This window comes from Tenrec ecaudatus, chromosome 1 (genome assembly GCF_050624435.1).
Source record: "Tenrec ecaudatus isolate mTenEca1 chromosome 1, mTenEca1.hap1, whole genome shotgun sequence".
NCBI lineage: Eukaryota > Metazoa > Chordata > Mammalia > Afrosoricida > Tenrecidae > Tenrec > Tenrec ecaudatus.
In genome coordinates, this window is record NC_134530.1 from 126,308,182 (window position 1) to 126,541,869 (window position 233,688).

The 233,688-nt window shown below is 48.7% G+C and overlaps 1 protein-coding gene and 4 pseudogenes across 1 annotated transcript; 2 read left to right on the forward strand and 3 right to left on the reverse strand.

Moving 5' to 3' along the window:
• Positions 1-4,718: 4,718 nt before the first annotated feature.
• On the reverse strand, positions 4,719-5,236 carry LOC142436932 (large ribosomal subunit protein uL14-like; annotated as a pseudogene).
• Positions 5,237-19,195: 13,959 nt separating this feature from the next.
• ABCA4 (ATP binding cassette subfamily A member 4) lies at positions 19,196-183,124 on the reverse strand. The gene is made up of 50 exons (XM_075539832.1): positions 183,059-183,124; positions 169,092-169,185; positions 167,403-167,544; positions 163,156-163,295; positions 157,151-157,278; positions 146,617-146,814; positions 136,389-136,478; positions 132,613-132,853; positions 131,491-131,630; positions 130,760-130,876; positions 129,907-130,104; positions 110,313-110,518; positions 109,320-109,496; positions 106,874-107,096; positions 102,055-102,276; positions 99,868-100,072; positions 96,861-96,926; positions 92,338-92,427; positions 90,425-90,599; positions 82,324-82,455; positions 80,731-80,870; positions 80,145-80,282; positions 78,970-79,163; positions 77,718-77,805; positions 74,036-74,241; positions 73,420-73,468; positions 65,191-65,453; positions 64,474-64,598; positions 63,949-64,047; positions 61,694-61,880; positions 58,328-58,422; positions 56,414-56,446; positions 54,456-54,561; positions 54,250-54,324; positions 53,856-54,025; positions 52,672-52,849; positions 51,437-51,552; positions 49,971-50,118; positions 46,345-46,468; positions 45,865-45,994; positions 44,003-44,123; positions 43,499-43,561; positions 39,205-39,311; positions 36,074-36,215; positions 30,404-30,538; positions 29,348-29,451; positions 29,179-29,271; positions 27,387-27,636; positions 26,151-26,237; positions 19,196-19,276 (listed from the first exon to the last, which is right to left on the reverse strand). The coding sequence occupies exons 1-50, from the start codon at positions 183,122-183,124 to the stop codon at positions 19,196-19,198; spliced, it is 6,897 nt and encodes a 2,298-aa protein (XP_075395947.1).
• LOC142429161 (acidic leucine-rich nuclear phosphoprotein 32 family member B-like) lies at positions 33,618-34,447 on the reverse strand (annotated as a pseudogene).
• Positions 39,496-40,704, forward strand: LOC142429170 (AP-5 complex subunit mu-1 pseudogene; annotated as a pseudogene).
• A 9,750-nt stretch (positions 183,125-192,874) lies between the features above and the next one.
• Positions 192,875-193,162, forward strand: LOC142436933 (mitochondrial import inner membrane translocase subunit Tim13 pseudogene; annotated as a pseudogene).
• Positions 193,163-233,688: the final 40,526 nt, after the last annotated feature.

Genomic DNA, 233,688 nt, shown 5'->3' on the forward strand with positions numbered 1-233,688 from the left:
ATTTATACTCAAAACCAAACAAAAACCTCACTGCCATAGAGTTGACTTCTACTCAATGTGACCCTGTAGGACAGGATAGAACTGGCCCCAAGGGGTTTTTCAGACTAACTTTTTATGGGAGAGGAAAAGCCTCCGCTTTCTCCCACCGAGCAGTTGATGGCTTCGAACCGTCGACTTTGCTGTTATCAGTCCGATGCATCTCCCCTATGCCACCTGGTGGGGAGTCTTTGTGCTGTAATCTGCAAGCTACTGTGTCTTCTGGACAAAACAAAAAACATCCAGTATTTCATTATTATAGTAGCAAGAACGTATGGTGGAAAGACTATGTGACTTGACCGAGGCAGATCTGCGTGGTTCTCAACTCCATGTTGTTGTTAGGTGCCAGCGAGTCAGCTCTGACCCATAGCAACCCTATGTGCAGAACGAACCACTGCACACTCCGGCACCATCCTCCCAGTTGTTCCTACACCCGCGCCCAGTGATGCAGCCTGTGCCAGTCCATCTCGTTGAGGGTCTTCCTCTTTTTTCGCTGATCTTCTGCTTTACCAAACATGATGTCCTCCAGAGACTGGACTCTCCTGACAATATGTCCAAAGCATGTAAGACAAAGTCTTGCCAGCCTTGCTTCTGCGGAACACCCTGGCCGCACTTCTTCCCATACAGATGGGTTTGTCCTTCGAGCAGTCCATGGTACGGTTAATATTTTTTCTACAGCATCATAGTTCAAATGCATCCATTCTTCTATGGTCTTCCTCATCCAGTGTCCGTAAGTAGTGAAATGATATGATCCCAAATCTCTCTGAAATCCAGTTTCCTCTTCAAGTCAGGATAGTGATAGCTAACATTAAATGATACAAAATGACGCTAACGTATGTGCAAGTGCCTGACAGTTCTGCCCTCCTTTTGGCAAAATAACTATACAATGACTTCAACAGTATTTTGAAGATTGCTAAAAGTGTTTACTTAAAATCAAGTCTTAGACTTAATGTTCTTTTGAGAGTTCAGCTATATTTCAGCAAGAATAGTGACAATGCCCACTATTTTCAATTTCAAATCTCCATGGAACCTTGTGGTGTAGTTATTACTTGTTGGCCTACTAACCTCAATGTCAGCAGTTCGAAATCACCAGCTGCTGTCCACGAGAAGATGGGGCTTTCTACTCCGGTAAAGAGCGATAGTCTTAGAAGTCCATAAGGGTGGTTCTACCCTGGCCTGGGGTCACTATGAGCCGGAACTGACTTGCAAGCAGTGAGTTGGCAGTGGGTTGGGGAGGTGGCAATAAGCAGCAGAAAGTAAGCGGTCACTGAATTGTCTTAACCCAAATCAGCCTGTTGGTCTCGGCACTGTAACAATTGGGTACTTGGTCGGTTCTCACGAAAGCCAACCATTCACCTCTTTGTGTTAACGAATTTTATCATTTTATTGATTTAGTTCTTCAGAGTAGAATATCCATTCTTCAAGATTTAATGTTCATAACAATTAATATATATGATCTAACTCATGATTATAAATTATCAGTACTTTAGAAGTGTTTTTCTTAATTAGAATTACTTTTTTGCTATTAGATCACTTAATTTCACTTATCTATTTATTATTAGAATTTCTTTTGATATCTTCATTAAAGCTTAGCCTTCAATTAATGAAACCAGTGAATGGTGCTTCCTAAGTTTTATAGGTGTCTTATAACGCCTATACAAATGTCATTACATCACACACATAAATGCTGTTTAAATGTTGATAAACCATATATACTCGAGTATAAGCTGAGGCACCCAATTTTACCACAAAAAAATGGGAGGCTTTTTCAACATTAAAAATGTACTGAAATAACTCAGCTTATACTCGAGTATATATGGTATATATGCATGGCCTAGAAATTGATAAGACAATCTGACACAGAAATGCCAAGGTGCTTGGTTTGGGTCCGCTCTAGCTGATTGAAACTGAGCATAAACTCTTAATGGGTGTTCACCGCATCTGCCCAGGATGTCTTTCAATTTTGCCTTCAGATCCTCAGTGGTATACCAGCAAGTCAGTATACCAGTTGGGATCCACGCAGCAAAGATAAGGTGACCAGATTTTAGCACTGGTAAAGCGGGGACACCATTGACCAGTGGGCGGCCGGGGGGGGGGGTCGTAATTAAAAATTTGGTCTATATGGAGCAACAAAAATTTTCATAGAATGCAAAAATAGTATTGTAATATATATTTTTAAATTTCAACATAAGTCCAATTTACAAATATAATACATTAAAATTATGAATAGTATTATTTTATTCTTTGGCATATTTCTCATTTGAGTGAATTTTTTTAGTAGATTGCTGTCATTTAAAAACTCATGAAATTTTTCACAAGAATTTTTAAAATTATATTTCACACATAAAATGGCTTTCAAAGTCTCAACACTTACTTGTGATTTTTCTGATGTCCACACTTTATTTACCGTAGAAAAAGTGTTCCTGGTAAGGACAGCGCGTATTCCACAATTTTTAGTGCATTATTGTATGGAACATGGTTTGTTTCAAAATGATGAAATATTTCTAACCATGTGTTCTCGATTGTGATTTCTTGCTGATGTTCAAGATTTAACCTTTTCCTTATCTATCTATCTATCTATCTATCTATCTATCTATCTATATTTAATAATGATACTTCATTTAAAGATCATTTTTTGAAATATTACTATATAGGAAATTTGAGTAATATGATCAAATTATTTTTGTACATCATTTCAATTAAGTTCTTGTTTTAATGTAACCCAATGAAAACATTCAATATCATTGGAATGTACCATCCACTCTTTTAAATAATCTATGCAGTTACTATAGAACTTTTTAACGTGATTCATGATATCTGCACGATTTATTGCACCTTGTTCTTCTAGTTGGCTTATACTTTTACTGCTCTTGACACTGAAATTTTAAATTATTAACTTAATTTACTACTTTGATTACAGAAATTTTGTCGCCTTCAATAAGGTTTATAGCATTTTGAAAAAGAGCTGCTTGATTGTGTACAAACTCTAGCCAAATTTTTGAAGATTCTTTTTCAAAAAACTCTTCTAAAATTCTAGGACATTTATCCTGTGATAGAAAGTGTGATTTCAAAGGATCATATATTTTCAAAATTCTTTCGACAGCATGTTTTACTGTATCCAAGTATTTTCTGATATTCAACTTCCGCAGTTTCACATAATTCTTTGTTTGTTTTTGAGGCTGAATATCTTTATTTATGGGTATAAACAGTTTCATCTTTCACCCTGGGAGCAGCTAGTAGCTTTTGTTAGGGCAGTTAGGTGGTAACATTATCTTCTGATCAGCTCAACTCAACCCTGTTTTACCTCCATAGAGTCAATAAGGACTCAGAGTGACCTCACTGTGGGTTTCAAATTGCCAATCTGTGGATCACATGTAATCACTGCACCACCAGGGAGAAGCCATGGTCTGGTACAAGAGATCTTGGTTCTCATCTCGGCCCTATTTGACTTGACAAAAGTCTTCTCATTTCCTCCTGCCTCTCCCCTCCATTAGTAAAATGGGGGTAAATAAAGCCTACTTCTTAAGGATTGCTATTTGCTGGTAAGCCACGATCAACATTCTTCTTCTAAAGCCCTTCCAATCGCAGAGTGTGCCTGCTTCGGGGGTGGGGGTGTGAAGTGCCCCCTCAGGAACACAAGCCCAACTGGAGCCTAAGGAAACAGAATCATCACAGTAATCCTGTCTGGGTTCCAGAAGTCCTTGGTCCCCAGATGTCTTCCCCAAGCCAAGTCCTTGGGGCAGCCATGGCCTACAGACCTCCTTTACTGCTCCCTCCCTCCCCAGGGGCAGGGAGTCCCTAGGTGGTGTGTCCATCTACCACCAGCCCAAAGGTGAGTTTCACATAATTCTTTAAGCATTTCAACACACACAGTGTATATATAGAAATAAGAATATATTTTAATAACAATATTTTCCACATCTACGGGCAACAAATCAGCAGCTGTTTGAATGGTGTTATGTATTATGTGCGCTGTACAACCAACACCAACAGTTTTGATTAAGGTTTTTGTTTAATTTATAAATATTATTTGTACCTCTTCTCACTTTTCCTCCAAAATTTGCGTTCATGTTGTCTGCACAATATGCGATCATTTTATGTTTTAAATTTTTTTCCAAAATATTAATAATGGAACTGAAAATTATTTCAGAAATTTTGCCAGGCACAGAAATGATATCTAAAATTCTAATTTTTATTCCAGTTTCTGAATAAAAAACCTAATAATGGTTGGAAATAACTTTATATCCTTATGATTAGATGTGTCAGAATATATGGATATAAAATTAATTTTTCTAGATTTTTGTTTAATTCTGAAAATGCATATGGGAAAGCACATTACACACAATTGCCTCGGATTTTGTTCTAGCACAGGCAAATTTTTTGTTGATTAATTTTTTGACCACTTGTGATGTATAGTCCATAGATCTGAAGGAATGGTTGTGATTAATAGCATAAAAAGACATAAGTCCTTCTGCTAATGCTAATTTCTTTTCTTCGTCTCCATAAGTTGCTTTCCGAAAAAAATCCCTGTATTTTGGAGGAAGATGCAGCCGTATTTAAATATCTTGTATGTGTGTGTGTCTCCAAGTGCTTTGAAATATCATCCTTCCCACTGTGCAAAATAGAAAATTCACTGTTACATTTCTCAGTTTACCATATAATTGCTTTTAGTTTTTTGTTAATGGGTGTGAATAATTTTTAATAGGGTTGTTGGAGGTTTTCACAAACATGACAAAATCACGCAATGCTGCCCGCATTGGACGCAATCCGGGGCCACAAGTCCGCACACTCCTTTGCAACGGGTCCTGTGATGGCCGAATCTTTCATCTCGCCTTTATTGTTTACTATGACCCCCGCATTATCTTCGAAATGAAGGAACACACCATCTTTTCTCCGATAGGACTTTCGTTGCCGTGTCACCACCGCAGGATGGACCTTCTTTCTGAGCTCGGGTTTGCCTTTCTTGACTGTGGCCATCACCATGTCACCCACGCCGGCAGCGGGCAGTCTGTTCAGCCGGCCCTTGATCCCCTTCCCTTCACAGAGAGGATCTATAGATTTTTGGCTCCCGTGTTGTCAGCACAGTTGATCACCGCTCCCACCGGAAGACCCAGGGAGATCCGGAACTTGGCACCGGAGAACCCACCACGTCCTCGCTTCCACATCGCGAACGCCGGAAAGAGACAGAAAGGAAGTCGGTGCAAAGGACGTTGGGATATGAACGTGGAGGCCGCTTTTGGTTTTTTTTAATAAAAGGAAATTCACTTCTTAGATCATCGTTGAATTTGCATCCTCTTTTCTTACTCATTATGTTAAAAATCTAAAAAATAATTTAAAATTATATTATAAATTATTATATACATATTGCTTAAAAACACAGCAAGCAGGTACATAATTACATGAACATATTTTATTGTTAGTTTATAAATTAAATTAATTTGATTGTTATAAAGTAACTAATTAAAAAAATTATTTAAATTTTAATCCTATATTTCTTCCTGAATAATAACAATACTAACTTGCATTATTCTTTTCTCTGAATTTGCCGTAACATAAGTCGTAAGTGTGTCACTTTCAAGGCCGGTGCTAGACTTTTTTGCCGCCACTATAAAATATATAAATAATACGAGTACTGTCTGCTTAATTCAAGAAAATTTATGTATTTATGAAATAAACAAATAATTTACTTATCTAAATTATCTGAATAGCTGATTTGTTGACATCACTTGTTTAACTAGCAGTAGCACGCAGTATGATGTGTATCGTCTAAGAGACAGTTACAAAATGTTTTCGTCTTTGCCAATGCCAAAAAATGCCATTGTTCATTAAGTCCAAGCAATGATGGTTGAATTCTAACAACTGATCAACAATGTGAACTTTGATAAGCAGTTCTCGATCATCAGTTCTCAACAATTATTTGTTATTACTAAAGTTTAACATTATAAAGTTAACAAAAATAATATAAACTCATATCCTGGCAAAATAGCCACATGGCAGCTGAAAACTGTATATTCCCTTCCCGTTCTCCCGCCGTTCCCTGGCTTGTCGTGTAGTCTTTCCAAAAATCGTGCCTTTTTTAAAACGCCGCGGGACGTGGGACAAATTGTTAAAAATCAGGACTGTCCCACCAAAAGCGGGACGTCTGGTCACCTTAAGCAAAGGGGAAGTCCTGGGCAGTCTTTAGGACACCAATGGCCCTGGCATGGAGGCTGGCAAGTGGTGGCTATTGAGTTCCGTTGGTACCATCTAGGTTGGGATGCTGAGAGGGAGCCCTAGCCCCTCTGTCTGTCCAGGCTCCTTACCAGAGGCCGTGGTTCATTTGCGATGGCTCATCTGAGTAGCTGCTTGGTGCACAGAGAAGGACAAACTCAGCCTCAACTGTGGTTCATGCTTTCTGAGAGTATACAGTAGGAAACGCAGCACTGCTTTCTCTGACAGTGTCCTCCTTTGGGAAAGAGGAAGCCTTTGCTGTGAGAGGCAGGGGAAGGACATGGTGCAAAGACAGGGCCCCGAAGGGGTGGTGGGGTCTGGCACCTGGGGTGCGTAGGAGGAGTCCCTGCCCGTGTGCGTCAGCAGGCCTTGGACTCTTGATCATGCTCAGAATCACCAGGTTAGGAGAAGGCGATTTCTGCAGAAATCCAGCTTGATGGATTGGGCAGTTCTAGGATTGGGCAGTTCTTGGCTAGAGTGTCACTCATGTGGCCACTGCCACATCTTTATCAGTGCAGTATCACCCTTGGCTGCAGTGAACCGTGCTACATTATTCAGGGTGGGCTCAGCTCTCTGAGATTATGTCATTGGCGTTTCAGGTGAAGAACTGACATGGCTTGTACCCACGTTTTCCCTGGGCCTTGGCTAACCAATGAATACAGGTTCTGTCCTGTGAGGAGCTCCTGCCGCCCCCCACTGGCATAGACCCAAGGTCTGCTACACACTCTCCATCCCAGCAGAGTGTCTCTTGCGGAATCCCAAAGGCCCTGTTGGATCAGGGCCCCAAGGCCTTCAGAGCCAGTGCCCGTGTCGTTGCCTGGGCTTTGGGCTGCACAAAGGACAACGCAGGAGCTGAAGGAGTTCACTTTGTGTGCGGTGGAGATCCTGCTGTGCCAGCACCATTCAGATCGTCTGAAAGGGGCTGTTGGTGCCTCCACTCAATGGAACTTGAGCCTCTGGTTGAAAAGCAGTTGTCCATAGGTGGCTGGATTTAATTCCAATGACCTCTTTTTCTAGGAGACTGAAACTTTTGGGGCCTTTATGAGCTTTGGGCAACAGGTTACTGGGGGATTAGCAAAGGATTAGGGACTTTGCTGAGTGAGTAAGTAAGTGAGGGGTACTTTCTGCTAGTGATTGTATCTCACACAGATCTGACCCTGTCACCTCTCAGCGGTTCCATTCCTCTTACAGCCGTGTTTGGAATGGTGTTGTTCAATGATCCTCGATACTAGAATCACCCAGGAAGTGGGTGGTTATCAAACTGTGGATTTCCGGGTTATCTTCTGGACCCATTGAATCAGAGTGCATGCACACCAGGAGACCATGCCCACATTTCAATATCAGGCGCACACACACACCGGAACACCAGGGTCTGGGCAGTGGCTGGCAGAGATGGAGGGGCAGTTTGCCTTCATGATAGTCCCCAGCTGCATGATTCCATGGCTCGGGGACCTATAGTGAAACAGGCTCTCCCGGAGGGTGCTCCTAGATCAAGTCCAAACTGCTTACTGTAAGACTCAACGGGAGGTAGCTCTGCCTGTCTCTCTCTCCTCTTCTCCCTTGGTGGCTGCCCCTGCCGCTTCCCATTGCTAGCCCAACGGATGCGCCTTGAAGAACTTAACCAGGTCTCACCTCCTCTTACAGCTCCCTCTGCCGAGTAAGGGCGCCCTACCATTCCTGCTCCCTTTCTTCTGCTTGCTATTCTCTTCTTCACGTTTAGCTTGGTCATTATTGGGATGCCTCTTCTGCACATCCCTTTGAGGCACTCATGGTGACATATCTTCTGCACATCCCTTTGAGGCACTCACGGTGACACAGAGCCGTGTGTCCTTTCCTTTCTCCCCGCCGAGCTCACGCTTCCAGTGCACACGGTGATTCCTGGCCTTCTGTCGATGCTCAGTAGTTGGAAATGAATCAAGTTCTTTGAAATGAATCAGAGCAAACAAAGCCTGGCGTTTCTTTGGGGGCTGAATAAAACTTCTTAACAGAAGCTGAGCGGGATATATGCGTGGGGGACGTGTTTTGAAACTGCCATCTATCAAGGACAGTGAGAGGATTAAGAAAGAAGACATCACCCCAGGCTATGAGGTTAACCATGTCCACTTAGCTCAAAGTCAAGGTACACATAACATATGCAACAAATTCACCCCCCTCCCCCTGTCCCAAATGAGACACAATGACGGCTGGCTCTCCACTGCTTGGGCCAACCCCCTCCCACCCCCAGGGGAGCTGGAGTGGACTTGCTAGCTGCGCTGGTGGGGAGGAACTCGGATTGAAATGCACAGATGTCCTAGGCTAGGCCATCTAAGGAGGAAGGGCTCATAGTTCAGAGCCCGATGAAGGCCACCGAGGCTGCGTGCTCCTAAATCAAGTAACCATAGAAGGGAGCCGCTGGAATGGGAAGCATGGACAATATTATCATTAAGTTCAGACACCAGACACAAACGGAGCCCCAGAGTTGAAGAGCCTGGGAAAATCTGTTCTCTGGGAGCTCTCAGGATGGCTTGCCAGACCTGTGCAACGAAGCTGCACGTTCAAGGCTTTGTGTGGGGCAGCCGTGTGGAAGGACAGGCGTGGAGGGCAAGGAGCAGGGCACAGAACACCCGGAACTCGGTCCCTTCGTACCAGCCTGCGCTCTCTGACGCTGCTCGTTCCGCGCCTCTCTCTTCCTTCATGTCTGATCCTCCCCAGAGGCAGTCTGATCATGAAACGTAGTGGGTTTTGTGAGTTTGCACCTTGGAAACAGAACACTCCCAGAGTTGGGAGCATCGCCGGGAGGGCCTGCAAGCTCCTCCAGCATCTACCTCCTGCTCCACCGCCACACACCCTTCAACGCTCGCCTGACAGGAATCTCACGTCTGGCCAACCGCATTCACGGAGTCTGGTCCTGGAGGATGAGGGGTGTTGGCTCCGAATATCACTCTGCTCACGGTTCTCTTCTCACTCCCTTAGACCCTGGTGTCGGTAATAGCCATTCTTTCCACCTCGTCAGAGTTGAAGGGCACAGGGTTGGAGCAGCGCTTTCCCATGGAACCACTCTGCTGGGAGCTGTTTCTCTGAGGGGTGCGCAGTCCTGGGGGGGGGGGTGTAGGGGCAGAGGAGCCACTTCCAAGCAAGAAGCTTTTTTCCAGCCCCAGACCTGCTGCCTGGGCCCTTCTCCTCCCCCTAACCTGCTGTTCAGTCCAAGGATCGTCTTTCATGAGTGTTTTAAGTACTCTGTGGAGTATCCCGTTTCTTCCTCTTTGACTGTACAACAGCATAGTCGGACAAGTAGATGCGTGTAGTTTGGGCCTTTGTTTGGGCCCTGTAGGCTCTGGGGCTGGTTCTTTGTAATTAAAAGGAAGCACAATGGGGGTGTTGAGATTTAAACCCAATCCTGTCCCTGACAGTTAATCTTCCTGTGCCCTCAGGCATGTTCCTTGTAGTTTATATCCTTCTATCCCTTTAACTGGCTTTAATAGACCCACTGCCATCCAGGTGATGCTGACTCATAGTGACACTAAATGTCAGGGTGGACCTGCCCTGGGGGTTTTTACTCTTTATGGGAGTAGACAGCCCTGCCTTTCTCCCAAGGAGCCACTGGTGCTTTTAAACTGCGGGCCTTGTGGCTCACAGTCCATTTCGTAGATTAGACCAGGCTCTTTCCTGGGGACACGGATCAGAGTGTTGAAAATGCTTGGTGCTATTGGAACAGAGCATCTTCGATGTCTTCTCAGTTACGTGGCTGCACCCTTGGGCTAATTCCACATTCCTCTCCGTTTCCCCCGTCCCCAGTTTTATAGAATGTGGGGCTCAGTATCTGAATTACTTTCTGCTCGAGCACTAAGCCACTCTGCATGGAAATAGGAATGCCAGGCATGGGCATTTGTTAATTGTGTCTATTTTTAAATGCACAAGGCAGTTCAAGTAGAATGTGCTTACACAAGCGAAAGGTCAATTGCCAAAGAGAGCTGTGTGTATTTCCGGCTGAGGGTCATGCGCTGGGTTAGGCAACACCTGATCTTTGACCCCTGGCAGGTATCCCATACGTAGCTGGTTGGATTTGAGACCTACAATGCCCTGACAACTGCTTGTAGCCTTGAGAATGAGATGACTCTGGGGTTTCAATCCTGAAATAGTCTCTCCACTGACGCATCTGATGGAGCCCAGCAGATTTTCAGGTGCATGGGAAGAGCACGGGTTTTTCTAAGAGCCCAGTTGTTAGCATCCTACCTAGACTTACAGAACATGTTTTTGGGTTCCCGAGGACACTTCTAGACAGGGGGTTCGAGACTGCTGGGGAACGTTAACATCCTAAGCAGGTTCTCAAGTTCCACTGAGTCAGAGAACAAACACAGTCCACTTCCCACTAAGCCAAGCTCCTTCCCTGGGGCAGATCCATGTCCTGCTCCTAACAGCGTGCAGGGTCCCAGGCCCTAGACCAGCTTCACCTTAGACGGTTATTGTTGCTAAGTGACATTAAGATGGTTCCGACCTGTCTCAACAGAACAAGACACTGCCTGGCCTTGCACCAGCCCCACAATTGTTGAGGCCCCTGTCTAGAAGGTCTCATTTTGGGGTGTTGGATGAAATCAAAGCATTGTTTCCATCATATCACTAGATCAACCAAGCTAAGCCGCTTTGTCCCCAGGTCTACACTAATTTAGACTACCACATGGTCCAAGTGATTCCTTGGTGGTGCAGTGGCTAAAGTGCTAGGCTGCTAACACAAAATCTGTGGTTAGAATTCATCAGCCAGAGGCTCTACAGTCCGCTTCTGTAAAGACTTACAGCCCTGGAAACCCTAGGGGGCAGTTCTATTCTGCTCCACTGGGTCACTATGAAACGGAAACAACTTGACAACAATGGGAATAGTCCCAGCTGAATCTTACTGGGCAGCTCCACTCCATACACCTTCAGGAACCCAGGGTCCTTCCATGCATGACTGCCATCCCCCGAGACTGTTCTCCTGGTGGAGCTGGGATGCCCCTCGTCCAAGATGCAGGGGCAGAATGGAAGAAGAGAGTCTGGAGGGCTTGGCACACGTAAACCTAAGGTCAAGGCCACACTGAGCTCCAAGGTGTTGGAGTTGGGTGTTGTAACCCATACATTTGGGTTATGTACCCATATGAGGTCTTAACGGATCTCAATCTGGGGTCTCAAGGATATTGTGTACTCAATTGCTTTGTCAATGTGCATGGATTCTGGTGCATGGCCAGGAGCCTCCCCACCTCCTAGCTTTTAAAATAAACCAGACCCTTTGGGTCTTCCCTTCAAAACCTGACACTGGGACTGACTTCATGGAGGAGTGGCCTGCGCAGTTGCACGAAGTTCTGTACCCCAAAGGGGCCCAAACCAGCACACCCTTGTTGTCACGTCAACTCTGATAGAGTAACACTGCCCCATAAGGTTGCCAAGGCTGCAAGTCTTCGTGGAAGGAGCCGGCCACATCTTTCTCCCTAGGGGCAGGGGTGGGTGCGAACTGCGAACCTTTTGGTCAGCAGAAAAGCAATTTCACCACGGTGTAGCCAGGCTCACAGAGAGGCTTGATGTAAAGTTCTGCGATTGCCACCTTGAAATTCCAAATACTTACTAACATTTTTTTCATTTTGCACTGGAGCCAGCGATTGATGTAGCTAGACATGCCTCCCACGCATTCAATGTGTGATGGAAATGTTTTCTTTAGTGAGGCATCTTGAGGATGCAAGGAACAGATCCACTTCTCAGGAATCTTACCATCTAGCAGATGGATGAGGAAAGCAGAGTTAGTTGCCATTCAACATGCTGCCCACCCATTACTATGACAATTCACACAAATAAGAAATACTCTCTGGTGGCAGAGGGTGGCGGTTAGTGGTTTGAGAGATTAGCCCTGGCTAGGGGCCTTTTAAGTGAATTTTTAATTATTATTTAAACAGAATATTTATTAAGTCTTAAATAGGATGAGGACAAGATAACTTACAGAGATATACGATCTGGATGAGGGAGACCATTAGCCTGAGATCATAATTCTGTCCACAAGTGTGTTGAGATGCAGAACTTTAAAAAAGGACATTCGAGGTCAAAGAAAACTGTCACAAAGACAAGGCTGGTGGCAGAGCGACAGATCCCCGTTACCAGTGGAACTCCTGAAGCGGGGCTGGGGCCTATGATTGGAACACATATGCTACCTTACGCAGAGGGGTTTACAGGATTGGTCCAGTAGCTTCCCCGAAGCTGCCAGGGCCTGACTCCTGATTAGGAAGCACTCAGTATGGGGATCTGCATCAAGGACACACCCAGGTACGCCCGCCCCTGAGAGAGAGTGCCCTTCTGTGGGCTGGCCCAGGGTGTGTGTGGAACTAATCCACTTTTCAATGTACTCTCTCTGAGAGCAAAACGATTTACATCCTTGGTCAATGATCAGAGGGAATTCAGAGGAAGCTTAATCCACGTGGGGGTTCTGCAGGTGAATTTTGGGCTTCCACGGTAATCCATAATCTTTGCGAACCAGGTGTTCAGAATTTAAGCTCCAATACAGTGGTCTCCTCTGAATATGGATTTTATTATTAGTGATCCTTGGATCACATGGACTAATGTGTTCCTTCCAGCTAATGTCGGCTTAGCTGACACCTCACTTAGATGGTGCTTGATGTAAGACAGTCCCATAAGACTCCAGATGCTATACTTTCTGATTCCTCACCACACTTTGCTCAGCACCCATATCTTCAGCGATCACATCTATGCATTATTTTAAGCATGCACGAAATAGAGACTATTACAATTATCTACGTCCCCACCACCTGGTTGTGTCATTTCTTGACCTGTCGTTATGTTTGCGTCAGAGCTTTTTAAGAAACGGAATTATCACAGATATAGTGGGAGTCTTCTTCGTATCTACCTCAGAATTTATTCTCTTCTCTACCCAGAAACAGTTACTTCTTGAGCTTGGCTTTTGTAATTTGCATGCCTATCATAACATTTTTCCTATACATACATATCTATGCCTCTAAATAATGCTTGGGAATTTTTGCAACTTTATTTTTGAGTTAATTTTTGCAAAAATCATTTTGAATATTTTTGAGACTATATAAAATGGCATTATGCATCATCTATTTATTAATACAACAGTTATTTATGGAGTAAGTGCTATGTTGATGCTGATCCTGTTCTTCATGGTACAGAGACACTAGTACCATCCCTTTCTGAATTTTCTGTCACCAGCAATGTAAACTCAATGCTGCCTGAACAAACACCTCTGCCCCACCAACCACTAATGATCTCTGGTTGCTGTATATTTCCTTATGCCATTTGTGAAATTGTACATAGTGTTTTCAGGGTCCATGCATGTTGAAATCATTCTGTTTTGAGATTTATTTTGAAACATACAGGTCTAGTTTGTTCACTTTCATGACTACATAACACCCGATTACTCGAACAGGCCATGATTTTATTAACTCATTCTGTTGGTCAATGTTTTTAACAGCTTATAATTAGATAAAAGACTACCAGGAACAAACGGGAGCATGGGAAGACATTCAAAGTTTCTCTAAAATACACTAGACCTGAGAGTAGCCTGGTTGGGCAAATGGATACGCATGTCTCCAATTTTAGTAGCTATTTCCAAATGGTTGTCCAAATGGATCTTCTCCATGCACATTCTCTCCGAAGACAAGAGCTTGCATTGGAGGCTTGGGGACAGTATACCTAGAAGGGCCTGCTTACACGGAGGACCCTTGGCTGGGGGCTGGGAACTTGGATTTCTGGCATGTTCCCATCCTTTAACACAGCAACACGTGTGCAAACATTGTGGTTTTTGCTGGACGCGGTTTTCCTTCTGGAAGCCTAACGTTTTGGCATGTTCTATGTAGGGGGTGCCTGTGTGGTACTAACGAACCGTGGGCATTGAGTTGCTGACAAGTTTTCCTGGCTGAAACATGGCGCGCACGTCGCTGGGCTTTCCCTGCCAAGCGATGAGTGGGGTCAGGGTGACCCTTGTGTGTGTGGGGGGGGGGTGGGGAGGGAGGAAGCATGAGGGATTTCTCAGGACTTCCATTGTGTTTCCCCTGATGACCTGGCTGTGCTCTTACTACAATCTCACTGTCGCCGTTGTTGTGAGGTGCCATCGAATCGGTTCCAATCCACAGCGCCTCCATGCGCAACAGAGCAGAGGAAGCACTGCCTGGTCCCTCGCCGTCCTCACACATGGACCTAGGCCCAAGCCCCGTGTTGGCGCCATGATGTCAGTCCATCTCCTTGAGGGCCTACCTCTTTTTCTCTGCCCTCCATTCTACCAAGCAGGATGCCCTTCTCCAGGGACATACTTTGGACGTGTTCTTACCACCACCGATACATCTTGGACATTTGGACAACGACATGCTGAGTCCATGGGGGTGGTCCTGGGAACCCCTGTGATAGATACCCTGCCAACAGTGAGCGCTCTCTTGGCCCAGGAGCTTGTCAGACCCGGTATTGTTCAACTTTCCCTCTCCAAGAGTATTGCATTGTTACATTGTTTAAATGGATGGGCACTTCCTTGGTGACTGGTGAGTTTGAGCATCTTTTCATGTTTAGAGACCATTGGAGTTTCCTCTTCTGTGACGTGCCTACTCCTCTTCCTGACTCTGCTTTCATTCCTGGCTATTGGTCTTTTATTGAATTACAGACGTTGTAGATGTCTGTATACCGATTTTGGGGGGTCTCTTTTGCACATCACCCTGTCTGCACTGTCTTTCTTTTTTATAGTGTGTTCTGCTTTATGGAAGTTTTCTTTTTTACATTCTAATGTTTTAAAAAAAACATGCACACGCTGCTCCCCTGCCCCCTCCCAGGTGTGCTTGTGTTGATCTTGTTGTGTGTCTGTTCAGAAGCTGTGTGGCGTAGTCATTAAGGGATCGGGGGCCAAACTAAGTCAGTACCGATCCCAGACCCATCACTATTGCACCGTTTATGTCAAGTTCATTTCCTGGGTCTCAGTAAAATGGAGATCATCATAGATCTTGCTTATCGGATGACTGTAAACATGTATGATCCAATATGTAAAGGACTTGCAAGCGTACACGGCAGCAGAAAGGCATGGGCTGTGTCTTCCCGTCTCGGTCCCTAGGACACTGGAGCGGTGTGTCCCTCTCCTGCCTTTGGTTTCCTGCACCTGCAAGAGAATGAACTCAGTTGTCAGTGTCTGTCAAGCCCAAAGAGATTCCCAAACGGGTGGAAAATGAGAACAGCACCCCGCAAAGCTGTGTGCTTGGAATGCTGTCCGAAAGGGGGTGTCTGTAATGCTTTGCAGATACAATATGACTACTGAAACTCACACGAGCGCAGAATGCTGACTCCCGGTGACTCTGCAGGGCAGGATAGTGCTGGCCCTGTGCGGTTCCGAGACTGTAACTAACGCTTTGTGAAAGAGGGACGCCCTGCGCTTCTCCAGAGGAGCAGCTGGTGACTTTGAGCCACGGCCCTTGCAGACCACAGCCAGCTCATAACCGTGCTACCGCCAGGACCTAGAGCAGCGGTTCTCAACTTGTGGGTCATGACCCCTTAGGGGTCAAACGACCCTTTCACAGGTGTCACCTAAGACCTTCTAAAACACGTATTTCTGATGGTCTTAGGAACTGAGACACTGCTCCTCCATCTGTCTCCAGGCGGGTCTGCTCACATGCAGATACGAACACTCGGCGTGAAGACTGTGACCCATGCTCTACCATGCTTCAAGACAAGATTTCATTTATGTGTCATTAGAAGTAGATATTTCACAATATAAAATTACATATTTTTTGTGATGAATCACTATGGCTTAATTATGTTCAATTTGTAACAATGAAAATACATCCTGCATATCAGATATTTACATGACGATTCATTCCAGTAGCAAAATGATAGTTATGAAGTAGCAACGAAAATAATTTTATGGTTGGAGGTCACTACACATGAGGGACTGTGTGAAAGGGTGGCGGCATTAGGAAGGCTGAGGACCTCTGGCCTAGATGGACTCAAACCTCCAGTCTTTCAGATAGTAGCTGAGCCTGTTAACTGTTTATATCACCTGGTTGTTAGAGGTGCAAGTGAGTCAGCGCGGGCTCAGAGCTCCACAAAGTGACAGATTAGAACTGCCTCATGGTGTCCGCTAGGCTGGAATCTTCAGGGGAGCACCTCATCTGCGGAGTTGCCAGTGAGCTCTAACTGCTACCAGTCCAGCGCTGAATCCCTGTAACACCCAGGGAATCTCCTTTACTTACAAGAGTTTAGAAAGCGGTGAGAGATTCCCAAGAAAGCACAAGGACAGAGGAACTGCTAAGAGAAAGGAGCTTGTGGACCCCAGACCCCAAGGACATGGGCACCCTCCCCAAACGCTCCTCTTGATAGCAGTGGCCCAATTGCTTCTGCTCTGATGTTCCCTTTGCTTTTTGCTTCCTCGGTATTCCCCTCCCCTCTTTCAATCTGCCAGTGGATCCTTTTGGCCCAGTTCTGCCCATCGGTCGATCCCGGATATTTCCTAGTCCACGGCGTCTACCAACCCTGGGAACATCCCCCGGATTCTCCCTGCTTAGTGCTCTTCCCTGTGACATGGTTGGTCCTGAGGGAAACCACAAAGCCATGCAGGCAGCAACAGGGCGACGGATCAGCTGTGCACCCTTGGGTAGCCGTCGGGTAAGTGTTGGACAGCTAACCGCAAGGTCAGCAGTTCAAACCCAACCACCACTCTGAGGGAAAATATGAAGATACTGACAGAAGGATCTGCAGCCTCTGAACCCCTATATATGTGAGTTGGAATTGACTTGATGGCAATGCATATGGGCTTGGTTTTATTGTGAACCCAATTACATATGGCTTAAAAATCATTTTACTGGGGGCTCTTACAGCTCTTACCACAATCCATACATCTATCCATTGTGTCAAGCACATTTGAACATTTGTTGCCATCATCATTCTCAAAAGATTTGCTTTCTACTTGACCCTTGGTATCAGGACATTTCCCCTCCTCTCCCACCTCCCTCCCTCCTTCATAAACCCTTGATAATTTATAATTTTTTTTCATGTCTTACAGCGACTGCTGTCTCCCTTTGAGATAGTTAAGGTTTATTTTGCCAACCTGGTTGGTAAACACATGTGAGATTAATTGAAGGGCGGAGAGATAAATGGCTCGGTGAGCCTCACCTTTCTAGTTCTAGGGTCTCTTGCTTTCTGATGGTTGGACCAGGGTGCAGTTGCCTTAACCAGTTCCCTGCTTTAGCTGGCAAGACTCACTTGCTGCAAGTCATCCCTGAGGAGAAGTCACATGGACCTACCCTGATGCAGCCCTGGGTGCTGGAGCAGCCGTGTGGAGACCTCTGCCAGTGCTGAGATGCTTGCACGCTCACCGATTCGGCTTTCCTCCTGCAGTCGGCGTCATTGAATGCGTTTTGTGAGATTGAGGAGGACTTTGTTGATTGGTGTCAGACATATGGGCTAATGTTGAACTTATGGGCTTGGACAGCACTGGGTTGGGATGCTTTCTTAATGTACACTTACCCTTTTTATAAAACTCTCTCTTATACATAAGAGTTTCTGTGGATTTGTTTTCCTAGTTTACCCAGACCAATACACCCTTCACCCACTTTTTTGTTGTCTGTCTCCCAGGGAGGGGGTTATATGTAGATCATTGTGATGGTTGCCCCTTTCTCCCCCCACCTTCCCCTTACCCTCCTGGTATTGATACTCTCATTAGTGGTCCTGAAAGGTTTATCTGTCCTAGATTCCCTATGTTGCAAGCTCTTATCTATACTAGTGTCTAGCCAGATTTGTAAGGTAGAATTGGGGTCATGACAGTGGTGGGGAAGAAGCATTTTATATTGTTTTGGGCCAAATGATAAAAACATAAAACTCAAAACCCGAAGCTCCAAGGTTACCAAAGTAGTTTAAAACTCTTTATTGGCAGTTAGTTGCCAAGTATCTACCACATGCAAAGCAGAGTGCCAATAACTCTCTGGGGGTTCGGGGTGCTCAGCTCTCTGTGCTCTGTCTCTGGAGAAGCACAGGGTTCTCGTGGCCCAGGTAAGGTGTTCGTCCTCGTGTTCAAGTTCTCCTCTGTTTCTTTCTTGGTAATAGCTATTAGGCTCTGCTCCTTTTTTCTCTCTCCCTTCCCCTTTCCTATCGTGTTGGGGCCAGGGGACACCGTCACATCGTGTGGTGACCCAGCATTGCTCTAGAGAGCATTTGAACTTGGAAGCTTGTCCATGGGTTATGGGGAGGAGGCAGTTTTGGGGGAGTTCATTTCCTCTGCTCACCCATGAGTCCTTTGAAGTGGGTTGGCTGAATCTTGGCAAGCTTTGATGTACATAACTCGTCAACCCATGAACCATCCCCTTCTACCATCACTGCAAACACCACACAACTCAGCATTGTGCACGCTTGACTTCTTTAGATAATATACAAATATGCTGGATCTTCTACCCAACCAATCATCCACGGTCCATTCTCCTTCATCGCCTGTCCCAGTGATTCCCGCGTGGGAGGTACAACAACAAGCAGGACAAACAGACTTGGGACCTCGATTCAGACAATACCCACTGAAAATGGATGACATCAATGTCCATTATTAGCTGAAGAATTTCTTCAAATCCTGGAAAGCAGGTTGTGTAGAACAGCAAGATTAGTTCACTATGTGTTGCAGAATCTCGCCATCATTAGTTCCTAGTGGCAGCATATCTGGGAGCGTCACGCTGCACTCGGAAACATCTCAGACTCTACCAGAAAGTGCCCCCCAAGGAGACCAGGAGTCGGGAGAGTTTGTGACATCTGCATTTTATTTTGTCCTCACAAATCACACACACATACACACAATGAAAGAAACACAGCCAAAGCTACAAGAGGATGGCATGGGATTTCTACTTCTGGGATCTGGACGGACAGGGTTTCTGGGCCCAGAGTTTGGGTTTCCTTCCTACAGAGCCTCATCTTGAGTTCGCTGCATCTTGGGTTCGCTGTCCCTTCTTCCTGTGGTTGGGTTCATTTACACCGACCGGTCAGGTGGTCCAGATGACCATGTGGACAAGGGCCCCTGTGCCTCTAGCTGCCCACTCTTCCTTTCCTGCTTAGGGAACAGCCCTTCGAGGCAGTCAGCAGACCTGTGGAAGGAGATCAAATCGGCTCTGTCATCTCAAGTCTCTAAAGAGCTCATGCAATTGCTTTTAGGTTCTGCAAGTTAAAGAGTCGGCAATCAATCTCTGAAGGAAGCTCAGGCAAGGCACTGTGATTCTGCCAGATGAATGAGGCTACCAGCGAGGTCTCTGCGAAACTGCACAAACACTCAAAAAGGTGTGCCTCCGTGTGCCTACACCTAGCTATCTTGGAGAGAAGTTATACCGTTTCCAGAGGCTGTTTGGGATTGATTTTTAGCCTACGAAAGTCACCAGGGCCTTCCTGTCTTAAAAGCCAAGGAAAGAGGTGCAGAATCCCCGACAACCACTTTCTATGGAGATGGCTCGTGGAAAGCATGTCTACTTGCTTTAGTAGAGATCCACAGTTAGGTCTTGGAGGGCCACTCACAAGCTTTTAATTCCTGAACTAGTATTTAGCTGTGAGGGTAAGAGAGGGGTGAAGCCGGTTCACCCAGTCTAGACAAAACCTGGTTTACCCAATTATCTGGTTGAAAATCACACATTCTCTTAAGATGACTAAGTGCGGTGCTCAGGTCTGAGAGGAGGCTTTGAGGTGGAGCGAGGGCCCTATCTAGGCTGCAGGTAGGTCTGAAGCAAATTGACAGGAAAGACGTTTCAGGCAGATACTTTGTAACACAGAGTCAGAACAAAGGTCAGAAGAAATTGCTTTGACTTTGGCAAACACACGTGGTGACGCATTACATTAGGAACTCGTTTAACCAGTGGCCCTAGGGGCAATTAAGAAGCTTGATGACCCCGAGCTTTGGGTGCAAGTTGACCCAGCAAGCAAGGTTCCCACTGGACACGTTCCTCACAACCGCTGGTTCAGTGACATCGTGCCCGCCTCCCCTTTCATGGTGCTCCGTTTGCTCCCTTTCCGGTATTCTGGTTTCTCTGCCCCCTTACCTTCTCCCCTTTGCTTTTGAGAAATGGTTGACTTGGGTCTCACATCATTGGTTTTTAAGCAGGGCACCGATTTAATGGGTAACACCCTTTATTTTGTGTGGCCCTCGGCCATTTTGCTATAACGTTAGCTCCAAGAGAAAGTCTCTGTTCCAGGTTTAGAGAACCCAGATTCCAGGGTGATAGTCTCCGGGAGTCTGTGTTCTTTATTGTTTTATTTTATTTTTGAAACACGGTTCGTATTTTCTCCCATGTTCTCCAGGACTAACTACTGTGGCCCTGGCCAGAACAGACCGTTGTCATTCTTGTGGCCTTGGAGTAGATGAGATTGTGGTTCGTGTGGGTTTGTTTCTGCTCTGTGTTTTTAATTACCTTCTTACTGTTTTGTGCTTGGTGAGTTGAGACTCCTAGTTGTGTCTTAGATGGCCACCCGAAAGCCATCCGAAGTTGTGTCATGGATGACTCACTTCCCTAGGAGGGAGGTCATGATTTTTGTGGACTTTGTTATGCCAACTGACTGAATTGTCCCAGGAGGCTCTCTTCAAGCCAGAACACTGGTGCTAGGACGTGTCTGATTGTGTCTGAGTATATCTGCATTGTGTCTTCAATGAATATATTTGTCAGCACCCACTACACCCACAGAGTTGCATTTATAGATTTTGGGTACCTTTGTTTGTTCTCACCTCTGCCTACACCAGTACCTGTCCATAGACCAATATCCATCCCTAGGTGCTCAAACATTCCTCTGTACTCTGGTTGTGCTGTACTCACTACATCCGCATTTGGCGTCAATAGTCCTATCGCCCAAAACAACTACTGTATATCCTCGAATATAAGCCGACCCAAGTATAAGCCAAGGTACCTAATTATTACCTGGGAAACCAGAAAAACTGATTGACTCGAGCCTAGGGTGGGACATGCAGGATGTGAATTAACACAGAGACCAGAGGGGAGAGACGAAGCGCAGCCACAGACACATCCTTACCAGTTCAGCTGCCGGCGTAAGTGAATCACTATGGGTGCTTCTGCGAATTGGAGCTGTCCACGTCATAGGACGGCTCTGATTGGTTAGATGTGAGTAAGCAAATATTCAAAGCCCTGCAGTGTCAGCGGGCCTTTGAATGAACAGCGGAGGAATGGCAATCACCTGTGAGATGTTACACCTCGCTGGAGTACCACTGACCCGTGTATAAGCCGAACCCCAGTGCTGAAAAACTCCGCTTATACACAATTATATATGGTAGTCTGTATAGTATAATGCAGGGGTGGAGAAAGTCTAGCCTGTGGGCCCTATGTTGTTATCAGGTACAACCCATAACAATTTTATGCCCAGCAGAAGGAAACACGGCTGATCTTGCGCCATCCTCACAATTGTCCCTGTGCTGGAGTCCACTCTGTCAATCCATCTCCGTGTAGGCCTTCCTCTGTTCTGTTGCCCCTCTACTTTACCAAGCAGATGTCCTTCTCTAGAGCCAAGTCTTTTCTTGACAAAATGTCCAGAGTATGTGAGACAAAGTCTTACCATTCTTGCTTCTAAAGAGCACTCTGGCTGTCCTTCTTCCAAGACAGATTTGTTTGCCCTTTTAACTGTCTATAGTATATAGTACTTTCAATATTCCTGGCCAGCACCACAATTCTCAAACTCAGCAATTCTTCTTTGGTCTTCCTTAGTCAATGTCCAACTTTCACATGCATACGAGTCAGTTGAAAATGCCATGGCTTGGATCAGGGGCACTTTCGTTCTCAAAGTAACATCCTTGCTTTTCAATCCTCTAAAGAGATGTTCTACAGCAGCCTGACCCAACAGAATGCATCTTTTGATCTCTTGACTGCTGCTTCCTTGAACATCGATAGGGGAACCAGGCAAGTGAGATCCTTGGCAACTTCAATCTTTTCTCCATTTGTGGGAAACAGAAAGATTTCTCCCAAGGTTTCTCCCCCAAATATATGTTAGACTTAGGACACTGCTTGCAGCTAATGGTACATGATTGTCAAGTTACCTCCCAGAAGGCAGTCAGTTGCCAGACAGGGCCCACTCCCTGCTGTTAAGGACAATGGGCTACTTCTCACTAAAGGCATGTGGTCATCAGTTTGGTTCCTGGAGGTGGGGTTTGCACCCTACTGATAATGGTTTCTATAGTGAGTCAGAGAACAGGTTAAACCTGCTCAGTGACATCCAAAGATAGACTGCTATAATGAATCGAGGGTCCACCCATCTTGTCACATGTATACCCGAATTCCCTCCTCTTCCAATAGTATATAACCCCTAGATCACCCCCTCCCATTACTGTATTACCTACAGCACAACCCTTTCCTGTGAGGTATGGCTTCACCTGTAATTAGGGGGCTTGCATGTCCCCAGAGAATATAAAAGCCTTGGTTAGCAATAAATCTCTCTCTCTCTCTCCACGTGGACCACCAAGTCAGGCTGAGGTGAGCATGCTACCATGAAATGTGTCTGACTATATTATGACAATCTCTCTTCTATCTCTCATGCTCTCTATGACGTTACTATAATCTTTACTTATTATTGCTGTACAATTGTGCCTACCGGACCCGTGATGATGTGTCAGGGGCTAGTTACCTGCACATCCATTTATCACCTATTGGTCCAGTTGTGAGGTTTGGGTCTTCTTTACATTGAGTCTTCATCCACACAGAAGGCTTTAATCCTTGATCTTCATTAGCAAGTATTTCAAGTCCTCCTCACTTTAAGCAAGCGAGGTTCTTTCATCTGCATCTGCAGATGTTTAACCAGCTTTCCTCCAATCCTTATGCCATATTCATGTTCATATAATCTAGTTTCTTGGATGATTTGCTCAGCATACAGAAGGAACGAGTATGGTGATAAGATACAACACTGAAGCACACTTTTCCTGATTTCAAACCATGTGCTATTCTCTTGTTCTGTTCACACAATTGCCTCTTGGTCCATGTGTAAGTCCTATGACATCATCAATACCAACTGACATCACTCATCTCATCAAGAGAAGCAATTCCAGCCATCACATTAAGCACATTAAGGGTGAGTTAATTAAATGTTTAATTGAAGATGGCAGGCTAATTTTTAAATGGATGATTTTGTATGGCCTGTGAATGATGTTATAAATATCCAAATGGCCCTTGGCTTAAAAAAGCTTCCCCATCCCTGGTCTAATGCAAAATGTCCCTATCCTGCTTTCTCTCCTTTGTAACTACCAACGAGCATCGGGCTCTTTACATTTCTCCCTTGTTTTCTTGTAAAAGAAGAGTCACAAAATATTTGTCCTTATGTACTTGACTTATTTAATTTAGCATTATGCCCTCCAATTTCATCCATGTTGTAATATGTTTTGCAGCCCACCACTGTTCTCCATGGTTGTATTACATTACATGTATCTACCATGCTTTCCTGTCCACTGATGAGCCCTTTGGTTGTTTCCATTTATGTGGTATTGTGTATAGAGCAGCAGTAACCAGGTGTGTGTCTGTCTGTTCCTGCCTGTCGTTGTACTATTTTACAGTCCTACCAGCAATGGATAAGTGTTCTAATCTCCCCACATCCTTCCTAACATTTGTTGTAATCCATTATTTGTTTGTTTTGAAATCAGTGCCATTCTAACCTGGGTGAGATGGTATCTCATTGCAGTTTTGATGTGCATTTTTATTGGCTAATGATCATAAATATCTTTTAAAAATATTTATTGGCTACTTGGTTGTCCTCTGCGCATTTTGCAATTGGGTTGTTTATCTTTGTTGTTGAGTTGTAGTGGTTTTCTACAGAGTTGAGAGAGTAGACGCTTATAGGATAAGTCATTTCCAAAGATTTTTTTCTCTGTAGTTGTCTATTTAGTCTTTTAATAATAGGTCTTCTGATGGACATACACTTTTAATTTTCATGAGGTCCTATTTATCTTCTTTGCCTCCTATTCTTGCATTTGTTATCGTGTTTGTCATGCTATTTTTATAAAAGTTTAGGTCCCACAGTGTTCTCTTTATTTTCCAAGTTTGGTGTATGGTGTGAGGTATGGGTTCTGTTGAACTTTTCCACAGGTGAATATCCAGTTTTGTCGGCATGATTTACATGGTATTAAAGAGACTGCTTCTGCCCCTACTGAATAGACTTTTACCTTTCACCACAAATTAGTTTATAGATGGCTGGGTTTAATTCTGAAGTCTCAATTCCATTCTACTGGTCTATGTGTTCACTGTTGAGCTAATAGCAGGCTGTTTAGATCCTAGTGGCTACATAGCATATTTGGCTGTCAGGGAGTATAAGCGCCCCTGCTGCACGCCCCCCCCCCCCGCCCCGCCTGCCCTGCCCCCTTTCCATTTGGAGGTTGCCATTAGCTTTTTAGTAAAGAATGATGTTGGATTTGCATCAAAATCGATTGTTTCTACAGTATCTTTAGGTAAAATAGAAAATTTCACCATGCTAAGTCTTCCAATCCATAAGCACAGAGGACTTCCAAATTTTGTCAGGTCTCTTTATGTCTCACAGTAGTGTCTAATAAATTCATTGTTTCCATTCCTGGTTAGGTTAATTCTCAGACCTTTTAAGCGAATATAGGATTATATGATTCACTTGAGACCAGTAACAGGGTTGGTTGTGATTGTGAAAACCAGCCTAGAAGCAGGAATCGGGGCCTTACTCTTAGTAAGAAAGAAGAGGGCTCATAATGATGAGTAGGGAAAGCTGCTGGAAGTATGCTGGTGTCAGAATTCGAAAGGAAAACTGGAGTGGGGAGACATGCCTGGCCTCAGCATGATAGAAATTGACCTTGGGCAGACGCTGATGCTAACTCTCTTCCTTCTCCTCCGTGAAGGAAAGGGGGTCAGACACCGTCCCCATGCCACACTTACAGGGCACCTACTGTAAATGTTCATCCCACAGCTCGATAGGGCTTCTGTCATCAGTGTGTGATGCATCAAATCTGTTTGTGAGATGGCCTCTAAAGCCAGGCAGAATATACTCAAGGTTATAATTTGGCTTTTGTAGACTCGCTTTAATTTTCTTCCGCATCAACCTAAACTTGAATATGTGTAATTGACGGTGTGTTACACAATTGGTGCTTGACCTTATTTTGGCCGATGATTCTGAGTTTCTCCCTCACCTCTTCTCACATTTACAGTCAATTAAATTCCTCTTTATTCTGTCTGGTGAAGTCTATGTGTACAGTTGCCATTTATGCCGTTGAAAAGGGTATTTCCAAAAGTAATTGGTCTTGAAAATTTTATCATGAGATTTCCAGCTTCATTTCTATCACTAGGGCCATATTTTCCAACTCTTAAATGAACAAAGCCGAAATCATTAACAAGACAGGAAGGAAAGCGAAGACCAAAGTGGATATGAGAAGAGACTCTGAAACTTGCTCTTGAAAGTAGAGTTTCTAAAACAACTGGAAGAAATGATGAAGTGAAACAGCTGACTAATCATATTTCAAGCAGGAAAAATTGAAGAAGAAATTATATGTAACTGTGTCCTCCACTGAGACTGAGTGCCCAGGCCCCAGCTATCCCTTCTCTTCAAACACAAACATCTGGCCCCACAGATATTCCAAGTATCTCAACACCCCAAATCTTTTCTTGTTTCCTCCTATCTTCCTGACTTCTGATTTTTAAATCCCAATTTATTTTTGTTTTTACTTAGCTGCAAAACATGTGAAGAGGTGCATTTAGAAAACATTCTCTTATACTGCCCCAAGTGCCTCCTGGTGGGGGTGGCAATGCTGTGGTAAGAACAGGACAGAGGCATGGTGAGGATGGATGTGTAAGGGACATGGCATGGGGTTGGGGGGAGGGGGCAGTACTTCCATGCACCAGGTATAGCTAGATCTTGGGGGCCCTCAGACCCAGGGGACCAGTTGTGCTTCCAAGCGGAGGACCCACCCCAAGCCAGAGACTTTGAAATAGGAGCAGGGCTACCTTGGCCTGTGGACTGGCTCCTGCAGCTCGCGGGTGCAGAGGAAGATCGTGAGTTTCCGCCTGCTGTTTAGCAAAGTTCACAAACACCTGGGGGCCAGAGAAGAACCAGAGTAGGTGAGAGAGTCCTTCAAACCTTGCTCCCACTGCTACCAAGTGCTTTGCTTTTATTTTCTGCAGGTAACCTCCGACCCTGCTGGAGTGACTTGTGGCCTCCCCGAGGGGCACAGGAGGGGGCTGGGGTGGGAGGTTGTCCATCACGTCCATCACTGCAGCCCCCAGAGTTCTGAACAGGCTTGTTTCCAGAGGGTCCCCACCAAAGTCATGGAGAGGTGGGGCAGCTGAGTTTTAGCTCGCAGGTCTTTCTACTCTTTTAGAGAAAATAGTCTTTTTCTTTTTAAGGTAGTTTATCTTGTGGCGTGTGGGCAAGCTCCCCAAGGAGGGAAAGGGATGCTTGTTTGCTTCCACCAACTTTATTTCACTCTCTGTACCCAAGACCCCGCCAGTCCTGCCTCCTGGCGACCTCACGTGCATCAGCGTGGAACTGCGCTCCAGGGGGTTGTCGGTGGCTGATTGTCAGAATTCAATTGCCAGCTCTTTCTTCCCAGACACCTCTGGGTAGACTCCAACCATCCACCTTTCAATGAGCAGCTGAGTGGGCGAACTGCACCACCCTGGGGCTCCTGACTGTCATTAATGACGTTGGTCAAAACAAAGGCCAAAGCCAAAAAAAGACGTGGGTCTACATAGTTAGCCAAACTCACCAAACTGTGTACTCACAACAAGTACATTTTGTTGTGTGCAAATTACACATCCATACAGCTGATGTGTGGCAGGGGAGGGGGACAGCCACAAACCAACACAGATAAAATAACAAGCTACCGTGTAGTGGAAACAATGATATAAGCGAGCAAAATTTGCTGATGACTAAAATGCTGTTGGAAACAGAGGTCAAATTTCCACCTACTGGACAGAAAGTGCCAGAAACCAAACCTACTTCCATTAAACTTATTCAGACACATAGCCAGCCCATAAAGGGCTTCAAGACTTATGGGAGCAGACAGCATCACCTTCTCCCACAGAGCAACTGGTGGGTTTGAACTGCTGACCTTGAGGTGAGCAGCCCAATGTCTATGCCACAGTGCCACTAGAGCTCCAGGGGCTGAGAGTAGTGTCAAGAGACTAGACTGTCTCATGCCCTGTGGGGTGCATTCTGGGTCCTGTGGGCGGCGTTCTTGCCTGGTCCAAGGTGGTCTGCGTGACGGAGTACTCCTCAATGAGCAGGCTGTCCTTGTGCGAGAGGAGCAGCTGGAAGACCCGGGCCAGCGAGGAGGAGGAGACCTGGAACTGGAGCATGTTGTAGTGCCTCTCCCTCTGCACGCTGCCCGGGAAGTTCCCCTGGAAGAACTGCTCCACGTGGTTCAGGTCGGGAAGTACATCCTCCTTTGACGATCTGATCTTCATTGTGACGATGTAGCCGTCTCCAAACCTAGGGGATGCACACGGTGTGGACGGGGTCTCTGCTAGTGGGAGGGTCTAAGACAACCTCCGGACAAGCAACAGACATTGTGAGCGAGAATGGTTGGGAATGGAAGGGCCAGATCAGAGCTCACTTGTAGGCTTAGAAGTAAGAGGAAAACGAACAAACACATTACCAGTAGGAGCAGTAGTTTGAAATCAGAGTTTTGAGGTCTAATATCTGTGATGGAGCACTGGTATATCTCACCTTGCAGATGCCAGGAAGCATGAGGTCATTCTAAAAATAAACCAAACTCTCTGCCATCGAGTCAATGCTGACTCATAGCAACCCTACAGGACAGGGTAGAACTGTCCCTGTGAGTTTCCTACACCGTAACTCTTTACGGGAGTAAAAATTCTCGCCTTTCTCCCCTAGAGTGGCTGGTGGTTCCGAACTGCTGACCAGGAGGATCGCAGCCCAACGTGTAACCACTACGCCATCAGGGCTCCTTGTATGCTTTATTATGATAACCTTATTTTGACTGACTGCTACCTCTGGCACCAAAAGCTGCACTCTGGCACAAGAGCGATTGTTTATAACAATTTACCTACAGCAGTTTATCCTTTAAGACAGCAGTTCTCAACCTGTGCATTGTGACCCCTTTCGAGGTCGAATGACCCTTTCCCAGGGGTCACCTAAAATATTCTGCATATCTGATGTTTACTTTATGATTCTTAACAGTAGCAAAATGACAGTTATGAAGTAGCAACAAAAATGATTTTTTGGTTGGGGGTCACCACAACATGTGGAACTGTATGAAAGGGTCCCGGCATCAGGAAGGTGGAGAGCCGCCAGTTTAAGGGAACAGGCTAAGCTGACTCCAGATTCCTGGCATTGTTGGTTTGTCAATGTAGACTGGTGGCTCCTCAAACTCAATAGCAGCCAACGTGCTAGAAAGAAACACGGGTTCTTAAGCCATTTGGGCTCCTACAGTCACTGTGAAGATGAACTTGGTCCTTGAGCCCCGGATCTGTCGTCACACGTGGTGGGATTTCGAGGCAGTGAGAGCGATCCTGCCTCATTATGGACTGCTGGCCACAGCCAAGCTGTGCATCCTGATCCTGATCTAGTGATGCAGATGCCCCGGGCCCCTGCCTCTGGCCCCATGTCCCGCCACCCACACACATTGCGCATGCCTCCAACCTTAAGCCACCAGCCCATCTGGGAGGAGTCGCGCTCTCAGTTTCCACCCTGCTTGTGCTCTTTGCAGAGGTTGGCGATTGAACCCACTGCACGACACCTCGGAAAAGGCCCGCTTCCACGAAGAGCCCAGCCAAGAAGACCTGACGGAGCAGTTCTACTCGGGGACCCACACAGGGAAATCACTTGGAGGGCAACCGACAACGACACAGAGGAGCTTCGCATCAGCACCACGGCGTTCTCCCACTGCTGGATCAGGAGGCCCAGTTACCCACGGCCTCTGTCCATGGGCCCGTGTCCCGAGGGTCAGCAGAGAACCCCACAGAGGTCCCAGAGATCAGCCCCCCACCCCAGCCCCACCGCACTCCTTACTTGGACTTGAGGTGCTGAATGGTGCCCAGGCACTGGAAGGCACCCTTCACCATGATGGCCAGCCGAGTGCACAGCGCCTCACATTCCTCCATGCTGAGGGAGGGAGCGAGGAGGTGAGGGAGGGCCGGAAGACTGACGCCCGCCCTCCCCCGAGGCCCGGCTCACTTACCTGTGGGAGGTGAGGACCACAGCTCTCCCTTCCCCAGTGATGCTCACGATGGTGTTCCAGAGCATGCGGCGAGCCTGGGGGTCCATCCCAGTGGTGGGCTCATCCTGTGATAGGCGGGACCGGGGCAGGGGTGGCTGTGCTTTGGAACTGGTCTCCCTGGCTACTGAACCCATCCTGGCAGACTCCCACTGAGCTGCTCTGGCCTGGGGGCAGATGCACTGACCGACAGCACCCACAGTCACCCCCCTTCTCGGATAGGAGAGGCCCAGGGTGCCCGGGAGGGGAGCAGGGAAGGTGTGAGGCTAAACGCAGCACAGTGAAGAAACACGTCCGCACACACTGATTAAGGCACCATGGAGCACCCCCAAAGTAGAGAACGGAAAAACGAGCAATGCGTTGGTAAGGAGACAGGAAGATGGCCGGGTGACTATTCCGGTTTCTTTCAGTCCTACGAGGCCCTGTTCAGCTACTAACGGAAAGACTGGGGCCTGCCTCACTCCAGAGGTGTCGAAGAAGAGAAGCCTGGCGATCTTCTGAAATACCCACCATTGAAACCCTGCGCCCACAGGCCAACACTCACACACGGGTTGCCATGAGCTGGCGTTGACTTGATGGTAACTAGGATTTGGTTTAGGGTCCTGGTTGTAGACCTGGGATCCTTGTGAACCTCAGTCACATGGGGATAGGGCCTCAGGTGTGGCCCAGCTCAGGTGAGCACCACACGACCAGGGTGACATTGCTCCATGATGTGACATTGGTGGCCCACTTCCGATCGCAAACAGCGCTCCTCTGGCAGACGCCATTGCTACCACACACTGAGATTCCACAGAGCGGGCTGAGCTTCCCCACAGTGAGCTCACAGCCCCAATGAGACTCCAGTTTTATCCAAACACTGCCCCCATGCGCTCCAAAGGAGCCTCAGGAAAGAGTGGACCAGACAAGACCCAAGTCATTGCAGTCTCAATTTGCTGACATCTAACCTTTCAAACAAAGAGATGCAGCAGTGAGCGCTTGGGTCCTCCCACACCCTGCCCTGAGGGCTGTCTGCACCCTCACCAGCAACAGCAGCGGTGGGCAGCCAGTCAGCGCCATGGCCGTGGAGAGTTTCCGCTTGTTGCCTCCACTGTAGGTGCCAGCCAGGCGGTCTGCGTAGAGAGAGAGGCCTAGGCTCTGAATGCTCCAGTTTGCAACCTAGAGGAGGGAAAGAAACCCTGCTTGAGGAAGATATGTAAGCAAACCCTTGAAATACCTCCTGATCCAAGGTCTCTTATTCCCAGTTCTCAGCCACCAGGAGGGCAGGTTCGGACTGAGGAACCAGGGAACCTTTTCACAAGAGTCACATGGCTTTGAGCCTAGGATGAATCCAGCAGTCAACTTAGCACCCATTGGGTGCAGCCCCCTGGGAACTGGCCGGCAGCTTTACAAAGAGCAAAGCAACCCTCTCACGCAGGGCTGGGACCGCATATGGTTAGCGGTGGAAGAGGAATAACTCTAGGGCTGTTTTAGGAGATGGTGCACCCTAGACCTGCTGATTGCACCCCTTCTTGGGTTTGGGCTTCAGAGCAACAGGGATCCAGAGGGTGGCTGCCTTTCCGGAGATTCTGCAAACAGCAAGTCGAAGGGACAAAAGTCTGGCTTTTCAATCCGTAGTCACGGACGGAGCTGTGTCACCGAGCATTTAGGAGGAGCCAGGAGCTGCAGAACAGCGGCGAGCACAGCCATGGCCGCCACCCTCACAGACTGGAGCGGGAGGCGGCGGGCAATCAGAGTACACAGACTGGGTAGCCCGTGGAGGCGTTTCGAAGGACCTCAACAGGGAATGAGATGGACATACATCAGCGGGTGAATGAGGACATATGTCTGTGTGGGCGCGCGTGTCACAGGAGGCCATCGGGGACGTGCACGGAGACCAGTCCACCAGGCTTGTGCCGCTCCTACTTCCGGTGTCCTCTGCCTGGGATGCTTCTCCTTAAGCTAACCGCCCACCCCGCTCGCTCACACCCCCTCGGTGCTTTTACTGCAAAGGCGCTTCCTTTGTGAGGCTGTCCTTGGGCCATCCCTCCCCACAGGGCCAACCCATATTCTCTGCCCGCGAAGACTCTCCACTCTGATAGCCGCTCGCTACCTACCTCTTCCACCAGATTATAAACTCGGTGAAAAGTATAAGAACCCCTTCATGCTCTTTCTCCCACGCACCCTTTTCGGACCTAGTGAGGGCCTTCACTGCTGAAGCATGTTTACTACTGCCAGGGAGACCTGTTCTCCTGTGCGATCGACTCCGAGCAGTTAACAGGCCACAGCCCTTGGTTCAGAGAGCAGTGCGGTGCTTCGAGCGGTGAGCAGCTTGACTCCACCCGCCTCTCCTGGGCAGACACACGTGCCGTCTGCTGGCATAAAGATTTCCAATCTCGGTGCCACTTCAGGGCAGTTCTCTTCTGTCCCACAGGCCCCTGAGAGTTGTATAGACTCCCTATCAGTGGGTTTCATGGATTTTAAGATGGTTTAGAGTCCAATTTTGTTACTGGGTCCAATGGTGTGATTTATCACATTTCCTCTCCACCCAGCAGGCCAGCATTTTGTCGTCATGCCTATTTGTCTTGTGCCATCTGGAACATTTTAAAGACTTTCAAAAATGATTGGTGCTTTTGAAGAATACAGGCTTTGCTTGGGGGAGTTTTAAAAATGGGATGGGTTTCTCATTTGCAATATGTCTGATGCTTCCTCTTGGTGAGATTCAGGGTATGCGTTTCCGGTCAGAACACGGCCCAGGTGAAGGCCTGTCTTCTCTGAGGGCACATGTCCACCTGCCCCCATCAGCAGTGCTGCTAGCTTTGATCACCTCGTCAAGATGTCCACTGAGTCAGTCCTCTGCTAAATTCGATCCACTGGCAAACAGTGACCTGTCTGTGCAGAGATATCAGACCATGCACGTATCTAGCTTCTTAGCAAAAGCTTTCCCCTGAGTTAGATCCACAATCTAACCTTTACTGGATATTTGTAAAACCCTGGTTTTCTAACTTCAGAACTTCCTCCCAACTAACCAGTTGGTTCTCTCTTGAGAATATACACAGCAGAACACACATCAGTCCCACCACTAGCACACATACAAGCCAAAGCCAAGACCGCATTCTTCCAGTTGTGGGACTCATCTTGCCCCCCTTTTTCTCAGTTATTTCTAATTTTCCAAGTGGAGCAACCTTGGGGGTGTAGTGATTACACATTGGGCTGCTGACTTCAAGGTCAGCAGTTCAAAACCACCAGGTACTCCTGGGAGAAAGACAGGGTTTTCTACTCCCTGTGTAAATAGCTAAGAGTCCTGGAAACCGATAGGGGCAGTTCTACCCTGTCCACCAGGGTCACTCTAGGTTGGCATTGACTTGATGGCAGTGAAAGTGAGACTCTTCCAAGTTGTTATTGTCACTGCTCTGGGCGCCCCCTCTCATTTATTTTCTATCATTCATGATTCATAGATTTATGGGTTCCTGCCTTCCCACTAATGGTTTTTAATTAATCAAGATACTTAATTATTTTATTATTATTAGCAGACCCTAAATGTTAAGCTTTTATTTACAAAACTTCCCTGTACAGAAAGTAAAATTGTGATTACAATCTCCGTGTAACTGGCAGCCACCAATGGTTCAGATCAGACTCACTGATCACAGCTACCCAGGCTACAGTGGGGTCTTACATGGACAGCATACAGTTACAATTTTATTTGGACAAAGTCCCCAGGCCTGGTGGTGGATTTCCAAGAGGGACTAAAGAGAGGAAGGTGGAATGTATCAGGAACTATTCTTTGGCTCTTGGGGTGGGCAGGTGTCCTGGGGTTCTGAATCACAGCGATGTTTTTAAATCTTTTTTTTTTACATTTTATTAGGGGCTCATACAATTCTTATCACAATAGATACATATACATACATCAGTTGTGTAAAGCACATCCGTACATTCTTTGTCCTAATCATTTTCAAAGCATTTGCTCTCCACTTAAGCCCTTTGCATCAGGTCCTCTTTTTTCCCCCTCCCTCGCCGCTCCCCCCTCCCTCATGAGCCCTTGATAATTTATAGATTGTTATTTTGTCATATCTTGCCCTATCCGGAGTCTCCCTTCCCCCCCTTCTCTGCCGTCCGTCTCCCAGGGAGGAGGTCACATGTGGGTCCTTGTAATCGGTTCCCCCTTTCCAACCCACTCACCCTCTAAACAGCTACCAAATCCATTTGAGCCATTCAACCAGTACTGAACAATCTTTTTTCCCTCAGGTTATTTGGAGTCTTAATCACCTTCTTCTTCATCATCTGTTTCTCTCTTCTACTTTTCACCTTTCCCTTTTTCTTCCTCCTCTTCATCGTCTTCTTCATCTTCATCAACTTCTCCATCTTGGCCAAACTCTTCTTCCTCTCCATTGACTTTGTCTTTATCCTCTTCCCTCTCTACATCTTCATTCTCTTCTTCATCAAAAGACTCTCTGCCATCCTCACCATCCTCATCTTCTCCTTCCTCCTCCTCCTCCTCTTCACCCACACTGTGTGCCTCAGCTTCTGTGTCAGGGCTTCCAGGTCCTCAAGGGTGTCGCCATCCAGGTAGGTGAGCTGGAGTAAGAGCTTGAAGACACCCTCCCCATCATCCTTCAGGTGACCTCACAGCTCAACAGATCCAACCTTTCCAAACATTCCGATTTTTCAAAGGCTCCATGGTACCTATTCCCACTTATGCTGAGATGTGTGAGGTTGGGAAGTTCCTCCGCTAGCATGTCCAGACCACTGAAGATGCTACTGCCTCTGAGCTCAAGCTGTTTCAATTTCAGGAGTTTGGGAACATTTGAAACAGAAATTAAGCCTACATTGATTAAACAGAGCAACTCTAAGTTCACAAATTCCGCTGTTAAACCCTCGATCTCCCCATCATTTGATCTGCAGTTGTCGAGGAGAAGTTCTTGAACCGCCTCTGTCCGGGGCCCGGTTCCTCAGCTCCAGAGAATCCTTCTCTTCATGTCCCCTCTTGCCCCCTCTTCAAACTTAACTTTCCACCGTGGGGGACGGAGGAGCAGGCAGGCCAGCCGAACCCTTGGAGCCAAGGTACTCACGGAAGTGGAGAGAAGCCATGGAGGGAAAGGGGGGCTGGAGCGCAGGGCTAAGACACTTAATTATTCTGAGACCCCAACATAGTTGGCCAGTGGGAGCCCCTCCGAGACGACCTCTGTGGCATCGCTCCATTATTCTTTAGGCTGGCCTCACTTTCTGACAGGGACGGTGCTTCAGACGTGTTTGATACGCATGCTGTCTTGGATCTGAACTGGCCATCGATGAGAGGAACAGGGTCCCCGTTAGTGGGGAAGAGATCACTGTGGGGCACTCCGTGTGCTCATTGCGGCCGGGGGTGTTTGTCTTGCGGCCCTGTCGGAGCACAGGGCCGGGGCTGTTGTTCTGAGGGGCCGCCGAGTTGGTTCTAACCCATTGCCACCCTGTGCCCAACAGAATGGCAGCCAGCTCCCAAGCCATCCTCACAGCTGTTCCTGTTTTCAAACCCGCTGTTGCAGCCACGGTGTCAAACTGCCTGAGTGAGTGCCTTCCTCATCTTCGCTGCCCTGCTACCAAAGAGGACGTCCTTCTCCAGGGACTGGCCTTCGCTGACAAGCCATCCTGTGAAAGGGGTCGCGACCCACAGGTTGAGAACCGCAGGTGTAGAAACTCAACAGGTTCCCCCAAGTCAAACCATGGACTCAGTGGCTCCAACAATGGGCTCAAAGATAAGAACAATTGTGAAGCTGCAAAGCACCCAGCAGGGTGTCATTGTGATTCACACAGGCTCCCTCTGAGTCAACGTGGACTCCACCGGACAACAACAACAACAACAACAACCACGGAGGGGCGACATCTGAGAAGGGTCACTCCTCCCATTGCCATTTTATCCTTCGTCCTTTCTACAGATCGTCACACCGGTGCTTTCGGGGTCGTCCCTCCTGATCTTCCACTTGCAAAGATAAGCCGATCCAGGCGTGCTTCCTTACTTGTCCTTTTTCTTTCTGCAAGGGCAGCATCTTATGAAGGTTCTTTTGCTCTTTGCTTTCTTCACTTCATAATTTCTCTTGGGAATCACTCCCTCTCAGTTCACAGAGACTTCCTTGTTCTCTCTGGTTCGCAGCTGCACGGAACTTCATGATGTCTCATGAAACCCAAACGCGCTGCCACGAGCTGATCCGCGCCCTTAGCGCCGCTATCCAGGGCTCCCAAGGCCGTAAAGCTTTAGGGCTGAAGGGGAGCAGCACCCTCGTCTTTCCCCCATGGAGTGGTTGGTGGGCTTGAACTGCCGACCTTGCGGCTAGCAGTCCAACACCTGCCAGGACCACCAGAGCTCCTGTGGCTGTGAGTGTGTATTAGACATTGCCCAACCTACTTATTCTTGAGCTTTCAGGAGCACCCAGTATTCTGCTTTTACCAATATCACTTCCATGAATAGCTGGGGTGTATTTCCAGGTTAACTTGCCATACACAAATTAGTCATAATGAGCTATGGAGGCGAGGCGCGTGTGCTAGATTTCAGGGCAGCAACCGCTTAGATTAGATGCTGCCGCCAGCATCTAGACCAGTCCATGGCACCTGGCAAGCAGCTCTTCAGTGAGCATGCGTGGATGCTATACCCCTGTTTCCCTCTCGTGCCATGGGTTCATTCTCATGAAGCAAATTTGTAGTTTCCAAAACTTGCAAGTGGCCACAACGGAAGAGTCTTACCTTCTCAATCTCCTCTGCTGGCACCCCTCGGAGCCGGGCGTACAGGTAAAGATGCTCTCGCCCCGTGAGCAGGCCATCAATTGCATCAAACTGAGGGCAGTAGCCCATATTTTGATGGACATCAGCAATGTTGGTCAGAATACTGCACGAAGAAAGAGCAGAGTGTGAGTTTCCTCCACAGAGAAGTGCCTAAGGCCTGGGGGGTGGGTGGTGGGTGGGTTGGAGAAGCTTCCGTCAATAGAATAAGAAAGCAGCGCCCTCTCCCTCTTTGCTTCAGAAATGGGCACAACCTTTGAGAGTCATTTGGTCAGAACTGTTGGGCCTCCGGGGTTCTGAGCTTTGTTGCCCATCAGCCCCGCCCAAGTGTCAGTGTCTGGGGTGCACTGAATGCACATCACCCAACGGGCAATGTTGACGAAAGCGTTGCCTCACTTGTGAACTTAAAAATAAAGACACAGTCAGGTTCAAGAGAGTGCTCATGGTTTCTGAGCTCATTCAGATATTTGGGAAGTCGCTAGAAAGGATGCATGCTTCCCAAAGGAGGCAAACTTCTCCATCTTGAAAGAGGTCAAGTTCATGCATGGGGAAACCAGTCAATCCTATCACTCTCAGAGCAAGAAGCAGGCAGTGACAATGGACTCCCTGGTTTCTCTCTACTCGCTTTGACTAAACTCAGAGCACTCGGCTGCTAAGGTCAGGAGAAGGAGGCCTCAGGCAGTCTGCTTCTATGAAGAGTCACAGCCTCGGAAACCCTAGGGGGTAGTACTGCTCCATCTTATCGGCCTGCTCTGAGTTGCACTTGATAGCAAGGTGGTTGACGCAAAGCCTCTAGCCCACTAGAAATGTCTTGCCTTGAAAACAAAAATAAAGTAAAAGAAAACTGTCCTTAGATTATCTGGTAAACTCTGCCTGCGCCACCCCCACCCTGCCCCCATAGCTTTGGTCTATGACTAGAGATGTCGATAATAGAAGAAGAAGAGACAGGCCATGCAATTCCCCACTGTGACAAACGTCATCTCATATCTGGCTGGGATTTAAAGCTATCCAGGGAATTAAACCAATTAAAGCCATCCAGGGAAGCTAGCAGGGGTCTTCTCAAATCCAGAGAAGCTACCCTACCCGGTGGCACACTTGGGTTAGGTGCCGGGTTACTACCTGCAAGGTCAGAAGCTTGAACCCACCAGCTGCTCTTCCGCTGAAAGATGTGGTCATTTATTTTTGTAGAGATTTACAGTCTTGAGAACCCAAAGGGGTCTGTTCTATAGGGCTACTACACATCAGAACAGACTTGATGGCAGTGGGTTATTTGTGGACCTATTTGTGGACCCTATTGGAGAACTTGGAGGAGCCCTGGTAGTATAGTGGTTAGGAGTTGGGCTGCTACCCACAAGGTCAGCAGTTTGAAACCACTGGCCGCTCTGAGAGAGAAAGACATCTCTTTCTACTCCCATAAAGAGTGATAGTCTCGGAGACCCACAGGGGCAGCTCTACTCTGTCCTCCAGGGTCACTGAGAGTTGGAATTGACTGATGGCGGGGAATGTGAATGGCCAGAGAACTTTAGTCCCATGACTCAAACCAATCATTTCTTTCTAGCCTCCAGTTCAGTTTTACCTCTGAACATCAGACTTGTACGTTGCCTGGTTATGACTTAGTGTCTCATGGTAAATTCCTGTTCCACTCCCCACCCAATTTCCTAATGGCTCACTTTGTTACCATCCTGACTCAGCTAAATTAATCTGCTGATTGGCTAGACCCAGCCACATTCTGGCTCCATTTCTGTCAGTGCCTTCACAAGGATGGGCATGAAAGGCCAGAGAACCGGTTTCAGACAGTCTGAACCAGTGCTCGGGGCTCCCTGTACCTAGCAGGCATTGCCCACATTGAAGATGACTTTCAGGTGGATGCTGAGAAGGTGGCGACAGTGCTCAATTCACTTATGGGGTTTCTCTGGACATAGCCAATGTGTTAAGGCGCAAAGAAACAAGAGCACATGTTCCCTGACCTGTCCCTTAGAAAACCAGTGTGTGAAACCACATCGCGTCACAGAGAACAGCCTTTAGAATAAACACATGCCTTTTCCTCTTTGCTGTCTTGGCCACAAGGTCAGCTGGTGGCAGCACCCAATCGAGAAGCTCAACTCAGAGAAAGGAAGCCTCGTGGAGAAAGGTTCTCTTATATGCGTGCATTTATATTTCATTTTGTTGTTGAGACTGTACACGGCAGTGCACACACCAGTTCAATGATTCCCGTGTGTACGTTCCGTGACACCTTCTCGGAGCTGGGCAGCCGTTTTCACCCTTCTTTGCTGCGTTGTTCTTTCCCGGTTGCATAAACCCATGGCCTCCTAAAGGTTCTCATCTAACCTTTCCAACTACTGTTATTATTTTGATTTCACAGGTGGCTCTTTTTAAAAATAATATTATATTGGGAGCTCGTACAACTCTTATCACAATCCACGTACATATCCATGGTGTCAAGCACATTTGTACATTTGTTGCCATCATCATTCTCAAAACGTTTGCTTTCTATTTGAGCCCTTGGTATCAGCTCCTCATTTTTTTCCGGGTGGCTCTTAACTGATATGTTTACCTGGGATCCAGGGGTCCCTGCAAGTTCATAACTGCTTCAAACCGCGCCTGTGCCATCTAGTAGAAAGCCTCGAGGGAGGCCGATGGCCTTGTCTTTCTCCCAGTGTGCAGTGTGGCTGGTCGTCTCATAACGCTTAGCCCACAGTGCTACCAGGGCTCCACACACGTGCCTTAGGACTCAGTCAATTGCCAGTAAACAGCATGCAAACAACGTGTGGTGGGAAGTAACGCCCCGCGGGTAGAGTGCTTTTCTAGGAAGAGGGTGGGAGTGTTCACTGGATACCCCAAGGGATCGATTACCTCAAAAGATAAAGAACTGACTTGGTGCTTTTCAGAACTTTCCAAGAGCCCATCCAACAGAGTAATTCCTTCACAATCGTAGACCAACTCAGTTTCTCCAGAGGAACCGTGTTTGGGAGTCTTTGGACCATCTGAAAGGACCTTCCATGGTCTCAGACACAAGGTCTGCTGATCACCTTCCCTCTGGGGGCACAGGGTCAAGGCCCAGAGACACCCAGAGACAAGAGGGGCAGGGCACTCACCTCTTGCCCGCTACAGTGGCATCGCCTGATGTCACTGAGGTGTCCCCGGTGAGCATCTTGAATGTGGTCGTTTTTCCAGCACCATTCACTCCCAGAAGGCCAAAACACTGAGGGAAGAAACGTAGACTTGGTCTCACACTAGAGATGGAGTTCCTCCCTCCCTCCTGCCCTTCACTCAAGCACTCATTTATACAGCCCTGCAATTCTCAGGTGTGGCACTAGGCAAAGGCAATAGGCTGTATTGCGTCCTGTCCCCAAAGAACTTATAATCTAGCAGAGAAAGAAAGACGCATGACAGGTGAGCCCAGAGCACACCGAAGGAGCCGTGGTCACGAAGAGTTCACTGGGCCAGCTTCACCTGGGACCTGCTTTTCTGTGGAGTTTTAAACGACGAGGAGGTATTTTGCAGGTGATTTCTTAGGAAAAAGAGCTTCTAGGCAGATGGCAAGGTGGTCAAGGATGAGAGAGGATATGCTATTTGTCAGAAGCCTGGGCAGGGGAGTGGCGAGAGAGGGAGAAAGATGGGGTGGGGGCGACATGGGTCAACATACCCCCTAAACAAAAATCCAAACCCAATCTACTGTCATCAAGTCTATCCCAACGCACAGCAACCTATAGAACAGAGCAGAACTGCCTCTGTGCATTGCTGAGACTGTAACTCTTTTGGGGTTGCAGGATTTTATTTATTGGGGTCAAAAAGTGATGTTGAGCGAAATAAAAAACTGAACCAATTGCATGACTTGCTTGCACAGATTTGTCTATTTGGTATTTTGCTAAATGCAAACTTAAAGAATTCAATGGATAATATTAATATTGCTTCCACGACTCAATGACAAACCCAACCGGCCTGGAACATACAAAGGAAAACCACACGTTTCTATTTCTATTCCTGACAAGATAAGACCCAGGTGATATGATAAACGGGCTATAATATATATGTGGCAAGTCACTGGAGCTGTAACTTGTAGGTGGGGTTTGGAAGGAATCATGCCAGATCTTACTACTAGCTTGAGCGTCCCTACCCATAGATTTCCACTTGAGGAGATTCTGGTTCATCCTGTGTGATGTCTCTGGATTCTTCGCTCTCACATTCATAGTCTGAAGAAGCAGTGGATGATTCTGCACACAGTGATCCTTACAAATGTCCTCGCACCCCACCTTTAGAGTCAGTCCGTCTATGCGGCTGTCCTCCCCAGGGTCTACCTGTACGTATAGACTCTGCCTGCGGCTAACTCCAAATGTCTCAGAAAGCATTCGAGTGGGTCATCCCAGCCTACCGACAGTTTCCTCCTCAGTAAGAGGTCCGGTCACACATGTGGAACACAAAGTTAGTTTCGGCTAGCTCAAAGTATTTCGAGAGGAAAGCATATTAATTTAGACTACTGGCCCAAATTGCCAAAATCAATGGGAATCACTCCTGGAACTGTAACTTTTGGCACAAAGAACCATGAGAAGCAGCCATTGGCCAGAATTGTATTAGTGGTAGTACAGCATTTGTAAAGACTGAACACTAATGTCTTCTGATGATTACGTCTGGCATTCTAAAGCCCTGCTCCAATAGCTTATGGGTCATTATTATTGTTCTTCTCTTCTGCTTATATCATGGCAGGGTATCATATCATCTTTTATTTCAATATGAGTGTTTCTAACCATGTAAGTGAAAAAATAAGTTACTTATTAAAAATGCTCCTGATTTAAAAAAAAATTGGTGGGGGGTTGTTCACACCTAGTTGGCTTTTTGTCCAGACTCCTGGACCACTGTCCCAACTCGGTGCTGGGGTTGAAGTATACTTTCTTCCTGCTCAAACGCATTGCCTTCTAGAGACTACAACTCTTCATGGGAGCAGAAAGCCTTGTCTGTTTTTCCACTGAGCAGCTAGGGGTTTTGAACTGTTGACCTTTTGACCAGCAGCCCACCCTGTATGTCACTACGCCACCAGGGCTCCTTGTGAGGAGCAGTAGGCTTAAATGTTAGTAAGAAATAGAGGAAGAAATCTCTATACTCAGTTTGACTCGTCAAATAGAAGATTTAGAGCTCCCTGGAGGGGCTCAGTGGGAGAAAGATGAGGCTTTCTACTCCCTGAGAGAGTTACAGTCTTGGTGATCCACAGTGTGTGGTTCTACTCTGTTGTCTAGGGTCACTATAGGTTGGAATCAACTGGATGGCAGTGAGGCCGGCTTTGATTTGGGGGTCTCAAGTCAATTGCGATGGACTGTTAGCATCTTGCCAAGGTCCCACGGAAGAAAGGCCTGACAACCTACATGTGTAAGATCACAGCCATTGAAAACCTTCCAGAGTGCAGTCCTACTGTGAAACATGTGGTGTTGCTGTGAGGCAATGTGAACCTTTGGATCCAAGGTACCACAGGGGGCTCCCTCTCCCAGGCAGGCCTGGCTCTGGGCAAGAGTTCGGAGCCCCTCCTCTTGTGATCCCCAAGGTGTAGGAGACCGCGAGCATTTAGGCAAACATGGAGAGCTCCCACGTTAGGGCCTCATTTGGTCTCTCTTATTTTAAGGACTTTTTTCATTTTAGGCTGATTCCTTTGATTTTGCTTCCCGCTCCTCCCTCTTAGAGATGTGCAAAGCTCAAGTCTCACAACATAGGCTATTTCCCCCATGCCATCGCCTCTTCTTTCACCGAGTCCCTGCCATGCCCATGATGGCAGCCACCAGGGCCCGCTAGAGTGGGGTGAACTCTGGGCGAGGCAGCCAAGGATTTGGGTGGGAGTCACCTGCTCTATGGACATAGAAGCCACAGTTTGCTCCCCAGCTCTTAGTCACGTGACAATGCTTTGCAGAGCTATGGAAGGCTGCAGTGCATCTGGGAAGTTCTGGGATATCGGCTCCTAGGTGCCTCAGCATTAAAGCGCCCTGCTGCTAATTGAAGGCTCGTGGTCTGAACCCACAGGCAGCTCCTCAGGAGAAAGAGGAGGCCATTGTTTCTGTAAAGTCGATTCTTGAGAAACCCATGGGGCAGTTCTCCTCTGCCCTCTCGGGTCCCTGTGGCAGTTACAACAGTTCATGTCAACTTGAAGACGTACAAACGTGTAGCGAGTGGAAATACATAAAAGTGTTTAGCCATCAGGTCGCAGTTGGATGGCGACCCTTTGTGGGTGTGGCCTTCTTATGAGGAGGACCCCGAGAACCTATCCTTCTCGCTCTGCCTTCACCTGACTGCTGGTGGATCCTGGTTGCTGCCACCGGCCTGGAGATGCGTCCACCGCTCATTGGATCCATGGGCCTCTGCACCCACCGGCCGGTGATCTTCCTGCCCTCTGCATCATTGCATGTGGCTGTGTGAATCTGAACAGGGTCTTATGGACTAGTATTGGACTTTGAGTTGGACAGGGCTGGGATGTTTCCTTGATACATGATTACTTCTTGATATCAAGCTCTCTCTTACACATCTAGGAGCGTCACTGGATTTGGTTCTCTAGTCAACCCAGTCAATACAGTCCCTATGAGTCAGACTCAATTCTAGGTTTGGTTTTTAGGGCAAGTGTATATTTGAAAGGAGGTTGGTGGCAGAGTGGGTTACATGGTGGGCTACTAACTGCAAGGTCAGCAGTTTGAGGCCACCAGCTGCCCCTCAGGAGAAAGATGGGGTTTTCAACTCCTGTAAGGAGTTACTATCTCAGAAACCCCCAGGGACATGATCTACCCTGCCCTAGAGGGTTGCTATGAGTCCGTGTTGCCTCGATGGTAGTGATGGTTGGTATATTTGATGTCTCTGCGTGGTGCAAATTATACACTTGGCTGCTGACTAGAAGTCCATCCAGTAGCATCGGGTGATCTGTGTCTCCCGAATCAGCCGCCAGAGGCCATATGGAGCACAAGCCATGGGCTTGCCCCAGTTGAACTTCAGTTGATGGCAGCTGGTAACTGGTACGGACAGTGTGTGTGTTAGGGGCAAGATATCCAGACCATGAACGCTGTCCTGGCCGAGGCCATGGGCAGTAGGTCTAGCCTGAGTTGAGATGTGCTGAACGTATAAACCCATACTGGATGTTGAAAACTCGGAGCCCCACACAAAAAAAGAGCGCAAATGATCTCCTTAGTGATGTTTTATATTGATTGCACGTATTACTGATAATATTTTGGATGTTATAAGATAACATAAAGGGACTTATGACACTTAATTTTACCGGTTTCCCTTTTTTCCCATGCTACTCCTTGAAAACTTACAGCTGCCCCCATGTCTTGCACTGTGTGTGAAGCACCACTCCCTAAGAAGAGCCACATCCCAGAGCTGATTATGTGATACCCTCTCCCAGGGGGCCTATAGAGTACCCACCTCTCCCGGTCGAACTCCAACACACAGCCTGTCCACTGCTGGCCCGGAGCTGCCCGAGTAAACCTGCAAGGGCCAGAGAAGACCTGAACGGAGAACGGAGACAGGCGGAGTGCAGGAGCAGCAATGAGGAGAGGATGCTTTAGCAACGAGGAAAGGAAACAGTAACAGCACGCAGGGATTAAATACTGAGCCAGCGTTCAGAGCAGTGCTGTGTGAGAACAAGGGTCCATGGTCAGGAGCTGAAGCTGGAAGCTTCCCCAGCCAACACAGAGCTGGAGCGGAGAAAGACCGGCCATGCCTGACGCCCTGTGCTCTGACCCAGCAGAAAAGGTGCTGGAATGGGAATGGGATGTTCCCGGAAGACAAGTCATAGCAACAGAGACCAATCTCCAATGAAAGGAGGGAAAGGGATGTTTGCCCACAATTAGAGCTTGGCCTCTGGAAGGCTAATGTCAAAGTCTAACAAGCCCCTCCAGAGGAGCGTGCCCACACACATTTCCTGACCTTGGTTAGTTCGTGGAGCCTCAAGATATCGGCTTGATTTCCCCCACTTAGAATTCTTTGTCGTTCCTCGGCCACATCACCGTCTTCATCCACGACGGGCTCCTTAGTGGGTGCCCGGATCCTAGAGGAAGTGAGCAGGACAGGAGCGGGCTGAGAGCAGCGTCCTGGGCTCAGGCCTTTGGCCTCTCCACCCTCCATTCTCGCACTCCATTTGCTGCACCAAACAAAAGCCTCCCTCCTCGCCACCTCCTTAAAGTAGGACACGGCTGTTGGTGGCTCTGGTCTGAGGAGCCGTGGTGGTAAGGTGGTTCATCAGTCAATTGCTTAACCCGAAGGCCGGTGGTCGGAATCCACCAGCAGGGAATGCAGCAGCCTCTGAAACCCTACTCTGTCTGGTAGGAACCCACTGATGGCAGGAGGTCACAGACTTCTGGTCCCTTTCCGGACCTCATGCAGGGCCAGAATCACTAGTTGCAAGCTCAGGCTTGGAAGCTCTTGAATGAGTTGGTGACCACCCTAACGCCCTCTTATGCAAACACCTGCCCCCTCTTAAACACATGGCTGAAGTTGCAAGAGGGAGCATGCAAGGCCCAAGACAGTTCCTCCCACTGCCTCCCATCACAGGGTCACTTCCAGGTAAAAGTGCCTTTACACCCACCATTCAATCCTCACCACAACCCCGTGAGAGGGCGGGGAGATTCACTCCCTGTGGATCAAAGCCAAGTCCTTTGAATCTTTATTTATAAATGAGCTGACTCAGCCGGAGAGGACAAGGTAAGAAACAAAATCGTGTCCAGGAAAGCTTGCCCATGAGGGACTGCTGGTTTGCAATTCAGGCTCCTGGACCAAACCTAGGCAGGGTGGGTTTGGATCAAAGTGAGAATAAAGCAAGGCTGGCAGAGCCTGAGGGAAGGAGTCCTGGCATTGAGCCAAGTGACTGCTGCCCCCGCTGCAGAGTGAGGGATACCATCACTGTCCCTCACTCCCCCAGGAGGCTCGTCGAAACACACACACACACACACACACACACACACACACACACTCAAAAACCGAGAACATAAGACCAAACCAACCCTCCCACGCTCTTACTGTCCCACCAATTCTGACTCCCGGTGATCCTGTGTGTGTCAGAGGGGAGCTGTACTCCATAGGGGGTCCATGGCTGTCACCTCACAGGAGGTCACCCAAAACCCAAGCCACGCTCACTTTCCTCGAGTCCACTGTGACTCACAGGGATCCCACACGACAGGGTAGCATGGAGCCCTGTGGGTTTCCGAGACTAGAACTCTTTAAGGGAGTAGAAAGTCAGTCTTTCTCCCAGTTGGTTTTGAACTACTGATCTTTAGGTTAGCAGCCCAACACGTCGACACTCCACCACGAGGGGTCCTATAGAAGGTCACAGGGTAATGAAAATGGTGAAATGCTGACTAGTCAAAGGTGGATGGTTCGAACCCACCAACGGCGGGGCTGGCGGTGCACTTTGCAGCGGGCACAGTCCAAACAGCCTCTGGGGACACTCTCCTCGGCACACGTGCCGTTGTCACCAGTCTCAACTGACTGATGGCGGCTGAGCCATTTTCGTGGGCCTTTCCTCCAAGGCACTGCTGGTTGGATTTCGGCCAGCAGCCAAGGGCACATGGTTTGCGTTATGCAGGGACCGCGTACCCTGTCCCTACGTGACTCCCCTCCTTCTCTGCCCCAACTCTCCTGGCCTCACTCGGCATAAGCCAGGCTTTGCTGCAGCGAGACAAAGAAATGAGAAAGCCCCCTTGGGCTGGGGCTCATAGCAAGAGAGGTGGGCATGCCTGCGTGGAACCCCGTCCTGGGTCGCCTGCCCCATGGGGGCGGGGGCAGGTACGTACCACTGGGTGAGGAAGAAGTGGTGCTGGGTGAGGAGGGTCAGGAGGAAGTACACCACCCCTTCCACGGCCATGGCAAGCAGCATCTTCCCAATCAGGTCCCACTCGAAGGGGTTTGGAGAGTGCTCCTCACCTGCAGACAGAGGCGACCAGCATGAAGGCCCAGGCTCAGCGTCAGGATGGGACTCCCGCTCTAGGCCAGCCGGGGCCGATGACAAGCAAGGGATTATCCACAGGAGTGAAAGAGGACAGGCCCATCGTGGGCTCCTCCGGTCAGAGGAGTGAGGGTCATCCTGCCCTCCACCCCACCCCACCCCCAGTGGCTCCTCAGCCATGCAGACAGGCACCACCCACCTTTTAGGTGACAGGACCACCTGGCACATTGAGACCCCCCCCCTCCTTAACCCAGGCTGCAGATCTGACACAGAAGCTCCCGCTGCAGCCTTCCTAGCTACGGGGGACCCCAGCCCACACTCCGCCTACCAAAACGGGCGTAGACTTCCGTCACGGCCTGGCTCAACGCGAGGTCGATGAGGCCGCGGCCCAGGCAGAAGTGGGGGAAGATGATGAGCAGCTTCCTCAGCATGGCGTTGAACCTGAACAGCGTCTGAAACACCAAGCAGCCACATGGTAACTGTAGGCCAGGCCTGCCTGACCGGGCTGGGCCGGTGTGTCCTCGTGGGGCAGGAGCAGGGGGAGGTCTGCAGAAAGTGGTCCTGTGGCCAGCGTGGCCACCTCGGGCTTTGGCAGGCAGGACATAGGGGCTGGATGGGGCAGTCCTGGGCCGCTCCTTTCATCCTCGTGTGGTGCTCTTTGAGTACATTGGCTGCTCAGTCTACCACCCCCTCGTCGGTTTGCCAGGCTGTGGTGGCTTGGCTGCAACAGCACTGTGCTGTTTTGCCGGAAGCTATGTCACCAGTATTTCAAATACATGGTGGGCGGGCCCCAGTGGCGGGTCCAGGCTCAGGCCAACTAAGAAACTAAGAGGCCTGGTGACGGACTTCTGAAATGAGGCAGAGAACACCCACATGGATCCCAACGGAATACCATCTCATCTCGGGCTGGAGAGGAGGCCCCTGGGGTAGGGTGGGGGTCGGGGTCCCCACATATCACTGACTGTTAAGATGGTGCCGGCTTGGGCAGCATGTGGTCCTGCGGAGCACGGAGTCACCTTGTGTTGGAGCTGATTGAACGCAATCACCGCCACCAATCACTATGCCCACCTCTGACGAGGGCCAACCGTGCTGAGTCTCCAGCTTGCGCTCCTTGCGAGGGGAGCTGAGTTGGTGGCGTCAGAGAAGCAGCCCTCTAGTTCTGTCTGCGGTGAACCCCCCTTTCACTCGAGCTGGCCCTCAGAGGCATCTGTCACTGGGAGAGCTCACACTCCCAGTGGGCGTGGGGGGGGGCGGCTGATGGAAGAGTCCTCTCTGGTACAGCGGTGAGTCATTACTGGGGCCTGAGCCTCTTGCACGAGGACAGGAACCTCTCCCAGCTCTGCTTCTCAGCTGGCCCGTGCCTGGATGGACGGCTCTTCTCCGCTCCCCACAGAGCAGCAGCCGTGCTGGGCTACGAGCAGCACCCAAGCACGCCAGAGAGCCTCTGAGGCAAGGACTGAGTTGGGGGGCGGGGGGAAGACTTGTTTTCAGAAGGTCAGATGGTCAGATTCTGTTCTGTCCCAGCATCTGAGTGCTGGGTAGGACCTCCCCCAAGAAGACAGATGGACACGGAGGGAGTGACACCGACAAATCTTGTGGCTGGGCTGTTGCTGCCCACTCCAGCCAAGCTCATAGGATCCACCCCTACCACACAGCCACTCTGCTTTCTCGCCTGACCCCTCTGCTCACATAACTGCACCCCCCCACACACACACACACTCCCCACAATGCTCCATGCTCTTCTGCCTATTGGTCTTGATACTTGTTTCTCCATCTGTTAGTCAAATAGAAAATCCTTGTCCTTTCCGCTCCCTGGCAGAGTCTTCTTTAGAAAGTTAGCTCCAGAAGCCCTCCTAAGCCTTCCCGGATTCCTACGGGAAACACCCAGTTTTCTCTTGCAGTACTTTCCATGTCTAATCCCTCACTGTCTCTGCCTGTCTTTCCCCCTGATAGTCAGTCCGTGACGCCTGGAGGGGAGGAAGTCCGCGATGAATACTTCAGTGTTCTTCTTAAACACCTTCCGTGGTGATTAGCTGCTCTTCAGCTCTTTGATAATTACGGACCTGGCTACCAAGATCCTGCTTCTTCTGGGCCCCGCTCAGACTGGATCTCCCCCACAAAGACAGTCCTGCTCCCTGCACCCCTTATTTGGCTCGCCTTGGATTCAGGGTGTTCCATCAACTCGTCCCTTCGATGCCCAGCACTTGCTACCAGGAGAAGCTCCTGGACCCATGGTATAGACATCGCTGCTCACTTGGAGGGCTGGGCGCTGTCCCTATTGGGACAGGACCATTGGAGAGTGGGTTGCTGGCACACCCATGACATGGTTACACACACTAAGCAGGGGCAGCAGCTACTGGGTCTGGGCCTCCTGTGGGAGACAAGAGTTCTCCAGCATCTGCCTGATCACGTAGCTGACAGCTACCAGCCTGGGGCGCAGGGAGGGCAGGTTGGATCCATGCAGCCTGGAGGAAGGAGCGCGTTCCTCAGTTGCTGTTAGTGTTTCCAAAGTGACACGGTCCTCTCCGCCTTTGTGAGCCGGTAGCCTGTGAGAAGACCCTCTGCCGGGAAGAGCAGTCTTCCCAGTTGGTCCTTGTGGGATCTACGTCCCTGGCCGTCCCCCTTCCATGGCCTATGACTTAACATTTCTTCATCAGACGTGGGGCAGATGGGGTACCATTTCTTGCTCAGTGGCCGCAGAAAGTGTCACAAGCTCTGAGAAGGGTCTGTTTTGGGATGACCACAGATTCATGGGCCCTGGCTTGTCCTTTCCCTGGCCGAGGTGCCCATGGGGGTGGGGCCCAGGGCAGCAGGGTGGGTACGGAAGCCTGTGTCTGCCTCAGAACTCAGAAGAGTCACTGAGGAAAGCACAGGCTGGCGAGGCTGCGGGGGAGACAAGTGCCCAGAGGGCAATTCTTGGCGGTGCTCTGAACACAGGCAGGCTGGGACCCAGCCAGACGCAGAGGGATGGTGGTAGGGTGCTGTGTGTGTCAGTAGGGGAAGGAACTCCTGTAGCTACTGGCCTTTAAAGTTTAAAAAAAACCAAAACACTTTTAGGACTTTTTTTTTCTTTGTAGCAACAAATTAAAAATTTTTATGGACAAGGAGAAGTCTGTGTGGGCAGGGATGGGGAGAATGGGACTCCCTAGCGCACAAACACAAACGGGCGCACAAACACAAATGGGCAGCGGTACCCTACACCTGTCATCACGCCCGGGCTGAACTTGCCTGTGGGACAGTAACGGCAGGATGCTGCCATTGGCACAAGAACACCAGAGATAGATCCACGATGGGCTTCAAAACACCCATGGAGAAAGTGGAGTGAGAAGATCAGGGAATCTCTCCACGATTGTGTTGATGTCCGCGTGTCGATGTCTTCGTTTATGTGCTTCCAGAAGAACACACGAGAAATGTCAGGGAGAGGTTGCCCTTGGAGGGAGTGGGGAACAGGTGAGGGAGGATTCACTGTGTGGGATTTTGTTCCTTTACAAATTTGAAACCATGTGTGTGTGTGTGAAGCCTAACACTACAATTCTTGAGACAATCTTCTTAGTTCCTTTCTCTCTCACTGCCATCGCGTCAATGTTGACTCACAGTGACCCCCGGTGGATTTTTGAGACTGTAACTATTTACGGGAATAGAAAGCCCAGTTTTTCCCCTCGTGGAATTGTTGGTGGTTGCGAACTGCTGATCATGTGGATCACAACCCCATTCCTAACCACTACACCACTGAAAACCCTGACGCTCAGTGCACACAATGAACAAGGCACCGAGAAAGAAAAGCAGGAGCGGAGGGAGGGAGAGAGGAAAGAAGCACAGAGAAAGGAAGGGAGAGCGGAAAACTCTTCTTGCACGAAGCTTCTCTAGAGGCAGCGCCTGCCCTTACGCAGCTGGCCGGGCGCGTCCTCGGTAGCCCCTGCTCCTGACACACGGGGCCAGCCAAACCAGGCTCACCTGGTTGTTTTCAAACAGTTCCAAGATGAAGGTGATCGCACTGCTGTGGATGCCAATGAACAGGTTAGCACAAGACAAGGCCACGTAGGCTGTGCTGGGGACGTCAAACAGGAAGGACGCTGGGTACATCATGGGAATGACCGCCCACCTGTGGGAAATTACACGACTCAGTGAGACAGAGCTCCAATAGCTAGCTCCCCTGCGGTGCCCCTCCTAAGGCGGAATGCTTGACCGCCACCCCATGGTCTCTGAGCAAATGAAGGCCATAATGCCTGCTCTCATCACCTCCCGGGATTTCGTTGGAAGCAAAGGAAACTGGGCCGGTGACTGTACTTGGTGAATGATAAGCCTTATACCAGGCGTTGGAGGGTTCTCTACCCTGCAGTGCTTGTACTCCAGTCTGAGACAGCAAAGCCCCACTGAAGGCGGCAACAAGTCCTCTTTCCGTGGACTGGGTTCTCTATGTCTAAGCGAAGGAATGGAGACCATTGCTCCGACAAGACTCTCCGGGCCTACATACTCTTGCTCAGTGCCACCAGGTGATATCTGATATCATAGTGACTGCTTCATAGGGTCCTCGTGGTGTAGTGGGTACAAGTTGGGTTACCACCCACAAGGTCAGCTGTTCAAAACCATCAGCCGATCCTCAGGAGAGAGACGAGGCGTTCTACTCCCACAGGGAGTTACAGTCTTAGAACCCTGTCTTAAAGGGTTGCTGTGAGTGGAAATCCACTCGATGGCAGTGAGTCCGTTTGTTTTTTGCCTCGCAGGGTTCCCCAGACCATAGCCGTTCCTGAAGCAGGTCTCCAAGCCTTTCTCCCACAAAGCTACGGGTGGGTTCTAACCTCCGACCTCGTGGTTGGCAGGCAGGTGCTTCACTACTGGGCTTACCCACCAGGGCTCCTGACTGGCCCCATGGGAAGAGCCAAGGATCACTATTTCTATTTTACCGTTGAGGAAACGAAGAAGCGGGTGGGCTGAATGACTTGTCCCTAGTTGCGCTTTAAACGTTGCATGCTTTGCACTATGATTCGACGGCACTTAACCCCCACATCATCTCCCGGCCCTGCCAGGGGAGCAGCTGTTGAGCTGGAGGCTGCAATTGTGAGCAAACAGCTTGCAGCCAGTACAGATGGAGCTGCTGAGAGGGGCGGACTGGGCACAGATGAGTCAGAATCAGAGCTAAGGGAAGAAGTGGGGTGTGATGGATACCCTAACTTCTTTGGTCAGGCCACAGTTTGAGTGGAAGAAGAGTCAGAACATGTGGGGTCTCTCCCATTGGTCCCAAGTAGATGGCGCCTCAGAAGGCCTCCACCGCAGGGTTGCACACAGCAGCCAGGCCGATTCTTGGCTAGCATGCACGTGTCAGTCACAGCCTCTGGGAACCCCGGGTCTTCTGAAAGAAGGGACTGCCCCTCTCCTCGCTACCCTTTCAGCGGCATTAGCTCATGGCCTACACGACTCACCCGTACAGCATGAGCAGTGCAACCAGGGCAGGCAGATTGCTCGGAGACGTGTATGCTTTCTTCTGAAACCCAATGAAGATGCCCACCACAAGGCCCGCGCTCACGGCATAATTCATCTTGAAAAGAGACGAGAAGGGCAAGCTGCCTAGCCTCTCTGGGCCTCCCTTCCTACAGCTCTTGGGATCTGGGATTTGTATTCTATTTGTCCACGCAGTCCCTGTGTAGCAAACATACGGTCAGCTAGGTCCAGTCCTCAATTCACTTCAGTGTGTCTGTCAGGATGGCGTGAGACGTGGGATCCTGTGTCCCTTTTCTGGGTATGGAAGCCCAGTTTGTCGATCACCATTTATTGAAGATAACCTTCTTTCCTCGCCAATTGGACTTAGCGCCCTTATCAAAATTCAGTTGCTCATAGAGGAATGGATTTATTTCTGGACTCTCAATTCTCCATTGGTCTATGTGTCTGGTGCTATAGCAACGCCAGGCTGTTTCGATTATTGTAGCTGCACAGGAGTATGTTTTAAAATCAGGAAGTGTGAGCCTGTCTACTGTGTTCGTTTCTTTTGATCTACTTTTAGCTACTTGACGCCTCTTTTCCTCTTGGTAGCTGGGAAGGGAGAAAACTGAGCAGAGCTGCCAGATTTAGCATGTGAACATATTGCATACTCACTTAAATTTGAGTGTCAGATAAACAATGAACTTTTATAAGTATAAAAGTTTAAGTGAGTCACATGCACTATTTTGGATGGGGCAATACTAGGATTTTACTCTTCCTCTGAAATTTAAATTCCAGAGAGTGCCTTCTATTTATTTATCTAGCAACCCCACCGCTCCATGGGAAGCTCCACCCTTTAGTGGTATGGCGGGATATAAGAAGAGGGCGTGGTGGAGGGACCCCTCAATAGTACCCCTCCAGTTCTAGATTACTCTTGAGAGGGTCAAGCTCACTACTCAACGTGACATGGTCATTGGAGGGTCAGAAGTCCCTGCTGTGCAGACTGGTAAGAGCCCTCCTTTGCCAGGTGTTAAGCTCTACCATCTAACCCTCCCCATCCCTGGGCTGCTAGTTCTGTATCTTTCTAAGAGGTTCAAGGGACAGCAGATACACAAGGCCACCGAACAGCATCTTCCAGCAGCCCCGGCAGGGCAAGGACCCCCACCTTACGGGGTCTCCTGGGGCAGAGTGGACCCACATCTCTATCTCGGTGAGGAAGGTGCAGTCGGCAAACACTTACGATGTCCCAGAGGAAGTTGGTCAGCCAGTAGGTGATGGGGCTCACCCCGCTGACAAATTGCAGGTGCTTAGCTTTGTTTACTCTCTCCTGGATCAAGTAAAGGACAAAGCTGGCTGGGACGAAGGACATGGCGAAGATCACACAGATGGCAACCACAGCATCCACCGAAGTGGTCAGCCTGTAGCAAGACCAGAAGACACGGAGAGCCAGGTGAGGAAGGAGCAGCAGCAGCAGCACCTGCACTTCACACACAGCCAACTCTGTGTGCTTTTGGTACCTAGGGTGCTGCGATGATGCTGAGCAGGTGTCAGAGAGCATCCAGATGATATGAGACTAGGAAGAAAGACCTGGCTATCTACTTGGGAACTACCAGCCAGTGAAAACCCTATGCTCACAATGGTCTGATTTTTTGTGCCTGACTGGGGTCCCCGGGAGTCAGGAACCCGCACGGCAGTCACAGCAGCCGTCTTCCCGAGGGTGTGGGTCCTAACAGAGGGGTTCCCACACAGGCCCCAGAGACAGCAAAGAGTGTACAAGTACAAAGACAGGTGCTTTCTACTGCCTGAAGCTGTGCAGTCACCAGCCTCTAAAGCCCGGCTGTCCCAGGGCAGTTACTGGATCATAGGATAACCACTCCTAGCGAGATGACCGGTACGCCGTGACTGCCCTAGTGCCCGGCAGTCATTTTGCACAGGCTCTGGGAGCAGAACGGAGAGTCAACTGCAGGAGCAGCTTGTTCCCAGGGGCTGGAAAGAGATGGAAATCAAATAGAAGCTGACGTTCCCTATCCATATGGGTGGGGCGGACGGGATGGCGGGAGAATGGCCGAGCAGTGGGAAACACAAAGTATCATCTATGTGCCCAAAGTCTCAGGCTCATGTGCGCCCGACCAGACAACATCCAAGGAACCCTGGTGACACAGTGGTCGAGCACTCAGCTGCTAACCGAAAGGCTGGCAGTTCGAACCCCCCGACCTCTGCATGCCAGTAGAGATGATGGCCCTGGGCACACTATGGGGCAGTTCCACTCTGTCCTATGGGATTCTAGGAGACAAAATCCCCCTGGATAGCAGTGTGCTTACACAACCTTCCCATGCAGCTTCCTGCGACCCGGGGTGTTCCGAGGCTGGAGACTGGGCATGAGATTGCACAGAGAGAACAAAGCTGGGGGCCGTGGCGGCTTACACTGTGATCTCTGAGAGCTGCTCTTTGGTCAGGTTCAGGGGCTGACTCATGACGGTGATCCCATACTCCTCGGGGTCCTTGTTCTCCTGCAGGTGGCTTCTTAGGATGGCGTTGTGGGCCACGTTGAGAAAGCTGACCATGGCGTGCCAGCCTTTGTTATTAAACCACACCTAGGAGGAGGCGGGCACGGCGACTGTCAGTCTGCACTGTGGGGAGAAGCGATCCCCCGGGGAACAGCTGCTTCAAGAAGTTGGCCACGGGGACAAGAATGGGAGGAGGAGGAGGAAGGGCTGGGGCGCTGGAAGGCATGGCTCTCTAAATGTCTGCAGGAGGAGGGGATTTCACCGAGTTTGGAATAGAACCCTAAAAGAGCCAGCTCATATAGATGAAATACCTTCACGTTGTCTTCCGTTTCCAGCTGCTTGAAGAAGTCAGACATTTCCCGAGCGGCCTCTCCGGTGTTAGGGCCCTAAAACCCACCAGGAACAAGGAAGAGGGCTGGTGTCTTGTCTTTCTTTCTACAGCTCCCAGGCCATGCTAGGTTTCAGGATACTTCTGCAGGACAAAAATCCCACCCACATTTCCCTTCTGTTTACATACCCCGCTCACATTCATTATCCGGCCAAGGTCCCTTAGAAACCCCACCAGGGCTTCCCCGGTGATGGGCAGAGGTGGCCGCTTTCCTCCAATGGAAATCCCTCCATACCTGACAAGGGGGAGGGAGAGCCTCAGGTCAGTGCTGTGAACCACCCAGGTAGAGCTTTGTACCTACCAGTAGTACTGTCAGTTTCTGGAAGGAGGCCTGTTTAGAGGGGGGGGGGGGGTGATGGGGAAGGGGACTGTGTAGACTAGTGACTGATACTGTTTTACCTCAAATCATCAACCCACGCTTTCCCGTTGCCTCTGGGGCGAACGTCAGACTCCGGTGGCTCACTGCAGAAGGCCCTCTGGAATCTGGCCTCTGCCAGTCTCTTCAATCTCATCCTTGCTCACCCCTTTCCTTGAGTGGCACATTCTGGTCGCGGCTATCTTCCTTCTCTCCGCCTTGGCAGGGCAGGGTGCCGGTTGCCTTCCTGAGCATCTGGGCAACCTGGCCTCCTCATTCACACGTCATCACCCCCGATGACCTCCTCTAACCCCAACCCACGACTCCTATGCTGGGCTACTTGTCCACGATGCGGCACCACCGGCATCATTTGACTCATCTTCATGGAGAACCCAGACCAAGTCCCGCCATCCTTCTTGGTGCCTCTCCACCCCACCCCAGGTCTCGGTGGACCACCACCATCTCCTGCCTTGACTCCCGACCTAGCTTCTCAACTGCGATCCCAGCCGTGGGCCTCTGCCCCTCACAGCTCTTCCGCCAAGCTCTGGAAGCCGAACATGATCTTGCCAACCCACAGATCTCCAGCTAGAAACCCTTCAATGGCAGTAGAAAAGTCCAACTTCTCCATGGAACAAAATTAATTTGCATATTAGACCAAGCAGGGAAGAAGACTGTTATTCTTCGGGGCTTCACCGCTTCCTCCCCAGAAAGGTTTCACTTCGAGCCTCTCATGTGGTCTAGAATGGGCCAGGGCAGTCAAGTTCACCAGGAGCTCTGTATCCATTGTGAAGACCAGGGGTGCGTTACCCAATCAACAAGGCACATACAGGCCTACTTGTGCTTGTTTACTAATCTGGAGTGACCAATTTCACGTGTTTACCTAGCTTGTTAGTGACTAAGCACCTGTAGGCCTGTGTGTACCTGGTTGATTGGGCAACACGCCTCTGATCTTCACAATGGGCACAGAGCTCCTGATCATTGTATTTCCCTGGCTGCGTCTAGACCACAGAAGATATGAAACCATGAGATGTTTGCTACAGATTGGTAAGTAAGCACAAGGAAGCTGGTGCTTACCTGGCTTATGGGGTACTTTGTCCCTGTCAGGGATTGGAAATTTAAGGAAGCTTTGATTCTTCAGGAAGATGCTGTGGGGCAGGGAAAGCGATAGATGCCAGCCATACGTAGAACCAGAATCTCTGAGGGAAATTGTTCACTGTGGATTTCTACGTTAGCCTAAGCCGTGCTCCCTTCACTCACTGGCTAATCCTCGCTGCCAGAGAGCCACCTCCTATGGCAGCCCGGAGGCTAGGTCAGTCTTAGAATATCCCCAGAGTCCTCTAAAGCCTCTGAAACCACTTCCAGGTCCAGCATTGCCTCAGGGAGGTGGTGAGCCAGGTTGGAAGGAACCCCTGGAAGTTTACAAGGAGTGGCCAGGGTTGAGGTGATGGGTCCCCTCATTGGAGCAACTGCATGTGCTTAGAGTTTTTAGAACAACCCATTGGGTGAGCTCGGGAACTTTTTCCCCCAGGGCATACCATCGCCCACTAATGTCTCCCACTGTGCGTCTCCTGAGTTCAGAGTGTCCCTAGCCACCTAGTCCATTGGACACGGCTTGTGGATTCCTGAGTGCATACAGATCAGCCCGCCCACATGGAACTGAATGGTGTGACTTATTTATGTGCACTTGTTTTAAGGGGACCCACCTGAGATGCTAATTTTTATAGTTTCTTACCTCTGTTCGTTGACCCAGAACTTGTTCTTTAAGCTGAAAACCCAAACAAAAAGCATATGATGAACACCACAGACACGTCAGTACTGCTGTTTCCTTCTCTAACAAGCTCTGTGAGGAAACATCACAACCGAGATGCTGGGTGTGAAGGGGTGAGTGGAGCAAGGGTGGAATGCTTCCACCATTGGCTCCCTAAATGTGGCCGGCATCCTGGGGTTTCTAGGGTGATGTCAGGGCATATGTTGGACAGCGAACCCAGAAAACCCGACAATCCCCACGCCCGGCCTTCCCTCTTCCACTCTCTGCAAGCAAGACTCCCTCTCTACCTGGGGGGACTTCTGACTTAATCTGCCGCCCCACGGTCTGAGGCTGGTGGTGGTGGAGGAGGAGGAGGGTCAAATGAAAGATTGGACATGAAGAGACCCTAGCTCTGGACTGCAAACTCTCACTGCCATCAACTGGCAAGCACCTGAACGTTCCTATTGAAAAGTGACTGCTGAGCGTTTGGGGTGGCCGTCTCTTTAGAGAGGGATGGTGCTGCTTTTATTTTTAAGTGGGGTGTTTACTGTACTTTTACGCTGGGGAGGTGTTCTGCAATTCGCTGGCTGACATGCTGCCTTCTCAGCAGCTGCTTTCCCCATCTGTAGTGTGCTGTGTTTAAGGGACCCAGTTCACCCCTTGTCCAGGGCTCTGGGGGGCGGGGAGGGGGTGGCAAAAGAGAACATATTGTGGAAGCTGCCGCAGACACCGGTTTCGGGAGAGGAGAGGCACACAAGGTGGATGGAGCGGGCACAGCCCCACCTGCCCTTCGCTGCATCTGAGCATCTGGAGGAGCCCTGCCGGTAGCTGCAGCCGCTGCCAGCCCCTGGGACAATCGGCAAGCTGTCACCCACAGCAGGGGTCCTGCCTCACCTGTCTGTGATCACCTGTGATCCAGTGCTGCGAGAAGCTGGGTTTGGTGTCTTTAAAATAATTTTTAAAGCCATTGGGGGAATAATAAATAAAAGGAGAGTTGTTTTCTCTTTGAAAATCAGCCTTATGGGACTTCGGCTATATTATTAGACATTGTCTGAAGGGATGTTAATGGTATATGTGTACACACACACATGTTCATATATGTATGCAACAGAACATTTACCATTTCAACAATCAACGATGTGAATTCACTACTATTAAGACAAAAGTTTAGAAACTTTCTCATTGTCTTTAACAGAAGCTCAAAGACCCCTTTCACTCTTTCCCTCCTGTTTACCCCTGGTAGCCACTAGTCACCTCTGGTTCATCTGAAAGCTTACTGGGCAGTGATAACAGAGGACAACTCATAGTTAGAGGTAACAAGAGTAATTAACCTGGACCACGGGCAGACTGGGGCACTGCCTCTTTTCAATCTTGTTCCCTGTCTAATATTTCCATTTCTATTTGGCTTCTTGTTTTTCCCTTCTTCCTTGACCTTCCTCTTTATTTTCCTCTCCTTCTAAACTGTCTCTCTGCCTTAACCTGTTAACCAGGAGACCACATGGTTACATAAGCCCTCTGCTATCACCCAACATATAAAATTGATCTTAAGTTGGATTTTACTTTTGTATTACTCAATTGTTTTTTTAATGCTCAGTGAAGCCCTTCAATGAAAACCAGAAGAACAACACGTTCCCCCCGACCCCCGAAAATCCATTCCTGTCTCAGTACTCACTGCCGTTGGATTGACTCCGACTCCCGGTGAGCTGCAGGGCAGAGGGCTTCCGGGCTGCACACCTTTTCAGGAGCAGAGAGCCTCCGCTTTGTCCCGAGGTGTGGCTGGTGGGTTTCATTAGATGACCGTGTGGTCATCAGTATACCATGAGACTAAGCTAACTTCTGTCCCTGATCAGTGCTTCCGATACGGAGCCAGACAGAGAAGAGAAAAGAGTCTTGTCTTACCTGCTTCTTATAAGAGCAGGGTACGTCTTCACCAAGAAGTCAGAGATGTTCCTGCCCGTAAGGTCCTGGAGGATGTCGGAGCTGCGCTGCATCCTCTGAGGCAATGAGACGACACCCAGTTACTTTACTGTGAAACCAGGGGCCTTAGAATTGGGACACGGTTCTTCTCTAAAATGGTCTATACACCCAGAGAACAACAACAACAATCCCCCCAAAACCCCAAACTCACTGCCCTCGAGCCAATTCCGACTCACAGTGGCCCTATAGGATGGGGCAGAAGTGTCCCGGTAGGTTTCTGAAACGGTCACTGTGGGGGAAGAAGCCTCCTCTTCCTCTCGTGGCTCGGCTAGTAGGCTCACACCGCTCACCTACGGGTAGCAGCCCCACACGAACCACTGCTCCACTGGTTGCTGCTGTCAGGTGTCATCCAGTCGGTTCTGACCCCTAGCAACCCCATGCACAATAGACTGCGCCCATTGCTGCAACCTCTGTGCCCCTCCGGCTCGCCAAGAGCCTTTCTCCTTTATGAGGACCCGCCGCTTCATCAAGCACGACGTCCTCCTCCAGGGTCTAGTCTCCCCTGACAACAGGTCCACAGGATGTATGATGAAGTCGTTCCATCCTTGCCTCTAAGGCGCGTTCTGGCAGAACTTCTAAGGCAGATGGTTTGTCCTTTGAGCCGTCTGTGGTACTTTCAAGGTTCTTTGCAGCAGCACCATTCAATGCATTGCTTCTTCGTTGGTCTTCCTTATTCAACATCCATCCAGGGCTCCTCATACTGATACACCCAGCTGGGTGTCAGACGTGGAGGAGCCATTGGCTCTTGCTCTGTTCCCTCTGATCCACTCACAACCCAGCGACCCCAAACCAGCCCACTGCCCTTGGGTCCGCGCTGACTCACAGCAGCCTCATATAGAGTTTCCACGGCTGACAGTCACCACGGGAGCAGATTGAGCCATCGTTCATCCTGGCAGTGGCTCGGGAGTGTGCACCACTGACCTGTGCTTAGCAGTCATTCCTTACAGGCAGTGCCGCAGGACTCCCTTCTCAGCCCAGAGGATAGCGCCCATTTCCAAATCATATGGAATCCACTCATGCCTCTCCACAGCAGCTCCCACGGCGTTAGCCCAGCCGCCGCCACCCATCCATGGCCTTTTGCAAACAAGGTGTTCAGAATTCACCTCTGACGCTATTCAATCCTTCAGGTTTAGATCGTATCATTTACAATTGCTGGCTCACACAGGCTGGTGCGCTTCTTCCATGTGGACTTAATTGACACCTCATTCAATGGCTACGTGTTTGAAGAGAAGCCTTTCAGATCCCAGATGCTATTCTTCCTGATAGCTGGCACAATGCTGGCCTCTTCAGCACATTTGCTACAGCACCCATCTCTTCAGTCATCTCGTCATGAGGGCGACTATGGAGCCGGGTCGTGCGGTCAGAACTAATTGTTCTTAGATCCGGACTAGAAGGACGTGTAAGCCCCAGAGCCACTCATCTGTCTACGGTTTATAGACACCTCTGGTTCACTTTAGACACATCATCATTTTATAATCGAGAACGTTATAAATCATCCCCATGGGGCATAAGGTAATTCTATCGATAGTATAAATTCAGCCAACAGTATAACATTTAAGGCAGTGTTGAGAAGAGGCATAACTTATACAGGCCTCGCTAGGTCTGTCTTTCAAGGTGCCATCAACTTGTCCTCTAGTGCCTAACTGCTGGGCCACCGGGATCATTCATGGAGCCCCCAGCGTGAATCCACACTTGGGAGAACACAAAAGCCTATGAGTTTGGCCACCAGATGGCACTGTAACTTTAAACTAGGACCACGTATTAGCTTCTAGATTCCCAAGCAAACTCCCCGCCAGTGAGCTAATGCTGACTCAAGCAGCTCTACAGGGCAGGCAGAACTGTGCCTCCGAGTTGCTGAGACTGTCACCCTCAATGGGCGGAGAAAGCCTCATCTTTCTCCTGTAGAGTGGCTGGTGGTTTCAAACTGCTGACCTTGTGGTTTGCAGCCCAAAGCATTCCCCACTACATCCCCATTAGCACTTACTGAAAGTATGCCAGGTGCCTCATCCTAGATTGGGGTTCTAAATACATTATCTTACTTCATCTTGACATCTTGAGGAAAGAGGAATGGTTGTGCCCAGTCACAGGCAGGGTGAAGGAGGCTCGGCAGAGCTCACTAACCTGCACTCGTTTCAAGGTTATAAGTGGCCGAGCTAGGATTGTGGTCTCTATAACTCTCACTCTTTTCATTCATTCTCATTCATTCATTCATTCTCACCCCCACACCCTCCACTTCCACTTCTCAACCTGAACTGCTTCTGGCGGGGTGGGAGGTGGGGGTGGCGGCCAAACGTCACTGGTGGGATCTAGGCTGGAACAGCTGCTGGTGTCTGGGACCATGTAGGATCAAAGGTTTTCCTGAAACTTTTATCAAATGAAAAAACAAACAAACCCTAGCTGCATCTCGGTGCATATTAGAACTGGGATGGGACACTCCAGTGTAGATGCTGCCACAATTCAGAGCATATCAGAGCTGGAGGGGACCCAAGAAGCAATGACATCCATCAATTTCCTGTTCCAATGGGGGCAATGCCCTGCCTCGGAAACAAGCCCGTGCCCTCTGGGCTGAGTTCAGGCTGCCTGGAGGAGTGGCATAAATGCCCACTGTGTGTGATTGTGCAAGACTGTGCGTGACTGCGCGTGAGGTGGACACGCGGCTGTGCAGATGCACAGCGTGCTGGTTTTCTCTAGAGAGGGATGGGTAAGCGTGAGGAAATAAAGGCGTGAACAGGCAGAACAGGAACTACTTTGAAGGAGCCCTGGTGCCGTGGGGGTTATGCGTTGGACTGTTAACATCAAGGTCAGCAGTTTGAAACCATGAGCCGTGAATTTGTTTGTTTTTCAGCTGTTTTTCTTCTGAATTATCTGTATTTTCTAGTCTCTCTACAATGAATTGGTACTACTGAGATCTTTTAAAAACACTGTAAACACGTTTGGTTGAGTAGACAGTGTGTGATGGAAAGTGAAGTTTTCAGTCAGTGACCTCCTCCAGATACAGCAGTGGGGCCCTCTGGGGCCACCTCAGAGACCTTGGTCCCTCACTGAACTGCTCGTCTAAAATGTGAGCGGGCTAGGCATTCTTTGTTTCCCCAAACCTCCGATTCGGGGCTCCCCTGGGTTCCTGGGGCATCTCTAGGTGGTTAGGCACTCAACTACTGGCCGAAATGCATGTGAGGGTGAGGTCAGCCTAGCCGTCGGCTTCGGAAAGGACGCAGTTCTGCATACACCGGGTCCCCATGAGTTGGCATCAACTGGACAGTGGGCTTCCTGAGGGGCAGTTGGAGGTACCTGCGGGGGAGGGAGCCCCCCAGCACCCTCAGGACATTCGGGGAGCATGGTGAGCCTCTCCCGGGTGCTGCATTTGCAGGACGGCGAGGGGTTGTCTGGGGTCCACTGCTGCTTCTGGAACAGAAGGGAGACGTTCGGAGACACAGAGGGGGTCTTCCACGGAGTTGAGTTGCCACACGGATACTTCCTGGGGGGAAGAAAACATTGCGCGCTCAGTGCCCACATTAACCTAGACCCAGAGTAGTGGGAAGTAGAGTCCAGCCCTCTCTCTCTCAGCATGTCCTTCTTCTGATCAGACCCTGGATGTTTTCTTATTCTCTGGAAGCTTCGTTTCTGTTCAAGAAAAGTCAAGACTAGGATTTTATCGACTGACCAGGTGAAGGTGAGGGGAGAATCGTTTCGTCTGTGAACTCTCTTCTCTCTTGTTTTTCTTCTAGGGGCTCCAGCTATTGAGACTCCAGAAAAATAATAGCAGATTTGAAATGAGCCGGCTTTTGTCCTTACCAACAGCTCTGAAAAAGGTTGGATGAGAAAAAAATGTGCAACTATAGTGACTTTTGGGGAGCCCTAGTGGATTTTAAAGGCCTCCTCTGCCTCCCGTCTCATGTACAATAATTGAGTTGACCGTGTATGCAATGAATGCCATCCTAGGCAGTATTATACATGAACGCTCCCACCCCTATCTCCTTCCTTCCCATGTGGGCCCCTTTGAAATGAGTTTTGGAAAGCATGTGTCAACTCAATACAGAATGATATTGAGAAACATACGAGGGGATACCCCCCAAACCAGAAAAAAGCTCCGCTGGGAGCTTTCATGGTACACTTTTTTTTCCTGTTAGGAGAGCACTGAGCACCTCGCTCTGAGTTAGTGCACCAAGCGGCGTCACCTGGGGAGGTTCTCTCTGGTCACAGTGAACTTTTTTGTAAAAGCAGTTTCTCTCGAACTTCGTTTTTTGGGATGGCTGATTTAAGAGAACAGTGTTTGGCTGTGGAAGTTTGTTTCCCGCTCAGGAAAAGTGCCACAGAAACTGTTCTGATGGTGAACACAGCTTACAAGGACAGCACTCTGGGAAAAACTCAAGTGAACGAGTGGTTTTCTCGTTTCAAAAGGGTGAAATGTTAGTTGATGACAAACCTTGTCCTGGATGTCCATCAGCTTCCCAAATAGCTGAAAATATCAGCAAAATTCATACTCAAAGACCGATGACAACAGATCATTGAAGAGACAGGGAAGTTGTCAGAACTATTTTGAAATATGGTGAATTTTAATGGAAGATTTGGGAATGAGAAGGGTCGGTGGGACATGTGTGCCTAGGCTTCTGACTGACCAGGGAAAAGAGCGTAAAGTTGAAATATGCCATGCTTTGAAGAACAGCTCGGAAGGGACCCAGACTTTTTTCCCTAAGGTCATTACCGGTGATGAGACGTGGTGATACTCTTATGACCCCAAAAGCAAACATCAATCAAGCTAGTGGAAGACTCCATTGTCAGCACCCCCCACCCCAAAGCTCATCAAGTGAAATCAAAGATCAAGACCAATGCTTGTGAGGGGCATAGTGCATTTGGAGTTCGTTCCACCAGGTCAGACTGTTAATCAACTTTCTATTTAGAGGTTCTGAAAAGATTGCATCACAGTGTGTGACAAACAAGGCCTGAATTGTGACAGATGGGGGCTGGTTTTGCCACCACGACAAGGCACCTGCTCATGCAGTCATCTCAGTGTGCCAGTTGTTGGCAAAACACAGCATGCCTCTGTTGCTCCCCACACCTGAGTCACTCCGTGCAACTTCTTTTTGTTTCTGTGAGTGGAGAGGGACATGAAAGGGCAGCGATTTAACGACGCAGAAGAGGTGAAGAAAACAAATGAGGGAGGTGCTGTCAGACATCCAGACAAGTGAGTTTGAAAAATGTTCCCAAGAATGAAATTGAAGATTTGACAAATGTATTAAGTGTAATGGAGAGTACTTTGAAGGGGATAAGGTTGTTTTGTAAAAAAGTTTAAAATACCTCATTTTGGGAAAAAAAGAGTCCATTTTGAGGGCGTACCCCCTCATATATAGAGTTGTCCCATCATGTGGGGCTTTCTGGGAGGTACTGACCACTCTTGAAGAAGAGGCTGGGTGAGAGCTGGTTCCGGAAGTAATTCATGGAACACCAAGCAGGCTTGTGTTAGGACCTCTCCAGTCCTGCTGTTCCCAGTGGGCAGGACCCCAGGGTCGCTATTGGTGTGAGGGCAGACTTAAGCAGGGACTTACGGCAGCCACTCTTCCTTCAGGCAGCGGTTGCCAAAGCCCGGCTTGTTCAGGAGGACATCTGCAAGGACTGCTAGCTGCTCACTGCCTGGCTCATCCATGCTAGACAAAGAGAGAATACCTATTCAATGGATGCGTGACTGAGAGTGGACAGAAGTGGTCACCACACAGTCCACCAAGGGATACTGGGATCCCCAGACATGGGTGCGAGGCTCAGTGCTGTGGGTGAACACGTACAACACTGCCACAGAATGGCTCGTGATCTCTGGGCGACCAGGGAGCTACCCAGAGCACACCCAGGGATCCAACTGCATTGCTTCAACCCCCTCCTTCTTCCTACCCACCTCCCCAAACAGTCCTGGCTGTCCAGACAGGGGAAGGTACAGGAGTTTGCTTTCGAGCATAGCCCAAGGACCCCGGCCAGCTGGTGAAAGCCCCCGATAGGCCAGGGCCTTCCTGAGAGTGCTTGACCCGGGAGCCCCACAGCCCAGAAAGTTCCTGATGACCTATGGGGACGAGTCTGCGTACCTGAAGAAAATGTACTGCTGCCCATACATCCAGGGGTGAAGGGTCAAAGTGGGGTATTCACCAAAAGGGGGGACGAGGACAGAAAGCATCAGAGCCAGGAATACAAAGGTGGCCGGGAGAACAATCTGTAGGGAATGAGATGTGGGTACAGTGTCGTGGTGTCAGATGTACACACACACACACACACACACACACGCCAGTCTTTCAGACACTAGTCCTGGAGTCTCAGAACGAGGCCCAGGTGGAGACACTTGGCTTCCAGGGATCACTGTGGCAGGGAAAGTGTGCAGGCAACACATTACAGGTTGGAGGGGTGGAGGAAGACGGCACATTCTGGAAACCAGGGACGAATCTGAGTGTCGGCCAATGGTTAGCTAGAGGTTAAAGGGCAGCTCAAAGATCAAGTCATTACGGACGGCTGTCTGGACTAGAGGGTTATTTTTCTCAATGAAAAACACCCAGAGGAAAAAAGAAGGACCAGGACCTGCCTATGAAGGGTGACTGCAAAAATGAATGAAAAGAGGGCTTCATCCTTCCCCGGCACAGTCAAAGCAACAACACCAACACAATCACTGTTACTCTATTTTCTCTGCTGACTGTGGTCGGCTGGCTGCGTGAAGCCCCAGGAGAAGGCCAGGGGAGGATGGGAAGCCGGGAGGGGGCACGAGATGCCCAGGCAAGGAGTAACTGGAGCATAGCCACGCTTGGCAGGGAGACCTGGGCCAGGAAGTCCTTGTGGCTCCTCGTGGTGTGGTGGAAGCGCTTGACCAGCAGGGCCTGCACGTGCTGGAGCACGAGCCGTGGCCCCGTGTTGAGCGGGGCGCTGGGGCCCTTCGGTTCTGGGCACCTCTGGTCCTCCGGGCAAGGAGCTGGCTCTGTGAAGCAGCTGTTAGATTCTTGGGGAATCGACTCCACTTTCTCCCTGGGACCCAAAGAGGAGCGTTGGAGCCTGGCGGTCCCTCCTTTCTGCTGAGTGTTACCTGGTGTGGGAGAGTGAATTTATAATTTAGAAAAATACCCACAGGGACTGGACACCATATGCCATTCTTTATTATAGCACGGGCCCTGCCTTCATTGCAATCTCCCTTGATTGAAATCCAAGTACATCCATGCACTTAAATTTAAAATGTTATTATCTACTATAACTGACAGGAACATCTAAAAAAAAGTATACAATTCCTTATGTCAGTTAAAGGCAGCAAACTAAAAAACAACACAGAGCCACTGCCATTGAGTCGATGCCTACTCATAGAGACCCTGTAGGATAGGGTAGAACTGCCCCTGTGGGTTTCCAAGACAGTCACTCTTTACAGGAGTAGAAAGGCTCATCTTCTCCCTCAGAGCAGCTAGCGGTTTTGAACCACAGACCTTGTGGTTAGCAGCCCAACGTGTAACCACTATGCCACCAGGGCTCCTTTGAAGAGAGTAAGAGAAATGTAAATGCACTGGTACAGAGAGATGTTAGACCTGTAACTACATATGAAGCATGGCATTGCAGAGCCATATGTATAAGATCCTATCTGTGTTAGAAAACATACATATCAAATACAAAGAAAAATATTTTATGGACACACATCAAAACCAAACTCACTGCTGTCGAGTCTATTCCAACTCATGGTGACCCTGTAGGATAGGGTAGAACTGCCCCTGTGGGTTTCTGAGACTGTCACTCTTTATGGAAGTAGAAAGCCTCATCTTTCTCCCATGGAGCGGCTGGTGGTTTCAAACTGTTGACCTTGCAGAGCACAGACCAAATCATAACCACTATGCCACAAGTGTTCCTCTGGCTACCAGAACCTACACTGTTCACGAATTGTGGAGGTAGAGTTGGATAAGCAGGGTATAGGTGAGAAATAGGTCTTTAGCCTTTTCGTATGTTTTCCACTTTTTTGACAAAAATATATTTACCTGTTTACTTTGTAAAATTAAAATTCAAAGTCAATTTGATTCTTACTGAATTTTAGAGACTTGTGACAAGTGAACTGAGTTAAGAGGTTGGGATTGATTCTTATAGCATGCATACATTTGGAGGCGTGATTTCGCCTGTTGGGATCTGAGTTTTCACAGCCACAAAAGGGAAATGAGGACGTCCACAGAAGGGAAATGAGGACATTTGAAAGGGTTTTTATACAGCCTAAATGAAGCAACCTATGTGGATGTGCTTCATAAATGACTGGAGGTGTAAGTTATGTTGCAGCTCAGGTTTAACTCCACCAGTTAATGTTCATTTTGAAAACATCTGTCATTAAGCAGAGAGGGACAGCCTAGAGGCAGCTGGTTAGCCCCCTTCTACTCCTTTCGGTTGTCATTAGAGGTGCAACTGACTTTTGACTCACATGACCCTCGTCACCACGGAGTCCTGCTGGTCCTGGGCCACCGTCACAGTCACGGCTCTGTGTGAGGCCATCATGGTAACCACCATGTCAATCTAGCTCATGAAGGTTGTCCTCTGTCTCACTGACCCACCACTTTCCCAAGCACGATGTTCTTGCCCAAGGACCAGTCTCTCCTGATCATGTGCCCACAATGTGAGAGACAAAGTCTCCCAGCCCTACTTCGAAGGAGCATTTTGACTGTAGTTTGTTTCCAGGTAGATCTGTTCCTTCTTCCAAAAGTCCGTGGTATGTTTCATGTGCTTCGCCATCGCCGCAATCCCAGGGCATCCGCTGTTCTCCGGTCTTCTTGTTCACTGCCCAGCTTTGGCATCCACAGGGAAGTATTATGGCTTGGGTTACCAAGGTGTACCTTGGTCAAAAAAAGTAACACGTTTGCTTTAAAAATTTTTAAAAGACACTTTGCAAAAGGTCTTTTGTGGATTTATCCAAGGCAATGTTCTATTTTCTTTAAAAAATGGTTTTTATTGTGCTTCAGGTGAAAACTCCCAGAGCAGATTCATCCTCCTTGTATCTTTTGCACTTCACATGCTCCATGGTACAGGCCGGCTTCCTCACAAATGGTCAGCACCTTCCCCAGTCTCCCCTTGGAAGATCAGCTGGACTGTCTGCCCGCTGCTGCCTTCTCATCTTTGCTTTGGTGCAAATGTTGTCTTTTTGATTTGTGCGATTGGGCTATGGGACACCTTCCTCCCAGGTGGTACTGCTTATTTTATGGGCCTGATTATACTGTGCCTGAAACGAAGGCTCTGGGAATAGCTTCCATCGCAGGTAAGGGAAGTCCCAGGCCATGGTTTGGGGACTTCCTCTAGTCTGGAATTATTGATTGATTTGAGTTTTGCTGTTGTACATTTTTCCCTACTCTGACTGGGACCTTCTACTGTGATCCCAGTCAGAGCGGTCAGGGGTGGTCGGTGGCCCCACCCCGCTCTCCTGGCCTTGGGTTGTGTGGCTTTGTGGTGCATTTGACCTTTGGGGTGATTGCTCACCTGAGCCTTTCCTTCCCTCTCCTTGCTTTAGATGGGAAGAGGCCCACCGCTGTGGCTCAGATGATGGCTCACAAACTTGGAAAACCCCATACGCTACTCGCCAAAACCAACTGCAGGCCATGGTCTCGATGAATGACGTGGATGTGCCTTGACTCGATGGGCTTCGAGCGTAGGAAACTCAGCCTTCCAGGGGTTGGGTTATGTCTGAGTTTGCATGATGGTGTACTCTATGTCTACATGAACATACGTGTAATATCTATAATTATATATGCACGAAGATCCACAACCAAACCTATCACTGCAGGTGAGTGTGCCCCTCACATCCTCTCATACTTCTTTAACATACCGATGTACCGATGTGTCCACTCAGGAATCATTTTTCTGTTAAGGCTATAGTTTCAGGATTATCTGTGTTCTCGTCATTACTGTCGGTGCCCTTTAGACTTCCGTTCTGCTCACTGTCTTCCTTTGCCTTGGTCATGTGACACTGACCTCCCTCACATTGGGCGCTGTCTTTCCATTGACCATCATCAACCCGGCTTCTATCTAGTTAGTCAGATAGAACTTCCATCTAGTTAGGACTCTACACTCCTCCTCTCTTCCCCTCCCTGACAACCATCAAAGAAGGTTTTGTTTGTCCATGTGTAAATAGTTCCTTTCTTTCTTTCTTTTTTACTTTTTATTAGGGGCTCATACAACTCTTATCACATCCATACATATACATACATCAATTGTATAAAGCACATCCGTACATTCTTTGCCCTCATCATTTTCAAAGCATTTGCTCTCCACTTAAGCCCTTTGCATCCGGTCCTCTTTTTTATTCCCCTCCCTCCTCGCTACCCCTTGCCTTCTTTCTTTCTTTTTATAATAGTGGTCTCACACAATTACTTGTCCTTCGGCCATTGGCCTATTTTATTTGGTATAATATCCTCCAATCTATCCATGTGGGGAAATGCCTTACTCATTCATCATTATCCATTACTGCATCATACTCCATTGTGTGTGCGGTCCAAAGTTTGTTCATTCAGTCATCCATTGAAGGGCACATACGTTGTTTCCATCTTTTTGCTATTGTGAATAGTGCTGCAATGAACATGGGTGTGTATATGTCTAGTTGTGACACTATCTCTCTCTCTCTGTCTACTTATTTGTTTAATGTATATACCTAGGAGTAGGACTGCTGGGTTATAGGGGATTTCTGTTCCTAACTTTGAAAAGAAAACCCCATACTGTACTATTTTACATTCCTACCAGTTCCAATCTCTCCACAGCATCACCAATATTTGGTATTTTCTGTTTTGTTGTATGTGTGTGTATGTGATTATACTCTGGGTGAGGTGATATCTCATTGTAGTTTCAGTTTGTCTCTGATGGGTACTGGAGGAGCCCGGGTAACAGTGGCTTACAGATTGGACTGCTAACCACGAGGTCAGCAGTTCAAATCCACCAGTCACTCTTGTGGAAGAAAAGAGGAGCTGTCTGCTCCTATAGAGATTTACAGCCTTGGAAACCCAAAGGGATCTTCTATTCTGTCGTACAGGGGCTCTGAATGTCAGACTTGACTTGATGACAGTGAGTTTGAGTTTGTTCGTTCGGCAGGGGTCACCTGGCACCACTTCTTGTGGTCTCAGAGTTGTGGTGTTTTCATGGTCTATTAGCTCATTGCACTAATTATTTCTGGACATCTTTCAATTTTCATCACTCTTCTTCCCTCTGGACAGGGAAGATCAAAGGTTGCACCTTGGTTGGCTACACAGGAGGTTTTAAGACCCCAGTTGATCCTCACCCAAGCAGGATGCAGAAGATCGTGTTTGTAAACTCTACGACACTGACAGACTTGGTGTCCCCTGAGTCTGTGGTCCTGACCCTCGAGGCTCAGTGGCTCGTTCCCTCCAGATGTTTCCTTATGTCTGAGGGGTGCTCATAGGTTTGCCTCCTGTACATTCCACCACATTCACAGAGAAGCTTGCAGTAAAGTCACCCTTACACACAACACATACATATTTGTCACATGAATATATGGATTTGTGTGATGGGTATATTACTGTGCATAGGGCCACTAGGGTCAGAATGGACCTGATGGCACCTGATAACAACAACCATTCATATGTAGCTACACCCATATGTATATGTGGTGTGATGCATATACACACACTTGTATATGTGTTTGCACCATACATTGTGCCACACACACAAATCCATATATTTATATATGGAGATATATATGTGAAGATATATATCTATTTCTATAGCTATCTCCATGAGTATACTCCCACTCTCCCTCCCACATCTGTTCAGCCCGCACGTCTACCTAAACCCTGCTCTTAGCGCATCGCTGCGGGAGAATTGTGTCTCAAACAGCATTCGCCTCTACTGCCTTTCAACACTGCAAACCTCCCAGTGGTTTTCCCTGCCTCCATCATTGTGACCAACCTTCCGGCTGTTGGATATTGCTGTCCACTGCCTCCAGGTTGGCACCTAGCCCCTGCCTAGCCTGTGACTTCCTCTCCTGCCCTTTCTCTCTCACCCCTGGTGGCCATCAAAGTCTGTTTCTTTTAGTGTGAAAACCCTTCCTGACTTGTTATAACAGTGGTCTCATACAGGGCTTAGTGACTAATTTCACTCAGCGTATGTCCTCCAGGTCCACCTATGTTATGAGGTTTCGCAGACGCAGCCTGATTCCTCAGTGCCCCGCAGTATTCCATTGTGTAGGCACCGAGGTTCATGTATCCACTTGCCCACTGGTGAGCACTTAGGTGGGTTCCATGTTGTTGCTACTGTGACTGCTACTGTGATAACCATGGGTGTCCATATTCATGCCCTGGCTCTTAGGGCGATGGGACATCTACCAAGTAGAGGGATCACTCGATCCTAAAGTGTTTCTCTTCCTAACTTTCTGCAGAAGCGCTGTCTGTACCACTTCCAACGTGTTGTGCTGTTTCACGGTCCCACCAGCAGTGTATGAGCGTTCACGCCTCTCCACACCTTCAGCAGCATTTGTGGCTGTCTGTTATTTTGAACTTGATGTCTAAATCTGGGGTAAGGCGCTGTCTCATGGTTGCTCACATGTGTATCTCTCAAATGCCTAATGATCTCAAGCCCTCTTTCATCCTTCTTGGTCACCTGAATGGCTGCTTTGGTGAAGTGCCTGTTCATGACCTCTGCCAGTTTTTAATTAGATTATTTGTCTTTTACTTGTTGAAGTGTTGAAGTTTCCTCTAATGTTTTGAAATTAATCGCAGAGCTATATTCCATTGCCAAAAAGTTGTTTTTAACCAGTCTGTGGATTCTCTTTCATGCTTTGAGTGAAGTTTGTTGATGCCCATAAGAGTTTTCAGTGGCTGACTTTTCAGAAGTGGGTCACCAGGTTCTCCCGGTGGAGGTGCACTGCCAACCCTTTAGTGAGCAGCGGGGTGCACTGAGTGTTCGCCCCATCCAGGGACTCCTCGTGGATGATGGCGACAACCCCATAAGACTGGATGTTAAGCGCTTGGTCAAGGATAAGGTGCTATCAAATTTGAGGTAAGGGATGATTTGTAAAAGTTGGGATTAATATATTGGTAAGTCTTCATCAAGGATCAAATACTGTATTTATATCATGGAAATCATCAATTCATTTTGTTTTCTCAACAACTCTAAGAGGAAGATACACCTATTACCCTGATTTTGTAGATTTGAGGAAACCAAGGGACAAAGAGCTTACCTGATTTACCCAGAGCCACTCAATTAGCAAAAACAGAGTCCAGGTTTGAGGGTTGCCCTGCCTCTCTCTAGCGGATGCACTCAGCCAACACCCTGGGCGGGTCCCTTGGGATATCTTATTCTAAGCCCATGTGGACCAAACAGTCTACTGATGCTCATTTATTTTCCTGAGTGGATTTAAGAAGGAATATTTTGTGTAGCATCTAGCATGTTGCTATTGCACGCTACTGAATCATTTCTGACTTGTAGCGACCCCACGTGACACAGTAGAATGTAGGGTCTCATGGGCGTAATTCTTGATAAGACCAGGTCACCAGGCCTTTTTTTCTGCAGCACCACAGGACAGATTGGAACTGCCAATCTGTCAGCACTCAAATCCGGCACAACTTCTGATACAAACGAGCACAGTTCCATTCTAGTCTTGGCTAATGTCGGTCTTTACCTTCGGGTGAGCTGAGAGGACTCAGGTGTTTGTATCTGCAGAGATGAAAAGAGAACCCGCCCTCCGGTGAGCACCTTTCTCCAGAGGCTTCTCTATGCTCTGCACCCCACCTCAAGCCCGGCTCTGTTACGATGGCCTTTTCTCTTGGCCACTGCAGGACCTAACTTTGTTGACTGGCGCATGTTCGACCATTGGTCAGTCTGTGCAGAACTGGTAAACACCTGAGATCATTTATGTAACAACACAGATAAAAAAACATGCTATGCTAATCCTATGGGGAGAAGAAGGCCTTTGCTCAGGAAAGCATTGTGATAAGTTAATCTGGTTAGCTGAGGGAACCAATGGGCATGGGTGGTGTCAGGAGCCCAAGGCAGCAGAGGAGAATTGCCACACAGCTTTGCCTATGACTAGGGAAGCAAGGAGGAGCCCTGATGGTGTAGTCGTTATGAGTTGAGTTGCAATCTGCAAGGTCAGCAGTTCAAAACTACCAGTTGCTCCAAGGGAGAAAGGCAGTGCTTTCTACTCCCCATAAACAGTTGCTGTCTTGGAAACTTCCAGGGGCCACTCATCCCTGCCCTACAGGGTCACCATGAGTCAGCACTGACTTGATGGCGGCGAGTTTGCTCTTGCTGTTTAGGGCAGCAGGGGAAGGGGGAGCCGGAAAGAGGAGCCAGGGAACGATCCTGTAGATCCGTGGGCAGTCACTTTTGTACTCTCAGGAATGGCTTGAGTTTCTGAACTTCTGTGTCCCCACCTTTCACAGTAGAGTCTTCTGAACTTAGAAATGCATTGTGGAATTTTGGTAGATATCATGGAAGGAACCAGATTGGTAAACGTAGAAGAAGGAGTTCCTCAATCCACAGAAATCTTTCTCTCTCTGTCTTCAAACGTCCACAGGGTACTACATGCACTAAACAGGGCTTCAAAATGATTTTGTCTAGATCTCTAAGCGATCCTTGTAGCTGGTGTCTGGGTGGACTGACTGTCACCAATGTCTTTAAAGACTACCAGCTGTCACTCATTCAGGCCTTCCTTCTTCAAGGTGGCAGAGGGAGGAAAGGAAAGGAGGATAAGGACAAGGCAAGGGCAGGAGGCCAGGGAAAGGGGGGCAAGCTATTTGGGGATGGATAAACTAACAGCAGCCTTAAGAATGTTAATCCCTCCAGAAGAATCCTGCTTCACCCGGAGTGTCCCCATCCAGAGCTAACTCAGTTAGCTGGTCTATTGTTACTCAAAGAATCCAAGGAGGCAACAACCCTGTTATTGGGACCAGATTAAAACAGACAAGGAGTACTCTCCTGCTGTGTTGTTTCCTGAGTGTAGCCTTAGACCTTCTAAATGAGAGCCTGCGGGGGGGGGGGGGGGGGGGGGGGGGGGGGGAAGGGTCGGCATACAAGCTAGACCCACAGTCACATACCTGCAAACACAGGTCCTGAGTTAGAATCCTCCGTGACCTTCAGGAAAATCTGTCCAGAAGAGAAAAAGAGAGAATTTGGTGTTAGCCTTCTCACTCAGAAAAATTAAACCCCAGCTCAGTTTTGTTGAGTATTTCTTCATAATGGGAAAGAAATGTATTACGACTATCTGAGAACCTAAAACAAATCAAAATAAAACAAAACAAAAAAACCAACCCATGGCTGTCAAGTCCATTCCTAGTACCCTAGGGGACAGCGCAGTGCTGCCTCATGGGGTTTCCGAGGCAAACAGACAGCCACGTCTTTCTCCTGCAGAGCTGCCAGTGGGTTCGAACTCTCAACCTGTCAGCTAGTAGTTACACGCTTAATCACGGCACCTCCAGGGCCCCTTTTATCTAGGAACACAGGCTTCTAGAAATACAAACACGCATGCGCACGGACCACAACTACAGGAACCATGTCTGTGCGTGGACAGGGGCAGGAGGGAAGAGCGCCCCAAAGTGAAAGTAGTTGAGTGGGGAATTACGGCTTTGACACAACTTTCCTCTAGGCTTAGGTTTTTAAAAAGACCCATTCTCGTTTGCACCGGGGAGCAGCCTGTTTGGAGAGTGGCCTTACCTCTTCCAGGGGTGTGTCTGAGATCCCAAAGCTGCTGAGGCCCAGCTCAGCCAGTGTCTCCTCCAGCTCGCGGAAGAGACCAGCGTAGGCTCTCTGCTTGAAATTCTTATTGGGAAGGAGAAAGATAAGTTCCTGACCGATGCATTCCACCAGCGTTGCCTCCGGAACATGGTGACGAACCACTTTCATCAGCTCATTCACATCGCCTAGGACAAGAACGAAAGACTGATGCCAACTCCACCTTCTAGAACCGAATGACTAGACGCGAGGTTTCCCCAGGTCCTCTCTTGCCTTCCACATCTCATTTGGGAAGAAAGACCTTGAGAGAGTTCAAGATTATTGCGCCAACCTGGCCAATAAACACATGTGGGGTTAATTGAAGGGCGGAGGGATAAATGACTTGGTGAGCCTCGTCTTTCTAGTTCTCAGGTCTCTTGCTTTCTAATGGTCAGACCAGGGTGCAGCTGCCTTAGCCGGTTCCCTGCTTCAGCTGGCAAGGCTCACTTCCTGCAAGACATCCCCGAGGAAAAACCACATAAATCTACCCGATGCAGCTCTGGGTGCTGGAGCAGCCGCTTGGAGACCCCTGCCAGTGAGATGCTTACACGCTCACAGGATTCTGCTTTCCTTCTGTAGTCAGCATCATTTCGTGTGTTTTGTGAGATGGATGGGACTTTGTGAATTGGTGTCGGACATACGGGCTAATGTTGGAGCTGTGGGCTTGAGCAGCACTGGGTTGGGAGTTTTTATTGATGTGCACTTACCCTTTATATAAAACACTCTTATACATATGAGTTTCTGTGGATTTGTTTCTCTAATGTACTCAGACTAACACAGACCTTTAGAAGCCACGTAGTGACTTTTATAGAGACCTGCCACTCCCTGCAGTGGGCCCTGAAAGGTTCCAGGGGGTGGAAGCCAAATACGCTCCCACGAATGGGCTGCACAGCCCTGGCAAGGTCTTCTGATGCTCCTGTGCCAGCCCCTCCTTTGTTCAATCACATGCTCTGTCCCTTATACACAAGCTCTTCTCCTTTGGGCAGGTTTAGCCTAGTTTCTCATCTGGGGAAAGGGGAGAATTACAGTCCCCACTTGGTAGCGTGTGAGGTTCGGATGGATGCATACACCCAAAGCCCACAGAATAGTGCCACCCCCCCCCCCCCATGGACCAGTGTGTGTGTGGCTCGTTTGCTTCTGGTTGATTCCAACTCACGGTGACCTCAGGGATGTGGAGCACGGCTCTCCAGGGTTTCCCAGGCTGTGACCTTTTGGAAGCGGATCCCCAGGCCTCTCTCCTGAGCAGCCTCTGGGCGTATTCCAACCACCAAGCTTTGGCACTGTTATTCTTCGGGACATCACTCAGGTGAGCGGGCGCTTCACTGCTCTCGCTGCTCGTTCTCATTCACCACAGCCCGACAGGTAAGTCAACATTGTCTTCACCTTCCTGGCCTGGCCAAGCTCTCGGGACCTTTCCTAACGCACATGTCTGGAGCTAACAGGTGGCCAGGCTGGGCTGAGAATGTCCCTTCCTCAGTCTCATACCCACCATGGTCTTAACTTTGTTTGGATGACGGGTTCTTTGCCTTTGGAATTGCATCTGTCTCCTCCAACAAGACAAAACAGAATCCAAGTCACAAGGAATTGACAAGGGCTTTGGGGCGGGGCCAGAGGGAAGAGAGGGGGAGGATGGGGTGGGGAAGTGCCAATATCAGGTACTTCCTCCATAATCTCCTCCATTAAGAACTGACTTTCGTACACGAGAGAGCATGTTGACTTTAAAATTAGCCGTTTGTTTCTAATAAAAGAAAGAAAAGAGGGTGTCTGAAAAGGCAGTTCCGTCTTCTAAGAGGCCGGCCGAGGGGAAGGGCTCTGGGAAGTGGTCACAGTCTCGAACAAACTGCTTTCTGGGGGAACTGAGCCCACCAGAGGTTTGGGTTTCTCCTTGGTTATGTAAATGGCTTTCTACGCAAAGCCCTCTGCTGAGCTGATTGGCAGGCTGGTTTCATGTCCCGCCCACCGCCTGGGCTCTGGTCTCTGGCTCAGGGTGACTTCCTACAGAGGCTGAAGAGGAAGCGGATCTGCCCTGCTCGCTCTCTAGGGGTTAAGTTCATTGTTCTCCGAGGAAGGAAATTGAACCCGAAGCTGCTGGATTCCCAGGAATTGTGTCTTAGGCGAGTGTGTCAGCCTTTCCAGAAGTGGACCTTGACGTCAGCGGGGCTTTCAGGGTCTGGCGGGAGGTCTGCGAGCTTGTGTGTGGTCTGAGGGTGTGGGGGTCACCCAAGGAGCTAACTGGGGAGGCGAATGATCTTCCCTCCCTTATGTGGGGTGCAACTCTACATAGAATAGGGCATTCCTTGTCTGGACAGAAAAACCCCAAAAGCAACAAGAAAAGTAAACCTTCATTTAGAAAGAAAGTTGAGGTGTTTTTCCATCATGAAAACGTTTGGGATTTAATCAGTGGTGATGATTGTACAGCCCTGAGCGGAATCAGTGACACAGAACTGTAGGTTAAAGTGGCAGATTTGGTGCCTGTAGATTTGACCATAAACAAATGAGAAAAAAGAAGAGAAAGAGAGAATTCAGACCAACCCGCTTGGCCCTGCTTCCGACGTGATTTGAGTGGACCAGTCATTCAGCAGTGTCCATTTTCTTTTTAATTATTATTATTTGGAAACAAAGATTCCTCCCTGCACAAACATTCCCAGAGCAGGGAGAGAAGCCCAGCAAGGCAGTCTGGGAAAAGGACAGGGAGTGCCATCCTCAGAGACTGTTTGCACTTTACACAGTCTGTCAGGGTCAGGCGGGGTCAGGGAGCAGATGGGACAGCCCTTTCTCTCAGCCTGTAAGCATCGTACCCCAATGTGGTCTAGGCTTCTTGTTTCACGCAGTCTGGGGCTAGCACAGAGGCCCTTCTAAAGGCTCATGGGGGGGGGGGCGGGGCGCGCTGGGGGAGGATATCGCATCCTCCTTTCATTCCACGAACTTTTGGAAGCCCCCTCTGAGATTCCTCAGATTGAAAACAACTCTTCTCTACAGAGCACCGTTTGCTTGTGCTTTTCATGTTGACAAGCAGCGGTCTCCCTGCTCCATTAGCCTGCGTGCGTCGGCACATCCACGTGGGGTGAGCTCCCTTTCTACCTGGGCAATGCGGGGTGTGCAGTGACTCTGAATCCCTGGGCTCACAACCTTCAGGGCCAGAGACCACTTCTTCAGGAAGAGCCTTTCTGTGGCTTCTCTGCGGAGGTGGGGGGCGCCCCTTAGGAGACGTAAGTCCCCCTCATCTGGGAGAGAATAGATGGACGAGTAGGAAGCTGAGGGTAGCCTGGGATGTGTGGTTTTGTCGCTTGGACTTGCACCCCCCCCCCCCCCCCCCGCGCTCTCCGCAGACTGTGCGCTAGCACTGTGTCTCCAGCAGAGGGCCCCACAGAGCGCCAGCGAAGGCTGTTCTCTCTGGCCAAGGGGTACCTCCTGAAGCCAGCAATGGGGGCCGGATGTCAGCAAGGGGGCGGGGTGAACAAGGCTGGCTTTCTCATTAAAGAAAGCTTGCGCACGTCTGTGGGGCCACGGAGAGATTGCATGATGCTGGGCCTGAGAAGTACACGGAGTTCTTTCTGTGCTCCCGTGTGTCCAGCAGGACACACCCAACCATACGGAGAGATGGCAGCCAGAACGGAGCCCTTACCGTCCAAGATTTGTTCTGCAGTGAGCTCATCCACACGGGCTGGGCACCCCCTGAGGGAGGGGCCCTTGGCTGCACCACTGCAGGCCCCCTGTAACAGATGACAGAATGACTGGTGAGAGACACGTCGTTCCTGATAGCGTCTCCCTGATGCCAAGTGCTGCCCCCTCCACACGTGATTTGTTTCTCGCCGCCAAGTGTGCCCAGTGTCGGTGCATGTGTGTGCCTCCCTGTCTCCGTTTTAATCTCGTCATTTCATCTGAGTCCCGTGAGGGCGGGGCATTTGATTTCATCCTGCAGAGGGTGTGAGTCAGGCATCCTCCCCTCAGGAGGGCCATCGTTATGGGGCTGGGGTGGCTCTGCCAGGGCAGGCGCTCAGCTCCGCCCTCCCTCTGGCCCATGGAAATCTTCACCACGGGCAGAGAAGGCCAGAGTCAGCAGCAGCCGGACCCTCCCTCCCGAGGGGCCAGAAGCATAGGCGAGGCTACACTGTAACGGCTGCGTGGAGCCAGGAATGAATGCCTTTTCTCTGGGAGCCCAGAGCGCTGCCTAACACAGGATCTCGCCACAGTCCAGAGAGAAGCGAAGGCAGAGGCCATCGGGGCCACTTTGCAGGTGGAAAAACCTAAGAGGAATGAAATGATTTGCCTATGATCACAGTCCGTCCACCTGGAGGCCAGGTGCCGACCCTGGGTCTCCTGGCTGAGCTGTCTGGTCGATTCTTGTTCATCGGGAGACTTTTTCTTAGCCTCCCTCGCCTGTGGAACTCGGGTTTATTTAAAGAACATAAATGTTGGAGGAGACAAGAACAAGCGAGAACATCCTTTCCTCTCCAAACAGCTTAACCTCGCAGAAGAAGGCACATCTGTAGTTGGGGGAGAGCCAGTCGCCCTGAGTTGATTCCGACAGAGTAGAACTGTGCTTCACTGGGTTTCAGAGACGCTCCTTGGAAGTGGACCGCCAGGTCTCACAGCAAAGGCCTCGCTGGGTGGACCCAAGCCGCCAACCTTTCCGTTAGCGGTTCAGTGCTTTGGCCACGTGCACCAGTAGGGAATAACCACCTCAGGCCATTTAAAACTAGTTCGTTCATGCTGGGCTAGGCATCCCTGCGGGAGAGTTCAGTGTGTCCATCCGGCCACACCTGCAAATGACCGCAGGAACAGAGCGCCCAATTCTGACCGCTAGAGCAGGCCCGCAGGGCTGGGCTGGTAGGAAGGGCTGAGCGCCTGCTCACCCCGGCTGGGCCATCACGTACCTCACAGCCTCTTGCTTGGCTCTGGATGTTTCTCATCTTGCGCACCAAGGTGAGGTAGAAGCCCGTGCCAAAGCAGTTCTTCAGGAAGAGTGGGGTGCCCGCGCAGTAGAGCTTCCCCTGCGAAAGGATGGCGATGCGGTCCCCGAGGAGGTCCGCTTCATCCATGTGGTGTGTGGACATGATGATGGTTCTGCCTGAAAGGGAACGGGCCGGAGGAAGGGGAGTGAGGCCCTGGGCCGGGCGGGAGGCAAAGAAGGATGTGCTGCAGACAGCTGCCCCCTGGAGAGGCGTCCACACCACCTGGGAGTTCACACAGGAAAACAAGTTCCGGGGGAACCGAGGAACACCGACCATTGTCTACGGCTGCACAGCGCCCCCCCTCCCTCCCTGACAAATCACAAACAGGGTCCCGCCACCCATGTAGGACCTGCCAGTCAGCGTCAACGGAGCTGCAGGGGTGTGCTCTCTGGATCGCAAAGCCCACACTTACAGTCTTGGCAAAGGACACACATGTGCACGCCCGTGCTTTTAGATGCGGGGGCTTCAGAAGGTTCGTGGGAAGATCCCAGTCTCTCTAAATTCCACACACACCCCACGAGCTTTTAGAAGCCCCCTTGTACTAACTAGAGACGCCATTCAAAGGAACAAGGTAGGGAGGATTCGTGGGCGTCCAGTCTCCAGGGTAAGGCCCAGGGAATGCGGTGCACATGGAGTGAAGGGCGGGGAACTCAGCTTTGACCGGAGCATTCTGAGCTCTGCTTGTTGGTGCCTCGAGGACAGCACAGTGGTCTCCAGCTGGACGGGGATGTAACAGCAGAGGGTTTTTAAGACGTGCCTGCCTGTCGCAGTCCCCTGTGGCGCTGCACCCCCACCATGCAGCCCTGAGCCTTGGTCCTGAGTGGCCAACCCATAGCTCTGGGGGCTCCCCTTAACCACCCCCATCCCCCTGCACAAAAATGAGATTCTCAGTGGCACCATTGGGTTGCAGGCCAAAGACACCTTCTAGAATATTCTGGGGAGTGGGCGGTGCCATTAGTGACTCCCGTTGATGATGGTGTAAAAATGTCAGGGTGACTCAACTGGCTCTCAGTCACAGAGAAAGCCCTCTTCTGAGCCTAGTGACTGTGGTCACAAGATGCCAAACTCCAGGTGTGCCGTCCTGCCGGGAGCGTTACCTGAGCGGTATTTCAGGAGCAGGTCCCAGATGGAGCGTCTGGAGTAGGGATCCACGCCCGAGGTGGGCTCATCCAGAACCACCACCTTGGAATCTCCCACGAAGGCCATGGCAACAGACAGCTTCCTCTGCAAGCCTCCTGGAGGCCCAAGAGGGAGGTGGCGTCACGGGAGAGGGACAAGGGCCGGGCTGGTGACACACAGGGCACACCTTAAGTCCAGCAGCCATCTGGCGCTGCCTCTGGAGACATTTCTGTGGCCTTTGAAACCCCAGTGGGGAGGCAACCCCTGCCTGCTGGCCTCAGACTGTCTGAAGGCTGCTGTCACAGTGAAGGTCACACACGGCCAGACCAGAACAAACGAAGCGTGCGCTGCTGGGAGCCCGTGTTCCCTGTGGGAAATGACCCAGGCCCGGGCTGCTCCTCCCACCTCAGGATGACCTGGTAGAAAGATTCCAATCTGCAGGAGTTTGCCTGTTATAAGCAAATACTCCCACTGTCTACACCCCCACCCCCACCCCTTTCCGGAGGTGCCCTGGGAAACATGGTGTCTGCCATCTGAGCCCCGTGCTTTCTCCACTCCAACCACCTGAGAGATGCTGAGCCTCCTCGTTCCTCTTGTGGTGCAGGCCTGTGTCCTCTAACACGGCTTCCATCTCCGCCTGGGACTCCTCCCAGGACCTCCCTTTCAGCTGGGCGTAGAACAGGAGGTGCTCTGCCACCGTGAGGCTGGGGGCGGGACAAGGACAAAGGCCCTGAGCTCAGCAGTTCAGCTGCGGGCAATGAACCTTAGGACGGAGTGCCAAGACGAAGCGAGGAAGACGCGCCTCGTGGTAGTGTTTAGAAGGTGCCGGCAAAGCAAGCACGAGGCCTGCTTAAATGCCCAGCGAGAGCTGATTACTCAGGTGATACATTCATATGCTGGAATACGATTACAATCGACAAAGTTGTTGTCAACAACACGAACAGGTGGGCATGATATCTTGGGTTAGAAAAAAGCACTTTAAAATTGATAGGTTTCAAAGTTTCATGGACGGTTTTATTCTCTTGATAATGGAGGACAAATCTATAGGAGCAGTTGGTGTCATGGTGGCCTGGTGTGCCCGGGAGTGGCACTGCACTCCACAGGGTTCTCAAGGGTTGGTTTGGGGCAGTAGAGGGCCACCTTTCCTTCTGAGGAGCATCCGGCGGATCTGAACACCAGCACCATCCATTTTAAGTGGGACTCCATTTAAGGTGAAGAGGTACATCCATATATGCATGATATATATGTACCCAGGTGGTGTAGTGGTTATGCGTTGGGCTGCTAGCCACATGGTCGACAGTTTGAAACCACCAGCGACTCCCAGAGAGAAAGACAAGGCTTTCTGCTCCCACAAAGAATTAGTCTTGGAAACCTGCAGGGGAGTTCTACCCTGTCTAATAGGGTCAGTGAATAGGTCAATGAACTTGGTGGCAGTGAGTTTTTAAGAATATCAAGGAGGCCTGGTGGCACTATGGATTAGGCACTAGGCTGCTAACTGCACAGTCAGTGGTTCAAACCCACTAGCCACTCCTTGAGAGAGAGCTGAGGCTCTGCGTTCCTGCAAAGACGTGTAGTCTTGGAAGCCCTCTGAGGTAGACTTGTCTCAGTGGCAGCGGGTTTGGTTGTTCTGCTTGGTTTACTGCATAGGAGGAAATTCTAAAACATAGTTTAATTCGCTACCAATGTACTGACAACAGTTTATCACTAGATGACTTTGAGTTCTTTCTGATTATCCCCCCTCCTTCCTTTCTGTCATCTTTCTTCCTCTCTCTCTCTCTCAACAATGTCTATGCATAGATTTGTAAATAAGAAATAAAAGAGATTTTAATTGGGGAAAGTAGCTGAAAGGGCCCTGGAAGTCCGTCTTCAGTGTCCTGGCTTTAGAAGGGAAGCCTGCTTTGCCTCCTTCTGGTGCTGAGAAAGACCAGGGCCCTTAGCTGAGGTCCGGGGCAGCCACTCTGCCAGAGACCCAGCCCCCATCAGAGGGACACTGCTCCCTGTGCATGGGATGACAGCACCTTGAGCGCCACGGAAGGCAAACAGAAGTACTTCCATCCGCCTGCAGACCTGGCATCGCTGAGCTGGGCTCCAGAGTGCTCGTTCTGGGGGCAAGGGTGAGGTCCGGGGTGGGGGAGGGTCTGTTCTGGCTTGACTTACTGGCGGAATAGGATGTTGTGCTGTGGACACATGCCAAGGCTCTGCCGGACCGCGTCCAGGCTGGTTTCAATGTCCTTTCCCCCAATAAGCACAGTCCCTGACGTCGGGGGTAACAGGCCAGTCAGGATGGATCTGTCAGAGGGGGTTAGTGGGCAGAAGAGAGGGTTTTGAGGAGTGCATCTTGAGAGGGCAGCGCCTCAGCAGGCCAGGGAGGCCTCTCCTGGCGATGCCCACTGGTGACTCTGAATGAAACCCAAATACTCATTAGCTGTGGCGACAGTTCCACACACAAAATGGGCAAGCAGGCCCACCCGCAGACAGCTAGCCAGTCCCATAGCTCGCCTTCTCTGCTTCCAGTCCTCCCATCTCCCAGGCAGTTAGGGCGGCCCTAGGCAGTCCCAGCCTCAGAACATGCCCCCCCTTTATTAGCCTTTTAATAGAATTATAAACCTTCATATATATGCACATATATTTATACACATACATATATTTATACACACATATAGCTACAATACACATACATATGCATATGCTTCAAAAACTTCCTAGAAGTTTCATGATCTTTTCAGTCCATTTTTCCACAAGCTTTTTAAAGCCCCTCATCTATATAATTTTATGAGCTGTCATCTACTCTCATTAATTTTGCAATCCCACCCAGTTCGTGCTGAGTCAGCCTACCCACAAGGGCCAGCATGTTCTCTTGTAACTGTAGGTGCCTCCTCAGCCTGGCCCTGTGGGGCTAAAACCCAAACCAAGCCAAACACGGTGGTCAGTGCCTGAGGGCAAAGGACAGATAATGAGAAATCAATGTTCCCTTCATGAAGTCCAGACTAAAGTCTTCATGATGGGGAGAGACCCTGACACCGTCCATGTGTGTGGTGCTCAGGGGTTGTTGAGCCAGCCCCCCAACTCATGGGGGTGCCATACACAACCGAAAGGGGCACGGCCTTCTCTGCACCCTTGGCATGATGGTTGGAGGATTGGACCATTGTGACCCCAAATGGTTCAAGGAAAGATTTTCAGAAGTAGATCACCCCGCCTTCTAGCCCGTAAACAGTTGACAGTCTTACAGGAAACGTAAAGGGGAAATTCTGCCTTGTCTTTTGGGGTCACTTTGCATCAGTATTGACTTCATGGCAGTGAGGGAGTAGCAGGTTGAGATCTCAAAGCTAAAAAGTCCAGTAACAACTACAGACTGGATAAAGCAGAGGTTGTACACTGGTACAGATAGGAGCTGGAGGCACAGGGAATCCAGGGCGGATGATCCCTTCAGGACCAGGGGTGTGAGGGGCGATGCTGGGAGAGTAGAGGGTGAGTGGGTTGGAAAGAGGGAACTGATTACAAGGATCCACATGTGACCTCCTCCCTGGGGGACGGACAACAGAAAAGGGGGTGAAGGGAGACGCCGGACAGGGCAAGATATGACAAAATAATAATTTATAAATTATCAAGGGCTCATGACGGAGGGGGAGGGCAGGGAGGGAGGGGAAAAAAGAGGACTTGATGCAAAGGGCTTCAGTGGAGAGGAAATGCTTTGAAAATGATGAAGGCAAAGAATGTACAGACGTGCTTTTCACAATTGATGTATGCATGGATTGTGATAAGAGTTGTATGAGTCCCTAATAAAATGTTTTAAAAAAAAGAAAAATGGGAAATAAACTCACTCCTCACGTATCGATGGGTGTTGGCATCAACGATCACGTCACCACGGGGAAACCGATATGATGTGAAAATGAAGGAGGACAGACAGTATCAGCGCGCACAGAAGGAGGGTGGCTATATTCTTACGTAATGGCAATATTTCACATTACAGAACATCAAGACAGACCGGCCAAACCTCGGAGACCCACGGCCCAGTCAAGGCCGCATCACCTTAGTCTCACCTCGGACCTCAGCCTGCATCACTGGCACGCGTACATGGTAACACCCAAGAGTGTTTGTAGAAGGGTTTGTTTATTTGTTTTTTAACGATCAGTGCAAATTCAGAATGTCAGATAATGAGGTCGTTGATCAGCGAGGAGCAGGAGTCATGCCGCCCGCCTCATGGAGCTGCTGCGGAGATTACATAAACTAAAGCATGCAGAGCAGTGCAGCATCGAGTGAAGCTGAAAGATGACTGTCATTAGACGTCCCGAAGCAGCTGTGTTTCCGCGGCGCACCAAGGAAACTGCTTGCTCTTTAGATGCAGCGCAGGGCTCTCTGACCATATTAGTCCACCAGAGAGAACGCACACGGCGCGCTAGTGCAGCCACGCCCACCTTTGTCCGAGTTCAGATCCAATCTCACACTAGCTGAACTTGGATTGAGAAGTTGAAGTCTCTGTTGATCAACACTAGGGGGAAACAGAACCGAGCACGGCCCCACATTCCACTCACACCGAACCGCCCTCAGAGAACATTCCACGGCAGGGTGTGCACTTCGCTGTTCCTTCCTGAGGCTTCGGAAAAAGTCAGGGGACAAGATGACTACGTACCACGTGGGCTCACTGCCCTGCGAGAGAGCTGCTTCCAGGGCGGCTTGGGAAACTGACCAAGGAGCCCTCCTTCTCAGCAGAGGGCGCGCAAGCTCTTTAAAGGACCCCGGGGACCTGAGGCTGAGCGAGTCTCACACAACTTTACTCTGCTCTGACTTGGGCTCTCAATGCCTGCCTGTTCTGCAAGTCCCTCTGGAGCAGTGGTTCTCAACCTAAGGCCGCGACCCTTTCATACAGTCCGTGTTCTGGTGACCCCAACCATAAAATTATTTTCGTTGCTACTTCATAACTATAATTTTGCTACTGTCATAAACTGAGCGACCCCTGTGAGAAGGGGTTGCGACCCACAGATTGAGAACCATTGCTCTAAAGAGCTTCCTTTTAGCTTTCTCCAGAACTACAGCCACTCTCATCAGTTCCCGCCCCCTCCCAATGTAGAAGCCTGCCTAGTAAGCAGCTGGCAAAGGAATGTTCTATGGAAATAAGTTGTCCTTGGGTGCTGCAGACCATGAAGCTTTTGACTATTTGCCTTAAGGCTGCTGGTTCAAACTTATCCAGAGGCCCCTTGACAACGGACATGGCTATCCGCATCAGAACAGGCACAGCTTTGAAGAACTATGGGGCAGTTCTACTCGGCACACATGGCATTGGGGTGAGTTGACATCGACCCACTGGCAACTGCCAATTGTAGCTCATTTGATGGCTTTATCAGAACCCCAGGGACAGGGGTGCCAGAGGGGATAGGAGTGGAGAGGGTTCCCGGGTGTCAGAGATGAGCAGCTGCGGAAGAGAAAACCCCCTGTGGTGGAAGAACCGGATTCTAGTCCCACTGAGCCAATGGCGCTCAATGACATTCAACAAGTTACTTCAACCAGTAGATTACTGACTTCCTAGGGTACACAGCTATTTGCAATGAAGAAATCATTGCAACTGATTGGAACAATTCTGTCAGCTTTATTTTTTATCGCCAAGGCTATATTTTCCAACTAATACTTTTGTTTCTTATCCTGTGTACGGATACTCTGTCCAACTTCCTCATTCTTAATCACCAGTAATGAACCAGGCCTCCCATTGCATATTTGCTTGATTTCAGATAGAAAATGTTTGTAGAATGCTTCGATTTCTTCAGCATTAGCTTCACTACTTGGAACATAACTTTGAATAAAAGTTGCATTACCTGGGCTTCCTTGTAGCTGCATAAATATTATCCTACTACAGACAGCACTCTGACATGTCCTTTTTGATGGTTAATGCAATCTTCTTTTTTAAAAAATTAATCATTTTATTGGGGGCTCGTACAACTCTTATCACAATCCATCCATCCATCCATTGTGTCAAGCACATCTGTACACTTGTTGCCATCATCATTCTCAAAACATTTGCTTTCTACTTGAGCCCTTGTTATCAGCTCATTTCTACCCCCTCCCTCTCCCACCCTCCCTCCCTCACAAACCCTTGATAATTTATAAATTATTATTGTTTGTCCATGTCTTACGCTGTCCGATGTCTCCTGTCACCTACTTTTCTGTTGTCTGTTCCTCAGGGAGGGGGGTTATATGTAGATCATTGTGTTTGGTCCCCCTTTTCTTCCCACCTTCCCCTTCCCCTCCTGGTATCGCTACTTTCATTATTGGTCCTAAGGGGTTTATCTGTCCTGGATTCCCTATGTTTCCAGCTCTGATCTGTAGCAGAGCACATCCTCTGGTCTAGTCAGATTTGTAAGGTAGAATTGGGATCATGCTATTGGGAGGGGGGGAGGGTAGGAAGCATTAAAGAACTAGAGGAAAGTTGTATGTTTCATTGGTGCCATCTTCACCCTGACTGGCTCATCTCCTCCCCAGTTGCCTACGGATGGGCTTTGGGTCTCCACTCTGCACTCCCCTCATTCACAATAATAGGATTTTGTGTTCTTTGATGCCTGAACCTGATCCTATCGACACCTTGTGATCACACAGGCTGGTGTGCTTCTTCCATGTGGGCTTTGTTGCTTTTCAGCTAGATGGCTGCTTGTTTACCTTCAAGCCTTTAAGACCCCAGATGCTATATCTTTTGAAAGCCAGACACCATCAGCTTTCTTCACCACATTTGCTTATGCACCCGCTTTGTTTTCAGTGATCATGTTGGGAAGGTGAGCATCATGGAATATCAGTTTAACAGAACAAAGTGTTCTTGCATTGACAGAGTACTTGACTAGAGGCCCAATGTCCACCTGCTACCTTAATACTAAACCTATAAATATATGCACATAGATCTATTTCCCCATTGTCATATATAAATATATTTACATATGTATGTGCCTGTATTTAAACTTCTATAAATGCCCTTTGCCTCCTACTTCCTTCCTCTATTTCTTTTTACTTTCCTCTTGTCCCACTATCATATTCAGCCTTCATTTGGGTTTCAGTAATTCTTCTCGGTTCCATAATGCAATATTCTTACGCTAAAATTTGTCATTCTTGGTTTTGTAAACCATATTCTGGCTCTAAATGGCCAATCTCAGTCCATTTATTTTTATTTTTTTAGTTAAATCACTTTTTTAAATTTTTGTTGTTTTAAAAATCATTTTATTGGGGGCTCCTACAACTCTTATCACAATCCATATATACATCCACTGTGTCAAGCACATTTGTACATTTGTTGTCATCATCATTTTCAAAAGATTTGCTTTCTACTTGAGCCCTTGGTATCAGCTCATTTTCCATTCTATTTTTTATGACTTCCAATTTTCCTACATTCTTATATATCATGTTCCAATTATTAATGGATGTCTGCAGCTGTTTATTTTCATTTTACATTGTGCCCTATCAGTAAATATAGGTTCTATAAGCTTTACTTCACACATACCATTGACTCTGCTTGGAGAACACAGCTGTTCCTTAGTCATATTTTGAGTGCCTTCCAATCTGGAGGCTCATCTTCCAACATTGTATATGATAATGTTCCACTGCTACTTATAAGATTTCCAATGGCTAATCCCTCAAAAGTAGACCGCCAACTCTTTCTTCCTAGTGTTCTTGGTCTCGAAGCCCTTCTACAACCTGTTCACCGTGGGTGACCCTGCTCATTGGAAATACTGGTGGTATAGCTTACAGCATCACCACAACATGCAAGCCACCATGCAAATACAACAAACTGACAGATGAGTTGATTAAACATGCATCTGATCAAATATGCAACCAAGATGCATTGATAATTATGAGCAGTTGGAATGTAATAGTTGGAAACAACAATGAAGGAGCAGTGGTTAGAAAATGTGGCTTTAGTGTTATAAAAGAAGCTAGAGATGCATGATAGCATTTTGCAAGAACAATGACTTCTGCATTGCAAATGCCCCTTTTTCAACAACATAAATGGGACAAGCCACGTGAACCTCACCAGAAAGAATGCACAGGATCCCATTGAGTACATCTGTGGGAAGAGATGAGGGGAATCTCAGGCTCATCAGCCAAAACAAGGCCAATGTCCCACTGTGGAATAGACCATCACTTGTTCATATGCAAGTTCAAGTTGAAGCTGAAGAAAAAGAAAACAATCCATGAGAACCAAAATATGACCTTGAGTCTATCCCGCCTAAATTTGGAGCTCATTTCAAGAACAGGTTTTAAGCATTGAACACTAATGACAGAAGACCTGACAAGTTGTGGGATGACATGAAGAACATCATGCATGAAGAAAGCAGCCAGTCATTGAAAAGAAAAGAAAAGAAAAGAAAAAAGACCAAAGTGGATGTTAGCAAAGATGCTGATGGTAGAGTAGCTAATGCAAATAGAAGAAATGATGAAGTTAAATTGCTGAGCAAAATTTCAAAGGGCACCTTGGGAAGACAAAGATATTATAGTGACATGCGCTGAGATTTGGAAAGCTAAAAAGAAGAACACACTCAGCATACCTCAAGTTGTAAGAATAAAAACCCAAGTCTTGTGTTATAATATTGACATATTCTATAGCCAAGATATTGAATGATACAGGAAATACCAAAAGAAGATGGCAGACATACAGAAACATGTGAAAAAAGAATGAGTGAATGTTTAATCATTTCAAGAGGTAGCCTATGATCAAGAATTTGATCACTGAAGGAAGAAGTACAAGGTATACTGAAGACGGCTTTAGCGAAAAACAAGGCTCCAAGAATTGACAAAATGCCAACTGAAATGTTTCCACAAGCTGATGAAGCACTGGAAGCACTCACTAGTCTATCCTAAAGAATTGGGAAGATAGGTATCTGGCCAACTGACTGGAATAGATCCCTTCTTGTGCCCATTCCAAAGAAAGGTGACCCAGTGGAATGTGGAAATTAGAGAACAATATCATTAATATCACCAGGGAGTACATTTTTGCTGAAAAACTATAGCTTTCAGTATGGTTTGCAGCTCACTATAAAGAATATATACATCCTCACAACCAGGCCAATAGTCAACATCACAATAGTGGAGAAAGAATTGAAGTTGTCAGGGATTTCATTTGGCTGGGAGCCACCATCGATATTCAGGGGAGCAGCAGTTGTGAAGTCAAAGAATATATGGCGCTGAAAAGCAATATGTCGCTTTGAGGACTGAGGTGCACAGACCCAAGCCACGGTATTTTCAGTGGCCTCATATCTGTGTGAGGGCTGGAAGACGACAGAAAAACTGGTGTGTGTGAATTCCGAAGTGGGTGAAGAATAGTGAAACTACCGTGGACTGTCCGAAGAACAAACCACTCTGTCTCAGAAGAAGTACAGCCAGAATGTTCCTTAGAAGCAAACATGGCTTGATTTCATCTAAGTACTCTGGACATGTGATCAGGAGCAACCAGTCCTTGGAAAAGGATGTCATGCTTGGTAAAGTAGAGGTTCGGCAAAGGAAAGGAAGTCCATCGAGGGGACGGAGGGACACAGTGGCCGCAGCAGTGGATGTAGGGCTGCAACGAGTTGGTACCAACTTGATGGCACCTACCAAGCACCACAGCAATGGCAACAGCAGGCGGCACACCAAGAGGACAAGGAATTTACTCCATCTTGCTCTCAGGCGTCTGGTGCAGACTAAACAAGCCGAGACAGGCAGCCAACCTTAACCTTCAGTTCACTGGAGTGACATCCCGGGAACCACACATGTAGAGTGAACCAAAACAGAAGGAAAGACCACCGGACAGTGGGTGAAGGGAGACAGCGGTCAGTGTAAGACATGACAACGAATAATAATTTATAAATTAGCAAGGGTTCAGGAAGGAGGGTGGGTCGGGGAGGGAGGGGGGAAAAGTAGAAAGAAAATGCTTTGAAAATGATGATGGCAACAAATCTACAAAGGTGCTTGACAAAATGGATGCATGGATTGTGATAAGAGTTGTTTAAGCCCCCAATAAAATGATTGAAAGAGGAAAGAAAGAAAACAAATCCAACAACCACCATCAAGTCTATTGCAACCCCTAGTAATGCTAGATTGAGTTTCTGAAACGGTAGCTTTTTCTAGGAGGGGCTAGCCTCATCTTTTTTTCCAGTGGAGTGGCTGGTGGTTTTGAACCACCAACCTTGTGGCTAGGCCAATACTTCCCAAGAATGAGAATGGTAGGCTGCAACTGACAGGGAAAGAATGAAGTCAAGGAATGCTAAGACAGAGAGAGGCAATTCAGCTTCTCTGCAGGAAGACTCACAGAGTGGTGGTTTTCCCTGCGCCATTGTGTCCCAGGAGGGCGGTGATCTGGTTCTCGTAGAAGGTGATGTTAAGGCAGTCCACGGCTGGCTTGCCGCAGGGCTCAAAAATCTTGACCAGATTCGTCACACACACCCCAGGAACCAATCCGGGAAGCTCACGTTCAAAAAAGGAGTCTGTAGGGAAAAACAAACATGATATCAACATAGCATCTTCACGGACGTGCTAGCCAAGGCTTTTTCCTCAGACTATGTCTTTTGCTTGTAGTTTCACCTGCCCTCATGGTTCCACTCTGGCCTTTGGAAGGACAGCTGCCAAATCCATAGGACGCCGCCGGGAATACTGGCTACCATTTATTGAACACTTCCTAGGGGCTAGGCACTGTTTCAAATGTTCTACATGGATTGTCTCGTGCCACCCTTACAGTGGCCCCACGGAGTGGAGATGATTGAGCGCCACTCCTGTAGATGAGGAGACCCAACACAGAGACATCATATAGCCTATGAAGGCCACATAGATCGTGAGTGCGGAGCTGGGGTGTTACCCCGGGCTGTGCTGTTACAAAGTTAGCCCTAAGCTCGGGCCGGAGAACAGGACATAGCCAACCATGTGGGGCATCTGCTCCCGGCTGGCTGATAGCAGCCCAAGTTCCTCATCTTCCTTCCTAAACAATGTCTTCTTGTTCAGACTTCCATGTTCATTCCTGGGGCCCCCATTATCCTGAGCCCCTCGGCTAAGGCTGGTGTTTTTGCTCCTCAGAACCCCAGCGTTTCTCTGATTAACTGGGCAGGTTAACCGCTCGTGCTTCTTCATCATTCATCGCCCCTCAAATTCCTTCTACCTTTCAACTCTTTCATGCTCCCTCCAGTTCAGACCCCCATCCCCACCATCTCCCCATCTCTGAACCCAGTCTCTCTCTGCTCAATTCACCCCACGCAGTACTACTGGGCTGGTCTTCCCCAGGTCGTCATTCTGAGCCTGCCCTCGTGGGCAGAAGCTTCCATTGCTCCTTCTGTCCCACCCCGGCCCCCTCTGTGACTGAGTGAGACTAGACCCCAGCTCCTGACTTCAGCCCTGCAGCAGGACTCTCCCAGAGGCACTGGCGGCTGCAGACCAGCTCTGTAAGCTGCTGCTGCCTGGCGGAGGGCCTCGGTGATGGTGGTGGTGGTGGGAAGCAGATCTCAGGTGGGAGGGAGGCAGGAAGCGCTGGACCCATTCATGCAGAGTCGTGCAAAGCTCAGAGACAAAACCAGGGTGACCAGACAAGACCGCTTTAGTGCCCAGAGAGGCAGCTCGAGCATTTAAGGACTGGAAGGAAACCCCTGGCTTGAGGGGAGAGGGCAGGACAACAAGGGCAGGAGAAAGAACATTCGTGAACCTGGGGCATCACCAGGAATCACGGGCAGCATCCAGCCAGCAGGAAAGTTCTCGGTGATTTGCATGAATGGGCTTCCAGATTTCGGAGCCCTGAGTGCGTACAGCCAGTTTCCCTAGTGCTCTCAGCGCCCGCGCACAGAAGCAAGGCACTGCGTTTATTTTTGTCTTTCCTCGCAGCTCATATCCGCTGTAAAGCCCAGTGACCCAACGTATTGTTCTCTCTCAATCCTCGGAAGTCAGCACATTTGTGTGACCCGCTTGGGACTTGCCTCACAAGGGCACAGACACACTACATATGAGGGGTTTGCTTTCTCCAGGAAATATGTGTTCATGTCTGGGCCGGGCCATTCATCCCGTGCACATGCAGCTGGCCTTTGGGAGGCCATCGGGCTGCACACCCGCCGCAGAGCACTGGGTTCCTGGGTTTCGTTTCACCCTAGTCACGAGGTGCCGTGGTCTGCTGGGAAGCGTCACAGCCTTCGCCCCCGCTCTGCTCTCTGTTCCTGTTGGGGACTCTTTCCGCGTAGTCCATCTTACCGCGTATTCCTTCTGGGTATTCCGGATCCTCCATTTCCTCTGTTAGGGGCTCGTTTTTTTCCAGGGCTCTTTCTTCTCTGGTCGAACATCCTACACCAACCAAAAGTTCACATTACTCTTCCAGTGAGAGCTGGGAGTCAGTACTTACAGGAAAGGAAGGGAGAAATGCAGAGAGCAAGTGGATTTCCTAAGATCACAGGAAAGTCCAGTTCTCTCAGAAGTCCAAGGCAGCATTCCGAACACCAGTCCCGGGCCCAGGCCCGCCACTCACCCCTGCTGCCGCTGTCTGTGCTGTGTGTACTTCCTTCCACCAGCTCGAAAGCACACCCTTCAGAGGTTCATATTGAAAGTTCCTCCCCATTCTGTTCACATGGCAGGAGGGACCCACCAAACCAGACATAAATGGTGAAGGTTTTATGAAGGGCAGGAGAAAATCAGCATGGGATGTGAATGGGTTCATAGAATGGGCATATGATTTAAATGACAACTTGAGGAATGGTTTATCTTTTTAAAAAAATCCATCTCTACGAGCATCCGAGTCCATTGGTCTGATGTCTAACAAGAGTTGAGCCTGGTTGAGGTGCCATGCGTTGCTCTGGGGTTGGTTCTGACCCATGTCACACTCACATGTGCAGCAAGAGTCGACCTGGGACCCATGGCATTTCTGCGGGATGATTGAAGGGACTAGATCGCCAGGCCTTTCTTCTGAGGTGCTTCTGGGTGGGCTCAAACCTCGCACATTTGTAACTGGCTAATGCAATCAGCTGCTAACCAAAAATTTGGAGGTCAAAATCTACCCAAAGGCACGCTGGAAGAAAGGCTTGGCGCTCTACTTACCAAGAACCAGGCATTAAAAATCCTATAGGGTATTAAAGGGCTTAACATCCTTTCAATAAGATAGAAATACAGCCTCAAAAAATTGGGAGAAAACATATTTTCAACAGTTCTATTGCCCTATAATTCACACACCACACAATTCAATAGTTCAATCACATCAGAAAGAGTTGTATGATCATCTCCATGATCAGTTTTAGAACATTTTCTTCATTTTTGTACTCACTGTTACTTGCTCCCTATCCCCCAGGTCAAAAGGGAGATTAAATGATTCAATATTACACTTTGACTTAACTACGGCTGCTTTAGTCAACTCTGCGATGCTCTCTGTCTGATAACAGGACCATCCTCACCTCTGACCTCTGCTTGGAGGGGATTCTCGGAGGTTTGATCATATGTGGACCATGCAAATGGATTTGGGGCTTCCACTGCAGCCATTCCCTTCCACAAACCAGGCGTTCACGGATGCCATTCCCTCCTTTAGATTTTGACTATATTATTTACAATCCTCAGATCACACAGCTGGTGAGGTTCTTCCACATGGACTTAGAGGCTGCCTCACTTAGATGACTGTTTGCTTGAAAGCAAGCCTTTAAGGCAAACTGGGAGGAAAAAATTTCAGGAGCCATATACCACATGAGGGCCCCTTCTCCAAAGTCTGCAGTGTGATAACAAAAGACATAAATCCAAGAAAAAAACAAAAACAGGGAAGGGAATGGAATATATAGTTCACCAAAAAGGCTGTTCAAATGCCCCCCTGCACGTGAAAAGCTGCTTGACACGGCACCGCCCTGTCCCTGCCGCAGTGAAACCCAGTCACCAAGTGGATTCCAATAAGTCAGGACTGCATCTGAATCGTGGCAGCGGGTTTGGAGTTTGGGCTAGGACAGAATCGAACTGCTCCAGAAGGTTCCCATCGCCAGAACTCTTTCCAGAACCGAGCTGTTATAGCTTTCTTCTGTGGAGTAGCTTGGGGTTTTGAACTGCCAACCTTTTGGTTGGCAGATGAGCACTGAACCACTTTTTAGACATCTTTGAGCAAAACCAACTGCATAGTGTCAACTCTGAATCATGTTGTTGGGTGTCATCGAGTCCGTTCCCACCTATAGCGGCCCTGTGCACAAAAGCACAGAACACGGCTGGTCCCGCGCCACGCTCACAGTGGTCCGGGCTGGAACCCGTCGTCGCAGCCACTCTGTCCATCCATCGCCTGAGGGCCTTCCTCTCTCTCACCTCCCCTCGACTGTACCAAGCCCAACGTCCTTCTCCAGCGACTGGTCAGTCCTGACAGCACGTCCCGGGTATGTAAGACGAAGTATCGCCATCCTTGCCTCCATTAGCTATCACCTCATCGCCATTACGAATCGTAATGATAAAACAACAACAAGCCCATGAAAACAAGTGTTGGGGGTTGTGGAGAAACAGGAGCTGATAGGAATGTCAGTAGTGTGGCCAGCAGTGTGGTCATGCTTCCAAAGATTAGGCATAGAGTTAGCACATGACTCGGGCATCCTCAGTCTGTACTCAGAAGAAGTTTCAGCAAAAACACAAACAGAAACCCATATACCAATGTTCACTCTAGCGCACAAAATGAACAACTTTGCATAGCACGGGCCCCCTCGGACACACACAGGATACGGTTACTAGTCAAGTCAACTGGAGGCAACTGGTTTGGTTGAGGTACCGATCTGGGAAAATTGAGGAGCGGAACACACACACACACACACACACACACACACACACACACACACACACATACACAGGCATATTTTATAAAGTTGGTCCTTGGTTTAAAAGGGCACCAGGACATCCCGTAAGGAGAAGAGAAGTGGAGAGACAGTCAGCCAAGGAAGCCCAAGGAAGCCAATGATGCCAGGCACCGGAAGTCTCTGGGCTTCAGCCCCGACCCGGGGCTCTCGGTGCCCGCTTCCCTCCGCCGAGCTGGAGAGGAGGTGGTGGAGCGGACGCATAGCAGCAAGTCCTTCTAGTTTGACGATGAATGGATTCTTCAACCTCTTGCCCACGTTCCTTGGATCCCTTGTGTGGTTAACATGCTCCACCAATGTACACTTGATCGGCATGGGACATGCGCCACGAAGCAGTTTAGTCACTGGAGTGAGTCCCTGGCCAGGAAATCTCAGTTACTGATGGAACCCCAATTCACCGGGGGCATCGTCTCCTGCCTCCTGTCCCTTCATTTGTGACAGGGGGGTGCTGGGTAGAAAGACTCAGCTCTCTTCTGGTTTCTGTCTAGCCTATGAAATGGATGGAAAGAATTTTGGCCAGCAAAAATATGTGGGGTTCTCCTTTGAAGAAGGATTTGTGTGATTATTTTTTAAGGTAGAGTGTCTGCTGGGGTTGTGGGGAAAGAAGAGACAGCGGTCCTACCATTCGTCCACATTCAAGCCATTCTCAGTGCACACGCCAGTGTGCCTGTGACCGAAGCGGAAAACCAGGTAGAGAGGACAGACCCACAGAACGGAAGATCTGGGCTGTCAATCTGCTGTTTGTCTGACCAGATAGTGCCTTCTAAAGGCATTCATGTAATGCCTTGGACAAAACACACATCTACCTTGGTGCTTCCAGACCCAATATGACACAGCAAAGAGCAAGTAGTGAGGGAAAAACCAGATTGGGAAGAAAGTGGTGCCCCCACCCCCTTCTCTTCTAAACCCCTTCGTTCCAGAGGAACCGCGGGATGCTCAGCGCTGAGACATCACTGAAGCGTCTGTGGTCCCCGCTCCCACAGCAATTCCTGGTTTGTTGTCAGTCACTACAGATACAGCTCCTGACTCACGGCAACCCCCACACAGCAGAACAAAACGCCGTCATCCCCATGATCAGTCATGACTCAGACCTTTCTGAGCCACACGATTTTCACTGGGTGATTTTTTGGAAGTAGACGGGCCTTCCTACTTAGCCTATCTGAGTGAGGAAGCTCTGCGGACCCTGGCTCAGCACCGCAGCAACCGGCAAGCCTCCATGGCCACCGGGTAAACTGTATCTAGCATCCGTCCCGGCCCAATTGTTCCGTCGTCCTCCTGTGTCGCAGAAAGACCAGCCCCAGGAGCGCCTGGAATAGGTACCCTCAGCATCAACAGCCCACACAAAGGTCTGGCTGGGCCATCACCCTGGGAGCAGGAAGTAATTCATTATATTTTGAAAAGGTGGTGAGGAAAAACAAATAAATATATAAGTAGAAGCATCAGATGGTGAACGCAAAGATCCTTCATGATTCTTTGGATCTCTTTGCCTCAATCCAAGAAGTTGCCTAAGTCACTTACGCCCTGCACTGCTCCGGTCTTCCTTCAGTAGCGTACAAGAATTGGGGCTGTATGCTAGAACTCTAAGTTGCAACCCTAGCTCTCTAACCCTAATTCTAAGTTGCACAAGCCGATTGCACTCTGTTTTGATTGGCCTTCCTTTAGTAGAGCAGAGGACCCGGGGTTTATCAGTGCTCAACCACTTGTCCTAGCCCAGGGTCCATGAGGAAGATGCAGGGGTGGGGCTGGGGGTGGGTGGGGCTTCCAGATGCTGGGATGCCTTGTCTTGGCAGCACAGCCACCAGGTGGAGGCTGATGCGCCAGGAGTCATGCCCTTGACATAAAGAGCCATTTCTACCACCCACACAGGCCCCATGTAGCTAGTTTTAGACACGACGACTCTGTGTTGGTTTTGAAGTAACTCACCTTCACCACCCAGCCAGTAGGACTCTTGCATCAGGAAGTACCAGGGAAGAGGAGTCCCATAATCACCTAAAATCAGACAAAGAAAGAGCACAGCCCAAGTTGTCGTCTTGTCCCACTGTGCCACAGTTCCCCACCATCCTGCATTTACCTCCCTGGATGTGGACTGGCCTCTGGAAACACATAGAGGTCATCAACCATAGCACGGCTGCTTCTCCAATGCTTTTAGCTAGAAGCTTATGCTTGGGTGGAACTAGGCACACTAAGACTGGTTCACGTTCCCCCCCACCTTGGAAAACATCACTGTAGAAATAAAGTATACCCTTTACCAAGGTTACACGATAATAATAAGCAGAATTGTTAATGTTTGTTGGATGCTTTCTCTGTGCCAGACAATGCTGTAAACAGGCTTCATGTAGAGAGAGGTTGTGTTGCCATTGTTTTTCAGATAGGGAAACTGTGCCCCGCAGAGGTGGAATAATCAGCTCAAGGTCATGGCTAATGAAATAGAGGTGCAGGGATTTGAACTTGGTAATCAGATTCTCATACAACTTTTCTTCACCACCCCATTCTACTGACTTCACTTGATGGCAGGGACAAACCCCCCAAATGCCCAGTTTGTTCTCTAAGCAAGTGTTTTTCATGCAAAACGCTGGCTTTGTGAGGGCAGGGCCATGTTCAATGACCACCGTGTGTTTCACAACTTTCTGCACTGCTGGCTTGCAGGCTGGAGAGCTGGCCTGCGGCACTCTTGTCTATCCCTCCGGTTCCAGAACACGGCTTGGTGGGGCTCCGACACAGTGCTATACAGTACACAGTACAAATACAGCACCCAGCTATTAAAGAAATGAGAACCTTTGGCTAAAAGAGGGTTAGGTACCGATTGCAATATCCAGTTAACCACGAATTCTCACTAGGGAGGAGTGAAAAAGTATGACTACAAGGTCATAGAAGTCTTTCTTAAACTCAGATGCCACATGGTGACCCTCTTGCCTCTCAGCGTACTATCCGCCTGGGGCCAGGCGCTTCTGATGGCCGTGTTTCCATCTCTCTAACCCTTCCCGGAAGACGTCTGCACGCTTCCATTGGCAACTTTGACCTCCTCAAGGGTCTGATCTTGTACACGTGTCCTTTGAGTCTGGGGAACCAAAAGCAGCCCGGGAGATGCTGTGGGTCACAGAGTGGAGGAGGTAAGGTTTCCTGACGAAGTTCTCCTAGAACAAACCTTGCTGCCCTGGAAGAAGGAGTCGTGATAGAAAGCAATCCCTCAGTACAACTCGCCTGCTCCTGTCCTCAGCGGTTTCCAGTTTCCTTCAACCTTCTGCATAATAACCCCCGCCCCAATCCTTTATCCTTCAAGAAAATCTGTCAAGAGTCCCCCTGGAGTCCCCCAACACAGTGGTCATAGCCTTCTGAGCTCTCTTTCGTCTTGGATTACACTGGCCCGATCCCCTTGGAGGCCACTGTTTCGATTGCACTTTGTTCCATGAAGGCCCCCCCCCCAGCAAGATGAAGACAAGAATGGTGCTGCGAGAACGCGCCCGCGGCCCCCACGGATCACAGCGATTTTCACCTGTCTATGTACGAATCAGAACCCTTGTAGCAATACTGCCCCCGCCTTCTCTGTGTACTATCTGCTCCTCATGGCACAGAGAGAAAACAGAGGCTAAGCTAGGTCAAGTGTGTCGCTCCACATGACACTGCTAGGATCTGCACCCAGGTCTCCTGCCTCTGAGGGTAGCCATCCTCCTCTGGGCTTGTTGAGCTCATCTGAAAGCCCTGAGAGCATCCTCCCCAGGAATCCTCCCGAGCCTCCCTCACCCCTGCTCGCTCCTTGGCCGAGGTTGGAGGCCAGCTCAAAACCGCAAAGTGGCTTTTACTTGACTAAGGGACCACTCCAGTGGAGCAGAGACGCCTTAACTACCAGACAGAGTAACCTGGGGAAACACACTTTTCTGCACAGCAAATGCAAAACTGTCCAGACACCCCGCTTTGGCGGGAGCTGCTTTTACTGCTGCCATATTCAGTGGTGGCGGTGGGGGTGGCCCTGAGTCAGCTCTGACTCATGGAGACCCCATGTGTGACGGAGGGCACCACCCTGCAGGTGATGACTCACCAAATAGCTACTCCGTGTCCACCAAATTCCCAGCACCTTCCAGGCCATGGGCCAATCGCAGGGAATGAAACAACCAGGTGCCTGTGCTCATGACGCATGCAGGCAGACACCTACAGATAGAGTCTCCGCCAGTAAGGACTGTTTTAAAGTAATAATAAAGTCAGGCCAGGGGTTAAGTGCATTGAAGGTTTGTTATTTATACGGGAACAGAAGACGATGACGGTTTTTGAGTGCGGAGAAACATCTCTGAGTAAGTGGCATTTGGGCAGGAAGCCAGTCTGCACATTGGAAGGAGGAAGAGGATGGGTGCTTCTGCCGGTGGGGACAGCAAAGACCCTGAGCAGGAACGAACTTGGTGTGTTGAAGAGCCACGAGGAAGCTGGCACAGAGAACTGTGGCTGCGAAGGGCATGGGGTGCGGACACAGTTGGAGACCCAGTGCTACAGATGGTCATTGGCTGCAGGTGGAGACCTTGGCTTTCACTCTGAGATGAAAAGCCCTGGGGGGATTAGCATAGGAGGGGGCACAGATTCTTAAAGGAGCTCTCTGAGACAGGGCAGAGAACCCACTGGGGTGGGGTGAGGTGGGGAATGAAGGTGGAAGATGGGAGTCTTGGACGGGGCAGGTAGTGGTGGAAGCAGTGATGAGGGACCAAATCCTGGGTGTGTCTTTAAAGGAGAGCCAACGGGATTTGCTGATGGATTTCTGGCGTCTACATTTAAGTTTTCCAATGCTGGTTCTGAGAGCACAGATTCAAAGAGCTTGGAAGTAATGGAATTTACAGCAGATGGAATGAGAGAGGGCTAGAATTATGAGTCAGCGTCAACTCAAGGACAACGGGTTTCAGAACCTGATGAACCCAATTGCTTTAAGTCTGTGGAGAGGAGCCCTTACCTGGAAACACCTGGTCAAGGTACCAGGCAGACAAGCCATACAGAGCAGCATCGAAGAGCAGCATCTTCATGGACAGCAGGAAACTGAACTCATCCCCCTCCAGAGGACTGCTGCCGATGTTGCTCCACTGCAGCCCCAGGCCTTGCTCTTCAATGCGAACCAGGTACTCCGTGCCAAATCCAAACGCCACAGGAGACAGCAGGCTCTGCAGTTGGGCACAAGGACCCAGGAGAGGAGCAGACGCTCTTTCACCCAACACAGCAGCCCCCCCACTCCCCCCGCCAAAACCCACAAGGTAGGGAGAGACGGAAAAGAAGGCCCATGTGGTATCTGTGTGTAAGCCCATCTGAGATAGTAAAGACAGTCTTCCCAGAGGAAGAAAATGTCTCTTGGGCCTCCAGGACCCTGTCCAATACCCTCTGGGCCACCTCTTACCTGTTCAATGGAGCACAGGTGAGTTGTAGTAGCAAAGAAAGGCCAGATCATAGAATACACCCAAGGACCGAAGGACCTCATGCCTTTCCTTTCCTTCTTCCCTCTCTCCCCCACTCCCTCCTTTCTCCTCTTTTTATTTCTCCCTAGCTCTTTCTTCAGATCACGCGGTGCTTGGCAGACCAAGGATGCTAACATGAAATGCTTAGGGAAAATCCCATTTGAAGGAATACAAGGCCAACCGTCTCCTAGGGCAGGCTAGGGGCTGGGCGAGAGACAGTCCCTTGATCCTTGCTGTCCATCCGAGAGTCTGGAAGACATCCCTTTACACTGACCACCACCTTTCCCCCAGCGTTGAAGCCTGAACAATCTCCTTTTATTCGTGTACAGCCAACACATCAATGGGATAGACGGAGTGCAGAAAGACATCTGAAAAGCTTCCAGGGCAGCGAAGTCTCGCTGGGTGGCTTCCAAGTGGGCAGAAAGCACACGATAGGGATTCACGATTTGAAGCGCCTTTGCTCAGAGACCTCGCTGTCGTGTGGGGGACTCAGGATGGGGTTCACTGGCACCGCTTTGCAGTAGGAAGGGATTGTCTAGCTATATGTTCTGGAAAACCCATGTCAAGGCCTCAGTTCAACTCAGAGCCACACGGTTGCTGCTGGTAGGCCCACACGCCCACCGGACTAGCTATGGCCCTGAGGGAGCTGCCAGCGTTCTGCTCACTGGTCACCAACACTGCTCCGGCACCCAGCTCTGGCCACGGGTTGAGTCATAGTGTTTCTTGTTAACAAGGCTATTGGGCTTATCGTAGAAAATGGGGTGCTATAAATGACAGCAGTGGCTTCCTTCGTTAACACATGACATAAAAGTTCATCAGCAACTCTGGAGCTGAACAAATAAAGTTTCGGTTGTAAGAACAAGGTGGATTGAGAACTTTCCCCAGCCCGCAGGCAGGTGACAATCCTTCCTGGATTCCACTGAGCTGCAGCCTGTGGAGAGGTTGATTCTTGAGAACCAAGAAGGGCGTGGCCCAGGGGAGTGGCGGAGTGGAAAACCAGTCATTGAAATCCCACGGAGCACAGGTCTATTCTGACCTCGGGGCTGCCAGGAGTCAGCATGGCTGGGATGGCACCTGGTAAGCTTTGGGTTGGTTTCAAGGTCCAGGTAGATTAGTGCGTGCCAATGAGGGGGCGGACATGGCTTAAAGAAAAACCATTACCCCCAAAGGCAGTGCTGTTAGGCCAGGGATCTAGTGGATTCAGAGCTCTCTCTACACCATTAAGCCACCGCCTGGAGCTCTCTCCTGACTGTGCTTTGGTCCTAGACGGAGGGGCTCATCTCTCTGTCCCTTTCTGCCTGTGCTGGGAGAGCTTTTTAAAGACACTTGTAGAATGACCCCAGTTCAAGTTCTTTTGGACAAAACCCCAACTCAATTCATAGAAATCTCTTTCTGGACAGAACCATCTGAATCTTGGCAAGCACTGGGGGAAAGAGCTGGCGTGGCCTGTCCCATGGCTGGGCCTCTTGGGAGAAGCACAGGGACCTGTGAGGGGAACTGCCGGTCCATTCCTGCCCAGGCAGGCTCACGGGGCAGGCTGGGCAAGGGGTAATGGTTAAAGTCGCTCTGGATGAAGTTGTCCCCCACTTTCTGCCCCTGAACCTTTAACCCTCACCCCCTTGATAGCACCTCAAAGGTAAGCAGTCCCAGGATGGGCTACAGAGCCTCCAGAGGATGCCAGCACAGCCCCTCACCATCGCCATCTTCAGCTCTGCCGTCACCTGGTCCTGCCAGGCAAAGCAGAGGATGTGCGGCAGGTAGAGGGTGAAATAGAGGACGCCACTGCACGCCGCTGCCAGGCTGGCCCTGCAGAAGAAGGTGCTGAGCAGGAAGCACTGTGTGATGGTGGCCGTGGAGAACGCCAGCAGGAACAGGAAGACGATGCACGGGTCGCTGTAATGGAGGATTCTTCCATGCTGAAACCAGAGGCCACAGATCACTATCCCTTCTCAACATCCGGGAGCAGTTTCACACACAGGGGGTGATCTCCGTGCAGGGACCCCAAGGTCCCAAGAAGCCCTCTTCCACCAGCCTGTTGTTCGGGTCCACGTGTCCCCGTGGAAAGACTCAATGCTTTGAATCGGTTTTTCCTACAGAGGCCAGTTCCCCGAGGACGGGTCATGGTGTAGGGCGGCTATCAGTCACTAGAGGCGCCCTGGTGGGGCGAAGGTGAAGTATGAAGCTGCTAACAGAAAGGCTGGAAGTTCAGACCTACCCAGTGGTTCTGGGGATCAGAAAGGGGACATCCCTAGAAACCTGGGGGGAACAATTCCACTCTGTCACATGGAGTTGCTATGAATTGAAGTCAACTCGACAGCATCCAACCACACCAGTTTCTATCTATTCCGTGTTAAGTAAACAGAGCTTTGACGGGGGAGGGGACACTGTGTATACTTACGACTAGAGCAGAGAGGAAGGCTGAGTTGGGGGTCATGGTGCCCCAACAGAGCCCCGAGAGTACTAAGTAGATGGGGAACTGAAGGTGGTGAGGGGCCACTCAAAACAAATTGTAATATTTTATCTGGAGCCTGGCCTGCTGATTTGATCATTTCCATTTGTAATCTGAGATTACAGGGGGGAAAAATCACGATTACTTCAACTCTCTTGGAAATGGATCGATCCTTCCTATTCATGCTCATCATACAAGTATAGATTTTAAAGCCTGTGGCACGGATTCAGTATCTTCCACATTAACGAGTGTATCAGTCACTTTGGGTTAGTAGAAATCAGGACCAAACTATCAACTTTCAGTAAGAGGGCTGCTTCCCAGTCACCCCGTAAGATAAATGAAGATGTTTGTTCACATGTACTAGGTCTTCTGGATTTTCACCCTTGCATACATATAAATGATTACAGCTATGTAGTCACCCTGAACATCTATGATTACATATGGATCATCCTGAATTTAGAAGTGCAAACAGGCCCATCTCATGAATGAGTGCTGAATTGGTATATATAATAACTATAATTCCCCGAAGCACTGGGTTCTTCTCAGTCGACGGGGAGATAAGTTAATAATGCTCTCCATGGGCATCGAGAGGAGACCTGAACAAATGTGTTACTTCTCTGCTATTGCCACTGTTTCTCTTTTCGACTTTAACACCTGTCAGGCACTGAGCGATGGAAAACGAGGATGAAATAAATGACAAAGGGGATGGAAGGCGGCCATGCTTAGCTAGAATGGCTGCGAGGAATTCTAGACAACAGGCAAGATTAGGGCTCAGAGGTCTTGCCTCTGTGTGTTAGAGTTCCCAGCACCCCCCTGGAAAGCCCACCCCTGTCCTTCATCACCTGGGAACCCAGCACAAGCAAGCCCATGACTGGGCATGTGGCTTTTGGCTAGAAGCACATGAAGATGGTTGTTGCTCTTCTCAGAAGATTAAAATCCATTTCTAAGCCCAGTTTCCACTCTAAGCAAGGACCTAGGCCTTTTAAGCACGGTGTCAATGCGGGCTCATAGCAACCCTGGAGGACAGAGCAGAACTGCCCCCACAGGATGTCCAAGGGCATAAATATTTGCAGAAGATGGGCACACCTTTCATCCATGGGGCAGCTAGTGGGTTCAAACCACCGACCTCTAGGGCTAATTATAATTGACTGAAGGCAGAGGTGTGTGCCGTGCCTTGGATTCCTACAACAACCACGTTTCTTTGTTGTTTCAGGAGCTGACATAGTAATGTCACCTTCCCATTGTCCCTGCCTCCAGCTTCTTTCCTGCACAGTTGTGGTGAGGAGGAAGGCACGGCGAAAGATGGGAAAGCCATTCAAAGGAAAACCCTATTTCGGTGTGGAAACCTCTGTTTCCGTCCTTACTGGAACAATGCAATGCTTCCCATGAGGAGACACCCCTTTGTGTAGGAAGCTGCCTGTCTCACGTCCTAAAAGCTTTGAAGTCCTAAAGGTCTAGTGAAGGTAGAGTTCAAAGGCAAGTCAGGCAGTCTCATGACCATTGCAAGCCACGGGTTTGTATAGTTCTACTGTCTTGAACTCTGAGACCACGGACTATCCCAGCAAAGAACAGGCCAAAGTATGGGAACGAGCAGGGGGCCCGGCCAGAGGAAGACGAGGACCTTCTCCTCTCGTCTCTGTACAGCTCTGGCACCATTGGCAAATTTAAAACCACATTCAGATAGATTGTATTGTTTGAACAGAGTGCCCTTTCCTCAGCGCTGCCTGTGAAAGAACTCCAGCACAGGGCCTGGCTACGGCTAAAACGCACTGGATGTTCGTGCCACCCAGGCTTGGCACACTTTCCTGCAGAGATAGGATTTTCTTTAACTGGCTATGTGTTGGTAGCAATGGAACATTCATGGGCTTGGTCAACACCAGGGATGGTCCAGCACGGAATGGGAGACACTTAGCCAGAGTTCTACAGATCATCGTACATATTACACATGATGGAGTACTTAACAGGGGGCGAGTGGGGGAAAGGGGGGCTTCAAAAAGTTCACGGGAAATTCCTGTTACAAAGAGTTATGCATGGATTTCAAAAACTTCTTTTTTCATCAGCATAAATTCATATTCAATTGTTGTAACATGTCTGCACAAGACCTAGTTTGAGGCACTAAGAAGGATACAACTTCAATTTGAAAAAAGCGCTTATCAGAGCAACACCAGTTCTGGGAAAACTGAAGCAGGGATGAACCTCAAGGTTATCTTGCAGCTTGGATGAAAGAACTGATGCTTCCTGGTGAAGCATCTGTGGGGGCAGTGCCCCCCAAGAAAGCAGCAGGTTACAAATCGATAACTCATTTTAAGAAGGGATGGGATGATGATGAAGGTACAACATCCAGCAGCAGAGCATCGACATCAATTTTCAAAGAATAAAAGGAACCATCTCTGGGCCCCCATTAAAGAGGACTGCTGATTAAAAGCAGAAACGACAGTCAACATCATAGACATCTTCGTTAGTTCAGCTTCCACCATTCTGACTGAAAATTCTAAGTTCACCTTCTGCTCAGGGGAAGCCACGATCGTTGCACCCAGATCAACTGTAGACAAGAGCAGAGAATATGATGGAAGTTTTAAGCAAGTGGGACCAAAATCCTGAAGCATTGATTGGAAGAACTGTAACAGGAGATGAATCCTGGCTTTACCGGTACATCCTAAAGACAAAACATAAGCAAAGCAATGGCTACCAAGAGGCAGCAGTGGTCCAGCCAGAGCAGAGGTGGGCTAGTCAAGTGCAAAGGTCATGGTAACAGTTCCCTTGGGCTGCTCAAGGCATGCTGCCTAGCGGTTTTCTGGAGGGCCAAAGAATGACAACATCTGCTTATTCTGAGAGTGTTTTGAGAAAGGCAGCCAAAGCTGGATGTCACAGGAAAACCTTTGGGGAAAACTCACCACAAAGCCCTTCCCATCAAGACAATGCTCCTTCTCATTCCTCTCATCAAAAAAAAGTCAAATTTTGGGAGTTTCAATGAAAAATCATTTGGCATCCACCTTACAGTGCTTTGATTCTTCCTTACTTGTTTTTGTTTCCTAATCTTAGGGGAAATAAAACTTTAAAAGGTGTCCATTTTTCTTCAGTTAGTAATGTGAAAAGGACTGAGTTAATGTGGTTCAATTTCCAGGGTGCTCAGTTCTTAAGAGAGGGTCTAAATGGCTGAGATTGTTGTTTACAGAAGTGCCAGTAACTTGATGGAGCTTATGTTAAGAAATAAAGTTAATATTTAATATTTTTATCTTTTAATTCTATTTTCCCCACAAACTTTTGAAGTCCCTTTGTGTGATGGTGGGCGGAGGAGGAGGAGGAGAAGAAGAATATGAAGAAAGCTTGAAATGACTATGTTAGGAGCTTGTAAATTCCACCAAAGAAAATACTTTAAAATATATACATATGCCCTTATCATACAACAATTACGATAAATCATTATATTGTGGAAGAACTAAAAATAAGGGATTAGAGTATATTTGTGGGGAAAAAAAGTCTTATTTTCAATTCGAGCTTACAAGAGAGCTATACATTTGCAGAAGGTAGATCCATGCAAGCTCTCTACAGCTATAAAAACTCCTTCTCACAGAGAGGGATGGGCTCCAAATTCCACTCTTGAAAGAGAAAGACCTTGGAGATTCTGCAGGCAGGAGAATAGTCTTATGGGAAGTCGTGAACGGTTTGCCCTGATTATGGTATCACTGCACAGGCTTGCCACGTTCCAATTTCAGCCAGAAGTTGGGAAAGTGGTCTGAAGAAAACACTCCACGCTCTCATCCCTTCTGTGTTTGCAAAGAGAGGAGGCCTCTGAACACAGGCTACTGATGCTGCGCCCTGCTGACAGCAGCCTCTCGAGCGGACCCAGCATCACTTGAAAGGATGCTACGGCACAGTGACTCCTTAGGAAGTCTTTGTCTCTCTGACAGTCTTGCCTTTGTCAAAAGAACGAGGCAGCTAAACTGTCAGGCTCTCACTGGCAGTCAGATAACTAATCTAGGCAGAGTTCACTAACAGGAGCAAGCGTAGGAAGAACCAAAGTAGGCGAGGCTGTTCAAGTCTTCTGCGTCTGTCTGACTTACCATAATGAACACGGTCAGGAGGAAGATGCTCACTGACATGACTGAGAAGCTGTCCAGGAACCACGTACACCAGATGACGGCATTCGAAACACCTTGATTTTTCAGAGTCTCCTTCAGCCTCAACTCCTTCTCTAACACGATGCTCTTTACAGTCATGGAGACCGAGTAGATCCAGGCCAGCACCATGAAGATCGGGAAACAGCGGTTCAGGATGATCATAAAGCTGAGGCAAGAGGAAAGACTCAGAATCAGAGCGTGCCCTGTACCTAGTGAAGGCAGAGTCCACTTTTCTTGAATGGCTGTGTGGAGAACCATGCCCGGATAAGCAGAAACATCTCTACTGAGCATTCAGTGTGGACCTGGATGGTTCCACACTCTGTATTTTGGCCCCAAAGCATTACTTTTTCTCTAGAGCACAATGGTAGCTTTCTTGGTAGCTCAGATGAATAAATAAGTAACATGATTGAATAAAACTGTACTCTACATGTTGTGTAGCAGCGCTGTGGTGTACTGGCTACGTGTTAAGCTGCGAGCCGCATGGTCAGTAGTTCGAAACCACCAGCAGCTCCACAGGAGAAAGTCTGGACCTGCTACTGCCATAAATAGTTGGTCTCAGAAACCCACAGGGGATTGCGATGAGTCAGCACTGACTGATGGCAGTGAGTGTGGTTTGGGTTTTATAGACGAGTTCATGGACATTCCCTGTATGGCCTCAGAGGAAAGAGCTGCAGACTCGATCGTGCTATGGCAGCACAGCTAAGCGGGCGAATTATACAGACGAGCAACTGGTAGAGTGGAGATGAATAATTGCCGTCCCTGTCAAGGTTTCAGCCAGGTCGGCATGTCAGCCTGACGGTTCAAGCCCATGTCTGGCAGGAAGAGGCACCCGGTCATTAATCAGTGTGGCAATTCTAAAAGACACTGGTCCCATAAATAAACCCACCAGCGAGTCTGTTCGACACGCCAGCTGTCTCTGCCAGCCACGTGCAGCGTGGATTCGTGGATGTGGGTTCCAGGAACCAAGGTGGATCTGATTGTCTGGAATGACTTTGTGAGGATCTTTATATGTGCCAGCTAAACCTCTGGGGTTGTTATCTGTCGATTGAAAACACACAAACCAAGGCCACAGAGTTGATTCAGAATGCCAGCCACCGGAGAGAAGGGTGGAGTTGCCCGTTGAGGTGTCCAGCAAGGCGCACACAGCCTCCTTTCTCCGGCAGAGGGGCTGCTGGGTGCCCAGCAAGGACCTTGTGGTTAGCAGGTCCCCGTGCGAAGCCCACTATGCCACCAGGGCTCCTACTGGCAGCGGTTTGGGGGCCCCAGTGGCCCAGTTCCAGTGTAGGAGGGGTTCGCTCAAAATGGCCCCAGGAGTGGGAAGTTCAAGTGTGCACTTCTGAGGCTGGCCACCAGAGAGCTCCCCCACACTGAAAGGCCCAGTCCTGAGCGCTTCACTTTCATCCAGATTCACTCCCTGTCCCTCCCTTCCTGCCCTCAAAAGTGGAACTGGGGTTTTGCCTGGCTTCCACCGCTGTTCTCTGCCAGTGCCCAAACCCAACCTGGCTCAGAATGTAGTGGGCATGTTCAGTGGTTTCCTCGGCGGTCTTCGACAGAACTGAGCTTGGAGAAGTGACCAGACGAAGTGCCCAGAAAAGGATGCCTGGGCCTGATTGGGTTTTACTTCACTGCCTCACCAGCTAGCTGGGTGACTCCCTCCTCTCCTTCCCAAGTCTCTGCAGACACACGGTACACTATGGGGACCTGGCCAGTTTCCGTCCAGAAGCGGAGTCCCTGAACCAACTCTTGGCCCCTGCTGCTGGCCTGGGGGACTTTTCCTGAGCCCACCCGCCAGGCGAATGAGTGTGCCCACCCCGCTTTCTCTTCTCTGCGCCTCTCTTCAGCACCCCGCAAACTGTGCTCAGCAAAAAGCACTTCCTCAGCCCAGGGACCTGAGCACATCCTCCTTTTCCATCATGGGCATGTTAATTAAAGCAGTGGCCAAGCTACTCCTACTCCGAGGCTCCTGGGAACCGGACCTACTGGCCATGCAGATGCCCCATTTGCTGATTTGGCAATCACTGAGCAAACACTCTGACCCAAACCCTTCCACATACCAAACACACTACGTAGTGGGAATTAAAAAAAAAGAAAAGCCTTTGTCTTCTCCCCTCCCCTCTCTTCCCCTCCCCTCCCCTCCCCTCCCTCACTTCCCTGGCATTCATTTTCACCTTCCCTTCCACCCACACTGCCAACTTCTTTCTCGCTCCCTGCCACTTCGCTTGTGCACCTGCCCCTGCCTTGAGCCTGGCAGTAGGCTCTTCATTCAGAGCCCCTCCCTCCCCAGTCGGACCCTAGTCTCTGGGTTCTCTCCAAAGACACTCAAGCCCTGGGAGGTGCTCGACCTCATCCAGCCCCAGGAGTCGAGTGGCCTGTTTGGCTCAGGACTCACGAGTCGTCCACGAAGCAGGGGTAAGGCATCTGCTGGAGATAGATTCCAACTGGAACCGCAGCCTGGGTCTGACTCCTGGTGATCCCGCGTTCGATCATGTCCTGCAGATAGGCAAACCCTCCCCAGACATAACGGAAGTCCTCCACGGGGTCGGCTCTGGGGCCCGAATCCCAGTACCTGCGAAGCAACCAGAGGGGCGGGCACGGCAAACGAAGAAGCAGTTCGCTTGAAACCTACGATTGGAACCTCCCAAACTACCCAATTCCACGCTCTAAGTCAGCGTCTATGTCTCAGTCAGGAATACTGGGCGCAATGACCTTCTGGAATTGCCTTCCCACGGGGGCTCTACCTCGAGCTTTACTATGCATGGCAACTTCTTCTAGTTAACTTGTATTGATCTCTACCGACTGAGCCCAGGCTCGGTGCCCTTGGCTGTAAACAGAACAACGGCAAGCAAACCGTAGCCTGTTGCAGTGTAGTTGATGCTGACGTGCAGCGAGTCTACGCGGCAGAGTGGAACTGCCCCACAGCGTCGCCAAGGCTGTAATCGGCACAGCAATCGAAGCAGCCAGCCACGTCTTTCTCCCCGGGCAGGGCTGCTGAGCTCCGAACCCCAATCAAACCTGCCCTGCCAGGGGTCCTCCTCCTCAAGGGAAACCAAATGCCAGTCCCACCAACTTGGGAGAAACTCTGTTTCTCTGGGAAGCCAGTCCAATATCTTGAGGTTCTATCAACAAATTACGCAAAGGCCAGCCAGGGACAAGCCGACTGGAGGGACATAAAGACAGGGTAGCCGATTCCCCGTGTGGTACTAACTAACAGCTTCAACCAGTTAGCTTAGTTCTTTGATCCCACAGGGTTTCTACGCTTTTGCAAGGAAACTTCCTACCACTGGGAGGAGGAGATGGGTGGCCTGAGTCCAGAAGGGCCCCCTTCTCCTTGAGTCAGCCCCAGGGAGCGGCTACCACCTTCTGAGGCTAGCCGGGCCGTCACCTGTCTTTGAGCTTATTGGTTTTCTCCACCACATCGATGTCCATGCGGATCTTGTACTTGACATGCGGTGGTAAGGTGCTGGTCCAGGGGTCCATGTCGGGAAACACCACGCCAGCCCAGAACCGGTTTTCCTCCAGCAGAGCCAGGGCCCGTTGGGTGAGTTGCATCTCATCATCGTAGCTTTCAAACTTATCCAAGGTCAAGCACTGCAGACAACCACAAAAGTGGAGAGACTTTGAGGGGCGCCCGTGGCAAAGAGTCCACCACAGCAAAGGCCGAGAAGGGCAGCTTCCTCAAGGAGGGGTCCAAACGCAAGAAGACCTAGACAAGGCGTGTTTGCTTCACTCTGCAGTCTGGTGTCACTGTGTCTGGCTTTGGGGGTGGGAGGGGGCTTGGAAGTGCTGACTTGCTCTTGGCTCCAACACGTTTCGCGAGGGCCATGGGAGCCAGCTGTCCGAGCTGCCCAAATGTGCACCCCCTCAGGTGACAAGAACACGCAGGGTGCCCACTCCCCAGGGGGGGAGGGGAGGCAGTGAGGTCACACTGGGTGCGCGCTGCTTTGAAGATAACAGAGCTTTAGAAGGTGAAAGAAGCATTCGTCGCCTTGAACCTTCCTGCCTCGCTCCAAACGCACATGGGTGCCCGACCCGCGGGCGGAGGGAAGAACAAGTGGGAAGGCAATGACAGAGCATCCAAGGGATTTAGTCAGAGAAGTCATGTCCAGGAACGACTGCACGGCAGGCAATAGTAAAGGAGGAATTTCCTAATACATGTACCTGTCACCCCCCACCCCCATCACCCACCCCCTGTTACCCTCCCCCCTCAGAAGACCCAAATGAATCATTTCTTTTAATTTAAATATTAGGGTTCATCTACTCTTAGAGCGTTATTAAATCATTTTATTATATTTGGGCCTGTTTTCCCCTTAGCCTCTCGGGCCTAACTACCCAGCAGGCATTTGTGCTGATGGCTCTTAGCATATAACTCACAAGAGGTCAGATGGCCTTGTCTTGATTCGTACATCCTCTGGACGCTTACCGAGAGCGTCTGCAACGTGCCAGAGCCTGCTGGGCTCCAGGGATGCTGGGGGAGAGATCACAATCTCATCTTGAAAGAAACTCAGCGCGTAGAGGACTGGGGTAACCAACCATTGTGATACAGAATGAGCAGGTTCTGATGAAGTAGCCCAAGTGCTCTGGGGGCCTAGAGGAGGAACACGCCTAAGTCTACCTGGATGGGCCCTGGGAGGCTGCCTGGGGATAAGACCCGTACACAGGATGACCATGCACAGGAAGAAAAGTCAGGAAGGTTAGCTGAGGCTTAGGGAGCAGCCCCCGGAGTGTCTGGTGACCTGAAAGGGGAATGAGGCCCTTATAGGAGGAGGGGACTTCAACAAACGTCCGTGGAAAATGCCTTTATTCTTTTCTTTCCATTTTTCCATGAGTGTGTCAAAGCTTCCTGGTAATTACATCACTAGTGCACTAGAACAAGGGGGGCGCTTCCCAAAGATATGTAGATCCAGGCTGCACCCAAACCAACCAGTTAAATCAGAATCTTGTGAGATGGGGCTAGGGCAGCAGTGTTTTTCCCAAAGTCATCACACACACCCCCTCCCCTGGCTCCCTTGAAATTTCAATGTGCAGAGAAGCATGCAAGGTGGATGGGGGTGTCTAATCCAGTGGTTCTCAACCTTCCTAAGGCCCTGACCTTTCATACAGCTCCTCATGTGGTGGTGACGCCCCCAACCATAAAATTATTTTCATCGCTACTTCATCACTGTCATTTTGCTACTGTGATGAATCGTGAAAGGGTCGTTCGACCCCCAGGTTGAGCACTGCTGTCCTAAGCAAAGGGGCAGTGGTAGACTTCTCCCCGTCCACGTGAGCGAGCCAGGTTTGATTCCTGGCTAATGCACTTCATGCAGAGCCACCGCCCACTGTCTCCTAGTGGAGCTGTGCGTGCTGCGATGGTGCTGAACAGGCTTCAACGGGGCTTCTAGACTCACAGACTAGAGAGACCGCGCTGCTATGGAAAGCCCTGTGAATCCCAGCGGTCCAGTAGAGCACCCAGCCCGGGAGTGGGGCAGGGCCTGCTGTGCATGGGCTCGCCATGAGCAGGGAGTCAATTCAGTAGCAGCCAACAAAACATGATCTATAAGAAGGTTGCCAAAAGTTTGTGGGGGAAATTCCACTGTCTTTTAATTACATTTTCCACAAACTTTTTGAAGCCCCGTCTTTTTCTGAGCAGACTGTGCCCGACAGATCACTGGTGGGATGGACGGCGTAGCAGGGTAAGGTGGATAGGAGGAGGCTAGGCACACAGCAGTCAGCCTGGTTAGAAAGCTGCTGTGCCCTTGGTTTAGGAGCACAGAAATTCGCACAAAGAGCATACGAGTTACTTGGAATGCCCATTTTCCTGACAAGGGTCTGGGAGAGGATTCCCTCCCTGGGCCCAGCTTCGTCCTGCATATCGGAGAACTGGGGGAGAAGCTGGGCTAGGAGCTCACAGTGCTCACAACCGGAAAAACGCTACTGTCGTTCTCAGGTGGCCTCGTGTCAGGTCCATGTGTAACAGAATGACACACTCCTGGCCTGCACCATCCTCACGATGGTGATGTTGAAGCCTCGTGTTGTTGTAGCTACGGTGTCGGTCCATTTCCTGGAGAGTTTTCCTCTTTTTTGCCGACCCGCCACTTTACTAAGGACGCTGTCCTTTCCCCGGGACTTGTTTCTTCTGACAGCCTGTTCACAGTGCATGAGATGAAGTCTTGCCATCACTTCTAAGGAGCATTCTGGCTGTACTTCTTCCAAGACCGACCTGTTTGTCCTTCTGGTGGCCCACAGCACTTTCAGTATTCTTCACGGACACTATAATCCAAATGCTTCAATTCTTCTGCGATCTTCTTATCCATTGTCCAACTTCCGCGTGCATCTGGGGCAACTGAAAAGCGCCAGGGCTGGGGGTAGGCAATTCTTGGTCCTCCGAGTGCCAGCCTTGCTCTCCAGCATTTCCAGAGGTCTTGTGCAGCAGATTTGTTCGATGCAGCAGGCTGCTTTGTTCCTTGACAGGCGCTTCCATGAGCATTGATTGTAGATCTAAGCAAAATTTACATGCCTGGCAACTTCAGTCTTTTCCCATTTGGCTTGATGCGGTTCATTGGCCCGGTTGTGAGAAGTTTGATATTCTTTACATTGAGTTGTCATCCATCCTGAAGGCCTCAGTCCTCGCATCTTCGTCAGCAAGTGCTTCAAGGCCTCCTCCTTTTCAGCAAGCAAGGCCGTGTCATCTGCATGTTGCAGGCGGTCCAGCAGCCATCCTCCAATCCTGATGCCATGTTCCTCTTCATGCAACCCAGTGTCTCTGATGAGTTGATCTGCACACAGATTGAATAATAGGGGAGCGGCTGCCACCCCGACACCCATCTTTTCTGATTGTCAAACATGTGGCACCCCCTTGTGCTGTTCAGATGGCTTCCGCTTGGTCCATGTGTAGGTCCTACAAGATCAAAATTGCGCGTTCTGCAATTCCTATTCTTCCCAATGTTTTCCATCATTTGCTATGATCCATATAACCAAATGCTTTTACATAGTCACTGAAACGCAGATCAGTGCTGGATCCCGTCAGCCCCCCAGCACAACAGAACAAAACACTGCGTGGTCATGTGCCACCCTTTTATGAGTCATGGGGTGGACTGATCTGAGACACAGGATTTTAGGTGGCTGGGTATTACAGGTAGATCGCCAGGACTCTCTACCTGGTGTATCTGCGTCTGGAAGCTCCCCTGAAACCTGTTCAGCATCATAGCAAAATGCAACCTGACAGATGGATAGTTTCCGCATATGATGTACACTGACTGGGAATAGAATTCTCGGTCTCCCACATGGAGCAGGAACCTTCTACCCATGAACCATAGAATAAGTATCAAATCTCCGCTCATTTGATGCCAGGAGAATTGTTCCCGGAAGAAATAAAGAAGCAAGAAAGGTGGACCCATTAGAGGACCTAACAGGAGACCCAAGCTGCCACCACACTGAGTAGAAGCCGGCAAAGCCAGTCCTGCCGCTGCAAACACCTCACTGCTAACTCTCAGACCAGAGGCTGCAGGGCCCGCCCCCGGGCCAGAGACCTCTCATTCCCGCGGAGCGGGGTTGCAATGGAACAAGGGACTGCCAGCAGAGTTTAGGGCCTTCTGAACTAACGTGCCTCTTCCTGAGGCTCCCAGCCTGGGAGCAGGCCCTGTGCGATGTTCTCAGTCTTCCAGATAAAGAGAAAGAAAACAAAGGAAACTGCTAACTTTCCAGCGATACGGGAAAGAGGAACTCAGGTACATGAGAAAATCTGGGGGCCACGGCTTAAATAACACCCCGAGAAGAAGATCATTATTTTGGAAGGAAATGGAACTGGTGTTTCTTTAAAGCGTGCCATGAAGGGTAGTCGCACGTCACGAAGTGAGTGGAAATGGGGGCGTTTCTTCCGTCAGTCTTGTACGAACAGGCGGTCCCTAAGCTAATCTTCCCCTGAGCAGAGCCTTGTTGCCGTCGAATCCATTGCAACTGTCCTTGGGCGAGAAGACGCATCTAAGTGCCTCCCAGAGGAGGAGGGGATCTCCAGAAATGTCCCTGTCCTCTCTGTAGGGGTGACCTTGTTGTTCGGAGTCGGGTGCCCTCAGGTTCCTTTTGACCCGTAGCGACCCAGCAGGACAGAGCAGAACTGGCCCCTAGACTGCTGCTCTAGACTGTGCATTTCACAGGGAGCCCTGTTGGCACGGGGTTAAAGTACTTGACAGCTAACCATCAGGCTGGTGCTTCAAACCCTTCAGCTATCTCATGGAAGAAAGAGGAGGCTCTCTGCTCCCGTCAAGATTTTAAAAGTCTCAGAAACTCAAAACCCTTGTCCTAAAAGGCCACTTCGACGGGCAGCAGTGGGTGGGTAATGCCTTCTCCCGCTGAGTTCGAACTGTCGACCTGTCAGTTCGCAGCTGAGCGCTTAACTGCTGGGCTGTCAGCGTCCCTTAGACATAGTTTACACATTTCTCAGGAGCATAGGCCTTCTGTTGGGGGACTACTCTGGGGACTTTCACCTGAGCCAGCTGCCAAGGAGTGGTGCGCAGGGTCCGCTGTACTTGGGATGCGGACAGAGGCAAGAAGAGGCAGCACAAGGGAGACGCGTTGAGTACATAGAAACAGGCAGCATGTGTTCTGTTTGGCGTAGGGTTGAATCAATTGATTTAACAGCAGCTGACAACAACAACAAACGATAAAGCAACGCACTCTTCCTGTCCGGCTCCTTTCATTTAGCCTACTGATTTTGAGGTGCGGCCCTGTTGCTCACCTGTCAGCAGGTCATCCTGTCTTATGTCTAAGATCCCATCATATGCATGTCTGGCACCTGCTGACGGAGGGGCTGTTCACAATATTGGGTTTTAGAACACTTGGGTACTTGGCTGTTCTTAGGAATTGAATAGGCATGTTTAAGTTTAAAATAAATAAGATGCTTTCTTGTGAATTGGGAAAAAACACACCTTTAGGTTTCCTTTGGGAACCTTTACATTGTACAGTGCCCTCCGCTACAGATATGAGTAACAGAATCCTCTCAGAGCAGTGCACTGAGAACCCTACACGCCGAGAGCTGATTATTCGCATGACTGCTGGTGTGAACCTGAAAGAAAGCTTTCAAATAAGGTGACCAGACGTCCCACTTTTGGCAGGACAGTCCTGATTTTTAACAATTTTTCCTGCGTCCTGCAGCATTTTTTAAAAGTCCCGATTTTTGGAAAGAATGCACGGTTTTCGGCTGCCATGTGGCTATTTCGCCAGGATATGAGTTTTATCAATGGTGTCCCTCTGGTGTCCCGCTTTACTAATGTTAAAATCTGGTCAGCTTATTTTAAAATGAAGAACAAAATCCTGTTTTCAGTTCAAATGTCTTCTCCCCCGTTCCCTTTGGCTGAGGCACGGTTGCTGCCTACTAACTCACAGAGTCCCAGGGCAGTGGACAGAAGGAGTCTCAGAGGTCTTGTGGTCTGATGGCCTCGCTTCACTGGTGAAGAAACTGGAATCACAGGGGCAAGGGGCCTTGCCCAAGGTCAGTGTCAGCAGCCTAGCAGCAGAAATAGAATCTGCACAAGTGGAAGGCTGGGCCTGCTTCCCACACAGCAAGCACTTTCTCTAAGTAAGCCACACCCCACCCCCAAAATTAAAGCAACAACCACACAGACCCATGGCCATTGAGTTTTTAGACTGACCGTAACCCTCTAGAGCAGTGGTTCTCAACCTTCCTAATGCCGTGACCCTTTAATACCGTTCCTCATGTGGTGGTGAGCCCCTCCCCCATCCAACCATAAGATTATTTTCGTTGCCACTTCATCACTGTCATTTTGCTACTGTTATGAATCGAGTGACCTCTTTGAAAGGGTTGCTTGACCCCCAGGTTGTGAATCGTTGCTCTGCAGGGTTCCCAGGGCTGGACATCTTTTGGGAGACAGCCTGGTCTTGCTCCCAGAGGAGCTGGTTGGAGTTTGAATAGCTGACCTGGTGACTAGTAGCTCAAAATGTATGGGACAACATCCCCAAGGTTCTTTAAACCACAAAATAGGGCACAACAGTCCCGAACAAAAAAAGTTTCTGGCCTGGAGCAGCAGTGTCTAGTACAACTTTCTGTAATGACGGAAAGGTTCTAGATCTGCTCTGACCAGTATTGTACCCAATAGGCACACGCAGCTAGTGAGCCCTTGAAATGTGACAAGGGAGGCGCTGAATGGATCTTTATGAACCACTAGAGGCTAAAGAGTGACGTGTGCAGCCAGTCATTTTATCAGACGGAGTTCTCTGAGATCAGGGTCCGTGTTCGTGGTGGCTTCTGACAGGGGCTCAGTAAGTGTTTACTGAGTCAAAGTCATCTGGACTTGAAGTCCTGGGCGTTGTGAGAAGAATGCCTTCGTGAGTTTCCAGCAGAATCCTTTGGAATGCAGGCACTAACCTAGTCGGAGAAATCAGTGCAAACGAACAATAATAATATTGTTAATAATAATATTCACGTGTCCATGACGTGACTTTTGGAGCTCGCTCGCTCGGGCCCTTGGAACACCCTTGTGTTCACGGGAACACTGGCCTGGAATAAGCAGCTGGCGCTTTCAGGGCGTGGTCGACGCCTGTGATGATGTGGCCTCCATCCTGGCTTGTGTAACCTGGCAGCTGTGCACAGTCCTGTTTCCTGCTGTACCCCCTAGATTGGTACCCTGATGCTTCCTGGGAAAACAAACAACAACACAAATGGCAAACCCTCCCGTTGTGCCCTGAGTCATCTGGCCCATTTAACCAGCAGGTTCGTCTTCTCTGTCTTGGGAAGTGGCGCACGGTAGGGTTGACGAGTCAACCATACCTGAAATGCCACCCGGCATGGCTCTTGCACTACCCTGTGACCTCTGTGACCTGCTTCATCGGTCCGTTTTAGAGGTCACAGGAAACCGTGTTTGTGAGGGGCTCACCCAATGCCTCACTGCCAAAGCGAAAGCTGACGCTTCTGGAGAGCTTACGCTGTATCCCCAAAAGGTCGACGGACTTTACTCCTAGTAACTCATTCAATCCTCATCAAGCCATGTGCACAGTGAGGTGAAGAAACTTAAGTTCTTCAGCTACAACCCAAGTCGTCTGACTGCAGACTCCATGTTTTTAACCACTGCTGTATCCTATCAAACAAACAAACCAAACCCACTGCCAAAGAGCTACTTCGCACTCACAGTGATCCTGTCGGACAGAGTAGACGGCTCCCTAGGGCTTCTGAGACTGGACATCTTTACAGGAGCAGAGAGGCTCCCCTGGAGCTGGGGCTGGGTTCCAACTGCTGACCTTGCAGTTAGCAGCCCAATGTCTAACTCACAACACCCCCCGAGTGCCTTTATTGGGCGCTAGCCTATCTCTTAAACAACAAAGACTCCGTAAAACCATTATTCTTGCTGTTTTCATAAAACATTTTGAAAGCCACCAGAATTTAGCGATTTTTAAGCCCCTGTCAGGTTACTTTCATTCAGGACAATATTTCCCAGTGGAAGAAGGCAGTTATTTTCATTGGAAGCATACCATGTCCTCATCTGATTCACAGCACCTCGTTTCATCGAAACAATGCGATGGCCCAAAGCCAAAGGCCTACATCCGACCTGGTCCTTTCTTGCTGGTCTTCCTTGTTCCAGAGGGGAAAGTCAGACAAGCTCTCGCTGGAGAAAGGTCTTACAAAGCTAATTTAGACTGTCATTCTATATGAGTCAAAAGTCCACCTCTGAGGTCCGAAGTAGGCTGGATCCTTGAGTTCTCATGGCCTCAGTCCCTCCCAGGGCTCATTCTGCTCCTGCCGGTTTAGCTCTCGCACGAGAGCCGTGCCAGTGTGAATGTGTGCGTTTGGGAGATGTCGCTTTTCCTTGCTATGTACCTTGGCTGTAACTCATGGTGATCTATGTGTCACCGAGGAACCATCGGGCCCTCTCCAAGATGCGGGGTGTGTTTGCAGCTGCTGTGTCGAGCTGTCTTGGTGGAAGCCTCTCCATGCTGCCGGTCTTCTATGGCGTCCTGCCCCAGTGCTTGGTTTTCCTGAGGACGTGTCCAAAGTGAGTTCAAGTCTCGTTAGCCTTGGTTCCGGGAAAACGCTGAGCGCATTTCTTCTAAGACTGACTTGCTTGTTCTCTTGGCTGTCCACAGTCCAGTCAATATTCTTGGCCAACACCAGAGTTAGAAGGCACCGATTTTTCTTCTGCTTTCCTTTCTCACCATCGATTTTTGGATGCATATGAGGGACTGAAAGGGGCTGGCTTGGACCACACCCACCTCCGTCATCAAAGCAGCATCTCTGCTTTATATTGGCGGCAGATTTGCCCAGTGCAGTGCATCATTCAATGTCTTGACTGCTGCTTCTAAGGACTCTGTTAAGCCAAGTAGAATGAGATCATTGAAAACTTCAGAATACGTTTCTCACCAGTTACCACGAGGTGGTTGGTTCCGTTGTGAGGATGTTGGTTTCATTATGTTCAGGTGAAGGCGGTACTCTTTGACCTTCATCGGTCAATGTTTTAAATGGTGTTCATTTCCAGTAAGCGGACGTTGTAGCAGCTGCATGTTGTAGGCTGTTAATGAGTCCTCCTTAATCCCAATGTCACCTTCTTCCTCATATGATCCGGCTTGTCAGATTGCTTACGCTGCATACAGATTGACTAAGTGGGGTGAAATATACCCCCTCACATGCCTTTCCCTTGTTCCGTTTGAGCAAATGCCTCCTTGATCTGTGTACAAGCGTGGCATGATCACAAGGCAGTGTCCTGGAATTCTCCTTCTTTGCAATGTTATCCATAACCTGTCATGACCCACAGAGTCTTTGTGTAGTCAGTAAAATGCAATGCAATGCAATACAATACAATGTTCTGCTTCAGGCAGATAAAGATAATTAAACTCTCAGCAGAATTCCTAGGTTTTGACATAGTTGATCCCGTCTGGTTTGCCTGTAAGTTCAACTGTGAGTTAGTAACGTCTATAGAGGCTCTAGAGCAGTGGTTCTCAACCTTTCCAGTGCCACAACCCTTTAATAGAGTTCTTCGTGTTGCAGTGACACCCCCCCCCCCGCAGCCAACCATAAGTAGCAACCATAAGTTGCTACTTCATCTCTGTAATTTTGCTACTGTTCTGAATTGGGTGACTCCTGTGAAAAGGTCGTTCAACTACCAAAGGGGTCACGACACACAGGTTGAGAACCACTACTTTATAGCGTTTCTCTAGACAGGTTTTCAGTATCTGGAGAAAGCAAGCCTGTCCCGGATGGTCGGGAAGAATGTCATAGACGAGCCCTGCCAGTGGAAGGGGAACCACAGAGAGCCATCCCTGCTATTGGGAAAGGAGCTCCAAGGCACTTTCAATGAATAGAAGACAAAGTCAATGAAGAAAAGGCCCAGAGGCAGCTTGGGAGCAAATGTTGCAGCTGGAGTCGAGAATCTCAATGAACCTCCATAAGCAGCCCGTGACAGTACAGCAGGAAAGGGTCTCCTCACCCCCTTCAGTCTCCCTCTGCTTTGCCAGACCAGGAAGCAGAACAAACACCAGCTGAGTGAACCCACACCAGCCCTATGCTCCTCATGAGTGGTCTTGCCGACACCAGGAAGCAGAGTGCACCCTGGCGGAAGAGGGCAGCGCTGTCTCCCGGGCAGGCAGCTGGGTTCCCAGACCGCTTGAGAATGCAGTCCTTTGTTCACACAGCTAAATCCAACAGCACGTTGGGAGGAGAGGCTGCAGTAGCAGCAGGCTGCCTTCTTCCACTGTGCCTCTTCCACTCTAATTCCAACACATCAAGTCAGAAAGAGGTCAATGCAACGATCTGCTAGGTGGGAACGTGGCCCAGTGGAGGCAACAGAAGAAAGAAAATTTCTCTTTTTGCGTAAACTTGCTCATCAAAGGCGCCCGGGACCTTGTACTTGTGGCGTAGCACGAGCAGCACGTTTTAACTGCCACGCTAAGGATGAGTCCAGGGTGAGGCCTTCAGATGGAGGTGGCACTGCAACCTTGGAGACATTGGCTCCCTGGTCCTGCCTCTCACCTCCGGATGAGAACAAAGAGGCTGGGGTAGGGCTGTGGGGCTGGAGAGGCCCTGCTGGTTTTCATGTAGACACCTGGGGTTCTTTTTTGAGAAGTGCTCTTGGTTGTGGGCAAACATCCCAGAACGAATTTCCTGGCAGCTCCAAATGATAAGCCTCAAGAGTCATTTCCCAGGCCATGGAAAAAGCCCCCAGGTAAAATCGCCTTTGGGCTATTTGAGTTGGTTGAGGTGGTGAGACAGGGCCCAAAGGCAACGCAGTACATTTGATCTTACACCCTGGGCTCCATGAACAGCCATCTGAAACCCTCCGCCACAGAGGGTGAGGACACACCAGGACCAGGAAACAAAGGACAGGAAATGGCACAGCGGCTACAAGAAAACGTCCTTTCTGTCTCTAATATAAAGAGATGAATTATTATAATGAAACAAATGTCGGGGCGAAGCCCCCACACTTCTTGCTCTCTAGGTGGGTCCCAGAGGAAATATGATATAACACGGTTAGCCACTGGAAAGGGCGCGAGCTCTCAATCTTTGTTTTTGCTTGTTTGTTTAGGCTTTAAAGTGTTTCACAGTCCATGGACCCAGGCATTGTCGAATAAGCATAGATTCTGGTTGCAAACACCCAATTCAGTCGCACTGGATGGAGAACAGCATTGGATTTGCAGTTCAACTTATCATCCTCATTTTTCAGACCCTGAAAAGTTCCCTCGTCTACCAGACGAAGCACAAAAGGTCTTCACCATCGGGCCATTGAGAGTGTTAGTGCCATTTCTGAACACCACCATGCCCCTCGTGCCGTCCCCTGGTGCTCCACCCCTCCCTCTAGTCTACACAGACTCCCTCCTGCTGCTGAACGTACGTCGCTCTTCCTTCTGCCTGAAACGGCCTTTCTGTCTTGTCGAGTTGGCGAGTGCTTTACAGCCTAGCACAAATGCTCACCACAGTTACAGTCTGGCACTCTGGGTGTCTACATCACTGCCCTTTCTCTAGGGTAAGATCAAGAGGATGAAGAAGACATTGATGCACACTCGATGGTAGTGGGAGTCAGATGAGCTAACCGAGACCAAGTGCTACCGTGAAAGGAGTCTGCGCCTGGAAGAAGCCTGTAGACTCAGGAGCTGAGTCCTGCGGGAGGGATGCAAGTGTCCACCAGGCATTTGAGGGCACGGTTCATTCAGCCGGTACCAGGTGGGAGGCCAAGGGCATTCCATTAACTTCCACTTAACATGGACTAGAGGTTTGACATAAACGGGTAGGTGCTAGACTACTAACTGAAAGGTGGGCAGGTGAAGTCCACCCAGAAGCAGCTCAGGTGAAGATCTGGCAAGCTACTTCTAGAAGATCACAGACATTGGGAAGCCTATAGAGCACAGCTCTTTCCTGATACAAACCGAGTCACTATGAGTCAGAAGCAACCCAATGGAAATTGGTTTGGTTAGTAATCCCTGGCTGATGTAAACGGTTAACACACTCAGCTACTAACCCAAAGGCTGGCAGAGGCGGTCTGCCCAGAGGAGCCTGGGAAGAAAGGCCTGGAGATCTACTTCTGAAAGAAGTGGATTGAAGACTTTAATGGAGTACGATTCCCATGAAGTCTCCATGAGCTGGAACTGGCAGAAGCTTGGGTGGGTGGGCCATGACAAGACAGGGCATTTAGGAAGATTTTACTGGAGGCAGCATGTGAGAGCTAAACCAACATGTCAAGAGCCTAGAGGGAAAGACAGACAGAAAAATAGATGGATGGATGTCACTGAGCCAGCTTCATTCAGTGTGACCTTATGCACCACATAATGACACCTTGCCTGTCCTGCATCATTCTCCTGATGGCTGGCATGTTCAAGGCCCCCATCTTTGTGCCAAAACACACCAGAAACCAACAGAAGAAAGCAATGGGGCCAGGCATCTACAAATACCTATGTATCTGACTCTAAAACGCAATACCTGCCTAGTAGCTCTATCTTCTTACCCCTATTTTATCTTCGTGTCTAGAAAAGAGCATATGGTTCCGGAAGACATTCCAGTTGGGGGTAGTGGCAGGGGCCCAGGAGTATGCAAAGCACGTATGAGAAATATATATATATATATATATATATATATATATAACTAATTTATATATAATATATATAACACATCCACAACATAATCACCATGCAGCTAGTTAAGAGCTATGCACACTTATCAATGACATCGATAGCAGAGGGAAAAAGCAGTTAATAAAGGCACTTTTTTTTCAAAACTTAGACAAAGGTAATGTGACTGGCTAAAGTATAATTTTATGCCTTTCTCAGAGATATTTTCATATAAAATTCGGCTTACTTCAGCTTCCTCATAAGTGAAATTTAAGAGCTGTTATTCAAATACACGATGCCATTAAAACACACTGTGAAATCTAAATGGTATTTCATCAGTGCCAGGCCTAACTTTTCACTAAACAAACAAACCTAAGGGGAGAAGTGTGTTTGCTTTAACTAAAGGGTAAGCAGAGGGATAATTTATTAAGTTTTCTAATTGTGCCTTTCGCCAAAGGCAAACCAAAAAAAGTGACTAAAAGCACACAAAAATCATGAATATCCGTATCAATAGACCCCTGGTGGTGTGGAGACTAAAGCCCTCAACTATTAGCCAAAAGGTGGGGGCCCAAACCCACCAGCTACTGGGCACAGAACAGTATGACAGTTTGCCTCTGTACCCATTAAGGCCTTTGAAGCCCCCTGGGGGTGGTTAGTTCTACAAGGTCTCTGTGAATGTCTATGGCGGTGGCTTTTTGGGTCTGTTTTTACATGGGCATTTCCCTACATGCCCCCAGTGCATTCAGCTTGAAGAAAGGGGGTGATGGGAAGACCACTGAAAATTAGTCTCTATATACGTTAGGGATGTGAGGCTCCCAAGCTGTCAGGTCATTCCTTTTCTTAGTTTGCGGCCACCCTCTCACTAGGAGATTTCCTTTATTTACTTCTTCAGTTTCCCTTCCTCGTGGTGCATGACCTGAAGAAAGACAGAAGGTAGCAATGGGGGCCCAGGAGATTGCAGAAGCCCCTCAAGAAAATGCTGAGGACAAGAAAGTTCTGGAGCCACCGTTGTACCAGCACGTGACCCTGAGCCCTCCTTCTGGGCCTCCAGAAATGGCCTGACAATCCTGGTGATAAGACACATCACTAAGCACTTGACTGCTAATTGAAAGGCTGGTGGTTCAAATCCACTCCACCGCTCCACAGGAGGAAGACATGGTGACTTTTTTCCACAATGCCGGTAGCCAAGAAGTGCCTTCAGGAAAGTTCTTCCCTGTCAAACAGGGTGATGAAAGGCCTAAACCGACTAGATAGCACGCTGAAACAACAACAGCAATACGATACGTAGCTACAGTGTGCACAAAGTTTTGAATCTGAGGAGAAATGCGTTCGCCAGTGGGCCTGTGCTTATGGGTAGATATGTGTGCTGCTTAGAATGCCAGCCATTCAGTGAACATCTCCACTGGGAACCCCGCGTGTTTTCATGCTCACCACCATCCAAGATGCGTCTGCTTTCCGGGAGCTGGGCGGGAGGGGAAGTGGGCAGTGATTGCTTAAGGAATACTGAGCTTGTTTGGGATGATGGAAGGGAAATATTTGGAAATTGATAGCAGTGACGATTGCACCACATGGTGACTCATTAATGTCACTGAATTTTACATCTAAATATGGTAAGAAAGGCACATGTTTTGTTAAATATCTGTTAGCACCATAAAAGCATTTTATGTGTTTTTGTTTCACTTTTCGTTTTCTTTTTTGGGGCTAAGCAGGGAAGCTGGCATGGACATCCAGGCATTGTTGAAGAAGGGGTCAAACCCCTTCAGCACAAATCTTGCAAAAGGAGCCTCAGGGTGGCGCTAAACCAGCCCTTGAAGCGACAGACTTGCTTTCCCATCCTGGAGGGGCTCAGTCCCATCTGTGAAAGAGTCTCCCAGCGGACTCTGTCAGTTGTGTCAGAGTTGTTAGGCTCAGCTGCTCATCCACAGGCTGGAGACTAGAGCCACAGGCACTGCGGAAAAAAGGCCTGGCACTCAGCTCCCAAAGAATCAGCCACTGAAAATCCCATGGAGCAGAGTTTGAAACGTGTAGTTGGAGCTGACTTGGCAGCAACTGGTAGTGAAAGCAATCAACCAATGAAGGTCCTTAGGGTGGGGCGAGGGTTTCCAAGGTCCCTTCAGACTTCCCAAAATAGAAGAGCAAAGGTCGAGACCTTCAGAATGGATGGCCAGGGATTTGCTTCTCCCCTTTCTTCTTCCAGTTTGTTACTTCTCTGTCTCCTTCTCCATCCTGTCCTGCACCCCCAAGGGCAAGAAGATCAGAAACCACAACCTCATTATCTGTGGGGTTTTTGTTACCATCAGAATCCTGCTGACAATCCTTGGAGGAGGTCACTGACTTGTGGCCACCACTGCCTTTGCTTAGGGGCACTTTGCCCTGCTAATAGGATTGCTCGGCCCTTGCAAAGCAGTCTTGGTGGCTCCTCAGGATGTGATGAACTGGTCGGTCCTAGAGCTTCACAATCTCTAGATGGGTACCAGGGAGGTGACAGGGCCTGAGCAAGATGATGCCACCTTCTTTTCCATGAGAGTTTTTGCTTCTTTGTTTGTATTGCCTTCAACTTAAAATCTGTATCTCAAGCATGAGCACACGTGTGCTGAAATCCCCACGGCTGCAATGCAAGCCCTCATTTGCAATGATCCCAGCAGTTGAAGGCCTTTGCACAGTCAATAAAGCACAGATAAACACCTCTGTGGTACTCTCAGATCCGGGCATGCTGATGCCAGCAGGCATACCCTCTGTTCCACATTCTCTTCTGGATTCCGTTTGACTCTTGGCAGTTCCCTGTGGACACGCCACTACGACCGTGTTTAAATGACAGCCTGCAAATTTGACCTGTGCGTGACAGTCTGGTCATTTCCATATTCTGTTGGATCACGTTTCTTTGCAACGGACATGAAAATGGATCTCTTCCAGTCAGTTTGTCTTTCAGTTTTCTCAGCACAGACACGTGAGCACCTCTGGTGATGCCGGATATGTTGAGACCTTTCTGCTGGTATTCGGTCCATTCTTGGACCTCCCCCTCAGCGCCGTCTGGACTTCCTCCTTCAGTGTCATTGGCTCCTGATCCTCTGCGACCCCTTGGAATGGTTGTGTGTTGACCAGCTCTTCGGTAAAGCAACTCTCCTGTTGATGCTTCTGGAGCAGTTCACGATTGTGCCAGGAGAATCCTGACGTGTTCAACTCTTCCTTCAGTTCTTTCTGCTTGAGACGTGCCAAGCAGGGTTTCCCCTTTTCGTTTCCTAGCTCCAGGTCTGTGCACTTTCCATGGTGACTTCATTTGGTGCTTTGCAGCCAGCCTTTGAAATCTCCCATTCATTTCTTTTACTTTGTCATTTCTCCCCTTTGCTTTAGCTCCAGAATATCTTCTGACATTCAGTGTGCCCATTTGTGGTAGTTACATAATCCAGTGTCACTTTGAGACTGTTAAGAGTTGTGGCGGTTACATAATCTAGTGTCAACTTCAGACTGCCAAGAGTTGTGGTAGTTACATAATCTCTTGTCAATTTGCGAAGGGGTGGAGCCTAGCTTGTTAATCAGGTCACCGCTTGATGACCGCATTTGGAAGCACAGCGGAGATAAATAGCTCACAAGAGGCCACACACACTTTCTCTCTGCTTCGTCTTCCTGTTGACTAGCCAGATGTGCTAAGCTGATGGAGCCAGAGCCCTGGGGCTGGAGGAGCCACGTGGAGACCCACGCCAGTGCTGAGATGCTTCCACCACCACTGGGTCCACAAGACTTTCCACCCAATGACAGGTAATCGTTCTTCCTGCATTTGGTGTCGTTGCATGTGCTACGTGAGTCTGAAGAAGAATTTATAGACTGGGAACAGACATCTGGGCTAATCTCAGATTTATGGGCTTGATCTGGACTGGGGTGGGAGGTTTTCTTAATGTACAATTGCTCTTTGATATAAAGTTCTCTCTTACACACATATGATTGTCTCTGGATTTGTTTCTCTAGTCAACCCAGACTAACACATCGTTTCTCTCTTTCCTGTCATTGTAGCGACCTTTGGACTTTCACACACATGCTTGTCCTTGCGCACCGTGTCTAGTCTTAGTCCTTAGTCAGTTGAGTAGCACAAAGGAGTGCGACATGGTTTCAAATCTGGACAGGCGTGTGTCAGGGTTGTATCCTCTCACCAGGCTTCTTCACTCTGCTGGACTCTGTGAAGGAGACCAGGACCTCAGACCAGGGAAAGGCTCACAAACAACGTGTGATGTGCACATGACTCAACCTTGCTAGTTGAAAGTGAGGCGGACTCGACAGGTTAAGATCAAAGACTAATGGCAGCCTTCCTTGTGGATTCTACCTCAACCTAAAGAAAACAAAAATCCTCACACCGGGGCCAATGAGCATCATGATAAATGGCGCAAAGATTGAAGTTGTCAAGGATTTCATTGTACTGACATCCACTGTCAGTATCCATGGAAGCAGCAGTCAGAAATTCAAATAACGTATTGCATCGGGCAATTCTGCTGAAAAATAAAACCAAAATCTTAAAAATGTTACAAAGCAAAGCTATCCCTTCGAAGACGAAGGTGAGGCTGAGCCGAGTATTGGTACTTTTAATTGCCTTGTATGTCTGTGAAAGCTGAACCATGGCCTGGGGAGACCGCAGACTAAGGGGAGCGTGGATCGGAGTGGTGGTGAAGAATGTGGACTATGTCATGGGGTGCCAGAACAATACACACATTTGTGTTGGGAGAACTACAGTCAGGATGTCCCTGAGAAGCGAGGAGGGCGAGACTGTCTCATGGACTTCGGACATGTGATCAGGAGGGGCCAATCCCTGGAGAAAGACACCATGTTTGGTGAAGTAGAGGACCAGCAAAAGAGAGGAATGAATACTCCCCTTAACACTCCCAACTTAAAGATGAGGAAACTGAGATTTGAACTTAGGCAGTCTGACTCTCGAGACTGAATTCTCAGCCAAGTAAGCAGTGTGCGTACACAGAGGTCTGGGCAGAGCTGTACTCAACATTAGCTGTACAGAAAAGTGATCCTTCAAGGAAATAAGACTTCCTATGTGCATGATACATATTTCAAGTCAAGCAAAAGATAAGAATTATTCTTTATTACCCACGGGTAGTACTGTACAAAAATATGTATATATATGAACCACTGAACTTCATTCTGCAAAAATAAAGGATTAGATCACTCTCTCCCACCCACTTCCCCTCCCAGGGCTCAGTCAAGATGCATGAGGACAACTGGGTAGGTAATGCTGGCTAAGACTTGGAATGTGGAGCTTGCTGGGAGAGGTCCAGAGGCGAGGGGTGTCAATTCAGTAACTGTACCAGGGGAATTCAGGGCTCCCCACATCTAACCGGTCTGGATTCTCTCAGGGGTCGTTTAAGTCAGTCCAGTCTGGGTTGTTGCTCAGGATTCTGTTTTATAAAAACCCCAAGGTCATTCTTATTCCCTGACAAGTTGGGACTCATTTAGTGGTTCCTTGAGTTTTGCTGGGGGAGCATGGGCTGCCAGTTCCATGTCCCTGAAAGGGAGGGGCACACACTTGGGGAAATTCTGGTGGTGGGAGGGACAATAGGGAGCAGTCCTCCAGACCACCTGGGTCACAGGTGGCCAGACTGTTTCTCACTAGTCAGGGATCCCTTAGGACCCAGCAATCTGGCCAGGGCTAGGGGAGCTGGTTCCTAGGGGGTCTTCTGCTTAATTTCCTCTCTTGTAGCCGAGAATATCTTTCCCCTTCCAATGGTTCCAGATGGACTGGAGAGCAGGCCTGAGCCACTGGCAGGTATGGTAAGCCCTGAGGGTTATAGGTGAACAATTTGAAAATGGCTAAGCTGTGTTCCCTGATCCTAGTAATTCCAGTTCATCTGTTCAGCCAGAGACGCACACTTTGACAGTGAACTCCTGTCTGCCTTGGACAAGGCTCTGAGAGAGGTGGTAACAGAGGACCAGGAGCACATCCAGAATGGAATCAGTAGCTTCATCTATTGAAGCAGAAGAGAATGTTTGGGAGCTGAATCTCACAGGATAAATGAGAAGAAGTTCCCCAGATTGGGTGGACATACGCTTCTCTCTCTGGGATTCCTCTGGGGAAACACCCTCCATCTCACAGTCCTGCTCAGTCCATGACATTCAGATGCTGCTAACTCTGCTTCCCTTATTCCCGTAGCAGACAGGAAAGAGTTGAGGACAGACATTGACATTGCATATGGACTATGTGGGAAGCTAACACCTATCTGTTAGGTTATTGTACTGTCATAGCCTGTGTGTTGGTACAATGCCGGAAGCTACGCCAGTAGGGTCACCTAAGGTCGACAAATTTCAGTGGAAATTCCAGACGCAGACAGACTGGGATGCAAAGCCTGCAGATCTTCTTCTGAGAATCCGCCAATTGAAAGCTCATGACTCACAACAGAACGCTGGCTTAGATAGTGTTGGAAGATGAACCGCTGGTTGGAAGGTACTATACAATAATCTCAACTGTGCACTCAGGCATGAAGAGGGACAGACTGAGCAGAATACCATTCTGTCATACAGAAGATCGCCATGAATCAGAGCTGAATTTACCAAAATCAGCAACAAGATAGAAGCCAGGAGCAACGAAGCCCAAACCACCAAACTGTTTGCCATCAAGTTGATGTAAACGCACAGTGACCATGTGGAACCAAATAGAATGGTCCCATCGGGTGTCCAAGGCTGCACGTCTTTAAGAAAGCAGGCCATCACATGTTTCTGTAGCGGAAGCAGTTCCAACCTTTCAGTTCGAAGATAAGAAATGCAAAAGGACAAGGGTTTTAATGATGGATAATCTTAGAGTGAACAGGATTCATCTCTGTTTGGGGACTTTGGGGACCTGTATTCTGTAGTGGGGAAATTAGAGTTTAAATCCAAGACCACTTGATGAGGAAGGGGTCTCTGGGCCCACCCAGGAGGCCTTCTTCAGCCCCATTATGGTCCCTGTGTAACTGGCCACCCCTTACCTCCAGGTATTGATTCAGCAGGCGTAGGCTGCGATCTGTAATATTAAATATGTCCCTCCAGTTGACATTGGCCATGTTGTCAGCCCTGCTCTCTCGGGGGCCCTTGTCGAGGAAGCTCAACACAGCTTCAGCAGTGATGCCGTCTTCACTGAGTTGCTGATTCAAAAAATCTTTTACCGTTGGGTTATCCAGGGTGTCCTTGGGAGAAAGCAACACAGCTGCACATTTTACAAGAAAGCTTACAAGATCTTAGGCCAGTTCCCACTTTTAATGACTAGGGGTACAGATTCACAGGCCCCTACAAAGCTCGTAATTTTTCTTCCATGATAAGGTAGACCTATCCACATTTCATTTCCCCCTAATATATGAGTCTCTAATGGAAAGAAGATGTTCGTGTTGATGATGGATGGAAGCTTTCTTTCTCTTATGCATTTTCTTCTAAATGTCCCTGAAATGCAGGACAATCTCATCTCCTGCCTTTGGACCAGCCACCAGGCTCCACCGCCTTTGCAATTACGTACCTCGCATCCCGGAGGAGGGATGGGCCTCTGAGTAGGAGGCCCTCAAGGGAATTCATAAAAGAAATAAAGCTCCGGCAGCCATTGGTGCTTGTGGCACAGTTTCAAAATGCCACCCTGAGTTCCAGAAACATTGTACACCCAGAATCTGTGACTCTATTTGGTTGGTGGCAGCTCCTAGTGCCTTTGTACCTTACTTGTTACATCTTGTTTCTGTTTTTCAAATCTAAGTCCATCAACGATTGACCTTTTCCCAGGAAATGGAAATAAGTGGACTTTTCCTGCCCCCACTTCACCCCTCCTCACCCCAACTCATCCCTGAAGACCTTCCTTACTCTGATCAAGGTCATCTGTGTGCTCTCTTCAAAGAAGTACCAGATCTGGGGGGCTACTTCTCCCCAGGCCTTGACCAGCTTCCGAACACGCTCCAATTCTTCGAAAGTCGAGTTGGCCTAAAACGAGGCAGAGACACAGACAATGAGAGAGAGAAACTCCTCTCCGCTGGAGCTTTCCTTACTTCTGACACAAGTCTGAAATATTTGGGGAAGGTTTTTCATGGAGGCATTTTCATTTTCTTAGTCTACGGCTGTTTCCCAATGAGATCTGCTAGTTCCCAGACTCGCAGGTGGATCGCATCTAATTGCTCAGTATCTCCGAGGTACACGTAATATGACGATGGTATTGACTCTGAGCTTCATGAAAGCTGGATCCAGGTCCCTGTGACTCAATGCTCTGCCTCCCTCCCTTTGTCTAGTCTGCGCTGCCAGGCTTCAGAGCACCCTGAACCCTGCCGTCGAGGAAACAATTCGGACACGATGAAAGAAACCTTCGGTGCAAGCTGCAGTAGGGAAGGGAAGGCGAAGCCAGGGCCCTGAAGCCAAGCAATGACTACAAATGGGCAAGGAAACCCAAGACTCCACTTAGCAAAAGACAGGCTCGGGCGTGCTAGGGGGACGCATGCGGGCCTGCACACGCTTGCACATGCACACACGTGTGCACACGACACACACACACATTCTTTTAGGAGACTTTGTAGGTCTGAGGGCAAGACCCGCTGAAAGCTTACGTTCTTTAGGATCCTGCGAGCGGCTGGGGAATCAGGAGTGAAGAGGATTTTCCCCATCAGCAAAGGCTTTGCTGCTTTCCAGGCGATTTTAGTCAAAGGGTTTGACTCCAGCCTCTGGATGAATGCATTACAAAAGGATGCTGCCAGAAGACAAGGGGCAGAGTACAGCGATCGGAACCCCCTCCCCCAACTCCAACTGCTGCTGGCTAACCACCATCATTATTGTGGCTTAACCACATATCTCATTCAACTCGTGCTGGAGGATTTGAGGAATCACCTAAATTAATAGGCCGCACAGACTCTCCAGTAACAGCTTGTCATTAGGAAGTAGCAAAATGCCACAGTGCGTCTCCATAATGGCCTCATCAGAGAGACAAAGGACAGGGTTTGCTGGGGTTTATTTTTTCCCTCTGCTTCAGAAGAGGGAGGCTGGGAAGCCTGTGGGGAGATGACTGCCAGGACCAGAGGCCATTCTACATGAAAGGAACCGAGTGGTCAAACAGGGGTCCCCCCTCCTTGGAATCTGAGCTTCAGCCTCAGTAATTGTCCCTCCCACCCCCACCCTGCAATTAGCTGCTTAACCTCTTTGTGGCTTATGGCCTGGTTAGGGCCCAACCACCCTTAGCTGCGTCCTTGGCTGCCTCTTTTCAATTTTTAATCACCCAATTGCATTTCTTCCCCTGCACCACCCCCACCCACCCACAGGAGCCAAAACAAATAGTGAAAGTGGGAATGATGACTTTGCCATTCAGAAGGTAATTCAGTAGGACACACATAGATTTTCACTGCATTGTGTTTGTGAAAACACCCGCAGTCCTGTTTACTTGCCCGTGCCCTGCCAGCCGAGGTATGCCCCCATTTATCTTTCTTCTCTTCCTCCAGAATGATTGAACCCTCGTTCCTGTCCATCAGCGGGAAGTGGGCCCTCTGTTCCCTTCCCAACGGGCCTCAGTTATTTCCACGGTTCACGTCCACTAGCCTCTCGCAGCACCACCCACTTTCTACAGGGGGAGATGGACATTCTGGGAGGAGGACCCATGCCCTCCCTCCGGGGCTCAGTGCCACTCAACAAGATGGAGATCCCCCGAGAAGCCATCAAGGTCAACAATGTAGGACACGTACTTGTTCTTTGGTCATACGAGTAGACAGCATCTTTCCTTGTGGCATCGATGCCCAGGAAGGCCTTGTAGTTGTTGTCTTCATACCAGTTGAAGGAAAAGACGCGAGAGCCTCCTCCCTCCGGGTAGCCACACAGGAGGTCAGACAGGACGCCCATCAGCTGGGCAAAGGTCCCCGGGCCACCGGTCTGTATAAAGGGCCTGCTCACCCACAGCAAGTTTTGAACACTTGGCTGCAGGACAAACTAGGGAAAGACAAACATTTGGGATTATCTTCAGGAAAACTAGGTCCATCCTACCCAGTGGAGCCAAAGCTCCCAAGGGTGGGGAGACCTCCACACACATGTTTGACTTGTAGAGTTAAAAGGAAATATTCACAATATCAGCAGTCCTGAGCCCAGCTGTGAAAATAAGCCTATTACCATCTACTCAGGGACTTGGCAAAAACTAGGGCAAACCTTAAGGATAAAGAAAGAGCGAATCCCCAGAGCATTGTACTAGTCCCTGTCCTCTTCCGGCGGCTCCCTTGATGTAAGTTCCTTGGCAGACTCCAGAGACGTATTTCACTCTGAACCAGGGCTTGGGTCCTGCAGGCCCCCACGATGGGGGCGCTGGAAAGAAGGGGGCCGTAACACGGCGGTGGGATGCCTCCGTGCATGGACAAGGAGGGCAGAACACATGTCTCCGGCAAGGAGTGGAGAATTTAGCTTACTGTATTTTTATTTGTTTGATTTTTATCAAATGCACACACCTCCATCTCCCTGAAGTATGTGAGTATGCAGTTGGTGGGTTCTGTGTGTGTGTGTGTGTGTGTGTGTGTGTGTGTGTGTGTGTGTGTGTGTGTGTGTTAAAATGAAGTCTCCATTCTTAGCAAAAGCACTTCTTAAACGGAGAAGATGCCGGTGGTCACTTCCTTCCCACAGCGCTGCTCAGGGCAGTCTTCGGCTCTGGCCCCGAAGGCTCTATGACGCTGCGAACGAAGTTGAGGGCCCCACCGCTGTGAGTGTCTCAGCTCCCATAATGTCATTTGGCTGGGCCCTGGGAGGAAATATCAAAAGCCACAACAAGGCCACTTTTATCCCTTCCCCTTCTCCCCCTCCGGAACACAATTTAGCACTCAGGCTCAAGACTCAGGGATTTTTAAAAGCTGCAGGACTCAGTGAAGTGAGACTGAGAACAGGTCTCCTACGGCAACACGGCATGTCTCCCTGTCATCCACTCCTGGTCCACATGCCAGCACTTGCCCTCTGAAACTGATGAGCGAGACCCACTCGGGGAGTCATGCCTCTAATCACAGTCTGCGCTTCCATAATAAAGGCAGAGTCTCAAATTGCTTCCAGAACAGGGAGGCGCAGGCCCGTCTCAGAAGGGGTCATTACCATTATTATGTTGCTCATTTTATGAGCGCACTCGGAGATGAAGGGGCTGCTCCAAGGTCAAATAGTCCAGTATCAATTCAGCTTAACCGGGCCCTCTGCTCCAGCCTTGTTCACAACGTTATTAGAGACACAGGACACTTCTAGAACCTCCTCATGGAATTAACACTCTTAATAGGCTTTGGGGGAAAAAAGTTTTAACAGTCACTATCCTTTGCAACTCTATCATACTGATGTGAATTTTAAAAATGCTCACGAGGAAAGAATAGTCCCCAGAGACTCCCACTACAGCAGGTGGCCGTCAGGACAATGGCCCTTCTATCACATTCACACTCTGGGCGGCCCGCACTCGGCATCACGAAGACAGAGTCCACTGAGAAGTATTTCCAAGTTGGGGGTGCTGACATCAGCTGAGAATACTGGAGGGTGGGTAGCCATGTTCTCCTCGTGTCCCCCTTTCATCTCACTCACCTACCGTAGGACTTGTTGGCTGCTGTCAAGTTGAACCCAACTCACTGTGGTAGACCACAGAACTTCTACACCCAACTCACTGTGATACAGAATTTATAAACCCAGCTCACTGTGGTAGACCACAGAACTTCTACACCCAACTCACTGTGGTACAGAACTTCTAAACCCAACTCACTGTGGTAGCCCATAGAACTTCCAAACCCAATTCACTGAGTTGACCCATAGAACTTCTGTTGGCTGATTCCGAAGTAGATGGCCAGGTCTTCTCTGTCTAATTCATCTTTGTACAGAAGCTCTGCTAAAACCTGTTTGGCACCATACAAGCCAAAAAACTAACTCACTGCCATCGAGACAATTCCAACTCACAGTGGCCCTATAGAACAAGCCTTATTCCAGGTCACCCTGCTGAGCTAGTCAATCACAAAGAGTTTCAGGGTGAAATTAAAGACACCACCACAGTGGGTTCCCGAGATTGTAACTCTTGATGGGAATAGAAAGCCTCGTCTTTCTACCATGGAGTGGCTGGTGGTTTCAAACTGCTGGCTTTGTGGTTAGCAGTCTAATGACACACAATGTGTCACTGATAGCTGGGTGGTAGCTGCTTGTGAGGGAATCAAGCTGAGCTATCCCACAGGGCAAGTGACAATTCCACCACTGAGCCCCCACTGCCTTCAAACCCTATGTAAGAGCGTCTTGTTAGGTGCAATCAAGTCTGTTCCAACTCATCGGGACCCACGTACAACAGAATGAAAGAAACACTGCTTGGTCCTGTGCCGTCCTCACAATCGTTCTTATATTGGAACCATCAATGCAGCCAATGTGTCAATCTACCTTGTCGAAGACCTTCTTTTTCAATATCCTGATACCTCGCCTCTAAGGAGCACTCTGGCCATACTTCTTCCAAGAGAGATTAGTCTGTTCTTTGAGCGGTCCCTGGTCCTTTCTTCGCCAGCACCATCATTCAAAAGCACCGATTCTTCTTGGGGCTTCCTCATTCAATGCCCAACTTTCACATGCACATGAGGCAATTTAAAATACCACGGCCTGGGTCAGGTGCCCCTTCTTCCTCAAAGTTACATCCTCATAGATTTGCCCAGTGCAGCGCATCCTTTGTTCTCTTGACTGATGTGTCCATGAGCATGGATTGTGAATCCACACAAAATGAAAGGCTTAACACCTTCCATCATTTCTCCGTTTACCTACTGGTACCTACTGGTCCAGTTGTGAGGATTTTGGTTTTCTTTACAGAAGTATCTGCTATTATTATTGTGTTATTGTCAGGCGTCATCGAGTTGATTTCCACTCCATGTGACAAAGTAGAAGTGCGGTCATAGGGATTTCTAGGCAGCCATCTTCATGGGGGCAGATGGCCAGGTCTGCTGTGGTGCCAGCAAGTGTCTGAACCACAGATGTCTGGTCAGCAGTTGAGTGTTACCTGCTACGCCACCTGGGCTCCTCCTATTGTTATTCCCGCCCCTCCCCCTCCCCCCCCCCCCCCCCCCCCCGCCGCCTCCATCCATCCACTGCCATGAAGTCCATTCCGGCTCTTAATAACCCTTTCTTTTTAGCACTATGCCTCTATGTGGATTTTAAGAGTATAACAGAACAGACTACATCAGTACTGAAAACGCTTAGATTCCATGGCATCATTGATCAGTTGTACTGCGTCAGGCAAGTTGCTTATTTTCAAAGGCATTTCTGCCTAAGATTTCTTTTTTCCCCCTACCACGGAGCACAGATAATTTAGGATGTGAACGGGTACTTTGAAATTGCCAGATGACAAAATAAAGTGTATTCAGGAAGATTACAAATGTATGGGAAGATTAAATGTATTTTTCCTTGAACAGGGTTGAGGTACAATTAAATCACTTAAGTGGGGTAAAAGGGTGAAACGATATAATGAAATTATAATGACTATCATCATTCCACTTACCTTTTGAATTCTTGGAGACATATCAGATAATATTCTTCCCCAGGACCTCAGATTGATACCTTGAGAACTGCTGTCTAGGAGTGTGGGAAGCTGCAATTGGTAGGAGAAATAATTTTTTTAATGTATCTATATTGTTACAGACACACTTCACAGGTCCTGTCCGATCCGCTTGTGTGTTTGAAAAACATCCCCTCCCTCCTTTCTGATCACAGAACCTTTTCTGCAAGATTGCTTCCAGAAACTAAATTCTTTTATCTACTGGAAAAAAAAACAAAGGCTCTTTTTCCAGGTCACCCTGCTGAGTCGGTCAATCACGAATGGTTTCAGGGTGACATTAAAGACGCCCAAAGGATTCTGATGGCTGCTTCAGAGCCCCCATACAAGACGCTAGAGGAAGGCCAACAGAGTACCCTGCGCAGAGGCAGGCAGCACCCACAAGCTGCCCAGCGCTCTGGGTGCAGACACCCCCACTTACTCAGGCTTGCTCATTCTCTGCACCCTCGTGTCTCTTTCTCTGCTCAGATGGACTTTCCTCAGGGAGAGTTGGCCAGTTACAACACCTTTATTTCTTCTTTTAGATTTCCTCCCCACTGAGTGCGTTCTGACTTGTGGCGACCCCTGGTGGCGGAGTGGTTTTGCATTGGGCTGCTAACTGCAGAGTCAGCAGTTCTAAACCACCAGCCTTTCCAAGAGAGAAATATGAAACTTTCTGTTCCTTTAAAGAAATACAGTCTCAGAAACCCACAGGAGCAGTTCTACTTTGTCCTGCAGGGTCACTATGAGTTTTCGTTTTTAAGTATCTTTTTATATTAGTATGTCAAATAATACAAGCTCCTGTTTTTAAAAAAATTGTATAGCATGTTTACAAAAACATCTCAGGGAGTGGGAGTGGTTGGTAAACAAACATAGAAGATGTGTGTTATTTACATAAAATTTAATTTTTATCAAAATCTTAATTTTTATTTTGAAATTATTTGGCTCTGACTAACTCTTCTTAATTTGCAGCCGGCTTTGTTTCCTTGGTGATCACCAGGAATACTTAGAAATGTATGGCAGGTGGGAAAACCTGAACTTGAAGCTGGATTTTGCACTTAAAATTTCGTGAATACTAAAGTCAACAATAAATTTGATTAAATGTGTGCCTTCGCTGAAAGGTTCAATCGAATACTTATACATTTCAGTTCCAAGGCTTTTTGTTTGTATTTCAGTCTTTATTTATTTTTAGGATTCAGCTCTTTTGTGGGTCAGGGCTAAGTTTGGGGTCCCAAGATAGTATGCCTATCACTTTAGGGACTAATGAATAAAATGAGCAGTCCCACTCCACCCCAACCACCTCATTAGAACACACCCCACCTCACCCAATTCTATCAGGCAGAGTCAGCTCATCGGAAGGAACCCCCTTCATCATCTCAGGAAAGCCCCCTTCCTGCTCCCCTTCTCTGCGGCCCGGTGCCCCCCCCCCCCCAGCCACTCCCATCATTTTCCAGGCTTCGAGTTTTCATGTCATAGTGAGCTTCTGATGGAATAGCTTTGTAATGTACATGCCTTTTCCTTGGACTGGAAACTCACTAAGAATAGGGATGGGCTTTATTTTTATAAAGCAACAAGTGCTCAATAAATAGTTGTTGTATTAACGAGTGAATTATGATCTAGTAGAAACGCGTTTCTATGAGCAATAGCTCCATAAGGCATGATGGAGATTTAAAGTTCCCCATGGAGCGAGGGAAGGTGACACTTGAGCTGATGCTTAAAATAAGACAAAAAGTTGATCGTGAAGGTGAAGAGAATGTGAGTGGAACGGGGAGAGAGAGCAGAATTCCAGGTGAAGGGAGGAACAGGGGCTTCCAGCTGGTTTGATCTGGTTCAACCATGGCCAACCCTGAGAAGTCAGAATAGACCTAAATTCTTAAAACGAAAGTGTACTCGAGCAGTCACTCCAATGAGAAAGCGCATGGGTACAAGACCTGGATGAGTAACATGGAAGAGGCATCGTGAAGCCTTTCAGAAGCCCGCTGTGGGGGTTGGAATTGCCTGGACTAACAAGGACCCCTGGTGGTGTGGCAGGGTAAGCATTGGCTTGACCGTAAGGTCAGTGGTTCAAACCCACCAGTCACTTGATGGAAGACAGATGAGGCTGGCATATAGGGTCACAAGGCATCCGAATCAACTCTATGGCAGTGAGTTTGGGCCTTGAGGCTGGAGAACAACACACCTTGCATGCAGCATGGTTGACCTCCATCTTCCAACCTCAGATATTTGGTTGCTGTGCAGTGCATATGCTGCCTTTGTTTTCTAAAAGGGAGATTAAGTTTCTACAGGTCATCAACCCAGACACTTTCCCACTCTGGTTATCATTCTGGTCCGCCCACAGTTTACATATTCGGGCCCAGTCCAGTTCTGCTTCATTGGCCATGACTGAACCAGAAAGAACCGGTTGGAAGCCCTGGGAAGAACACGATGAACATCAGCAAGAGAGAATGACTTGAGAGACGGGTACTAAAGAGTCAAGTCGGGTAAGAGCAAGACCAAGTATTTGGGGAGATGCATTTCTGCGTCTGGCTAACATTTTATTTTTTAATCTTGTTAATAATTTTAAGCGCAGTCATCAAGTATTTACTAAACTCCAGCTATGTGCCTGGTTCTCTTGCGTGGAGAGAACCTTCATTTCAAACACCACCACGCACATCTCAGAGCAGTGCCTGACCCTTGGGTGGCCCTTCGCGTGTGCCTGTTCAGCAATTGCCAGGCCATAAACTATAACACAGCTTTCCCAGGCCTCTCCTTCTCCTGCGGCTCCCTCTCCCAGTGTCTATTCAAATCTGTGTGAATTGTTTCTGCCAAGAGAATCGGAAGAGACTGTAAGTTTATTTGGATGTGAAAACATCTCTGGAACAAAGGTTAGAGACCCAAAATGGCAAGTGCCATCACACACGCCCACGACTTCCGACGCTCGGCACGTCCTCTTAGCTTTCCAGACACCAGATAACCCTGCCATCGTACCACTGGGCTCAGGACTGCCCACCCAAGTCCAAGGTGCACTCAGACTCTAAGGAAGGTCAGCGAGCTAGATGTATTCACAGGGCTGTGGAAGTGAGGTGCCTCCCATACACTGCAGTCAGTCTGAAGGGTATGGGGGCCCTGATTCTGGACCCAAGAAATTGATACCTTCCTAGCCAGTAATCGAGACAACTTAGGTCCCAAGAGGATTCTCAGGGGAGCATGAATATTGTCTTCCTTGTGTATCATGGCTTCTTTACTCAGTGTTAAAAAAAAAGTCCTGGAATCAATTCCAACTAATGCTGAACCCAGGAGTTTCAGAGTCGAAAAACTGTGCTCTGCAGAGTTTCCAATTGCTGTGATATTGTGGAGCTCTGGTGGCGTAGTGGTTACGTGTTGGACTGCTAACCACAAGGTCAGCAGTTTGAAACCACCACCCACTTTAGGAAGACAGAGTTTTCTACTCCAGCAAAGATCTCCAGTCTCTGAAATTCAGAGGGGCAGTTCTACCCTCTTTTACAGGGCTGCTAAGAGTCAGGACTGATTTGATGACAGTGAGGTGGTTTTTAAATTTTTTTGGTGATATTTTGGAACTAGATCATCAGCTCTTTCATCCAAGACAACTCTGAATGGATTCCAACTGCCAATCGAGTGGCCAAGTGTTGAGCCATTTATAACGTGCAGGGATGAGCGCCCAGACAATCTTGTTGAGGGGTGTTTAGGATGCTGGGAAATGGACGCCACGACAGACCGTGGACCAGTCTCTTTCTGCACTGTTTTTGTTTGTCCTACTTTTTTAATTCAAGGAAGATCATCTGGAAAACAGCCTTAATCTCTAACGCGAAGATGTACCCAACTGGAGGGAAAATCGGTAGGCTCCAGTTGAATCTCCCTGGGGGCTGCCCATGGAAGCTGGTAGAAGGTTCTGAGAAGGGCGGAGCTGTTGTCTGGCGAGCAATAGGCCGGAGGTGCAGTGCAGAAGCTGCAAGGACCTTGTGTGTTCAGTCCTGGGCCGCTGCAACAGGAAATCCAGATTTATCCGGAGGGAAGCTGTTGCTAGGCAATGGGGAGACTGTGAATTTGAAGCGTGTTTGTTGCAACCTGACAGTTGTTAAGCATCGGATGAAAAGAGAGGAAGCTGGCTTCAGTGGTGTGGGGGCAGTCAGGAGGGGACACCCTGGGTACTAGGAAATGCGTCATGAATGGAGAATTCAGACTAAATCATTCAGAGGAGGAAAATGCCAAACAGTCTCTGCCGGAGAGGTCACAGAGACAGGCTGTCTCCCAGGCTCTGAGAGAGACACAGCGCCTGCATGAGGGGGTGGGCTCTGGGGAATGTGACCAGACGCCTTGCAGGACTTTCTTTGGCTGAGCAGAAGCCAGGCCCCTTCTCTCTGCCGTGACTTGACTCCTGGCCCTGATTCGTGGTTAATGAAAGAAAACCCTAGCTTGGAATCTTGGGGCAGTCAAAGGTTTTGCCTCGGTAGACAGACCTGCTCCGGGAAGGAGACGGGAAGGGGCTCCCCGCTAAGCCGCGGCAATCTTGCTTTGGCATGAGGGGCTCTTTTGTTTCAAGACCCAATTCTGTCTTTTCTCAAATGCAAATTTCGCTTCCATCCCAGAGATGTGTCCGGGAGGCTTGCTATCTGGGTGTTCAGATGGAGACTCTGAGATCCCTTTTAAATGACCACAAGCTGAGAGGTCCACCCAGAACCAGGACACATGTCCTACCACCAGCACTAAGAGCTGCCCGCGCCCCCTCTCCCTGTGGGCCCACTTAGGGGAGAAGCTGGGAGTTGAAAGGAGAAGTAAAAAAGAACCAGTCTGCCTGTACTGAGACCGTTTAGGAAAACACAGGTTACGGGAAGGTAGGAAGAAGTTAGTGCAAAAACTGTTAACCTCGGGTCCAGCTTCACTGGCTCCATGGCACCCCAAGTCTGCCCTCTGCCTCCGCACCCTGCCCCCGTAGAAATGTACATTTCTGTAGGGCGACCGTTTTCAGAGTTCGCTATCAGATTCTCAAGGCTAATCCTCATCCATGTGAAAGTTAAGAACGAATGTTCGGTAGAGAATGAGAACTTTCAATCATTACTAACACAAAAACTCAAACGCCCTGCCGTCGAGCCAATTCCGACACAGAGAGACCCCCGTGGGCAGGTGGAACTCCCTGGGCGGGTTTCAGAGACTGTAACTCTTTACGGAGGAGAAAGGGTACTTTCGAACCGGTAACCCTGTGGTCATCACTACGCCACGGGGCTGGCTGCCTGGAGTGCAATGGTGCTCACTCTGCATGAATGACCCACTGGGCTAGAGAAGGCTTTCCCAGAGCTAGCTCCTGCGCTTGGTGGCATTTGGGCTGATCCCCAGGACTGGTTCTGCTTAAAGGCACGGGGGTGACCTGCTTTGACGACGTGCCCCGGCTAGCAGCAGGCTGGCTCTCTGGAATGCCAAAAGGACCTTTCTTTTCCTTCGCTAGACTTTATTTTGTAGTGCACGCTCTGAGTCCAGGGTAACTATGCAGCGAGGGCAGAGGAGTCTCGTAGCTCCCTGCACACTGCTTCTTCCACTACCACCCTGTTTACAGTCCGGGAGTGCATCTGCTACGATGGATGGACTTACATCCATCCGCGAGTACTAACTGAAGTCCCCAGGTTACGCTAAGTGGATATCCACTCTGTGTGTTTGGACAGACCTGTGGGCGTTGTCATATACATGCCTTGTGTTCATCATGACAGGGTCATATGGAATCATTTTACTGCCCTAAAAAATGACCTGTCCTCCACCTACTCGTCCCTCCTCCCATCTCTGTCCTTCTAGAAGCCCCTGGCACCCATCGATCTCTTCACTGCCTATAGTTTTACCAGGAGCCCTGGTAGAGTCATGGGTCACACGTTCAGCTGCCAACCACAAAGTCAGCTGTTTGCCGCTCCGCAGGACAAAGATGAGGCTTTCTGTTCCCATAAAGATTTATATAGCCTAGACACCCAAAGGGACAGCTCCACTCTGCCCTCTAGGGTCACTGTGAGACAGAATTGACTCAATAGCAGTGAGGAGGGGGAAATTGCTTTTTCCAGAATGTTCTATTTTGGGGATTTTATAACTTACTGCCATCAAGTTGATGCCAACTCGTAGTGACCCTACAGGACAGGGTAGGATTGCCCCTCTGAGACTGTGAGACTGTCACTGTTTATGGGAGTTGGAAGCCCCTTCATTCTCCTGAGGAGTGGCTGGAGGTTTCGAACTGCCTACCTTCTAGATTGCAGCCCAACTCATTACCACTAAAGGGCTCCTTTGGAGTTTTATAGGATATAGCTTTTTCAGATGGGAATCTGTAGGTTTTAGATTTTTAAAATTTTTTGTAACACCCATAAATATGTCACTCCATCAGTCCTGAGAACAGCACCTGAACTCTGCACGGCTGCGTGCTGGCAGACAAAGGGAAATCCAGCCAGGCGGGTGACAAGCCAGGCAGTAGCTTCACGTAAGGACAGTAAACTCGTATCCTCCACCCTACTGTGTTTCCTTGCTTATTTTTAGAATCTACTCACACAGGGAAAATGTGAGTGGTAAGGCCCAACGCTCTGTAGATGGAACAGAACAAACACTCGTGCTGGAAGATCAAATATACTTATGGTGGCTGAATCATTTTTCCAACACTTGCTGAAGAGGTTCTGTAGCCCCTGCGGACCATGCCCCACCGATCCACACCCCCACCCCCACCCCGCCTAGCCTGCTGCCTCGGTGTTGCCGGCAGGCACTTGGCATCCGCTCTGACTTGGCCCTTCCCAATCCTCTCCTGCAGAAGTGGGGGAAAGTTGAAAGCCCCGAGATTTGGAAATCGGGAAGAGAGAGGAAATCGGGAAACGCACTCATTGATGGCACCTCATTATACATTCCTGGAGTCTTGGGCTTTTCCAGAGAGGCCTCTGACGCAGAAATAGCCATCAGAAAATGAAAAGGCTTAGTGGAAATTTAACAAGCTGACGCGAATGAGCCTGGGAGCAGAAGCCAAAGCCGGATCTCGTTGGGCAGTGGGCAGGTCCCCCGCGTGCAGCCGGGCAGGGAGCAGAGCCCAGTGCGGTGCAGGGCTCTGAGTGCTCTCTGCCCACGCAGGCACTCCGTGTGCAAGCCCCGTGTGCAAGCCCCATGCGTGCGTGCGGGCAGCAGACCCTGCCACGGAGGGGCCACGGCGAGAGAGGAACACGCTTCGGAAAGGGGAAAACCTTGAGCCAACCCGTGGGGGAGGCCAGCGCGCAGGGGGAGGGAGGGAGGGAGGGAAACAGCTTTCCCAGCAGCGTGGCAGGCCTTGGCACGGGCCTCAGTTCCCCTGCCGAACTTCCACAAATAAACATGGGAGGCAGAAGGGGCAGATTTGCTTCTCAGCAAGATTTCAAAGCTGCGCCCCAGAGGCCGGGAGCAAACAGGAAGGGTTGCGGAGGGAGGAGGCCGGGAGGAGGGGCAGGCTGCCCTGGGCCAGATCAGATGGGAAACGTCCCAACCCGGCACCTGAAACTGACACACAACTTTTTTTTTTTTTAATGAGGTATGAAACACTTGACGTGGCAATGATACCTTGGGCCCAGGCCTGAGCTTCTGGGTTTCAAGCTGGGGGCGTTTGAACCCGAGAAGCCAGGGGTGAAGACATGGAGCGCCTGCAACCTAAGTGAAACCACAGGGGAATCCCAGAGCAAACCAGTCAAAGCCCATCGAGGTCCCCTGGGACCCAGTCCTCCTGGAGTGGGTGGGAAGGGCATGAGGGGACCTAAAAAAGTTCATGGGGAAAATGTGATCTTGTCATTCCACATTTCCACTAACTTTTGAGGCCTCCGTGTGTGTGTGTGTGTGTGTGTGTGTGTGTTGATCTGTGTGTGCATACTGAGCGCACGAGGAAGCATGTGTTATGTGTGTGAGCAGATATATGTGCCAGAGTGCCTGTGTGCGTGAGGGTGCTAGTGTGGGTGCATGTACTGGAGAGGAGGTGAGTGTGGGTGTCCGCGTGGGGTGGGGTGAGAGGGTGGGTGTGGATGGGGGAGGAGGAGGCCTTAGTCACAGCGTTTGGATGACTGGAGGATGAAGACACTCACTTTTGATCTCCAAGGGCTGAGGGAAAACACAGCTGGCCCCAGTCGGTGTGAACTAAACACCCAACCCCCACTCCAGTGAGCTCCGCAAGCTGCAGGGGGGGGGGGTGGTGCTCCGGTCTCTGGGTTTGCACTCCACCCCAACGGCACCCTGGCTCCTTCCACCACGGGGCAGGTGCTGTCCAAGGGGGTTCCTGCAGCCTTGCTCCATCTTTGTTAATGAGAACTGACTTTGTATTTCATAAAACCGCATACCCGCACTGATGGCGTGGCCGCGTGTAGGAGAAACAGCCCAGCAGAACAGGAGGCTCCTCTCTCCACGCTGGGGAGCGTGGCTGAGCGCCAACCAGCTGCAATAACAGCCTCCACCGGGAGAGGCCCCTCCCCGTGGCCTCTGAGCAGCCCTTGCCTGGCTGATGCGCCTCTTTGTGGGTCAGAAGGTCTCCCTGAACCTTTCTGTCCTGCCTTGGGGCTGTTTTTCTGGAAACACCAATAGAATGAATAAAAGGGGAATACAAGCAAAAATCTCACCCTAAAGACTAGAATTTGTCAGTGTCTTTGTTGTTAGTAAGTAAAAAATCCATCAGTGCTCCATTTGCACCAGAAGCAGAGACCCGGTGTTTCTCCTCTTTGCTTGGGAGCATGTCTGCTGGTTTTGTGAGGGCGAGTAGGGCCTACCAAGACTCCCTACCCGGCTTCTCTCTCCCCACCATCTCTGGAGGGCAATCCCCTCTACTGCTTCCCCGGGAGCGGTGTGGTTCTGTGAGCGGTTAGACGGAGGAGCTTGGAAGCTTTAGACATGCTTGGGTGCTATTACCACCGTGCTTGGCCTCTGGAAATTGAGATAGCAAATCCAACCCCATCGCTCCCCTGGAGTCAATCTCTGGTTCATGCCAATGGGGCCAGACTGTTGTGATAGGGTGGTGGTAGGGGGGTGGTTCATTGGCAGCTATTTGTGAGCAGAACACCAGGCCTTTATTCCTAATCCCTGACCAGAATCATTGCAACAGGCAAGCCTCCACTGGACAGGTGGGCAGTGAACACATATGAACTGCATCAGCCAGGACTCAAACCTGAGTCTTTCCTAGGGAAGGTGACAATTCTGCCACTGACACCCCCCCCACCCCAGTATCCACGCCTATGTGTTAGGTCAATGGTGCTCACCCCTGGATGGATATTGGAGCCATCTGGGAAGCTCTTCAAATGACCGATGTCCAGTATGTATCCTAGGACAACTGACTCGCAATCTCTGGGGATAAGGACCAGGCATTTGTAATCGCAGGGATGTGCAGCCAAGGTTGAGAACCTCGACTGGAGGAGAGGTATGGGGACAGAGGTGTGTGGTGTTGGTATTTCCAAGGGCACCACTGTGAAATGGCCTGGTCTAATGGAGACTTCAGTGGGAGGGAATCAAGGGTGAGGGTCATGATGGGACCTTCGGCCCCCGCACCTTGCCTGGAGCATGGGAGGTGCCCAGCTCCTGCTTGAATGCCTGGACACACGTGGTTGGTGAGCACACAGGGCCAGGTTAAGACCAATGAGGGCAACAGCAAGAGCCGTGCCCTGGTTTCTGAGTGCCAGCACTTGGCAGGCAGCCAGAAGCTCTCAGACTCTGATCTTGCTTGTGTGGTCCATGAACCTTCTGACACCAGTGGCCTGCGTTTTGGGTCCAGTCCCTAGGGAAAGGTCTTGCCCAGGTGTTACAGGCAGAGCTGTCCTAGAATCCATGGTCATACCTTCGAAGGTCAACTTATCTACACTGGTGGCCAACGTTTTCCAGAAGACCCAGAGGTGAGCATGTGAAGCTCTCATTCATTGAGATCTATTCAACGTTTTACATACATTTTATAAATGTTTCTTTTCCAACCACTCTTTATAGTGTGATTTTTGCCTTTTATATGAGTCAAGGTGGCGCTGGGTGGTTAAGGACTTTGTTCAATATCACTTAGCTAGCAGTCAAACCCAAGGCTCTGTCTCACTGCCTACCTCGCTGTGGTGGAGAGGACTTCTCCCACATTGGGGATGGACATGAACTTTCCACAGTACCTCCTGGCACCCCTGATGGAGACTCCTGAGACCCTGGCTTAACAACAGGCCCTCTGCCCCAGGGAATGACCTACCAACAGCAAGCAGTTAAACGTTCCCCTTACCACACGGAAGAGCTTGAAGATGTCCACGTTGGCATACAGAGTGTCTTCCATCCACTGCAGGGTCCCCGCGGACAGGGGGCACAAGGCATCGCGTACCGTCTGGGCTCCGCGTCGCTGGTGGAAGATGATGAAGCGTTCCAGCAGGGCCCTGCTACAGGCAATGTCCTTCAGCAGCAGGTCTGGAACTCCGTGCGCAAACTACAGAGAGAAGAGGCCACGCTGGACAGAGACCAATTTGTATTCTCTCAAAGGCTCAACGCAGCCACAAAATACGTAGATGTAGAAGGAGGAGGCAGAAGAGACCGTGTCACCAGCTACGGTCAGGTGATGCGACCATGGCTTGAAGCTGTCCTCCAAGAAACGCAGATGCTCACTCACTACAACCAAGTTCACTCTGGTTCCCAGCATCCCTGTAAAGCAGGGTAGAACTGCCACTGAGGGTTTCCTAGGCTATAAATCTTTATGGGGACAGAAAGCCTATTTTTCTCCTGCAGAGTGGCTGGTAAGATCAAACTGCTGACCTTGGGGTTGGCAGTCCAATGTGTAACCCATTACACCCCCAGAGCTCCTAGACAGACTCAAGCTGGAAAAGGCAAGAAGGCAGATTCTTCCCTAGAGCCCCCAGAGAGCAGCACAGCTTGGGGCCCACCGACACCTTGACTTTGCTGACATCCTGAACAATGACCAAACCCATGGCTGTTGAGTCAATTCCAACTCATAGCAGCCCCGTTTTTAAAAAAACACACAAAATACAGACCAACTGACATTTAGTTGCTTCTGACTCATAGTGGGTTTCCGAGATGGTAAATCTTTATGGGAGCAACAAGCCTCCTCTTTCTTTTGAGGAGTGACTAGTGGTTTCAAACTGCTGATCTTGCAGTTATTGCCCAGTGCATACCCGACAGGACGGAGTGGAACTTCCCCGTGGGGCTTCCAAGACTGCAATGTTGACCAGGGCGAATGGACCATACCTCTTTGACCGGATTGTCTGGTTAGTTTCGATCACCATCTTTGGGGGTCAGTGCAGACAAGCACTTAACTACACAGGCCCCAAGGCTCCCTTCTAGATCTGTCAGGTCATAAGTCTGACCTACTTTAAAATCACTAAGTTCGTGTCATTTGTAATAGCAACAATAGGAAGCTAACATACTTCCCAAGCCTCATTTTACCAGAGAACTATGAAAATTTTGGGAACCCCCCCACCCCTTCTTAACATCATAATGAGAACGTGTCCACCAGACCCACTCTCTGAAGCTAAGGGTGAAGGGCCGAGAGAAAGGAAATGATCAGAATACATTTGGAGTGTGGTCAATGATCAGCCTCCTCTCTCCTTTCTCGTCCTTTGCAGGGCTGCTAAGAAGTGCTGGTGGCATAGTGGTTATGCATTGCGCTCCTCCCTGCAAGAGTAGCCGTTAGATGAGGTTTTCTACTCCCATAGTCACGGTCACAGTCTTGGAAACCCATAGTGGGAAGTTCTGCCCAGTCCGAGAGGGGTGCTATAAGTCAGAATCGAATCAATGGCGGTGAGTTTGCTTTGAGTTTCGACAGGGCTGCCAGTTTTATGAAGAAATGCATCAGATGTCAAGTTAGATTAGATTTTCAGATAAAGAATGAATATCTTTTAGTATATCTCCAATGGGGTCCAAACGAAACATCCTTATTCTAAAAAGTATTTGTTATTTATCTGAAATTCTAATTTAACTAAGCATCTTGGATCGTATCGGGTACCTTCCCAGGCAGATCACACTCCAGAATTCCCATGAAGCTCATGAAACACAGACCCAGAAGCTTAGGTGCTAAGGCAGAAGCATCAACCCTTCTCAGGGCACTGTGGCCGCTCAATACAGCAACGGACCTTCCGGAAACCTGGGCTCTCGCAGTGGACTGGGTCCTGAGTACCAGGACACGCTCAGGAGCTGCTCCTGGCACTCAGACACAGCCCCCCTTCCTGACTTTCCCACAGTGCTCTGGCTTGGAAAGCATTGCCAATCAGGTGTGGCCACCCACCCTGCCTGGAAGCCCGGTTCCTAAACTAGGACACAGGGTCACAGCTGACGATTACATTGACCTGTAACTGGTGTGTTTCAACAGAGCCTTCCTGTTTTGTCCCTTCTTATTTCCAGGCAAAACTCACATCCCTCCCTCATCTCAAAATGTTTTGAGATGCAAAGAATCAGTCATTCCATCTTATAGAGGAAAGGCGTGACAGAGGAGGGAAAAGTGACCTCACAGGGTCACACTGCAGGCTGCTGGGGAAGCTGGGAGACCATCAGGGTCCCCACTCAGGGGCTCACTCGGTCATTCAATCCAGGCATTTCAATATTTGTCAGTGCCAGATGGAGTCCTGGTCTAGTGGTTCTGAGTGGAGCAGTGATCCTTAAAGTCCACAGTTTGAAGCCCACCAGTTGCTCCAAGGGAGAAAGACGGGCTTCCAGGCCCCATAAACAGTTACCGTCTCAGAAGCGCACAGGTGTAGGCAGTTCTCTCCTGGCCTATAGGGTCTCTCTGAGTTGGAGCGACTCACTGGCAGTGAGGGTAGGTTTGGGAGAGCTAGATGGAGCACAGCTAAACAAGACATAGACGTGGGACTGTGAAGAGTAACCAACGAGGACAGCTGACACCAAGCGAGTATTTGCTGCGTGCCACACCCCATTCTCGTAGCTATTTGCTGCAAGTGAACTGTGCTGAAACTCATGCCACAGGGATCCCAGCAGTACCTTCGCGAGGAGCGACTCGGGCCGGAAGTGAAAGAGGATTGGGACAAAGGCTATCGTTGCTGACATCGGGTGAATCTTGGCCGGAAGCAGAGACTACCAGAAAGATGCTTCCTTGTGTTCTATTGACTACACAAAGGGGCTTGATTGTGCGGGTCACAACAAACAGTGGATAGCCTTGAAAAGAATGGGTACTCCAGGACCCTTCGTGGTCCTCACGCAGGACCTGGACATGACCAAGAGGCACTTAGGTGAATAGACGGTGGTAATCCAGTTGTCAAGGATTTCATCTTGCTTGGATCCACAATCGTGCTCACGGCAGTGGCATTGCACTGGGCCCATCTGCTGCAGAGTGACTCTTTAAAGCATCAAAGAGCAAGGATGCTACGCTGAGGGCTAAGGTGCACCTGATGCAAACCGTCGTGTTCTCAACTGTCTCAAATGCACGTGAAAGTTGAACACGAAGAAGATCAAAGAAAGACCGATATATTTTATTATGATGCTGGTGAAAACTATAGAAAGTACTAAGGACTTCAGAAGAATACATACAATCGTTCTTAAAAGAAGTATAACCAGACGCTCCTTGGAAGCAAGGATGGTGAGCTTTGGTCTCACGTACTTTGGACATATTATCAGTTCCTGGAAAAGGACATCATGCTTCCTAAAGTAGAGGGTCTGAGAGAAGAGGAAGACTCTCAGCCAGATGGAATGTCACACTAGCGGCAATGATGTGATTTGGAACCGATTCGACAGCACCTAACAACAGCAGGCTCTAGTCTAAGGAGCTCTGGTGGTGGCGGTGATGGACTAAGCACAAGGTTGGTGTTTCAAAACCACCAGTCACTCCATGGGAGAATGATAAGGCCGTCTGATTCATAAAGATTTACAGTTTCAATATGCGGATTCAGTGCCAATAAAACAGTTTTTAAAAGCAACAACAAAAGACTTCTCGCTTCAGAAACCCTATACAGGTTCTTGATGAGTTGGAATCTGTGCAATGATAGTGGATTTGGAAGCTTTATTCTAAGTACCTGATGCATATTCATCAGTTTAACCCTCACAACAACCACATAAGGCAGGAGCTTTTATTAACTACATTTTACCAGTGAGGACACACAGTCACAGGCTGGTTAGTTGATCCAGGTCGCCAAGTTCAGTGAGCGCCTTACTGCACTTTGGACCTATAGCTTGCATTTCACCAGTTTTGATGGACTTTTTGGCAAGTAGGAAAGAGGGAGAGGGCAGAGAGGAGGGCTGATGAATGATTTCCCTAAAGAAGAGATATTTAAGTTGGGCTTTGAAGCATGCCTAGGAGTTTACCGGGAATGGAGAATAGGGAACAGACATAGAATGGTAACCCTCTCATTATCTCATATTTCATGGGAGCGGTGGGGGACAGCTTGCGAGCCTTGAGAACCAGGCAGAAAGGAGCAGGAGGGAAATGAGGAAAAAAGAAAATCCCTGTTTGATGAGGGCGATCCACTGTAAGCCGCATGTGACGGCTTATGTTCAAATGAACTGGAATTACAAAACAGTTCAAGTTCAGTGACTTGGCCACCCACACTGCCCGATTTCATGCGCCACACGTGGGTGGTGGCTACCATCTTGGCCAGTGAGTCCTGAGAGAGATCTTTGCCATACTTGTGGAAAGTTCGGGTAGGCAGGGCTGAGAAAGATTCCCAGAAGAGCAGATGAGACTGAGCCCCAGAAGACCAGGAGTTTGAGACCAAGAGCCGGAGCTAGAAAAGAGGTAGCACTCAAGGCCACAGGCTGAGAAGACAGGTGGGCTGGGGAGGGGGTGGTGTGGTGTGTGTGTGTGTGTGTTTGTGTGTAGGGGAGCTGGGTCCTGTGCAGGAGGGTCTGCAGTGCAGGAGAAGGGTCAGTTCCCTCTGGAGCTCTGGAGTTTGCTATCAGCCGGCATCTGCTGGCTGGAGCCAGTAAACAAAGGCACAGCCCAGGGGACCCTGGCCCTGAGTCTCCACATGAAAGGCTTCAGCCAGCATGCAGCAACTGGAGCTCCAAATGCCCCCTGGAGGGGCCTGCAGAGACATTTCCCCTGAATTCCTGCCCTTATCTCCATCTCTGTTTTATGGCCAACTGGAAGGCGTCACGGGCATTTCCAGGACAGGAGTTTTATGAGCTGGAGAGAACGTGAAGGGAAAATGAGCAATCAGACCGTGACTCCATGTCCCTGAGAGGGGGTGGGGTGGGTGGGTGTGTGCAGCGCAGGGCCTGGCAGCCCCGCCAGCAGACTCCAAGGCCCTCGCCAGGAGCCCAACTGTGGTCCAGATCTGGGCACCACGGCACCAGGTCTCCCGGGGAGGCCGACCCTCAGACTCCTGATTTGCTTTGGTGAAAACTTCAGCATCCAAGAATCCAGAAAAGCAGGTGTCAGCTTCTTCAGGGCCACGCAGACCCATCTTGAAAACCCCCCTGTGGAGCTGGCGGGGTCCCCTCCCTCTTCTGGGCTGCCGACAAGGCTGCATGTGGCCCTGTATCTCAGGTCTGGCAGGGACCCCCACCCCCATATCCACCCCCCCCCCCCCGCCCCTGCATTCTTCCCTGTGTCTCAGTCTCTGCTGGAGTCTGGGGCCTGCTGGGAGCAGACAGAGGGTGTCTGGGCGGCTGGTTACCCACTGCTGCTTCTTTGCATTTTCACTGTGGTCCTCACAGCCTCACCCAGGCGCCAGTGGGAGCCAGCCGTGCACCCCGCCCTGCAGAACTGCAGCGCCTCTGGTCAACCCTTCAGAGCCCCTTGCTCATGTGCTCTTTCTATCAAGTTCCCAGGCGAGGCTGCTGCTGCTGGGCTCTGGATTTTGAGACCCACTAAACTAGAGTAAGCTCGGGGCTCACTGCCATCAAGCTGATGCCCACTCATACCAGAAGTACGAAACCACCAGTCGCTCTGAGGGAGAAAGATGGGACTTTCTAATCCCACCAGCAGTCACAGTCTCAAAATCCCCCAGGGGCAGTTAGATCCTGTCCTTTAGCATTGCTGTGAGTCGGCCGTGAATTTGGTTTGGATTTGGGGTTGTTCAGTCAGAGTGGGCACCACTGGGTTAGGAGAGAGAAACGTTGAGTTAGAATGAGCCCCGCGGGTCTCCATCTCAGTGGTTGCCACGGAGCCCTCCTGCAGGACAGCAGGAGACGCTGTGCAGGCTGCCGCCCTCTTCCCCACTGTCACCGTGGTCGAGAGTGGCACTGCAGACCCTGGAGTCTGAAGTGGCTTCCAGCCCAAGAGGCTCAGCACCATTTGGACAATGTTCTGTGTGATCCACGGGGTCTTCCGTGGCTAAGTTTTGGGGGTAGATGACCAGTCTTTCCTCGCCTGTCTTAGTCTAGAAGCTCTGTTGAGACCTGTCCAACATACCTGAACCTGCTGGCATTTGAAACCCAGGTGACGTAGGTTCTGGCATCAGCGTGACCCCAGATGACCACAGTAAGGCAGACAGGCGGTGGCATCGTTCTGTACCAAACCCACTGTCGACCCATAGCAACTTCAGGGAGTAGAACTGCCTGAGGGTTTCCAAGATTGGGGGTCTTTACGGAAGCAGACTGTCTTATCCCTCCCTTGGCAGCTCCTGAGTTTGCACCATTGGTGGACCTGTTGATTAGCGTCCAGGAGCTGAACCACTGCCCCACACAGGCTCCTAGGTTCCCTCTAAAAGCCCCACTGCGTGTGCGTCAGTTATGACTCAGCATAGAGCTGCCCCATGGGATTCTGGGCCTGTACATCTTTACGGAAACAGATTTAACTTTCTCCTCCTCACTGGCTGGTGGATTCCAACTTTTTTATTATGAGCCCACTCGCTTAATTAACAGCGTCACCGTGCCCACCTCCATAGCCCTGAGCAAATCGTTCCATCACCAAACATTTAGTTTCCTTATCTGCATGACCTATGACGGGATGCTGGTGTGGAACCAAGATGCTAACAGATTTGGAAGTGATTTGTCCATGGTCAAAAATGCTCTGTGTAAATAAATAAATCAAAAACCAAACACACGAAGCACATAAAGATTGATGCCCTGGATGTCAGTGCGCCAACATGAGCTGTTTGGGGCCATTCTGAATGAGACACCCAGGTGGTCTATGAAACCTGCAAAATCAAACTGAAGATGAACAGAGCACATCCATTGTCAGAAAAACATTTCCAAATCTACGCTGAAGGACCTCACCGCCAGAGATGGCGTAATAGTCAGCCCAAAGGAGGAAGACCCGCAGCTAGACGGACGGCACCGTGGCCGCAGTGATGGCCTCCAACAGTAACAATGGCGAGGATGGCGCAGGACTGGGCAGTGTTTTATTTTGTGGGGCACGATATTGCTGTTCATCAGAACTACTCTGGCAGCGCCTACCTCCAGCAGCAGCAACAAGGAAGACCAGTTAATACAACTAATATCCAACTTACACACCAACCACTAATGCCAAACATGAAGACATTGGAGATTTCTTTTTCTCAACAACATCTTTGGTCTGAAATGGAACCAATTTGCAACCAAGATGCGTTACTAATTACAGGTGACTCGACAGGGAAAGTTGGAAATAAAGAAGGCTCCGTGGTTGGAAACATGGCCTTGGTGATAGAAATTATGCTGGAGATCACATGATAGAATCTCCAAGAGCAATGACTTATTAATTATAAACACAGCTTTCAGAAACATAAATAGTGACTATATTCAAGGACCTCGTAACATGTCACATACAGGAATCAAATCATCTAACTATATCTGTGGGGAGAGATCATGGACAAGATCAGTTTCATCATGCATGTTCAAGTTGAAGCTGGAGAAAATGAAAACAGTCTACAAGAGCCAAAGTAGGACCTTGAGTTTATCCCATCTTAATTTAGAGACTTTCCCAAGAATGGATATAGTGTACACTGACCACATGTGACCAAAGACCAGGTGACCTGTGCGATGACATCAAAGGCATCCGACACAAAGAAAGCAAAAACCAAGCTCCAGGACAGAAAAGACGAAGATGGATGTCACAAGAGACTCGGAAACTCCCTAAATCGGTACAGAAACCGATGCCGTCAAAGAACCAAATGGGATATTTCAAAGAGCAGACTGAATAGACGAAACAAATTATCATGAAAGGTGCAAAGATCTGGACGTAGGAACCATAGCATCAGCTGATGCTGTGGGCTGGGCCCCGGGCTGTTCACTGCAAAGTCAGCAATTCAAACCCACCAGGAGAACCCAGTCCCTGCCAAGGGTCATCATACTCGGTAAAGTAGAGGGGCAGGCGAAAAGAGGAGGCCCTGCCATGAGTTGGATGGACATGGTGGCTGCAACAATGGGCCCCCGCATAAGAACGGCTGTGAGGATGGAACAGGACAGGGCGGTGTTTCATTCTGCTGTGCGCAGGGTTGCTTGCAGTTGGAACCAAGCCGATAGTCTAACAACAACCACTGGCAACCTCGCTACCCTCTGGGCAACCCTGTAGGAGAGCGTAGACTAGCCCCTCTGGGTCTCAGAAACGAAATCTTTATAGGAGCAGGCAGACTCCATGCTCTCCTGCGGAATGCCTGGTGGGGGTGCACCAATTACCTTGTGATTAAGCAGCTTGATGCATGACTCATTAGCCCACAGAGATTTTTTAAAAATCGTTTTATTAGGGGCTCATTCAACTCTTATCGCAATCCATATACACATCAATTGTGTAAAGCACATTTGTATATTCATTGCCCTCATCATTCTCAAAACATTTGCTCTCCACTTAAGCTCCTGGCATCAGCTCCTCATTTTCCCCCTCCTTTCCCACTCCCCAGTCCCTTATGAACCCTTGATAACTTATAAATTATTGTTTTGTCTTATCTTGCCCTGTCCGACGTCTCCCTTCACCCACTTTTCTGTTGTCCGTCCCCCAGGGAGGAAGTCACATGCAGATCCTTGTAAACGGTTCCCCTTTCCAACCCACCCTCCACCCTCCCAGTATCACCACTCACACCGCTGGTCCTGAGGGGGTCATCCACCCTGGATTCCGTGTTTCCATTTCTCATCTGTACCAGTGTACATCCTCTGGTCTAGCCAGACTTGCAACGTAGAATTGGGATCATGATAGTGGGGGAGGAAGGGGGGAGAGGAAGCATATAGGAACTCGAGGAAAGTTGTATTTTTCACCGTTGCTACATCGCACTCTGACTGGCTTGTCTCCTCTCCGAGACCCTTCTGTAAGGGGATGTCCAGTGGCCTACACATGGGCTTTGAGTCTCCACTCTGCACTCCCCCCTCATTCACTATAAGATTTTTTGTTCTGATGATGCTTTATATCTGATCCCTTTGACACCTCACGATCGCACAGGTTGGTATATTTCTTCCATGACCCACCAGAGATTCTTACAAGGACAATAGCAGGTTCTAATAGATGACACAGATTTGGGAGGATTACACAGATCTTAAGGAGCACTGGTGTCACAATGGTTGAGCGGTCCTCGCTGGTAGCAAAGTGGTTGGTGGTTCAAAACTACTGGTTACTCTGAGGGATGAAAGACCTGGGGCATGCTCCTGTGCCGCCGACTAGAGCCCGTTCTGCACCATCCTAGAGGGTCATTCTGTGTCACAACTGACGTGGGGGCACCAAACCAGCCAAAACGCACCTCACTGCTGCCAGCCGAGTCTTAGGGGAACCCTGGGGGACAGAGCAGATCTGCCTCGAGGGGTTTCCAAGGCTGTCAGTCTTTACGGAAGCTGATTGACAACACCACGCTCTCCTATGAGGCAGCAGCCAGCTTGGAATCGCCCCGCCGTGGTCTGGGTTAGCAGTCAGTCACTGTGCCGTGGGACTGCTACGGCAGCAACACCAGCAGGTCAGAAGTGTGCAAGGGAGAAGTGAGTTTGCCCCGCCAGGAGCTCAGCTCTGTGGGCTGCTCCCATCGGCACCTGTAACTCCTGGGCCTTGCGCAGCGCCTCCCCGGCACCTTCCTCAGGCACCTGGGGCTGCCGGAAGCCCTCAACTCACAGTTATGTCAAGGCTGCCTTCTCTCCAGCCTGGTCTTCCCTGACCAGCCCACTCAGAACGTCCCCTGTGCTCCCCCAGTCCCTCTCCAACACCTCACCCTGCCAGGCTTTCCTCCCAGTGTGTACCCCCGCCCGGAGAGGCACTCTGGGTTCCCACACCCATGTTTAAACATGATGATTATCGTGTGCTGACCGACTGGACTCTCAGCTCCCCGAGCCAGGGGCTCTGTCCGCCATATTCACACTGGAGTTTCGTGCCTACTGGTTGCTGTCCTCTGCCACTGAGTCAACTCCGGACTCAGGGACTCTGCACAGGCTGGGTCAGCTCTTCGGGGCTATTGTGTCTGCAGTCTTCATGCACGCAGACCACCGGGCCTTTTATTCTGGGGCCCCACTGGCTGAGTTCGCCCCACCTACCTTTGGGCTAGCAGTCCATTGCACACTGCAACTGCAGCAGCAAACGCCTGACCCGCAGTGCCACCCGCAACTGAAGACAGGCCCTAAATATCGGGCAAATGAATCAGTATGCATCGGCCTCCTCAACTCTGAAAACAAAAGCTAGATAGAAGCTCGTTGTCCCAAAGGTCTCTTCCAATGATCCAAGTCCGATTTCCAAAGGGCGCGGGGATTTGTGCAGCTTCAGAAGCTTATGGTGAGAATGCTCTTCACCACCAGAGACGCCCAGGGGCTCTCTGAGTGTGTGGCAGGGACCGTGGGCACCGAATGTGAAAACTGGAGGAAAGAAAACCCAGGTCCCCCTGGCTCTCTCAGCATGCGTGCTCACAACTCCCAGCTGCCTTCCTCATCCTGCCCCCGCCCCCCACCCCAGGGCACACCCGTCCTTCGCCGCCACCCACCTGCTCAGGACGGACTTGGGAGTTGAGCAGAAGGTGCACCACGGAGTCGGACAGACCGATGTTTTTAATGAGAAATATCGCCAGTGTCTCTTCATCCTTCAGGATGTCTCGGATTCGTATTCCTCTTCCTGCACGGGGATGAGAGAAAGCGCGGGGAGCTGAAGGGGACATGGGTCCAAGAGGAAAGGAGAGAAACGGCCAGCATCGATTGGATACGTTGTTAACCGGGCTACCAGGAAAGGCACTGTTCCTAGACTCCCTGGCAGCCCCTGGAGGTCAGGGTTCCACGGAGCAGCCGGTTATCCTCGTGGGCCCAGCGTTTCCTGCTGAGCAGATTGGCGCCTTTTTGATCGGAAGGCCCAGAAGGCGTGGGGACATCAGATGCTCTGTGGGGTTTGAGGACAGTAGCGCTTCTCCAGGTAGGGAGGAGCAGGAGAGGAGCATTAGGCAAATGAGCATTCATTCTGGTCGTATCCTTGGAGAAATGCTACTACAGGTGCTAGAGTAGAGACTGGAGATGCTGCAAAGATCCTGCCAGGCACCGGATGTGTCGGGGAGCCTGGGCAGGGGACGGAGGTGTCCATGCCCCCAGCAGAGAGTTATCCAGCCCACTTGATGCCAAGGTGGGAATCCCTGGTATCGGGTTGAAGGAGCTATGTGCCCTGTCCTCCCTGCAGTTGCCTCGAGTTTGAGGGCCCTTCTTGGCATTTTTGTCTTCACAGTACAGGTTCAAAGTTCAGGACATTGAGAAATGGGCATGGTTTGGGTAGAGGAACCTTCAAGTGAGAAGGAAGAGCAGGCTGTTGCCTGGGCTTGGGTCTTCGTGTCCACGGCAGACAGTGAAATCCAATTCACTCGAGCACCAGCCCTACCTGGTGGAAGCAGGAATTTCACCATAAGGCACAGAGGTCTCCCAATGGTTAAGGTGACCTTGGGGCAAATGATTGACTCTCTCTGTGTCCTCATCTTCTCTTTCTACTTTGTAGGGTTGTTGTGGGGTGAGAATGGGATATGAAATATAGAGGCCCCAGGTCTGAAACTAGTAAGCGCTGTGTAAGGGCTCATCCTGATTGCATTATAGTATTGCTCTCTCCTCGCAGGGGATCGATGCCAGCACCCACCACCTCTGCTGCTTCCAGCCGTAAGCCAGCCAGACAAGAGGGTTGTGGTCCAGAGCCTTACAGATCACTGAAACATTAAGGGAAAGCCTTTCAGTTGTGTGAAAATGCTCATCTTTGCGTCTCCTCAACATCTCCGAAAGCCTGGTGGACAACCTGGCTTGTAGTTCTTCAGCTAACGTGAATCCTCACCTGTCCCTGCTCCTTCCCCACCCTCACAGTGCTGGCAGGCCCATCTTTTCCCACCCATAGTTCTATCCTGGGCCACTAGCCAAGAGGCCCAAACCCTCAAGATGGCCACCCTTTCCATTTTTAGGCGGTGGCTCTTTTTCATTTAGCTGGTGTTTCCCCCTTGGAGGTGGACCAGCCAAGGGCAGGCCCTGAGGACTCTCAGGAAGAGCAGGCCTGGCTTTCTGCTGCACGGTGGGCTGCTTCACGGTGAACGGCGGCCCAGCAGCACTGCCCTTTTGCACAGGGAAAGGCCAAAGGTCTTGGGGAACCCACGCCTAGCACTGGCTCCAAGGGAGTGCAGAGAGACTGTTTCTGAGGGACTGCTCTGTGTGACTGTCCCCACCTCTCCCTTCATGTAATTCTATGATCATCCTTTGATCCTCGCTCCTGCTTTCCTTCCTCTTTCCCCTGGACTGTCCGCTCCACTTCTCTTCTCGCCAGTGCTTCTTGACGGACGGACAGGCTTCCATCACCGACACTCGTCTTGCAGCAACACCAACCCAACACACATCATTCACTCACTCAGTGGCATCAAGTCCATTGCCACCCTAGATAGAGAGTCAGGGTAGAGCTGTCCGTGTGGGTTACTGAGACTGTAACTCGTTTTTTTGTTTTTTTGTTTTTTTTGCGAAGTTTCAGATATTTAATTAAAAGATACAGAAAGCCAAGTTTCTTCTTTCTAGCTTCCTTCCAGCTCTTTTGCTCGTTTTTTACTTGTCTGCTATTGTTAACATAAAAATGCCCAGCGAGACAGGAACTCTTGACAGGAGTAGAAAAGCCTCCTCTTTCTCCCTTGGAGCAGTTGGTGGTTTCAAACTGCTGACCTTGTCGTCAGTGGCCCAACCCAGGACCCATGGTGTGACCAGGACTCCACACACCACCTCTGGAGAACAGGTAGCTATAGATCCTGCCTGCCTCCTCCTCCTCCAACCTAGCCACGCTGGCCTCATAAACGGATCCCTTAAGGCCACTGCTCTGGGGGACTGCACCTTGGAGCCTGACATCAAGTTAGGGCTAGATAAAAGTCTATGAAAGGCAGGAGGTACCCAATAAATACCTGTCACCTTGACCTGAGAGTCAGGACTCCATTGCCTGTTTATTCTTAGTTGTCTTTTAACTGACTCACCTGACCTTACCTACAAATACCTGGCCGGGGGAGGGGCACGCCTGGGGAAACCGAGAGCAATTTTGCAGAGACAGCGTGCAATGTACCACCCAGGTGACTGGGCCGCCACACCCCGAGGGAAGAGGAGCAGGAACGTGCTGGTTCAAAGCACTGACACCTGAGGGGGGGTCTGAGGGGGGGCGGAGGATGAGGGCCCCAAAGTGTGAGCCGGTGGCCGATACCAGACAGAAGTTTCCCTCAACTCCTGAGGGAGAAATGTGAACTGGGGGCCTGGGGAAAGAAAAATAAATTTAGTTGAAAATGTGGTTCTTCTTGTTCCATCACTGGGAAGACAGAGGCTGAGGGGCTGCCGGGGCTGCTGGGGGGCCGAGGGAGGGGTGTCGAGGAGAATGCTTGGGGCTCACAGGAAGAAGGGATTTTATAGATGATTGAGAGACCACAGAGCTTGTTTGAGGGCGGGCGGGTCGGGAGGGGGCTTCATGTCTGGTCTCGGCCATTAATCCTGGGGTGCGGAGAATGCGGCACTACAGGTTCGCTGTGAATGGAAGCCAGCCGCTGCCTGGCTCCCCCACCGGCATACCTTCCCAGGTGACTGGGACTGGCAAAAGAGCACACGCCCACCCAGCTCCTCGAGGAGGTCTTAGGCTGAGAATGCGTGTCCCCCAGTCTCCCGGTGACTCTGAAACCATCTGTGGGGCTGACTGGGGGCTTCCGTCGTGGACCTGGGCTCTCTTTAAGACTAGCGCTTCTTCCTTACTTGGGCATGGCCCCTGCCACAGAGATCAGGGCCTCTGCAGCGAGACTGTTCTGGCTCCAAAATGCCTCTGGGGAGTCTTGACCGAGCGTCTCCGTCCTTCCCCCTGCCTTCTAAGGATTTTGGAGAAGGAGCCACCTGCATGTCTTTCAAAATCAGGCCCCACTTTGGGATTAAAGAAAGCAAGCATGCACCACCCAGACTGGCTATTAAGTCCGGCCCGTGGCGACGGGATCCCACATGTGCCAGAGGGGAGTGCGCCTTCACAAAAGCTGTTCGCCAGACCTTTCTTCCGTGGCACTCTGGGGGTGGATGCACACAGCCAACCTTGAGCTAGTAGCCAAGCACGAACTGTTTGTGCGGCCCAGGGACCTGGCGTTGGGATGAGGAAGCAGAGATTTGGGTGCATCGATTGTAAAGACCACCGAGAAATAGACAGTGGTTTGTAATGACGTCCTGCAAGCGTCCTCCCAGCCAGACTAGCTCTGATAATCGATCCCTCCCGTGAAATGTCCTTTCCTCTGGGCTCCGGCTGGCTTCATGGGGGAGACGCCACCTCAGGACTTGGACAGCCCGTGTCCGCTTCCACTTGTTCCTTCCTCGGAAATAGCCCTTTTTGACTGGGGCCTCTCCTTCCTTCTCATTCATATGCTCGCTCCTCCAGAGCAGCGAAGACTGCCTAGAGTAATTTGCCGCATAAACTAGCTGCTCCGCTGTGTTTGAAGTCAGTAGAACGCCATTGGGTCACTGGAATGTGCCCATCTGAGGTAAAGTCCGTCTCTCACTGCCTCGATGGTGGGAGATGGAGGAGAGATGGGTGAGGAACAGAATCTCTTTGGAGAGGTTTCCCCCTGAGCCTGTTGACTCCTCTCTCTCCTCTTCCGCCCTGTGAGCCCTTGAAGGCAGCACTCGCGACTCCTCTCTTCAGCCAGGGACTAGCACGGTGCCTGGCACACAGTAGGTGCTCACCTGGCAGCTGTTACCTGCTGAGTGTGCAGAGATGAGGTGTCATGGGGCTGCTTCACTCTGTTCCCCTCCCTCAAAGCCCAGCAGCTGGACTGGGCAGGAACCTTTTCCCCCCCGCTCTCTGGAACCTTGAGCAGAACCAGTTCTCTGCGACCCCTTTTATCCCCCCTGGTAGATCTCTCCCTCATCTCTCGCAGCCTCTCAGACCAGTCTGCTCTCCGCACTCCACCGACTCCCCATCCAGGCTCTCATCCCTCGTGACAAACATCAGCCAGCGGCTGCAGACTGCGTCCTGAGCAGCCTCTGGGCCCACGTCTACTGCGCACAGCCTTCCTCCACTGGAGCCTCTGATCAGGAGGACGCCCTTCGGTCCTCACAGGGGGCCCTACTGCAGAAGTGATGGCCATACTGCAGCTACTGATCTTTCAAAGGAAAGGGGTTGTTCCTGCTTCGGCGTCTGATTCCCGGGGAACAGAGACACATGAGAAGGAGACACATCTCCCCTTCTCATCACTGTTGCTGATTTTCAAGTGACTCTCTGAGCCCTGTGGCCATGGACCATTTCTCTCTGTCCCCATGCCGCCATTGTTCTGCACAGCCTCAGGGCCCGGGTGGGGACACATCTAACAGCCTAGCCTCTCATTTCCCTCATCATCTCCAAAAGCCTTTCCCCTCTGCTCCACTCCCACCTCCACGACCTCAGGCGGAGCCCGCCTGTCTTTGAGGTCCTGTAGATCCTGTGCTTTCTGCCCATAGCCATCCACCCTTCTTTCTGGCTCATTTTTCTCAGTCTCTTACCCAGCTTCAAGGGCCCCCTTGAGCCCCTTACTCCGCTGTCCTTCCGTTTCCCCAGACTATCTCAGTTCTTCTGGATTCTTTCCCATCCTATTGCCACCTGGGTCTGGAAACTGTCCTCAACCCCCTTGCCTCCTTGGCCTTCAGTGGCCCAGTCCTGTATCAGCCCTTCCCCACCCTCCTCTCTGCCTGGGATCCTAAGTACAACGAAGAGAGAAAACCCACACACTTGCACATATTCTGTCATGATTAACATGCGATCGCTGACTCCCTCTTGGTCCTTAAGGTCACTTGGGATCATGCTCTCTCCCTAACACACTGTGAAAGCTGATGCACAGTGTTACCTACCCGGCAACCTCTGAACCCTGAACCTCCTGCTTCTAGCAAGGAACTCAGGTGCCCCAGAGCACAGTGTGACCTGGCACCTGCTGTCTTCTGACTCTGCGTTCCACTGGAATGAGATCCCTGAAGAAGAAGACCAACCCAGAAGAAGAGGGGAACCTTCCCACCACTCTCTCTCTCCCATCCATTCTTGCCTCCTCTGGTATCTTTTCCCACCAAACACCACGCTCTCCTATATTCAAGGCGCTCTGGTGGCAGTGTGGGGTAAGTGTCTCTTTTTGAACTGCAAGGTACGAGGTTCAAACCCATCAGCCTCTCCATAGGGGAAAGATGAGGCCGTCTGTGGCCGTAAGATGTACACTGATGAGTTGAAAGTGTTTCTGCATCAGCGGGCTTCCCATTCTCAGTTTCTCTGATGAGTGATCGGAGCCCCGGTGACACAGTGGCTTAAATGTTAGGTTGCGAGAGTCACCGGGTTGACTCCACCAGCCAAGCGCGCTGCGGGAGGGAGAGCAGACTGTCTGGTGTCATGAAGATCTCCAGCCGTGGGAACCCACACAGGCAGTTCCAGGGTGTGGGGTGCCTGTAGGTCAGCAATAACCCAATGACAGTGACTTAGTTTGCTGAGGGGGTGATGGCAAGTGATGACCAAGCACACGGGAGCCCAGAGTACCTGCGACTCTCTCGGGGTGGGTCCGGAGTGTGTCCATGAGTTGGGACAAGGTGCGAAGCTCTGTCCAAACTTGGCCAAGGTGCTGGCTCTCTGGTGCTTTCAAGATGATGTCCTGAAAGTCTCGGTATACCTTTGCCAGACTGCAAGAAGGACACAGCTTCCTCAATAAAGAAACAACTGCTATTGTCATAAAAATGATACATATCTATATTTAAAGACACCACTTGGTTGACTTGACTACTGCATTCTGCATCCTTACGATACCTCCCAGGCAAAGGGAGAAAGCACAATTTGACTTCCTCACGTACATAGGCCACAGGAGGGGGCGAAGGAGTGATCTGCTCAGTCTTCCAGTTTGGGCAGGGCCAGTCCCCCAGCACTCAGGCCTCGGGTGCCTCCTGCCAGGGAGGCACAAGCAGGGTGATATTTGCAGTCGACATTCTTGGCTCACTTCTCTGGCATCTGTCCTTTCAGCCATTCACAGGAGCAGGTTCTGCCAGCTGTGTGTAATCCCCACACACCCCCTCCACACACGTATCTGCATACACACACACACACACTCTAGTGCAAACATACAGGTATGTGCACATATGCATGCACACAAGAACACGAACTCACCCCTACATATACTCATACTCTCACACACTAGGGGTATCCCCACCTAATGGAATTTTTTTCAAAGCTAAGTATTAAATTAAAAATTTTTTTTACAAAACAACCTTATCACCTTCAAAGACCTCTCCATTATACTTCATACATTTGTCAAATCTGTGATTCCATTCTTGGAAACACTTTTCAAACTCATCTGTTTGGATGGCAGGCGGCCCCTCCCTCCTTTTTTTCCTTCACCTCTTCCACATCTTCAAATCACTGTCCTTTCATGTCCCTCTACATTCAGAGAAACGAAAGGAGTCGCACGGAGGGAACAAGGTCAGGTGAGGAAGGGGCATGGGACAAGAGAGCATGCTGGTTTTTGACAAAAACTGGTGCACTGAGATGGCTGCGTGAGCAGGTGTGTTGTCTTGGAGGCAAAGCCAGTTCCCCATCTGTCACAAATCAGACCTTCTTTGTAACACACTGTTAAGCTACCTTTTCAGAACCTCTAAATCAGCAGTTCTCAACCTTCCTAATGTCACCACCCTGTAATACAGCTCCTCATGTTGTGGTGACCCCCCAACCATAAATTATTTTTGTTGCTACTTGTTAACTGTAATTTTGCTACTGTTATGAATCAGGCGACCCCTGTGAAAGGGTCATTTAATCCCAAAGGGGTCACGACCCACAGGTTGAGAACCGCTGCTCTAAGTAGAAAGCTTGATTAACACTCTGAGCTGACGGAACAAACTCAAAATGCACTTTGAGTCAACATTTTCATCCGTTTGGGAAGTTGATGGATGTCCAGAATGAGGTTTGTCATCAATGGACATTTCACCTTTTTTGAAATAAGAAAAGCTCTCGTCCACTTGAGTTCTTCCTATAGCGCTGTCCTTGTAAACTCTGTTCAACATCACAACAGTTTCTGCAGCATTTTTCCTGAGCAAGAAACAAAACTCCACTGCTGTACGCTGTTCTCTCAAAGCAGCCTTCATAAAAAATGAGGTTCAAGCGAAACTGCTTTCATGAAAAAATTCACTGTGCCCAGACAGATCCTTCCCAGGTGACCCCACTGGGTGCACTGACTCAGAGGGAGTTGTCATTGCTTGCCTAGTGGGAAAAATGGGTACTACGAAAGCTGTGCTCCACAGAGCGCAATTCCAGTTTTTTTTTGGGGGGGGCGGGGTTAGTTTGGTACTCCCTCGTACATTCACACATGCATACACAAGCTCTGACACACAAAACACAATCACGCACACACTCCTGTTTAAACATATATGCGCATATATGTAGGCACACATGAACACAGGCTCACCCCTTTATCACAGCTGATTGGACCAGGAGCATGAAATTGGTAAAACCCAATTCATTCTCCCAGGAATTCAAATGAAATTCAGAGATGTTTTTCTGCTTGCCCAAATCCCAGGGCCGTGCGCTGGGTGACTTGTGTCAGCGGGAGTGTTAAGAAGCAGGGAGACTGGTCCAGGCAGCTGGGGAGTGGAGTGGATACACAGAGAGGGAGGGGCAGGGGTTGGACTCTGAAGGCCCAGACGGACTGACCGAGCAGAGGGCATTACTCTGGCGGCTCCCTAGTCCTTGTCCTTGTCCCTCACGAGGTCTGGGTTTCTGTCCATGACTGTGATAAACCATATCTTTTATTATACCTTCTGAATGACATATTTCCATCTGAGACTCACGCTTGTTGGGAGCTCTTTTTAAGTTAAAAGATCCTGAATAAACTAATATTTCAATCATATTTAATGGAATTCAGATTCCCTGGTTCAAGCCCAGCTGGGGCCTGGGGTCCTTCTACCCGCAGCTTCAGTCTTCCTCAACCAGAGCGATGAGGACTACCAGCACCCCAGCACCCGCCGGAGCTGCAGCCAGCCCCCACCAAGCTCTCTTCACACGTGCCTGCCCTCCTCTGATCTTGCGGGGGGTGCTGTTTTTTCTCAGGGCATCAAGGAATGCCAGTTTAAAAAGAAGACTGCAAATCTCCAAGACACCAATGATAGCCATGTGAGCCCAGCTATAATGTCGCCTCCCTGACGGTATCCCCCAAGGGGGGACATGTTTGTTTCCATACCGCAGGAGGAGCAAGCTTTTTCCTGCAAATGGCCAGGAAGCCCAGTTTGCAGGCCACGTGAGCTCAATTCACAACAGCCCACCTCTGCCATTAGAGACCAAAGGCAAGACCCCCAAATACAAAAACACCCCACTGTCATCGAATAGATGCCGACTCACACTGACCCTACAAGGTAGAGCGAACTGCCCTTGTGAGTTTCTGAGGTCATAACTCTATATGGGAGCAGAAAACCCCCATCTTTTTCCAGCTGAGTGGCTGGTGGTTTTGAACTGCTGACCTTGTGGATTGCAGCCCAATGTGCAACCACTACACCACATGGCTTATTGCCACTGGGGGTGGCCACCTCTGAACCTTAGGCTCTGATCTATCAAACATTCCTTTTAATTTTTTTCTAAATTCAGATTTGTCCTAGGTGAATTATATCCAGAGTTACTTAGAAAAATCTTGAGCAACCGACTCTCTCAGTAATCCATTCATCTTGTCTTTACACAAGTGGGGCAGAGCCCGCTCCCTTCTAGCCCTTGGTGGCAACCTTTGTGTCGGGCTTCACCAGCTGTGGCTCAAGGTCCCCAGGGGAGGGGAGGGCCCTGTTTGTCTTCAGGGACATGTGCACTTGTCCCAACACCCACCCTAAAGGGGAATTTCAAAGGTAGCATCTCTTCCCATGGGATTTGATTGGAAATTCAGCTCCAGACAACAGGTTATTAGCTTGGAGTGCACAAGTTCCCTAAAGTCATATGTAAATTATGCCTCTGCGGGTACCCAGTTGATAGGAGCCATTTCTTCCATCAACTTTTCTGATTGGCCTTCTGGTGCACATGCTAAGAATTGCTGTTCTCAAGCCATATCCTTAGATGTTGCTTCCCAAGAACAACAACAAAACCCACTAAACTCACTGCCATCAAGTGGATGCTGACTTTTTAGGGGAGTTGAAAACCCTACTTTTCTCCTCAGGAGTGGCTGGTGGTGTTGAACTGCTGGCCTTCCAGAGCACAGCCAAATTCATAACCACCATGCCACCCAAGGAAGCAGATGGCCATTACAACAGAGTGTCACATTTGTTTCTCCTTTTGAGAAGCAAGCTTCCTGTTGCAAACATGGTTTCATTTACCCTTTCTGTGCTCCCTGATCGCATTCCTTAGCCTTAGATGTCCAGGAAGATTTTGAAACGAGCAGAGTCTGTCAGGGTTAACCTGGAGTGGAGAGGGAAGAGAATTAATTCTTCCCACCTAGTGAGCTCACCCAGAAAAATGGATGACCAGGGTGGGCAGACCCATCTCCGCCGGCGCAGTGTCACCAAGGTCCAGGAATAGATCTTGTGGTAAGAAGCCCTTATAGCCACATGACGTTAGTCTGAATTCACGCCACCAGTGTCTGACAGTGAACAGGATGTTCCAGAAAGGAGCATCCTGTTAGTGATACATGTTCACAGGCTCATCCAGCCACAACATTGCTTTCTCCCTCACATGCCTGATGTGTGTGTGTGCATGCAGGGTGTTCTGGTGCATGATGGAGAATAAATGAGTGTGCCCTTCCTCCCCTGTCTGGTGCACGTCTGAACACTTACATGGAGTTGTTGTAGTTTGACACAATCCCGGGCGATTCTCCCGGGGTGGGGTTCTGAAAGCAAGGGTTGTTCACGTTGCAGAAAATCCCCTGGAGCCACGGCCACAATCCTGCCGAGGGCATCGCCTTGTTGGGGAAATGGCCTGGACGACAGGAATGAGGAGAAGAAGGAGTCAGCCAGCTAGACTCCGCTGGGTGCACGTCTCAGGAGATGGGCTCGCTTCCGGGAGGACCCGAGGCTTCCCTGGTGCTCTCCCTCCTTCACAGCACAGTCAGGAGCATCTAACGGAAGCCCTGCACTGAGGGCTGGACACAGTGTCTCCTCGCAGCCGACCCGGGAGACAGAGCGGTCCCAATGAAGGCGTGGGCAGAGGACAGAGGAGAAGGGAAACGCAGCATGCTGTGGTGGGCCATGGGGTATCAGCATGGGCCCTCAGGAAGGTGTTACTAGGTTGCTGATCCTGGAGGATGGAAGAGTTCTCCAGGAGGGGAATTCAACTGAGTTGATTGAGCCTCATCGGTTCACTACAGGCAGGGTAGAACTGCCTTTGTGGGTTTCTGAGATGGTAACTCTTTACAGGAATAGACAGTCTCATCTTTCTCCTGGGGAGTGGCTGGTGGTTTCCAATTGCTGACCTTGTAGTTAGCAACCCAATACAAACCCCACTCCACCACAGGGCTTCTTCCAGGAGGGGAAGAAATGCGTAATCCTTCAATGTCCACATTTTGAGCCCCGATCCCCAAGCACATAGGATAGATACAGGTGGTCCTTGGTAGTGAGAAAAAGAATCAAGAAATTGAATATATATATATATATATATATATATATATATATATATATATATATATATATATATATATATATATATACTGACTCGGAACTGGAAATGATGGACAAGTGGTAAGGAGCCAGGAGAGAAACACGAGCTGCTGGAGGGAGAAGAGGTCCTGGGGTGAAACCGGAATGAGATATCCGGGTGGTCATGTACAAGTCATCCCCAAGGCTCATCCCAGGTCAGGGGACATCTCTGATGTACACAAGGTAATGGTCTATTGAGTGCGATTGTATAGCTTCCACCCCACCTCCCATGCACTCTGTAGCTCATCTCTAAAATATCTCAGACAACTTCTCTCTAATGTCATCTCCATGAACCTAGTGAGAAAGTTTTGTTGTTTCTATCTTTCTATCTATCTATCTATCTATCTATCTATCTATCTATCTATCTATCTATCTATCTATCTATCTATCATCTATCTATCTATCTATCTATCTATCTATCTATCATCTATCTGTCTGTGTTGGGTGCTGTCTAGCGGCACTTTGGTTCATCCCAAGCCCCTGAGACAGAGTAGACGTGCCCATGGGTTTTCCAGGCTGTAGTGGTTCCAGGCGGAGACTGCCACGGCTTACTCCCAACGGCAATCAGCTGGCTGGCTTTAGCTTCACCATGGCGCCCACCCAGGTTCCTAGAATATAGTTACAGAAAAACCGACAAGAAGCAAGCGAAGTGTTTCACAGTCCTTCAGCAAACACGCGTGAAGTTTGCCTAGAGCTGGTGTCAAATTGCTGGCTCTCTGTCTGTTTTAATCAGACAGACAGTTCAGAGCCTGGCTCCCCCAGCCCTCAAACCCTTCCAAAGGGAAAGGCCTGTGTCCGTGGTGCTTGCCGAGACCCTCCGGGCATGCTCACATTCGTGCTGACTGTAGAGTGGGTTGGCGTTCCTTAGCCAGATCAGGACCAGAAATAATGAGAGCGGCCACACAAGTTCCACCACGAAGCGCACCTGGAGAAAAAAGCACACAGAGCGAAAGATCAGGGGTGCTGAGACAGGACAGGAAACAGAACAGAACATACGTGATGGGATGCTGACTTAAAGGACTTCCTTCTTTTATGCTCCCCCCTTCCCCCATACACACACACACACACACACACACACACACACACACACACACACACTGAAGTGTTAAGACTGCTCTGCTCCGCCCTGACATAGTTTAACACGGAACTTTGGTACAGGGTCATCAGGATCATCGACTTCAGCCCTTATCAGATGTTACTGTGCACATCATTCCCCTTCTGGAAGCCCAGGTTCTGCTTCTGGAAGGCCCCAACTGCTCTTGTCTTGCTAACACGTGCTCAGATAAGGCTGTGTGTCTGGCGGCCAAGGTCTAACAGGAGTCTCACATTCTGCCGAGGAGACAGTGGTGCCTCAAGTCACCACAGGTGAAGGTGAGACTCTGGTATCGGGACAGGGACCATGATCATGATGGGCCCATGACTGCACACTAGGGACGCTTACAAAGTTGATTTAGGGCCCTCCGATCGTCTTGTTCTGAGTGTGATGCAGGACCCTATGACTCTAGCACCCCAATTTTCAAAGAGGGCACTTCCATACACAACCCTAAGGGCAAGATTGTCCCGTCTCTGAGCCAGCAGATAGAGAAGAATCAATCGACTGTCAAGCATATTCTGCCTGAGGCTGAAACTTTTTCAGTGCAGGAGTCTGGACAGAAGTCAGAGGAGGCTGAATCCACGGAGCCTCAAATGGAATGAAGGCTCCCACTGCAGCTGCAGCCTTCGGAAACCCAGTGCGCAGCACTTACGCTCTACTGCCAGTGGGCTGCTGACTCAAACCCACGCAGAGGCGCCTTGGGAGGAAGGCCGGGTGACCCGCTTCTGAAAGGGCTGCATCCGAGTTAAATTCTGCGCTCCTCAGTCCGCAGAAGGTGGCGGAGGACAAGGATAGCCCCCAATCCACTTGCAGAGGCCCCACACATTAAGCCTCCATTAAATTCATTAACCAAGGATGCACATTATCATGTCTGCAGGCAGAATGCCTTGGAAAATGAATTAGTTGGCCACCCCAGAGAAGGGAAGTCTCTCTAAGGGCTTGCTTGGGTGTGTTATCGATGGAGGTTACCTCACTAGGGACCGTATTGGGTCACAAAGTCATGAGTCATGCCCTATCAGTCCTCTTCTTGACTGCCTGCGTCGGAAGACCCTGGACCAATCTTGTAAGCCCTTCTATCTACCAAAGTGTCCATCACAGTCCTGTCCCTGCTCCTGTGGCCCCACTTGTAACTGTGCTGTATTGTTCTGCCACCCACCATGCTTTTGTGACAGTTTCCTTTGCCCTTCCATGCCCTTTGTAAAACTGTGTGTCCCAACAAACCCTTGGATGCCGTTTTGATCTGTGTCTGTGTCATTGGGCTGTCTTTGTCCCTTTATGACTTCTTAAATGTTCTCCTTCAACTATATTTGAGATTGGAGCCTCTTCTGTGCCTTAAGACAAGTCCCAACCTTGAAACCCCTCCAGAGCACGTCTACTGGGAACAGAGAGGCTCACCAAGAGTCAGAAGCAACTGGATGGCAAAAAACTACAAATAAATACACACAAAATGTGTTGGGGGGTGGGGGGCGGGATGTATTAGATCCCTAAATAGGAAAGAAGAAAAGTATGTGGGCTTTTTCATCAGCCTCACTTTCAGCCCCCTTCCCCTTCCCCGTTCTCCCACAAGATGGAAGAACAGCAATAATGAGCAATTCCTCTAAAGATCCCAGCACCGACCCCAGGCATACTGGGTATCCAGTGGAATGCGGGCAGTTTCTCACAAGATCTGCACATCAGTCACTAGTGGACTGGGTCTCGCCCCGCACACCAGGACTTAGGGAAGTCTTTCCACGTCCCTGGACTTTGGTGGCAGTTGTTCCCACAACAGCCTGTGCGTCACCAGGCCTGTTGCTTATTTCAGCATGCTCCTGTTTCACACAGCTACCAGCTATGCGGGACTTGCTAACAATAAATGTTCAATACATATGGATGGAATAAAAAGGTCTTCGTCAAGGCTGGCCTGGAGTGTGTGTGTGTGTGTGTGTGTGTGTGTGTGTGTGGTGGAGGGGGGGTTCCTCTCAGAAGAATGGAGGAGTTATATCTAGACTCAGGGTGCCAACTGTCATTTGATTTAACACACTGCACCCCTCCCCTGGCAGTCAGACACTGGCTTCACCCCATCGGTTCCATAACCACCAGCCTGTGGACAAGGCAGGGGAGGGCATTCTTTCGACTGGAGGGCCACGTGGGTGAATAGGTGCAAATGATGAAACAGGAAGCTGTTCCCAGTGTCCTCACCAAGGACATGAGACAGCCCGTCCAGATCCTGCACTGGAATCGCACTTCTCCCCGAGACAGTGGCTGGCAAGGTTGGCACGCAACCCAGGGCATGAGCTGCTTTCCTTGTGGCGGTAGCTCTGGGGTGGGGGTGTCTGGCCATTGAAGCGGATTTGGGAGTGAGACATCACTTTGAGGGCTTCTCATCTGGGGAAAGGGAATACAGCATTGCCCCGCAGTGTGGGCTGAGGCTTTCGTGTGGCCCACCTGGAGCCGCGGGCCTGGATTCCAGCTCGCTCTGCTCCCTACTTGAGATGCAGCCGTGGGCAGTTCACTCGGCCTTGCCTTGCCTCAGGCTCACTGCTGTCAACTGAGAGTGAGACCGGGGCCCAGAGCAGTTGGGAGATTGAAGTGACTGTCATTTCTGGTACAAAGCAGCATTTGGTAAATACCAGCCCCTTACTGTGGTCTCCCAGGGTTAGTACAAGGCGGCAAGGTCACTGTGAGGGACAGCATTTGGTAAAGCAAAAGACGCAAAACCAAACTCCCTGCCATCGAGTCGATGTCAACTCACAGTGACCCTACAGGACACTGCCCTGTGCGTTTCCAAGTCTGTAGCTCTACGGGACTAGACAGTCCCATCTCTCTCCCGTGGGGCAACTGGTGGTTTCCAACCACCGACCATGGGCCATTCGGGATTGCAGCCCAACTCCAGCTGCAGGCCTCCTTTTGTCAATCAAAGAGAGAGGAGCATTCTCTGTAGCCTCTTAGGCCTGCCCTCTACGGACATCCCTTTCCAGATTCAGAAGGGCCTGATTTGAAAATGTGGAGCTTCCTGGAAAACTGAGCATGCAATGTGCCCTTTCTCTGGACCACTGGACCACGAGAGAGATCGGCCAGGCTAGTGGATGACATTCACCTTCTGGACCATTGGACCACGAGAGATATCGGCCAGGCTAATTGATGACGTTCATCTCTGAATGCCATCACGCATTCTCTCATCCCTTCACCTGTCTGTTCTTCCATCCGGCCATGCACCCACCCACCATGAAGCTCTGTTCTATGCAAGGCAGGGCTATCACGGCCTCCATCAATGGGAGGCAGGCTCTGCGCTCCCCCTCCCTCTTTGTTCTTTGCCTGGTCCAGGGACCCAGACCACTTTGCTTTGGGGGTGGGGTGGGAGGGTTGAAGTTCTCTTCACCCACTCTATCTTCGAGGTAAAGCTGCTCCTCAAATGATCATCCTGGTGGGCCTAGCTCAACACTCCTCCAGGAGCCCAGCCAGCGGACTGCAGTGTGTGTGTGTGTGTGTGTGTGTGTGTGTGTAAAAAGCTACTCAAGGGCCTCCGGCCTGCAGCCCAGGGTGTGAACCACTGGCCTAGGTCCTGGCAGGATCATCTTGGAAGAACAGCCAAACTCTGTGCGAGCGTTTGTTCTGGAGGGGTTGCGCTTCACACTTCACTTGCAGCCCCGGGGTCCTCGGACAGCCTCTCTCCCTCCCCACCCCACTGCGCACCCCCACCCCACACTTGGCGGCCTGGTGCTCAGCCCTGCGCAGGGCAGGCATACCCTGGGGAGAAATTCCACAGCGTAATTAAAAGCATGGCTTCTTTGGCTCTGGCTCCCCCCCACCCCTTCCTTTAAATATGTCTGTAACTTTAATTAAGCCCAGCCAAGCCTCAGGAAGGGGGGTGGGGGTGGGGTTCTTTTCCCAAACTGGTATTTCCTTCTTCACTCTTTTTCACTACCCCCCACTTCCCCCTCCTCCGCCCTCGGTCAAGCTGCATGAGGGCGGAGGGGTTTCAGGGCAGGGCAGAGTCAGTGCTGGTTGTTTTAAACCTTGGCCAGTTATAGCTTCTTCCCTCGCACTCTGTTTGCAGTTTTGTTTCGTTTTGTTTTTAAGAGCAGGGGACTGGAGCACGTGGGGCGGGTAGGAACTGGGGTGCAGGGTGGCAGGGGTCGGGTAGCTAAGGCTTAACATGAGCTAGCAGTTGACCCTTCATAGCCGGGAACCCAGACAGGATTCTCAGCCCAGGGAAACAGGGCCCAGGACCTAGGCAAAGGCTGTGACGCTACCAAGTGCCTGGTCTTGGGCACCCTACTCTCATGACCCTTCAGGCTCCCCCTAGACTCTGCCCTGGGACAGAAGCTGAGCTCTGGGCTGACACCAAGGGCCCCTGGACAGGGAACTGTAGCGTGTACTCCTTGGAAACCTTCTGCCATTGGCACTTGGCCCATAGCTGATGCAGAACGGTGCATGCTTGTTATCGGAGGCCTGGTAGCGCAGAGGTGAAGCAGGCGTAGCGAAGAGGAAGGTGGGCAGGTGCGGCCGCGCCTTCTGTAATGATGATCACGGCCCAGGAAACCTGGTGGGCCAGTTCTACTCGATGCTATCGGGTCTCGGTGAGGAGTCGGAATTGCCGGGAGGCTAGCGAGTTTTGTTTTTTGGTGGACAGTCCCTTGGAATGCACGTTCTAGGGCGGGAGTCCTGGGGAAGTCTTCTCTCACCTTCCAAGGGCAGTTTCCTTTCTGAGCTTTCCGCAGGTGGCCCTGGCTCCTCGCCCCATGACTGCGCAGTGGCTAACCCACACCGCTCAGTCATGGTGCCCTGCCCGGCACTCAAGTCCACGAGCAGGGCCTGCACTTACTCACCTTGATGGAGAGCCGCCAGACAGCATGGTTGGCCAGCCCCAGCACTGGCTTACATGGACTGTCCTGGTGCCACCATGGCTTTGTTTTGGTGTTAGCTGCCATGATTACCCACAACACCATCCTCTTACTTTCAAACTTGTCCGGATTTGGATCCTCTGCTCACCCTGCCTTTGGGGTGTCCACGATAGGGCTTGATGCCTGGGGGCTGCTTGGTCTCGGGACCTAGTCTGCCTACCTGGGCTCGGATAGTTTGGGCTTGAACCCCACTTCCAGCCTCACCAGCCACGAGCCCTTCTCGGAATCCTCCATTGCCTCACTTGCACCCCAGGGGTAACACGAGTGTCTCCCCAGCAATTGTTGGGGCCGCTGTGAGGGCTAAATGAGGTGACCTGCTCACTGCAGCGCCAGGCCTGAAGTAATCCTTGAAAATGTCAACAAATGACCGAGGAAGAGGGACTGGAGAGCAGAGAGCTGAAGGTTGTCATGCTACGCCCTTAGAGACTGGGAGAGGCAGACAAGTAACATTTGGAATCTGCTTTTATCCTTGTTTCACCAAAAGTCATGGGTGTTTGAGAAGTCAGAACCCTGACGAGTTGAAATACCGACTAGGTCCTTTTCATTTTTCTTCGAGTCACGACTCCCTCGAGGTAGAAGTTTCCAGAAGAACCAGAAACAGCACCCACAAGCAGTCACAGACCCTCGCTGAGTGGCCAGGGGCCTGCGTCTTCCCCAGGCTCTGGGACATCCTCTGGAGCCTCACCCAGACCTAGATCTCAATCGCCGAGCTTTGGGGATGCCATCAAAGAAGTGGCAGCCTGTAAAATGTCTCAGCTAGGGTCCTCATCTCCAGGCCCCCGTCACTGCACACGGCTGCAGTGTGCTCTCCAGGCCCCCCTCACTGCACACGGCTGCAGTGTGCTCTCCAGGCCCCCCTCACTGCACATGGCTGCAGTGTGCTCGCCAGGCCCCCGCCACTGCACACGGCTGCAGTGTGCTCGCCAGGCCCCCCTCACTGCACACGGCTGCAGTGTGCTCTCCAGGCCCCCGTCACTGCACACGGCTGCAGTGTGCTCTCCAGGCCCCCGTCACTGCACACGGCTGCAGTGTGCTCTCCAGGCCCCCGTCACTGCACACGGCTGCAGTGTGCTCTCCAGGCCCCCGTCACTGCACACGGCTGCAGTGTGCTCTCCAGGCCCCCCTCACTGCACACGGCTGCAGTGTGCTCTCCAGGCCCCCGTCACTGCACACGGCTGCAGTGTGCTCTCCAGGCCCCCCTCACTGCACACGGCTGCAGTGTGCTCTCCAGGCCCCCGTCACTGCACACGGCTGCAGTGTGCTCTCCAGGCCCCCGTCACTGCACACGGCTGCAGTGTGCTCTCCAGGCCCCCGTCACTGCACACGGCTGCAGTGTGCTCTCCAGGCCCCCGTCACTGCACACGGCTGCAGTGTGCTCTCCAGGCCCCCCTCACTGCACACGGCTGCAGTGTGCTCGCCAGGCCCCCCTCACTGCACACGGCTGCAGTGTGCTCTCCAGGCCCCCGTCACTGCACACGGCTGCAGTGTGCTCGCCAGGCCCCCCTCACTGCACACGGCTGCAGTGTGCTCTCCAGGCCCCCGTCACTGCACACGGCTGCAGTGTGCTCTCCAGGCCCCCCTCACTGCACACGGCTGCAGTGTGCTCTCAGGAGGCTCCAGCCCTCTTTTCACAGAGCAGTGGGGCCAATGTGGGGAAGCTAGGACCGGCCTAGGAGGAACACACACCAGTGACAGGGGCTGAGGGCACGTGAGCCAAACCCTGTTTTTGAAGGCAGGTGGATTTTTTGTTGTTCTGATAAGCACACCAAAAATCTTTTTATAACAGAAATAGAATCATTTGGGGCCAGCAGCTCCCATCCCTGGGTGTAGGTTTTAAGGGCCATGAAGAACACCAAGCAACAACAACAACAACCCCAGAAAGCCCCCGTCCTTGGGTCGATGCCGATGCATAGCACCCCTCTAGGGCAGGCAGCACTGCCCCTGGGAGTTTCCCCAGACCGCAAGTCTTTCCGGGAGCAGAAGAAAGTTTTCCTTTCTCCTGAGGTGCACCTGGTGGGCCCAACCTGCTCATCTGGCGGGTTAGCAGCCGAACGTGTAACAAGTGTGTCGCCAGGCGTTCCACAAACAACACACAGGGGGAAATGAGCTTGAGGATTTCAACTTCCTACGGGAAAGAAAAACCAGTGGCATGCTGAATTTTCCATGACCTTTAGGAGACAGTAAGTGCCATGTGAGCCCCAAACGGCTTGTTCTGCTACCACTGTGTACCCAGCGCCCGGCAGAATGCCTGGCGGTTAGTAAGCACTGTGTAACTGAAGCAATAAATAGATCAATGAATGGCTTTACTAATGAACTTTTATTTAGGTTTGGCAAATATTGTCACTTGGGAAGGGAAGCACCAGGGAACAAAGACTGGAGTCTCTGGTCTACCCTACGCACTCGGTAGCGTAACAAACCCCTCCGTTAGCGGGCTCGAACATCGCACCAGTTTGCCTGTGGAACGCAGGCTGAAGGCAGTGCATTGTCTCCTACCGCAGCCACGTAGCTCCTCTCCTGCATTCTGAACTCTGCATCCAGCTTCCCTATGAGAGAGCTCGCTAAGCCCGGCACTGCTGAAAGAACCGCCCACTGTGTCCCTTGTGCCCCCTTGTATCTATTACCAAGCTATTGTCTCGCAGCCACCAGTCAGTCCCCAGTTTCTCCTCTGAGCTAAAAGATGGCAGCACCAGTCTCACCGAGCTTTTTCCCGGACGGTCTGAGGAACGTCTTAACTGATGCCAGGTTCTCGCTTGCCCAGTAAACCACCACCTGACCAGTTGCAGTTGCATCAATTGCCTCCTGGTGGCCCCAGGGCCGTCAGAGTAGACGTGGCCCCAGGTTTTAACACCTACACTCTGCGGGAAGTAACTTACCAGACCATTGGAAGTCATTAAGAACGAAGTGGAGTGCACAAAGCTCAACCTTCTAGGTACTGTGAGCTGAACTGAAATGAATCCGGCACTCTGGTGATTTACTATGCCAGGGATGACGATGTAAGAGGAACAGCATCATTCCTTCAAGGAGCATTTGAAGGTCTATCTTGAAGTACGAGGCTACCTGTTATAGGATAATATCTATATGCACACTAGGAAGTCCAATTAATATTACTATTATTCAAATTTACCGCCGCCCCCAACCACTAATGCAAGTGATGAAGCAACTGAAATTGATTAAACATGCCATCAAGATGCGTTGGTAATTATTGGTGATTAGAATACAAAAGTTGGCAACAAAGAGGAAGGATCAGTAATTGAAAAATCCAGCCTAGGTGACAGAATTCAGCTGGAGATCACAAGATGGAATTTTGCCAGACAGATGATTCCTTTATTGCAAATATCTTTTTCCAACATAAATGGTGAGTATACACATGGTCCTTGCCAGATGGAATACACAGGTGCCAAACTGACTACCTCTGTGGGAAGAGACAAGTGAGAAGCTCAATATTATCAGCCAATATAAGGCCAGGGCCTAAATGTAAACCAGACAATCAGTTGCTCATGTTCAAGTTCAGATTGAAGCTGAAGAAAATGAAAATACGTCTACGAGAGCCAGCATATGGCTTTGAGTAGATTCCACTGGATTTAGAGACCACCTCACGAACAAACTTACTACATTGAACATCAATGACTGAAGACCAGACAGGCTGTGGAATGGCATCACGAACACCACACACAAAGAAAGTAAGATTATGAAGACGACTGGCTAGAAAGAAAAGACCAAACTGGATGTCAGAGAGACTCTGATGACTACGCTTGAATGAAGCGGGACTGAAGTGACTAGAAGAAATGATGAGATGAAAAAACACAAAAACCAGAACATTTCAAAGAGCAACTTGAAAAGACAGAGCAAAGTATTAGAACAAAGTGTGCAAAGACATAGAATTAAACATCTAAAGGGAAGAACCTGAGCCCTGGTGGTGTAGTGGTTATGAGTTGGGCTGCTAACTGCAAGGTCGGCAGTTCAAAACCACCAGCCAGTCCAGGGGAGAAGAAAACAGGGGCTCTCTACTCCCATAGCGAGTTACCGAGGGAGCAGCTCTACCTTGTGCTGTGGGGTCACTGTGAGTCAGCATTGACTGTATGCTCGTCTATCTCAAGCTGAAAGAACCGAAGGAAACAAACCCCCAGGCTCAAATTGTAATATTGAAGGAGTCTCTTGGCAAAATATTGAATAAAACAATATTCAAGCATCAAAAGAAGATGAAGGGAATATACAGAATCATTGTACCAAAAAGAACTGGTTGCTGTTCAACCATTTCAAAAGGTAGCAGATGACCAAGGCCAGGTGGGATGGAAAGAAGTCCAACCTGCACTGAGCACTCCGGGAACCACAAGATTCCTCATTGACATGTTTCAACAAACGGCTGAAGCACAGGGAGCACCCACTTGTCTGTGGCAGGAAATTTGGAAGATAGTTACTTGGCCAACCAGCTTCAAGAGATTCATATCGGTGCCCATTCCAAAGAAAGGCAACCCAATGCAGAAATTATTGAACAATATAGCTAGTATCACATGCAAGTAAAATTTTGCTAAAGATCATTTTAAATGATTGTGACTCATCAACAGAGAGTTGACAGTAATTCAAGCTGGATTGAAAAAAAGAGGTAGAAAGAGGAATATCATTGCTGATGTCAGATGAATCTTGGCTGAAAGCAGAGAATACCAGGAAGACGTTTGCTTGTGTTTTATCAGCTGTGTAAACGCATTAATTAGACTGTGTGGATAGCAGCAAACCATGAATTACATGATGAAGAAGGAAATTCCAGAATTCCTCATTGTGCTCATGCAAAACCTGTACAGAAAAAAACCAAGAGGCAGACTTTCAAACAGAAAAAGGTTTGAAATCATTTTCAAATGATTTAAAATCAGAAAAAATGTGTCAGGGTTGTATCCTTTCACCATAATCATTCAATCTGCAGGCTGAGCAAATAAGCCATGATCACACGAAGAAGAACACAAATCAGAATTGGAGGAAGGCTGGTTAACAACCTGCAATATGCAGATAGCATACCATATATACTCGAGTATAAGCCGACCCGAATATCAGCCGAAGCGCCTAATTTTACTACAAAAACTGCATAAAAATGTGCTGAATGCTGGGGCAAAACACTAAGGGCGTGCAACAGAGCAGCAAGGGGAGCAGAGTGATAAAATCCCCAAATACCAAAAATAGACTTGGAGACAGTGTGTGGCACCCCATCAGATGGGACTGGAGAACACTCGTAAAGGCCAACAAAGGCTTTGAACTTTCTATTTTTGTCAGTGGTTTTCTTTTTTTTGTTGTTGTTATTGTTTGGTTAGTTTTGACTTCCTTTATTGTTTTATTTGGCTTTGCCAGATTTTTGCACTTATTAATATACCTGCATGTCTATCTAGATAAAAAAGGTGGGATAAAAATTCAGAGATGAAAAGAATGGGACCAATGGTTCTGGGGGGATACGGGAGAAGGGGAGGTGGGAGAAAGGAAAAGGTGGGGGGAACCAACCTAGAGACAAGTGAACAACAAGTGAACTAAAGTCAATGGAGAAAAGGGCCTAGTGGGGCTTAATCAAGGGTAATGTAGCAGCAAGAAATTACTAAACCCAAATGAAGGCCAAACATGATGGTGGGACAAGAGAAAAGTAAAAGGAAATAGAGAAAAGGACCAGGAGACAAAGGACACTTATAGAGGCCTAAATACAGGCATGTGCATATGTAAATATATATATATATAACAAGAGGAGAATAGAACTATGTACTCATATCTATATGTTAAGAATTAAGGTTGCAGATGGACATTGATATGACCTCTACTCAGTGCTCCCTCAACACAAGAACACTTAGTTCTAACAATCCAACATTCTGTGATGCTCACCTACCCAACATGATCGCTGAAGACAAAGGGGATGCATAAGTAAACGTGGTGAAGAAAGCTGATGGTTCCCAGCTATTGAAAGATATAGCATTGCGGCGGGGGGTGGGGGGTGGGGATGGAGTGGAAACCCAATACCAATCTGTAGACAATTGGACAACCCCTCACAGAAGGGTCACAAGAAAGAGATGAGCCAGTCAGGATGCAGTATAGTACCCGATGAATCATACAACTTTCCTCTAGTTCTTTGGTGCTTCCTTCACCCCACTATCATTACCTCAATTCTACCTTACAAATCGGATTAGACCAGAACATGCACACTGCTACAGATAAGAGCCCGCACCACAGGGAATCAAGGACAGATCATCCCCCCAGGGCCAACAATGAGAGGATTAGGGGAGGGGGGGGAAGAGGGAATTGATCACAAGGATCAACCTGTATCTCCTTCTCAGGGTGATGAACAATGGAAAAGTGGGTGAGGGGCAACAGAGGACAATGTAAGATATGAAAATAATGATCTATAACTTAACAAGGGTTCGTGGGGGGTGGGAAGACAGGGGAAGGAGGGGGGAAAAATGGGGAGCTGATATCAGGGGCGCAAGTGGGAAGAGAATGCTTTGAAAATGATGATGGCGTCATATGTGCAAATGTGCTTGACACACTGGATGAATGTATGGATTGTGATAAGAGATGTAAGATCCCCCAATAAAAGTATGTAATAAATATATATAGATATATGCCGAAAAATTCAACTTATCCACAAGTATATACGGCAACCTTAGTAGCTGAGAGTGAAGAGGACTTAAAGCATTTAATGATGAAAATAAAAAACTGTAGCCTTGAGAATGGATTACACCTCATGTAAGAAATGTAATCCTCTCATTGGTTCACAACGGAACCAATAAGTATCATGATAAATGGAGAAAAGAATGACATTGTCAAGGATTTTCTTTTATTCAGACTCATAAACAATGCTCAATAAAACAAGTCAAGGATATTGAATCATTTGGGTAAATCTTCTACACACAACCCACTGAAAATATTAAAGAACAAAGATGCTACTTTTAGGACTAAAGTGCACCTGACCCAAGCCATACTATTTTCAATCAATCTATGCATGTGAAAGTTGAAAAATGAATGGGAGATCAGAGAATAATTGATACTTTTGAATTATGGTGTTGGCAACCAATATTGAAAGTGCCATGGACTTGCAGCAGAACGAGTTTATCTGTCTTCAGAGAAGTCCAGTCTGAATGCTCCTTAGAAGTGAGAAAGGTGAGATTCCATTTCATGAACTTCGGATATGCTATTCAGATAGGTTGGTCGTGGGAAAAAGACGTCGCACTCGGTAAAGTAGAAGGTCAGTGAAAAAGACGACCTTCAAAGAGAATGACTGACACGGTGGCAGCAACAACAGACGCGCACAGAACAGTGATGAGGATGCCATGGGACCCGGTGAACGCGGGTCACTCAGTGGCAACGAAGAACAATAACATCAGCAGGCCTTTCTTCCAAGGAGTTTCTGTGTGGACTCAGACCTTGTCCTTGTGGTTAGCAGCCAAGCACATTCACCTTCTGTACCCTCCAGGGGCTCCCTGCTCGTTGAAAGGGTCCAGGGAAGGTCTGTGGGTAGTTCATCATGGTGGGTAGTTCAGCATGGTTTGCGCTAAGAGTGCAGGTCTCCAGTATTGGGAGCACTGGTATTCCTGCAGCTCTCAGGAGGCAGGGGGAGATGTTTCCACTTAAATAGTGACTTGCTTATGAACTGTACCCTTATTTCAGAAATGTTAAAATGTGAATCAGAGCATGGAATATGGTACCCCTCAGCTGGGTGCTCCTCGGGGCACTCTTGTTTCCCCCTGAGCCTCTTCTCAGTGTAGGGTTCTTCCCACGGCTCAGCCTGGATGCTCAAGAGTGCCGTGGATTAGATGACATGGGCAGTGCTGTGACTCGAATGGTGGCCCCTCACAAAATATGTGTTAGATGATTAATTCTTACACTTGTGGATAAGGAGCCGCCCCAAGGGTCCAATGGCTTATCGCTTGAGTGCTCACCCCAAGGTTTGCAGCTCAATCCCATCAGGAACCCCGTAGCAGAGCAAACTTGGCAATGTGCTCCTGTGAAGATTACGGCCTAGGAAACCCCAGGGGGACAGATCTACTCAGTCCTGTTGGGCTCTTCCAGTGAGAATCAGCTCTGGGGCACCCAACAATAACCTGCCTGGGGAAAATGCCCATTTGGAAATGGGGTTTGTCATTTGTTCTGTCCACGAGGCTGTCAGGACGGGTCTTAAACCAAGCACCTTTGAGATATGAAAGAGCAGAGGAGCGCATCCTACATTCCGTGTGAGACATAGACATGGCAGAAGAACCTGTCCCACAGGCAAATAGAAGGAGAGAGAGCCTTCCCCTAGAGCCAGTGCCCTGAGTTCAGACTCATAGCCTCCTAAACCATGGAAAACTGCATCTCTGTTCGTTAAAGCACAGCCGCGTGTCCTCCTACACTCTGGACACCCGTGCTGTGCAGTGGGGAGAGCCTCAATCCCTGGAGAGGAGACTCAAAGGAAGCTCCCCAACTCAGTGACATCTTATTTCCTGCAGTCTGCACTGCACTGTCTTCATGCGTCTTTTCTTGAACACTTTGCGATCACTCTCTGACATTAGGGTTCATCTGAGAGAACTCTGACAGGCAGACAGTGGCTTCAGACTCAGGCTGGGCCAGAGGCCTGGCAGGCCTGTGGGTAGGAAGCATTCATCTCAGGCCAGAGGGCCATGTCTGCCTGCAAGGGCATTTTCCAGAGAAGCCCCCACAACCCTACTGAGCCGCACGTCAGTCTTGAATGTCAACAAGCCCACGGTCTCCTCCCACTCCCTGCACCCCGCTCCCCGGCCCCAGCCTCCCTGTGGTTCGTCCACTCCACACCTCCCTGTCAGACCGCAAAGCAGCAGAGACCACAAGTAGGAATTCTGTACCTTTTGCCTTTTTCTCAGGGTCCAGTTCTTCCAGAGCAGAAGCTGTATCTGCCTGGTGAACCTCATGCTGGCCACCACCTGAAGACCCAGGGGTCACTCCACGCTGTCGTCTATAGTTGAGATGTGGGGTGGCAATGGACAAATGCACAGCCAGAGCGCTGTTGGCCCAGGCTGCTGTGTCCTTCCCTTGGCGATTAACGGCCACTTTCCCCCTCCAGAGCATAAGCCTTCTTAATTACTCATAAGCCCTTTGTCAGAGAGAAGCCCACACTGCGCAGGCACCTGAGGGTAGACAGAGAAAGAGAAGAGCAGGGAGACAGGTGGCCGGACAGACACTAAAGGACCTGAGGTGGTGGCCTTTCAGGGGAAACCAGACCCTGTAGCTCCTTTTCCATTTAAGGAGCTCCCTGAGGGGGACGGCATTGGGACCTCTGACCTTTATATTTGGGGTGGACTCCCTCTGCGTGACAGTCGGCTAGACATTTGTCTGAAGCGGCAGCCTGCCATAGCCCACAGCTGGGTTGACTACTTTTTTAGGTCAAATTAACACGCTGGCCAGATCTGAATGATACCTCCCGCAACACACATGCCACCCCCACCCCCACTGTTTTTTATCCTCTTATTTCACCGTGCAAGATTGTAGGCCATTTGAATAAATAATTGTTATCTACTGTGCTAAAGTGGATGGACTAGTTGTGGTTGCCTCCCAGAGAAATGAAAAGGACACAGAACCTGCCCAAGCTCAAGAGGGCAGAGTCAGTGATTGATTAGCAAATCTCAACACAGGCCTCAGCCTGGGGAGAGCCAGCAGTGGGCCCCTCATTGTCCTTCCCATGAAGCAGGGGTCCTCCTGCACAGACATGGAATCAGGTGGCTGATTTTGTGGTTCCGAAAGGTATTCCCAAAGCAGAGTCTCCCTGGGGCGTCCCCTCTACCTCCTCAGGCCTCAGAAGCCCCTTCTCGCTGTGAGATTCGGAAGGCCAGAGAGCAACAGAAGGAGAGCCAGTGAGTAGGAACAGACGATCGTTTCTCGGACTTCAGAGGCATGGCAGTTCACACAGGAACTCAGAAAACTTGGCCTAATGGTTTCAGGTTGGGTTGCTAACAGTAAGGTCAGCAGTTCTAAACCACCAGCCACTCTGTGGGAGGAAGACGAGGCTTTCTACCACTGGAAGGACTCACAGTGTTGGAAACCCAGCGGGGCAGTTCTGTCTGTCCTCTCAGGTGGCTGCGAGTGGGAAAGCAACTCGCTGGCAGGGAATTTGGTTTGGGAAGAGAGGAGACAGAAAAGAAAGAAGTGATGCGCTCAAGATAGGCTTCAATGACTCATCAAAGCGTGTCGGATGATCATTCTGCAGTGCACAGACTTTGGGGGCACGTTATCTCATTTTCTTCTGACTACATACACAGTCTTTGAGGTAGGATAGAGGAAGAAACTGAGCCAAGTGAACAGTCAACTCTTTGGCTGGGTTCTCATAGAAGGGTTCTTCTCAACTCTGTGCAAAGACTGCGAGGCAGGGGCAGTGTATGCCGCCCGGGGAAACCGCGGGAAGGGAAAGTGAGCAAGGTGGGGGGCACGGTGGGGGCGGGTGGAGGGTTGGGATGAAAGAATGTTGGGAAAGGGGGCTAGAACAGCAATCAGGACCATACTGGAAACTCAACAACTGTTCTTGCTTCAGCTGGGACCTACTAAGTACCTAGGAAGTGATCTCTGGGTGAACTCGGGGGGTGGGTGTCAGGGCACCTCAAAGCAGAAGCAAACGTTGGGCAGGAATAGTAAGCCCCTGTTGGCAAACTACAGAGTATGCTTTATCGTGCAGGAGGCTAGGAAGATTTTAACACAATGGCTACAGTGATTAGTAAGCTCCCTGGCAGCAGTGTGTGGCGGCCAGGGAGGAAGCGGAGGGACAGTCACATGGAGGGAATGAGAGGGATGTGAGGGAGAGGAAGGAAGGAGACACAGCAGGAGCTGGTGACTTACTGGAAGGGGATGTCCAGCAGAGGAAGAAGGCAGCAAAAACAATTGGTTGTGGGACCTCGGTGTCTGCACAGGGAGTTGATGGTTCTCCTAACCGAGAGGAAATGCCTGAGTGGGGTTAGTAGGGCAGTAAGGTGCGGTGGGGGTGGGGAGGGGGTTTGCATTTAGATATACTGAGTGTGAAGGCCTATTGGGCTGCTAACCTCAAGGTCAGCAGTTCAAAACCACCAGCTGCTCCGAAGGAAAAAGATGAGGTTTTCTACTCTAGGAGCATTCCAGTCTCAGAAACCCACAGGGGCAGTTTGCCCTGTCTGACAGGTCGCCGAGAGGCAGAATGGACTCTATGCCAGCGAACTTGGGGCGATGATGACGACCTCTGAGAACCCGGTGGTGTCACAGGGAGAGGGATCTGCTGCCCACCCAAATGGAGGTGATTCAAACCCACCCATTGCTCCATGGGCAAAAGCTATGACAGTGTGCTGCCGCCAAGATTTTCCTCCCCCCTTTGGGAACCCTGGGGAGCAGGGCGTCCCTAGCTCCCTAGGGAGCACTCTGCCCTAGAATCTGCAGGAGTCGGAACCCACCTGGCTGGAGCAGGGTGTTCGTGTGGTTTGTAGGAGAACGTCTGAGTAGAGAGAGTTGGCAGGTGGGAGGATACGTGGGTCTGGACACATGAGGTCTTGGGTTAGAGATACAGACTGGGAATCACCAGCGTTAGATGGGGGATTAAGCTCAGGGAGGATGAACTGGAAGAGTGTGAGGGTGGGGTGGGGTGCCAGCTGTATCGGGTAATAAAAACAAACAAGCAAAACATGCCCCCTTCCAAATTCCCAGAGAGAAAGAAACATGTTGTAACAATGACATATCAGCTTTGCAAATTGTGTTCTGTTATAATTGTACACTGGTACATTTATCAAGGAGTTAGAAGAGCTTTGAGCACGTTGTTAGAATGCCCCGGACACCGTGGCCGTAGCATTATTCCTATCTAACTAGTCTGCTTTGTGCCTGAACACCACCTGCCTGCTGAGGCTGGCACTCGATTTTTTTACACTCTTTCACTGCGATAGCTGCAGACGGGTGGTGGTGGTCGGGTGTTCTTCCTCCCTGCCTGCCCCCTGGCACTTGCTTAACTATAGTTGTTTGGAAATTGTGTCAAAAATAGAACCCTATATTCTGAGTTTTTTAAAGCTTTCTGAGAAGATATCTAGTTAGCCAAGAATGATATTAATGGAAACTGCCCTTTTCTGCCTCACAATGATTGCACTCAACAGTCATTAGCCAAGGTAAATACAGAGAAAGCAGTCATTTCAGACTAAGCCCCTGACCGTTGAGTCATTTCTGAGTCAGTGTGACTCCATACGAGAGGTAGAACCATCCCATGGGGATCCCAAGGCTGCAGGTTTTTACGAAAGCAAACGGCCACACCTTTTTCCTGCAAAGAAGCTGGTGGTCTCAAACCGTGGGCCTTTCTATTAGCAGCCAACTGCTTTACTAGACTATGAAGGCTCCCCATTTCAAGCTAGGACCCCGTAAATGGATAGAGAATTGTAAAGTTCAACACCCACTGTTACCTTCACAAGTACAAAAAGTCAGGAAGAATAGAGAGATTTAAAGATCTTGTCATTCTTATTGCTTAGGGTTGAAGTGTATACTAAACAGAGAGGTTTTCTGATATGCAGACCAGCTATTTTGATAAAAAGTCCAGTGGTGGAAGGAAATAGTGACACAATTGCATGGGTTCAAGTGTGGTTGGAGACTTGACCTAGCTGGGTCCATCAGTCTGTTCACAGGATGTTTGAATGTGGCCCCCTGACTTTAGGCCCAGAGAAAGAGATGTGTTAGTCTGGGTAGACTAGAGAAACAATTCCAAGGAGACTCATGTGTATAAGAAAGATCTTTATATAAAGAGTAATTGTATATTAAGAAAACATCCCAGCCCAGATCAAGTCCATAAGTTTGATGTTAGCCCATATACCCTATAGCAGTCTATAAATTCCTCTTCAGACTCATACAGCCATGCAATGATGCCGAATGCAGGAAGATCACAGGCCAGTGGGTGGAAAGTCTTGTGGATCCAGTGGTGGTGGAAGCAGCTCAGCACTGGGGTGGTTCTCCTCATGGGTGCTCCAGTTCCAGGGCTCAGGTGGCATCAGTGCAGCTCCATGTCGGCTTGTCAGCTGAAAGACCAAGCAGATAATGTCTCCTGCCTCCAGGGAGCAATACAGGAGTTCCCAGAATCTTCAGGCGAGGTCCATGCCCACACAGAGGCCTCATTGGCTGTGACCTGATTGAAAGGCTAGACTCCACTGCATCGCAAGTTGAGAGATTATGTAACTGCCACAGAAGAACTGATCCATTATAGACGTTGCAAGAGATTGGAGGCCTTACTGGCCACTAGGATCAGTTGGGCAGTCTTTGCACTGTGCAGAGAGTATGGGTTGAAATCTCTCTTGCTTTCTGCTCGCCAAAAAGGGTGAGTTGCTTTGAGTTCTTCTGGTTACATATTGGACTGCTAACCACAAGATCAGCAGTTTGAACCTATCGGCTGCTCCGTGGGAGAAAGAGGATGCTTCCTGCTTCTGTAAGGGATAGTTCTACCCCGTCTACAGGACCACTATGAGTTGTAATCGAGTCTGGAGTTGGCACCTGGTACTGGTGTTTGCTTTTCCCAGAGGCGCCTTTACTCACCAGGCTGTGCACCTGTGAGCATGTCATCATCTAGAGGGACCCTTTTCTAATGTTCACAATGGTGCCGTGCGGGATGGCAGAGGCCTGGAGGCTGCAGGAACAGGGAACGGTGGGAATTCCCAGAGTCAGGCCAACGTGGAGCCAGCCGAGTCCCTGCTGCTAGCCCTGCTTGCCGCACCGCTGCTCCCTTGCTTTGCGTGAAAGTTAGCTACAGACATCGCATCCTTCCGACCATTCCCCTCCCCAGCCCCGGGGGGGGGGGGGGGGGGGAAGTAAGTTGGGCCTCTGTCGCTTGCTACCAATCCATTCTTGAGGAATGTGGGGAGATGAGTTGCAGAGTAAAACAACCTAGTGGAATGTATTTGAATAAAACTTTGCAGCCTATTGTGATGCATTTAAGTAAAGTCTTTGCAGTAGCCATCTGACAATCGGGGAGGCCCATTACTGTGATGCAGTACCAGTGGACAATACAAGAATTGCACAAGATTAAAAGACTGTTCCACTCTGCCCGATCTTTTAAGAAAGGAAAAAAACAAAATCCTCCAATGTGTTCAATATTGTCAGCTTTTTATAGTCGTGTATCATGTATTTATTAGGAACAGGCTGACATGCCTTTAAAACATGCTAAGCAGAAGGCAGGGCCAGCAAGCAGGAAGAAGTGGCAGGTCCAAAGCACGCCTGCCTCTGGGCATGGTTAGCTGGGTGTGGGGCGCTTCCAGTCTACCAGAACTTTGACATTCACTGAGAAGTACACCAACTGCTTCCTCAAGTAATTAGGTGGCCAGTGAATCAAGTGGGCTATGAATTTTGTTCCCAATATTGAACAAAGGTCACTTTTTAAAGGTTTATCCTTCACTAAGTGTTACAAGCAAAACCTTCCTAAAGAAACTCAAGTGGAAACTATAGGCTGATTTTTCTGTTTCCATAGTTATCATCGAGAGAAATGATGACTAATTCAAAACCCTTTGGCACCAAGTACAAGAATCTCTCCAGAAGACTCATCTCTCAAAGCCTCGTCATTTAAAAAACAGCAGACTTTGGAAGAGAAAGCATTTACACACAACCAGAATTCAAATCGTGCATTTTTGTACCTCCTCGCAGCACTATAAAGTCAATAGCTACTACGAACTTTATTATTGCTATTTTTCGATGCTGTTGAGTCTGTTCCAATCCATAGCAATACTATGACAACAGAATGAGGCCCTACCTGTCCTGCACCAGCCTCACAATTGCTCATATGTCTCAGCCTACTGTTGGAGCCGCCGTGCCAATCCATCTTGTCTTGTTGCAGGGCTCCCTCTTTCTCACTTGCCATCTACCCCACGACGCATGATGTCCTTCGCCAGGGACTGGTCTCTCCGAACGATGTCCCCAGAGTACTCGAGACAAAGTCTTGCCGTGCTGGCTTCTAAGGAGCATTTGGGTCATACTTCTTTCAAGACACCTCTGTTCTTTCGGAAGTCCACGGTCCTTTCAGTATTCTTGGTCAGCACCGTTATTCAAATGCACCTGTTCACCTTCGGGCTTCGTTATGTCCACCTTCAGCATGCAGATGAGGTGACTGAAAACATGATGGTGCAAGTCAGGTGCGTACTGATGCAGCGTATTTACCCAAGGCAACGTGCCCTTTGATCTCTTGACTGCTTCTTCCAAGAGAACTGACTGTGGATCCAAGCAAGACCAAATCCTTGACAACTTCAATCTTATCTCCATTTATCGTGATGTTACCTATTGGTCCAGGGGTGAGGATTTTGGTCTTCCTTACATTGAGCTGTAATAAATACTGAAAGCTATAATTCTTGATCTTCATCAGCAAGCACTTCAAGTCTTCCTCACTTTTAGCAAGCAAGGTTTGCAACTGCGTATCGTAGGTTGTTAATAAACCTTCCTCCAATCCTGATGTCACATTCTTCTTCATAGAATCCAGCTCTCGGATGATTTGCTCAGCATATGGATTGAATAAGTATTGTGAGAGGCTACAGCCCTGACGCACACCTTTCCTGATTTTAAACCACGCAGTATTCCCTTGTTCTGTTTGTACGACTGCCTCTTGATCCACGTACAAATTTGGACCGAGCACAATGAAGTGTTCTGGAATTCCCATTATTCTCAATGTGACCCAAAGTTTGTTATGATCCACACAATTGAATGGTCAATAAAACACAAGTAAACATCTTTCTGGTATTCTCTGCTTTGAGCCAAGAGCCATCTGACATTAGCAATAATAGGCATCGTTCCATGTCCTCTTCTGAATCTGGCCTGAACTTCTGGTAGCTCCCTATCAATGTATTGCTGCAACCGTTGTTGGATGATCCTCAGTAAAATCTTACTTGCATATGCTAGTAATTATATTGGTCTTTAATTTGAGCATTTTCTTGGGTCTCGAGCCCAAATATGGATCTTTTCCAGTCAATTAGCCAAGTAGCTGTTTTCCAAATTTCCTGGCATCGACGAGCGAATGCTCCCAGCACTTCATCAGCTTGTTGAAACATTTCAAGTGGTATTTCATCAATTCCTGGAGCCTTGTTTTTGACTAACGCTTTTAGTGCAGTGTGCACGTTCTTCAGCACCATTGGTTCTTGCTCAAATGCTACCTCTTGGAATGGCTGGATTTTGACCAGTTCTTTTTGGCACAGCGACTCTGTGTCTGCTTTCCATCTTCTCTTGATGCTTCCTGCACCCCTCAATATTTGCTTGTACAACCTGTCAACATTGCAACTCAGCTTAACCCTTTATTTACCTTTCAGTTTCAGATGTGCTGAGCTTGTTATTCCTTTTTGCTTTTCTGTCCCTAGCTCTGTACACATGTCATTATAATATGTGACTTTGTCTTCCCCAGCTGCTCTTTGGAATATTCTGTCCAGCTCTTTGACTTCATCATTTCTTCCATGGCCTCAGTTACTCTATGATTAAGAACATATTTCAGAGTCTCTCCTGGGATCCATTTTGAACTTTTTTTTCCCCCTGTCTTTTTAATGACTTTTTGCTTTCTACTTGTGAAGGTTTTGACATCATCCCAGAGTTCATCAGGTCTTCCATCATTAGTGTTCAACACATCATATCTGTTCTGTGGATGTCCTCAAAATTCAGGGGTGTACTCAAAGTTGTAATTTGGCTCTTGTGGACTTGTTTCAATTTTCTTCCATTTCAATCTGAACTTGCATATGAGCAATTGATGGTCTATTTCACAGTCAGCCTGGTTCCAGCTGCTGATATTGAGCTTCTCCATCAGCTCATAGATGTAATTAATATGATTTCTACATATTCCATCTGGAGAAGTCAGTGCACATAGTCGCTGTTTGTTGTTGAAAACAGATATTTCTATGAAGAAGTCATTGGTCTTGCAAAACTTGATCATGCACTCTCTGGCTTTGTTTCTGTCACTAAAGCCATATTTTCCAACTACCGTTCCTTCCTCAATGTTTCCAGCTTTTGTATTCCAATTGTCAATAATTATTAGTGCATTTTGGATGTGTGTTTGATCAATTTCAGACTGAAGACATTGGAAGAATGATTCAATTTCTGCATCATTAGTGTTAGTGGTTGGTGCATAGATTTGAATAATAGTTGTATTGGCTGGATTTCCTTTATGCAGACAATTATTCTATCACAGAGAGAATTGTATTTCACGATAGATCTTGAAGTGTCCTTTTGGATGATGAATGTGACACCATGCCTCTTGAATTTGCCACTCCTTGATTAGTAAACCAGGGGATTTTCTGATTGAAAATGGCCAACACCAATCCTTTTCAGTTAATGAATGTCTAGAATATTGATCTTTCTGTGTTCTATTTCAATTTTGACAACTTCCCATTTTCTTAGATCCACACTTCATACATTCCAGGTTCCAATTATTAATCGATGCTTGCAGCTGTTGCCTCTCATTTCGAGTTGTGCCCCATCGGCAAACGAAGGCCCCGAAGACTTGATTCCCAAAGCCGCAGGCTTTCTTCCCCAAACCTGTACTCCAGCCTCATTATTTTGGTCACCCCGATTTGAGGAGGCAGCTCTTCCTCAGTTTTATTTGGAGTGTCTTCCAACCTGAGGGCTCATCTTCTGGCCCCATAGCTGACAATGTTCTGCTTCTGCTTCTGTGGGTTTCCTGAGCCGACGAAGCTTCCAGGCTATCCATGAGGCTGTCAGTGGCTCCTTCCTCTGAAGCGGACAGCCCGTTCCTTCTTCACTGGCTCTTCTTAGTCTGGAAGCTCCGCTGAGACCTGTTCACTTTGTGTGATCCTTCTGGCATTTGTAATACCAGTGACATAGCTTCCAGTGTCACAGCAACACACACGTCACCACAGTACGACAACCTTAAAGACAATTAGGGGACCAATCATATCACCAGATTGAACTTTCTCCCCAAAGAATATGTATGGCAAATTCAAAACAATTTCTGAACTAATCATTAAAAAAACAACAGCAGTAAACATAAAATGTTGTTGCATTCCCCCTACTCACTGATTGCAGAAGGTTACTTTTACCCAAAATACTCCCAGCCCGACTTCATCTATTCATCGACCTTGGCTGCCCTCTGCCTTGACATGGCCCTATTGTGGGACCTTGTGGCTGGGAGCTGGTGGGTATTGCTTTGACTGGCTACTCCTCTCAACAAGAAATGTGAGTTTCAACTTCGCCTTGTTTCAAATATTTACACGACATCACCACCCAGGCCAGATGACCCATTGTTATAGAGTACAAATAAATGGCCAAGCTGGTAGAATTTAAGGATTGAGTGGTATTATGAAACCATTGGCTCCATGAGTTGAGAAAAAAATCCTATTCCATTAACTTAATCTCTAGTAATAATTTTTGCACACCACCATCTAGGCACCCATTTAATCTTACATATAAGGATGTTAGACTTGGAGAGTTGGCATTTTTTGGATAACATGCACATAAAATAAATTGTAGCTTATGCAAATAGTAATATTTGAAAAAAGTACTTATCCATACATTCCCACAGATACTTTCTTGCTTAGAGAGACACTTAGTGCTTTCATGTCTAAGCAGCTTTTGGGCCTAACCCTGCCCCACCCCCACCACCTGTCCGCCTCACAGTTCAGATATGGGACTTTCTATGCCCTTAAAGAGATAGAGTCTCGAGTACGGGTCGGCGCACGCGGTGGCGCTCCGGATGACTTTGCGGTGCAATGGAGGGTGGCTTCAGCTCAGATTTCGGCAACTCCGGGGACGGGAAGCTGGACCCCGGTGTCATCATGGAGCAGGGGGAAGTACAGATTGCCGTCGCCAACGCGCAGGAGTTGCTACAGAGGATGACGGACAAGTGCTTCTGGGAGTGCATAGGAAAGCTTGGGGGCTCCCTGGATAATTCTGAGCAGAAGTGCATCGCCATGTGCATGGGCCGCTACTTGGACGCCTGGAACACGGTATCCCGTGCCTACAACTCGCAGTTGCAGCGTGAGCGGGCCAACATGTAACGAGGACTCTCCAGGAGCCCCTCCCTCCAACCCCCATGCCCTTATCCATAAACATTCTGAGATGGGAAGGCAAAGAAGCGTGGTTCCCTAGCGCCTGGACTGCCCCTCACTGGACACTGAACCTCACCCTGTCCGCCTTCAGTGTAAATTGAGTCTGGGGACCCAGTGCCTTCCTAACATGCTGGCAGCTCGGGGTCAGGCCGCGGAGACCCCCTTTGTACTCCAAGGTCGACTTCATGCCCCATGCAACCCTTCTTGTTTGGACTTTGGTGGGAGGGTGGGGCGGGCAGGCCAGAGCCGACTTGCGCTCACTTGAGCCAAATCCACTTTAGGCTGTGAAATAAACTGCTGACAAGCGGGGTGGGGGTTGGGGGTGGGGTGGGGGAGTCTCAAAAATGTGCAGGGCAGTTCTAACTGGGCCTGTAGAGTCAGGATGAGTTGGAATGGACTCAATAGTGATAGGTTTTGTTTTGCGAAGTGTCTGCTCTGGAGAAGCATGGAGAATTCAGGGATGGAAAAGTCAAGGGCGGAGACATCCAGAATGGACGCTTGGGGAGCTCACAGGTTAAAATTAGATATGTAAGGACCCATCACAGCGTCGTCACCACCAGGACCTCCACCCGCTTCAGAGCAAAACCTGGAAACTCACTTGGTGACCACCACAGAAAAATGTAGAAAGAAATTGTGGAATATTTTGTCTATGACATCTTCGATAGCAAGAAGCAAGGACACATGATGCCGGCAATCAGAGGATGTGTTCTCATACATGCAGTGATGAGCCAAAGAAGCCGAGTGTTAAAGCATTTTAGCCTACCTCTACATGAAGTTTAAACACAAGCACAACTCACCTCTGATGTTCTAAATCAGGATGTTGGGGGTGGTGGGAGGCCATGAGGGGTATTTCTGGGGGGGCTGGGAATAGTTCTTGATCTGAGTACTTGGTTAATGAGTATGCTCCGTTGGTAAGAATTGTGGGCCTGGGAGCTTATCATCTGTGTGCTTTTCTGTATCTGGCTGCTAACTGAAGTTTTGGGGTTTCTAGCTCACTCACAGGCACCTTGCATGAAAGGCCTGGTCATCCACTTGTGAAACGTCGTCAGCCATTGACAGTCCAGGGTGCACACAAGCTCACCGTGAGTTGGATTCTCCTTGACAGCAGTTAGGTTGGTTAATAATAATAATCATTTAAAAGCAGATAAAGTAAGAGAATCCAGTAAAGGAGCCTGAACAGGGTGCACTAGAAGTGACAGGGAGAAGGCAAGAAAGAGGGGTTCCCTGGGAACTGTGGAGAGAGGGCATTTCAAGGCGTAATTGGTTCGAGTGGCTCAAGAAAGGCCGAACAAGACAAAGATTAGAAGGCATCCACTTTCGATGACCGACCTCTGGGAGAGCCGTGTTAGAGGCAGAAATAGACAGAACTTTGACGATGGGAGGAGGCCCTTTGGAGAGGCGTGCCCCTGCAGGAGAAGAGCGTGATTGAGGCAGCAGCTCCAGGGCGCAGAGGGAGGGTCACCAAGGTCTGCTTTGCCTGACGACAGAAGAGATCTGACCACATTCATGTGTGGGAAAGAGCCAGTGGAAAGAGAGATGCTGAAGTTACGGGGGATGATGGATGGGGCTCCCCAGGAAGGAGAGGATGTGGAATTAGCCCTGGGCAGGAGAGGGACACCCTCGCATTCCACGGAGACTGAGGGCCAGGAGGCCAGGAGGCCAGGTGCAGATTCACTAGAGAGCGGAGGGCACTCAGCCTGGTGAGTCGTATTTGAAACGCCTGGTGTGGAAGGTCAGTAAGGGGATTAAGGGGGATGGTGTGCAAATGCTTTGAAAACTCAATTCAGTAGACACGTGGGCAATTTTTGGCCTCATCCTCGGTCTCCCTTTTATCCTTCCTTGAGCAAAGGGCAAGCCTAGTCATCGCTAAGGGAAGAAGCAGTTCTCTAGAATGTGTAGAGACTTCGGGACACCCAATTCTTCACCCTCAGCATTATATTCCTATAACGAGTGGGCAGGTTACAGGGACAAGCAGTTTGATTATTGGGTTCAGCTTGACGGTTTAACACCCTAGTCGGGGACAACAAAAATGTTTCCTGGAGACTCACTTCGCAGTTTATAGCCACTTCTGTTCCCGATGGCGGGAGCTAGTCAGAGTTCTGCTGTCCGGGGACACCAAGGGGGTGGGGCGTCTCTGGGGGCAGTCCTTGAGTGGCATAAACAGTACTTAAGCAAAACGTTCTAGTCTTCATTGTAAGAAAGGCCTGGCCATCAACTTCGGACGGAGCCCAGTTGCGCTCTGGGGGACGTGGCACTGCCAGGAATTGGGGCCAGCTTTATGGCAACTGGTTCCTTTGGGAGACCTGCCCGTTGCCCTCCCCCAGGTCCCTGTTGGCTTCTCTTCTCCTTGGGGATCTGGCCTCAAACACACCTTTGGAGTTTATCCCAGCCTCCTCTTGTTCTTCAGATTCCTTGGGGGCGCCTACTGGCACTCACAGACAGACGAATTTGGGGAGAGTGGTGTGGAGATGAAGGCTCTGGAAGCGCATTCGCTCGAACAGTCTTGGCCTGGCACCATCCTGGATTCCAAGGGGCGGGCAGGGATCCACATACCTCAGTCAGAAGCGCGCCGCCGCCGCCGGACAGCAAGGCTAAATCACCTTATTATCAGCAACAGGGAGGCAGGGTGCTATTCTGAGCACATTTTACAGGCTCGTTTCAAAAGCCGTTTAGAGTTTTGCTGACTTGACAGCCAGAAAACCCACACGAGCTCCGAGATTTGTACATTTTCTGAGTATCCGTGCGGAATTCTTGCCAGGCACCAGAGCGGTGGAAGGAGGTCGAGGAGTGGGCCCGGCAGAGATTTCATAGGGCAAGTCTCACATGAGCCTCAGGGGAGGTTTTGAGCTCTGGCTGGGTGCAAGGTCCCTGGCCCGATGACACCTCCGTCCCCTCCCTTCCCTGTCATTGCACTGGGGGCAGGTGGGGGGCATCGTGGGCGCTGTGTATTCCAAAAGGCTCCGGCCAAGGCACAGACATAACTCTAGAGACAAAAATGAAAGAACAGAGGGGAAGAGGCCGACTGGTGCTGGGAAAAATTTGAAAATCAAGGGCATGGACTAATGAATACAGAATAGATCCTGTGTGGTGAGTGATCCCCTAAGACACTGAGAGTGATACTTGGGGGGTGAGTGGAAGCTGTGCCCTTTCTTACGCTGCCAGGGGAGACTGGGCATCTGCCTTCAGAAGTGGCCCTCTGGAACTGGGACGTCAAGTCTCTCTGAACCCCAAGCTCGCTTCAGCCTGGACCGCTATCAGGCACAGGTGCGATACTAGCTTCCTGCGGCAACTCACTACAGACCCACGATCCAGAGGCGCCCACCTCCAACCGGCCAGCTGAATGGCAAAACCAAACAATGGCCCATAATGTAAGGTGACCGGACGTCCCGCTTTTGGCGGGACAATCCTGATTTTTAACAATTTTTCCTGCATCCCGCGGTGTTTTGAAAGAGTCCCGATATTTGGAAAGTGCACGTCAAGCTAGGGTACACGGCTTTCAGCTGCCATGTGGCTATTTCGCCAGGATATGAGTTTTATATATCAATACAATTTTATCAATGTTAAAATCTGGTCACCTTACCATAATGGTGTCTTTTTTGGCTGTTGTTACTGTTTGACCTTGAGCCTGGGGAAAACAGAAGGCAAATGGAAAGACGGAGGCAGCATTTTGTGTGCTGGGCCGTGGCGTGGGAAAATATTTCCAATGGTGCTGGCCTCCTCAGCCCAACAAAGAAATCTTGTGGCTTGTTGTCAAATTCCTCCAACTAAATGTGTCACAGAGGCAAGCTTCTCCTGGGTGAGAAAAGCGGTTCTCTGTCTCTCTCCTCGGTGACTCACCCCATCTCGGACTTTCTGTTTCCTCCTCTCTCACTCGATATGTTTTCGGGGGCAGAGGATGGAGACGGGTCTCTAAACCTCATGACAAATGAGGTGCCCGCTCTAGTTTCTTGCACAGACTCATTGCTGGCTCGACCCCAGTGGGAATGTTTGCTCAGCTATTTTGTGAACACAAATAGCCATGGCAGCAATTGGTCTGAGCAGGCGCCCCAGCAATCATCCTGGGTGCCCCCCCACCCCCTGAATGACATGCATTCCTTCTCATTGGGTTAATCAAATGATGATCCCCTTAATTCCTTCATGAAATCAAATTTAAAAAGGATACTCCCTGTACTGTCAAACACTTCATAACGTGCATGGATTGGGAAGACACGGTGTTCGCAAAGCTAGGCAATCTCGTAAGGACAAATACTGTATAGGACTGCTATTACGGGGGGGGGGTCCCCAAACAAGAAACCTGTTTCCTACCAAAACAAGCAGATTCTGAAGGTTACACAGAGGCCACTGGGAGGTGGGAGGAATCAAAGGAAGAAGGTAGGTATGTGCGTGTGTGCGTGTGTGTGTATGTGTGTGTGTGAGAGAGAGAGAATAAAAATCAACAAAAAAGATACTCCCAAGAATTATTTCTTTGGTAAAGATTTGTGTGTGGGTGCTGTGGGATTGTGGCAAGACCATAGTCTTTGGAACCAGACAGAACTGAGTTCAGCTCTCAGATCTGCCACTTAGCTGGGCAATGTCTAAACTTTTGTAAGTCTTTAAAATAACGTTGTTGCTATTAAAGTGAGCAGAAGTATCTGCATGAAATCGGCAGCCCCTCAAAGAAAATACATGACTTTCCTTTTAATAAGTTCTGAGTTGCCTTGGAAGCATAGTGGTTATGAATTGGGCTGTGATCCACAAGGTCAGCAGTTCAAGAACTCTAGGCCTTCTCCACAAAAGATGGGACTTTCTATTCCTGTAGCTTTAGTCTTGGAAACCCACAGAGGCAGTTCTGCTCTGTCTTCTTTTATTTTTTAAATCATTTTATTTGGAGCTCTTATCAATGACATAATATTCCATAATTCAAATGAATTGAGCATAATTGTACAATTGCTACTACAATCCGTTTCAGAACCTTTTCTTTCTTGTTGGACTCTGCTTCAGCTCCCCTTTATCACCTCCCCCCCCCACCTTTCCCCCAGGAACCCTTATTATTACTGTTATGTGTTATTATTATGTGTGTACATGTATATACTTATAACCGTATCTTACCCCATCCAATATATCCACTCACCTACAATTTGGTTATTTGCTCCCCTCAAGCGGGGTATTAAGGTCGTTCTGTCCACTCTGTCTTATAGGGTCGCCATGAAGGCGTATGGACTGGATGGTGGTGAGTGAGTGAGTGAGTGAGTGAGTGAGTGAGTGAGTGAGTGATAAGGGTACGTTTTAAAAACATTGCTACTGGGATTTTAGTTAGTATGTGCATGGCATTATCCCAAACAAAATGTTTTTAAACTTGTCTCTGTAATCCGTGGATAGCCATTCTCTCAATAATAGCTTGTATTTGTCTTGTTAAGGTGCTTTTAAAAAGAGTTCCCATCCACCCTAACCCCCTGATCTTTCCCCATCAGACTTCCTTTTCTCCCCAGATGCAAGCAAAGCACACTGCCCAAGAACACCACCGTGAGGCCCTGCAGGATGCACAAATTGTTGCTTTGATCTCATATCAATCAAAGAGTGTAAAATTCTGTAAGAAAAGGCTAGAGACGGAAACACCACCTGCAAAGGTGTACAGACCTAGCTGGGGAGATGTCAAGAAACAACAGTTTCACGTTTTGATATTACTGTTTACTGAAAGTTCCTGTTATTTCACACCAATACTTTTCACTCACCCTGAGATTTTTTCCTCAACTGTTACTAGATTATATTTAAAGAAAGGTTGGACGTGGTCCATAAGCCAAACCAAGTTAGTGCTGGCAGGTCAATTCCAACCCACAAAGACCCCACATGTATCAGAGTAGAACTGTTTCCAAAGACTGTGGTGTTTCAGAAGTACATGTCAGGCCTTTCTCTCTCTCTCTCTCTCTCTCTTTCTCTCTCTCTCTTTCTTTCTTCTTTTAAGGCATGCTTCTGGGCGCACCCAAGCAGCCAACCTGTTGGTTAGTAGCTGAACACTCTGCTTTTCTCTAGCCTATTCAGATAGAAGGCTGCCTTGGTTTGTAGTGGTCACATCATATCAACACTGGCCTCTCAACAGTGCCTAGAGCAGCTGGTCATCAAAGCCAAAGCAAACCTTGCTCAAAGTGGTTCTCGGTGACGCTCAACCAATAGCATCTAAGTCTCAGTTAGCAGATGGAAAACTCTCTGGAACTAAAGTGAAGAATCAATCACAGCAAGGCAATTACAAATCTTTTCCAGAACATTAACACATTCTTGGGGTGGGGTGATGGGTAGAGGGTGTAGTTAGCTCAAGACCTTGAAGATATCATTAGCCAATTCTCACATTTTGAAGTAGAATCTCAAGTCCTGGATAGAGGTGTGCTTGTGGTTTGTACCTCTGTGTGATGCAGTCAAACCATATTTCTTGGCGATGATAAAAAAGCACAAACATTTAGCTCAAATTGCCCTCCTTACAAGGTGAGTGCTTTCAACAAAGCAGGGATGGAGTTGCAGCGTCAGCTCTGGAGAGAATGCCAGCAGACATCGTCAACATTTTTGCTGTTATTGAAGGCATCAGTAGAGATCAAGCAGGGACAGCCTTGAGGAATTTCTCTGGAATTCCCTGTGGGGGTGCCTCTGGCTGAACCCTGGATAATGTAATGGTATACCATTTGGGAAAAGTCAGACATTGGAAACATCTTTGAGCTCTAACTCATCGGGACTAGCTTGTATTCGTCTTTCTAAAAGAAACTTTTTTTGCTGTATCCTAGGATACAGTAAATCAAAGTGGATCACTGGCACTTTAAAATCAGACAAGTGTCTGGTCTGCAGCTGGAAGTGACATACTGAAGAGCAACAGCCTCACAGTCATCATCAGAAAGAACAATCGAAGATCTGTCCTGAAAGCACAATGCTTTGGTCATAGGGTAAGATTCATATATCTACAAGGAAGATCAGGTAATGTGACTAACATTCACATTTACCCAACAACTACTATGCAAAAGACAAGGAAGTTGAAGGTGTATGCCAATGGACCAACTATGCAACCAAGATGCCATGATAGAGGAGCAGATGCCAGGGGCTTAGGTGGAGAGCATATGTTTTCAGAATGATGAGGGTAATGAGTTCTTTACAGAACTGATGTATGTATGGATTGTGATAAGAGTTGTATGAGCCCCCAATAAAAGGATTTTTATAAAAAGATGCAATGATAGCTACTGGTGATTGAAATGCACCAGTAAGAAACAAAGAAGGATTATTACTTAGAGACTATGGCCATGGTGGTAGAAATGACAAGGAGACTACATGATAGAATTTTGCAAGCCTTGCAATTTATTGCTTGCAAATGTCTTTTTCAACATTAATGGAGATTATATACATGGACCTAGATAGATGGAATACATAGGAATCACATTGACTACAATTATGGAAGCAGATCTTGAAGAAGCTCAGTATCTTCATCGAACGACCCTTTCACAGGGGTCACCTAAGACCATGGGAAAACATAAATATTTCACAATATATAATTATATACTGTTTGGGGATTAATCATTATGCTTTAATTATGTTCAATTTTTAACAATGAAACTACATCATTCATATCAGATATTAACATTATGATTCATAACAGTAGCAAAATTACAGTTATGAAGTAGCAAAGAAAATCATTTTATGGTGGGGAGGTCACCACAGCATGAGGAACTGTATGAAAGGGTCGCGTCCTTCGGAAGGCTGAGAACCACTGTGTTAGAACAAGGTCAGGGACTGATTATAAAACAGACCATTAATGGTTCAGATGCAAATTGAAGTTGGAGAAGATTAAAATCAGTCCACAAGAGAGCCAAAGTACTACCAGGTGGAGTATATTCCACCTGAGCTTAGAGGACATTTCCAAAATAGATTTGATGTTGTGACACTAATAACAGAAGACCCAATGACTTGTGGAAAGACATCAAGGACATCATACATTAAATAGACAAAAAAAGCAAATGATTATGAAAAACATAGAAAGAGAAAGAAAACTCCCAAATGATGATAAGACTCTCTTAAACCTGCTGAGGCATGGCCAATAAAACACAAGTCAACCAAGTCACCATGCAAGGCACTTGACTGTGTGGATCCTAACTACGGACAACATTGTGAAAAATGGGAATTCCAGAACACGCTATTGTGCTCACGTGGAACCGATACACAGACCAAGAGGTAGCTGTTCAAACCAGGGGATTTGAGGCTAGGGGTGAAAATCAGGAAAAGTGTGCATATTGATTGGAGCCTCTTCCTGGATTGCTTCTCAGGGTTATTTGCTCAGCAAGCAGATTGAATAAATATGGTAAGGTATCTTGCATCAGAATTTAAAAAGACCTGTTAACAATCTGCAGTACATGGATAACGCAGCGTTGCTGGCTGTAAGTGAAGAGGGGATCAAAGGATTCATGGATTTCACCTTAATTGAAAGAAAACAAAAATCTCCACAATTGGATCAATGAGCAGCATCACAGTGAACGGAGTAAATACTGAGCTGGTCAAAATTCCATCTTGTTTAGATGCACAATCAATGCTCATGGAAGCAGCAGCCAAGAAATCAAATGATGTATTTCATCGGGCAAATCTGCTGTACAAGGTCTCCTTGACCGTGTTGAGAAGCAAAGATGTCAACTGGAGAACTCGGGCGAGCCTGACCCAAGCCGTGACCATTTCAGATGCCTCATGTGCATGAGAAAGGTGAACGATGGAGAATGAAGACTGAGAGGAATCGATGCTTTGGAATTTCAGTGTTGGCGAAGAATATTGAATATGCACCATGGACACCCAGAAGAACAACCACATCTGTCTTGTAAGAAGTCCATCCAGAATGCACTTTTGAAGCAAGGATGACGAGACTTCATCTCACATGCTTTGAACATGCTATCAGGAGAAAGCCATCCCTGGAGGAGGAGACCATGCCTGGTAAAATAGAAGGTGCTGGAAAAAGAGGGCCTCAAGGAGATAAATTGACAGAGTGGCTGCCACCATGGGCCCAATCATAGCCCAGACTGTGGAGATGGCCTTGGAACTGCAGTGCTGCACTCAATGACGATGATGGCTTGGAGCTGACCCAATGGCACCCAACAGCTGCTGTGTATGGCAACCCAAAGGTTGGCAGTTCAGGTCCTCCCAGAAAGGGCTCCGAAGAAAAACCTGGTGGTGGATTTCTGAAAGATCCCAGCCACAAAAACCCCTCTGGAGCACAGTTCTACTCTGACCCACAGGGGTCACATTGGCTCAGGCCTCACTCAGCGGTAAGTGGGCTGGTTTCTCTTGTCATTGCTGTTTAATAGGCATATTCATTCTAACGTTTACTCTTCCCAAGTTAAGCATGGAGACGTGTGCTCTTCTCTGGTGCCTCGTGTTTGCCACCCAGTCATCAATGCCATCCCTTCAAACACCTTCGCAGCTGCCAAAATACCGTGTATTTTTATTAGGGCTTAAGGATGTGCGTTACCTCGGGGACACAAGCTCACCCACGCCTCGCCGTGAAGGCACCATTCTCATTCACAGATGAGGGAGCTCTCCAGACGGTTCCTTGACCCCGCCAAGGCCGCATCGTGTGTAAACAAAAAAGCTGGGCGGAAACACGCACCTTGTCACTCTTTCCCACCACATGAGCCTGGAATAAAGCAGGAAATACACGGCTGAATCTTCTTTGGACTTATTTCACCCCTTCCTGGTGCGGAGTCACCCAGGGCCCCAGCGAGTGTGCCAGCACCAGCTTTCAGTCGGCATGAATCTGGGAGGCAGTTGTTAGCCCTCCATCCCCGACTACCGCTCGCTGGGCTTGGCTTAAACCTCCGTAGTTAACCGGGGAAGTTAGGCAGCTGGACCAGAGAAGTTGCTGAAATGGAAAACCGAGTCATTTGTGTTTTGTCGATTTCCAGGCTAAGCCCTTCTCCTGCTGACAGATGGCATCTGGCTGTCGGAGGTTGTTGTGTGACTCATGCACCATTGGCAGCTCGTCCGAAGTTCCAGTTCGGTCCCAGGAATACTGGTTTCCTATTTCCTGCCAGTTTCAGAAAGGATCACAATAGACTTTAATTACCACTGGAAGTCGCCAAAGGGTGGAAAAGATGGGCTGGTTTTTAAAAATGTTATGCCCTTTGATTTCTAAAGGTCTGACCTTTGGATTAGGGCCTCTTTTAAAGAGCAAACAACAGCCTTGAATGGACCCTGGGTCCAAGACTTCACCCACAACCCGAGAAAAGGCTGGGAAAGCGCGAGATCGGAGAGGAAGGGGGACGAGGAGAAACGCGGAAGGCAGACAGAGAGAAAAGCACCAACGTTAGCCCTGCAACGCTGAGCGCGACGCTTCCGTAACATTTAATTAAATGTCTATATTGATATATATATTCATGACTATGAAAGTAAAGAATAAAAACAATTTTTTCCCTGAAATTAAAAATTCAGCCATTTTAGGGTTAGGTATTTCTCTGTTCAGAGGAGGGGAATCTTAGTGGTACTCAAGCACTGGAAAGCCTTCTCTCTCTCTTCCTCTCCTCTCCACAATGGCACAGACTTAAACAAACAAAAGCCCCACAACAACCCAAACTCCCTGCCATCAAGTGGGTTCTAACTCACAGCCACCTGGAGGTCAGGGTAGAACTGCCCGGGGGTTCTGAGCGGGTCTCTCTACAGGGGAGTGAAAGCCTCCTATTCGCCCTGCACAGCAGCTGGGTTTCAAAGGCCTGACCGTGCGGGAGCAGCTCACTGCATAAGGACTGCGCCGCTGCCGGGGCGCCCTCACCTGCTGCCCAACACTGTGAGCACCGCTAGCACGGCAGACCACTGAGCAGTGATGGCTCTCCATTTGATTATGACTCACCCTTGACGTTGTTTTAGGGGAGTTTGTATTCTATTTTCACTGCAATTAAAAAGCAGGATTTATGAAAACATTCCCGGTGGCTATGGTTGGTGGGTGGTGGTGGTGGCTGCTCACTTCCATCAAGTCAATTAGGGCTGCAAGTGACAAGCCGGCTAATCCTTTTGGGTTTAAAAGCTTTGGCTTCAAGATTGAATTTCAACCAGGAATTAATGTCTCTAAAGGGCATGCGAGACTCTTTTTTGACTGTCAATATGTTTGGTGTTTTTGAAAAAGAAAACCAGGTTTCAGATAGCGGTAATGATCGAACAACTTGATAAATGTAATTCATGTTCCTGAATTGTACCTGTCAAAAATGTTGAAATGGCATATGTTTTATCTGTGTATATATCACAAAACAATTAAAAACAAAAATATTTTAATCTAGCAGTTTAATATGTGCCCAGCACAGAAAACTCCCTGGTGCCCTAGGCGAAGGCCTGACATGGGTTTCTTCAGCTAACGGAAGGAAGCAAGACAACAAACCAAAACAAAGAGCAACGCGAAGCAATCTGTCGGTAGGTATCATATCAGAAGCAACCTAGAATGGTTCTTCAAAGTCAGAGTCCCAGGCTCCGGGGCCAACCCACTCCCCGAGATTTCTAGCGGTGAGCCACAGGCACCGGCACGCTTAACGAGCTCTCAGGACGGTTCTGGTGTCCCTAACATTTGAGAACCACCCAACAGGGAACAGAAAGAGCTTCCTGGATTCCACTTCAAACTCTCCTGTCCAAGCCCAGTCAATCCCCATCGCTCCAGGATTGCTGCAGGCTCCTCCCTGTTGTAGGTCCCAACACGAGAGGAGCCAGCTTACTCTAAAAAAAGCAACACTGATTCCTATGGTATCCTCACACACACACAAAACACCTACCTCCCGAATCTCTGGGGCTCTTCGCTCATTGAATCATCTGACTTGCATCTTTTATGAGAGTCTCTTCCTTGAGTGACGCCATTAATATAAAGAGGTTGTTTTCTTTCTTCATCAGAACAAAAGTATAGCAATTTTTTGCCATCCCCAAATTCTAGCAACCGGAATCACCTTTACAGTTCTTATTTTACTTATTACGAAAGACCTGGGCCTATCGAGGTTAAAATCAATACCTCGAAGGGCTCCGATGCCAGCTAGTGTGGCGAAGGCATCGCCGGCATCCTTTACTTCGCATCACTGGCCTGGCTCCCTGCAGTGACTGCGTGTGACCACTCGGGGAAAGGAGCACCTCCCACGCAGCTTCATCTCACACCAGGCCACCAAGCAGGGGGACAGCCATCGAAGGTTTTCTGAGGGCCAGGCAACTATTCTGGGTACTATGGGTAGAAGGAGGCCGTACAAGAGGGCTTTCAAAGGATTGTGAAAACGTGGCGTGAAAAGAGAATGGTCTACAAGACTGTCAGAAGGACCACAAGGCTTTCTTAAAACTGAAGTGGGGCTCCCATCCGACCGACTGGACTGGAGCCCTCAGGGGCAGCGTCCAGGAAACGGCCACTGAACGTTAGAAGCCTCGCGCTTTGTAGGTGACCCTTACTAGCAATTGTGTTTGATCTTACAGAGAGTCTTCCCTTTCTGGGAATCTTCAGTCCGCAATAGATCATATTGATACAATACGTCTGTCATAGGCCGTGTAGCAAGAACACACTTTAGAGACAATGCACAGTGACACATGACGCCAACTAGGACAGAGAAGCAGATGTGTAGGACAGTCGAATAAGTGTGGGAAGTTGGCAGGAGCCCTGGTTAAGAGGTTGGCTGCTAACTAAAAGGTTGGCAGTGTGGACTCACACAGTAGCTCCCGGGGGAAAGACCTAGTAGTCTGCTTCCGTAAAGATGACAACCAAGAAAACGCCGCTGGGAGTAGTTTTCCTGTCACACGGGGTCCCTACGAATTAGGAACCAACTCCACTGCACTACAACCAACACCGGGCCTGGACGTGGGGATACTTCCGGGTGGCTTCCATTTCGCCTGACTGATGGGGAGTAGTCGCTGACTTCTCTGGGAAGCAATGAGTTGTCAGGGGCCACCAAGTCAGCTCCAACTCTGCACAACAGATTGAGACACTGCACAGTCGGGCCATGTGCCATCCATGTAAGTGTCCCTAGGCCTGAGCCCATTGACGCAGCCACTGTGCCAAACCATCTATCTCATCGAAGGCCTTCCTCTTTTTTGCCGCCCTTCCACTTTTCCAAACATGATGTCCTTCTCCAGGGACTAGTCTCTCTTGACAGCAAGTCCAAAGTATGAGACAGTCGGCCATCTTTGCCGACTAAAGGAGCACTCTGCCTTACTTCTTCCAAGACAGACCAGTGTGTCTTTTTAGCGGTCCTTGGTACTTTCAATATTCTTCCCCAGCGCCACAATTCAAATGCCTTGACTCGTCTCGCCCTTCCTAATGCCACGACCCTTTAACACAATTCTTCATGTTGTGGTGACCCCCCAACCATAAAACTATATTCGTTGCTACTTCAAAATGGTAATTTTGCTACTTTTATGAATCGGGTGACCCCTGTAAAAGGGTTGTTTGACCCCCAAAGGGGTCACAACCCGCAGGTTGAGAACTGCTGGTCTACAGCCTCCCATGTTTAATGTCCAACTTTCACATGCATGTGGTGCAATAGGGAACGATAGCTTCGGTCAGTTGCATGTTAGTCCTCAAAGTAACTTCTTTGATAGTCAATACTCTTGAACGGTCCTGTGCAGCAGATTTACCTAATGCGAAATGCCTTCTGATCGCTCGACTGCTGCGTCCGTGAGCAGTGATGGTGGGTCCAACTAAGGCAAAATCCTTGACACCTTCAATCTTTTCTCCTTTGGTCACGAGGCTCCCTATTGATGCAGGTGCGAGGATGTGGGTCTTTCTTAATGCTGAGCTGCAATCCACACCGGAGGCTGCAATCCCTGATCCTCCTCTGCGTGTGCTGCAAAGTCCTCCTCACCGTCAGCAAGCTGGGCTGTGCCATCTGCGCACCGCAGGCTGCTAACAACCTTCCTCCAGCCCGATGCCATACTCTTCATAGAAGGCGGCTTCTCTGATTTGTTCAGCATAGAGATCGAGCAAGTGTGGTGAGAGGATACCCCCGGCCCACACCTTTCTTGATTTTGAACCACACGGCATCTCCCTGTTGTTTGCACAAGTGTGCTTGATCCATGCACACGTTCCACATGAGCACAGCGAAGGGTTCTGGAATTCTCCTTCTCAAGGTTATCCAGTCCGCTATGTGCGCACAGTCGAACGCCTTTGCACAGTCAGTGAAACACAAGTAGACATCCTTCTGGCGGTCTCTGCTTTAAGTCAAGAGCCATCTGACGTCATCAGTGGTACTCCTTGTCCCGCGTCCTCTTCTGAATCCAGCCTGAACTTCTGGCAGCTCCCTGTCAACGGCCTGCTGCAACGCTTGCTGAGTGGTCTCAAGGAAAACTGTTACTTGTGTACTGTATCGGTGATATTGCTCATGATTTGAACAGTCTGCTGGGTCACCTTCCTTCCAGGCACTTGGCCAAGTAGCTGTCTTCCCAATTTCCTGGCAAAGACGAGCGGGTGCTTCCGTTGCTTCTTCGGTTTTCTGAAACATCCCAGTGGCTATTCTGCCAGTTCCTACAGCCTTGCTTTGCTCTAATGCATTTAGTGCGGTTTGAACTTCTTCCTTCAGCTCCGTTGGTTCTTGTTCACGTACTCCCTCTTGAAATGGTGAACTGTCACCTAATTCTGGGGGTACAGTGGCTGCGTTCTTTCCATCTTCTCTACATGCTTCCTGCATCATTCAGGCTACATTAAAATCATGCCAAGACGTTATCATGAGTATAGAGTTTGTACACGGAAATTATAAACCGTTTTATATTAGGGTAGAGCGACAAATAGTGAAGTCTTGCATAGGAAGACAACAGTAAAAGACAAAATGAATGCGCATGGATGTGTATCACACACGTTAAGTAGATCCCAGGAAGTGAATATCAAATGGAGGAGGGGAACTCAAGATGTGCAGTTTGGCTGAGGCGGGGTTTCTGAAGGGCATTCTGCGGAGTTTGTTTCTCTTGCCGACTCAAGTCAATTCTAAGCAGCTTTCTTTAATCCGTGGCTCGAACTGGGTCAGCGTCATCTGACTGCAAGTCTTACGACAGGAGACGCAGGCGCAGTGCTTACTGTAAGAGCTGCAAAAATCCTCCCCTGAGAAGTCGCTTTTCTCAAATAATTCTCAGAAGACTCAACTCATAGAAGTTGAAGTCTCAGAGAGGACCATGGCCATCAGAGGAGAGGCCAAAATGAGGGTCCTGGTGGCCCTGTTGTGATAAACACACCCCAAATCCCATCGAAGTGTTTCTTGTTTGTTTATTTTTTAAAACATTTTATTAGGGGCTCATACAACTCTTATCACAATCCATACATTTACATACATCAATTGTATAAAGCACATCCGTACATTCTTTGCCCTAATCACTCTCAAAGCATTTGCTTTCCACTTAAGCCCTCTGCATCAATCAGGTCCTCTTTTTTTCCCCTCCCTCCCTGCTCCCCCCTCCCTCATGAGCCCTTGATAATTTATGGATTGTCATATCTTGCCCTATCTGGAGTCTCCCTTTCCCCCTGTCTCTGCCGTCCATCTCCCAGGGAGGAGGTCACATGTGGATCCTTGTAATCAGTTCCCCCTTTCCAACCCACTCATCCTCCACTCTCCCAGCATGGCCCCTCACACCCTTGGTCCTGAAGGTATCATCCACCCTGGATTCCCTGTGCCTCCAGCCCCCATATGCACCAGTGTGTAACCTCTGCCCTATCCAGCCCTGCAAGGTAGAATTCGGATCATGGTAGTTGCGGTTTGCTTATTTTTTAATAGGTTTCTAAGGGAGAGTGCTTATTTGTTCTGAGATTTCTTTGTTGGGTAATTTGAAGGCGTGATCTTGAAGCATTGGCAGGTTAGACACCACTTTAGAATCAGAAAACTCTAAGACAGACAGTCCATTGTGATAACATGTCAAGCTATCTGTTAAATGCTGTTCATCAATTTAGGATATAATCTGTCATTTTCCTGAATTCTGTGCCTTATGATTCTGGGATTTTTAAAGTTTGTAATCATATCTCGTCTGACAAATACAGGTACGTGTCACTTAACTTCTGCGTACATTCTGTGAATTAGGGTGTTATGTGATCCAGATGTCGTGCAAACACCATACTTTTCATAAAACTTAGCAAACCACCCACCCACCCAAACTCACTGCCAACTCACAGAGACTCAGCAGAACGGAGGAGAACTGACTCGGAGGGTTTTGGAGACTAACACTGACGGAGTAGAAGGACTCATCTTTCGGAGTGGCTTGCAGTCCCACCCTGCTGACTTGGCAATGAGCGGCCCAGCACGTAACCCACCCCATCGAACTGCAAGCAACGGCATTCTCTGATCTTTCACCTTCTGTTGCCTTGTAACCTTTGTTTCTTTTCCGAATCGATGCTACTTTGCCCTGTTTTGTTGCTCTCACGAACACCGGCTTTGCCACAATTGGAGCCACGAGACAAGACGTTGTTTTCCAAGAAATGAAATAGCTCACCCTGCACCACTCCCGAGGTGTTGCGTGGTCGTGGGGCTGCTGCTCTACTGTCCCATGAGCTCAGGGCGGTGGCCTCTGCTCCTCTGCCACTTCAGAAGGGGATCTCAGATTTGCCCACTGGTGAATCTTCTTTCTTGATGGTTGTGGAATTTTCTCTTCCTGCTTCTGAAAGGGCTTCTCTCCCCAGTGGAATGGCAAAACAAACAAATCTCCTCTTTTCGTGTTTCACACACCCTGCCTGCATGGTCTCACCCAATCATTCAGTGAGGACGACCAAGACATGACTAGAAGAGTCCTACCTTCCGGCGATTTCCCTTCATCATAGACTGTTTCTAGCTTCTGCCTATTGTGACTAATATCACAATGAATATTTGGTGTACAAGTACCTTTTACTTTCAATTCTTTCAGACACGTGTCAAAGAGTAGAAATGCTGGCGTATATGGTAATCCTATCAATTTGCTTTTGAGATACCTAGTCTAGACTGAACTGAAATTCATTATAGAATCTGTCTTACCCATCTCTGTATCCTTACAGATTCATTGTTTGAATGTACACGATGATAAACGTTTTCAAATACCCTTCAGTCTTGGCAATTGAATCTTTAATTCATAAAACAAGCTTCCTAGAGTTATTCAAACCCAGTCACCGTCTCTCATAAACCTGCATCGGTGAACAGCAGTCAATGCGCTTGTAACACTACTGCCTTTTTCTGACAGCCGTATCTCTGCCCATTACAGTAAATCAACTTTCAGACTAGCGACTTTTGTGATGGAAACGACGTCTTCTGAAGGCAATTCTTGGTTAATGTCCTTCTGAAACAGGTGTGTGTCTACAAGCTTAGGATTATATCAATGTGATGATACCAGAGGCCCTGGAGGCAGAGAGGATTTTCTAGCTCTCCTCGGAGAGTACATGTGGGAGATGCTGGGGAACGGGAGAAGCGTAGTCAAGACATGACAGCAGAGAAGAGGGACTCTCCTTTGAGCTTTGCCAGGGAGGGAAAGTGGCAGCTTACCCGGTGACTCCATGTCATCCTCTGGTTTGGTTGTACTGACTGTTATTGTTTAATAGTAAGATGATGATTAAGAACACTGGTTTTGTTATGGACAACCCCAACAAGAAGCCCTGGTGGTGTACTAGTTATGCACTGGGGGGCTAACTGCAAGGTCAGCAGTTTGAAACTACCAGCTGCTCCAAGGGAGAAAGACTGGACTTTCTTGTAAAGAGTTCCAGTCTCAGAAACCCACAGGGGCAGTAACTACCCTCCTGTCCTACAGGGTCCCTATGAGTCAGCATCGACCCAATGGCAGTGAGTGAGTTTGTTTGTTGACCATGAGTCCTGGTGTGTGAGCTTGGGCAACTCACTCAAGGAAGTTTTAGGTTCAGCATTTGAAAACAGTGGTGATACCTGCTTTGAAAATTTATTGTGTCAATGAAATCAGACTCTATATGTAGAGTCCTTTGTAGAGAGCTTACCATACAATAAATGTTATCGAGCACAATAATAGGGTTCTTTCCAGCAAAGAGGAAAAACAAGGCTCTAGGGCAGAGAGTGAAGGCTGCTTATGTCTTGCTGATTCTTAGTGCCCTTAGACCTGGAAAACAATTTCTCATAAATAGTCTACTTCATGTCACAGCCAAGGGAAGGATGATTTCCAATCCGAAACCAAGGTAACAGATCTGAGTAAAGTCTAAGAGACAATAATTTCAGTAGAGTCATACATTCTTGCAATCATTTAGAAAATTCAGTATATATATCAGCAGCTGTAGCAGTCATACAAAACACACACTACGAGGGACTAGAACATGTATATGCTAATGTGAACATTAGACTATTTTGATGTCTCTTATTTTGCATCAAAGTCCAGAAGCAGGGATTCCCGTCCTGTGTGGACTGAACTGTGTCCCCCACAAACTCTGTGTTGCAAATCCTAACCCCTACATCTATGGATGCAAGCCCATTTGGGAAAAGTTTCTTTTGTTAGTGAGGTCATGTCAGTGTAGGGTGTGCCTCAAACCAACCATGTTTTAGATCTAAAAAGAGCAACAAGCACGGTGGAGCAAAGATCAAGTAGGGGGATTACGCGCCATGGGGCACTCACCAAGCCATCCCAACAAGAACCCTAGCAAAGCGGGGAGAACACGTTGTTCCCTGGCCTAAAGAGAGCCTTCCCTAAACCGAGACCCTGAATTTGGACTGCCAGTCACCTAACCTGTGAGATAATAACACATTTCTGTTTATTAAAGTCACCCACTGTGGTGGCTCTGCACGAGCAAGGGGACTATTACCTCGGGGTCTGACTCATCCATCGAGTCCGGGGCTGGAAGAATGTGCTGTAGAGCCTGCGGGCACATATTTTTGGCATTGGAGCTCACCAGGTCTTCACTACAACGATCCAACTCCGATGCTGTGGTGGTGAAGCAGCCATCGACATTATGTAAATGAATGGGCATAATTGGGTACTAATGAAATTTCACTCCCCCAAACAGATTTAATCTGTGGGCCACAGTTTTCTGATCTAAACCATATATCATATTCTAAATAAGATGACCTACTATTATTCAGAAACAGGCTAATATGGATCTGAGTTTTGTACCACTTAGGCAACAATTTGTACACTATCCACAAATCAAGATACATAATTATGTCCTATATGTAATTATATACAACAGGGGCTCTGGTGGTGTAGTGGGTTACACGTTGGGCTACTATCTACAAGGTCAGTAGTTCAAACTCACCAGTTGTTTCACAGGAGAAAGATGAGGCTTTCTGATGCCATAAAGATTTATAGCCTTGGACACAACGCAGGAGCAGTTGTGCTGTGTGCTATAGGGTCGCTATGCATTGGAATCAACTTGATGTCAGTGAGTGGGATCTTGGTATCTAGATAGAATGTACAGTTGATATATTATAAATGTATAATAAACTTTAAAATATTTTAGATAAGTCAAAGACTTTATTTTTATGCCCATATTTTCTAAGGTTGACAGTTTTATATGATGTCCTTTGTACAATAAAAATATGATTATTATTCTTGAGTTGAAGTCATAGTGTTTGGGCTATTAGTAGGTTTATAACAATAACAGTTCTCCCTTCAATATTTCTGCTTTGTTCTAGTATACCTTAATTTTAAAATCTGTAATCCAATTGTGAACTTTCTTTAGCCATAACATAAAATATTATTTTGTCAGCATTGTATTTAATGAAAGAGATCCTTATTTGTGCCCATTCCAAAGAAAAGTGACCCAACAGAATGCACAAACTATAGAATGATATCGTTGAGATCACACACAAGTCAACTTTTGTTTAAGATCATCCAACTGCAGTTGTTGCAGCACATTGGCAGGGAGCTGCCAAAAGTTCAGGGTGGAGCCAGAAGAGGACGTGGGACAAGGAGTATCACCGATGACGTCAGATGGAACTTGACTTAAAGCAGAGACCATCAGAAAGATGTCTACTTGTGTTTCACTGACTGTGCAAAGGCGTTCAACTGTGCGCACCATAGAAAACTGTGGATGACCTTGAGAAGAAGGGCATCCAAGAACACTTCGTTGTGGGAACCTGTACTTGGATTGAGAGGCAGTTGAGCAAACACCACACCGGACTCCTGCATGGTTCAAAATCAAGATATACGTGTGCCCGGGTTATTTCCTCTCACTATACTTGTTCAATGTATATGTTGACCAAATCCTCAGAGAAGCTGAATAATGTGAAGAGGAGTTGGATTGGAGGAAGGATTATGAACAACCTGTGGTATACAGATGACACAGCCCTGCTGGCTGAAAGTGAGGAGGACTTGAAGCACTTGCTGAGGAAGATCAAGGATTACACTTTCAGTGTGGATCACAACTCAGTGTGAGGAAGACCCAAATCCTCCCAACTGGACCAAGAGGTGGCATCATGATCAATGGAGAACAGGTTGAAGTTGTCAAGGATTTTGTCTTAAAATCAGTTCTCATAGAAGCAGCAGTCAAGAGGTCAAAGACGTATTGGCTTAGGTAAATCTGCTTCATAAGACATCTTTAGAGGATTGAAGAGCAAAGATGTTACTTTGAGAACCAAGTGCACCTGACCCAGGCCAAGACACTCTCCATTGCATCATGTGCATGTGAAAGTTGGACATTGAATAAGGAAGCCATAGAAGAATCAATGCATTTGAAATGTGGTGTTGGGGAAGAATCGATCTGCGTTGGAAGAAATAAGGCCAGAATGCTCCTTAGAGGCAGAGATGGCAAGATTTCATCTTACAGACTTTTGACCTACTGTCAGGAGAGACCAGCCTTGAAGCAAGACAGCAGGTTTGGTAAGTGGAAGGGCGGCGAAAAAGAGGAAGTCCCTCAACGAGATGGAGTGACACAGTGGCTGGTCAGTGGACGCAGCACGGGAACACTTTGGTGGGTGGCGCAGGACCGTGCAGGGTTTTGTTCTGTTGTTAGCAGGGTCGCTGTGGGTTGGAGCCAGCCAGATGGCACCTGACAACAACAACGCTGTATTTTATTAGAATTTGAAAATTTACAGACATCAAAGCCTAACGTTCTGTAAATGGACTATTATTTCAAACTCCAAACAAAAATGTGCAACAAAGCCAAGGTTCCTGGCAAAGATTAATTGCATCATCTTTGTGCAGTTCCAATGATTGTCACTAGTAAAAACTGCTGAAAATTAAAATCTTGGAATTACATAAAATCCTGTGACCATTACATAAAATTTTGGAAAATGAAGCATTCAACTGTCATTTGGAAAATAAAAGCTCACATTTAACATAGGATAACTACAAAAAATAATTTAAAAAATCGATCACCTTTTTAAAATATCACAGATGTTTCCACTCTAGAAATTAAAGCTACTTCTTGTTGATTCTATTTATCAAATGAGAATTGTACTGTTTTGGAAACAGTTAGAGCGAGTATTTTATGGAGGCAAAGTTCAATGACTCTCGGGAACATCCAGGTCCAATGGCACACCACAGTCCACAAAGATCCTGCTACACATCCTTCGTGGTCTCCACTGGAGTCTGACAGCTTATGAGTAGCCCTCTGAGATACAGCTGCTGGTCTCCCTCCATAGCAACGAAGGGTGAGAGAAATCAAAGATGCAAGGAAACCATCAGTCCAAAGAACCAATGGGCCGTGAGAACCATGACCTTCACTAGCCTGAGACCAGATAAACTAGATGGGACCCGGCTACTGCTCTTGATTACTCTGGTCAGGATCTTTCAAACCTGGAGAGTGCCTTTCAGACAAACAATAGCCAGGTCTATGAAGACAATGCAGAAGCAGCATGCGCCTCAGAATAATCGGCAATACAAGATCCCAGGGGTGACGTTTGCCCCAAATCACAGTTCAGAGGAAGGCGAGCCCCAGAGGCAGGGAAAGAAGGGACCTGGGAAGAACTCAGAAAAGTGTTGCTTTGCTGAGGGGATTACAGCTCATGCCATGGAGCAATGTGTACATACAGTGTTGAGTAGCAAACGTATTTGCTCTGTAAACTTCACACAAACTGTATACATTAAATGTTCAATAAAAAAACAAAAGAAAACATGCAGGCAAGACGACAATGAAATGACATATAAAATTCTGAAAGGAAAAAAAAAAGGCCGATAAAAATTATATATCTTGCAAAATGCACATTCAAAATATTAATTAACTGTTTTATTTATAACTTTTATTTATAACTTTTATTTTTAACTTTCAAAACATGGAATGCAGTAATGTGTACATAACTCTGACAGAGAGGCTTATATAAGACATGGACTACCCTTATGCTCCAGGGAGATGATACCATAAATCAACAGGGATATCTCTAAGGAGAACCAGAAGCAAATAAAAAACATAGATTCGGAAATGGATTTTCAGCTCATACTTAATCCTAGCTCCAGTCTAAGAACAATTAGCTCCTACCACATGACCATACTTGGTACTTGCCCTTATGAAGGAAACACAGAAGCTATGGGTGCTATAGCAATGAGTGGTGAAGAAATTAGAGGGTGCCCAGCTATCAGAAAGAATAGTGTCTGGGAAGTCGCTGAAGACAAAGTGGGTGCATAAGCAAATGTGGTGAAGAAAGTTGATGGTGCCTGGCTATCAAAAGGTCTTAAAGGCTTGAAGTTAAACAAGCAGCCATCTAGCAAAGAAGCAACAAGCCCACATGGAAGAAGTGCACCAGCCTGTGCGATGATGAGGATGGAACCAGCTAATAGGCACTAGAAGACCCCAAACAAAACAAAACAAAAACATATTGTTGAGAACAAAGGGGGTTGGGGAAGAGGTCCAAAACCTATCTATCAGAGCTTAAATTGTGAAATTCGTGTTTGCAGAAGGAATTCCAAATACATTTGCAGGATGTGCACAGGGAATAAGCCTCCGGATGAGAATAACTTGACAGAGAGCATTGGAGAGGCAACTACAGTGGATTAAAGTGATAAATATGACTTGAGCAATTAAAACCTTGATTAAAAAAACAACCCAAAACTGTGATGTCCCTTTTGATACACCTTGTACTTTATTTGAAGAAAGCTTAATTTTGTGTGTGTGTATATCTTGTTTAGCTGCACCTTGTCTTTGTTGGCAGTCTTCTCAGCGCTCTGGCATGCATTTTCCTATGTTTGGGCATATGAAAGCCAAGATCGGTGACTCTACAGAGGCAATACCAGAGCGAAGGTCCCTGGAGGGCAGAGGAGGGAGGGGGGAGGGTCAGGGGAACCAACATCACAGGTCAAGAAGGAAGAAAATGCTTTGAAATGGATTTTGATAGTGACTGTACAACACTATCTGATAAGATTGAACTACGGAATGGTATGATGTCTGGATTAGCTCCTAATAAACTGGTTTTGAAAAAAAAAGATTTATACTACCATGTTCTGGACACTCTGAGGGAAGCTTAAGGATTTGAAGGTGACAAACTGTGAGCACCAGGTTTTCAGAAGGCTACGGACCACAGCGGAAGCCCAAACTCTCTTTGCAGTGTCCCCAAATGGATGACGCCTCCGGTAACTTCCCTCGAACTGCAGTCGAGGCGGCAAATGGCCTCATTGTCAGACATTGGGCATTGTAAAGCAGATTGGAGTAGATATGGATAGGTTAAAATGTAATGCCTTATATCATTTACTCTCCTGTTGACGCATTTAAAAGTCCGGTTTAAAAATAACAAGTGAAAGGGAAATACATGTGGATTGAACTTCTGGTGATCAACCTAAACCCTCCCAGGCGGATGGACGAATAACCGAAAAGTGGGTGAGGGACGATGGAGGACAATGTAAGACATGGAAAAAACAATCTATAACTTATCAAGCGTTCATAAGAGGGGGCCAGTGGGGGAGGGAGGGGGAAGAAATGGGACTCAAGTGGGAAGAGAATTCTTTGAAAATGATGATGGCAGCATATGTGCAAATGTGCTTGACACACTGGAAGAATTTATGGATTGTGATAAGAGATGTAAGAACCCCTAGTAAAAAATATTTTTTAACCTCAAAAAGCTAAAAGCAAAATATTTTACTTATCCCACTGGATACTCTCTCTATAGAACAGGTACCATGGGTAAGTTAAAAGAAATGTGTGCAGTTTTAATTGTAGTTAATCAAATGGTGAATTTTTATGAACAACATTGAATAAACAGTTTCATTATATCTTAAAAAAAATACTCCTGGCAAATCCCCTCTGACCATAGACCAAGGATGTCAGTGGCTTGCTGTCACGCAGAACTCGCTGGAAAGTGGACCATTGCAGATGAAGTTACGTTCAAATGTGGCACCTTATCATTTGATCTCCCTTTTGACTTATTTTAAATTTGTTCTTGTGTTTAATATTTTCTACTTCCCTTTAGATGGAAGGTTTTGTTTCACTGTGTGTGTGTGTTGATGATGAAATCTAGGATAGGTGAACCCACAGGGACAGTAAGCAGATTAATGTTTTCTTGGGGAGGGGGAGGGAGCTAATGGCAGGGATCACAAGAAAGAAAATGATCTGAAAATGGTTGGGGCCATGTTTGTACAACTCCTCCTGAGAGGACTGAACCATTGAATGATGCGACACATGGATTAAGTGCCAATAAAATGTTTGGCTTTTTTTAAACAAAAGAATTTGAAGCTGAGCAAAATCTAGATATTTATTGATTTTGTTTTTTGGGGAACATCTTGGTCCAAGACCAGAAACCTGAAGTTTTCTGAAAAAAGAATTAATCCTCAACTTGTTTTACAGAGCAAGTGTGAAGGAGGGGGTTTACTTCAGAGCCACATTTGCGTTCGGAGCTGCACCGTCACATAAAGCAGTAGGGAGCTCAGGAAAGGGCGCTGAGTGCGCTTTTCTTGTCTGAGAGGCTGATGCAATATTGCCACAATAATACCTGATGATTAAAGGTTGAATTGCATCCTCCCAGAAAGATATGTTGAAGGTCTAATCCCCAGAAACTGTGAATACGACACTATTTGTATGCAGGATGTGATCAGTTAGCGTGAGGTCATGTTGGACGAGGTCAGGTCCTATCCAATTTGAGTGGCACACACAGATACGCCTCACTTTTTGAAAATCCACTTCACACCTCTTTGCTTTTATGGAAGATTTGCATTACCTGGTGCTCAGCATTTGCTCTGTAACTGGCTGTCAAGAGGCAGGGCTCCCCGTCCCCGCCCCCATGAGAATGACGTCACCAAGTTCTTGCCCTGGGCGCTGCCCTCAGCGTCTCAGACCTGTGTCTATGATCACCATGTTAGTCTTACTGTTGGTTTTGTGGCATCTGGTAGGATGTACGCTGGGCCGTGCTAATCTCCGCGCTGCTCCAACGTTGGGACATGATGCTGTCGAAGTGAGCGCTATTTCGTATTCTTTGGTAGCTCGGGTCTGGGAATGTACAGGAACGTTTCCCATCTAAATTAAAAGCATTGCTTCTAGGATTTATTCCATTTGAGTTTACAAAACATTTCCTAGGAATACTCCATTTTCACAAAGCAGAGAAACCTGCATTTCTAAAAGAGGAGAAGAATGTGGAACAATTTGGGAAAGGCCAGCAGGAAGGGGAACACAACACGAAGACTGTCCCTGATTTATGCGAGTGGACTTCAAAAAGTCTGTCAGAAAACGGAATGAAAACATCATGGGATTTTTCCACACACTTTTTTGAAGCCCTCTCATACACGTAGACATTGTTGAACTGATGAATGTCATGTTACGTACATGTTCATCGTACCGGAGAAAGAGGAGAAACGGTCATGTGATGACAGAGACCGCCGAGTTGGGCTCCAGCTGCGAGCTCAGGGGACCCTGTGTCCATCCAATGCTGGAGGGACAAGAAAAGATGCTCCCTTGGGGAGAGCGTGCCTTTCAGATACCCTGAATTCGGGTGCCAGCCCCCAGAACGGAGAGACAATTCATTTCCATTGCTTTAGCCACCCTCTTTGTGGTAACTCCAGCAGCCTGGGAGCCCGGGTGCTGTGTGGTTACCCGCTGGGCCAGTACTTGGAAAGTACGGAGCGGCTGGACTTTCTACTCCCGTAGCTAGTTAAGAGCCTCAAAAACCCACAGAGGGGTGGCTATGAGTCAGCATTGACTCGATGGCGGTGCATTTGGGTTTGGGTTAGGGAGCCTTGGTGGTGTTGTGGGTGGTAGGTCGGGCTGAAAATGCAAAGTCAGCAGTTCAAATTCACCAGCCACTTTACAAGAGAAACACGAGGCTCTCTACTCCCATAAAAGACTTAAAGTCAGGTAAACCCACTGTGAAACGGAAGGTCTATTCTGTCCTATGGGGTGGTTATGCATTCGGTTTCACTTGATGGCAGTCGGGTTGGGAAGGAATTAATACATGATTACACTAACTTAATAAGCTTCAATGAACTCACTGTTTGGCTTTGCATAAGATCCCGTGTAGTGTATAAGATAGCACGGGGCAGTGGGGAGAAAAGGAGGTAGGCTTAGAAGTCAGGCCAAGGTCCACATCCTCAGTGAACTAAACATTTAACTTCCTTCAGCTAGTTTCATTGTGGGCAAATGGTGTTTTTCTGGCTTCTATTGGAGAATACTCGCAAAACCGGTCTGGGTTTACGTCTCTCATATTTCGGCCATCCCCCTCCTGTGGAGGGCTTGCAAGACGTCGTCTGTCTACAGGAAACTTGCCGGTCCAGTCTCGAGCTTGGCCTTTGGCGCGTACACCCCGAGGCGGCTTGCTTCCTGCTCAGATTTCAGAGGAAGTAGACTCGGGGTTTTAAAGACAATTTTCATTTTCTGAAGGGAATAATATTTTAGACTCTTGCACTTCACCCAGGTACATAATGGCATCTGGAAATGGAAAAGAGAAAAGGTGGTTGGCACGAAACCCCAACTATGTGACTCTTGGTTACAAGAAAGCTTGAGGGAGTTGACAGAGGCCTCACGAAATAGCTTGATACCTGGCATAATTTAATAAATTGAATTATTAAATTTAATAACCTAGATTCTTAAAAATTTTTTATTGGGGGATCATACAACTCTTTATCACAATTCATACATATATCCATTGTGCCAGGCACATTTGTACATTTGTTCCCATCATCTTCTCAAAACATTTTCTTTTTACTTGAGCCCTTGGTAGCAGCTCCTCATTTTCCCCCCTCCCTCCCTGCTCCCCTCTCCCTCATGAACCCTTAATAATTCATAAATTATTATTATTTTATCACGTCTTACACTGTCCAACGTCTCCTTTCACCTACTTTTCTGTTATCCATCCCCCAGGGAGGAGGTTACATGTAGATCCTTGTGACCGGTTCTCTCTGTCTACCCCACCCTCCCTTTATTCTCTTGGGATCTTTACTCTCATTATTGGTCCTGAGGGTTTGTCTGTCTTGGATTCCCTGTATTTCTAGCTCTGATCTGTATCAGTGTACATCCTCTGGTCTAACTGGATTTTTAAGGTAGAATTGGGATCATTATAGTGGAGGGTGGGGGGAGAGGAAGCATTATAGGACTAGAGAAAAGTTGTGTGTTTCATCGGTGCTACACTGCACCCTGACTGGCTCGTCTCTTCCCCACGACCCTTCTGTAAGGGAATGTCCAGTTGCCTACAGATGGGCTTTAGGTCTCTATTTCACATTCCCCCTCATTCACAATATGATTTTTTGTTCTTTAATGCCAGATATCTAATCCAGTTGATACCTCGTGATCACACAGCCTGGTGAGCGTTTTCCATGTGGGCTTTGTTACTTCTTAGCTAGATGGTTGCTTGTTTATCTTCAAGCCTTTAAGACCCCAGACGCTATATCTTTTGACAGCCGGGTACCATCAGCTTTCTTCACCTTTGCTTATGTACCTGCTTTGTCTTCAGCGATCTTGTCGGGAAGGTGAGCATCATGGAATGCCAGTTTAATAGAACAAAGTGTTCTTGCATTGAGGGAGTACTTGAGTGGAGGCCCAATATCCATCTGCTACCTTAATACTAAACCTATAAATATATACACATAGATCTATTTCCCTATTGTCATATATAAATATATTTACATATGTACATGCCTATATTTAGACCTCTATAAATGCCCTTTGCCTCCTAGTTCTTTCATCTATTTCCTTTTACTTTCCTCTTGTCCCACTATCATGCTCAGCCTTCATTTGGGTTTCAGTAATTCCTCTCAGCTACATGGCCCTTGTCAAGCCCTACCAGGCCTCCTACATCCTCCTTACCATTGATTTTGGATCACTTATTTTCCCTTGTCCCTGGGTTTGCTAACATCTACTTCCTTTCTCCTGCCTCCCCCTCTCCCCTGTACCCCCCAGAACCGTTGCTCCCTTTGTTTTCTCCTCCAGATTGTTTATCCTGCCTACCTTATCTAGATAGACCTGCAGAAATAATATGCACAGAAAACAAGACAGAGCAAAACAAAACAAAATAACAACAACAAAACCAATGACAAAAAAAAAAAAAGAGAATAAGCCTGAAATAGTTCCAGGTCTGTTTGACCTTTAGGCGTGCTTTCCGGTTGAATCTGAAGTGGTGCCACACCCTGGCCCCAAAGTCTATTTTTGGTATTCCCTCAGAACTTCCTTGCTCTGCTCTCCTTGCTGTTATGTTGCATGCCCTTAGTGTTTTGCCTCAGTGTGGTGTGGTGGGGTCAGATAAGGCGCAATTCCCGCACCGTCTCCAGTGTTGTCCCCTGTAGGGCTATGGGTCAGCGAGGAACGTTGTGTCTTGTTGTGGGACCAGCCCTATGGTCCTCTCTGGCCATTGGCTGCTCTGAGTAGGGATATCGTCCTCAAGGCTTGGTGAGCCAGGATGTGCTCCAGTCTCTCCTCCCCCGTCATTTGCTCCTGTGTGCTGTGACTAGACATGTCCCTCTCCCTGAGCTGTAGCTTCAGTGCTGTCCTCAAGTAAATTCTTCTGAGGTGTGGGGGTTGTCCACGTAGTTGAGATTGGGGACAGCCCCACCGACCTCTCTACTGATAACCTAGATTCTTAACAAGGCTGAAAGACAAATGGGAATGGAATGATACTTCTTTCTTCTTAGAAATACAAATTCTCAAAGTTACGAGAAAGGTTGGCACACTTGGAATGAAACGGTTGACATGCACACACATACACATATTCATGTATGTGTGCATATTATGTACCTAGATATTTAACTTAATGTAGTAAATAATTACAACACACATTGTTAGCGGTTTTTGTTGTTTTTAAACTTGCTTCAGTGAAGTCTCTTTTATCGAAAAGTAAGAGGGAATTTCTATGAGATGAAATTCACGAAAGTAAAATTAATGGCTGAAAGGACAGGCACGCAGACAGCGGCGCACTCACTGCAGAGAAGTGAGACCGGCGCACACACCAACCAAATGGGGGTGTGCCCTGAATCCCCAGGGCTTTGCCAGCTCATTCTGTCTGCCTTTCCGTTAGTCTCAACCCACAGCGCCCGCCTCCTGCATCCAATGCTAGTGGACGGAGTACGACAGCCACACTCAAGTGAAGGTGGACGCTCTCAGCAAACCCGCAGCTGAACACGCACATCACTGTCCTCAGTCACTGTGTGCTCTCGGTTTACTTTCTTCTCAGTGCCAGGTGTCAGGCAGACTTGACCCGGTGCCGCAAACAACTAGGTGGCCACATCTCCATCTCATCGGTCCCACGGTCCAGGTTTTCTCAAACTAGACCCCTCAGCTCCCACAAACCCCTTGCCTGATTGCTGCGTCTCCCCAGCATCTCCTCTCCCTGGAAAATTCCACCCTCGGCTCCCTCTCTCCCCCTTTCCTGCTGCAAAGCCCTCAAACAACCCTCCCCAGGGCGCAGTAGCACAACCCTTTCCCTGTCTCCTGCCCTTTCCCACCTCTCACATGGGGGCCCATCAGAGTCACTTTTCCATCACCAGCCCTTTAACCCCCTTCAGGACCCCACTCTGTTGACCCCTCCCCTCCCTGGAGTGCCAAGTCCACGGCTTCTCACTGTGCTTCCCCAGGGCCTCCCCCACAGGTACCGGCTGTTCTAAGGGTGCGGGATCAGTGCTGTTGGGCTGTGTTCTGTAGGGAGGTTCTGAGTGGGGAATTGATTGCTTAATGGGGATATGTGCAGATTTTGAATGATGCCCCCTTGCCCAGGTTCCAACCTCAGCTCTCCCACCTCTGTACTGAGCAACTTCATCGTCCCACGTGCCAAAAAACTCCAACTCTGTGTGGCCCAGATGACCGAATAAAGAAGAGAGCCTAAACAAGTCCACTGGTCCAGACAGGAACCGGAAACACAGAGAATCCAGGGCAGATGAGCCCTTCAGGGCCAGGGGTGAGAGTGGCGATGCCTGGAGGGAGGGTGGATGGAAGGTGGGGTAGAAAGGGGGAACTGATTATAAGGATCTACATATACCTCCCTCCCTGGGAAACGGACAACAGAAAAGTGGGTGAAGAGATGTCGGACAGTGTAAGACATGACAAAATAATAATAATTGATAAATTATGAAGGGTTCATGAAGGAGTGGGGGGAGCAGGGAGGGAGGGGGAAAATGAGGAGCTGATACCAAGGGCTTAAGGAGAGAGCAAATGTTTTGAGAATGATGAGGGCAGCGATTGTACAAATGTGCCTGACACAATTGATGCATGTATGGATTATGATAAGTTGTATGAGCTCCCAATAAAATGATTTTTTAAAAATGACTATTCTTATTATTGGGAATGCTATTGAATGGGATAGTAAAATAAAACTTAAGTTCACAAATCAGACTGGGGTCAAATCCTGGCTTAAAAATAACTAGGGGGAAAAATGACTAGGGGCCTGAATTTTGGACAAATTATTCAAAGTACTCTTGGTCTACTAGACTGTATTGAAAGAGCTTACTAGACTGTATTGAAAGAGCTAACCCTATCTGTCGTATATCACAAAGTTGTTATATAAAGTAAATAAGCCAAGTGGCTTAAAGTACCTGGCACAATGCCTAGCTCTAAGCAAGGAGGAAGTTTACTGTATTTTTATTGCGAAGCTTTTTTGGATGCTGTGATCATTTGTTATTAGGCTGCAGATTAATGGAACATAAAGTCGCTGCAGCTCAGTTGATTCGACTCATTGACCTCACGGGTGTTCGAGTGGAAATGTGCTCCATGGCACGTCACTGGCACCCCTGGGTGAACTTGGACTTCTAACCTTTCAGGGAACAGCTGAGTGAATAGTTTACACCACGCGGTGACTCCAAGCCTAACACACACAGTTCTGCTTTCATATATAAACTGGAATTGAGCTCTATTTGAGTATGTTATCAGTTCCCACGCTTAGTGATCTTATTCTGTACCACAGAATAAAGCCCTGCCCAGTCCCGCACTGTCCAAACCAGTGTTCTGTGGTACCCAATGGTGGGGCCTTTGAGTCAGTCTCTCTCGAGGGTCTTCCACATTCTCCTGCGCTCCACTGTACCCAGCACGATGTCCTGTTCCAGGGGATGGTCCCTCCTGAGAACATGCTGAGATGAAGTCTCACCACTCTTGCTTCCAAGAAATGTTCTACCTGTATTTCTAAGATGGGGTTCTTTGTTCTTCTGGTAGCCGGGGGAATGGTCGATAGCCTTCAACATCATAATCAAAAGGCATCAATTCCTCTTCGGTCTTTCTTACTCATTATCCAGCTTTCACATGCAGACGAGACAATTAAAAATATACTAACTTGGGGTCAGGTGCATCTTATAAGTTACTTGAGTTTAGAACTGCACTAACAGTGGAAATTTGCTATCACTTATTAATTTCCAAAATGAAGTTATCAACAGAAAGATAGTGAACAAAAAGGAGATGAAAAGATATGCATACACATGCACATATACATAGAAACACAGGTATGCTCATTATGAGTTAAAGGCAGGCCACAGGCAAGGGAAATTAGGGAAAGCATCCCTGGATTTCAAAAGTCTAGTTGGATCCCTTTTGAATAGTTAGATCAATATGCTTCACGGTAAAGCCAGAAGGTGTTGGTGAACCACCATTTTACACAGTTCATCCTAGCCCTTGCTCACATTTCTCCCGAAAATGCAAAGGCACACTCTAACTCATGAGTTCTTCTACCCTCCGGTACTTGAAGACATGCATCATGGTCCCAGTCTTTCCCAGGTGAGGCATCCCAGGTCTAAACCCCTATCTCAGGCAGCCCCATTCCCAGATTCTGGCCTCACCTTGCCCGATGCCACATCACTCCGATATGTTGGCAGGCGTTCTGAAACATCTCTGAAATATACTTTTACGGTTCCGTCCCCACTGCCAACAGGTGTATGTTTAACACTATTCTTAAAGCACACACTGAATGATTTCACTAACTTCAAACGTCAATGATTGCAAGGAAGGCTGAGAACATCAGGAAAACTCTCGACAGCTCTGGGAGCCTCTCCCGAGTCTTTCAGATAACAGAGCCGAGCCCAAACAGGATTATGTGCTTCAGAAGAATCCCCTTTAGCATCAAACTTTGTTCAAAAAGAGAGCCAAGGAAGGAAATCCCTAGTCAACGTGTCACTGACACAATTTAAAGCCGATATAACCCACTCAGCTCCCTCATGCTAGAAACCGTTGGTCTTTATCATATCAAGTCTCGTTGTTAGAAGCCAGCTCCCTCACCCTCACTGCCATCGAGTCGATGCCCACTCATAGCGAAGCCAGCTAGTTGATGCTAAGTCGCGGGGACTCAGTGGTAGTACAGAGCAGCAGTGGAGAGATCAAAAGATGCATTGCCTTGGGTAACTCTGTTGCAGAAGGACTCTTTGAAGTGTTGAAAAGCAAGGATGTTACTTTGAGAACTAAGGCGGCGAATATTGAAAGCACCGCAGACGACCCAAAGAACAAACCCATGTATCTTGGAAGGAGGACAGGGGTGGCAAGACTACCTACCCACTACATCACTGGGGCTCCTTCAGGTGGGTTTATAACTAAAATTCTTTTTCTCTTTAACCCACTGTTTCATGGACCTTTCTTTTCCTGCCTTGCCTTCTTTTTAGGTTCCTCAATAAAAAAATAAAAATAGAAACATTTTAATGTTCTTTTAACTTATTCTTGCCTTTTTGTGATTATCCTTGATATTACAGCATGTATCTTAAGTTGAACACAAATCACTATCATTACCAATTAATTCCTTGCCAATGCTGATGTTAGAATACTTAAACTCCGATTTTCTTGTCTTTTCCAATCTCGATTACTGTGCATTTTAATCTACGGGCCATCAATCATTCCTTCTTGCACTTTGTTTATCCAGGTGGGACGTGTGCGCCCTCGGCCTAGATTTCCTTCAGAATTTTAACTAATGCAGGCCTGCTGTTGTCACATTCTCATTTGCTCCCAAACAGGTCTGCATTTCAGCGTCCTTTTTATGAGTTGGGTGGGGCTTGACAGAGCAGGCAGCGGGTTGCACAGCCAACCAACCGTTCACCCACAGGCTGCTTCAGCGTCAGGTTGACGCCCTCAGCGCAGTGCCATTTACCCCACTGGCTCCCGTTCCGTTTCCATTTCTCCTCCTCGGCTAGCCCTTGGGAAACCCGCCTTTCTGATCACTAATGGCTGATTATTCTGAGATGTGTCCCCTGGCCCCAGCACTAATGTCCCCCTTTCTAAGCCTGTCAAATGTTTGGCTGAGAATTGAACTTCAGGGTGAGTTCATTCCCAGGCACCTTCATTTTTGAAAGCTGCTTTCACTCTATAGAAAAGTCTAGATTGGGTTGCATCCCACTCAGCACTTTCAAGATGTTGTTTATTGTCTAACTAATGTAGTTTAAATGCTTGCTTGCTGGATGATTAACAGTGACACAATGAAAATACCGAACTTACTTCCCAAGGTGATTTAGAATTCCCAAAGTGAAAGCCAAGCTCACTACCACCAAGTCAGTGTGACTCATAGCCCCGGTGGGTTTCCCAGACTGCCGCTGTGAGGGACTAGGAAGTCCAGTCTTTGGGGCTGCTCATAGCTTCTGACTGCCACCCTGGAGGATGGCTGCTCAAACGCAACCACTGCTAGGCCTCACTCAAGATTCAAGGTCAAAGAACCTTAGGCTCTGCGAAAGACTACAGATCACCGAGTCCAATGCCCTATCAAATAATCATGCTGGTTGGTCATTATTTCGTTTCTGCTTTGAAGGCATTCATTCCCAATTTGGGGGAATTCAACAAATCCTAAGACTATGCATTCTTTTTTAAAACATTTCCAATAAAAAATTACTTCCGCCTGTGGTACTGCTGATAAGAATGCTGCCCCCCCTCACTCCCAGCCGGGAAAGCTTTCTGCTCCAAAGGAACAGGCTGTTCATCTCTTCACCTGGGAAATCTGACGCTCGGTAGTATGTCTCCAGGTTTCTAGATGAAGCACCCCTGCTTCTTCCCTCCCCCCTTCTACCCCTCAACCTTCACCACAGTGGCTTTATTTTGGGCTTCACCATGCCCTGCCCTCCCGGCCCCAGGACCTTTTTTTCCTCGATCGAGTGGATCTAAGAGATCTTACCCGAGCCCTATTCTCTCCATTCTAAAGCTCTTCATTTACAGCATGATTTTTCACACGTTCCTGAAAGAGGGTTGATGGTGGGCTTGCTGATTCTGTTGTCCGTCCTGTTCCTCTCTCGTTATCCATGAAGCTAACCTCTACAGAACTGACTGTCACCTGGAAAAGATTGAGCAACTTTAGATGCAAACGTTGTAACTAAAGAATATGCATGACCACGCAGACTAAACATAGCCTTGGATTTGGGAAGGTCACGTCTTAGCTTTGGTCGCCTGCAACTCAAAGCAAACATGAAGGCCTGGAAGATCTGTGACAAGACTCTGGCTTCAAAAATTGAAGATGAAAGACTGTAGAAGGGAGAGGAAATTTCTAACTAAGAAACCTGGGCTCAAGCCTTTTCATGCCCACCCCCAAGTTCTGTAGCTTCTGGTTTCCCTGGGAGATAGAGGCACGACTGCAAGGTCACAGTCTTACACTGACTGCTCTGGATGCACATGGGGTTGCGAGAGGTGGGACCGACTCAATGGCAGCTAACATACAACCAGGAGAAGGTCAAGTTCTTAAAGTCTAGTCGTTCCTCTGAAAAAGGGAGTTTATGATACTGGCCTGGGACAGATGCAAGGACATGACAAGCACAACGCATTTTCAAGTAGAGCCGTCAAGCGGAAAAAGAACAGGGAATGATTAAGATTCCAACGGTGCATTGTTCATGAGGGCAGAGAAGATGAGAAGCAACCGAAATGGCCATCAATAGTGGGATGCTCAACACTAAATTACAGCTGCACTCACCCAACGGAATACCGCAGTTATAAAGGAAACGTTCATGAGCGCCACAGACCCCTTCTTGGATTGGTCTCAGAAGCATGATGACTGTGGGAAACAGGTTACCAACTGATTGAAAAAATAAGAAAACCCCACAGGCAAAATTAAACAGTACATAGGTGTGGGGGGAAGTCAAGGAATCAACAGCATAAAATTCAAGAGCTTGATTTTCTTGAAGACAGTGGGGCGATGGGAATCGGAGGCAGGGCTGTGAAAGGGGAGGTGTGCCCTTGTGGTCGCTTGATTAAGGGGTTGGGAGTCAATGATCTGTTATACACATACCTTTTAAATGATACGGATACAATATACACACGCACTTTTGCATGTATGATAATTTTAAAATTGTCATTTAAAACTCAGTGAAACGGAATGATTGAAGACCTATTTGCACTTGGAGATAGAGAATCTATAATAGCCTTTTCATCGGTACTGAATCACAACACATTCTACTCGCTTGACTGTGAGCTAAACCAGACCAACCGACTCACAGGACACCGAGGAAAACAATATGGCTGTACACAGAGAAGAGTTCTGATTTTGTTGGAAGTGGGTTTCTGAAAGCAGACTTCTGATGTACAATGTGCCAACTGTGTGTACGATGGTAAAGACAAGGTCACCACACTTGCGGTTCATGTCCAGGTTAATTCGCTTATGAATCAGTACTTCATGGACAATACAGCTCACTGGCTGTATCCACACTGCTATGTCATCTTCCACTTCCAAATCTTGCATGATTCCCTTGATAATTTATAAATTATTTTTTCATGTCTTACTGTCCAATGTCTCCTTTCACCCACTTTTCTGCTGTCCGCCCCCCAGGGAGGGGGTTATATGGAGACCATTGTGATAGGTTTCCCCTTTCTCCCCCACCTTCCCCTTTCCCTTCTGGTATCACTACTCATTATTGGTCCTGAGGAGTTTATCTGTCCTGGATTCCCTGTTTCCAGCTCTGATCTGTACCAGTGGTCTAGCCGGATTTGTAAGGTAGAATTGGGATCATGATAGTGGGGGGTAGGAAGCATTAAAGAACTAGAGGAAAGTTGTATGTTTCATCCTTGTCACACTGCACCCTGACTGGCTTGTCTCCTCCCCGCAACCCTTCTTTAAAGGGATGTACAGTTGCCTACAGATGGGTCTTGGGTCCCCTATCTGCACCCCCTCCAATTCATAATTTGATTATTTTGTTCTTTGATGCCTGATACTTGATCCCATCAACACCTCGTGATCACACAGGCTGGAGTGCTTCTTCCATGTGGGCTTGGTTGCTTCTGAGCTAGATGGTCGCTTGTTTACCTTAAGGCTTTAAGACCCCAGATATTTTATCTTTTGATAGCCAGCCACCATCAGCTTTCTTCACCACATTTGCTTATGCATCCACTTTGTCTTCATAAACATGGCTATTTGAGACATTTAAAATGTGTTCATTTTTAAACTTTTACTTAATTAAAAAAATTCCATGTTTATTCCCTAAGGGCTGAAATCGTCCCTTTCCTCTCCTCCTGTGGGGCTGCTGATTCAGCTAGATGGCTGGGCTTATGGTTCAGACAAGATGGTGGAGGTTGGCATCACTGGAGCCAAGAACAAGGATTCAGTGGGCACAGGCAGAAGCAATTTAGTTGAGGCTGGGGTTTGAGTGGCATGTTTGAGATCAGGGTGGTCAGGACTGCTGTGACTAGGGTTGAAAACCTATTTGCTATTTTGGGGGAGGGTGGGCTGAGATGACAACTAGCATTGTCAAGAGCTTGGTACTTACAGGGAGAATGAGCAAACAATCTAGGATCTGTGAGTCATGGCTTTCACTGAGATGGGAATTAGATTATAGAAAGGGGCAGGTTAAACTCCAACTACTGAATTAGAATTGATGAACTCAAAGTGAAAATGAGATTTCGCATACACATTCTATGTACATCTAAAGTTGTGTGCATGTACACAGTTGTGTATTTATCGCTGTTGTTAGGTGCTATTGAGTCAGTTCTGAGCCAAAGCATCCTCATACACAACAGTACAGGAAGAAACACCCCGTGGTCCGCCGCCATCTTCACAGTTCTTCCTGTGCCTGAGCCCATTGTCACAGCCACTGTGTCCGCCCATCTCCTTGAGGGACTTCCTCGTTTTCACTGCCCCTCCACTTTACCAAGTCTATTGACTGGATTTATCCAATAGAGCTTAAACTCAATGACTTCCCATTAACCATGAGCACTTGTCAGATCTTGGTTTCCATAAAATATGTTTGGTTTGGAACATCTTAATGTACAAATATGGGTGTAAAAGAGATGAGCATATGACAAAAGGCACAGAAGTTAGCTTGAAAAATCCCAAGTGTGCAGAAATTTCAGTATTGAGAAACAGGCCCCCACCCACTGGAACCTAGTAGGTAGAACTCTATGAGTCCATCATGACATAAATGATGAACACAGGGAGAAGAGGCAGCAATTCCTTACATCATGCCAAAGTAGGCGTTGTAGACTATTTGGAAACCATCATGGTAAAAATTGCCCCTTCCTGGCTCAGTTTGTGGACTACTTATGTAAGGGGTGCTAGCCCGAACCTACCTACCCAGATGTACTGTGGAGGAAAGGCCTGGAAACCTGTGACAAAGATTAGTCAAGAAAACCCTTTGGAAGCATGGAGTGAAATTGACACCGTGGCTTCAGGTTTATGGTAATAATTGGATCTTGGCGAGAGTCAATTATTTTGCTCAGTGTACAAAAAAGTAGTTGGTAACAATTTGATGAGAAATGAGATATTCACAGCCTCAAATGACCTCTAATTATTAACTCTATGATGGAGAAACATGGTAGATACCATTCTAACCACATCATCAGAGTAAACTAGTCAGGGTACAAAGTGACATTGTGTGGCTCCTGTGATATAGTAAGAATACAGCCTAGTTTTGAGTGGTTCTACCAATAATGCATACTCTAAATTTAATAATATTAGATAACCCCAAACCCATTCTACAAACTAGCCAGTACTCCTTGAATAGGTCAGTCATGAAAGGGAAAACAGAAAGGGATAATTCCAGGTTGAAGGGGACAAGAGAGGGGACAACTCAATGTGCCACATGCTCCTGGAGTGAAACCACAAGCAGAGGGGCCCATGACTGATTGGGCAGCAAGGAAGCAAAATCTGAGCAGGCGGGATGGGGTGGAGGGCATTATGTCAATGTACACCTCCTGATTTTGACGTTGTATTATTCATGTAGATGGGGCTGGGCTTTAATACACCCACAATGCCTTTTGAGAAGTAATGGAGCATCATGTCTGCAACTGGTCCAGAAACCATTTTGATTGAGATTACATTGAATCTGTAAGTAAATGTGAGGCAAGCAGTCTTAGAACATAGCTGCATCCAACTCAGGTAGTCTTTATTTTTTTAAGATCTCCTTAAAGGATTCTTGATGTGGTTTGCATTCTTTCATGAAGATCTTGCACATCTTTTTTACAATGTAGAGTTCTTTCTAAAAATGTTCATCATTTGTTAGTCGCTGGTGTCCAGGAACATATATTTTTACCTACTAACTGTGAATATGGCAACTTTGATAAGCACTCTAGGTGTTATTGGATATTTAAACACATGAAGGGGCTTCAAAAAGTTCCTGGGAAAATGGAGTTATAAGATAATTTGTTCCACAAACTTGTTGAGATTCCCCTGTATAATCATAGCACAACAATAAAAGCAATTCCTTTCCACTAGGAGAGAAAAACCCAGCTAACAATGACATCGACTCCAACTTGTCATAACATTCCAAAGAACTGCCCTTGGGAAGATTTTGAACGCTGTACAAAAGAAGAGTCAAACAAGGATAGCTGGGGAGGGTGAAGTCATAACGGCATCTTGACATGAGATTTGTAGGCAACAAGCCCCTACAGGAATCACAACCTCCATCTCTGCACCGAAAGAAATGCCTTGCCTAAGGAGCATGGAAAGTAATACTACATACTCATAAAAAGTTAAGTTCTTAGAATGCACGTCTAAGCCAATCTATGGAATTTAGAAGCGAGGAGAGCCCCTTGGGAAGGACACACTTGGTAAAGTAGAAGGGCAGGCTCAGAGAGGATGGCCCTCAAGCAGATGGACGACACCGCGGCTGCAACACTGGGTGAAACCTCATGGCGAGGACGGCACTCTAGTGGGGACCGACCTGGTGGCACTAACAACACAAGACTTTAGGGTCATGCCTTCAAAAACGACTGCTTTGAATTTGGGCAAAATGCTTTCCACGCTAAGGTTTCTGGTGGTCTCTCGGCTTTTACAGGTCTTCTCGTGGTTGCTCTTTCCCTTTGCTCCAATCCTTCTCCACTAGAAGAATGATTTCCATCACTTTATTGGGCAGCAGAGCGTCTTAACAGACACTTGCTGCCCGTGGTAAACAAGAAAGCCCATATGCAGCGCCTCAGCCCCTTCAGAGTAAGAAGTTCTGCTGGAAGCAGCGAGGCATCTGGTAGGCTCGACAGTGAGAGGAATCAAAGACGCCCGTTTTGTCTGACAATCTTTGACTAGGCTGTCTCAACACATGACAGGAAAACAGAGTTTAAGAGCGCACTTTCTATTGTGGAACACAGCCTGATACACAAACAGCACCCAAGTTAACAATGTCCAACTGACAGCTTCTCCACACTTTCAAGTGATTCAACTAGCCCATACTCTCAACAAATTCTTCAGCACAATCACTTTCACTAACCGCATGGGCAGGTTTTCAATCGTGGGAAAGGCTTCTAAGCCGTCTAGCACGAAAGGTAAAAAGGCATTGTGTGCACCTGTTCTGACTGAGCTACACTTTCTTACCGACACGGTTAGGAATGGATCTCTAACGTACGCTGGGGACTGCCTGTAATTAGTGATTAAGCGCCACAAGAGTCGAATAGACCTGTGTGAGACTGACACTACCTGCTACAGCTGCAGCATATTGGGCCAATTATTTAACTACGGCTCCTCCTCAGTTTCCTTATCCCAAATCCCACTGTCACCGAGTAGCTTCCAAACTCAACTCAACCCAAGACTATAAAAAGCTCTATTGGAGTAGACAGCCTCTTCTTTTTCTCACAGAGCTGCTGCGGGATTTGAACCTTTGATTCAGTAGTCCAACGGTTACCCGACAGTGTCACTAGGCTCTTTTCCTTATACCTGGCAGAGGAAGAGTGAAACATTTACCCCTGTATTATAGGATGCTAAGAATGTGAATGAAGTTTAACAAACATCCGGCACATAATGAGAGCTCTTGTTTCCTTACAAGGTTTTCATAGGCAATGTGGTTCCTTCGTGTGAGTGTTACACGCACCAAGTATAACACGGTCATTTGTTACAAATATAATTCGCATACAAAAGGGGTATGTCTGTCCCTTTAATATTTGATTTTAGATA

Coding starts and splice junctions, on each gene's coding strand:
- ABCA4 (XM_075539832.1), bottom strand. CDS start 183,124: ATGAGGTTCACCAGGCAGATACAGCTTCTGCTCTGGAAGAACTGGACC. Junction 58,423..61,693: donor GGGGGCTCCCTCCCCCGCAG/GTACCTCCAACT, acceptor TCATTGCCTCAG/AGGATGCAGCGCAGCTCCGA. Junction 29,272..29,347: donor GTGGTCCTCACCTCCCACAG/GTAAGTGAGCCG, acceptor TCCCTCCCTCAG/CATGGAGGAATGTGAGGCGC.